This window comes from Pleurodeles waltl, chromosome 6 (assembly GCF_031143425.1).
Source record: "Pleurodeles waltl isolate 20211129_DDA chromosome 6, aPleWal1.hap1.20221129, whole genome shotgun sequence".
NCBI classification, from domain to species: Eukaryota; Metazoa; Chordata; class Amphibia; order Caudata; family Salamandridae; genus Pleurodeles; species Pleurodeles waltl.
In genome coordinates this window covers 74292868-74581225 of record NC_090445.1, presented here as the reverse complement: position 1 = coordinate 74581225, position 288358 = coordinate 74292868, and the positions used below count along the sequence as shown (strand labels likewise).

Sequence of the window (288358 nt, the reverse complement as noted above, 5' to 3'; positions counted from 1 at the left end):
ATCTGCACCCATCAGCGCCTGGACCGCACCCAGCACTATGGGCTCTGGTCCTTGCGCCCCTCACCACTGCAACCCCAGATTCCTCCACAGCCTCAACACAGGACGAACCACCACCTGCCCCCACGCATCACCAAACAACATCCAAGGACCATTTGTCTGCTCGAACTGCGCCTTCTCCTTCTGCTGCACATCAGACCCACCAGCTGCACAGCCCCTTAGAACCGGACATGACAACCTAAGCTGCATCCTACTCAACACACACTCCCTCAAGAAACACGGTGTAGAGATCTGGGAACTGCTCGACTCCACCTCCCACAACATCGCATTCCTCACAGAAACCTGGATGAACCCCACCTCTGCACTGGACATATCAATCACCATCATTGACGGTTATAAGATCATCCACAAGGACCGCACCAACCGACGACCAGGAGAAGGCATCACCATCGTACACAGAAAAACCTCCCGGCTCACAATCAGCACCGACGACAACTCACCTGACATTGAGCACCTCCACTTCCACATCCAGACCAACCCGAACACCACCTTCCCAGGCACCTTTGTCTACAGACCCTCCCCGGACCCTGTTCGCCTTTCATCAAATCCATAACTGACTTCATCGCACACCACACCCTAGCCTCATCAGACTACATACTTCTCCGTGACCTCAATTTCCACTTGGACAACATCAGCGACCCCATGTCACAGTGTCCTTTCATCAGGATCTGTACGCTGCTGAACAAAAGGCCCACCTCCCAGCGTCACTAACTCAGAAAGCTATTAGAGCACAGAGTTATAATGAAGCCAGGTGGGGGGAAGGGAGTTAGGGTAGGGAACTGCAGGGAGAGAGATCTGAAAAGAAACGGTTAGAACAATTATGCATATACTCATTCATAAAAGTATAACTTCATCAATAGACTCTTGAATAAAGGCGTCTCCGTGATATCCGATTGAGACCTCTTTGTGAAATGGACTATGGTCATACCCTGAATATCAATCATGTAACAACTATGCATTCATAACATAAACGTTTGATAAACGTTTGATCTCAGCCTAGAAATTCTCAAAGACTCAAATATGTATCTCACATATTATGCTTTCCAAGAAACAATTTAACTATAATTTGTTTAAATCCAAAACTTTTACACATTTACTATCTAGGCCTGAAAAGTGAAAAAATGAATTTAGGAGTTTTTCATTACCAGGACATGTAAAAAGTAAAAAATATATGTCCTACCTTTTCCTTACACAGCACCCTGCCACATGGGCTACATAGGGCCTACCTAAGGCGTGACCTATATGTAATAAAAGGGGGGCTACGGATTGGCAAGGGGTTTTAAATGCCATATCGTAATGGCAGTGTATACTGCACACACAGGCTCTGCCTTGGGAGGCCTGAGACTTGTTTTAAAGTGCTACTTAAATGGGTGGCACAATCAGTGCTGCAGGCCCACTAGTAGCATCTAATGTACAGGCCCTGGACACATGTAGTACACTTTACCATGGACTTATAAGTAAATTATAATGCCAGTTATGGATAAATCAATCAAACCATGTTTATGGAGACAGCATATGGAATTTAGCACTGGGTAGTGGTGGTAAAGTGCCCAGAGTCCTAGAAACAACAAAACAAGATCAACAAAATTGAAGGTATGCAGGCAAAAAGTTTGGGGGAAGACCACCCTCATCCTGACAGGTCTAACAATAACCAATAAGCAAGGTGGAGACATTGGGCCTGATTCTAACTTTGGAGGACGGTGTTAAACCGTCCCAAAAGTGGCGGATATACCACCTACCGTATTACGAGTCCATTATATCCTATGGAACTCGTAATACGGTAGGTGGTATATCCGCCACTTTTGGGACGGTTTAACACCGTCCTCCAAAGTTAGAATCAGGCCCATTGTTTGACTGGTAAAAACAGTATGGTGGGATTGGATAGAGGATCACTGTTTCCATAGATAGGCGGTTGCCGAGTTTTCAGAGGTTTTTCTGCCATCGCACACAGCACACTCGCTAACCACTCTCAATGTGTATATTGATTACATGGTCCAGAACAGTTTTTTCACAGGCATTTGGTTTTTACAAGGCCTAAATGCCTCTCTTGCCTTTGCCTCGCAAGCAGCTTCCTCAGCACTAAGGGAGGTACCAATGTGTCACCCTTCAACTGTCTTATTTGCCACTGTCACTTCAGTCACAAGAGGTTGACAGGTATGTTGATGTGGTCTGTGTGTCTGCTTTGGTTTGCGCTGTTGTTTAGAAGCATAGTGGTAAAGTAAGCAGGTAGGTTGTGGCATTGATAATGGTGGTCTGCAAGGTGGGCACCAACATTTGGAATTCTTGTGGGAGGTCCAACAAGTCTCAAAGCTGGAACCCCAGACTCCTCCACAGCCTCAAAACAGGACAAACCACCACCTGCCCCCATGCATCACTAAACAACAATATGGAAGGATGCTGATAAACTACAACAGGAAGTGCTGCTCTTGCAGTGTTGCAAAGGATTGCTGTCATGCATTCTAGGAGTTCCACTCACGTTTTTTAGGGCATAGGCCTTCTCTCCTCTGGGGTGGGCACAGTAGTTTAAACTACGAGTACGGGAACTAGGAATGCATTGGTGGATCCTAGATCCCTATTTTGCCCTGATAACTGTCAAAATTTCACACTACTGACACCACTCCCACACCTTTCATAGATACTGGGAGCATTCTCACAAACCTGAAAGACTAGCAGTCACACACAACTGGCAACACTCTCACACCCCTCACAGATAAACTGGTAGACTCTAGCCAGACTCCAGGGAGGGTCTACTGATAGCACCCTCATACTGCTCACAATCTGACAGCACAGCAAACTAGGCCTCTTCATTCATTTGTGAGTTCTGTGTGTGTTATTCTGGATGGGCAATTGAGTCAACTGACAGATGGACACAAATATGAGTGTAGGCATGTGTGACTGAGTGTATGTAAAGATGGATAAGTGTCTACATTGAGGCATCCGCCCTTCAGGACAAGGTCTCCAGTGGCAAGTAGTGTTCTGTCCGACCACCCAGCATGTGAGTAGAGCCATGCTGGTCGGCTCCTCACAGCCCAGTGTGCCGCCAAACTGTACCCCTCTCATCTCCACCGGCACTCGGCCCGTCCAGCCTTATAGCCCAGCCAACAACCAGGCAAGAGCGTCTCTTCCCTCTCACCACATGGCCTGAAAAACTACATGAAGCTAGGGGCAGAACACACGTTCTGAGCCTTCCGCAACTTGCCACCTGGGGCCTGTCTTTGCTGCATTGGACTAAACTCAGCTGTCAGGTGCCTGAATCATAACTGACTGTTCAAACATTGCGGCCCATACATTGCCCAGATCAATAAAAAAATAAAAATAAAGGAAAAGGGTGAAAAATAATTTCAACAGATGCTGGGAGGACCATTCATTAACACTCAGTGAAAGAGCACCAAAGTGACTCCGTTAACCTCATCCTGGGCAGCACTTTTCGTATCCTCCCACTAGTGGCCACCCCCCAGTTCCAGCACACCACAGCCCACACCAAGCCTTCAGTGACTACACTGATCTGACATTGTTAGGGACCTTGTGCACTGATTCACAGGACAAGCAGCAGGGTTTTCGCACCTGTCACACCCACTATGACGTTCAATGGTTTCCATACCAGTCCTGGAACCATTCGTCACAGACGGCCCACCCTCGGCACAAGCAGCGCGATGGAAGGAATGGGTGGATAGACTAGAGCCCTACTTCACTGGGGTGGTGCAGGATAATGACTGAAAACTTCATGCTTTCACAGCTCGGAGGGGCCATGATTCACAGGCTGGGCAAATCTGTGATGGAGCTGGCTCCACCTTTCACATATCAGACCCTAAAACATGCCCTCACTGTGCATTTTGAACCATTTGCGAATCCTGACTTAGAGGTTCCTCCTTCGGCAAGCCAGGCAACTCCCGGACAAACCGCTGGATAAATTCTACACATGGCTTACTGAACTGGCAAGCACCTGCACCCTACCTAACACAGACGCCGAAATATGCGCTCAGTTCATACAAGGGTGTCACTTGGTAAAATTAAGAGAGAACATTCTGCAAGTTCCAGGATGCCAATGGTGGACATACTCACCTTGGGACGGTCCAAGGAACAGTCAAGGGTGCGTGCAGCGCACATGGAAGAGGCCCTGCAGCAACAAGTAAAGATGGAACCAGTACGGAGAAGAGGAAACCTCTGCCCAAGTCAGTCACCAATGCCAGATCCTGATATATGTGCGGAGGCTCTTATCCCCATCACGGACAATGCCCTGCTCAAAGACCAACTGTCATAAAATCAATCACTCTTCAAAAGTGTGCCGCTCCTCTCCTTCTCAAAAGAATCAAAAGATGAAGTCGGTCAACACAGCACAACTGGACAGGATATCTGAGGATTACGGAGACATGGACGAGGACGCTGAAAGTGCAGTGCATGCGATTGTGAGCGTGTCTGACCATATTTAGTTTCTTATTTAATTTATAAGGGGATGCGTTAGAGGTTCAATGGACTTTTGGTCTACGCTTAGAGTAGGTCCCACCACAAGACCAAGACCCTCATTAAGACCTCCGTGCTGAAGACCGCCAGTGGAGGCGGTTTTCCGCGCAGCGTATTATGACTGCTGGCAGCCCTCCATCCTTTTTTGGACGGAGGGCCGCCAGCAGCCATACTGGCAGTCGGCGGGGAAGTGGAGGTTGCTCCACCTCCACCGCCTCGTCATCAGAACACCGCCCACCGAATCACATCTCATGATTCGGTGTGGCGGTGTTCTGGTGACGGGATGCTGGCGGTGGAGCAGCCCCCATGGATCCAGTCCCCTCCCGGAGGATCAACGGACAAGGTAAGTTGATCGTCCGTTAGGGGAGGGGTGTGGGGGTGTTATGTTCTGTGTGCGTGCATGGGGGTGTGCGTGTGAGTATGTAGAGGGGGTGTGTGAGTGCGTGTATGCATGCGGGGGGTGTTTGAAAATGTGTGCATGTCTGTTTGTATGTCTGTGAGTGTGTGTGTGTATGTCTGTATGTAGGTGTGCGTGTATGACTGTGTGTGTGTCTGTTGGTATGTTTGTGGGTATGTGTGCGGGTATGTGTAATGGTGGTGTTTCTATGCGTGTAGGGTGGGGGTGTGTTTCAATGTTGGGGGTAGGGGTGTGGAGGGGGGTCCTGCCACCTTCAGGGGTGGCAGGGGTTAGGGACGTTGGGGGGGAGGACTCGAGGGTGGGGGTGGGGGGTGGCAGAGACCCCTATCAGTGCCAGATAAGGAATTCCCTGGAACTGATAGTGCCTACCGCCATGGCGGTTCCAAACCACCCGAAATCCATGGCGATATGCAGGGTTGTGATACCGCCGGCGGTCTGGTGACAGCCGCCGGGCTGCAGACCAAAGTCTCCAGCTCAGCTGTCGTCATCGCCCTGGCGGTCGGAGTGGAGAAGTGGCAGATGACCATGGCGGTAACCGCCATGGTCATAATTCAATTTTTTGTTTCTGCCGGCCTGTTGGCGGTATTACCGCCACTTTTCCCACGTCCGCCAGGGTCATAATGAGGGGCTAAGTCCCTCATTATGACATTAGCGGTAAATCCCGCTTACTGCCACTCTGACAGCTGCCAATTTACCACTGCGCTGGCAAACATCTGTTCACCATATTATGACACACTCACACCAATCTGCCTGAATACAGCCACATACACAAATCCGCCAGACCAAAGGTCAGTGATAAACTGGCGGTCCCAAAACCCTCACCGTTACACCAACAGAACAACGCCCATCACATTATGACCCACGAATCACCACGGCGGACATTCAACGGTGGTAAACTATTGGCGGTACATACTGCCGCGCTCAGAATGGACACCCATATACAAAACAACACTACATTGGCCAATACTAAAAACACACACCTGACAACCATACACACACCACACCCACCCACCCACAGTACCCACAACCCTTTACGAACAACTATTGCCACCAGGAGACTGAGAAGAAGAGCACAGAGACAACTGATACACACACCACATACACCCATACACCCCTCACGCACTCCACATCACACACCCCACCACATTACCCAACACACCCTCACCAATACACATCACACAATAACCATGGCACAGGTGCAGCAAATATCAATAGCAAGGAAGATGGAGCTATGGCGGAGAATTGTGGACAGGGTCAAAGCCGTGGGACACCACCCAAGAACAAGGGATGACATCAGGAAGAGGTGGAATGACCTACGGGGGAAGATACATTCCATAGCAGCAAGACACCAGCTCACCATACAGAGGACTGGCGGTGGACCCCCACCTCCTCCCCCACAACTCATAGCATGGAAGGAGCAGGTACTGGCAATACTGCATCCTGAGGGACTCACCGGAATTGGCAGAGGACTGGACACTGCTATGTCAACTTTTAACCATTATCACCCCCATACCTGCATGCCATCACACACCCTCACTCCCATCACTCCACCACATCCCACACACTCCACCAACACATCTCACTAATCCCAATGGCAGGCCCTGCATGCTGTACCAATGTATGGACAACCCTCCCAGCCCTACATGGTCACTCATCACTAAAGCATGCACAGCATAGGGAAACTAACAATCCCACAATACACCAACATACACAAGCAAAAACTGGCAGGGTAACAACAACGATAGAGGGGACGCTACCGAAGTTCAAATGTCATACACTTGAAGCATAATACATTATTTAAATCCCCACAGGTACCCCAGCCAGGTGGAGGTGCCACCACTATCGCTCCCCCAACAGAAGAGGCCCACAGTGATGACAGTAACTCTGGACTTCTGGATCTGGACGAACTACCTGGCCCATCAGGGACCACTGGACAGCCGGTCACCCAAGCCCAGTCGCAGACCACCACAGAGCCTCCCCTATCATGAACCAACACCACAGCACCCACCCAGCGTACCCCAACCTCTGTCCCCAGGACATTTCAATCAGCAGTGTGCCCATCTGTACAGGGACCCCAGGCCACACCTCGCCCACAAGACAATCAGGGACCTGGGGTCAGTGGCAGTGGGCACACTGTTCAGGGGACAGAGGCACAGGCCAACAGGGACACTGGGAGGACTGCTGTGTGCCCGGGGGAGGACAAGAGCAGGGAACCGACTCTCAAGAAGGCACTCTCCAAGATCCTGGGAGCCTACCAACATTCCCAGGACACGATGGGCCAGATCCTAAACAACGTGCAGGAGAACAGGCGGCTGCAAGAGGGACAGTATCAGGGAGGACTTGTAGGCCATTAACAACACCCTGATCTCCATTGCAGTGGTGCTGGCAGACATGGCCAACATCATGAGGGAGGCAACAGCACACCGGCGGGCCCCTACCACTAGCCAGTCATCTGAACAGCCCTCCAATTCTACTGCCGCTAGTGGCCAGGAGGCCCTGCCACCGGACCCACAGGCCACCAGCATCCCTCCCCCTACAGAAGTTGAACCACCCCGCAAACGTTCCCTGCGAACCAGACAGAAGCCAGAGACACTTGCCAAGGCCACCGCCAGGAAGTGAGACTCTCCTGATTGTCCCCCTTGTGTCCCACTCAGTCACCTTGTCCACCTTGAACTGCCATTGCTCCCCTTCCTATGTCCCCATGGTCACTGCACCCAGGCTACAAACAGACTGGAACAATACCCTGGACTTTCCTCCATCATCACCCCACTCCATTGCACTTTCACCTCTATATTTTAACACAACAATAAACACCCTTGGATAAAACTCAACTACTAGTATTTAATGTATTGCAAATTTCTATTGATTGAAACAGCTACAGCCATTGCAAATGAACTGTAAATAGTATGAGCATAGAATTAATGACATGCTGCTGGCTGTTGTGATCACATCAGGACAATGTTGTCATATCACCAACATCTGTAAAATGAATATCTATAGGTAACAGTAAGTAGGGGAAAGAAGTGGGTAATGCCAGCATGCCAGTGCCACCCAGAATACACCAATAGTCATAGAAATGTGACGTAGCACTGCCTCACCTGTGTGTTATTGAAAGTACTGACATATCACCAATTTTCGGATGTACACATCCTCAGCTCTGCCTCCTCATCCTCACTGTCCTTAGGCTCTACTGCTGCCACACAGGCATCTCCCATTTCCTCCTCCTGCAGAAAAGGTACCTGGCGTCTGAGGGCCAGCTTGTGCAACATGCAGCTTGCCACCACTATCTGGCAGACCTTTTGGGTGAATAGCACAGAGATCCACCTGTCAGATGGAGGCCCCTGAACCTGGCCTTCAGGAGGCGAAAGGTCCTTTCAATGGTCCTTCTGGTTGGTTTGCCCATGTGCCTCATTATAACGTTCTTCTGCCCTTGTCCTGGCATTCCTCACAGGGGTCAGCAGCCATGATAGGTTTGGGTAACCAGAGTCACCAGCAAATATTGAGGGACAACATTTAGCCACACACTATCCTATATGGCCAACAGCATAGGCATACACCAACATATACTGGGGGGAACCAAGGCTCACCTATTAGCCACACCCTGTGCCTCTGTAGTTGGGACATCACATTTGGGATACTGCTATTCCTCAGGACAAAGGCATCATGCACCGACACAGAATACTTAGCATTGACGTGGGAGATGTACTGGCCCACCAGGCACACCACATGCACATTCATGGAGTGGAAGTTCTTACGATTCCTGAACACCTGTTCATTTTGACGGGGGGACAAATGCAATATGTGTTCTGTCAATCGTCCCAATTATATTGGGGATATGTTCCATTGCATAAAACCCGGCCTTCACAGTGGCCAAATTCTCCACCTGGGGGAAAGCAATGTAACTGCATATGTGTTTTATCAGGGCAGACAAGACTCTTGCCAGCACGAGTGAGAACATTGGCTGTGAAATTCCTGCTGCCAAGCCCACTGTCACTTGGAAAGATCCAGTTGCCACTGATAGACCTTGCACAAGAGGGGGGATCCCAGTCAAACGACAGATAGATGAGATCAGGTCAGGTTCCAACTGGGCACACAGCTCTGTGATTGTGGCCCTGTCCAGTCTATAGGTGAGTATTATGTGCCTGTTCTCCAGTATAGCCAAGTCCACCAGGGGTCTGTACACGGGGGTATGTCTCCATCTCTTTTTCATCCGCAACGGTAGGTATCTAAGGGACACAAGAGTGAGTAGGCTATCACAATTTGAACAACTACACCACAACAGCAGTCCACATCGTACAATCATGGTTTGGGACAGTGGAATTTAAAAGTATGTGCCTATTTATTCTGTGACGCAGCAATTATCGATAGGCCTGTTCACCCATTCCTGAAATGGCGACTGCCTGCCCTGTCCTGTGTAGAGTGACAGGTGGGAGTGAGGTAATGCCGCCGATGTTGGGCTCCGTGGCGGTAGGCGGTAGTGAACCGGTGTGCAATTCCTCATTGGATAATATTGGGCCCTATGGGGTACAGTGGCCAATGGGGATGTATGACGCGGACGTGACCGTCATTTTATTTCACATTCCTCTCTTGATTCCTGACCTTCCAGGAGAGGGCCCACATTGCATGTGCTGCTGTGACCTTTGTCTGGAACCTACCATGGCCCGTGTGACCAGGGAAAGGGCCCCAGCCTTCACTTCTGAGGAGTTGGAGCGACTGGTGGATGGGATCCTACCCCAGTACGGACTGCTGAATGGGCCTCCAGACCAAGAGGTGAGTACACTGTGGGCATGATGCATGTGGCATGAATGGATGGAGTTGTGTGTGAAGGGATCATGTAAGGGGGATGGGTGGATGTCCTCTTGGCAGTGTACATGTTGTGTGCTGGGCTATGTGTGTGCCAATGGTGATGCAAACGGGTATGGTGGGCCATTTGTGTGACAGGCTGGACTGTTTGTCTAATGGTGTTCTCCTGTCTGTATTGCCTCTGCAGGTCAGCGCCCATCAAAAGAAGGGAATATGGCATGCCATCACCAAGGAGGTACGGACACTGGGGTTCTATGGCAGGTGGAGCAACCACTCTCTCAAAAGGTGGGAGGACCTGAGACGCTAGGCATGAAAGACCTTGGAGACCCAGCTGGGGATGGCCTCCCAACGAGAAAGGGGTGCCCATCGGACCCTGACCCCCCTGATGGCCCACATACTGGCGGTGGCCTACCTTGAGCTCCCTTGAGCAGCCACCAGGGAGTGAGTACAGTGGCTATAATTTCAACTTACGGCTGGTGGGGTGGTATACGGGTGGTGGCTGTGTGTCAGTGGGGGCCCCTAGGCCAGGCCAGACATATCAGTGTAGGTCCTCTGGAGACTGGAGACTAAGGGTTTGAATGGAAAATACTGCTTACCTAGCTTGTTAGTATTCTCTTCTGGGCAGGGCTGCGTGGGTTTCAGGTGTGATGCAGTTGGTGGTGTGTGCCCCTCCTCATGCCTTGGTGATTAGCCATTTCACTGGTAGTGCAGAGCATAGTGCCTAGGTCTGTTCCCCGTGTGTGAGGGTGCTGTGTATGCCAGCGGTGGTTTTGGTGCAGTCATTGACCCAGTGTATCCTTTGTCTCTCTCCCCCCTCTCTTGTTTTGTCATCCTGTACTTATGTGCATTAGCACCATCTGGCGGAGGAGAAGAGGCACTGGCAGCAGAGGGAGCTGCATCCCACAGGACCCTGGAGGCAGAGTCCACTGACGCTGAGGGAAACAGTGGGATGGAGGGAAAGGGGAGCACCACGGCATAGGGGACAACACAGACTCTGATACCACCTCTGATGGGAGCTCCCTGGTGGTGGCAGACACCTCTGTGACCACACCAGCTGCAGGTACAGCCGCCACCCCTGTACCAGCACCACCCTCCCAGTAGCCCCTCACCGAGTTGCCTGTGCCCGCTCACCCAGGAGGGTGGGCACCTCCTTCGCCCCAGGCACCTCAAGCCCTGACCCAGTGAGCCCTGATGCCCTGAGTGAGGAGGCTATTGACCTCCTGAGGTCCATCTCTGTAGGGCAATCAATCATTGTGAATGCCATCCAGGGGCTGGCATCCCAGATGCCGCAATGTAATTTATTCCTAGAGGGCTTTCATGGTGGATTGGCGGCCCAACAGAGATTGATTCAGGCTCTGGCCTCCTCTCTGATGGCAGCCATTGTCCCTGTTTCTACAGTCCCCTCTCCAGCTTCCACTTCCCAGTCCCATTCTCCTCAACCCCAGCCCATTACAAGCAGACAGGCAGACAAGCATGCACACAAGACAACACACAAGAGTGGCACAGGCAAACACAAGCACCACACTTCATCCCACAGGCACTCACACAAACACCATTCAGTTGAGGACACGACAACATCCACTGTCTCCACTGTCTCCCCCTCCTCCTCCACCTTCCCACACAGTTACGTCCGCACTCACACCTGCATGCACTACATCAATATCCACTACCAGCATCACCACCACAGCAAGCAGAACACACACCTCACTGGCAGACACCTCCACAACATCCATGCACGCGTCCTCTGTGTCTTCTCCCATTGTGTCTGTCCACCCCCCTCCTAAAGGACACAAACGCAAGCACTCAGACACCCAACAGCCATCCACCTCACAACAGCATACAGCCCATGCACCAGCACCCATATCCAGCAGCCATACACCTCAGATGACCAATCCCTCATCCTCCACTCCCATAACTCCTCCTGCCCCTACATCTCTAAAAAGTTTTTCCTTTCCCAGATTGACCTCTTCCCCGCCCCCTACCCCCTTCCTGCACGTATAGGCAGGGTAGCAAGGACACAGCCCAGCACCTCAGCCAAACAGTCCATGGGGACAGTGGTAGCACAACCAACTCGTGGTGGTAGGGATACCAGAACAACAACACTGACGGGGAAGGAGGCAGCACAACCTGGGATTAAAGGAAAGAGTCCAGCACCACCTGTGAGGAAGGGGAAGGAGCCTGCATCAGCTGTGAAGAAGGGGAAGAGCCTGCACCAGCTGTGAAGAAGGGGAAGGAGCCGGCATGAGCTGTGAGGAAAGGGGAAGGAGTCTGCACCACCAGGCAGAGAGGGGAAGAGCCCATGCACCTCTGCCAGGAAGGGTACGGGATCCTCAACTCATGATCAGAAAGAGAAGAGGCACTCTATGCCAGTGGAAGCTCTCAGGCAAACACCACTACCACCACCCGCTGTCACAGGCCCCCACCGCCAGCTGTGGATGTGCTGCCATCACAGAGTGCAGGGGCTGCCCAGGAGCCTCATCCAACCACCACCAGCATGCAGCCATCATCACCGGCGGACGCCATTTAGTCCACCCTCCAGGGGCTACTGTGCGGGCTGCCCCCTCCAGAACCAGATGGGCAAGACACCCACTTGAGAGACTGTGGCCTTGCACTCCCCAGGACAAAGCAATTGGCATGTTGCCCCCTCTAGAACCAGTGGGCAAGACACCCACCTGAGAGTCTGTGGCCTTGCACTCCCCAGGACAAAGCAATGGGCATGTTGCCCCCTCCAGAGCCAGTGGGGTATTCACCCACTTGACAGACTGTGGCTTTGCACTCCCCAGGACAAAGCAATTGACATGTTGCCCCCTCCCGTACCAGTGGGAAAGACACCCACCTGAGAGACTGTGGCCTTGCACTCCCCAGGACAAAGCAATGGGCATGTTTCCCCCTCTAGAACCGGTGGGGTATTCCCCCCTCTTGAGAGACTGTGGCCTTGCACTCCCCAGGACAAAGAGCAATGGGTATGTTGCCCCCTACAGAACCAGTGGGCTTGTTCCTGCATCCGGCTGAGGTTCCCCCCTCTTCCCCTGAGGTGCCTGCCTATTTGCAAACTGATGCCCCTGCAGTGTTCTATCCGGATGTGCTCAGGATTCGAGTTGGGCCTTGGACTGTGCCTTGTGTCCATGTGGGCCCTTTGAACTTTGGACTGGACAATGTCCCATTTTTATACAAGTGTACATATCTGTTGCATGGCCAAATCGGATTATTAATTTTGATGTTGAACTGATTACACTCACTTTGATCAATTCCTCTTGTCCTTACATTATTCTGCCGATTTTCGGGGTCAAATTGTTTTAGTAGTGCAGCTGGTTGTGTGTGTGGTGTGTGTGAATGGTGTGTGTTGTGCATGTGTGTGTCACTCTCTTTTTCCTCCCTTGTGTGCTAGGCAGCTGTACTCACAGTAGTCATCTTCATTGGCAGTGGTGTTCTAGGTGGAACATAACATATTAGATCATCAGGAAAACTTGCAGTTCGGGTTACATGGTAGTGTGGTTCTTCCCTGTGTCTCCAATGGTGAGTCCTTTGACTTTTGTGCTCTGTTTCCATCAGGCTTTTATGAAAAGGTGGCGGTTTGCAGGGTCTTAATATGGTGGGCAGAACTTTGACTTCCGCCTGGCTGTAGGCGGCTACCGCCGTGGTGGCTGTTGTTTCCACCCTGGCGGTTGGTGTGGTACATTGGCTGTCAATTCAGAGATATCATCGCCATGGTCATAATTAGGCAGTACTTACCGCCAGCCTGTTGGTGGTATTACCGCCACTTTATCACCTACCGCCAGGGTAGTAATGAGGGCCTACATTTTATTACAATTCATCATCAATAAATATCCATCCGCAACATCAATATTCATAGGAGTCAGCAATATCACACACTATGACCCCTTTGTCCATGAATAACCACACCTTTATATAAAAGTTAGAATGTTTATTTCCCTATATTAACAATGCTAATATCAGTAAATCAATCTCAACACAATCTCATACACATATAAGAAAAGCACTGGTTGACCAAACCTTCTAAAGAATCTCACTTTAACTAAAGCATGGATTATTATGCACTCAAGAGTAACAGTACAGATCAATAGCAAGAACAGCTGAGCAATAGAAATAACATACATTTAGGTTCAGCAACTGAGCAATGTCAATGAATTGTTAATTGCAACCTGTTAACATTTCAGGATTTCCCTTACTAACCATCTAATTAGCATTAACATGTTGGGCTTCATGTGAAAACAATTTTCAACACAAATTTAGAAAATATCTAGCTATGGTTCTATCAAAATAGCGGTTGGTACCTAGAAACAAAAGACAATATTACAACAATGACATTAGCAATTTGTATACCTATCCTCAATATGGGTCAGCATGCTGCAATCGTCTTTGTCAGACAGACGTCAATTCAGTCAGCATCAGCTTCGGACAATGGAAGGGACTGGTTCAGAACGGGGGGCTCTAAGCTTTCCAAACCATTAGTAAGGCATAGTCTAGGAATCAGCATTCAGCATCAAAAGTTTAAGCAACAAAGTTAAAGATAGCATTCTTTAAGTATAAGAGCGAATCAGAATGGTGCTCCTCAGCAAAGGATTAAAGAAAATGAGTACAGTCGAGCTAAGTTAAAATCATTTAAAGCACTTCCACGTTGCCATTGGTCAAAGAACTGTATGTTTACATTTAGTCCAATAGGAATAAGAACATAAATCTAAGATATAACAAAAGCATCTTTCACATGTTGATGATTGGCTCCTCTTCTCCTGTTCCCTCTGTAAGGCTCATCAGGTATCAATTTTGTATCTCTCTGTCCTCCAGTCAGTGCATTCATTGTTAGCTCCTGGGAACATCGCTTTTTCACATACTAAACTATACTAAGTGTTGATAACTAGTTCAGCACATTCTAGCAAGCAGTTCTCATAGGAAAGGAAAAATATCTCTGCTAGCATTTGGTCATGGTGAAAAAATGCCTGTATTAATTTCTTCAAGCGTGCATTTCTCTCAGCAATGTTTGAACAGTGCAGCTTAACGTGAGACTGTACAACTAGCCCCAGGCCTCGCTAACTTAAGGCCTACAATTAACAAAGCAAATACATAATAAGAAATTATTAATAAAACACACTACTACATTAATCCTAAGCATGAGCAGATAAAATCATTTCAATTAAGGATTTAGTAAGGACACTTTGTGATTACTAGTGGCCACTTAAGGAGGCACATTTTCCAAGTCGCACATTATTTTCTATGGTAAGTCAAATTCTATGCAGTTTCAAATTCATAATTAATCAGTAATTTATTAGTAAAATTTCAGCGTTCACAATCCCTCCTCTGATGACTAAATATGTCATCAAACTTACATCTTTCCACACAAATTTTTGCTCCCCTAAAATTTGTACTCCTTACATCTTTTAGTTTTTCTTCCCCCTTTTGAATTTTCTCTGAACAAGTTTTCTATTTTAATTTCTTCCCTCTGATCATTTTTCAATTTCTTCATTTTAATCATTTGATACAATTTGTGTATTCCCCATGCTCCAATTATGCAAACCACAATAATCAATATCACCTGTATTATTTTCAATTTTATCCCCTTTCCTAGGTTGTCAAACCAACTTCTACGGAGGCAATGCCTTTTCCAACATTTTCCCAAACTCCTGATTCTTCCAGCTCTTTGAAATCAGCGCTATCATTAGTCAGATTGTTACTCAAGCTTCTAATTTCTTTATTATTATCAGGAATATATGAGCAACAATATTTTGAGTTCAGCATTTTGCAAACTCCGCCATCCTTTGCTAAAAGAATGTCTAACGCAAGGCGGGTGCTGAAGAGTCATAGATCTCACCGCAGCCATTTCTGTATCCATTAGGATCATGGCTCCTGAAAATTTTGTCAGCATGTTATCCACAATAATACTCAGAAACCACGTTGGCAGCGGGCTACAAGCCGACACACCTGACCCATAAGTTCCATAAATCTGAACATAATTTAAATGGGAGATAAGAACTTCCTTATGTGTGCACTAATACCAAAACCTGCTGCCAAGGTGCACTCCTTGAAACAAGGAACTAAATGCAATTTAAATACCGGCAGTGCAACTCAATCAACAATAAGAAAAAGTCCAATTCTTTAGTGTAGTTCCATTCAGATCTTCTCTTTATTCTTTTTTCTTAAAACAGCACATATTCACAACAGCCAACACGTTTTGTCCTTAACAAAGGACTTCTTTAGGGCTGCAATATAATGAATATGACTCTCTTTCAATGTGCACATTCACATATATAAAAACAAACATACATAACAACAAAACATTTTAAAGTTAAACAAAATAATACAAATAGAAGATACATATATTTTGAAGAAAGAAAACATCTTCTTAAAAGAACCACACAGTTTGCTCAATAACCTGTTGTTAAAAGAACTTGACAAGGGAATACTTCAGCCATGAAAAGCAAAGAGTGCATATACAAAAGACAGAAGAAACAAAAAGATTAATAACCTATTATTCATACAAACAAAACAATAAAATATATTACGACTGTGAAAAACAGAAAACAAAACAAAAACATATATTACGACTATGAAAAACAGAAAATATACATCTATAGAAGAAAGGAGAAGCAAAGGACTACATACTACCAACACCATATATTTAGAAAACACACCCGGGATATCCCGTTTAAAAAAATATTTCGTACTAAATTGGTTTTAGACTTTCAATTATCCAAATATCCATTTATATGAGCTTTCTAATCAACATCCCAAAGTTGAAAAATATATATTTGTTATGCAAAAGACCATGCTTTATTCCCTAAATACAAAACCCTTTTAAGTACCCATACAAAATTCATATGATAGTATTTGACTTTTATTTAAGCCATAATTACTTGTTTACTTATAGAAAACCTTGCACATACCAAATAATTCCATTCTACTTTGATCCACCATATTTGAGGGGGTCATTCCCAATGTGATAAAAATATCAAATACATTCAGTGCCTAGTATGAAAGAAGAGGCTGCATCACTTCACCAAAAGAAAATTGCTAATCATAATTGTCATTGAAATGCAAACTATGTATATTAAGCCCATGTTCCAACATGTTGACGCTAGATATTTTTACAATGAGACCATTCGACAATCTTATTCGACCGGCAAGAGCATTCACTACTCGCCAGTACCAGTTATAATCCTGAAATAAGTATGTCGGTCACAACTCACTATCAATAATAACAAAGTATTAAAGAGCCAGTAGTTCATTTACTACTTAACAGACACGGTCCATTAAGGACAGCTAAGCCATTCATTTCAGTCGGCAAGCTGCTAAATGCCTACCCATCGCAGTCCACTAAGATCAGTAACATCATTTATTTGAATAGGGAGCATGTCTGCTATGCATTAAACTTGTAACGAACACCTTGAAGTCGATTGTAGCAATTGCGTTTTACTATGTTGCTCCAGAATAGGAAACAAAGTCCTTGTAAAGCGAGTTGTATGTATTCCATAACAATCATAGATATTTTTAAAAGCAACATGTAATGCCCATCTAAAGATAGGTTGTTCACATTTCACATAACAATGGTGCTCCAGAGCAAAAAACAAGGTCCTCGCATAACGAGTTATATGTATTTTATAGCAGTCATCGATAATCTTAAAACAGCAACAATACACTTCCCTTATCGCATGCTAACATAAACTGTTAGTATTCAGCATTTTCCTCAAATATCAAAAATGATTTTATATTTAAAATCTCAAAATGAAAATAGTTAAGATATAGTGATTCGTAATAACCTTTATAAATTGCCAATACCTTCATGAATACTGGTCCTCGCTGTGTCTGTACGCGAGACATTTAGCAAACTGAGTTGTTGTTCCCAATTTTAAATACCCAACTCTCCAATTATCCACAATTCATCATCAAGGATGTTCCACCAATCAACCCAAGGCAGCCAGTCACTTGTGTAGAAAAGCACAATTCCCCAAAATTAATTGTAACCATGGTGGCCATCTTTGAACAGGTCCTTTCATTTATGTCCCAACGTAATGGAGATGTCTACCATTAAAGAAATAAATTACTAAAGAATCTAGATAAAAAATAATACCAATATATACCATCACAATAACATAAACATGAAATATTTAATAGCCAAAGATGTCTCTGATTTGTAAAACCATAATCTCATCACGGTGTTCCACCAATCAACCCGAGGCAGCCAGTCACATGGGAAGAAGAGCACTATCCCCGAAATTCATCATAACCATGGCGACTATCTTTTAACAGGTCCTTTCATTTATGCCTGAGCGTAATATAGATGTCTACCATTAATTAAATGAGATATTAAAGAATCTAAATAAAAAATAATACCAATATATACCATCACTATAACATAAACAAGAAATTTTAAATCGTCAAAGATGTCGCCGATTTATAAAACCATTATCTCATCAGTAGTTAACCGCAAAAAATGGGGGAGAGCCAGATGTTGTATTCATGACTCAACATAGACCATGAGAGTAATTACAACTTACTTTTCTACGTCACTTCAATCCCATGGTAGATTGATATTAGGTCTAAAAGCAATGTCATTTACAGGAGTTAATTGTGACCATAACAGCCATCTTTAAATAGATCCCTTCATTTGAAACTGTCACTTCCAATTGTATCTAAACGTCATGTGAACTGAGCATATCATCCATACTTAGGAAGAAAGTGATATTGGTGTAAAAAGGCACTGCAACAGACGTAGGAAATATTTAATGACCAGCAAGAGTTGGTCATACCAAATTCATTGAAGCCAGCATCTTCTCAGTTATTCAATCAAAAAAAAAAAGAATATTACATTTATGAATCAACATAGCAGTAAATCAACATATAATATGTGCGCATTCCAACTACGACCAAGAGATCATGTAACCTGAGCATGTCATCCATATTATGGCAACATAAAATCACTCTCTACTACCATCTGTCATATTTACGGCGTGTGTTAAAAACAACACGCTTGATTCAATGGTGCCAATCTAGATCCCCAAAGAAGAATATTATAAAAAATAATGAAATTCAACATCAGTATTATGGCCCATTTCCATGGAACGTAAGGGACAGATCCATGCAGCCTCTTTAAGACGTAAGGTTAATTGTTTTCTACCTCCCCTCTGATCAGGTGGTACGTGATCCACTCCATGGAACCATATTTCACGGTTGTCAGTATGGTGTTCCATCATATGAAGTATTATGGGATATTTAGGTGGTCATTATCACATTGACAGTGACTGTTAAAGTGCCGGTAATACCGCCAACAGGCTGGCGGTAATTACCGCCAAATTAAGACCATGGCGGTGATAACTCCCATAGACAACCAAAGTACCACACCAACCGCCAGGGTGTTAACATCACGCACCACGGCGGTAGCCACCAACAGCCAGGCGGAAGACAAGCTACCGTCCACCATATCATGACACTGCAAACCGCCACGATTTCTGGAGAGGTACCAACTCCATCAAAACCCTGGCAGAAACACTGCACAGATGACGAAAGACTCACCATCAGAGAGACAGAGAAGAAGTCATGGAACCGGAACTGCAAGTCTTCCTGATGCTCTTCTACTCCATGGTCCACCTGGAACACCAACACTAATGAAGACAACGACAGGGAGTACAGCCACCTAGTACACAAGGGAGGGAGGAAAAAGAGAGTGACACACACATGTACGACACACATCAGACACACACACACACCATACACACAACCAGTTGCAGAGGAAAAACAATGGCACACAACACACGTCATAATGCAAGGACAACAGTAAGGTGGTATCGAGAATATGTTGTATGGGAACCGCCACCAAATGAACCAATTGGATAAACAAGAGATATGTACAATTGTCCACAAAGGGCCAATGCCCAGTCCAAAGTACAAAGGGCCCACATGGCCACAGGGCACAGTCCAAGGGCCAACTTGTTTCCCGTCAACATCCGCGCTACACTGTGCAGGGGTATCATGATGGGAACGGCCAGGCACCTCAGGGGTTAAGGGGATGGGGGACACCTCAGCTGAAGTCGGGAACATGCCCATGGTTCTTGAGAGGGTTCCATTCCCATTACCCCTTGCTGGGGAGTGCAAGGTCACAGTCTCTCAGGTGGGGAACTTGCCCACTGCTTCTGGAGGGGGCTCCATGCCATTAACCTTTGATGGGGAGTGCAAGGTCACAGTCTCTCAGGTGGGGAACTTCCCCACTTCTTCTGGAAGGGGCTTCTTGTACAGCAGTCCCTGAACGGTGGCCTACATGCCCTCTGCTGGAGGTGAGGGATGCAGTGTCTCAGCTGGAGGAGAGGGCTCCTTGACCACTGGTGGTGGTGGTACCTTGCCAGCCTCTGCTGGAGGTGAGGGCTGCAGTGTCCCAGCTGGGGAAGGTGCCTCCTGGGCAGCCTCTGCAGGAGGTGAGGGCTACTGTGTCTCAGCTGTGGAATGTGGCTCCTGGGCAGCCTCTGCAGGAGGTGAGTGCTTCTGTGCCCCAGCAGGGGATGAGGGCCCAGTGGCCACTTGTGGTGGTGGTATTGGTACCCTGTCAGCCTCTATAGGAGGTGAGGGCTGCTGTGTCTCAGCAGAAGAAGGGGCCTCCTAGGCATACTCAGTTGGAGGCGAGGGCTGCTGTGTCTCAGCTGGAGGTGAGGGCTTCTTCCCTTTCATGACAGGAGGTGAGGGCTTCTTCCTTTTCATGGCAGGAGGTGAGGGCTTGTTTCCCCTTCTTGGCTGGTGGAGTGGGATCCTTCCCATTCCTGGCTGGTGGAGTAGGATCCTTCCCCTTCCTGGCTGGTGGAGTGGGATCCTTCCCATTCCTGGCTGGTGGAGTGGGATCCTTCGCTGTTTTGCACCCATGACTAGGAGCTGCCTCCACTGTCCCCGTGGATTGTTTGACTGAGGTGCTGGGCTGGGTCGTTGGGACCCTGCTCTTATGGACAGGACGGGGAGTGGAGGGGTAAGGAAGAGGTCAAGTTGGGCAAGGAAAAGCTTCTTAGGGACGGTGGGGTGGGATGAGGGAGGAGGGATGGGAGTGGAGGTTGAGGGAGTGGTTGTTGGATGTGTACGTCTGCTGGACTTGGGTGCAGGTTCATGGGGAGTGTGCTGATGTGAGGTGGTTGTTGTTGGGTGTCTGAGTGCCTGTGTTTGTGTCCTTTAGGAGGGGGGACAGACAGGGTGGGAGAGGACACAGGGGACACGTGGAGGGATGTTGTGGAGGTGTCTGCTAGTGAGGTGTGGGTGCTTTTTGGTGTGGTGATGCTGGTGGTGGATGTTGAAGCAGTGCATGCAGGTGTGAGTGTGGACGTGACTGGGAGGGAGGTGGAGGAGGAGGGGGAGACAGTGGAGGCAGTGGATGTGGTTGTTTGTGCAACTGTCTGGTGTTTGCGTGAGTGCTTGTGGCCTGAAGTGTGGTGCCTTGGTTTGACTGTGCCACTCTTGTCTGATGTGTGTGCATGCTCGTCTGTATGTGTGCATGGGATTGGTTGGGGTTCAGGAGACTGGGACTGAGAAGTGGTAGTTGGAGGGGGAATGGTAGGAACAGGGACAATAGCTGCCATCAGAGAGGAGGCCAGATCCTGAATTGATCACTGTTGGGCCGCCAATCCACTGTGGTTGCCCTCCAGGAATGAATTGCATTGCTGCATCTGGGATGCCAGCCCCTGGATGGCATTCACAATGGTTTACTGCCCTACAGAGATAGATCTCAGGAGGTCAATAGCTTCCTCACTCAGGGCAGCAGGGCTCACTGGGGCAGGGCCTGAGGTGCCTGGGGTGAAGGAGATGCCCACCCTCCTGGGAGAGCGGGCACTGGCAACTTACTGAGGGGCTACTGGGAGGGCGGTGCTGGAACAGGGGGTGGCACCTCTACCTGCAGCTGGGGTGGTCACAGAGGTGTCTGCCACCACCAGGGAGCTTCTATCGGAGGAGGTATCTTAGTCAGTGCTGTCACCTCCTGTCCCCGCCGTGGTGCTCTCCTCGCCTTCCGTCCCATTGGTTCCCATTGGTTCCCTCGGCGTCGGTGGTCCTGTGGGATGCAGCTCACTGTCGCCAGTGCCCCTGCTCCTCCGCCAGATGATGCTAATGCACACATGAACAGGATGACAGAAGGAGTAAGAGGGAAGGAGAGAAAGAGAGCACTAGGTCAATTACAGCACCAACACCACAGTTGGCCTACACAGTACCGTCACACACAGGGATAAGGATTGAGCACTATGCATTGCACTGGCATTCAACTGGCTAGAGGACACAGCAAGATGAGGGCCAACCCCCGCCAACTGCACCCCTCCAGGGACGCACTAAGCCCTGTATGACATGGAATGCAACCTAGCCAGGTTACCTGGATGTGCTAAACACCCCTTACCCCTGAGCTGGATTTCACTGCAATGTCTGACCTGGCATTAAGGGGCACCCACTAACTCATACCCACCACCCAGATCCCATGGCACCTACCAATTATTGTAGTGACGCCCACTGTACTCACCCCCTTGTGGCTGCTGTGATGCCCTCAAGAGCCCATTAAGATGTGGGTAGCCACTGCCAGTATGCAGGCCATCAGGGGGGCAGGTTCCGAAGGGCACCCCTTCCGCGTTGGGAGGCCATCCCCAGCTGGGCCACCACAGTCTTCCATGGCCAGCGTCTCAGGTCCTCCCACCTTTTCCGACAGTGTGTGCTCTGCCTGCTGTAGAACCCAGGGTCCTCACCTCCTTGGCGATGGCACGCCCCTTCTTTTGATGGGCACTGACCTGCAGAAGTGATACAGATGGGAGGACACCATTACACATACAATCGAGCCTGTCGCACATGTGGCTCACTAATTGCGTTTCCATCTCCATTGGAACACCCATCGCCTGGTGCCCACCATATACACTTCCACTAGACATTCCCCCCCGATGAAACAATGCTTGCACACACCTCTCCATGCATCCTTCCCACATGCACCGTGCCCAAGGTGTACTCACCTGTTGGTCTGGAGACCCTTACAGCGTATGCAAATTAGGCTAATTATAATTGGCTAAGTCAACCTACCTATAAGTCCCTAGAATATGATAGGGCATGTAGGTTTAGGGACCCCAGCATAGGTAGTGCACCCATAGGTGCACTGCTGAGGTGCCCAGTGTCATTTTAAAGGCATGCCTGCCTTGCTGGCTGCTTTTAAATTAAAGTTATATGCAAATTCGACTTTGAAATTAAAAGTAGTTCCAAAGTCTTAAACTACCTTATTTTTACATATAAGTCACCCCTAAGGTGTGCCCTATGTGCCCCTAGGGCTGGGTGCCATGTAACTATAAGCAGGGACCGTATAAAAGTAGTTTTATAAGTCCTGGTGAGGTAAAACAGCCACATTCGTTTTTCCCTCATTGTAGTGAATGGCCTCCATAGGCTAGAATGGGGAGACTTTATTTTAATTTTAAAAGTCCCCTTAAGTAATAGATACCAAGGGTTTGGTATCAAATTAATTGTATAATAAATCCCACCCAGTTGTTGGATTTAATATAACTTGTTCAGGTAAAGAGTTTGAAACTTTATCTGAAAAGTTGCCAACTTCAGCCCTGCAGTGTTTTTGCTGCTGTGCTCTGATTGGCCAGGCTGACTTGATGAGGTGTAAAGTAGCCTGGCTTCACACAAAGAGATGTGCCTGTGGGAGGAGATCTCCCCTCAGCAGATGGTGAGGCAGGAAGGGGGAGGGCTGCCAAACTGGTCTTCAAAGGCAGAGAAGGACATTTGGAGCAACCCAGCAAAACCCCCACATCCTGCAAACCCAGACAATTAGGTGCCCCCTTGATTAGGTTAGGAGAGGGCAGGAGAAGGGTGTGTTTAGGATTTTTAGCCACACAAGTGGGTGGGCTCAGCCAGATGTAACCTCCAAAAATCACTTTCAGCCATGATGGATTTTTGAGGAATGTTGCTCACTGGGATTGATTTTTGCCACACTTCCCATGAAGTGGTCATTCCAGGGGTAAGGGCCCTACACCTGATTGGAAAACCAGGACCCCCCTGTTTTTCACCCAGGAGCAGGGATAAAACTGGCAGACCTGCACCCACACCTACCAGATCCCCATCAGATTCCAACAAGGAAGAACTACAGGAGAAGAAGGACTGCCCTGCTGGACCCCTGGCCTGCACCTGGACCCTGCACTCTGAAGGACTGCACCAGCTGCACACTTGGGCTTCACCACAAGGAGGACTTTGCCTGGCTTCAACTGGGTCAAGGAGGGACTCCCTGTTTGCTACAGGTGAAAAATTGCTAACCAGAGTCCCCTGCACCAACTCCAGAAGAAACCAACCAGCTGACCACTGTCCAGTGGCCAAAGAGGAGTTTGCACCAGGCGCATTCTGGGAGTTGTAGTCCGCACCCTCAAGGAGCATCTCAGAGCTTCGGGAACCTTGGGGTGAGCTGTGGACCTCAAAGAGCCTTAAAAGAACATCTGGAAGAAGATCCAGAAGTTTGGAGAAGTTTGGAGAACTTTTGAAAAAAAGCTCCATAGAGGACGACCTGCTGCGGCAACTCTAGCGGGCTTGCCTCAACCGCGACCTGGCCTGACTTGCAGGTTCGTCCCGGTGAAAAGAAATCTCCAAAAAAGAGTCTAAGTCCGAACGTAGGAAGTTGACTGGGACCTCCCAGCCAGCATATCCGAGGAGGGATCCAAGGACGTCGAATCAAGATCCAGGTTGGTGTTGAAGGATTTTCACCTCAAAAAAACGACTAAGTCTGAAGGTAAAAATCTCCACCGAGGGCTCCCGCGACGCGTATCCGAAGAAGAGTTCCAGGAGGTCGAATTGGACTGGCAGGTTCGTCCCGCTGAGGAAAATCTTCAGAAAAACGACTAAGTCCTAAGGTAAACTTTTGACCGAGGCCTCCTGTGGCCTGGAGCCGAGCCGGGCTCCATCGCGGTCGGCCTTAAACTTTGACTTTGCCCCGGTCGAGGTGCGACCAGATGGGCGCTTTTTGTTTCTCGGCGCTAGAAAACAATAATTCTTTAAAAATTCATACCTCCGGTTCCCCTTATCTGATTTTATTCGTTTTTGTGTCATTTTAAAGATAAAAATATAATCTATTTTTATAAATTGGATTTTTAAACTGTTTCCTGTGTTTTATTTAATTACTGTTTTGTGATATTTGAATGCTTTACACTCTGTCTCCTAAGTTAAGCCTTGTCGCTCGTTGCCAAGCTACCAAGGGTTAAGCTGGGTTTAATTTACTGAGACCTAACTGGACCTAAGTGGAGGTTAATGGCCTATTGCTAAGTGTAGGTACTTACCTGCCTTTACCAATAACCCATTTTCCAACAATCCATAATTTCGTCATTGCCTAGAATTGCACATACATTGCCATTCCCACTGTCCCATCACATTAATACTGTATGTACACAGGGGTGGTGGTTCCATTGTACAAATTGTGACAGCCTTCTCACTCTTGTGTTGCTTAGATACCTACCAATGCAGATGAGTAGGAGGAGGAGACAACCCCCTTGTACAGACCCCTTGTGGACTTGGCTACACTAGAGGACAGGCACATTATACTCACCTAATGACTGGACAGGGCCACAATCACAGAACTGTGTGCCCAATTGGAGCCTGACCTGATATCAGCTATCCGTCATCCCACTGGAATCCCCCCTCTAGTGCATGTTCTGTCTGTACTCCATTTCCTGGCCAGTGGGTCTTTTCAAACAACAGTGGCCATGACATTGTTCTGCTTTCCTTCTTATCTCGTATCAGAGCTTACAGAACATATCTGGAATGCACTTCTGAGTTCAAAGAAGACCTTTATTGTTGTTAATTCTTCCCCACCCACAAGTTCGTGAGAGACAAATTAATAGATTTCAAGCACACGTTCAAATGAGTAAAAGTATCGCAGCAATAAAAACAAAATATATCACAGTACTTCTCAGTTGCAATGTACACAGCAGGTTATATATATATAATGCAAAGCAAAACAAATACTTCACCGTGTGAGAAACTATTTACAGCTTCATCTTTCTGGGGTCTGCAAGTTGATGACTCCAGTCAACTGCGAGAAAGAGATTATCTACCCACACGGGAGACTGGCAACTGGCACCAAGGTCCAGCCCGAAGTCAAGCAGATTCGAATCTAAATCTCTGAAGCCCGAGTCATCCTTACAAAAGCGTGCCCCCTCCTCTCAGACTCAGGAAAACTACGCAGGAAAACTACGCAAGCCTTTGGAGACTGGCCAGATCTCCTAGACTTCTCCTCTTCCCAAGCCTGAGCAGAAAGGAAAACACCAAATGTACTCTCTCTTATCAGGTCTAGTCTGGTGTGAAGAAACATCTTGGTTCATCTTGTGGAAAAACAGCTTGGAAAAATACAGCTTGGATTCTCAAATGCAATGTCTAACTCCACGTTAAAGGCAATAGGCAGCTAACCTAAATATCAAATGTAATGTCTAATGTCATGTCAAAGCCAATAGGCAGCTAAGCTGAATATCAAATGTAATGTCTAATATCATGTCAAAGCCAATAGGCAGCTGAGCTGAATACAAAATGCAATGTCTAATATCATGGCAAAGCCAATAGGCAGCTGAGCTGAATACAAAATGCAATGTCTAATATCATGTCAAAGCCAATAGGCAGCTGAGCTGAATACAAAATGTAATGTCTAATATCATGTCAAAGCCAATAGGCAGCTAAACTGAATATAGCATGTCAAAGCCAATAGGCAGAATACAGAATGTAATGGCTAATGCAATGTCAAAGCCAATAGGCGGCTAAACTGAACAAAACATATAATGCAACTAATATGCACAGTGGTGAAACACAAAGTCATTGGTCAAACAAAATTAATAGCATCACAGACATCAGGGATGTCCCAGCCAATGTTCTCTAACATGTTGTCCAGAGTGTCATGTGCCACGCTGAAACACATGCACAGCTACATCGTTTTCCCTCAAGGATAATTTGCCCACAGTGAAAGGTGACTTCTATGCCCTGGGACATATCCCCAACAACACACATGTGGCATTTGTACCCCCGCAGGAATGAACAGGTTTACAGAAACCAGAAAAGCTACCTTTCGATGAATGTGCATATGGTGTGTTTGGCAGACCAGTACATCTCCCATGTGAATGGCAAATATCCTGGCTCAGTGCATGACACTTACATTTTGAGGAATAGCAGCATCCCTTATGTGATGGGGCAACTCCTGAGGCACCATGTCCCAACACAGTTGACATAGGTGTCTGGGTATGGGGTTGTCCCTAAGGGTTAGTGTGTGTCTAACAGTTGTCCCTCGACATTTGCAGGTGAACCTGTCATGGCTACTGACCCCAGTGAGGAATCCCAGGACAAGGGCAGAGGAAAGCGACAGTGAGGCACATGGGCGAACTCGGAGGATTATAGAATGCACCTTCGGCCTCCTGAAGGCCAGATTCCGGTGCCTCAGTCTTACAGGTGGCTCCCTATACTACTCACTGAAGAAGGTGTGCCAGATCATCGTGGCCTGCTGTATGCTGCACAACTTGGCTTTGCCAAACCAAGTGCCTTTTCTGCAGGAGGATGGGCCAGATGGTGGTCTTGTGGCAGCTGTGGAGCCTGTGGACAGTGAAGAAGAGGAGGCAGAAGAAGAAGATGACGACAACCGAAACAACATCATCATGCAGTACTTCCAGTGAGACACAGGTAAGAAGATGTAACTGCTTCCCACATCTCATACTATTGTTGGAGCTTGCATAAGTCTGTCATTTTCACTCAGTGTATGAGCCCTGACTTGTTACTTTGCCTTTCCATTTCACAGATCTGGGTCCCACTTTATGCCCTCTGCTATGTTTACTGCTGGCCTATAGCTGTTTTACATTGGTATGTGAACAAGTACATTGACATTGCTATATTCCAGAGGTTTTGCAATTACTCATTTGTGAAAGCACAGACTGACTCCGGATTGTTTTGTGATTCAAGTGTGTTTATTTCTGTGCAAATAAGTGGAGGGGGTTGTAAAATGGGCTGGGGTGATGGGAGAGGAATGTCCATGGCAGTGTCCAGTCTATTTGTTTCACAGGTGCATTGTCCAATGGGGCATAGGAAGTGGAGCAATGGCAGTTTAAGGTGGACAGTGTGTCAAAGTGGGACAGAAGGGTGACATTCAGGGGGGTCTTATTTCCTGGAGGGGGTCTTGGCAATGTTCTCTGTCTTGCTCCTGGATCTCAGGGACCGTTTGCAGGGTGGATTTCCTTCTGCAGGGGGTAGGGTGCTGGTGGCCTGTTGTTCCTGTGGTGGTGCCTCCTGTCCACTAGCGCCGGCAAAGGTGGAGGGCTGTTCATCGTCCAGGGTAGTGTCAGGGGCCCGTTGGTGTGCCACTGTGTCCCTCCTGGTGTTGAGAAGGTCTGCCAGCACCCCTGCAATGGTGACCAGGGTAGTGTTGATGGACTTCAAGTCCTCCCTGATCCCCAGATAGTGTTCCTCCTACAGCCACTGGGTCTCCTGAAACTTGGCCAGTACCGTGCCCATGGTCTCCTGGGAATGGTGTTAAGCTCCCATAATGTTGGAGAGTGCCTCGTGGAGAGTGGGTTCCCTGGCCCTGTCCTCCCCCTGTCGTACAGTAGTCCTCCCAACTTCCCTGTTGTCCTGTGCCTCTGTCCCCTGAACCATGTGCCCACTGCCACTGTCCCCAGGTCCCTGACCGTACTGTGTAAGTGGGGTTGCCTGGGTTCCCTGTAGTGGTGGACACACTGCTGATTGACGTGTCCTGGGGACAGAGGGATAGGCCCGCTGGGTGGGTGCTGTGGCGGTGTTTCCTGAGGGGGAGGTTCAGTGGTGGTTTGTGACTGTGTCAGGGGAACCGACTGTCCCAAGGTCCCTGATGGGCCGGGCTGGTCATCTTGATCCAGGCATGCAGAGCTGCTGTCATCACTGTGGGCCTCTTCTGTGGGGGGACTAGATATGTCTGGCACCTCCTGTCCGGTGACGTTGGGTAGGGGTCCTGTTGGGGTGTAAATGGTACAAATGGTATTGTATCTGTGTGTGCCATCTTGTGCAATGGGTGAGTGACCCTCTACTCCTGTGCTTGCATTATTGCTGTGGCCCTTGTGTGATTGGTGATTTTGGGGCATGAGTGAGTCTCTCTACTGGGCATGCTTTGGTGATGGGTGTCCATGCATTGGTGTTACATGCAGGGCTTGATTTCGGGATGTGTGGGCTGTGTTAGTGGGGTATCTATGGGTTTTTGGGGTGATGGGTGTGAGGGTGGGAGTATGTGATGGCATGCAGGTGGGGTGGGGGAGATGAAGTAGTAAAGATTTGCCTTACCAGAGTCCAGTCCTCCTGATACTCCTGCGAGGCCCTCAGGATGCATGATCGCCAAGACTTGCTCCTCCCATGTTGTTAGTTGTGGGGGAGGAGGTGGGGATCCACCGCCAGTCTTCTGTACAGCAATCTGGTGTCTGGATACCACGGAACGTACCTTCCCCCGTAGGTCGTTCCACCTCTTCCTGATGTCATCCCGTGTTCTTGGATGCTGTCCCACTGCGTTAACCCTGTTGACAATTCTGCGCCATAGCTCCATCTTCCTTGCAATGGATGTCTGCTGCACCTGTGAGCTGAATAGCTGGGGCTCTACCCGGACGATTTCCTCCACCATGACCCTGAGCTCCTCCTCAGAGAACCTGGGGTGCCTTTGAGGTGCCATGATGTGGTGTGGGTGATGTGTGAGGTGCTGTCTGTTGTGATGTGTGAGGGGATGTGTTGGTGTGTGTTGTTTGAGGTGCGTGGATGTTGTATGAGTGATGGTGTTGTATGTCTGTGGATGCTGGTGTTGTGTTAGGTAGTCTCTCTCTCTGGCCTTCTTTCTGAATTTTGGTGGTAAGGGTTTGTGGGTGATGTGGGTGTGTGTTTTGTATTGGATTGGGTGTGTGGGTGTGGTGTGTGTATGTGTATCAGGTGTGTGTATTTTTGAATTTTCCAATGTGGTTGTGTTTTGTAAATGTTTGTGCATTTTGAGCACGGCGTTGCTTGCCGCCAATGGAATACTGTGGTTAAAAGATCGGTTTGTTGATTCGTGGGTCGTGATAGTGTGGGTGTATTCCTGTTGGCGTGACGGTGTAGGTTTTGGGATCGCCAGTTTATCACTGACCTTTGGTGTGGACGGATTTGTGTGGGTGTCTGTATTGTGGCGGATTCCAAGCTGTGAGTCGTAATACCTGTATCGGAATTCTGCTGCAGCAACGGTATGTTGGCGGTCTTCTGCACGGCGGGAAGCGGGATTTACCACCAGGGTTGTAATGAGGGCCTAAGTCCCTCATTATGACAATGGGGGTAAATCCTGCTTACTGCTGCGCTGACAGCTGCCAACTTACCACTGCGCTGGCGAATATCTGTTCACCATATTATGACACACTCACACCAATCTGACAGAATACAGCCACATACACAAATCCGCCAGACCAAAGGTCAGTGATAAACTGGCGGTCCCAAAACCCACACCGTTACGCCAACAGAAAAACGCCCATCACATTATGACCCATGAATCACCACGGCAAACATTCAACGGTGGTAAACTATTGGCGGTATTTACCACCTCGCTCAGAATGGACACCCACATACAAAACAACACTACATTGGCAAATACTAAAAACACACACCTGACAACCATACACACACCACACCCACCCACCCACAGTACCCACAACCCTTTACGAACAACTATTGCCACCAGGAGACTGAGAAGAAGAGCACAGAGACAACTGACACACACACCACATACACCCATACACCCCTCACGCACTCCACATCACACACCCCACCACATTACCCAACACACCCTCACCAATACACATCACACAATAACCATGGCACAGGTGCAGCAAATATCAATAGCAAGGAAGATGGAGCTATGGCGGAGAATTGTGGACAGGGTCAAAGCCGTGGGACACCACCCAAGAACAAGGGATGACATCAGGAAGAGGTGGAATGACCTACGGGGCAAGGTACATTCCATAGCAGCAAGACACCAGCTCGCCATACAGAGGACTGGCGGTGGACCCCCACCTCCTCCCCCACAACTCATAGCATGGAAGGAGCAGGTACTGGCAATACTGCATCCTGAGGGACTCGCCGGAGTTGGCGGAGGACTGGACACTGCTAAGTCAACTTTTAACCATTATCACCCCCCATTCTTGCATGCCATCACACACCCTCACTCCCATCACTCCACCACATCCCACACACTCCACCAACACATCTCCCTAATCCCAATGCCAGGCATTGCTCGCTGTACCAATGTATGGACAACCCTCCCAGCCCTACATGGACACTCATCACTAAAGCATGCACAGCATAGGGAAACTAACAATCCCACAATACACCAACATACACAAGCAAAAACTGGCAGGATAACAACAACCATAGAGGGGAAGCTACCAAAGTTCAAATGTCATACACTTGAAGCATAATACATCATTTACATTCCCACAGGTACCCCAGCCAGGTGGAGGTGCCACCACTATCCACTCCCCCAACAGAAGAGGCCCACAGTGATGACAGTAACTCTGGACTTCTGGATCTGGACGACGTACCTGGCCCATCAGGGACCACTGGACAGCCGGTCACCCAAGCCCAGTCACAGACCACCACAGAGCCTACCATATCAGGAACCAACACCACAGCACCCACCCAGCGTACCCAAACCTCTGTCCCCAGGACACGTCAATCAGCAGTGTACCCATCTGTTTATCACTGACCTTTGGTGTGGACGGATTTGTGTGGGTGTCTGTATTGTGGCGGATTCCAAGCTGTGAGTCGTAATACCTGTATCGGAATTCTGCTACAGCAACGGTATGTTGGCGGTCTTCTGCACGGCGGGAAGCGGGATTTACCACCAGGGTTGTAATGAGGGCCTAAGTCCCTCATTATGACAATGGGGGTAAATCCTGCTTACTGCTGCGCTGACAGCTGCCAACTTACCACTGCGCTGGCGAATATCTGTTCACCATATTATGACACACTCACACCAATCTGACAGAATACAGCCACATACACAAATCCGCCAGACCAAAGGTCAGTGATAAACTGGCGGTCCCAAAACCCACACCGTTACGCCAACAGAAAAACGCCCATCACATTATGACCCATGAATCACCACGGCAAACATTCAACGGTGGTAAACTATTGGCGGTATTTACCACCTCGCTCAGAATGGACACCCACATACAAAACAACACTACATTGGCAAATTCTAAAAACACACACCTGACAACCATACACACACCACACCCACCCACCCACAGTACCCACAACCCTTTACGAACAACTATTGCCACCAGGAGACTGAGAAGAAGAGCACAGAGACAACTGACACACACACCACATACACCCATACACCCCTCACGCACTCCACATCACACACCCCACCACATTACCCAACACACCCTCACCAATACACATCACACAATAACCATGGCACAGGTGCAGCAAATATCAATAGCAAGGAAGATGGAGCTATGGCGGAGAATTGTGGACAGGGTCAAAGCCGTGGGACACCACCCAAGAACAAGGGATGACATCAGGAAGAGGTGGAATGACCTACGGGGCAAGGTACATTCCATAGCAGCAAGACACCAGCTCGCCATACAGAGGACTGGCGGTGGACCCCCACCTCCTCCCCCACAACTCATAGCATGGAAGGAGCAGGTACTGGCAATACTGCATCCTGAGGGACTCGCCGGAGTTGGCGGAGGACTGGACACTGCTAAGTCAACTTTTAACCATTATCACCCCCCATTCTTACATGCCATCACACACCCTCACTCCCATCACTCCACCACATCCCACACACTCCACCAACACATCTCCCTAATCCCAATGCCAGGCATTGCTCGCTGTACCAATGTATGGACAACCCTCCCAGCCCTACATGGACACTCATCACTAAAGCATGCACAGCATAGGGAAACTAACAATCCCACAATACACCAACATACACAAGCAAAAACTGGCAGGATAACAACAACCATAGAGGGGAAGCTACCAAAGTTCAAATGTCATACACTTGAAGCATAATACATCATTTACATTCCCACAGGTACCCCAGCCAGGTGGAGGTGCCACCACTATCCACTCCCCCAACAGAAGAGGCCCACAGTGATGACAGTAACTCTGGACTTCTGGATCTGGACGACGTACCTGGCCCATCAGGGACCACTGGACAGCCGGTCACCCAAGCCCAGTCACAGACCACCACAGAGCCTACCATATCAGGAACCAACACCACAGCACCCACCCAGCGTACCCAAACCTCTGTCCCCAGGACACGTCAATCAGCAGTGTACCCATCTGTACGGGGACCCCAGGCCACACCTCGCCCACAAGACAATCAGGGACCTGATGTCAGTGGCAGTGGGCACACTGTTCAGGGGACAGAGGCACAGGCCAACAGGGACACTGGGAGGACTGCTGTGTGCCTGGGGGAGGACAGGAGCAGGGAACCGGCTCTCCAGGGGGCACTCTCCAAGATCCTGGGAGCCTACCAACATTCCCAGGACATGATGGGCCAGATCCTAGACATCGTGCAGGAGAACAGGCAGCTGCAGGAGGGACAGTATCAGGTGATCAGGGAGGACTTGCAGGCCATTACCAACACCCTGATCTCCATAGCAGTGGTGCTGGCAGACATGGCCAACATCATGAGGGAGGCAACGGCACACCAGCAGGCCCCTACCACTAGCCAGTCATCTGAACAGCCCTCCACTTCTGCTGCCGCTAGTGGCCAGGAGGCCCCGTCAGAGGAACCACAGGCCACCAGCATCCCTCCCCCTACAGAAGGTGAACCACCCTGCAAACGTTCCCTGCAAACCAGACAGAAGCCAGAAACACTTGCCAAGACCACCGTCAGGAAATGAGACTCTGATTGTCCCCCTTGTGTCCCACTCAGTCACCTTGTCCACCTTGAACTGCCATTGCTCCCCTTCCTATGTCCCCATGGTCACTGCACCCGTGCTACAAACAGACAGGAACATTACCCTTGACTTTCCTCCATCATACCCCACTCCACTTTCCCCTCTATATTTTAGCACAACAATAAACACCCTTGGACAAAACTCAAATACTAGTATTTCATGTATTGCAAATTTCTATTGATTGAAACAGCTACAACCATTGCAAATGAACTGTAAATAGTATGAGCATAGAATTAATGACCTGTTGCTGGCTGTTGTGATCACATCAGGAGAATGTTGTCATATCACCAACATTTGTAAAATGAATATCCATAGTTAAAAGTAAGTAGGGGAAAGAAGTGGGTAATGCCAGCATGCCAATGCCACACAGAATACACCAATAGTCATAGAAATGTGAAGTAGCACTGTCTCACCTGTGTGTCATTGAAAGTACTGACGTATCACCAATGTTCTGTTGTCCACATCCTCATCCTCTGCCTCCTCATCCTCACTGTCCTCAGGGTCCACTGCTGCCACACAGGCATCTCCAGTTTCCTCCTCCTGCAGAAAAGGTACCTGGCGTCTGAGGGACAGCTTGTGCAGCATGCCACTACTATCTGGCAGACCTTTTGGTTGAGTAGCACAGAGATTCACCTGTCAGATGGAGGCACCTGAACCTGGCCTTCAGGAGGCCAAAGGTCCTTTCCATGATCCTTCTGGTTCACCCATGTGCCTCATTTTAACGTTCCTTTGTCCTGGCACTCCTCACAGGGGTCAGCAGCCATGATAGGTTTGGGTAACCAGAGTCACCTGCAAATATTGAGGGACAACATTTAGCCACACACTATCCTATATGGCCAACAGCATAGGCATACACCAACATATACTGGAGGGGAACCAAGGCTCACCTATTAGCCACACTCTGTGCCCCTGTAGTTGGGACATCACATTTGAAATACTGCTATTCCCTAGGACAAAGGCATCATGCACTGACCCAGGATACTGACGTGGGAGATGTACTGGTCCACCAGGCACACCATCTGCACATTCATGGAGTGGAAACTCTTACGATTCCTGAACACCTGTTCATTTTGCCGGGGGGGGGGGGGCAAATGCAATATGTGTTCTGTCAATCGTCCCAATCATACTGGGGATATGTTCCATTGCATAAAACCCAGCCTTCACAGTGGCCAAATCCTCCACCTGGGGGAAAGCAATGTAACTGCACATATGTTTTATCAGGGCAGACAAGACTCTTGCCAGCACGATTGAGAACATTGGCTGTGACATTCCTGCTGCCAAGCCCACTGTCACTTGGAAAGAGCCAGTTGCCAGGAAATGGAGCACTGATAGAACTTGCACAAGAGGGGGGATCCCAGTCAGACGACGGATAGCTGAGATCAGGTCAGGTTCCAACTGGGCACACAGCTCTGTGACTGTGGCCCTGTCCAGTCTATAGGTGAGTATTATGTGCCTGTCCTCCAGTAAAGCCAAGTCCACCAGGGGTCTGTACATGTGGGTATGTCTCCATCTCTTATTCATCTGCAGCAGTAGGTATCTAAGGGACACAAGAGTGAGTAGGCTATCACAATTTGAACAACTATACCACAACAGCAGTCCGCATTGTGCAATCATGGTTTGGGACAGTGGAATTTAAAAGTATGTGCCTATTTATCCTCTGACGCAGCAATTATCGATAGGCCTGTTCACCCTCCCTGAAATGGTGACTGCCTGCCCTGTCCTGTGTAGAGGGACAGGTGGAAGTGAGGTAATGCCGCCAACGTTCAGCTCCGTGGCGGTAGGCAGTAGTGAACCGCCGTGCAATTCCGCATTGGATAATACTGGGCCCTAGGGAGCACAGTGGCCAATGGGGATTTACGCCGGAGGTGACGGACGTGACTGTCATTTTATTTCACATTCCTCACTTGTTTCCTGACCTTCCATATGAGAGGACCTACACTGCATGCGCTGTTGTGACCTGTGTCTGGAACCTACCATGGACTGTGTGACCAGGGAAAGGGCCCCAGCCTTCACTTCTGAGGAGTTGGAGTGACTGATGTATGGTATCCTACCTCAGTACGGACTGCTGTATGGGCTTCCAGACCATGAGGTGAGTACACTGTGGGCATGTTTCATGTGGCATAAATGCATGGAGTTGTGTGTGAAGGCGTTGTGTAAGGGGGGTGGGTGGATGTCCTCTTGGCAGTGTACATGTTGTGCGCTGGGCTATGTGTGTGCCAATGGTGATGCAAACAGGTATGGCGGGCCATTTGTTTGACAGGCTGGACTGTTTGTCTAATGGTGTTCCCCTGTCTGTATTGCCTCAGCAGGTCAGCCCCCATCAAAAGAAGGGAATATGGCATGCCATCGCCAAGGCGGTGCGGACACTGGGGTTCTATGGCAGGTGGAGCAACCACTCTCTCAAAAGGTAGGAGGACCTGAGACGCTAGGCATGAAAGACCGTGGAGGCCCAGCTGGGGATGGCTGCCCAACAATGAAGGGGTGCCCCTCGGACCCTGAACCCACTGATGGCTCACATACTGGCGGTGGCTTACCCTGAGCTGGATGGGCACTTGAGGGCATCACAGCAGCCACAAGGGAGTGAGTACAGTGGCTATAATTTCAACTTACGGCTGGTGGGGTGGTATACGGGTGGTGGCTGTGTGTCAGTGGGTGCCCCTAGGCCAGGCCAGACATAGCAGCGTAGGTCCTCTGGAGACTAAGGGTTTGAATGGAAAATACTGCTTACCTAGCTTGTTAGTATTCTCTTCTGAGCAGGGCTGTTTGGGTACCAGGTGTGCTGCAGTTGGTGGTGTGTGCCCCTCCTCATGCCTTGGTGACTAGCCATTTCACTGGTAGTGAAATGCATAGTGCGTAGGTCTGTTCCCTGTGTGTGAGGGTGTTGTGCATGCAAGCAGTGGTGTTGGTGCAGTCACTGACCCAGTGTATCCTTTGTCTCTCTCCGCCCTTTCTTGTTTTGTCATCCTGTCCTTATGTGCTATCTAACGGAGGAGAAGAGTCACCGGCGACAGAGGGAGCTGCATCACACAGGACCCTGGAGGCAGAGTCCACTGATGCTGAGAGAACCAGTGGGATGGAGGGCGAAGGGAGCACCACGGCAGACACCTCTGTGACCACCCCAGCTGCAGGTACAGCCACCACCCCCGTACCAGCACCACCCTCCCAGTAGCCCATCACCGAGTTGCCTGTGCCCGCTCACCCAGGAAGGTGTGCACCTCCTTCACCCCAGGCACCTCAAGCCCTGCCCCAGTGAGCCCTGATGCCCTCAGTGAGGAGGCTACTGGCCTCTTGAGATCCATCTCTGTAGGGCAATCAACCATTGTGAATGCCATCCAGGGGCTGGCATCCCAGAGGCAGCAATGCAATGCATTCCTGGGGGGCATTCACAGTGGATTGCTGGCCCAACAGAGATCGATTCAGGCTCTGGCCTCCTCTCTGATGGCAGCCATTGTACCTGTTTCTACTGTCCCCTCTCCAACTTCCACTTCCCAGCCCCATTCTCCTCACCCCCAACCCATTACAAGCAGACAGGCAGACGGGCATGCACACAAGACAACACACAAGAATGGCACAGGCAAACACAAGCACCACACTTCATCCCACAGGCACTCACACAAACACCATTCAGTTGCAGACATGACAACATCCACTGTCTCCACTGTCTCCCCCTCCTCCTCCATCTCCCACACAGTTACGTCCACACTGACACCTGCATGCACTACATCAATATCCACTACCAGCATCATCACCACACCATGCAGAACACACACCTCCCTGGCAGACACCTCCACAACATCCATGCACGCGTCCACTGTGTCCTCTCCCATCATGTATGCCGAACCCCCTCCTAAAGGACACAACCGCAAGCACTCAGACACCCAACAGCCATCCACCTCACAACAGCATACAGCCCATGCACCAGCACCCATATCCAGCAGCCATACACCTCAGATGACCACTCCCTCATCCTCCACTCCCATAACTCCTCCTGCCCCTACGTCTCTAAAAAGTTTTTCCTTTCCCAGATTGACCTCTTCCCTACCCCCTACCCACATCCTGCACGTACGGGCAGGGTAGCAAGGACACAGCCCAGCACCTCAGCCAAACAGTCCACGGGGACAGTGGTAGCACCACCAACTCGTGGTGGTAGGGATACCAGAACAACAACACTGACGGGGAAGGAGGCAGCACAACCTGGGATTAAAGGTAAGAGTCCTGCACCACCTGTGAGGAAGGGGAAGGAGCCTGCATCAGCTGTGAAGAAGGGGAAGAGCCTGCACCTGCTGTGAAGAAGGGGAAGGAGCCTGCATGAGCTGTGATGAAGGGGAAGGAGCCTGCACCACCAGGGAGAGAGGGGAAGAGCCCACCCGCCTCTGCCAGGAAGGGTAAGGAATCCCCAACTCATGATCAGGAGGAGAAGAGGCACTCTATGTCAGTGGAAGCTGTCAGGCAAACACCACTACCACCACCAGCTGTCACAGGGCCCCCACCACCAGCTGTGGATGTGCTACCATCACAGAGTGCAGGGGCTGCCCAGGAGCCTCCTCCAACCACCAACAGCATGCACCCATCACAGAGTGCATGGGCTGCTCAGGAGCGCCCCCCAACCACCACCAGCATGCAGCCATCACAGAGTGCAGGGGCTGCCCAGGAGCCTCCCCCAACCACCATCAGCATGCAGCCATCACAGAGTGTAGGGGCTGCCCAGGAGCCTCCCCCAACCACCACCAGCATGCAGCCATCATCACCAGCGGATGCCATGCAATCCCCCTCCAGGGGCTACTGTGCGGGCTGCCCCCTCCAGAACCAGTTGGGCAAGACACCCATTTGAGAGACTGTGGCTTTGCACTGCCCAGGACAAATCAATGGGCATTTTGCCCCCTCTAGAACCAGTGGGCAAAACATCCACCTGAGAGTCTGTGGCCTTGCCTTCCCTAGGACAAAGCAATGGGCATGTTGCCCCCTCTAGAACCAGTGGGCAAGACACCCACTGGAGAGACTGTGGCCTTGCACTCCCCAGGAGAAAGCAATGGGCATGTTGCCCCCTCCAGAACCAGTGGGCAAGACACCCACCTGATAGACTGTGGCCTTGCACTCCCCAGAGCAAAGCAATGGGCATGTTGCCCCCTCTAGAACCAGTGGGGTATTCACCCACTTGAGAGACTGTAGCCTTGCACTCCCCAGGACAAAGAGCAATGGGCATGTTGCCCCCTCCAGAACCAGTGGGCATGTTTCCGCATCCGGCTGAGGTGCCCCCCTCTTCCCCTGAGGTGCCTGCCTATTTGGAAACTGATGCCCCTGCAGTGGTCTATCCGGATGTATTCAGGATTCAAGTTGGGCCTTGGACTGTGCCCTGTGTCCATGTGGGCTCTTTGAACTTTGAACTAGACAATGTCCCTTTTTTATACAAGTGTACATATCTGTTTCACGGCCAAATAGGATTATTAATTTTGATGTTGAACTGATTACAATCACTTTGGTCAATTCCTCTTGTCCCTGCATTATTCTGCCGATTTTCGGGGTCAGATTGTTTTTGTAGTGCAGCTGGTTGTGTGGTGTGTGTGAATGGTGTGTGTTGTGCGTGTGTGTGTGTCACTCTCTTTTTCCTCCCATCCTCCCTTGTGTGCTAGGCAGCTGTACTCACGTCGTCGTCTTCGTTGGCAGTGGTGTTCCAGGTGGAGCATCACGTAGAAGATCATCAGGAAAACTTGCAATTCGGGTTCCATGGCGGTGTGGTTCTTCCCTGTGTCTCCAATGGTGAGTCCTTTGACTTTTATGCTCTGTTTCCGCCAGGCTTTTATGAAAAGGTGGCGGTTTGCAGGGTCTTAATATGGTGGGCAGAACTTTAACTTCCGCCAGGCTGTAGACGGCTACCGTCGTGGTGGCTGTTGTTTCCGCTCTGGCGGTTGGTGTGGTACATTGGCTGTCTATCGGAGATATCATCGCCGTGGTCATAATTAGGCGGTACTTACCACCAGCCTGTTGGCGGTATTACCGCCACTTTATCACCTACTGCCAGGGTAGTAATGAGGGCCTACATTTTATTACAATTCATCATCAATAAATATCCATCCGCAACATCAATAATCATAGGAGTCAGTAATACCACACAACATGACCCAAATGGCCATGAATAACCACACCATTATGTAAAAGTTAGAATGTTTATTTCCCTATATTAACAATGCTAATATCAGTAAATCAATTTCAACACAATCTAATACACATATAAGAAAAGCACTGGTTGACCAAACCTTCTAAAGAATCTCACTTTAACTAAAGCATGGATTATTATGCACTCAAGAGTAACAGTATAGATCAATAGCAAGAACAGCTGAGCAATAGAAATAACATACATTTAGGTTCAGCAACTGAGCAATGTCAATGAATTGTTAATTGCAACCTGTTAACATTTTAGGACTTCCCTTACTAACCCTCTAATTAGCATAAGCATGTTGGGCTTCATGTGAAAACAATTTTCAACACAAATTTAGAAAATATCTAGCTATGGCTCTGTCAAAATAGCGGTTGGTACCTAGAAAAAAAAGACTAAATTACAACAATGACATTAGCAATTTGTATACCTATCCTCAATATGGGTCAGCAAGCTGCGATCGTCTTTGTCAGATGGACGTCAATTCAGTCAGCATCAGCTTTGGACCATGGAAGGGACTGGTTCAGAATGGGGGACTGTAAGCTTTCCAAACCATTAGTAAGGCATAGTCTAGGAATCAGCATTCAGCATCGAAAGTTTAAGCAATAAAGTTAAAGATAGAATTCTTTAAATATAAGAGTGAATCAGAATGGTGCTCCTCAGCAAAGGATTAAAGAAAATGAGCACTCCTCTCTCCGTACAGTCGAGCTAAGTTAAAATCATTTAAAACACTTCCCATGTTGCCATTGGTCAAAGAATCGTACGTTTACATTTAGTCCAATAGGAATAAGAACATAAATCTAAGATATAACTAAAGCATCTTTCACATGTTGATGATTGGCTCCTCTTCTCCTGTTTCTCTTTTGTATCTCTGTCCTCCAGTCAGTACATCCATTGTTAGCTCCTGGGAACATCGCTTTCTCACATACTAAACTATACAAAGTGTTGATAACTAGTACAGCACATTCTAGCAATCAGTTCTCATGGGAAAGAAAAAATATCTCTGCTACTATTTGGTCATCATGGTGAAAACAATGCCTCTATTAATTTCTACAAGCGTGCATTTCTCTCAGCAATATTCGAACAGTGCAGCTTAACGTGAGACTGTGCAACTAGCCCCAAGCCTCGCTAACTTAACGCCTACAATTAACAAAGCAAATACATAATAAGAAATCATTAATATAACACACTACTACATTAATCCTAAACATGAGCAGATAAAATCCTTTAGTAAGGACACTTCGTGATTACTAGTGTCCACTTAAGTAGGCACATTTTCCAAGTTACACATTATTTTCTACGTTAAGTCAAATTCTATGCAGTTTCAAATTTATAATACATGAATAATTCATTAGTAAAATTTCAGCATTCACAATCCCTCTTCTGATGACTAAATATGTCATCAAACTTACATCTTCCCACACACATTTTTGCTCCTCTAAATTTGTACTCCTTACATCTTTTAGTTTTTCTTCCCCCTTTTGAATTTTCTCTGAACAATTTTTCCATTTTAATTTCTTCCCTCTGATCATTTTTCAATTTCTTCATTTTAGTAATTTGATACAATTTGTGTATTCCCCATGCTCCAATTATGCAAACCACAATAATCAATATCACCTGTATTATTTTCAATATTATCCCCTTTCCTAGGTTGCCAAACCAATTCTCCATGGAGGCAATGACTTTGCCAACATTTTCCCAAACTCCTGGTTCTTTCAGCTCTTTCAAATCAGCGCTATCATTAGTCAGATTGTTACTCAAGCTTCTAATTTCTTTTTTTATTATCAGGAATATATGAGCAACAATGTTTTGAGTTCAGCATTTTGCAAACTCTGCCATCCTTTGCTAAAAGAATGTCGAAAGCAAGGTGGTTATGAAGAGTCATAGATCTCACCGCAGCCATTTCTGTATCCATTAGGATCATGGCTCCTGAAAATTTTGTCAGCATGTTATCCACAATAATACTCACAAACCAAGTTGGCAGCGGGCTACAAGCCGACACACCTGACCCATAAGTTCCATAAATCTGAACATAATTTAAATGGGAGATAAGAACTTCCTTATGTGCGCACTAATACCAAAACCTGCTGCCAAGGTGCACTCCTTGAAACAGGGAACTAAATGTAATTTAAATACTGGCAGTGCACCACAATCAACAATAATAAAAAGTCCAATTCTTTAGTGTAGTTTCATTCAGATCTTCTCTTTATTCTTTTTTCTTAAAATAGCACATATTCACAACAGCCAACGCGTTTTGTCCTTAACAAAGGACTTCTTTAGGGCTGCAATATAGTGAATATGACTCCCTTTCAGTGTGCACATTCACATATATAACAACAAATATACATAACAACAAAACACTTTAAAGTTAAACAAAATAATACATATAGAAGATACATATATTTTGAAGAAAGAAAACATCTTCTTAAAAGAACCACACAGTTTGCTCAATAACCTGTTGTGAAAAGAACTTGACAAGGGAATACTTCAGCTATGAAAAGCAAAGAGTGCATATACAAAAGACAGAAGAAACAAAAAGATTAATAACCTATTATTCATACAAACAAAACAAAAAAATATATTACGACTGTGAAAAAGAGAAAACAAAACAAAAACATATATTGCGACTGTGAAAAACAGAAAATATACATAAATAGAAGAAATGAGAAGCAAAGGACTACATACTACCAACACCATATATTTAAAAAACACACCTGGGATGTCCTGTTTAAAAAAATTATTTCTAAGAAAAATTGGTTTTAGACTTTCAATTATCCAAATTTCCAATTATATGAGCTTTCTAATCAAAATCCCAAAGTTGAAAAATATATATTTGTTAAGAAAAATACCATGTTTTATTCCCTAAATACAAAACCCTTTTAAGTACCCATACAAAATTCATATGATAGTATTATACTTTTATTTCAGCCATAATTACTAGTTTACAGAGAGAAAACCTTGCACATACCAAATAATTCCATTCTACTTTGATCTGCCATATCCGAGGGGTCATTCCCAATGTGATAAAAATATCAAATACTTTCAGGGGCCTAGTATAAAAGAAGAGGCTGCATCACTTCACCAAAAGAAAACTCCAAATCATAATTGTCATTGAAATGCGAACTATGTTTATTAAGCCAATGTTCCAACATGTTGACCCTAGATATTTTAACAATGAGACCATTCAACAATCTTATTCGACCAGCAAGAGAATTCACTACTCGCCAGGACCAGTTATAATCCTGAAATAAGTATGTCGATCACAACTCACTATCAATAATAACAAAGAATTAAAGAGCCAGTAGTTCATTTACTACTTAACAGACACAGGGCCTGATTACAACTTTGGAGGAGGTCTTAATCCGTTCCAAAAGTGAAGTGAAGTGACGGATATACCACCAGCCGTATTACGAGTCCATTATATCCTATGGAACTCATAATACGGCTGGTGGTATATCCGTCACTTTACCGTCACTTTTCGGACGGATTAACACCTCCTCCAAAGTTGTAATCAGGCCCACAGTCTATTAAGGACAGCTAAGCCATTCATTTCAGTCAGTAAGCTACTAAGGGGGTCATTCCAACCCTGGCGGTCATCGACCGCCAGGGTGAATGACCACGGAAGCACCGCCAACAGGCTGGCGGTGCTTCCCTGCCCATTCTGACCGCGGCGGTAAAGCCGCGGTCAGAAAAGGGGATCCAGCGGTTTCCTGCCGGATTTCCCCTGTCTGGGCTGAATCTCCATGGCGGCGTTGCAAGCAGCGCCGCCATGGAGATTCCGACCCCCTTCCCGCCACCCTGTTTCTGGCGGTTTTTACCGCCAGGAAAAGGATGCCGGAAACGGGTGTCGTGGGGCCCCCTAACAGGGCCCCAGCATGATTTTCACTGTCTGCTTAGCAGACAGTGAAAATTGCGACGGGTGCAACTGCACCCGTCGCACCCCTGCAACACCGCCGGCTCCATTTGTAGCCGGCTTCTATGTTGCAGGGCCTTTCCCGCTGGGCCGGCGGGCGCTCCTTTGGTGGGCGCCCGCCGGCCCAGCGGGAAAGCCAGAATGGCCTCCGCGGTCTTTTGACCGCGGAGCGGCCAAATGGCGGTGACCGCATACCGCCGCCCGCCGTGGTCAGAATGACTGCCTAAGTGCCTACCTATCACAGTCCACTAAGATCAGTAACATCATTTATTTAAATAAGGAGCATGTCTGCTATGCAGTAAACTAACACCTTGAAGTCGACTGTAACAATTGCGTGTTACTATGTTGCTCCAGAATAGGAAACAAAGTCCTCGTAAAGTGAGTTGTATATATTCCATAACAATCACAGATATTTTTAAAAGCAACTTGTAATGCCCACCTAAAGATAGGTGGTTGACATTTCATATAACAATGCTGCTCCAGAGCAAAAACCAAAGTCCTCGCATAGCGAGCTATATGTATTTTATAGCAGTCATCGATAATCTTAAAACAGCAACTGAGTCCATGCACCTCCCTTATCGCGTGCTAACATAAACTATTAGTATTCAGCATTTTCCTCAAATATCAAAAATGATTTTATATTTAAAAGCTCAAAATGAAAATAGTTAAGATATAGTGATTCGTAATAACCTTTATAAATTGACAATACCTTCATGAATACCGGTCCTCGCTGTGTCTGTACGCGAGACATGTAACAAACCGAGTTGTTCGAAGTGCCCAATTTTAAATACCCAACTCTCCAATTACCCACAATTCATCATCAAGGATGTTTCACCAATCAACCCAAGGCAGCCAGTCACGTGTAGAAAAGCACAATTCCCCGAAATTCATCGTAACCATGGCGGCCATCTTTGAACAGGTCCTTTCATTTATGTTCCAATGTAATATAGATGTCTACCATTAAAGAAATAAAATACTAAAGAATCTAGATCAAAAAGTATACCAATATATACCATCACTATAACTTAAACAAGAAATATTTAGTAGCCAAAGATGTCGCTGATTTGTAAAACCATAATCTCATCAGGGTGTTCCTCCAATCAACGCGAGGCAGCCAGTCACATAGGAAGAGGAGCACTATCCCCAAAACTAATCATAACCATGGCAACCATCTTTGAACAGGTCCTTTCATTCATGTCTGAGCGTAATATAGATGTTTACCATTAATTAAATGAGATATTAAAGAATCTAAATCAAAAATAATACCAATATATACCATCACTATAACATAAGCAAGAAATTTTAACTCGTCAAAGATGTCGCCGATTTATAAAACCATTATCTCATCAGTAGTTAACCGTAATACATGGGGGAGGGCCAGATGTTGTATTCATGACTCAACATAGACCGTGAGAGTAATTACAACTAACTTTTCTACGTCACTTCAATCCCATAGTAGATTGATGTTAGGTCTAAAAGCAATGTCATTTACAGGAGTTAATTGTGACCATAACAGCCATCTTTAAATAGATCCCTTCATTTGAAACTGTCACTTCCAATTGTGACTAAACCATCATGTAAACTGAGCATATCATCCATACTTAGGTAGAAAGTGATATTGGTGTAAAAAGTCACTGCAACATACGTAGGAAATATTTAATGACCAACAAGAGTTGGTCATACCAAATTAATTGAAGCCAGCATCTTCTCAGATTATTCAATCTGAAAAAAAAAAAAAAATACGTTTATGAATCAACATAGCAGTAAATCAACATATAATATGTGTGCATTCCCACTACGACCAAGATATCATGTAACCTGAGCATGTCATCCATATTATGGCAACATACAATCACTCTATACTACCATCTGTCATATTGACAGCGTGTGTTAAAAACAACACGCTTGATTCAATGGTGCCAATCTAGATCCCCAAAGAAGAATGTTGCAAAAAATAGTGAAATTCAACATCAGTATTATGGCCCATTTCCACAGAACATAAGGGACAGATCCATGCAGCCTCTTTACGACATAAGGTTAATTCTTTTCTATCTCCCCTCTGATCAGGTGGAACGTGATTCACTCCATGGAACCATATTTCACAGTTGTCAGTATGATGTTCCATCATATGAAGTATTATGGGATATTTAGGTGGTCATTATGACATTGACAGTCACTGTTAAAGTGCTGGTAATACTGTCAACAGGCTGGCGGTAATTACCATAGACAGCCAATGTACCACCCACCACGGCGGTAGCCACCAACAGCCAGGCAGAAGACAAGCTATCGTTCACCATATCATGACACTGCAAACCGCCACAATTTTTGGTGCGGTACCAACGCCATCAAAACCCTGGCGGAAACACTGCACAGATGACGAAAGACTCACCATCAGAGAGACAGAGAAGAACAACGCCGCAATGGAACTGGAACTGCAAGTCTTAACGATGCTCTTCTACGCCATGCTCCACCTGGAACACCAACGCCAACGAAGACGACGACGGTGAGTACAGCTACCTAGCACACAAGGGAGGGAGGGAGGGAGGAAAAGGAGAGTGACACATACATGTACCACACACATCAGACACAGACACATCATACGCACAACCAGTTGCAGAGGAAAAACAATGGCACACGACACACGTCATAATGCAAAGACAACAGTAAGGCAGTATCGAGAATATATGGTACGGGAACAGCCACCAAATGAACCAATTGGATAAACAAGAGATATGTACAATTGTCCACAAAGGGCCAATGCCCAGTCCAAAGTACAAAGGGCCCACATGGCCAGAGGCCACAGTCCGAGGCCCAACTTGTTTCCCAATAACATCTGCGCTACACTGTGCAGGGGTATCATGATGGGAATGGCCAGGCACCTCAGGGGGAAGGGGGATGGGTGATACCTCAGCTGAAGTCGGGAACTTCCCCACTGGTTCTTGAGGGGGCTCCATTCACATTACCCCTTGCTGGGGAGTGCAAGGTCACAGTCTCCCAGGTGGGGAACTTGCCCACTTCTTCTGGAGGGGGCTCATTGTACAGCCGTCCCTGGACAGTGGTCTACATGCCCTCTGCTGGAGGTCAGGGGTGCTGTGTCTCAGCTGGAGGTGAGGGCTCCGTGACCACTGGTGGTGGTGGTACCCTGCCAGCCTCTGCTGGAGGTAAGGGCTGCTGTGTCCCAGCAGGGGATGAGGGCCCCGTGGCCACTGGTTGTGGTGGTGTTGGTACCCTGCCAGCCTCTGCAGGAGGTGAGGGCTGCTGTTCCTCAGGAGGAGAAGGGGCCTCCTAGGCAGCCTCTGTTGGAGGCGCAGGCTGCTGTGTCTCAGCTGGAGGTGAGGGCTTCTTCCCTTTCATGACAGGAGGTGAGGGTTTCTTCCCTTTCATGGCAGGAGGTGAGGGCTTCTTTCCTTTCCTGGCTGGTAGAGGGGGATCCTTCCCCTTCCTGGCTGGTGGAGTGGGATCTTTCCCCTTCCTGGCTGGTGGAGTGGGATCCTTCCCATTCCTGGCTGGTGGAGTGGGATACTTCGCTGTTTTGCGTCCTTGACTAGGAGGTGCCTCCACTGTCCCGTGGACTGTTTGGCTGAGGTGCTGGGCTGGGTTGTTGGGACCCTGCTATTATGGGCAGAACGTGGAAAGGAGGGGTAGGGAAGAGGTCAAGTTGGGCAAGGAAAAGCTTCTTATGGATGGTGGGGCGGGATGAGGGAGGAGGGATGGGAGTGGAGGTTGAGGGAGTGGTTGTTGGATGTGTACGTCTGCTGGACTTGGGTGCAGGTGCATGGGCAGTGTGCTGATGTGACGTGGATGGTTGTTGGGTGTCTGAGAGCCTGCATTTTTGTCCTTTAGGAGGGGGGACAGACAGGGTGGGAGAGGACACAGGGGACACGTGGATGGATGTTGTGGAGTTGTCTGCTAGTGAGGTGTGGGTGCTGCTTGGTGTGTTGATGCTGGTGGTGGATGTTGAAGCAGTGCATGCAGGTGTGAGTGTGGACGTGACTGGGAGGGAGGTGGAGGAGGAGGGGGAGACAGTGGATGTGGTTGTGTGGGCAACTGTCTGGTGTTTGCGTGAGTGCTTGTGGCCTGAAGTGTGGTGCCTGGGTTTGACTGTGCCACTCTTGTCTGATGTGTGTGCATGCTCGTCTGAATGTGTGCATGGGGTGGGTTGGGGTTCAGGAGACTGGGACTGGGAAGTGGTAGTTGGAGGGGAGAATGGTAGGAACAGGGACAATGGCTGCCATCAGAGAGGAGACCAGATCCTGAATCAATCACTATTGGGCCGCCAATCCACTGTGGATGCCCTCCAGGAATGAATTGCATTGCTGCATCTGGGATGCCAGCCCCTGGATGCAATTCACAATGGTTGACTGCCCTACAGAGATGGATCTCATAAGCTCAATAGCTTCCTCACTCAGGGCAGCAGGGCTCACTGGGGCAGGGCCTGAGGTGCCTGCGGCGAAGGGGATGCCCACACTCCTGGGAGAGTGGCACGGGCAACTCGCTGAAGGGCTACTAGGAGGGTGGTGCTGGAACAGGGCTGGCGGCTGTACCTGCAGCTGGGGTGGTCACAGAGGTGTCCGCCACCACCAGGGAGCTTCCATCGGAGGAGGTATCTGAGTCAGTGCAGTCACCTCCTGTCCCCGCCGTGGTGCTCCCCTTGCCCTCCGTCCCATTGGTTCCCTCAGCGTCGGTGGACTCTGCCTCCTGTGTCCTGTTGGATGCAGCTCTCTCTGTCGCCAGTGCCCCTGCTCCTCTGCCAGATGATGCTAATGCACACATGAACAGGATGACAGAAGGAGTAAGGGGGAGGGAGAGAAAGAGAGCACTGGCTCAATTACAGCACCAACACCACAGTTGGCATACACAGTACCGTCACACACAGGGATCAGGATTGAGCACTATGCATTGCACTCGCATTCAAATGGCTAGATGACACAGCAAGATGAGGGCCAACCACTGCCAACTGCACCCCTCCAGGGACCCACTAAGCCCTGTCTGACACGGAATGCAACCTAGCTAGGTTACCTAGATGTGCTAGACACCCCTTACCCTTGAGCAGGATCACACTACAATGTGTGACCTGGCATTAAGGGGCACCCACTAACTCACTCCCCCCAGATCCCATGGCACCTACAAATTATTGTAATAACGCCCACTGTACTCACCCCCTTGTGGCTGCTGTGATGCCCTCAAGAGCCCATCAAGATGTGGGTAGCCACTGCCAGTAGGCGGGCCATCAGGGGGGGTCAGGTTCCGACGGGCACCCCTTCCGCGTTGGGAGGCCATCCCCAGCTGGGCCACCACAGTCCTCCGTGCCCAGCGTCTCAGGTCCTCCCACTTTTTCCGACAGTGGGTGCTCCGCCTGCTATAGACCCGCAGGGTCCTCACCTCCTTGGCGCTGGCACACCACAACCCCTTCTTTTGATGGGTGCTGACCTGCAGAGGTGATACAGATGGGGGAACACCATTACACATGCAATCCAGCCTGTCACACATGTAGCTCACCAATCCTGTTTCCATCTTCATTGGTACATATATCCCCTGGTGCCAACCATGTACACTTCCACCAGACATTCCCCGCCGATGATACGATGCTTACACACACCTCTCCATGCATCCTTCCCACATGCGCCGTGCCCAAGGTGTACTCACCTGTTGGTCTGGAGGCCCTTACAGCAGTCCATACTGGGGTAGGACCCCATCCACCAGTCGCTCCAACTCCTCTGAAGTGAAGGCAGGGGCACTTTCCCCAGTCACACAGGCCATAGTAGGTTCCAGACACAGGTCACAGCAGTACACACAGTGTAGGTGTTGTCCTGTGAAAAGTCAGGAATCAAGTGAGGTTATAGACAGAAATGGGAGGTCACGTCTACGGCAGTGTACACCATCACCGCCGGCGCTGATCCCCATTGGCCACTGAACCCCATAGAGCCACATATTAATCAATGAGGAATTGCACAGCGGTGCAAGACCGCCTTCCGCCACGACCCCCAACGTCCACCTGTCCCTACATACAGGACAGGCAGTCGCCATTTCATGGTGGTGGACAGCGCTCAGATGATCCATAACTTCGTCATTGCCTAGAATTGCACATACATTGCCATTCCCACTGTCCCATCACATTAATACTGTATATACACAGGGGTGGTGGTTCCATTGTACAAATTGTCACAGCCTTCTCACTCTTGTGTCCCTTAGATACCTACCAATGTGGATGAGTAGAAGGAGGAGACAACCCCGTGTACAGACCCCTTGTAGACTTGGCTACACTAGAGGACAGGCACAGTATACTCACCTAATGACTGGACAGGGCCACAATCACAGAACTGTGTGCCCAATTGGAGCCTGACCTGATATCAGCTATCCTTCATCCCACTGGGATCCCCCCGTTTGTGCAAGTGCTAACACTGCTCCATTTCCTGGCAACTGGTTCTTTCCAATTGCTAGTTTGCTTGGCAACAGGAATGTCACAGCCAATGTTCTCAATTGTGCTGGCAAGGGTATTGTCTGCCTTGGGGAAACACATGGCCAGCTACATTGCTTTCCACCAGGTGGAAGATTTGGCCACTGTGAAGGCTGGATTCTTTGCAATGGGGCATAGTCCCAATATTATCGGGGTCATTGATGGTACACATATTGTATTGTATTGTATTGTAATAGTATTTATATAGCGCTACCCCTGACGAGGCGTTGAAGCTCTTTTCGGCGAGTAGCGTGCTACTCCGGAACCCAACAAGAATTAGTGATGGATTAGTATCGGGAAATATGAGTACAGTTTTAGTATTATTATGAGGTAACATGACCCGCGGATATGAGAGTTTGTTAGTTAGATTAACTGGACTAATGGAGGGTTGGAGGAGGAAAGAAATCCAGAAGTGTTAATTGGGAGTATATCCCTCATTTACTCATCCCAAAGGCTGAGAAGGGGGGCAAGTACATGATATTAGATCTTTTTTGAAGATAGGAAGTAATCCAGTCAAGAGCAGTCCCTTGTATGCCGGCTTCATGGAGTCTTTGAATTAGGGTGTCATGGTCAACCGTTCTCAAAGGCAACCAAGAGGTCCAAGAGAAGTAGTGCAGCAACTCCATTGCGGTCACCTGTGTTTTTAAGATCATCCCAGATTGCTATGAGTGCCGATTCAGTGCCTCTACCTGGGCGAATGCTGCTCTTTCTATCAATTTGCCCAGGAAAGGTCCATTTGTGATTGGTCTGTAGTTGTTGGGGTCTAGCGGGTCTAGGTTTGTTTTGTTTAATAATGTTCATATGTATGCCTTTTTCAGGTCTACAGGAAAAGTTCCTGTAGTTAAAGAGTTGTTGATGATTCTTCTTACAGGTGTGGCAGCAGAAGTAGATAGAAGAATGTTCTTGAAGATTTGTGGTGGGCAAGGGTCGGAAGGGCAACCGGAAGGTCTGCTTGCTTTGACCAAATCCATAAATTCACCTTGGGATATTTATTGGAAGGACTGTAGAGGTTGGGTTGGTTTATTCTTAGAGGGTATTTTAGGAAAGGGGTTGGTGCTGATGGGTTTCTTCTGTTTTAAATAGGAGTTCAATGTGTCTGCCTTGGTTTTGTAGTGAGTTGCCAATTTGTTTGTGAAATCTTGAGTAGTGGGGTGACTCCCAGCCCTATCCACCAATCACAGCCATAGAACCAACAGCCAATCAGATTCTCAGCCCTATCTACCAATCATAACCCCAGCCCTGGAGCCAGCAAACAATGGAAAGACCAGCTCCTAACAACCTATCACAACAACATATGCAACAACCTATAGGAACTTATATAAGGAGCACGTTAACTGAAGTCCAGTCCCTGTGGGCAGGGAGGAGGCAGCTGCTGCTCTATTCAGAATCTCCTTGGATACAGACAGGCTGAATCCACACTTCCAAGCTAGCAGAGTCTACTTTCCACGTAAGGGAGAGATTGTTTAAAAACAAACACTCAAATACTGCTGGTTGCACACTCTGAAATGTGGCTTTTTTAAAGGCAAAAAACAGGGGCGGGGGCAGACAGTTTCTAAACACAATTAGATTAACAGATTAAAACAGTCTCCTAAAAACACACTCTGCAAGATGTATGTAGCTTTTTTATTTAGAAAAAAGGGGAGGGGAGTTATGAAGTCATGTGCCACAAACTAGCAAGATAATTCACACAGTCATGGCAAAAACAAATTAAAAAAAACACCACTTTAAAAAGGCCAGGCTGTGTGAAACACAGAGAGTCCACAGTAAAAGAGACACAGGTAGCTGAAATAAACACTTTTGAACAAATAATACTATTTACCCAGAAAATTCTGGGGGCTCCTTACCTAGGTCTTTTTGCAATCCTTGAACACTGGGCTGTATTAGGACACAGGGAAGATGCTGAGGCTCACAAAATGGAGGTGGCTGTCTTGGGCTTCCCTCCACAAACTTAAGGGGCCAGAGCAGGTGTGGGGGGGAGGGCTCAGGTTCAACAGGGACTCAGAGAGCCAATCAGCTAAGCCCAGTCCCTATGGGCAGGGAGGAGGCAGCTGCTGCTCTATTCAGAATCTGCTTGGATACAGACAGGCTGAATCCACACTTCCAATCTAGCAGAGTCTACTTTCCAGGTAAGGGAGAGATTGTTTAAAAACAAACACTGGAATACTGCTGGTCGCGCACACTGAAATGTGGCTTTTTCAAAGGCAAAAAACAGGGGGGGCAGACAGTTTCTAAACACAATTTAAATCACAGAAACAGATTAAAACAGTCTCCTAAAAACACACTCTGCAAGATGTATGTAGCCTTTTTACTTAGAAAAAAGGGGGGGGGGAGGGTCATGAAGTCATGTGCCACAAACTAGCAAGGTAATTCACACAGTCACGGCAAAATCAAATAAAAAAAAAACACCACTTTAAAAAGGCCAGGCTGCCTGAAACACAGAGAGTCCACAGTAAAACAGACACAGGTAGCTGAAATAAACACTTTTGAACAAATAATACTATTTACCCAGAAAATTCTGTGGGCTCCTTACCTAGGTCTTTTGCAATCCTTGAACACTGGGCTGTATTAGGACACAGGGAAGATGCTGCGGCTCACAAAATGGAGGTGGCTGTCTTGGGCTTCGCTCCACAAAGTTAAGGGGCCAGAGCAGGTGTGGGGGGGAGGGCTCAGGTTCAACAGGGACTCAGAGAGCCAATCAGCTAAGTCTAGTGCCTGTGGGCAGGGAGGAGGCAGCTGCTGCTCTATTCAGAATCTCCTTGGATACAGACAGGCTGAATCCATACTTCAAAGCTAGCAGAGTCTACTTTCCAGGTAAGGGAGAGATTGTTTAAAAACAAACACTGGAATACTGCTGGTCGCACACACTGAAATGTGGCTTTTTTAAAGGCAAAAAACAGGGGGGCAGACAGTTTCTAAACACAATTTAAATCACAGAAACAGATTAAAACAGTCTCCTAAAAACACACTCTGCAAGATGTATGTAGCCTTTTTACTTAGAAAAAAGGGGGGGTTATGAAGTCATGTGCCACAAACTAGCAAGGTAATTCGCACAGTCACGGCAAAAACAAATTAAAAAAACATCACTTTAAAAAGGCCAGGCTGCCTGAAACACAGAGAGTCCACAGTAAAACAGACACAGGTAGCTGAAATAAACACTTTTGAACAAATAATACTATTTACCCAGAAACGTCTGGGGGCTCCTTGCCTACATCTTTTTGCAATCCTTGAACACTGGGCAGTATTAGGACACAGGGAAGATGCTGAGGCTCACAAAATGTCCCCCCCGCCAGAATGAACAGATGTTCAGGAATCTGAAGAGTTTTCACTCAATGAATGTGCAAATGGTATGCCTGGCGGATCAGTACATCTCCCACGTCACTGCAAAGTATCCTGGATTGGTGCATGACGCCTTCATCCTGAGAAATAGCGGCACCTCAAATGTGATGGCCCAACTATAGAGGCACAGGGTGTGGCTAATAGGTGAGCCAGAGTCCCCACCCACTGTATGTCAGTGTATGCCTTCAGGTGTTATCCAAATAGCTTTGTGTAAGGTTAAGGTTTGTCCCTCAATACTTAAAGGTGACTCTGCCTACCCAAACCTATCGTGGCTCCTAACCCCTGTGAGGAGTGCCAGGACAGGGGCTGAGAACTGTTTCAATGAGGCACATGGGCGAACCAGAAGAATAATCGAAAGGACCTTTGGCCTCCTGAAGACCAGGTTCAGGTGCCTCCATCTCACAGGTGGATCCCTGTGCTACTCACCTGGGAAGGTCTGCCAGATAGTAGTGGCATGCTGCATGTTGCACAACCTGGCCCTCAGACGACATGTGCCTCTTCTGCAAGAGGAAGAGACTGGAGATGCCCCTGTGGCAGCAGTGGACCCTGAGGACAGTGAGGATGAGGAGGCAAAGGATGAGGATGTGGACAACAGGACATCAGTTATACGTCAATACTTCCAATGACACACAGGTGAGACAGTGGAACTGATCATTGCTCTGACTGTTGATTTAATCTGTGTGACTGTAGCATGATGGCATTCACCTCCTTTGCATCTCAACTTACTGTCACCTATGGCTTGTAATTATACAGATGTTGGTGATACGACAACAGTGTCCTGATGTGATGACTACAGACAGTTACAGGTCATTAATTGTATGCCATCACAGTGTTCAGATCATTTGCACTAGATGTGACTGTTCCCCTAAATGCACATTTTCAACACATAAAATACTATCTGTCGAGTTGTGTTCAAGGGAGTTTATTGTAGTGCTATGAAACTGAGGGAAAAGTGCAATGGAATGGGGTGATGGTAGAGGAAAATCCAGGGTATTGTTCCAGTCTGTTTGTAGGACAGGTCCAGTATCCAAGGGGCCACAGGAAGGGGAGCAAAGGCAGTTCAGAGTAGACAAGGTGACAGGGTGGGACACAAGGGGGACAGTCAGGAGAGTCTAATTTCCTGGCGGTGGTCTTGGTCTTGGCAAGTGTCTCAGGCTTCTGTCTGGGTCGCAGGGAACGTTTACGGGGTGGTTCACCTTCTGCAGGGGGAGGGGTGCTGGTGGCCTGTGGGTCCTTTGTTGGGGCCTCCTGCCCAATAGCTGCTGCGGAAGTGGAGGGCTGGTCAATAGACTGGCTGGTGGTAGGGGGCCACTGCTAAGCTGTTGATTCCCTCATGATGTTGGCCATGCCTGCCAGCAACCCTGCTATGGAGATCATGGTGGTGTTGAGGGCCTGCAAGTCCTCCCTGATCTCCTGATGGTGTTCCTCCTGCAGCCGCTTGTTCTCCTGCAAGTTGATAAGGATCTGGCCCATCGTGTCCTGGTACATTGGTGAGTGCCTTCTGGAGAGTCGGATCCCTAGGCATGTCCTCCCCCTAGCGCACAGTGGTCCTCACAGTGTCCCTGTTCCCCTGTGCCTCTGACCCCTGAACCGTGTGCCCACTGCCACTGACCCCAGGTCCCTGATTGTCTTTGGGGTGAGGTGTGGACTGGCGTCCCTGTACAGGCAAAGTATCCTGGGTTGGAGCATAACGCCTTCGTCCTGAGAAATAGCAGCACCTCAAATGTGATGGCCCAACTACAGACGCACAGGGTGTGGCTAATAGGTTAGCCAGAGTCCCCACCCACTGTATGTCAGTGTATGCCTTCAGGTGTTATCCCCATAGCATTGTGTAAGGTTAATGTTTGTCCCTCAATACTTAAAGGTGACTCAGGCTACCCAAACCTATTGTGGCTCCTGACCCCTGTGAGGAGTGCCAGGACAGGGGCTGAGAACTGTTTCAATGAGGCACATGGGCGAACCAGAAGAATAATCGAAAGGACCTTCAGCCTCCTGAAGGCCAGGTTCAAGTGCCTCCATCTCACAGGTGGATCCCTGTGCTACTCACCTGAGAAGGTCTGCCAGATAGTAGTGGCATGCTGCATGTTGCACAACCTAGCCCTCAGACGACATGTGCCTCTTCTACAGGAGGAGGAGACTAGAGATGCCCCTGTGGCAGCAGTGGAACCTGAGGACAGTGAGGATGAGGAGGCAGAGGATGAGGATGTGGACAACAGGACATCAGTTATACGTCAATACTTCCAATGACACACAGGTGAGACAGTGGAACTGATCATTGCTCTGACTATTGATTTCATCTGTGTGACTGTAGCATGATGGCATTCACCTCCTTCGCATTTCAACTTACTGTCACCTATGGCTTGTAATTATACAGGTGTTGGTGATACGACAACAGTGTCTTTATGTGATGACTACAGACAGTTACAGGTCATTAATTGTTGCCATCACAGTGTTCAGATCATTTGCACTAGATGTGACTGTTCCCCTAAATGCACATTTTCAGCACATAAAATATGTTGAGTTGTGTTCAAGGGAGTTTATTGTAGTGCTATGAAACTGAGGGAAAAGTGCAATGGAATGGGGGTGATGATGAAGGAAAGTCCGGGGTATTGTTCCAGTCAGTTTGTAGCACAGGTCCAGTTTCCAAGGGGCCACAGGAAGGGGAGCAAAGGCAGTTCAGAGTAGACAAGGTGACAAGGTGGGACACAAGGGGACAATCAGAAGAGTCTCATTTCCTGGCGGTGGTCTTGGCAAGTGTCTCAGGCTTCTGTCTGGGTCGCAGGGAACATTTACGGGGGGGTTCACCTTCTGCAGGGGGAGGGGTGCTAGTGGCCTGTGGGTCCTGTGGTGGGGCCTCCTGCCCACTAGCTGCAGCAGAAGTGGAGGGCTGGTCAATAGACTGGCTAGTGGTAGGGGGCCACTGCTGTGCTGTTGATTCCCTCATGATGTTGGCCATGCCTGCCAGCACCCCTGCTATGGAGATCATGGTGGTGTTGAGGGACTGCAAGTCCTCCCTGATCTCCTGATGGTGTTCCTCCTGCAGCCGCTTGTTCTCCTGCATGTTGGTAAGGATCTGGCCCATCTTGTCCAGGTATTGTAGGTAGGCCCCCAGGACATTGGTGAGTGCCTTCTGGAGAGTCGGTTCCCAGGGCCTGTCCTCCCCCTGGCGCACAGTGGTCCTCCCAGTGTCCCTGTTTCTCTGTGCCTCTGTCTCCTGAACCGTGTGTCCACTGCCACTGACCCCAGGTCCCTGATTGTCTTGGGGGTGAGGTGTGGGCTGGCGTCACTGTACAGGTAGGCACACTGCTGATTGACGTGTCCTGGTGACAGAGGTGTGGGGACGCTGGGTGGGTGCTGTGGTGTTGGATACTGAAGGGGGGGCTCTGTGGTTGACTGTGAGTAGGCCGGGGTGACCGACTGACCAGTGGTCCCTGATGGGCCAGGAAGTTCACCTAGATGCAGAAGTCCAGAGTTACTGTCATCACTGGGGGCATCTTCTGTTGGGGGACTGGTTTGTCGTGGCACCTCCTCTCTGCTGACATTAGCTGGGGCACCTGTGGGGATGTAAGTGATGTATTATGCTTCATGTCTGTGACATATTGTACATCCCTATCTTCCCCTCTATCCTTGTTGTTGCCTTGCCACCTTTGTTTGTGTATGGTGATGTATGGTGGGATTGTTAGTTCCCCTATGCTGTGCATGCTTTGGTGATGGGTGTCCATGCAGGGCTGGGAGGGCTGGTCATGCATTGGTAAGGCATGCAGGGGTTCGCATTGGGATTAGTCATATGTGTAGATGCAGTGCGTGGGATGGAGTGGGGTGATGGGAGTGAGGGTGTGAGATGGCATGCAGGTGTGGGGGGTGATAAGTAGTAAATATTGACTCACCAGTGCCCAGTCCTCCGGCCACTCCAGTGAGTCCCTCAGGATGCAGGATTGCCAAGACTTTCTCCTCCCAAGCTGTGAGCTGTGGGGGAGGAGGTGGGGTCCACCGCCATTTCTCTGTATGGCGAGCTGGTGCATTGCTGCAACGGAACGTACTTTCAAACGTAAGTCCACGTCTTCCTGATGTTGCCCCTTGTTCTTGGATGCTGTCCCACGGCGTTCACCCTGTCCATGATTCTCCGCCATAGCTCCATCTTCCTGGCAATGGATAGTTGCTGGACCTGTGCTCCAAACAGCTGTAGCTCCACCATGACCCTTAACTCCTCATCAGTGAAACAGGGGTGCCTTAGTGGGGACATGGATGTTGTGTGGTGTGTGTTGCTGTGAGGGTGTTGTGTAATGTGGTGGGGTGTGTGATGTGGGGTGCGTGAGGGATGTATGGGTGTATGTGGTGTGTGTGTCTAGTTGGCTCAGTGGTGTTGGTGTCAGTCTAGTAGCAATAATTTGTATTCGTAAAGGGTTGTGGGTAATGTGGGTGTGTGTTTTATAGTTCTGTGGGTATGTGGGTGTGGTGTGTGTATGAGAGTCTGGTGTGTGTTTTTGGTATTGGCCAATGTTGTGTAGTTTAGTACTTGGGTGGCTATTTTGAGTGTGCCGGTGTGCACCGCCAATTATTTACCGCCATTGAATGTCCTCCGTGGTGATTCAGTGGTGATTCGTGGGTCATAATGTGGTGGGAGTTGTTTTGTTGGCGTACAGTATGGGTGTTGATACCGACAGTTTAGCACTGACCTTTGGGGTGGTGGATTTGTGTATGTGGCGATATTCTGTTGGGTCGTGTGTGTGTGTCATAATATGGAGAACGGATATTCGCCACCACGGTGGTATGTTGGTGGCTGCCACCGTGGCGGTAAGCAGGATTTACCACCAATGTCATAATGAGGGCCTTAGTGTCTTTGGGCCACATGTACGAATATTAGGTTTTGCGACTCTCAAATTGAAAGTCATAGTGACTCGCAATTTGCTAGTCGCAAAACCTGATGTACAACAGTGTCAATGACACTGTTTGTGATTCCCAATGGGGTCGCAAATGACCTACCTCATAAACACTCATGAGGTAGGTGGCAATTTGTGACCCCATTGGTAATGGCCTCCCTCACAGGGATGGTGGCCTTCTGGGGACAGCAGTCCACCACATCTGTGACTGCTTTTAAATAAAGCAGTTTCTGTTTTTTTAATGCAGCCCGTTTTTCTTAAAGGAAAACGGGATGCATTTAAAAAACAAAAACGTAAAATATTAACGCTATTATTTACAAAGGGGAAAGGGTCCAATGGGGACCCCTTCCAGTTTGCGAATGGGATAGCACCAATTTGAAACTGGTGCTAACTGCAATTGTTTTCTGACAGCATTCATGGTCACAAAACAACCCTACATTGCACTGCGACTCGCAATTAGGAAGGGAACGCCACTTCCTAATTGTGACTCGCCAACCTATTTTGCAATTCGGTAAATAGATTACCGAATTGCAAAATAGGGTCTGTACATACCAAAATTGTGTTTTCCTGCCGCAAATGGCCCGATTCTGGGCTGTTTGTGACGAGAAAAATGTTAAATACATCTGGTCCTTTGTTCCTTATGGCTTGAACATGCTCCTGTGTCCAGAATTTCAAAGACCTTATTGTACTACCCACATATACCTCTTTGCATGTATAACCTATAATGTACACAACAAATTTGGTCTTACAATTTATGAAATATCTAATTTCATATCGCCTCATGATATCATAACAAAAACATTTGGTCTTGTCTAGTCCTAAGATGCACACATTGCATTCATGACAAGCAAAGAATCCCTTTACTGCTGTGGATAACCTCATCTGTCTCTTAGTCGTGGTAACATAGCTAGGACATAAGTGGTCTCTCAGCCCCTGCGATAATCCCTTCTAGCCGGTCAAATAAGATTTGTCGAATGGTCTCATTGTAAAAATATCTAGCGTCGACAGGAACATTGGCTTAATACACATAGTTCACATTTCAATGACAATTATGATGAGGAATTTTCTTTTGATGAAGTGATGCAGCCTTTTCTTTTATACTAGGCACTGATACTGGAGGTATTTGATATTTTTATCACATTGGGAATGACCCCTTGAATATGGCGGATCAAAGTGGAATCAAATTATTTGGTATGTGCAAGTAATTATGGCTTAAATAAAAATATAATACTATCATAAGAATTTTGTATGGGTAGGTGAAAGGGTTTTGTGTTTAGGGTATCAAACATGGTCTTTTGCATAGCAAATATATATATTTCAATTTTGAGATATTGATTAGAAAGCACGTATAATTGGATATTTGGATAATTGAAAGTCTAAAACCAATTTAGTTTGAAAAATTGTTTTTTAAATTGCGATATCCCGGGTGTGTTTTTTAAATATAGGCTGTTGGTAGTATGTAGTCCTTTGCGTCTGCTTTCTTCTATATATGTATATTTTCTGTTTTTCACAGTCATAATATATTTGTTTGTTTTGTTTGTATGAATAATAAGTTATTCATCTTTTTATTTCTTCTGTCCTTTGTATATGCACTTTCTGCTTTTCATAGCTCAAGTATTCCCTTGTCAGGTTCTTTTCACAAATAGGTTATTGAGCAAACTGTGTGGTTGTTTTAAGAAGATGTTTTTCTTTCTTCAAAACATATGTATCTTCTATATGTATTATTTTGTTTAACTTTAAAGTGTTTTGTTGGTATGTATGTTTGTTGATATATATGTGAATGTGCACACTGAAAGAAAGTCATATTTATTATATTGCAGCCCTGAAGAAGTCCTTTGTTAAGGATGAAACGCGTTGGCTGTTTCTGCTGTGAATATGTGCTTTTTTAAGAAAAAAGAATAAAGAGAAGATCTGAATGAAACCACACTGAAGAATTGGACTTATTAATATTGTTGATTGTGGTGCACTGCCAGTATTTAAAACGTTATCCACAATAGAAGACAACTTTCGTATTTTAACAAAATTCAGAATAACTCCTACTGAAGGAATCATTGATCCAAAGATATCTCCCACTATGCTAGAGGAAGACTGTAGGAAGTTGGCTCTGTATATACTATTTCAAAGTAAGAAATAGTGTGCACTGAGTCCAAGGGTTCCCCTTAGAAGTAAGATAGTGGCAAAAGTAGATATTTCTAATGCTCTATTTTGTGGTAGTCTGGTCGAGCAGTAGGCTTATCAGAGGGTAGTGTTAAGCATTGGTTGTACACACACAGGCAATAAATGAGGAACACACAGTCAAAGACTCACTCCAGGCCAATAGGTTTTTATATTGAAAAATATATTTTCTTAGTTTATTTTAAGAACCGCAGGTTCAAGATTTACATCAAACACTTTAAATGTAAGGTACTTCACTTAGATACTTTAGGAACTTTGAATGAAAGCAATATCATGTACAGTCTTTGTAAAAATGGCAATAAGCTATTTTCAAAGTGGACACAGTGCAAAAATCAACAGTTCCTGGGGGAGGTAAGTAAAGGTTAGATTAGGAGGTAGATAAACCACTTACAAGTCTCAGTTCTGGGGCATAGGCAGCCCACCGTTGGGGGTTCAAGGCAACCCAAAAGTTACCACACCAGCAGCTCATGGCCGGTCAGGTGCAGAGGTCAAAGAGGTGCCCAAAACACATAGGCGCCTATGGAGAACAGGGGTGCTCCGGTTCCAGTCTGCCAGCAGGTAAGTACCTGCGTCCCCCAGGGGCAGACCAGGGGGGTTTTGTAGAGCACTGGGGGGGGGATACAAGTAGGCACACAAAACACACCCTCAGCGGCACAGGGGCGGCCGGGTGCAGTGTGCAAAGCAGGCGGCGGGTTTCAGGTAGGAAACAATGGAGGGGCCCGGGGGTCACTCTAGGGTGCAGGCAGGGACCGGGGGGGGCTTCTCGGGACAGCCACCATCTGGGCTAGGCAGAGGGTCATCTGGGGGTCACTCCTGCATTGAAGTTCGGTTCCTTCAGGTCTTGGGGGCTGCGGGTGCAGTGTTGGTTCCAGGCGTCGGGTCCCTTGTTACAGGCAGTCGCGGTCAGGGGGAGCCTCTGGATTCTCTTGCAGACGTCGCTGTGGGGGCTTAGGGGGGGTCGAGTCTGGTTACTCACGGGCTCGCAGTCGCCGGGGAGTCCTCCCTGAGGTATTGGTTTTCTGCAGGTTGAGACGGGAGCGTTGGGTGCAGAGTGAAGAGTCTCACGCTTCAGGCGGAATAGTGAAGTCCATGGAAGTTGCTTCTTTGTTGCAAAGAAGTAGCTGGTTTTGAACAGGGCCGCTGTTCACAGGAGTTTCTTGGTCCTGTAGTCCAGGGCAGTCCTCTGAGGCTTCAGAGGTAGCTGGTGCCTGTCGGATGCGTCGCTGGAGCAGGTTCTCGAAGTTGGAGACAGGCTGGTAGGGCTGGGGCCAAATCAGTTGTCGTCTTCCTCCTTCTCTGCAGGCTTGTAGGTCAGCAGTCCTTCTTCTTTCTTCAGGATACAGGAATCTCATTTCCTGGGTTCTGGGGTGCCCCTAAATACTGAATGTAGGGGTGTGTTTGGTCTGGGAGGGCAGCAGCCAATGGCTACTGTCCTTGAGGGTGGCTACACCCTCTTTGTGCCTACTCCCTGTGGGGAGGGGGGCACATCCCTAATCCTATTGGGGGGATCCTCCAAACTAAAGATGGAGGATTTCTCAAAGCAGGGGTCACCTCAGCTCAGGACACCTTAGGGGCTGTCCTGACTGGTGGGTGACTCCTCCTTGTTTTTCTCATTATCTCCTCCAGCCTTGCCGCCAAAAGTGGAATCAGTGGCCAGAGGGGCGGGCATCTCCACTATCTGGGATGCCCTGGGGCGCCGAACAAAAGGGTTGAGCCTTTGAGGCTCACTGCCAGGTGTTACAGTTCCTGCAGGGGGAGGTGAGAAGCACCTCCACCAAGTACAGGCTTTGTTCCTGGCCACAGACTGACAAAGGCACTCTCCCCATGTGGCCATCAACATGTCTGGTGTGTGGCAGGCTGGCAGAAACTGGTCAGCCTACACTAGAAGTCGGGTAGGTATTCAGGGGGCATCTCTAAGATGCCCTCTGAGTGTATGTTACAATACATTGCACAATAGCATCAGTGAGCATTTATTGTGCCGAGAAGTTTGGTACCAAACTTCCTAGTTTTCAGTGTAGCCATTATGGAACTGCGGAGTTCGTGTTTGACAAACTCCCAGACCATATACTCTTATGGCTACCCTTCACTTACAATGTCTAAGGTTTTGCTTAGACACTGTAGGAACATAGTGCTCATGCACATATGCCCTCACCTGTGGTATAGTGCAACCTGCCTTAGGGCTGTAAGGCCTGCTAGAGGGGTGACTTAACTATGCCACAGGCAGTGTGAGGTTGGCATGCCACTCTGAGGGGAGTGAGGGGTCCCCAGGGTGGCATAAGACAAGCTGCAGCCCTTAGAGACCTTCCTTGGCATCACGGTCCTTGGTACCAGGGGTACCAGTTACAAGGAACTTGCCTGAGTGCCAGGGTTGTGCCAATTGTGGAGACAAAGGTACATTTTAGGGAAAGAACCCTGGTGCCGGGGCCTGGTTAGCAGGGTTCCAGCACACTTTCAAATCATAACTTAGCATCAGCAAATGCAAAAAGTTAGGGGGTAACCATGCCAAGGAGGCATTTCCTTACAAAGACTCTCTCTTTCGTCTAACATGATGTAATTCTGTCACTTTAGGTAATTTACTCAAGTTTTCTAGTTGAAATATCTTTGGTAAAACTATCCCCAAATAACATGTGTCATACCATTCTCTTGGAAGACGGTAATAAACTCCTAGAATTGCCGGATCCTCTCCATTCAACATGTACGTTCATTTACTCTGAAACAAAAACACATGTCTGTATTCACTCGTTCCCACAAACAACATATCAGTTCCAGATTTAGGCTGATATACACAAAGCTTTCCTACGTGTTGTATATTTACAGCTAATTGCCCTTGTGTTTTTATGTCACTAAATGCATAATCATTTCTAAATGTCTCCTTCTCTAGGCCCTTTTCTAATTTCTCCTTTTGTGATTTTCTCCTATCATCTGTCTGATCTAAGAAGCTCTTTTCTAAAGGTTTAAACAAGCATGTCAAATTGTTTCCATGCGCGTAAGCTGTGCCAAATGTTAACGTAAGTTCAAAGAACCCTCTCACTAGCTCTGTTATTTTCCTTGGCTACTCTACTCAGGTACTTGATTATAGGGACAAATAAAAACACTACATCTTGGTTAGAGTAGAAATACTGAATGTACTCCTTGTTATAGAATTTTGTTAACAGACTACAACTTATCCCATAAGTAAGCGGCAAGCTATTATAAATAACCCCTTCTACTGATGAAGGCATCTGCGTGCAAACATAACAATCTCTCGCATCCATCATCTCAACATACTCAATAAGCGATAGGAAACATTAGAAGAAAGTTCTCCTTGGGTGTTATCTACGTGCAGATATTTCTCATCTAACCTAAACTTCTCTACTTCTGTGAGTGCAGTAGTTGCCTCTAAAGCTGAGGTATGGTTGGCCTTACCTTTGTCAACCTTTGTCAAGAACAGTCACACTCACAATCATCACCAACCACAATATCATGCACACAATCGCCAAACCAATACCCATGTATTTACAGCACCTATTTTTCCTACCCTTTTTGCTAAAGTTACTCATGATCTGTAAAGAATCAGAAAGTAGAATGAAAAATTTGAACAACTATGCAGCAAAAACAAATCTTCAATCTTCTTTAGCAGTTATTCGCAGCACTCAGTCTTTGTCCCAGGATCTTTCGTCAAAAATAGGAAGCTTGTCAAATTCAATTTAGCAGCTTGTCAAAAAGTATTTTCTAGTTACTTTCAATAGTCTCTGTCTTGCACTTTTCTCAGTTTACAGTACTTAACCGTTCAGTTCACTGATTTCATTCAAGTGCCAAAATATTGACCTGGAATGTCTTTATCAAAAGAAAAAGACAAACGTTCACTCTCCCATTCCCTTGCCGTTCCATATGCCCATTCAGGACCAGCTTACCTTTGACTTGCAATTCTTTTTCTCTTCAACTTTCGATCTCCATATAATTCTCAATCACTCAAATCTTCTTTCCTTGTTGTGTCTATTTCCTCCTCAATTGTTGTATCTGTAATTGCTTTTTTTCTCTTTGCTTGTTAATTTGGCCACTTATCTCCTTTCAGTGGACCTTTCGTTAAGGCTCTTTTCAGTGTTGGACTTGTAATTTATCTTTGCTCTGCAGGATTTTCTCTTGACGTACCTGCAACTGGTTCAGGAGGAGTCAGACCACAATGGCTTTGATCGGTCTCAACTCCCTCCCCCTTGGGGTCTGTAATTTGCTCTGTTTATCTCTCAAGACAGTCTGCTTCTGGGAAAGCCCTCCTCTGACTAGACTCTCCTGTTGCCTCAGTTGAGGTTGGTTCACTTTCACTTCCTTGTGTGGCTTCTCCTTCGCCTCTCACAGGAGTGGCTGAACCGCTTTTAGTTTGCTCAGATTCGGTCTCGGTTTCTCCTTCTCCTTCTCCTGTCTCCAATTCTGCAGTGGGTCGGGATATTGTTGGTACTCTCAACAACTCTTCTTCAATGTCCAAAGGACACGGTACCCTCCTCGTATGGCAGCTGTCGTAATGATCAACTCTACCTGGTAGAGACCCTTCCACCGAGGCTCCAAACACGCCTTCCTCATGTGTTTTCTGATCACAACCTTGTGTCCTTGATCTTGAGACCATTGCAGTGTGGTGACTTCCACCTGAGAGAAAGAGGGAACCACATCAGCCAGACCTTTGCAGTAGTCCAACACCATATACTCTGTTACGTTCACAAGAACATTTGCAGGATCTCATGGTGACAGTCCTGTTTTCCTGTACAGTGTGTTTCTCATTGTCATCAGAACTAACAGCATCTGGTCATTTCAGATTTGTGGACGCTCACAGTTTCGCCATCTTTGATTTCAAGGTACCATTCATCTTCTCCACAAGTCCCGAGGCTCCAGGGCGGTAACTACAATGAAATTTCTGCTCAATGTTTAAAGTTAAACATAGTAATTTAATTACTTCATTGTTGAAGTGACTTCCTCTATCTGATTCTAAGAGACCAGAAACCCAAAACGTGGTATCAGTTCCCTGAGCAGTAACTTCGCTAATGTGAGGCTGTAATTTCTTCATGTCGGGGAAGCTTCAATCCAGTGGCTAAAGATGCAGACAATCACTAACACATATCTCAATCCTCCACATACAGGCATCACAATGAAATCCATCTGCATTCTGTTGAATGGACCTCCTGCTCTTCCAACGTGGCTCAAATTGACCACTGTACCTTTACCCACGTTCATTTGTTGACAAATGATGCAATAATGGCAACTGCTTCAGCAACCTGACTAAACTTTGGATTGAACCAATGTTGTTTAAATGTTTGGACCATTGCATCCCTCCCAACATGTGCTTGACCATGATAGTATCTGGCCATTTGAGTCAACAAACTATTTGGCAGGACCATTTGTCCCTCCCCTGAAATCCAAACATTGTCTTCAAGTTGAATATGTTTTAACTTAATCCAGCCCTTCTTCTCCTCTTTGTCAACATTATCCTGCAATGCCTTCAATTCTTCCAAGGTGTCTACAACATGAAATGCATAACTTGGACACATTTCGTATTCATCATATAACAATTCCCATTTATCTTTGAACAATATACAGTTCAATGCGCAAAACCTTGCGACTTGATCCACGTATCCATTCCCCATTGACACAAAATTTTGTGATTTCAGGTGTGCATTGCATTTTACCACAGCAATCTTCTCAGGCATTTGAATAGTTTGTAACAACTCATTAATTATCTCCCCTTTTCTGACTGGTGAACCAGAAGAGGTCAGGAAACCTCTCTGTGACCACAGCTGGCCAATATCATGGACTATTCAAAACCCATACTGGCTGTCCGTTTAAATTGTTACCTTAAGCTGTGCTGAAACATGGCATGTCTAATAAGGGCTACCAGTTCTGCCACTTGTGCCGAATGTACTCCTCGAAGCCAGGACGGTTCAAGTATAATGGAAATTGTGCACACAGCATATCCTGCTCTCAGTGTTCCTATATTGTCTCTTAAACAGGAACCATCAACAAAAATAATTTGGTCATTTTCTTCCAATCGAGTATCTCTAATATCAGGTCTCTGTTTTGTGCACAAGTCAGTTATCTTGAGACAATCATGTTCGACTTCCTCCAATTTGTCAATTTCAACATTCTCATTAGGGAGTAAGGTTGCTGGGTTAAGCACTGTACACCATATCAATGACACATTTGGGGAACCCAAAATTTGGGTTTCATAATGGGTCAGCCTAGTACTCGTGAGGTACTGCGTATTGGTTTTAGTGAGTAAAACTTCAATGGAGTGAGGGACCATGACTGTTAAAGGGTGTCCCATCACAATGCTCTCACTCTGACTGAGACTCAATCCAACTGCGGCTACTGAACGTAGACAGCCTGGTAAAGCTGCTGCAACTGGGTCCAAAGTAGGTGAAAAATATGCTACTGGGCGGTTTACACCACCATGGACTTGAGTCGAGACAGACAAAGAACACGCATCACACTCATGACAAAACAACGTAAAGGCTTTTGTGTAGTCAGGGATCCCCAAAGCCGGGGCTTTGCAAAGAATCTCTCTCTCAACTCTGAAAATGCTTTCATACAGGCTTGATCTAATGCTAAGGGATCAGAGTCAGCTTCTGTAATGGCTTCAAAATGTCTGAAAAGTTGTGAATCCACAGATGACAATAGCTTACCATTCTCAAAAACACCCCGACATTTCTCTGTGTGGCTGGTGGATTCATCTGCAATATGGCTGTGACCCTTTCTCTGTATATTTTCCTAATCCCTTTTTCAATTAGGTGACCCAAATATTTAACGTTTTGTTGACAGTACTGTAATTTAGCTGAGGACACTTTGGGCCAGATTTATACTTTTTTTGTGCCGCATTTGCATCATTTTTTTATGCAAAAGTGGCACAAACTTACAAAATTCAATTATATTTTGTAAGTTTGCGCTGCTTTTGCATTAAAAAAATGACACAAATGCGGCGCTAAAAAAGTATAAATCAGGGCCTTAATATTCTTCCCTAAATAATTTACTACAGCAATAGTATTGTACTTGCCTGCTTCGCGTATCCTTGATGCGACTAACAAATTGTCAATGTATTGCACCAATGTCGACTAGAAAGGCATTTCCAATGACTCCAGTTTCTTTTTCAAGATCTGGTTGAAAACAGAAGGTGACTCTCAAAACCCTAGAGGAATTCTACACCAACAGTAGACTCGGTCCAAAAATTTTAAACAGAAAATAAATTAACTCTCCTCATGAAGAGGTACAGAAAAAAATGCTTGTGACAGGTCTATTACAGTAAATCATTCAGCAGTGCATGGGATCGGAAACAAAATCACTGCTGGATTTGGCTCTACGGAACAACATTTAATTACGATGTAATTTACCTTCCTCAAATCCTGGACAAATCGAAACTTCCCACTGCGCTTTCGGAATCCCATCATTGGTGAATTACATGTGATGCTCAATACTTCTTTCAAAACTCCTTGGTTTACAAAATCTGTAATTATGGGTGCAATCCCTTAAACTGCCTCTTGTGTGATGTGGTATTGTAGTATTTGGGGAAAAATTGTGTTTGGCTTTACTGGGACCTTAACTGGCACCACTCCTTTTATAAGACTAATGTCTTTTCCTGTAAAATCCCATACTTTCCTTTTAATTGTTCCCTGTAAGTCAGAAGGAAGATCTTTCACTGTGAAAACTGAAAAGAAACTAATGAAAGGGTACTCCTCATTCACTGTGTCCCAATCTGTTTCTGGGGTCAGGTCATCTTTGCCATCACTATTTGCCTGAATTTCAATTCCATAATTCGAGCAAGTAATTGAGCATCTAATTTTACACAACAAGCACCTTCCTAGTAAGGATACCGGACTCGAGTCACAAACCACAAAGTTGCCAATTTTAACCTGAACTCTTTCTGTAATTGGGTTGGTCAAATCTGAACTGTCTTTCCTGAAAGGGGCAAGTTTGGGACTTCTGCAGTTTTTACTTTAGAGTGTGTAGCTCCCGGGTCAACCAAGAATGTGACCTTGAGACCCATTTCCTTTCCTTTCAAGTACGGACCCTTCTGATCTACTTCTGGGGAAGCTGCAAGCACACATTCTCCTTCATCCGAACTCTCACTCACCCAATCACCGTTTATTCCATTCTCACTGTGTAACGGGAATTGGTGCACTGTGTTATTACTCTCATTAAACCTGTGACCTGCTGAGGAAGCATCACATGCTGCTGCTCCATTGGGGGTAGAGGTATTTGAATTTGCTGCCTAGGTACCACTGGAACTTGAGGTTGCATTTGCTGCAACTAGGGCATCTGCAAATGTGGCATTTGCATTTGATGCATGGGTTGAAACCTTGCATCTGATTCACATTACTTTGAGAATTTGGATTGTGACCCCTCATTCTCAGTCCTCTCATGTTCTGAAAAGAATTTACATTGCTCGTTTGCTGGACAACATCTTCTTGACCTAACATCGGACACTCCCGTTTCCAATATCTAAGGCCTCCACATGCGTGACATGGCAACAATCTCTTCATTCCTTGTACATCATTTTGAACCACCACTGTATTCAAATCAGGACTACTATTCTCATTTCCAATTCCTCCATGACCTCTACCTCTTGGCTGATTCTGAAACACCACGTTTCCCAGCTGCTGAGGTTGCGGAAAGTTTCCCTGTATCCGGTTTGTGCCGGTTTAATCTGTATCACCATTGCCTTTTCTTTCAACTTTCTCTGCTTCAACTCAATCTCGTCACTACAGTACTTTGCATACTGCAAATCAAATGACTCTTAATCATCTGGCTAATTCCAGGTCTCAACCCTTCAACAAATCTGAACACAAAATGAATCATGTCTTTCAGCTCAATCGTTTCAGTACCACTTCATGTTTGAACTCCTGCAACAATCTTGTTAGTAGGCATGTATTGACTCTTTTGCTTTCTGTGCTGTCTTGTCTATTCTCTGCCAGTCGATGTTCTTGGGGGAATTTCTCATTTTCAAAAGTTCAATCACCTTATAGTAATATTTCATTACGTCAGGAGACGGTGCACCTGTTTCTGGATCTCTCTGAGGTTCTCTTGTTGGCCAATCTACACTCCTTTTGCACTCAACCCATATGTCTGCTGGAACTACTCTCTGTAACAGGGTGTTCACATCCTCCCATAAACATTGTGCGAGGTTCACAAACCTGTCTGTCTGCTGGTGCCATTCTACTGGCTTCTCTCATAATCTGGAACAATCATTTGTAAAATGACAGGATGTCACTTCTGCTCCAAGTGACATGAACAAAATTCCCTCCTGGAATCTCTCTCATTGGTAGAATTTTCACTGGGTCCTCAACTTGCTGCACATTTGCAGTAAGATTTGCAGAATCCCTTTTCTTTTTGTCTCTTTTTTTACTTATCTGCCTTCCCATTTGTCTAATGCTCCTCTTGCTTGAATGCTCTGGATCAATTCCCTAAGGTGAATTTTAATTCCCCAAATGTTCATGTTCTCAAAATCCTTTGAGTCGAAATCTAACCTGTAGCTCCTCTTCAAGTGCTTTGTTTTTTCAATTTCTATGTCATATTTCTCTGCTATGTCTTTCAATTTCTGATAAACAATTCCTGCTTTGTTCGTGATCAGCTTGCACAAGTAACGCAACTCATCTTCTATGAACGTGTCAATCTTGTCTAACCCCATCGTTCCTTCAAATAGGTCTTCTACCTCTAGTCTGAGTCTGGTCAAATTCAGAGCACTTCCTCCGCTAGAATCTCCTTGAGTGCTACTCAACCTCTCTAGCCATTCGGTTAGCTGCTGAGGTGTCAAACCTTGTAATGTAACATGCTGTGGCTTACAGCTGGCACTTGCTGTAACACTAGTGTCTGGGTTTCTGGTGTCACTATGCTTGAATTTGGACCTGTGTATGATCACACCTCATTATTTGGAGGAGCTCTGGAAGGACTTAGAACAATTAACGGACCTGTTCCATCAAACGTTGGTCTCATGGGAGTTATCATTCTTGCGTTTGAGTTATATCTTTCCCTTTTTATACTTGGGTTCAAAGACTTCTGCTTTCTGTTCTTGTTATTACCCTGGGTGAACAACGGTATGGCTGGACCTATGGTAACCGGTACTGACACTGCGTCCGGGCTGGGTCAGACATTTGGGTCTCAAGGGTGCATTATTCCTGTATTTTGATTTGTCAATGCAAACATCTCTATCTGGGATCCTGTTATTGAAAAGTATCCTGAAACTGTCTGCGCTTGCATCAGGGATATTAAGTTTGGGGTGGACTTTATCTGGACCAATGTTGGCTTCTGGTAAATTTGTCTTGTCGGCACTATCAAGTTTGTTGCAGTGTCTACGATAGGTATATATGGGTAGATTCTCGGAATAAAACTTCTGTGGCATAGATCCTTGCATCACAGAAGTACTCGGAATGCTATGACTAACCTGTATCTGGCTCTGGGTCGATTCAATTGATGTCGGGGCTGTAGGATCTACACTGGTGTTTGAGCTTCTCTCATGCACTGCATATGGTGGGGGACAATTTCTCAATAACTATAAAATTATTTCATCATCATCTGACTCTTCATCATGTGTCAAAGACTTCTCACATTCTGTAGATGTCTGCTCTTTATCACTAGAAGGATACAAACCACTCTTTCTGGTGCTCTTTCTAGCTTCGCTTTTATTTTCTTCTGTAATTGCAGGAAACAACTTAATCCCCTGTAGTGTCTCAATCCTCCAAAATTTCTGATCACTATCACATCTAGCCTCTGCTAGTGTCTTCTCAACCTTTCTCATTTTTCTCTCGAATTTCAATCACTGTTGCTGTCTAGCTATTAGTTCCCAAATTGCTAAAGCTTTGAACTGTGCCGGTTTTGGAGGACGTTTCAAGTCATGCAGTACTCTCCTCAAATTCTCTAAAATCCTCAAATTAAATGTTTCATGGGTGGGAAATGCTAAGCTTCCATCCTTCTCTCTCACTTTGCACCATTGTTTTAGCCCTAGACATGGAACAACACCCTGTTCTTCGAATACAGTATAAGCAGGTGTACCTTCTGGAGGTGTAATTTCTCCTATTCTCATTGGAATATAGGTATCTCCCCTTAGGGCACTCTCTAGAGCTTTGAACAATTTAATTTTCAGTAACTTTTCGCTTTTCTCAATCAAATCAGGAAGTGACGCTTAATCCCAAATTCCTTTTTGCCAACCTCCTCAACCAATGACGCTTCACGGTTGCCCGCCAATCAGTGCGCCACCCTTCTCACTAACCAACCTATCCCAGCGCGGCTGCAATGATGTCAGACTCAAACAGCGGCTGACAAAGTCTTTCGGCTTGTCCTCCTAACTCAAATTCACACAAAATTAATGAAAATTATTGCGAGCACTAAACAAAATCAAAACCCAATTTGTCTGTTTACTACAGGTAGGGTAACACAATCGCTTAAGAAACCTTATGGATTTTTCACTGACGGCCTTTCGCTCTAGCAGCTACTCTTTCTTTCTCAGTTTCCCTGATTTGCAAGCAAAATTAGGCCCGCAAGTTTTACTCTCAACTGATCAGTGGGTCTGTCCTGGTGCACATTGGACTCGCCAAATCTCAGTTGAAAAGCCTCTCACTCACTTTAACATACACTCTTGAGTTTGTCAACCACGCCCGATTGACCTATTAAACCAGACAAATTACAGCAATAAACTGTGTCTCATACACTTTTCAATATACTCCTGTGTCTTAGACCTCACAGGTTCCATATACCAACAACCATGTGGACAATTTTTTAGCATAACGCGCCACACACGTGAAGTTCGATGATTTCCCTACTCTCACACTTCGGAGTACGCAAACTCCTTCAACAACTTCAACTGGAGTACACAAACTCCCTAAACCCTCACAAACATCACAATTCACCAGCAATTTGCTTAAGCTGTGCAAGCACAAAACCTATTCCATTCACACTGTTACTAGAATGGCGAGAACATCCTCAAATAAGCATTGGCAGGCTCCAAGGATCCGGGAAAGTCATAGTAGGTTCTTAGGGACACATTTTCTCTCCAATTTGTATCATCGAATCGGAAAACCTTAACCAATTTCTCTTACCCAATTTGCAAATTATACTTGATCTCTTAAGGGAACTATTCATCCAACTCCTCTACCCTGCTAACATTTCTAGAGAGCCAAAGATGTAATCTGTAATCTTTCTTTTATGACGACCTCCTACTGAAACATTACCATGAGGAAACTCTTCTACTCTGCTGCCATTCCTGAAAAACAAGAGGATCTTATGATAGGCTCTTAGGAAGACCAACCTTCTTGCTCTGCTATATTTCTAAGTGAACTCTTAAGGGGACATAACCCTCCTCCTCCTTTACCTATCTCTAAGCTTTATGATTGCCTCTTTAAGGAGACAAACTCTGCTACTATTTCTAGAGGGTAAAAGTGAATGACTTTATAATGGGTTCTTAAGGAGGCTAACTGTCATACTCTGCTATCACTTCTGGAGAGTAATTGCAAATAACATTGTGATGGCAAACCATGTACTGGGCTTATGATGGGCTCTTAAGGAGGCAAACCATCCTATCCTACTACCATTTCTGTGAGTGTGCCTGACCTTATTTAGTTTCTTATTTAAATTAGAAGGGGAGGCGTTAGAGGTTTGATGGACTTTTGGTCTACGCTTAGAGTATGTCCCACCACAAGACTACATTTTATTGCAATTCATCATCAATAAATATCAATCCGCAACATCAATAATCATAGGAGTCAGTAATATCACACACCATGACCCCTGTGGCCATGAATAACCACACCTTTATGTAAAAGTTATAATGTTTATTTCCCTATATTAACAATGCTAATATCACGTAAATCAATTTCAACACAATCTGATACACATATAGGAACAGCACTGGTTGACCAAACCTTCTAAAGAATCTCTATTTAACTAAAGCATGGATTACCATGCACTCAAGAGTAACAGTACAGATCAATAGCAAGAACAGCTGAGCAATAGAAATAACATACATTTAGGTTCAGCAACTGTGCAATGTCAATGATTTGTTAATTGCAACCGGTTAACATTTCAGGACTTTCCTTACTAACCCTCTAATTAGCATTAGCATGTTTGACTTCCTGCAAAAACAATTTTCAACACAAATTTAGAAAACCTCTAGCTATGGCTCTATCAAAATAGCGTTTGGTACCTAGAAATAAAAGACAATATTACAACAAAGACATTAGCAATTTGTATACCTATCCCCAATATGGGTCAGCAAGCTGCAATCGTCTTTGTCAGTCGCACATCAATTCAGTCATCATCAGCATCGGACCATTGAAGGGACTAGTTCAGAATGGGGGACTCTAAGCTTTCCAAACCATTTGTAAAGCATAGTCTAGGAATCAGCATTCAGCATCAAAAGTTTAAGCAATAAAGTTAAAGATAGAATTCTTTAAGTATAAGAGCGAATCAGAATGGCGCTCCTCAGCAAAGGATTAAGGAAAATGAGCACTCCTCTCTCCATACAATCAAGCTAAGTTAAAATCATTTGAAACACGTCCCACGTTGCCATTGGTCAAAGAATCGTCCAATAGGAATAAGAACATAAATCTAAGCTATAACTAAAGCATTTTTCACATGTCGATGATTGGCTTCTCTTCTCCTGTTCCCTCCGTCAGGTATGAATTTTGTATCTCTCTGTCCTCCAGTCAGTCCATCCATTGTTAGCTCCTGGGAACATCGCTTTCTCACATACTAAACTATACAAAGTGTTGATAAATAGTACAGCACGTTCTAGCAAGCAGTTCTCATGGGAAAGGAAAAATATCTCTGCAAGCATTTGGTCATCATGGTGAAAACAATGCCTGTATTAATTTCTTCAAGCGTGCATTTCTCTCAGCAATATTCTAACAGTGCAGCTTAACACGAGGCTGTGCAACTAGGCCCAGCCTCGCTAACCTAAGGCCTGCAATTAACAAAGCAAATACATAATAAGAAATCATTAATATAACCCACTACTACATTAATCCTAAACATCAGCAGATAAAATCATTTTAATGAAGCATTTAGTAAGGACACTTCGTGGTTACTGACGGCCACTCAAGTAGACACATTTTCCAAGTTGCACATTATTTTCTATGTCAGGTCAAATTCTATGCAGATTCAAATTCATAATACATGAATAATTTATTAGTAAAATTTCAGCGTTCACATGATCCACACCATGCAGTATGGAGGACATCCCAGACGGCGTATTCTGAAGTGCACTGTCTATCTTGAAGGCCATCCAGTCCCAGCACTCATTGATACTGGAGCATCCGTCAACATCTTAGCGCACTTAGAGCTGAAAGCCCTGCCTTTACGCCCCACGGTAAGTCCAACCACAATTCAGGTCTACGCATTTGGCTCCTCAACACCACTTCCCCTGGCTGGGGTGTTCACCACAGAAATGTCCAATGGAACCCAATCGGCAGGAGTCAAAGTATATGCCACCAAGACAGGGTCAGGCATGCTACTCAACTGCAGAACTGCGGAAAAGTTGAACCTGGTGACCTTCACATTTAGTGTACGCCTAAGGAGTGTGGAAGATCTGGTATCAGAATTCTCACAGCTGTTTGAATCCATAGGGTGCTTGAAGAACAGGCTGTTACACCTCCACATCGATGAATCCATCCAGCCCATAGCCCTGAAACATCGCCGGGTGGCATTCCATTTGTAGCTAAAATTGGAAGAAGAGCTACGCAAACTAGAACAGGCGGACATAATTGAACAGTTGGATGACCCGACAACATGGGTCTCCCCAATTGTCGTCACACGCAAGCCCAAACAGCCAGGGGAGTCCGAATATGTGTGGACATGCACCTGCCCAATGTGGCCATCCGGCGGGAACACCATCTGACACCTAGAGTAGATGACATCATGGTAGAGGTGAGTATGTCATAATGGTTTTCCAAAATGGATCTCAGGGCAGGATACCCGCAATTGATGCTGGCTCCAGAGTCCAGGGCTATCACCACTTTCTCCACTCACGTAGGGCTGAGGAGGTACAAGCATCTCAGTTTTGGGATGTCGAGTGCTGCCGAAGTCTTCCAAGACACCATTTCGGGAGTGCTGGCCGGGCTAGAAGGAGTCATAAATGTCAGCAACAACATTTTGGTGCACGCCCCTATGATACAGGAACACCTGGAAATATTGAGAGCTGTTTTTCGGCAGCAGTGCAACAACGGACTCACGCTCCACCGCAAGAAGTGTGCCTTCCTGCAGAAAGGGGTTGCCTTCTTCGGATATCCCTTCACGGAGACTGGGGTCATGCCAGATACGGATACAGTTAAGGACATCCAGTCGGCCCCTGCCCCCACCACAGTATCTGGAGTCCGAATTTTTCTGGGGATGGTCACATAATGTGTCAGATTCATTCAGAATCTAACTTCACTAACAACACCTCTACGAGAGTTAATCAAAGCCAACACCAGTTGGGAATAGGGACTGGCATAAGAAGAAGCATTCAAAGCAACCAAAGATGCTCTGTTGGCGCACACCACGCTGGTTTATTTTGACCCCGCAAAGGTATCCGACTTTCAGTGGAAGTGTTGGAGTGTGACTTTTGAAATTAATATTTACATGAAAAGCTTGCAATATAATGTGTAATGAAGCTGCATAGAAGATGTGTTAACCTAGAAAAATAACGTACACATTTGAAATGTGCCCACGGGGAGTGGCCACCAATGTATACGATGATTAATGAAACTGACTAATGATGAATTAACAATGTATTAATATATGACTTTGTACTCGTATTAAGAATTATGCATTAGGTTTTGCTAAATTAATCACTAGGCCTTAGTTAGCAAAGGTCTGAGCCTAGCTGCCTGGTCTCATATTAATTGTGTGTTTTTCTAACGTGCAATGTGCTGCTTTCCTGAAGGACACGAAGCTGTACCTTTCCAGAAGCTAGAGATGTTTGTGTAGCTGTAGTAAATTCTTTCTCATGGGACCTGACTTGCTCAAGGAGACATTCTTGCCGAATGCAACAGTGTAATTCGCAACAGGTGCAAGGTCGCCTGGACTAGGAGAAGACAATGGAACTACTGACTGGAGCGTAAAGTGTAACTTTTCTTACCTGACATTCCACCCGATGAAGATGTCAATCACAGGAGCCAATCGACGGCATGAGAACTGTGTTAGGTGAAAGTTCTAGTAAGGTGTGTGAAAGACTATTGGACAGAGATAATGATGCACCAAAATTGATCCAATGAGGAATTAGAGACTTGTTAGACAGTTTTGATATAACGGCGTGACCCGTGGAGAAACCAGCCATTCTTAGCCATTACTAGCCCTTACTTTGCCATTCTTCTTCATCATCCCTTGTTATGCTGAGAGACTTTTGTCTGTTACTCTAAACCATCCTCTTTGCCTGATACTTACTTCTCCTCTTTATGAGGGAAGAGCCTTATTCTTTCTTAACTGTACCCTACTGAGACTTACCTGTTCTATCCTGGGTGATGGCGAATCGACTGAGGTCCTGAGGACGAAGATTGACGCTGTTTGCTGACCCATTCGGATGGGTAACTATCTGATGATAAATTGTAATTGTCTGTTTGCCTTTTCTTTCTACGTACCAACTGCTTTTTTTGATAGATGCCATAGTTAGATGTTTTTCCAAATTTGTGTTTGCTAAATTGTTTTGCATGAAGCCCAACATTCTGATGCTAATCAGAAGTTAGTTAAGGAGTTCACTAATACCGAATGCAAATAGACAAATGACTGAATTCTTGCTTTGTTGAATAATGTACTAATGATACTCTGCTGAAGTTGATTCATATTAACGTTGTGTTTAATCCTAAATGTTTATGATCTATGCTTTGATTAAGTTGTGCTCTGATTGCCAAGTTATAGTGGTTTTGATGTGCTTATCGATATTGACACTAATGAATACGATTCTAGATTGTAATTAATAGGGAATAAACATCCTGACTCTTACTAGATTTGTGTGGTTATTCATGGCTGAAAGGTCATGGTGCGTTTGATCTTTATTAAATGTTATTGATTAACTGGATTGATTGGTTATTGTGAATATTGATGAGGTTATTGACCTATTGATTGCAATACTAAACGGATATCTCGTTCTAGGAAGTCCCCAAACGTGGTCAAAAGGTTCATTGCCCTAAGATGTGTCTCCTTGTAAGTTTACTTATCAGTTTTGGTAGCAGAGGTGACGGTTTGGCCCTTTGGGGCCCTAGGACGAGGGACCATTGTTTGAAAATTGTTTTGAAATAATGCAAATTGGAGAGATGATGTGCCCCTAAGTCCCGAATGACATTCCCGGAATCTCGGAGCTTGCTGAAGTGAGTTGGGTATGTTCTCGGCGTTCTAGTGATAGTGTGAATGAAATAGGGTTTTGCGCTTGCACAGCTTATGCATACCGCAGGTGAATTGTGAGGTTTGTGAGAATTTTAGGCCAGGTAATGTTTTAGTAGGAGTGTGCGTACTCCGCAGTATGAGAATAGGGAAGTCGGCGAACTTCATGTGAGTGTGGCGCTTTGTGCTCAAAAATTGTCCACATGGTTGTTGGTGATGTACGGACCCTGCGTGGTCTAAGACTCCATAGTATGTTGATAAGTGTATGAGACACTTAGTTTATGTTGTAATTTGCGTGGTTGACGAGTCGAGTTTGAGTCAATGTGAGTGAATGAAAACTTTGATGGAGATTTGGCGAGTCCTAAAGTGCACTAGGACAACCCATTGACAAGTCGAGAGTAAAAGTTGCGGGTCAAATTTTGCTTGTGAGTGCGGGATCTGAGAAGGAGAGAGTAGCGGACGAGGCTAAGTAAAATCTCTGTAAAGTTCTGAAGCAATTGTGTTACCCTTCCTGTAGTAAACCGGCAAATTTGAGTTTTATTAGTGCTCGAATATATTGCATTAGTTTCGTGTGGATCAAGAGTGAGGAAGACAAGCTGCAAGACTTTGTCAGCCTCAGTGTGTGAGTGTGACGTCATTGGAGCCGCGCTGGGATAGGTCGGTTAGTGAGAAGGGTCGCGCACGGATTGGCAGCCGTCTGTCAGAGGCAATTGGTTGAGAAGGTAGGCGAAGAGAGTTCTGGAAATTAAAGTCACTTCCTGATTCGATTGTTAGCAAAAATAAAAGACGTAAAAATGAAGATTTTCAAGGCTTTAAAGAGCGCCTTGAGGGGAGACATATACATTACCGCGAGTGTGGTGGGGGGCTACACCGCCAGAGGACACAGCGGCTTATGTCGTAATGGAGGAGAGGGGAGTCGCGCCATGTCTTTGGCTAAAGCAATGGTGCAAAGTGACAGAGAAAGAAGGGTGTTTGGGGTTCCCTGAACACGGAACATTCAATATAAGGATTTTGGAAAATGTGCAAAGGGTGTTAAATGAGCTAAAGCCACCTCCGAGGCCAGCACAGTTTGAGGCATTAGCAATTTGGGAACTGATGGTGATACGACAACAGCAACAAAAGTTTGAGAGGAGAATGAGGAAAGCAGAAAAGACACTAGCAGAAGCTAGGTGGGATAGCGCACAGAGGGTTTGGAGAAGAGAAATAGTAGAGGGAGTTAGGATGTTTCCAGCAATAACTCAAGAAGGTGGAACCCAAGGGGGAAAAGCCACTTGTAAGACCGATAAGGGTTCTAGCAAAGAGAAGGAGACTAAGAAGTCCTGGGCAGAGGCAGATGACTCAGATGATGATGAGTTCCTTAATCAGTTACTAAATGATCGACCACCGCCATACGCCCTAGATGACAATAGACCAAGCACTAGTGCAGGTCCTATAAATTCGACGCAGAACCAGGGGACAACAAACACGGTGCAGGCAAATACTGTTACAACACCAGTTCCGATACAGAATAGTGTCAGTGTGTCCACTGCTCCAGAGATGCAGACGCAGCTGCAGCCACCACCGGTCCAGAGGCTTTACCCTGATGTCCCAATACTAGAGACTACCACAAGTTTGATGGTGCTGTCAGATCCGGCATGTACGAGAACAAAGTTGGTACAGACTGAGCCAACTCCACTTTTACTGCCTCAGGCACAGCAACAGATGGTTCCGAATTACACCTCGGTCACAGGACCGCAGTCAGCCATGGCACCGATAATGAATCAGAATGTGGGAGCTAATGCTCAACAGACTTTGGGAAATAGGCAGACGTCTGCTGCCATATCTTTGCCCATTACAGTTGGTCCACCAGTACCATTGTATGCACAGGCAAAGCCTAGCGTATGCGATCAGGGAGTAATGACCCAAGAGATGACAAAAGGAGGGTTCGTAGGGAGTTCTCAAGGGTTGACTCCAGTAGAACCGACATTCAAAAGATCTAGGTCTTTGTTAGACTTCAGTCTGATTGGGGTTCCTCGAGATACCATGAGACAATCAGGTTTGGGACTGCTGACTCTGCAGATCTCAAGTGCGAACGTGCTGCAAACACTGATAATGCAGGCTGGGAATATCTCCTTGCAAGGTTTGACTGCGCAACAACTGAATGAATGGTTAGACAAGTTAAATTCACCACAGACCACCCCTGCGACAGCAGAGCGGTTGGAAAGAGAAGAGTAGCTGAATTTTGTGAGGTTGGGCATGGAAGTAAATGAACTAGTTGAAGGGAGCATGGGAGTGAACAGGCTAGAGTCATATACTGAAGCAGAATTTAGGTATTTGTGCCCAAAGATAACTAAAGAAGTGAGCAAGGTGCGCCAGAAGTTGGCAAACCTGGCAGATAAATACGGCATAGACTTAGACAATACTAAACATCTGAAGTGGAGATATAGGTTAGACTTCGAGCCTAAGGATTTTGAACACATGAGGTCTACTGGGATGAAGGCACACCTTAAAGAAATACTGCAGAGTGCACAAGTTTGGGGAGCATTAGAAAAATGGGAAGGCAGATGGGCAAAGAAAAGAGATAAAAGGAAAAGTGACTGCCCGAGCAGCAGCAGGCGAAAGCCATGCCGGATACCGGCACAATAAAGATGTTACCAATGAGAGAGATGGCAGGAGGGGTTCTTGTCCATGTACCATGGTCTAGAGGTGATATTCTGTCATTCACAAATGACTTCCCCAGGCTGAGGGAGAAGCCGATTGAGTGGTATCAGCAGACGGACAGGTTTGTGAAGCTTGCGAAATGTCTTTGGGAAGACCTGAATACTCTTTTTGAGATTATAGTTCCAGCTGATTTGTGGCTTGAGTGCAAGAGGAGTGTGGATTGGCCAACAGCGGAACCGGCAAGGGATAGAGTCACAGGAGCACCATCACCTGAGGTGATGAGATACTACTATAAGGTGATTGAGTTTTTGAAACAGAAGATTTTGCCGCAGAATATTGATTGGCAAAGATTGATCGAACGGCGCAGGAGGCCAAGGAGTCGATACATGCCTACTATGAGAGGTTGTTGAAAGCGTTCAAGCACTACAGTGCTACAGAGGTTATAGAGGCGAAGGACATGAATCACCTTGTGTTCAGGTTTGTTGAGGGATTGAGGCCTGAGATTAGTCAAATGATGAAGAATCATTTGATCTGTTGGCAAGCGAAGCCGATTGATGAGGTGTTGCAGTATGCGAAGTACTGTAGTGACGAAATTGAGTTGAAGCAGAGAAAGTTCAAGGAGAAAGTGATGGTGATGCAAATTAAGGCAGCACAAGCAGGGATGCAGGGAAATGGTCTACAGAAGATGGTGCAACAGCCGCAAGGAAACAGGATGTTTCAGGCGCAAGTGAGAGGCAGAGGTCGGGGAGGTTTTGTGAACCGTGGTCCAGATTTGAATACCGTAATAGTTCAAAATGATGTGCAGTGGATGAAGAAGGTGTTACCTTGTCATGCTTGCGGGGGCGTCGGACATTGGAAGCAGGAGTGCCCGATGATGGTGCAGGAGGGTGTTGTTCAACAAAGCAATGATGTCAATGAAATCCAAAACGGTAAAGGACCAAGGATGAGAGGTTCTAATCCGAACTTTCTGAATAACATGGTTCAGATGCAGGGTCTCCAACCCATGCAACAGGTGCAGATGCAGCAAATGCAATAGCAGGTTCCTATGGTACCTAGACAGCAAATGCAGTTGCCCTTAGCACCAATGGGACAGCAACAGGTGATGCTTCCTCAACAGGTCACAGGTCAAAGAATGAGCCAAAATAACACAGTACAACAGTTTCCATTGCGTAGTGAGAATGGAATAAATGATGAATGGTCGGATGAGAGTTCAGATAGTGATGAGTGTAGGCTTGCAGCGTCCTTAGAGGTAGATCAAAGGGGACCTTACGTGCAAGGGAAAGTGATGGGTCACAAAGTCTCATTCTTGGTTGACACAGGAGCTACACGCTCTACAGTCAGAAGTGCAGAGGTTCCGAAGCTGCCTCTTTCGGGACGTACAGTCAAGGTGTCAACACCAGGGCATTGCGCGCTCTATTGACAACCAGAATGCAAAAACCCAGCACTCTCAAAACTACGTAATTCATGCATTGAGTTGATATGTATTGCTGCAGGTTCTCAGAGTGTGTTAGGGTGTGGTCCCTTTCCAGGGCCTTCTAGAGACTTTCCCTGCAATATGCCTGGGTGTGGTTGTGGGCTGGGCCAAGACTCTATAAAAAGGGAGTCAGCCCAGCTCCAAGTGCTCATTATTCAGAGGTCCCAGTGCAGAGCAGCAGCTCCTTCTTGAGCTCATGTCCTGGTGGCCTATTTGATCTTCCAGGCCTCTGCCTTTCATCCTTCATTGGTGATCCTCGTTTCTGGGCAGTAAGACGGTGGTTGGGCTTAATCCCCCGATGCCGTTATTGAGACATTCCATGTTCTTGGGCCTAATTCTTTGTTTTTTGGCAGATTACATTGCGAGAGTAAAATGTACATTTGAGTGTTTCGTGACATTTAAATGGTGATTTCTGAATCGACAAGAAGCGCGATTCATTTCATGTTTATTTAACTTTGTTATTTATTACACGCTATCATTCCAGGACATTTAAATGGTGTTTTCCGAATCGGCAGGGCGCGCGATTCATTTCAAGTTGTTCTGACATTGTTTTCCATTACGCGCTTTCATTTCGGGACTTTTATATGATGGTTTCCGAATCGGCAAGAAGCGGGATTCGTTTCATATTTATTTAACATTGTTTTTTATTACGCGCTACTATTTCTGAACATTTAAAAGATGTTTTCCAAATTGGCAAGAAGCGCGATTCATTTCATGTGGACTTAACATTGTTATTCATTACGTACTACCATTTCAGAACATTTAAATGGTAGTTTCCGAATCGGCAAGAAGCGCGATTCGTTTCATGCTGATTTAACATTGATATTCATTACACGCTACCATTTCTGGACATTTACATGGTGATTTCCAAATCGGTAAGGCGAAAGATTCTCTTCTCGATTTTAATTCATGTTGTTCATTGTGTGCCACTATTTTTTTGGACATTTATTTGGAAGTATTCGACTTGACAAGTTGAATGATTTATTTCTTGAATTGATGTTGTGTTATTCATGGTGCACAATTCTTCCATGGTGATCACTATATATATATGTATATATGAAAATCCGCAATGTGATCAATTAGTGTTGAAACCTTTCAAGAGAAAACAAATGGCTTAGAACCTATTCAGAATGATTGCTTGATTCTCATGTAAAGGAAAATACTTGCATTTGAAAGTTCCATTTAATCCATCTTGATTCCCTTACAGCTATCTGGTCATCTTGAAACTAAGTTATTTTAAGCCTATCTTTTAGGCTGTTCATGTTCTCAGAATGACAATGCATAGAGGCATAGCCTAGGACTGACTTCATGAGAGGTAATTTTTGATATTGTGAGTTTTAACCTTTTTTCTTACTATAGGTCTCCTTCCCAGCTGTTCCCTTCCTAATCCCCTCTTTCCCTCTTGAACTCTCTTAGCCTCTGTGATTGATTTATCAGAGTCTTGGAGCTGTTCAGTGGTGGACGTGCTGGGAACGTGCGCAGACCCCGAGGATCTGGTGACTCTGACACAAGGTAGTAGGAGTGGCGAATCAGCTCTTGACTAACCCAATCACAGATCCAGTTCAGGTTGAGCTTGGCACTTTCTAGGGATTGCACAGATTTGTTGTTTGCGATTCAAGTCCCGTGTCCCTACTGGGAAGAGACTTACTGTGCACGACAAGGTGTTCTATCACCTGTTCCAGTGAGGGGATTGAGATGCAGACAAACAGTGACGATGAAGGGGATGATGGGCAGGTTTCAGAGCCTGAAACGGAGACAACAGATGAGGAGTACCCTCTGATAAGCTTCTTCCCAATGTTTACAGTGACTGATCTGCCAGCAGATTTGCAGGGGACAGCCAGAGAGAAAGTGTGGGACTTGACAGGGAAAGAAGTAGGACTGATAAAAGGAGCAGAACCAGTTAAAGTCAGCGTGAAGCCAAATGCTGTGTTCCCCCAGGTACTGCAGTACCACATGAGGCAAGATGTCCTTATAGAGGTGACGCAGTTAATTGGCGACTTTGTGAAGCAAGGGGTCTTGAAATAAGTGATGAGCAGTCCATGTAATTCACCAATAATGGGACTGAGAAAGCCTTGTGGGAAAGTTCGCATTGTACAAGACTTGAGAAAGATCAATGACATAGTGGTGAAATGTTGCCCAGTGGTGCCAAATCCAGCTGTGATTATGTTCCAGGTTCCATGTGATGCGGAATGGTTCACAGTTGTTGATTTGTCGCAAGCATTCTTTTCTGTGCCTCTTCATGAGGACAGCCAATTTCTTTTCAGTTTTAAATTCTTGGACAAGGTCTACAATTGGTGTCGAATTCCTAAAGGGTTTTTGGAGTCACCTTCCATCTTCAGTCAGATACTGAAGAAAGATTTGGAGTCATTGGATTTGCCTTTTCAATCGACTCTAGGTCAGTACATTGACGATTTGTTGATTGCATCCAAAATGAGGGATGACTGCAAGTACGATTCCATTGCCTTGCTGAACCACTTGGGAAAGAATGGGCTTAAGGTGTCCCCAAAGAAGCTGCAGTATTGTCAGAAAGAGGTGAAATACTTAGGTCATCTAATTGAGAAAGGGTCGAGGAAGTTGACCAGGGAATGGTGACCGCCCTGTGGCAGATGAATTCTCAGACGACACGGAGAAACCTTAGGATTTTCCTGGGAATGGTGGGCTACTGTCGCCAGTGGATCCCAAATTTATTAGTCATCTCCAAGCCATTGGTGAGAATGATGGCTAAGGATGGGTCAGATGTCATAAAACTGACAGAGAAGGAAATGAAGGTGTTTACTGAGCTGAGAGAGTGTATGTGTAGGGCTCCAGCTTTAGGTATGCCTGATTACACGAAGCCTTTTGTTCTGTTTTGTCATAAACGTGATGCATGTTTTGTCTGTCCTGACACAGGTCCATGGAGGTTTAAACCGACCAGTAGCATATTTTTCAGCTACTTTGGACCCAGTTGCAGCAGCCTTACCGTGTTGTCTGCGTGCAGTAGCAGGAGTTGGTCAAAGCCTTGCGCAATGTGAAGGCATAGTGATGGGACATCCTTTAACAGTTATGGTCCCACACTTAGTTGAGATCCTGTTAACCCGTACCAAAACGCAGCATATGACAAATGCAAGACTGCCGAAATATGAAACGATCATATTGGGGTCACCAAATGTAACGTTGAAAAGATGTACAGTGCTGAACCCGGCAACTTTGCTTCTAAATGAAAACACAGAAGTTGAGGGTGCTGATGATGTAGAACATGATTGTCTTGAGGTAACAGAAATGTGCACCAAACCGAGACCTGACGTTAAAGATACCCAATTGGAAGAAAATGACAAAATTATCTTTGTTGATGGTTCATGTTTGAGAGACTCAGTAGGAGTGCTGAGAGCCGGATACTCTGTGTGTATGATCACTTGTATCCTGGAAGCGTCTTGGCTTGAGAGAGTATATTCTGCTCAAGTGGCGGAATTGGTTGCTTTTACCAGAGCTTGCCATGCTGCTGCCGAATTGAGAGTAACTATACTGACAGCAGGTACGGATTTGGAATTGTTCATTTTTGGCCAGCTATGGTCACAGAGTGGTTTCCTGACCTCTTCTGGTTCCCAGTGAAAAATGGTGAAAGAATTAAGGAGTTGTTGCATGCGATTCAGTTACCTCATGAAATTGCCGTGGTGAAATGCAGCGCTCACTTGAAATCACAAGACTTTATTTCAATGGGAAATGGATATGCGGATCAAGTCGCAAGATTTTGGGCATTGAACTGTATATCGTTTAAAGATCAGTGGGAATTGTTACCTGAGACAGAAAATGAGACATGCACCAGTTACGCATTAAGGGTGGTTGACACGTTGGAGGAATTAAAATTGTTGCAGGGACGTGCCAGCAAAGATGAGAAGCGTTCTTGGGTTAGGATGCAATGTGTACAAAGACCAGATGACTTGTGGGTCTCAGATGAGGGGAAAATGGTTTTGCCGAACAGTCTCCTGTCACAGTTTGCAAGGTTTTACCATGGTCAAGCACATATTGGGAGAGATGCCATGATTAGGTTGTTCAAAATTGACTGGTTTAACCCGAAATTCAGACAAGCTGCAGAAGTGATCTGCCACAGATGCATCATCTGCCAACAGATGAATGTGGGGAAAGGGACAGTGGTGAATTTGAGCCACATTGGGAGAGCAGGAGGTCCGTTTAGCAGAATGCAATTGGATTTTATTGAAATGCCTGTGTGTGGAGGTCTGAGATACATGTTGGTGATTGTGTGCATCTTTAGTTACTGGATTGAAGCTTACACTACAAGCAGGAATGACAGTCTCACAGTAACAAAGTTGCTGCTTAGGGAATTGATACCATGTTTCGGGTTCCCGATCTCTTTAGAATCAGATAGAGGAAGTCACTTCAACAACGAGGTGGTTAAGCTATTGAGTGCAGCATTAAACATTGAGAAGAAGTTGCATTGTAGTTACCGCCCTGAAACATCAGGACTAGTGGAGCAGATGAATGGTACCCTGAAGTCGAGAATGGCAAAACTGTGTGCAGCCACAAATTTGAAATGGCCTGATTAATTTCCCTTGGTGCTAATGTCAAGGAGAAATACACCCAACAAGAAAACAGGACTGTCTCCTCATGCACTTCTCATGGGGCGAGCTATGAGACTGCCCGCAGTGCCACCAAACGCTCTTGTGAATGCGGATGATATGGTGTTGGACTACTGCAAGGGTCTGGCTAATGTGGTCCGCTCTTTCTCTCACCAGGTGGAAGCCACCACATTGCCACCGATAAATGATCCAGGTCATAACTTGAAAGCCGGTGACTGGGTCGTTATCAAGAAACACGTGAGGAAGTCGTGTTTGGAGCCACGTTGGAAGGGGCCATATTAAGTAATACTGACAACTACTACTGCTGTGAAGTGTGCGGGAATTCTGAACTGGATTCATGCCAGTCACACGAAAAAGGTGACGTGTCCAACTGATGAGGAAATTGAATTGTCGAAAGTAACAACAACAGAAAAGGAAGTCTCAGGGCCGGAAAGTGATCGAAGGGGAACTGAGACAGAAGGAGAGCCCGTTGAGGATAGCTCAGTCACTCCAATAAGAGACGAAGGAGACGAGACCCAGAGGGGTGACGGTGAGCCTATCTCAAATGAGGCGCCAGGAGGACCGAGTCAGAAGGAGGTTCTCCCAGAAGCAGACGAAGGTGGAATTGAAATAGAGCCCCTGACAGACCCAGAAGGCGAAGGAGTTGAAGCGGAAGGGAGTCAGAGTGTCTAGACTACTCCTGAGCAAATTGCAGGTCCATCAAGAGAAAACACCATAGATTCAGAGGAGGGCGAAGGGCTTCATCAGGAAAGACAAAAGACCAAAGAGACATTGAGGGGAGATAAGTGGCCAGAATTGCAAGTGACAAAAGGAAAGGTGAATGTCGAAGATGCAATAGAGGAAGAGGTCGATACAACAAGGAGAGAAGATCTGAGCGAAGAAGAGTTGCAAGGTGATCGCAAGTTGAAAAGAAAGAGAGTGGCAAACAGAAGATATGCAGGTCCTGAATGGGCGTATGCAACATCAGCTGAATGGCAACAAGAGTTCTTGGTGTTCTGTTTTGATTGAGAATTCCCAGGTCAGTACTTTGGTACCTGAGTCTGTCTAGAGACACTGAGTGGGCATGAAAAATTGAGTTAAAGAAAATAAAGAAAAGAGACTGATAAATTACCAGATGAAACACTGATAACCTGACTAGACCTTTTGAGAACTAATTTTGACAAGCTGCTAACCTGAATTGACAAGGATCCTGGGAGTGAATGTGGAAGCTGTAAATAATTGCTGAAGAAAGACTTTGCTTAGCTTTCCTGAAAGACATATTATAAAAAGTTTTAACCACCCTCTGTTGGTTGTTGTTTGAACTAATAATACTTCACTTTCTGATTCTTTACAATCATGGCTAACATTAGAGATGATAATAGGGGAAGTAGGCTTTGTAAATACGTGGGTGATGGTTTGGGTGTCGTATGTGTGATATTCATCATAGTTCTCATTGTGGGAATGCCATTGGTGGATAAGAGCGAAACTAACAATGCTACAATTTCTGAGACCGCCGTTGCACTAACAGCTTGAGAGAGGTTTGAGCAGGATACGAGATATTTGCATGAGGGAACTAACGTAAAAGGGGAACTATCAACTAATGTTTTCTATAGCTTGCTGAGTGAGTATGTTGACACTATGGATGCGAAAGATTGTTATGTGTGTACACAGATTCCTGTTTCGGTGCAAGAAGGGAGTTACCTATCATAGTTTGCCTCTAACATATGGGATGAGCTGTAGTTTGTTACTAACCCGATTCTATAACCAGGAGGAGATTCAATACTTTTATTCAAATAACGACCTTGTGTTTTCTTATGTGCCTATCATAGAGGATTTAAATAGTGTAGCTAAATACTATAGCATAAAATTAGTTAAGGGGTTCTTTGAAGCGACACTAGCAATTAGTACATCTTATGCACACCGCAATAATTTAACATGTTTGCTTACATCTGTAGAGAAAAGCTTTCTAGATCACACGGAAGATAGAAGGAGGGAATTGAAGGGGAAATTAGAAAAAGGCTTGCAGCAGCGAGCTTTTGTTAGTAGTGAGAATTACAGTGGAGTTAGGGAACAAGGGAAATTAGCTTTAGATGCACTACACGTAGGTAAGCTTTGCATTACGCGACCAAAGTCATATTATGACAATGTGTTTGTGGGAACGAGTGAATGTAAGCATGTGTTTTTGTTTCTAGGTACCAACTGCTCTTTTTGATATTGGCCATAGTTAGATGTTTTTCCAAATTTGCGTTTGCTAAATTGTTTTGCATGAAGCCCAACATGCTGATGCTAATCAGAAGTTAGTTAAGGAGTTCACTAATACCGAATGCAAATAGACAAATGACTGAATTCTTGCTTTGTTGAATAATGTACTAATGATACTCTGCTGAAGTTGATTCATATTAACGTTGTGTTTAATCCTAAATGTTTATGATCTATGCTTTGATTAAGTTGTGCTCTGATTGCCAAGTTATAGCGGTTTTGATGTGCTTATTGATATTGAGACTAATGAATACGATTCTAGATTGTAACTAATAGGGAATAAATATCCTGACTCTTACTAGATTTGTGTGGTTATTCATGGCTGAAAGGTCATGGTGCGTTTGATCTTTATTAAATGTTATTGATTAACTGGATTGATTGGTTATTGTGAATACTGATGAGGTTATTGACCTTTTGATTGCAATACTAAACGGATATCTTGTTCTGGGGAGTCCCCAAACGTGGTCAAAAGGTTAGTTGGCCTAAGACGTGTCTCCTTGTAAGTTTACTTATCAAGGTTCTGGCGCGTTATCAGAAGCCAGCCCCACTGGCCTTGGGGCTGTCTTGTCTCAGAAAGGAGCAACAGGGAAATGGGATCCAGTAGCCTATGCGAGTAGGGCCCTGACTGAAACTGAACAGCGGTACTCACACATAGAGAAGGAAATGATTGCTGTTCACTGGGGATGCTGCCATTTTCATCACTATCTGTATGGCCATCCCTTCACGGTGCACACTGATCATAAACCCTTGATTACCCTTTTTCAACGGATTCTCCTCTAAATCACCACCCAGGATCGAAAAGAACGAGTTACTGACCTTCGGTAACGACTTTTCTGGTGGATACATTAGCTACCTGTGGATTCCTCACCTAATGAATACTCCCATGGCGCCAGCATTCGACGGAAATCTTCTTACTAGTCTCTGCACGTCGACGAGGACGTCACTCTAGCCCACGCGACGCCGTCTGACGTCATACAGGCAATAAGAGGTCCTCGCCGACGTGCCGATGACAGTACCAACATTTTTTACGTGCATGAGAATAATAATAACCCAATGTAATGAAAGAGCAAAGCAACATCTCTTAATATTGTAAATCACACAACATTGCAATAAAATAGCTGTAGATTTAATATAACCTTCTTTTTTTTTTTTTTTTTTTTAAACAAATAAATATATTTATACATACGAATCATGTATATACACAATATATATAGATTTATATATAAATATACACATATATACAAATATCATATATGCAAAATGTATTGCAACTTTGAAGACCAAAAGGAGCACACTCAAGGATTGCTTGGAGAGACCAAAAAGGCAACGGGGAGGCGGGTGGGACCGTGAGGAATCCACAGGTAGCTAATGTATCCACCAGAAAAGTCGTTACCGAAGGTAAGTAACTCGTTCTTCTGATGGATACAACTACCTGTGGATTCCTCACCTAATGAATAGAGTCCCAAAGCAGTACCACGCCCGGCGGTGGGTGCCTAAATGGTCAAACCAAGAAATCCTGCAGCACTGACCGTGCAAAATGACCGTCCCTTCTGACCTCAGAGTCCAAACAGTAATGTTTCACAAAAGTGTGAAGGGACGACCAAGTTGCGGCCTTGCAGATGTCGACCACAGGAACACCCCTGGCCAAGGCCGAAGAGGCCGACTTAGCTCTGGTGGAGTGAGCTCTAATGCCCTCAGGCAGATCCTTCTTTGCCAAAGAGTAACAGATTTTAATGCAAAGAACAACCCACCTGGAGAGTGTTCTCTTGTGGACTTCCTTTCCTCTCCTCTTGCCCACGTATCCGACAAACAGCTGATCCTCCAGCCTGATATCCTTCATTCTGTCGATATAGATGCTCAACGCCCTTTTTGGGTCCAGGCGATGTAGTCTTTCTTCCTCCTTTGAAGGATGAGGCGGAGGATAAAACGTGGACAAAGTGATTGTCTGAGCCAAATGGAAGGGTGAAACAACCTTCGGAAGGAAAGCAGCCTTGGTCCTCAACACCACCTTATCCCCATAAAACGTTATATAAGGGGGTTTAACCGATAAGGCCTGCAACTCACTCACTCTCCTTGCAGATGTTATAGCTACCAGGAATACTGTTTTAATAACCAAATACCTTAAGGGGCAAGAATGCATAGGCTCAAAAGGGGACCCCATAAGGAAAGTCAGGACCAAGGACAAATCCCATTGAGGCATAACGAATGGTTTTGGAGGATATTGATTCAGAAGACCTTTCAAGAATCTGAGAACAATAGGGGATTTAAATAACGATGGTTGGTCTGGAAGACAAATGAAGGCTGACAAGGCCGACAAATAACCCTTAATGGTAGCCACTGCACAACCTTTCTGCGCTAGAGACAGTGCAAAAGACAAAACATGTGACAGATGAGCATGTAAGGGATCAATCTGTCTCTCTCCACACCACATAACAAATTTAGACCACCTATTAGCGTAGATAGATTTAGTGGAGTGTCGCCTGGCCGCTAAGATAACATCCACTACATCAGGTGGGAGAGAGAAGGAACTCAGGTTGCCCCGTTCAATCTCCAAGCATGTAGGTGCAGACTCTGGAGGTTGGGGTGTAAAACCTGCCCCTGCGACTGCGAGAGGAGGTCTGCCCTGAGAGGGAGACGGAGCGGAGGGCACAGTGAGAGTTGGAGAAGGTCGGAGTACCATACCCTCCTTGGCCAATCCGGAGCTATTAAGATGACTTGGGCCCGGTCTTGGCGAATTTTCCTCAACACTCGAGGAATCAAGGGTATGGGGGGAAACGCGTAAAGCAACTGGTCGCACCAGGTTATCTGAAACGCGTCCCCCAACGCTCCCTGCATCGGATACTGGAGGCTGCAGAATAACGGGCAATGCGCGTTCTCCCGAGTGGCAAACAGATCTATCCGAGGAAACCCCCACATCTGGAAGATTAAACAGACTTGATCTGGATGGAGACGCCACTCGTGGTCTGCCGAGAATTGGCGACTGAGACTGTCCGCACGTACATTCAAGACCCCGGCCAGATGATTTGCCACCAAGCAAATCTGATGGTCCTTTGCCCAGGACCATAGCCGAAGAGCTTCTCTGCAGAGAAGGTACGACCCTACTCCTCCCTGTTTGTTTATGTACCACATCGTGGTAGTATTGTCCGTCAGGACCTGTACCGACTGACCACGAAGGGATGGGAGGAAGGCCTTGAGAGCCAGACGTACAGCCCGTAACTCCAACAGATTGATATGAAACACCTGTTCCTCTGGAGACCAAAGCCCTTTGATCTCCAGATCCCCCAGATGAGCTCCCCATCCTAGGGTGGAAGCATCCGTTATGACCGTGGCCACTGGTGGCGACTGCGCGAACGGCTTTCCCTGTGAAAGATTGTTGCCCGCAATCCACCACTTCAATTCCACAGCAGCATCTCTGGAGATCTTGACAGTACCTTCTAAATCTCCCTTGTGTTGAGACCACTGCCTTCGGAGGCACCACTGAAGAGCCCTCATGTGCCAGCGAGCATGCGTGACCAACAGAATGCAGGAGGCGAACAGACCGAGCAGACGAAGGACCTTGAGGACTGGAACTACCGCTCCATTTCGAAACATTGGAACCAATTCCTGAATATCTTGAATCCGCTGAGGCGGAGGAAAGGCTCGACTCAATGTTGTATCCAGTACTGCCCCTATGAACAGGAGGCGCTGAGAGGGCTCCAGGTGAGATTTGGGCACGTTCACCGAAAAGCCCAGGTCGAACAACAACTGGGTTGTTGACTGCAGATGATGCGACACAAGCTCCGGGGACTTGGCTTTGATCAACCAGTCGTCCAAGTAAGGGAATACTGCTATCCCCTTCCTTCTGAGCTCCGCCGCAACCACTGACATCACCTTTGTGAAGACTCGAGGTGCTGAAGTAAGACCAAACGGGAGGACCGCAAACTGATAGTGCTGCGACCCTACCACAAACCGGAGATACTTCCTGTGCGACTTGAGTATCGGGATATGAAAGTACGCATCCTGCAAGTCGACAGACACCATCCAATCTTCCTTGTTCAACGCCAAAAGCACCTGTGCTAGGGTCAGCATCTTGAACTTTTCCTGTTTGAGGAACCAATTCAAGATCCTCAGATCCAGGATTGGTCTCAACTGACCATCCTTTTTGGGAATCAGGAAGTATCTTGAGTAACAACCTCGACCCTTTTCCTGCTCTGGGACCAACTGTACCGCGCCCTTTGAAAGGAGGACTTGAACCTCCTGTTCTAGCAACAGGAGGTGTTCTTCTGAACAATAAGATGGGCGGGGCGGGATGGGGGGCGGGAACTCCCGAAAGGGAAGGGCGTAGCCTTTCCCCACAATGCCGAGAACCCAAGTGTCCGTTGTGATAGACTTCCACTTGTGGAGAAAATGCTGTAATCTTCCCCCTACAGGAGAGGAGTGAGTGGGAAACGGTGGAAGCCTAAGGCTGCTTCCCCTGCTGCACCCCTCCAGAGGACGAGGAAGAGGCAGAGTGCTGTTGAGAGGCTCCTCTGGTACGGGCCCCACCCCTCCCCCTCCCTCTAAATGACCTATAGGGGAGGGAAGAGGCGGGTTGCTGGAACCTCCCCCGAAAGGAAGGGGAAGAAGAGCCACGCCCAAATCCCCGAAACCTCCTGAAAAATCTAGAAGAGGCAGAGGAAGAAGGAGCTTGCAGTCCTAACGATTTGGCTGTGGCTCTGCTCTCCTTAAATCGTTCCAAGGCCGAATCTGCCTTGGCTCCAAACAGTCTGTCCCCATCAAACGGGAGGTCCAGCAGGGTCGACTGCACATCCGCAGAAAACCCTGAGTTTCGGAGCCAGGCCTGTCTTCTTGCCACCACAGCCGTGCCCATCGCCCTGGCCACCGAGTCGGTCGTGTCCAGCCCAGACTGGATAATCTGGGTCGCGGCAGCCTGGGCGTCCGAGACCACATCCAAGAGACCCTGGGGGAGCTCCGTAAATGAAGACGAAATATCATCCATCAGAGCATGGATGTACCTCCCCAGAATGCACGTTGCGTTGGTGGCCTTCAACGCCAAACTGCATGACGAAAATATTTTCTTGGACTGCGCATCCAGTTTCTTGGAGTCTCTGTCTCCAGGCACCGTCGGGAAGGAACCAGGCGCTGACTTTGAGGAACAGGAGGCTTGCACCACCAAGCTCTCCGGCGTAGGGTGTCTAGAGAGAAAGCCAGGGTCAGATGGTGCAGCTCGATACCTACTGGCCACAGCCCTATGAACGGCCGAGGAAGACACCGGCTTCTTCCACACCTCCAACACCGGATCCAGCAAAGCCTCATTAAATGGCAAGAGAGGCACAGCTGCCGCAGAGGCCGGATGCAATACCTCTGTCAGCAAATTCTGCTTTGCCTCTGCCACCGGCAAAGGCAGGTCCAAAAAGCTCGCTGCCTTCCTCACCACAGCATGAAAGGAAGCAGCCTCCTCCGTATATTCCCCTGGAGATGAAAGGTCCCACTCAGGGGAAGTGTCCAGCCCACTGGCTGTATCCAGACTATGTAGTCCGTCTCCAGAGTCCTCAATCTCTCCCTCCTCTAAGACTCGCTGGTACTCCTGCTCTTCTAAAAGACGGAGAGCACGCCTCCTCGAATGAAGTCTCTCCTCGATACGCGGAGTCGACATGGCCTCCGCCGACGTCGAAGAACGGCGCCGATCTCCAGAAGCATCTGACGCCGCGTCCGGCGCCACAGGCAGCTTCGGCGCCGAGGCAGGAGCCGGAGGACGAGGTCTTGGAGCCGATGGACCAACCGGAGTCACAGGGCAAAATCCTGACTTCGACGGAAGGGCAACCTCCGGGGCCAAAACATCTGAAGCCACCGGAGCGGCCACCTGCGCCGAGCCCACATTCCCAAAAGGGAGAAAGGGCATAAAGGGTGCCGGCCGAAGAGGCGCAGGATCACCCAACGAAAAGGCCAAGGGCCCCAAAGGACCAGCCGGAGCAGCTCCTGGAGCCATCTGCTGAAAGATGGTATACATCGCATTAAGAAACGCAGTACTATCGGCTCCAGGAGTGGGAAAAGCCGGATACTGGGGTGCCTGGATCGAGGGCGACCCCGACGCCGGCCTCGACGTCTGCGACGCCGGAGAAAACACAAGAGGCTGCACCACCTCAATCACCGACGCCTGACCAGGCGAAGTCGGTGACGCCGGAGAGGGCAACGGCGTCGATGGATGCGGCGTGACCGTGGGGCTGACCTCCCAAGTCCTCCGACGCCGAGCCGAAGGTGACCTCGAACAAGACTCCTTGCTGGAATGACGTTGTGAGTCTCTACGGCGCCGGGAGTCTCGATGACGCCGGTGAGACCTTGGCGAAGAAGACTTCTTATGATTTTGCCATTAATAACTTGGCCTCACGCTCTTTGAGGGCCTTCGGATTCATGTGTTGACATGAATCGCAAGTCGAGACGTCGTGGTCGGAGCTCAAACACCATAGACAGTCGGAGTGAGGATCTGTGACTGACATCTTGCCCCCACACTCTCGACAGGGCTTGAAACCCGACTTCCTCTGAGACATTATTACCGCAGAGAAGACTACGCAGCAGACAATACACTGTAACCACGAAGGTAACAGTAGCTCCCTCGAAGATAACCGTTTCGAATGCACGGAAAAAAGGGAACTGTCATCGGCACGTCGGCGAGGACCTCTTATTGCCTGTATGACGTCAGACGGCGTCGCGTGGGCTAGAGTGACGTCCTCGTCGACGTGCAGAGACTAGTAAGAAGATTTCCGTCGAATGCTGGCGCCATGGGAGTATTCATTAGGTGAGGAATCCACAGGTAGTTGTATCCATCAGAAGTGGATCCTTCAGCACCAGGAGTACAGGTTTGCAGTGGTGTATAGGCTGGGAGCCCAAAATCTGGCAGATTATTTATCCCGACAGGCCCGACCAGCCACTTGTCATGAAGACCCTGACGCTGAAGAGGTGGAGGAGTACGTGAGGATGGTCGTGGAATGGTCACAGCCACTGCCCATCTCTTTGAAAGATATTGGGACGGCCACTCAGGCTGATCAGTGCCTTCAACTTGCAATCTCAGCCGTCATCACCGGAAACTGGCAGCATCTCTTGTATAACCTATCTCGACGGACAGAAGAAGTGAGACTGACACTATCTTAACTACATCACATCAGACAAGAACTCGCAGTCTCTACCGATGGTTGCCTGCTGCGTGCGCCACGCCAGGTGATTTCCGGCTCACTACAACAAAAAGTGGTGTTTTTGGCACACTCCGCACATCAAGGGATAGTGAAGACCAAAGCGAAGCTCAGGTGCAAAGTGTGGTTCCTGGGGCTAGACGAGCAGGTCGAGCGGGGGTGAGGCACTGTCTCGTCTGCCAGACAGACGGTCCCGCAGAACCCCTGGCACCCATCATCACTGTATCGATTCCATCTATCCCGTGGTACTGAGCAAGAACTGATTTTGGGAGTCTGCCAGAGGGTCGTTATAGGTTTGTAATAATTGATGACTTCTCAAAGTACCCAGAAGTTGAGATTGTGAAGGTCATAATGTCCGCCCAAACTATACCCAGGGCCAGACAATCCTATGTCGCACATACAACAGCCCTGAGTCTCCAATCTCTGACGGACATTCTGCGGCCTTGGGCTGAATTGGAACCGCATGGAAGTTTGGGAGGCTCCTAAAGGGTTGTTCCCTGTGCTGCAATAACTCCAGCAACATGGCTTATACATCTGCATACACCACCAGTACAGATTCGTATATCCCTATGTAAACATCTGACAATCACAGGTGAGATATGCCCAGCACCGCTGCAGACACTCCTTGCTCTCCTGCACAGTCTCCCGTTAAAGGCAGAGACATACCCAACTGCACACATCCCAGTTAATCCCCAGACACTACCTTTTCTGCTGCAGACACGCCCAGCAGTTCTGTGCAGTGGGAGGGGATGGAAGGAAGGAGAGAAGGACACTCCCACTTCAAAAGATGCGAGAAACGAAACTTAACTTCTCCACTCCCTCCCCGGCAGGAACATGGCAGCAGCAAACCATCTCCGGAGCCTGAAGGACGAGGCCACCTGCTCCATATGTCTGGAATATTTCACAGACCCGGTGTCCGTGGAGTGTGGACACACCTTCTGTCTGTCCTGTATCACTCGGTGCTGGGAGGGGCTGCAGACAGACTTCCCCTGTCCTCAGTGCAGGGAAATATCTCAAAGTAAAACCCTCCGGCCCAACAGGCAACTGGCGAACATGGTGGAAATCGCCAAACAGCTTCAGGTACCGAATGCGACCCCCCAGGAGGTGAATCTGTGCTGTGAACACGAAGAGAAACTGAAACTGTTCTGTGAAGATGACCAGGAGCCCATCTGTGTGGTCTGCAGTATGTCACGTGTTCACAAGGCTCACACGGTGCTCCCCATTCAAGAGGCTGCCCAGGAGTACAAGGTATGTGTGCTACAGAGCTGGGTCGGGGTGGAACCAGGCCACACGGTACCCCAAGAGGCTGCCCAGGAGTACAAGGTATGTGTGCTAGAGAGCTGGGTCAGGGGTGGAACCAGGCCACTTTGTACCCCAAGAGGCTGCCCAGGAGTACAAGGTACGTGTGCTAGAGAGCTGGGTCAGGGGTGGAACCAGAATACACGGTACACCAAGAGGCTGCCCAGGAGTACAAGGTACGTGTGCTAGAGAGCTGGGTCAGGGGTGGAACCAGGCCACACGGTACACCAAGAGGCTGCCCAGGAGTGCAAGGTATGTGTGCTACAGAGCTGGGTCAGGGGTGGAACCAGAATACACGGTACACCAAGAGGCTGCCCAGGAGTACAAGGTATGTGTGCTACAGAGCTGGGTCAGGGGTGGAACCAGAATACACTGTACACCAAGAGGCTGCCCAGGAGTACAAGGTATGTGTGCTAGAGAGGTGGGTCAGGGGTGGAACCAGGCCACACGGTACTCCAAGAGGCTGCCCAGGAGTACAAGGTATGTGTGCTAGAGAGCTGGGTCAGGGGTGGAACCAGAATACACTGTACTCCAAGAGGCTGCCCAGGAGTACAAGGTATGTGTGCTAGAGAGCTGGGTCAGGGGTGGAACCAGGCCACACGGTACACCAAGAGGCTGCCCAGGAGTAGGAGGTAGGTGTGCAACAGAGCTGGGTCAGAGGCTGGGACAGACTACTTGCTATTGTCCATTTGAGAGGCTGCCCAGGAGTACAAGGTGCGTCTGCAATAGATCTGAAGATGGGGTAGTCCCGGCCTCATACTGTGCTTAGTGTTGCTAACTAGACGCTTTTTTTGCTCGGCATGACCAAAATTTTATATCCAAACTGCTCTAGAAATTAGGAAAATAACTTCTATATGTTTTTTTCACCCCCCCCCGATCACTACACACTTAAAACAGTAACTATAAGAAGAAAGCACTTTAAAATGAGTTCCACAGCTGCTGCACTGACGATGATTATAGTAAACAAAGACAGACACACCTTGAACCCAGACTGTTTTCTATAAAGTTGTGTGTGCCAGCCTTTGCAGTATTAAAACGTGAACAAATGGACAGTGTTTTTTGCTGAGAAAGGTGACAACCCTAACGGTGCCCCCCATCGGAGTGGCTGCACAAGAGTACACTGTGTGTGCTTCTAGTGTGAGTCAGAGGCTTGGGCAGGATACACAGTGCTTCCCCATTACAGAGGCTGCAGAGGAGAACACCGTGTGAGTACAATACGTGTGGAGACTGAGAAGGTGTATACTCGCCTCCCACAGTACCCCCTCCAGTGGTGCTGGAAGAACTTTCAATGTCACATCGCTAAAGCCACAGGGATTGTGGAAAGGAACATCACAAAAAGAACGTGTAGAAAATTAGCCCAGCCTATTCAGCAGGGGAGCGGTAAGGGTGTGGCATGTAGCCGGTGGTGCATTTTGGAGCACATTGTATTGCATTGTAATCGTATTTATATAGCGCTTACTACCCCTGACGAGGCGTCAAAGCGCTTTTCGATGAGTAGCACGCTACTCCAGAACCCAACAAGAATTAGTGATGGATTAGTATCGTTAAATAATGAGTACAGTTTTAGTATTAATATGAGTTAATTTGAGCCGCGGATATGAGAGTTTGTTAGTTAGACTGGAGTAATGGAGGGGTGGAGGAGGAAATAAATCCAGAAGTGTTAATTGGGAGTATATCCTTCATTTACTCAGCCCAAAGGCTTGGGATGAGTAAAGGGGGGTGGAGGGGGAAGAGTATGTGGAAGGGTTAGGGAGAGCATAGTAGCAGGGTGAGATGAATGCAGAAGAATTTAGTAGGGTTGTGTGGGAGGTCAGAGAGGTAGAGTGAGGTTTGGTGAGTTAGATGTGGAGGGAAGCGCTTAGGCAGAGATATTTAGGAGATGAAAGTGGTAGAAGGGATTTGGGATGAGTCAGAGTGAGAATGGAGGATAGTTTGATAGAGACATGACATAAGAGGGATGAGTAGATAAGTGTGATAAGATGAGAGCAGGAATTCATAGATATCTAGTACAACAACCCAAAACCAGGAGCCATGCAATGATCCACGAACATGGCAAGCACAGAAACAACATACAGTATACACATACATATATATATATATATATATATACACACACACACATACATATGCACATACAATACATAATTAGAATCATGGGTAAAAAATACTTAGTCAGACAGGTTTAAAGAGTGTGTGTGTATTTTATTGTTATGACATAGTAGCAATACATATTTTCCAAAGAAACTATAAAATAAATAGAAATATACATATAATCTGAAAAAAAAAAATTATCCACATAGGCATATGCAGTTCATAGTTGTTTGAAAAAGGTGGTTATGAAGGAAAGAGCCAACTCTTGAGTAGTTTCTGAAGACAAGAAAGTTATCTGTGGCTCTTATAGTTGGGGGTAATGAATTCCATAGCTTGGACGGAGAAGGATGTACCATCTATAGTCTTTTTCTTGTATGGTGGTGTTCTAAGGCGGGGTGCCAGTCTTGAGCGGAGGGTTCTTTGTTGGATGTATTTGGTCATTTTCTTTCTGATAAAAAGCGGTCCTGTTCCATATATAGCTTTGTGGGTGATACAAAGCAGCTTGAAAGTGCATCTTCTGGCAACGGGTAACCAGTGTAGTGCTCTCAAGGCAGGGGAGATGTGGGCTTGCGGCTTTATATGTAGTAGTAGCCTGGCTGCGGAATTCTGGATACGTTGTAGTTTTTTCATAACAGATAGAGATGATCCATGGTAGAGGCTATTGGCATAATCCAGTTTGGATAGTACAAGTGAGATAGTAGCTTGCACCTTGTGTGGAAATCCGAGGTGGGGGAAGATGCATTGTCGCAAATATATTACAAGAGCATGGTGTGGTAGCACGCTGTCATTTGAAGACCGCATATTTTCATTTCAAATGGCCACGAAAATTGCACATTCATTCAGTTTACCGATAAAAGTATGTAGCGGAAACAATGTGTGGATATCAGGTTTCAGCGAATATATATTATTTCTGCTTCACCAAGTGTCTTGATTTGATCCTATTAATAGCTTTGTTTCCATCACACTTCTGAATTAGTAAAAAAAAAAAGTGCTCAGTTTGTGCTTTTCGAACTGCTAATCATTATTTTGAAATATTTGTACTGTTAATTTAAATGTGTTTAAATTGTGTTGTGTGTTAGAAAATAAATTGAAATTGACATCCTACAGGCTTTCCTTTCACGCTTGCTGTACAACTGCAACATTGTCACATAATTCACTATACAAAATCGTTTCACTTTGTAGTGAGAAGAGAAAATTTGTCACACAACTCACTATACAAAATCATTTCACTTTGCAGTGGGCAGAGAAAACAAGCATTTGCAATGCAGCGGGTCTCGCGTTTGCTCATGTTAGAGCTGGTCGCGTTGTAAACTCCTAACCTGACTTTTCATCTATTGGCAAAAGTGCTTTTATGTACGTAACCCGAAAAAGTGAAATTAACTGTGTAAAGCGCTCGACTTCTGCCAAGCGAAATCGCGCTGGGAAAATAGAGAAAAATTAGTCCACGATACGACAGAAAACAGCGAGCCTCGCATGTTTTCTGTACTTGGTCGCTGCGCTCGAGGAGGGCTAACCACCGGAAAAGGCATGACGTGTGCATGCCTTCCACTAATGAAAGCAAGCAGATTTTACTAGGCAAGTCCACGAACCAATGAAACACACTGACGTGACGTCGACAGGGCTCCGAGCCCTTTTCTAATAACTAAAGCGTCTCGCTGCGATACGCATGCGCGAGCGCATGCAATGCAGGCTCGACCCTAAAAAGGGTAAACACTAATCTCCAGGTTGAAAAAAAATAACAGCAATTTGGCATAAAATATAGACCAACATTTGACCCCTGCATTTGAACACACACCAAATGTTGCAAGATTAAATCAAATTTAAAGGCATCTTTATTGCTCATTCACCTTCTGAACTCCAGCATTGATATTTTGGTGCGTGCTGCAGCACCCCCACGTTTCTATTTCAGAGCTGTCCATTGAGCTTGTCTGCAACGCCTTCAGCTACTCCAGGTATTTTAACTAGCAGTACATTGGATTGTGGGACTTGTAGTTTTGCCCTTAAATTTATGAGGATTGGATCATAAATGTCATAATGCTACTCATTTTAGTTAAAATGCCAGGACTGCCTCAAACTTTCTCACATGCCATCAGACCAGTTGGCAGCTACATGGTGTAATGTGGCAAGATAATAGGAAACAGTTTTTTATATAAACATTCCTTTCACACTTCTTCACTGCATACATTCAGTGTTGAGAATTTAAAAGCAATACTGCCAATCAGTTATGTATTTATTACAGAGTATGCCTTTAAACCTGCTAAAATATTTAGCTTGCCTACAGTATTTTGCATTCTATGAATTATTTTGAGAACATAGGCGTGTGCTTTAAGGGCCCCAGGGAAATAACTGTACTCGAGCTGAGCATGGCTTAAAAAAGTTTGAATACTATTGCATTATACTACACATATAAAAACGCCAGACACACAGTGGTTCACAATCACACAGAAGAGCAAAATGTAAGACTCCCTTGTACAACTCTTCAGAACTAGAACTACCAGGACTATTGAAAGTGTTCTAAGTATGTGTGCTGTAGGAAGCGTTAGGGTGAGACTGGCATCATTCTGCTGCTGGATCAAAGGGGTTGCTAAATGAAACCATACAATGTGACACTGAGGCAGCTTTGGCACTTTCACGGAGCCAGTTATTCTGAGGGCTAGAATAATGACAATAACTTGAATTTAGGTTGTGTGCATTGGAGCTGTTCACTGCAGGCATTATATCACTGAAAGAAATACAGTGGATTTTGACGAATTTGAAGTGAAACTGTGGCCATCGGAGCACTAGTCATTGGGGCATGCCCAGTGGGAACAGTCAAAGTTTGTGTTGTCATGACAGGAGACATTGGCCAAAAAACAGGTGAAACTGGGACAGTATAGTAACAGCGGCAGCCACATTAATAGCTGTCACAAGAGGTGCATTTCCAATGGTAAGCCTTGTAGGAGGTCATCCCTAGAGTCCTTATTGGTACTATACTTCTCTGCAGCATCTGCATTTTTCTCTTCCTGTGTTTCGCAGTTGTTAATGTGGGGTACATCCAAGTAACTCCAACTATACATTTCCTACACGCATGCTGTTCTGCAAGCAACTTAGCATCTGCATAGTTACGAAGTGTTCTCTTAGCTTTATTCTGATATCTCTCCTCCTTTGCATGAGGAGCATGTTCCCAAGCTTTCAAAGCCTCATATTGTGCTGATCGAGGGGGAGGTTTCGTGTCATATGACTCATAAATTAAATGTGCCATAATATGAAAATTCCAAGGACCATTCTCTTTCTCTGTGATCTTGTGCCACTGGCGAAGCCCTAACCATGTGTGGAAACGTACAGTGGTGTCCATGTAATGACCTGGAGTACCTTCCTAATACTGAATCACAGTGGTATGTTGTAGGAGGCTGGACTGGCTTGTAGTGAGTACCAAGGGGTACTTACACCTTGCACCAGGCCCAGGTATCCCTTATTAGTGTATAGGGTGTCTAGCAGCTTAGGCTGATAGATAATGGTAGCTTAGCTGAGCAGCTTTGGCTGAACTAGGAGACGTGTGAAGCTACTACAGTACCACAAATGATTATGCACAATATCATAAGAAAACACAATACACAGTTATACTAAAAATAAAGGTACTTTATTTTTATGACAATATGCCAAAAGTATCTCAGTGAGTACCCTCAGTATGAGGATAAGAAATATACACAAGATATATGTACACCATACCAAAAATATGCAGTATAGTCTTAGAGAACAGTGCATACAGTGTAAAATTACAATAGGATGCAATAGGAACACATAGGGATAGGGGCAACACAAACCATATACTCCAAAAGTGGAATGCGAATCACGAATGGACCCCAAACCTATGTGACCTTGTAGAGGGTCGCTGGGACTATTAGAAAATAGTAAGGGTTAGAAAAATACCCCACCCCAAGACCCTGAAAAGTGAGTGCAAAGTGCACTGAAGTTCCCCTGAAGACACAGAAGTCGTGATAGAGGAATAATGCAAGGAAAACACAACCCAGCAACACAACAACAATGGATTTCTAGTCGAGGGTACCTGTGGAACAAGGGGACCGAGTCCAAAAGTCACAAGCAAGTCGGAGATGGGCAGATGCCCAAGAAATGCCAGCTGTTGGTGCAAAGGAGCTTCTACTAGGCTGAGAAGCAAGGAATACTGCAGGAACGACAAGGGCTAGAGACTTCCCCTTTGGAGGATGGATCCCCCACGCCTTGGAGAGTCGTGCAGAAGTGTTTTCCCGCCGGATGGACGCCAACAAGCCTTGCTAGCTGCAAGTCGTGCGGTTAGCGTTTTTGGAGGCTGCTGTGGCCCAGGATGGACCAGGACGGTGCAAATTGGACCAGGAGGTAGAGGGGACGTCGAGCAAGATAAGGAGCCCTCACAGCAGCAGATAGCACCCGGAGAAGTGCCAGAAACAGGCACTACGAGGATGCGTGAAACGGTGCTCGCCTGAAGTTACACAAAGGAGTCCCACGTCGCCGGAGACCAACTTAGGAAGTCGTGCAATGCAGGTTAGAGTGCCGGGGACCCCAGCTTGGGGGTGCACAAAGGATTTCCGCCGGAAGTGCACGGGAGCTGGAGAAGTTGCAAAAGTCGTGAAAACCAACAATGCAGTCTGGCGTGGGGAGGCAAGGACTTACCTCCACCAAACTTGGACTGAGTCACTGGACCGTGGGGGTCACTTGGACAGTCTTGCTGGATTCAAGGGACCTCGCTCCTCGTCGTGAGAGGAGACCCAAGGGACCGTGATGCAGCTTTTTGGTGCCTGCGTTAGCAGGGGGAAGATTCCGTCGACCCACGGGAGATTTCTTCGCAGCTTCTGATGCAGAGAGGAGGCAGACTACCCCCACAGCATGCACCACCAAGAAAAACAGTCGAGAAGGCAGCAGGAGCGGCGTTACAATGTTGCAGTAGTCGTCTTAGCTACTTTGTTGCAGTTTTGCAGGCTTCCAGCACGGTCAGCAGTCGATTTCTTGGCAGAAGGTGAAGAGGGAGATGCAGAGGAACTCTGGTGAGCTCTTGCATTCGTTATCTAACGAATCCCCAAAGAAAGAGACCCTAAATAGCCAGAAAAGAGGGTTTGGCTACTTAGGAGAGAGGATAGGCTACTAACACCTGAAGGAGCCTATCAGAAGGAGTCTCTGACGTCAGCAGTGGGCACTGGCCACTCAGAGCACTCCAGTGTGCCAGCAGCACCTCTGTTTCCAAGATGGCAGAGGGCTGGAGCACACTGGAGGAGCTCTGGGCACCTCCCAGGGGAGGTGCAGGTCAGGGGAGTGGTCACTCCCCTTTCCTTTGTCCAGTTTCGCGCCCAGGCAGGGCTGAGGGGTCCCTGAACCGGTGCAGACTGGCTTATGCAGAATTGGGCACCTTTGTGCCCAACAAAGCATTTCCAGAGGCTGGGGGAGGCTACTCCTCCCCTGCCTTCACACCATTTTCCAAAGGGAGAGGGTGTAACACCCCCTCTCTGATGAAGTCCTTTGTTCTGCCATCCTGGGCCAGGCCTGGCTGGACCCCAGGAGGGCAGAAGCCTGTCTGTGGGGTTGGCAGCAACAGCAGCTGCAGTGTAACCCCAGAAAAGGCAGTTTGGCAGTACCAGGGTCTGTGCTACAGACCACTGGGAGCATGGAATTGTGCCAACTATGCCAGGATGGCATAGAGGGGGCAATTCCATGATCTTAGACATGTTACATGACCATATTCGGAGTTACCATTGTGAAGCTACACATAGGTAGTGACCTATGTGTAGTGCACGCATGTAATGGTGTCCCCGTACTCACAAAGTCGGGGAATTTGCCCTGAACAATGTGGGGGCACCTTGGCTAGTGTCAGGGTGCCCACACACTAAGTAACTTTGCACCTAACCTTTACCAGGTAAAGGTTAGACATATAGGTGACTTATAAGTTACTTAAGTGCAGTGAAAATGGCTGTGAAATAATGTGTGCATTATTTCACTCAGGCTGCAGTGGCAGGCCTGTGTAAGAATTGTCAGAGCTCCCTATGGGTGGCAAAAGAAATGCTGCAGCCCATATGGATCTCCTGGAACCCCAATACCCTGGGTACCTCAGTACCATATACTAGGGAATTATAAGGGTGTTCCAGTAAGCCAATGTGAATTGGTAAAATTGGTCACTAGCCTGTTAGTGACAATTTGAAAGTAATGAGAGAGCATAACCACTGAGGTTCTGGTTAGCAGAGCCTCAGTGAGACAGTTAGGCACTACACAGGTAACACATACATGCACACCTATGAGCACTGGTGCCCTGTGTGACAGGGTCCCAGTGACACATACATATAGGCCACAAACTTATGAGCACTGGGGTCCTGCCCAGCAGGGTCCCAGTGACACATAACAAACATACTGAAAACATAGGGCCTGATTCTAACTTTGGAGGACGGTGTTAAACCGTCCCAAAAGTGGCGGATATACCACCTACCGTATTACGAGTTCCATAGGATATAATGGACTCGTAATACGGTAGGTGGTATATCCGCCACTTTTGGGACGGTTTAACACCGTCCTCCAAAGTTAGAATCAGGCCCATAGTGTTTTCACTATGAGCACTGAGGCCTGGCTATCAGGATCCCAGTGAGACAGTGAAAACAGTGACAAACACCCTGACATACACTCACAAACAGGCCAAAAGTGGGAGTAACAAGGCTAGAAAGAGGCTACCTTCTCACATATGTGTGAATGTTTTGTGACATAAATGCAGTCGGCACAAGGAACACCTTCCCTTTTGTGAATGGAGGGCGCTAACACTTTTTGTAAGAGCAGGCAGTGCGACCTACCACATGAATATTGATGAGGTAGGTTATTTGCGACCCCATTGGGAATCACAGTGAGTGTACTTATACTGTTGAGTTTTTTTCTTTTGCGACTAGCAATTTGCGATTAAATGGATCACAAATTGTGAGTCGCAAAACAAAAGATCGTACATCTGGCCCTAAGAGCATTTAAGCATAAAGCCTTAACACTCGTACAGAGGAATTTAGCAGAGGCAAGATAGGACTGGCACATCTTGATTGAGAACCTCACTATCAGTCTAATAAAAAAGAATATAGTATTCACTGGCTAACAAAAGCATCTTAAAAACAGCACCTGCAGTGGGAAGACTTGAAACGTAAAAATGCGCAGAAATGAAATGTGCAGGCTTGTCAGCCGTTAACTTGAGTTATGATTCTTTCAAACATGGCAAGTGTGTCAAATCACCTGCAGTGATTTTGTTAATTCAGGTGCTGCCTACATAGCTAAGTGCGGTCACATACTACAATGCACGCAAATAATGCACATATAGTTATCGAATACATAATTATGCAGAGCATTAAAATATTCTTCATCAACTCAATAGGAGTATGTGAGCTTGCAGTATGTTTTTTTTTTTTTTTTTTTTTTGAACCTGCATCATCATAGCCTTTGTGCGCTGACTTGTAAATCTTCTGGGACTCCAGGAATTGTCCTGGAACATCTTTTCCCTGTCCCTTTTTAAGGTAGGCACATTGGGAGTAGTGCTGGAGTTGTTCTGGTCACAGTCACTGTAGTCTGATTACTTGTATCCACAATAAGTGGGTCTCATTAGCAACGAGTGTTGGACATGAACAAGGATCAGATCGCCTTCTTGGATGGGCCTCTGGACTTGTTCAGTCATTAGCACAGGACCAAGGCACATTTCCACTTCCAAGGGCTGGCAGTTTAAGATAGATGAATGGGGTCGACACCTGCACTGGATCAGCACCTCAGTGTGCCAGCTGGAAAAGCCTTAGTTGGATTCATAACATATGCATCAATACTTTCTCTTGATGGTGCCAGCGTAGATAGGTAACTGCTGAGTGCAGCTGGACACAGGATGCCGTGGAACCAGCTGGTTGTGCCTGGGCCCGCCGCCTGGGCTTTGCCCTGCCTACTTGTTTTCCATGAGGACCCCCACCTCTACTTCTAGGTGGCCGGAGATGGAGGCAGAGGTGGTTGTATTCCTGTTGTAGGTGATTCTTCCTGACAGTATTGGCGGGGCCCCCCAGGGAGGCTGTCCCAATCTGGAGTAAGGGACGCCAGTGTGGTTTGTTGCATGGCATCAGGCTAGTGGATTGAGAAGCTCAGACCACTGCATTTCTCCATGCCCAACCTGTTGCTAGCTTTTCCACTACTTCCTAGTGGCCAGCTTTTTCCACTGGATTGCTACGCACACAATTTCTATTGCCAATGCACTGGAGCATTGCTACATTCCAGAGGTAACTGGCTTCCTGTTTTGTTCCCTAGTGCCAAATATGGGGTCCCCCTCTCTGATGCTCTGAGCACCAGGACCCATGGAGTTGCAGCACCAGGACTGGCCTACCGCTTTGCTCCCATGGGCAGGACAGTAACAAAGGTTTCCGGAGAGTCCATTGGAGGGGAGCCTGGGGGCTGTTTGGGACATCTCCGGAAGGGGCAAGCATTCAGTATTGTGCCTCACAGTGTGTCGAGGACACACGCAGGTGGCATCAGGGTGGCTATGGTCTTTACTAAGCTTATACTATGCACTGTCATCTGTAACAGAACTGAAGAAATATGGTTTATAATACTTGTGCAAGTCCATAAAGTGCGTGTTCAGAGCACTTCAATTTTCTCTATACTGGCGCTCAATTTACAGCCTTGGAGGACCTGGAATAGCAATATGTGAACTTCACAGGTGAACAGTGCTTGCTATACAACTGACTGCATTTAAAGAAATCAACAAGGCATAAACTCATCAAAATGTATCAAAGCAACCAAGGACAACAAGGCTGTAAAAGTTGGTGGCTGCAACGTTTTATCTGCAATGACCACCATAGCCTCAAGATGGAAAAAAATTCAAGTTGATGCAATTCTAAATATGAGGGTATGAAACAGTACTAAGTTACCATTCCAAACAGAGCTAAGGGGATCTGGTAACTCCAGCAATTTTCAAAAATGTGCTGTATTCGAATTCCGATATTTCCCATTGGTTTGCATTGAAATCACATGCCCTCCAAGCCCCACAGGCTAGGTAGCTGGGACTACATTACGAGAGCAAGCACAAATAGGTCTAGAAACTGAACGTCATTCAGCAGTGTGGTCTACAGAGCAAGTAAAAGAAGGTAATCTGAAAACAGGTGCTCAGACAAGCGTTTTGAATGTATAAAAGTGGGCCCATGAATCTTTAACACTGCTTGGTTATAATTCCTTTTAATGAAAAAGCAACTCAGAACTGTCTGAAGAAAAACTCAAAATTTTCATGAGTAATTCCCAAAACACCAGACATAAAGGACCGCTCAGTCAAACATTAGCACCAAAAATCACAGCAAATCTGAGCCAAATTCTGAAGTCCTGACAGACTGGACCAAAAAATCAAGAAAACATTGAAACTCATCTGAATTTAAACTATCGAGAGGAAAACAGCCATGATCTCCTACATTTTCAAAGTAAAGAGGTGCATAATACCCAAGCATCCTTTTTTTACACATACACGAACATGACAACAACTGTAGATTTTTGGACATGTTCCAATGAACAGTAGAGGCCTGAAGTTACCCCTCTAAGAAGCTGGGTACCCAGATGAACCTTCTAAGCATGCTGGCCATCTTTGTCACAGGGAGTGACACTATATTGTGAAATTTGAACAACCTTCTATTAACGGCAAGGACAGAGGAAAAAAGTCCAATTTAACACGTCTCATGCTCCCCATTTTTGACAAATTTAGCACACTTCCCAAGGCCCTACAATCCCTAATAAAAAAAATAGATCAGACACCTTAGTCCCAAATGTGTGTGACAAACAATTACAACTCGAAATAAGTGACAGCCCAGGGCCATTATCCGCCTTGTCCTGAATACTGCCAACTAAGATTAACCTAACCAAACCATGAGATATAGATTGAATGGAAACACTACAAACCCATTTAACACAGCGAAAGGGTCAAACCCAGTATCAGGTAGAATTATATTACAATATAAGTTCTTAGGACAGACCAGCTTTGAAAACCCCAAGCACACTAGACATTAATCAATCAGTCAATTTTATGCAAATATAACCACTATAGATGGGTTGAATGCAAAGTGTTTTTCCACACCAAGCCACATATTCAAATGCTGTTCCAGAAAACGTACAGTATAACAGACACTGGCCCTGGTGATATACAATTTATATGTACTAGTAATGCTAAGCACTAACAAAGCGTGAACAAAAAAAGATTGGGTAAGAGAAGAAACAAACCCCTATCTATAGTTATCAAAAAGCCATTCCTACTAACAAATCAAATTTAATTATATTATCTCCAATATTTCATGAAGATGTAATAAATCAGGAACTTTCATTAAAGGCACACAAATGGCTGCAGCCATTAAACAAAATTATAAATAGAGGATAATAGGGAAACCGGTAAATAAAATTAGCTCACAGTCAAACATATCAGCAATCGTGTAATTATCCATGTAACAAGGTCAGTCTGCAAGGCGGTAACAAAACCTCCCCAAGGATGGACAAACGTAAAGCATTTACCAATGATAACAAAGGATTTTTGAAAGACAAGCCCACAAATGAGCGAGTGTGATGGGCGTGTGGTGGGCATGGTTAAAAGCCCACTATACTTACAATAGGTCAAAGTGCTTGCGTGCTCGACCTAAAATGGAGTTTGGGCAGCAAAAAAAGGAATATTATGATCAATTCGGGGTTAAGCTGCAGTACGCAAGCAACAGTAAATGTTTGAAAGAATTTTGGAAAATGATCAGCCACATAGAAAGAGTTTTTTTCAATGCAAAGAACACTGACATCTCAGAGCCAACATGGGTTAATTACCGCAGCTCGAAATACTTTGCAAACTATAAAGATACCAATATTATTGCTGGGAGAGAAGAAGAATTGTGTCACTCTCCAGAAGTTAGAGTCCTCTGCACAGAGCAGTATGACAACATATTGACGGCTTATAAAAAAAGACAACTGAAAACATTGATACTAAAGAAACATGCAAAGGTAGCCCCAGGACTCAATGGTCTACAGCGACTTCTTTTAAAAACAAACCTCACCTTCTGGTCAATAAAATTGGTTCCAATGTGTAATCCTATCTTGGAAAAAAAAAGCAAATACTGGACTACTGGATGGGGGCAAACCTACACTCAATATTTACAAGTCAATTCCAGCAAACAGTAGGCTAATCTCCCTTCTTGATAATCATAGACAGTATGCTATCTAATCGTAATACCTTTGGTAACACATTTATCGTCATAGCTTCTGGACAGAACAAGGCAAATCCTCAAAATTCCTTTCCCAATGATTACACATCCTGATAAATCATGTGCATAAAAATGCCCATTATTAGCATTTGTATGCCAAAAATATGAAATCATCACAGTATGGCACCTAAGAACAAACCAGTAATAAAAATAGAAAAGAAAACCTGTTCCGATAAATATCATAAGTTACTTGCCCAGGAGAACATGTCCTGAGAGTTGTTTGCCCAGAGAGTATGGCTTACAAAATTACTACCCAGATAAAACATCAGGTGTATTGCTAAGATAACATGCCATAGAAGTTACTGCCCAGGTAGCGTGTCTTTGCAGTATGCCCTTAGATGTATTGCTCTGATAACATACAAGAGGAATCTTTATGTACCTTTGGCAGTAACAGACACTTTTATTAAAAGACAAATATAAAGTATGTATCTCAACCACTAAAGGATAGTTGCATAATATGTTTATGGATTTGAAAATATAGTCTTTCTTCTTTTAGGAGAAGTTTCAAAGTTCTCTAGACTGTTTGAAGAAAGATCTGGAGGATATGCTAGAACTGCATCGCAAAGAAGAGATGAAAGTAACACAACTGGCGGTAAGAGAAAAGTAACTGAAATACCAATAGCTTGGAGCAAGTACTCAATACATTGTCTCGCTTTACAAGTTTCCGACAAGGTCACAGAATTCGTATCGGGGGTCTTTGAAACTATCACCTGCAGTGTCCAGTAATGTAACGGCATAATGTTGCTTCAGAACCCTGGGATTTTCCAGAGATTTTGTTTGGATGTTGTGTAAAGGTAATCAACTGTATCCCTGATTTTGCTTATATGTCTTCTTGGAGGAAGTGACTGCAGTCCAAGGGGTGATGGTAACAAGGATATTATTAAAGTGCCTTACTACATGTTAAGGCAGAAGTCTCCATCCTTTTCTGTAATAGAACCTACTTCTGATCAGTGAAAATAGTTCCAAGCTACTATTTGGTTTGACCATTTTTGAAGTGGTCACAACATCAAATACAATCAATATAGTGGCCCCACCTTGCAGGATTACTAGTAGTAATCACCGGTCAATATATCATATATCATATCCAGAATGTTGACTAATACAATAGTATGACATTATGTAGGTATAAGTAAATATAGATTTACCACTTTTATCTCCATGTCTGCATATATCTGGAAAATAAATAGATCAATTTGTCAGGATTTATAAAGCGTGGCAAATCATCCAGTACGTTATCCAGGCACTTGCAGGTCCCAGAGGCTTATTTGAACAGCCAGATCTTGAGGGCCCTCGGAATTAGGGAAGTGAGGTGATGGTCCAAAGGTGTGTGGGGAAGCTGCTCCTGGTTTTTGCTGCAACGTGAAAGGAGTGTCCTCCACTTCTACCGAAGCAGATGTGGGGAGTATGGTGTTCTGCTTTCCTTCTCTTATCTCGTGACCGAGCTTACAGAACCTCTCTGGAATGCACTTCTGAGTTTAAGAAGACATTTATTGTTATTATTACTTCACCATATAACAGCTTCATCTTTCTAAGGTCTGCAAGTTGATGACTCCGGTTCAACTGCGGGAAAGAGATTTTCTACCCAAACAGGAGACAGGCAACTGACGTCTGGTTCCTGTCTGAAGCAAGATCGTTTCAATCTAACTCTGCTGTAGTCCAGAGCCATCCTTAAAAGCAAATTCAGTGTGAGAACCGAAGAAACTTGGAGAGTGGCCAATTCTCCGAGCCTCACTCGTTCTCAGACTGGATTGAGAGGTAAACACAAAATCTACGTGCTCTTATCAGCTAGGGTCTGGTGTAAAAAACACAGCTTGGTCTATCATGTGGAAAAACACAGCTTGGAAAAACACAGCTCATCTGCAATGTCTCACCTGCAATGTCTAATTCCACGTTAAAGCCAATAGGCAGCTAACCTAAATATCAAATGTAATGTCTAATGCCATGTCAAAGCCAATAGGCAGCTAAACTGAATACAGAATGTAATGGCTAATGCCATGTTAAAGCCAATAGGCAGCTAAACTGAACACAACATGTAATGTGCTACTGGTGAACATTGAGCAACCAATATGCGCAGTGGTGAAACACAAAGTCATTGGTCAAACACAATTAATAGCATCACATATGGGCAATTGAAAGGGAGTCAGATCATAGTCTTCTCAATGGTTGGTGGAAGTTCAGGCGGTGGCTAATGTATGCGGTTCCTTGGTTGTGTAGAGCCTTGTGTGCGTGGGTCAGCAGCTTGAATTGGCATCTCTACTGTACGGGGAACCTGTGAAGTTGCTTGAGGTGTGGTGTGATGTGGGTTCGTTGGAGAAGGCCGAGGATGAGTCTGGCTACGGCACTCTGTATGGTCTGAATTCTCTGTAGGAGGTGCGCAGCGATTTCTACGTAGATGGCATTACTGTAGTCCAGTTGGCTGTGATGAGGGCCTGTTTAATGGTGTGTCTCGTGTGTAGAGGTAGCCACGTGAAGATCTTATGTATCATGCGCTGAGTGAGGAAGCAGGCGGAGGAGACGGCGTTGATCTGTGATATCATGGTGAAATTGTTGTCAATGATGATTCTGAGGTTTATGGCACGGTCGGTGGGAGTGGGTGTGGGTCCTAGGTCTGATGGCCAACAGGAGTCGTTCCATGTGTTTCTGCTGTTGTCAAAGATCAGTACTTCCATCTTGTCTGTGTTCAGCTGCAGGCAGTTGTTCTTCATCCAATCAGTCACCAGCTGGTTCTGGTGGTGAAGGGGTTGTCGGTGTGTGAGAGGATGTACATAGATGTGGAGTTTAGCATGTATATTGTTAAACTTACCTATAAAGAATTACCATTCTTAAAGTGACTAGACTCTGAATTGCTCACTGTTCTGGGCTGTACTACAGGGAGCTACTTCCAGGGGACTGGTGAGCTACCAGTAGCTCCTGAGCTATGTGTTTGAGACCCCTGTTTTAAGGAATCTTAACTGGCACTGGATATTAAAAGTACGAGACAAACCAAAGAGGGAATTATTTTATCATCATGCAAAATGCTGATGAAGGAGTAAATGTTAAAACAATTAATCATATTTTGTTGGAAAAATGAATGGTGTCTACTTCTCTGTGTGAATATGGTTGCAGCTTTTATAAGTCATATAGGTGTTGGTAGCTATGTGTTTGGAACAAGTGTAGAACTATACTGAACAGAGGTGAAATATCTACCGTGCTGTGCTCATATCTATGTGGTAGCCAACCGATTCAGCTGTACCCAAATAGCAGACCCAATCTGACTCAGACTGATGTCTAAAGCCTCTCTAGTGGGTGTAAAAAAAAAAGAATTGGATTATTTATTGAAGGGGTGAGAACCCATTTAAAATAATAACCACACTCTTTTCAGGGTGAGGCACAATAGCCACTAAATAAACTTGAGTTCAACCCCCTGGTAGTGATGGCACAGTGCAGACAGGCTTAACCTGAGAGCTAATGTGTATTGTATTTATGGAGTATCTAAAGATAATATGATAATAAAAAACCCAAATCGAATTAAAAAAAGTAAAGTGTAATAAACAAAATTATACCAAAATGGCAAAAATCCAGTGGGTTGTACTGGAGTTATACATTTTCTAGGTTTTAAGAAGAAATAGTGGCAAGAATCACAAAGTGCCAGTGATAGTCAGTGGTTGCGGTAGAAAAAGACCTATGCGCAATTAGACACTGACCGCAACGGATCATGGGTCTAATACACTAACCAGGTTCACCTTGGTTTAAGATTGTACCTTCAGTCTTTAGTCCTTTAACACCCAATACACCACAGGACTCCACTTTTAACGCCACCAGGACCTCAAAGGAGGCACTATGAGACTCACAGAATGTCACACAGACCAAACAGCAGTATTAAGTTCTGGTCCAATTGCCGCTGGGCAGCGGCAGGAACAGCCTATTATAGCTTGTTGTTTTCCCGTAGCTCAAACAGGAGGACAGCCAACTGACCCTTGGAGTCACATCTGGGGCCCTGGGTTCAAGGTAAGCAGTTCCTTCAGACAGCAGGGTACAGCCACAAGACTATCCTGCCAAGGGAACAACAACACCTCTACACAAAGGCCCTTTGCTGGTCTCTGTCTGGAAACAATACACATTTCCAATTGCAGGAGCCATCAACAGTTCAAGGGTAGCTGGCCTCTCAGAGAAAGGCTCCACAAACTTTAGGCAGGGAAATGCCATTTCCAAAGAAATGAATTGAAACCTTACTTTACAGTTAAATTATAGTTTAAATTACTATTAAAATAAGTCCTTGCAATAGGTTTCTAACTTCTCCCAAACTGAATTTAGCACTTATCAAAAGTAGTAGGGTAAAACATTGTTATTCTACGGAAGAGCCAGCTCTAACACAGTGAAGAAAGACATTTGAGATATTGCACTGCCAGCGCATGTAAAATATTAAATATACATGTCCTACTTTTTACATAGCATGCACCCTGCCCAGTGGCATTTAGAGACTACCTTAGGGGTGACTTAAAAGAAAGGTTTAGGCCTGGCAAAAGGTCTGTTTTGCCAGGCCGAAATAGCAGTTTTAAAGTGCACTACATGCTGCAATGGCAGACCTGAGATATGTTTTACAGTGCAGCATTAATGAGTAGCACAATGAGTGCTGCAGCTCCCTATTAGCATTTAACGTACAGGCCCTGGGTACATGTAATACCCTATACTAGGCACTTGTAAGTAAATAAAATGTACCAACCGGGTATAACTATTATACCATGTTTAAGAGGAAGAGCTCAAACACTTTATCACTGGTTAACGGGAGTAAAATAGAGCGTTCTATAGTCAACAAAAAACAAGTTCAGCAAAAAAAGGCAAAAATAGAGATTTTATTAGCTTTGGTGAAAGAGAGTCCTCCTTTTCTGCTTTCTTGTCTTGCATTTATTTAAATGACAGGGAAGATAAGCCACAGTTCCATCATACTTAGAGAAAAAAACTACAGTCACAAAGGCAACAACTAATCATTTAAGAGAAACTGTATACATTTTCTCTTGACTGGGAGCAACGAGTCCCCTATTTTTGCAGGAGCAGATCAAGAACTTTGAGATATAGGAACAGGAACCATAAGAATTGCTAAAGGTATTAGTAGAGTAAAAAGGTCTCTAGCAAAATCCACAAGAAGAAGACTATGCAGGGACTGCGCAGAAGAGCCGCCTGTAGTGCCAAAGTCCCTCTGATTAGAGAAGAACTGATTAAGAGTTGAACAATGGTGTCTTTCTAGGGTATCTCCAGTTTGGAAGTCTTTTTAACAGTCTTGTTTGTGGTTGAGACAGGCACTATAGGAAAGAAAGGGAGGGTTCAAATCTGAATGCGATTGGATAATACTTGTGTCTTTAATAATATCAAGACTTTCTTTCACTAAAGCTAAGGAAATCTGCTTTGTATTACAAGACCGGAGGCTCCTACTATGTTAGTTTAAAGCATAGCAACTACTAAATTAGAGACAAGAGAAATAGGCTTGCAAAAAAGGTTCAACAGATGTGAGAATGTCGTCCAGACCCATATCAGCCCAAATGGCTTTAGGTGCCATGGCACCTTCAGTAGAATGAACTCCAAAAAATGAGGTGTCTGTGCCTGCCAAATTCATGGTCTACTTGAGCCAGGGAGTCAAGTTAGGTGAAGAAACAGATTTGTGAGGAGATCTAAAAGAAATTAATAGCTGTAATGAGGAGGGTATTCTCAAACCTTTGATTTTTATCAATATATCCTTGTAAACGATTTCCAACACATTGTTTAGGCTGAAGAGGGATATGAGGATAGAAAACAGACATTAAGGCACTCATTACGATTTTGGCGATCTTTTCACAGGACCGCTGAAATCGCGGGTTCTAGAAGACCGCCAACTGCCGGTCCGAAAACTGCCCTAATATAGCCTTAGAACCCGCCGTAGCGGGCTCTACCGGCTATTAAAGGCCCACTCCCTGCGTTAAATGCCCGAGCCGAGCTACGGCGGGTTCTAAGGCTATTAGAACATTCTGCCACTCAGGGCAGAATGTTCTATTTAAAAAAACAAATTGCTCACGGAGCCCGAGGGGATTAAAATCCCCTCGGGCTCCGTGAGGCTTTGTTCACAGCTGCTGCTGTGAACAAAGCGAACATTGGAATGTTGGCGCTGCGGGCTTTTACCGGCCAGTAAAAGCCAGCAGCACTCCATTGTTTTCAATGGAGCTTCCAGCATTCCAATGTTCTAATATGAGTTAAGTCAGATTTCCACCCTTTTACGGACAGAAATCCGACACCGTCGGCCTGGCCAACAGCAGAAGAGAGGCATTTCCACTGCCAGCACTGCCACACCAACAGGACTCTGCCTGCCATATTACGATACGTAATACGGTGCAGCGGTTTCCTGAATGGCGGTGCAGCATTTTCAGTGGAAACGCCGACCCCCATCCCCTCCCGGACAACCACCTCGCCGAGACAGGTAGATGGACCCTCCAAAAGGGTGGGGAGTTGTGTGCATGTGTGTGGTGTGTGCGTGTATGTGTAGCGGTATGAGTGTGCGTGAGTGCGCGTATGTATGTGTGCATGGAGGGTGTGTGTGTGTCTGAATGGAAGCGGAGGGTAGGGAGTGTGTCGGAGTACATGTGTACGTATGCAGAGGGGTGGGGGCATCTGTCTGAGTGCAGGTTTTTGTGCAAATGGGTGTGTGAGTGCGTGTTTACGAGCGAGTGTCGGTGTCTGAAAGTATACGTGAGGTTGATGGGGTGTCTGTATGTGTGTGTGTATGGGTGAGTGGGTGTTTGCAGGTGTGTGTGTACATGTGAGGGTGAGTGTGCCGGCGTCAGGAATGGGGATTCCTGTCTCCAGGTGCATTACCGCCAGGGTTTTCGTGGCGGGTTGACCGCCGAGGAAAGCCTAGCGGTTTGCCAAATTGAAATACCACTGGCAGTCTTGCAGCTGCCGCCGAGCCGGAGGTACTCACCTCTGGCCCGGCAGTCCGACCGCCCCGTCGGTACTGGCGGCGTTGTGGCGGTTTGGCCAAACCGCCAGTCTCGTAATATGACGGTCTTCACTGCTGGGCCCGCGGCGGTTAGACTGCCACCGTGAGTGTGGCGGTCTTAAGACCGCCACACTCGTAATGAGGGCCTAAGTCCTGATTTAGATCTTTGTGCATGGGATATCCCGTCCGCTGTATTACGATCCCCATAAGATTTAACTGGATCGTAATACGTCAGACTGGATATCCGTCATGTTTGTGGCGGAGTATTCCATCCGCTGAGATCTAAATCAGGCTCTAAGTATGTTTTGGTTCTTCTGCAAACCTGGTAATATACACCCAATGGGGTATATTGAACAGAAGCGACATCTAAGTTTGACAATTTCTTATTCAGACAGTAATTTCAGTGATAAAGAGGTATCGTCAGGCCAATTGAGAAAAAATCAGGATAGCAATAGACTTTACTTTGGTAGTGGAGGGTTAGAAAATGTTACCTCCTTTAAAGGATGGCATATCAAAGCGTGTCACCCACTGGTTAACCATCCACTTGTATATATATGCTCTCCTGATACTGCTGATCTGTGTGTATTGACCGTCTTGTATGTCTTGGTGTGGGAAGTTAGAAAATGAACCACTAATGTTAAACATGTTGAAAAGGGACCTGCACCCCTGTCCATGCACTGGCTGTTCCAGACAATCCAGGCTGATCTGTATGCTTACTGATAGTTCTAGGCCCAAAGGGAAGCAGAGTTGACCCTGCCACAACAGGGTGATCAATAGTAGGTGGGCTTTTTGTCATCGAACTTGGGGAGAACTCAAGATATTATTACACAAGGGGGAAAAGTATAATTTAGTTGGAGAGCCTTGTTGAAAGCGTCTGTTGCCAGAGCTTGTGGCTCTAGTCTCCAACTGTAAAGAATCAATCAATCAATCACAGACATTTATAGAGCGCGCTACTTACCCGTTAGGGTTCCAAGGCGCTGAGGGAGGGGAGGGGGGTGGGGAGGGGGGAGAATGCTACTGCTCGAAGAGCCAGGTCTTGAGGAGTCTTCTGAAGGCGAGTAGGTCTTGAGTCTGTCGGAGGTAGGTAGAGACCGTATTCCAGGTCTTGGCGGCGAGGTAGGTGAAGGATCTGCCGCCGGAGGAGGTTCGTTGGATGCGGGGGACGGTGGCAAGGGCGAGGCTCGCAGATAGCAGTTGGCGGGTCGGTGTGTAGAAGTTGAGTCTGTTGTTGAGGTAGGAAGGGCCGGCGTTGTGGAGTGCTTTGTGTGCGTGGGTGAGGAGCTTGAAGGTGACCCTTTTGTCGACGGGAAGCCAGTGGAGTCCTTTGAGGTGAGGGGTGATGTGGCTGTGGCGGGTTGCGTTGGTGATGAGTCGGGCTGAGGCGTTTTGGATGCGTTGGAGTCGCTGGAGGTGTTTTGCTGGGATTCCTGCAAAGAAGGAAGTTAAGTATTTAAATGATAATCAGAGAGGTCTGTTGCAAAGGGATTGAATTGGGAAAAACGTTTTTTGAAAGTTGTAGGGTGAACATGTCGGGCATACTGAAGATTCCTACAGCACCAATTTGCTTTGTATTTACATACCCTGCTAGATATTCTGCCTAAACTGAGATTTTGTTTTGAAGGTAGAAGTCACAAACATGTTGGACTAGTTCGGCCAATGGTCTTGATCTTGTACTTCCCAGACGGTTTATATACCCAACTGCTGAGAGATTGTCCATACAAAGGAGAATAGAGCAACTTTTGTGTTTGTTTGCAAAGGAACCTGCAGGCATCAACTGTTGATGGGCAATTATGACCCTTTTGCGACCATGTGCCACCAGTCGAAAAGTGCCCACATCTTGAGCCCACATCATAGGCCACAACCAGTCCAGCTTGCAATGAATTCTAAAACAAGATCTGGTGCTGTAGAGAAAATTGCTTTGCCATGTTTCTAAGTGGTCTAACCACCATTGGAATTCAGAAGACTCTTGCTCTAATTGAATAATATTGCAATAGGAGAGACTCTTCCAGAGATGGCACATTTTTAAACTTTGTAAGGCTCAATAATGTAGGGAATGTAGAAAAGTTTGCCTGGATCGAGGATCATGGCAGACCCACTGCTTTTACTAAAAGCCTAAGAGATCAATTGGATCGAGTTAAAACTTGAGTCATGTTTTTATGAGAGAAACTTTCTCTTTCGGAAGTTGCAAAAATAGAGCCTTGTGAGTCTATTACGAAACCCAGAAACTCCATCTGTTGGGCAGGTTGTAATGCAGATTTGCCTTGATTGATAAGAAATCCCAGATTCTGGAAAAGAGTCACAAGATTTGTTAGATCAGTTAACAACTAGCCTTTGTCCTGAGCTAGAAGAAGAAAGTAGCCTCATTCTTTCATGTGCATTATGACAGGTTTCATGACACCAAGGTGCCGAAGAAAGCCTGAAGGGTAGTCTTTTGAACTGAAAAAAATTTGTCTCCCTCAAATTGTAGATGCTTCCTCGATAATCAGAGAATCAGTAGATAAGCATTCTGAAGATCTAAACGTACCATCCAGTCTTTCTTCTATAGCGAGTCCCTATTGTGGATTGTTTATTTTTCTAAATGGTTGTAAACCACGTAATTGTTGAAAGTTTTCAAACTGATGACAGGCTGAGGGGAAAATTGTCATTTGAGGTCTTGTTGCGATCCAAAGGAGACTCTGGTTTGGTTGAATCCACCTCTTGAGGTATAATGGCCCTCAGAGCAGCTCCTGCCTTTTTTCCGGCCCTGACAAAAATCTGATACCCAAAAAATGTTTGTAAGAAAGACTGCACCTTATCTATTGATGCAAAAGTAGCCACATATTGTTCAGTTCTTTGATGAAGGCAATACCAAAGAGTAATCCATTAGCTCCCTGACCCGTTTCTTTAGTTGCAAAAGTTTCCAATTTGCGGTCAGTCTTTAAGAGTAAGCTTTTGCCCCATAACTGAATTGGCGTTGCCTAAAATACATATCGCTCTCTGCATCCAATTGGTTAAGGTTAAAGGGTCCACTTGTGTGCCCTCAATTCCTGCTTCCTCTGCTAGATCCTGAATTTTTGTAAGAAGACTAGTAAACTCAAAAATCCTGTACTACCATATCCAAAGGTTGTCTCAATTTAGGTGGCACATGTTGTGATACATGCTCATAAAGAGACCATTCTCTTGAATTTGGGGACGGTATTAGATTGGGCAAAACAAAGGTTGAACCGAGAAATCAAGGATTGTTTTGCCTTTAGAATTAGACTTGGAAGAAGAAGTAGACTTTTTCAAATCATTAAGAAAAGTTTTTCACCTCTTCTCCAGAGGCCCAGCCCAGATCATTTTTTCTGGCGCATCTTTGTCCATATCAGTATCTATGTCACCCACATCGTTATCCATATCATGTGATTGTATCAATCAATCAATCAATCACTTGTTAAGCGTGCTACTATCTCGATAGGGCCACAAGCCGCTGGGGGGTGGGGAGGGGGGGTGATACTGCTTGAATAGCCAGGTCTTGAGACGTTTCCTGAAGGTCAGGAGGTCCTGGGTCAGACGCAGGTTGACGGGGACGGAGTTCCAGGTTTTGGCGGCGAGGTGGGAGAAGGATCTTCCGCCAGTTGTGGTACGGTGGATGCGGGGGACGGTGGCGAGGGTGAGTTGTACTCCTGAATAAGTAATTTAATTTAGTTTGATAGATAACCAACCTCAAAGACAGGTTCTAAGTTTGGAGAGTCTTTGAGTTTATCGATTTGTTCTAAATGATGTTTTTAACGTTTTTATTGAACTAATAGCTTTTGAGTTAGCATCTTGTGCCAAATGGTTTGCACATAACCTTCAGTTGTCTTTGAAATATTGGGCAGAGAACCAGAGACAGCTTGCTGTATAGAGTCTTTTAATAAAATAATGTATATTGTCTCTGAGGATTTGAGCCACCTCTTCTTCAGTATATGACTCCATTATAAATAAAACCAACTGAAGTTAGAATTGAGAGCAGAGGCAATAAAATTGTCAATTATGATGAATTTAATGTTTTGAAATTCAGGGCAGAATGAGTTAAGTTATTTCAGATTTGGGGAGCTTAAATACCCAAACGTTTATTTTTTTTAAAATTACAGGAGCAGTCTTAAATTCACACAGTTGAGAACTGCATGTGGAAAATCAAGGGAGAAGTGGGTGGCTCCAACAACTGGTGGTCCCTGTGTGTGGTGCAGGGAGGGAGGCCAAGGACGAAGGAACCGGCTTCCTGAAACAAAGCTCTGTGGGCTGCCGAAGCCAGGGAGAGACCCCCTGATACCTCGGCTTCCTTTTGACACATTGCAGAGGAAGAGAGATATTGAAGGGCTGCAGCATGCTGAGGAGTGGGTGCAAAGGAGCAAGTGTGTGGCTCAGTAAGGCTCATGAGCAGAATCTCTCTCAGCAAGTGCGTAAGTGACATTTGGACTGCACTAAGCAAGTGGTAAAGTCAGGTAAAATATCTATTAAACAAACCACAGCACAAATATAAATTTAAACGGAAATATAAACACAAATTATATTAGGAAATAAAGGATGATAAAGTACTTATCTTCACTGTACCCAGAAAGAAAATAGGACTTGTTGCTCCCAGTCAAAAGATTTTAGGGTTGCTTCTATATAATTGCATTTTTGCTTTTGTGATTGCATACTGTAGTTTTTTTTTCTGTAAGTATGATGGGAACTTTAGTTTATCTTGGTTGCCATTTAAATAAATACAAGAAAAGAAAGCATAATAGTAGCCTTCAGTATTTTAATAAAATCTGTACGTATACCATACCAAAGATGGTCATTTCTATCAGGTGCTGTGCGGCATATGGTTCAATGTCTGTTCTTAGCTGCTTGCCTTTGAAGGGGTTGGAGGGTTAGGTTTAAAGTTACAACCACCTCAGTATTATCTTGTTGCTCTGTCCCACCCACAAGCCTGCCTTCCCCTCAGAGGGTATCACACTCACTGTGTAGTGCAGCCAGGACTCAGAGGACTGACCTATGCCAGCTATCTGACTAGCTTTCACTTGCACCTTTTATGCTGCTTCTCACAGGTCTAGTCCGACGGTGGCAAAGTTAAATATGGTACATTTGGACCAGAGGCAAGATGTACAGTCTTTAGGCACACACATACAATATATAGTGTAGCCCACCCTTACTTTGTGAAAGCTATACTTCCAGAGGCTTCAGAGTTTTACACATGAAGACGTTGTATTCCAGCAGTACAGCAATAGGACTAGGAATGGCAAGCAGTAGCTGCATAAAACACAACTATTCTCTTGTGTATTCTCTGACTTTGGAATGCAGCAGCGAGGGGTAGAGGTGAGAGTAGGCACTGCCTGGGATGCTCCCTGCAGGAGTAAGACCGAAGATGGTGCAGGGGAAGGAGTGGGATGTTCAACCTTAAATAATAAGGAGACTCCTCCCCGCTGTGGGTTACGCTCCTTGATATGGAACCTGAAGTGCTGTATTGTAAGCTGAGTATGAATAAAGCACACACACCCTCTTTTAAAGTGCAGGACCTTTTAGGTTAGTTACTGCTTGCTTCACATAGCATGAGCTCAGGGTTTTTCTACTGCATAGAATTGTACATGGACGTTTAGACTGAGAATTCATACTGTCGCCCATGTAGTTAGAAATATTTTCTTTGCTGTGATATCACTGATGTGTTGCCAGGCATGGATGTGTGCAAACTCATGGGCTGTGCGGTTTTCAGGAAACCGATAGCAGTCTAGAGCCAGTTTTTATCTTGTAATGTATTTATCATGTATTGTAAAGTGTGTATCAAGAGCAGTACAACTGACCTTGATGTATGTTGATGAAAGCCAAGTGTACTTCGCCCTAAAAGGACTTTTCCCTTTTCCAGTATTCGTACTCTTGTTGGATGAACCAGATTGCCATTGCTTCAGACAGTCTATGGATAGAAATCTCTCACCAGACTTTCAGAACCAACTCCAGTTCAATGCCAAATCATGGGATTTCAATTGACCAAGACCTTTCCTTCACAAACTGAAGTCACTAAAATATTACCCCCTTCTCTGCTTCCAAGCAGTGTCACATTAATTGTGGCTTACAGTCTCTCCTCCATTGCACTTGGGGCTCTCAAATGCCATCATAAGTTACATATGGAGTACACTTCTCTGTAAATACATCTGCTGTTTCCAGCCATGGCACCACATCTGTCTTCCATCCTCCCATGTAGGGGAGGCTTAAGCTAAAGGCGTTTTATCAGCTACAAAGCTGCAGTGTCCACCATGATCTGAACCTCTTTGCCAGATAAGCAACTTACCGCACCTTAAGATCAGCATCCCCGTGTAGGCACAGTGCAATTCAAGACAAAGGGTTAGTTCTAGGATACAATTGCATCTTACCCATAAACATTTCTAATAAAGCTTGAAATACAGTCCTTCTGTTCTCTCACAGACAACAAAATGATGCCTTTGTTCTAGAAAGACATCAAATAGTAGTACAGGAGATGTCCATGTGAGGCAGTTGCTGTCCTACCGGACACCCCTGTCTCCGGTATGACATACATGATGGCCCTCAATCACCCAGTGACTGACAAGAAAACCAATGTCAGTCCCAGAGTCACTTTATAAATGTATTACATATTTCTGAGGTGGTAGCATTGTGAATATATGATTTATTTTTATGTTGCAGGCTAAGTTCAAGAGCCAGAGAGAGCAAATCACTAATGAGTTTGAGGAGCTCCAGACGTTTCTGGAGAAGGAGAAATCTCGTCACCTCAGCAACCTGGAGGAGGAAGAGAAGAAAAGTCTGCAGAGCATCAAAGAAACAGTAACGGAATTAGAAGAACAGCAATTTGTCCTAAGAAGCTGGATTACTGAGATAGAATTGAAGTGTCAGCAGCAGGATGTGGAGTTATTGAAGGTTAGAAAAGATTATAAATCTACAGCACAAGAAGCTCAGCATACCTTCATTAGTGTCAGACGTACAAATATTGTAAGCCAGACCTAGCGGGAGCGATGTATGCTTCCGTAACTCTCTGAACCCACTACAAAATATACACAAAGTAATAAATTGGTAACAAGTAAACCCAGGGAAAAGGAATTTGGATAAGAGATAAAACAGAGACACAGGATATCGACACTCTGACTTGTAACACAGCTAGGCACTGTCTTCAACTGGAGGAGCATTGCATTCTGAAGATGAGAGGAAGTCATTAGCAATTTTATGCACCTAATTTGTTATCTGGTATATCTTTAAACAACCCATATCTCCAGATAATGAAACTCTTGGTCCGATTTACGTTTTGGCAGACAGAGGGGGTCATTCTGACCTCGGCGGTAAAAGGCGCCTACCGCCGGTCAGAAATCCTCCATAATCCCGCCGCGGTCGCGGAAACCCGCCACGGTCATTCTGACCCGCAGAAGGCAAACCTCCGAAAATCCGACCGCCACAACAGACCGCCAGACCAGCGGTCGGTGGAAAGGTGGAGGTGACCAAACCTCCACCGTCACGCCAACAGAAATACGCCCATCCCATTACGACCCACGAATCCACGCGGCGGTCATTCAAACGCGGTATTCCATTGGCGGGACACACCGCCGCGGTCAGAATACACACAAACGAACAAAACTCAGCCACATTGGACGATTTGAATCCCACACACCTGATACACATACACACACCACTCCCACACACACAATACAATATAAAACACACACCCACATCACCCACAAACCCCTACGCTAAAAAATTCGTCAAGAAGGCAAGAGCGAGACACCAGCATCCAAAAAATAACAGCCACAGCCACTCAACACCATCACCCACACACTATCCACACACAAAACAACACACACCACCACACTCAACTCACTTAAATACACATACTCCACCCCACACATCATACACACCACCCCATGGCACCCCAAAGACAACCCCGCTTCACAGACGAAGAACTCAGGGTCATGGTGGAGGAAATCGTTCGGGTAGAGCCCCAGCTGTTCGGCACACAGATACAATACACCAGCATTGCCCGGAGGACGGAGCTATGGCAGAGGATTGTCGACAGGGTCAACGCAGTGGGACAGCACCCCAGAAATCGGGAAGACATCAGGAAGCGATGGAACGACCTACGGGGGAAGGTGCGTTCCATGGTATCCAGGCACAACATCGCCGTGCAGAAGACTGGCGGAGGACCCCCACCTCAACCCCCACAATTCACATCATGGGAGGAGGAAGTCTTGAACATCCTGCATCCTGACGGCCTCGCAGGAGTCGGCGGAGGAATGGATACTGGTAAGTTGAAGCTTCAATACTGCTTCCCCCCCACCTGCATGCCAAATCAGACCCCAAACCTCACCCCCATCCTCGAACCCCACCCTCACCCCCACCCCCATCGTCACCCCCACCCTCACCCCCACCACCATCCTCACCCCCACCACCATCCTCACCCCCACCCCCAGCACACCTATTCCCCGCCAATGTCTCACCATCACAACCCACACATCCCAAAACCTAGGCCTGCATGCGTCCACTAAGCATGGACACCCATCACCAAAGCATGCCCAATGCATATACACATCCCCCCCACAAGCCACCCTCACCAAAGCCCCCACACACGAATGCCAGCACTTGGGGACACGAGAACCCACAGATACACCCATATGCCACACATTGAAACTATAACCATACCTCTATACCCCTGCAGGACCCGACCGTCAACACACCGCGGCGGAGGGGCCAGAATTCTCCACACCCCCCACCCAAGAAGCCGTCAGCGATGACAGCAGCTCTGTCGACCTGGACACCGATGACCAGCCCGGACCATCGGGGACCTCTGGACAGTCGGTTCCCCTCACACAGGCCCAGGCCACTACAGACCCAAACCCCTCTGGGAACACCAGCACAGCTCCCACCCAGCGGGCCCATGCCTCTGTCTCCAGGGCGCATCAATCTGCGGTGTGTCTACCACTACAGGGCACCCAGGATAACCCACCACCCCAACAACAACAGGGACCTGGGGGCAGTGGTAGTGGGCACACCGGCCAGGGGGCAGAGGCCCAGGGAAACAGGGGAACTCGGAGGGCAGCTGTGCGACAGGGGGGGGAGGAGAGGCCCAGGGAACCCACTCTCCACGAGGTCCTCACCACCATCATGGGAGCATACAACCGCTCCCAGGAGACGATGGCGACGGTACTGGCCCGGTTCCAGGAGATCCAGGTGCTGCAGGAGGAACACTATCGGGGGTACAGGGAGGACATCAGAGCCATCAACACCACCCTGGTTACCATGGTAGGGCTGCTGCAGGACCTCGTCAACAACAGGGCGGACACTGAACAACACCCAAGGGCCCCTGCCACTAGCCTGGACCAAGAACAGCCAACCACCTCCGCCGGCGCTAGTGGACAGGAGGCCCCCGCACAGCAGCAGCCCACCAGACCCCCACCTCCTGCAGGAGAAGAACCACCCCGCAAGAGGGCCCTGAGATCTCGCAAGAAGACAGAGTAGGATGTCAAGACCCCCGCCAGCAATGGATACCACCTGATGTCATCCCACTGTCCCACATAGTCACCCTGTCCATCCTTGAACTGCCCATGCTCCATCTCTCCACAGGCCTCTGGACAATGCACCTGTGTGACTGTTACTCTGGACTCTGCCATGGACATTCCTTCACCATAGCCCCCACCCACTTGAAACCACCCATCCCATTTTGAGCACTTAAATAAACACCTATTTTGCACCAAAATATCTGGAGTCTGGCTGTGATTTCAATAGATTGTAATTGACATGACAGTGCAAATATGTCCTTGTACATGGTGAAGTCAACAAACAGCTGCCACAAAGCTGTAGTCCATGGGGAAACGAAGCACAGGACTCGTAGTGGGGACCCCAGATCTGAAATAGGGAGGGAAAAGCCAAAACTCAGTCATCATACACTGGGGCAAATAGACAGGCAGCAGAGATGCTGGAGAGTAGTTAACATTTACTAAATTATCTTTGAAATGTTACCTGTGTCCTATTGGAAGTACTGTTCAATGATTCTGTCCCTGTTGTCTGTTTCAGCCCCGTCGTCTTCCTCCTCGTCACTCTCCTCAGGTTCCACCGCTGCCACAACACCACCGTCTCGACCATCCTCCTGCAGGAAAGGCACCTGGCGGCGCAAAGCCAGGTTGTGAAGCATGCAGCAGGCCACGATGATGTGACACACCTTCTTAGGTGAGTACATTAGGGATCCACCTGTCATATGCAGGCACCGAAACCTGGCCTTTAGGAGGCCAAAGGTGCGTTCGATCACCCTCCTAGTACGCCCATGGGCCTCATTGTACCGTTCCTCTGCCCTGGTCCGGGGATTCCTTACTGGGGTCAGTAGCCACGACAGGTTGGGGTACCCAGAGTCCCCCACTAGCCATACACGGTGTCTCTGTAGCTGTTCCATCACGTAAGGGATGCTGCTATTCTGAGGATGTAGGCGTCATGCACTGACCCTGGGAATTTGGCATTTACATGCGAGATGTACTGGTCAGCCAAACACACCACCTGGATGTTCATTGAATGGTAATTTTTTCTGTTCCTGTACACCTGCTCCCTGTCTCTTGGGGGAACCAAAGCCACATGGGTCCCATCAATGGCACCAATTACGTTGGGAATATGTCCAAGGGCGTAGAAATCACCCTTCACTGTAGCCAATTCGCCCACCTCAGGGAAAATGATGTAGTTCCTCACGGATTTCATCAGGGCAGACAACACTCTGGATAACACCTTCGAAAACATGGGCTGAGACATCCCAGAAGCAATTCCCACGGTTGTCTGAAATGACCCACTTGCCAAGAAATGGAGTACTGACATGACCTGCACCAGAGGGGGAATCCCTGTGGGTTGGCGGATGGGGGACATCAGGTCGGGCTCCAGCTGGGCACACAGTTCATGGATAGTGGCACGGTTAAGACGGTAGGTCAGGATAATGTGGCGTTCTTCCATTGTCGACAGGTCCACCAGCGGTCGGTACACGGGAGGATTCATCCGTCTCCTCGCCCAACCCAGCGGACGGTGCCTAGGAAGGACAACATGGAGCACACAGTCAAGCAACCCACAGGTACGTACTCACAGCTAGCACAGTATACGATTCTCTATGCAGTGAATGGCGTGTCTGAGTGGCTATGCAAGGCCTAGGCCTGTGTGACGCAGTTGAAATTGAGCCATGTGGGCCCTGGAAATGGCGGCTGCCTGACCTGTGAAGTGTGACAATGGGATGTGAGGTCAATGCGCTGGCGTGGCACACCGCGGCGGGCGGCGGGCGAAGACCGCGGCGCGAAGCCGCATTGGTTAACATTGAAGCCTATGGGTTTCAGGAGCCAATGGCGAAGGGCGCCGGCGGTGGCGGGACGCACCGCCGCGGTACGCACCGCCGCGGACGTGACCGCCATTTTCTATCTACTTATCCACTTGCGACTTGAACTTTCACAGGAGAGGACCTATACTGCAAGTGTTGCTGTGACCTCGGTCTGGAAGGGACAATGGCTGCTGCGCCTGGGGAAAGGGCCCCTGCCTTCACTGGAGAGGAGTTGGAGAAACTTGTGGATGGGGTCCTCCCCCAGTATGCGCTACTCTACGGTCCTCCAGACCAACAAGTGAGTTTAATTCAATATGGATTTGGGGCCACTGGCTGGCTTGGGGGCCTGGCGGGGGGCCTGGCGGGGATGGGGGGCATGTTGGGCCTGGCGGGGGGCATAGCGGGGGGCCTGGCGGGGATGGGGGGCATGTTGGGCCTGGCGGGGGCATGGCGGGGGGCCTGGCGGGGATGGGGGGCATGTTGGGCCTGGCGGGGGGCCTGGCGGGGATGGGGGGCATGTTGGGCCTGGCGGGGGGCCTGGCTGGGATGGGGGGCATGTTGGGCATGGCGGGGGGCCTGGCGGGGGGCCTGGCGGGGATGGGGGGCATGGCGGGGGGCCTGGCGGGGATGGGGGGCGTTGGGCCACTGGAAAGGAAAATGCTGAGAAACTTGAACGTGGTATTTCTCCCTCCCTGTACGTGTCACATAGGTCCGCGCCCATGAGAAGATCGGGATTTGGCGTGCCATCGCCAAGGAAGTCCGGGCCCTGGGGGTCCACCATCGACGGGGCACCCACTGCCGCAAGAGGTGGGAGGACATCCGCCGCGGGACCAAGAAGACCGCCGAGTCTCTGCTGGGGATGGCCTCCCAACGTAGGCGGGGTGCCTGCCCGTCAACTGAGCCCCCTGATGTTCCGGATCCTGGCGGTGGCCTACCCTGAATTGGATGGGCGCGTGAGGGCAGCACAGCAGACACAAGGGGGTGAGTACAAGCATTATCTACTCTGTTGTCGCGCAGTGGAGGTGTCTGGGTGGGGGAGGAGGGCTGGGGGTCCCCCTAGGCCAGGGCGATATCTGTAGGCTGGGCACCCCCGTAAGCCCCTGTGTCCCCAGCCACCACCCTCAGTAGTTTGTCAGTACAGCCATCCCTGGGCCGTGTCATCCATGGGTGCAGTTGTCAACTCTAGGCGTGTAGGGCATGTTCCACGGAATGCGTAGCGTACCCCAAGTGCGCAACTTAGTGCAGGGGGCATCTGTGTCTGTCATGTCCGCTAACTGTACCGGAGATCCATGTACTCAATATCCCTTTATTTCTCTCTCCCCCCCCCTTTTTGTTTGTCTTTCTGTGCTTGTGTGCATCAGCATCATCAGGCGGAGGAGAAGTGGCATCGGGGCAGGAGGGAGCTGCATCTCACATGGCCCAGGAGGGCCATGCCACAGAGTCAGACTGGACCAGTGAGACGGAGGGCGAGGGGAGCTCCACGACGGGGACGACTGGACCCTGCAGCGACACGGACACGTCCTCGGAAGGGGGCTCCCTTGCGGGGGTGGCACCATCCGTGCCCCCCGCCATTACAGGTACAGCCGCCACCCAGCGCACCATCTCCGCCCTCCCAGCAGCCCCTCAGCGTTCGCCCCGTGCCCGCTCTGCCAGGAAGCCGGGCATCTCCTTCGCCCCAGGCACCTCAGGCCCTGCCCCTGTTACCCCCGCTGCCCTCAGTGAGGAGGTCATTGACCTCCTCCGAACGCTCATTGTTGGGCAGACTACCCTTTTGAATGCCATCCAGGGGGTGGAGAGGGAGGTTCATCGCAGCAATGCGTACCTGGAGGGCATTCATTCGGGTCAGGCTGCCCATCAGCGATCGTTCCAGGCTCTGGCCTCAGCACTGACGGCAGCCATTGTCCCTGTGTCCTGCCTGCCTCTACTAACTCCCTCCTCCCAGTCTCCTGTTCCTCTGCCTGTCCCACCCACACCATCAGACCAGCCTGCACACACCTCAACACCCAAGAGAAGCTCATCCAAACATAAGCACCACAGATCACGCAGACATTCACACACGCAACATTCCGATGCAGACATGCCAACAGTCACTACCACCTCTGTGACCCCCACCTCCTCGTCTCCCTCCTCCCTCCCTGTGACGTCTACACTCACACCTCCATTCACCTCACCATCAGCCAGTGTTTCCATCACCAGCACACCCTCCACTCCAGTCCGCACACGTGCAGTCACCACCCCCACTGCCATTTACACGTCCCCTGTGTCCTCTCCCACTGTGTCTGTCACCCCCTCTTCCACACCACACAAACGCAGCCACCCACCCACCCAACAGCCATCCACCTCACGACAGCCTATCCCTCCTGCACCTGCACCCAAAGACAGCAAACGTGACTCACCTACAACCACATCCTCTCCCTCCACTCCCATTCCCACTGTACCTACCACTCTCCATTGTCCCAAGAAGCTCTTCCTCGCCACTACTAACTTCTTTCCTGACCCTGAGCCCCCCCCCTCCTTCTCGTCGGGGTAAGAAGAGCACCTCAGCCACCACCAGCCCTGCAGCCCCCTTGACAAGGGTGCAGGGGTATTGGAGCCCGCCAGCCCGCATGTCTGGATCTTCGCCCAGCAGCAAGGGGACAGCCAGCCCACCCCCTGGGAAGAGGAGCAGAAGGCGGAAGGGGCGCCGCAGGAACCCGCCTTCTACATCCCCCCCGGACACCACCCAGAGACAGTCACCAGCCACAGCTCCAAAGGGAGGAAAGGGCCACAGGCCCACGACTAAGGAGGGCAAGGGCAGCAAGTCGGAGAGGTCAGGCAGCAGGCCTGCTGCCCAGGAGGAGCCCACAACCCCCATAGCCGCTGCCCCGGGAGGAACCGGCACAGCTGCCCCGGGAGAGCCCACCACCCCCATAGCCGCTGCCCAGGGAGGACCCAGCCCAGCTGGCCAGGAGGGCCCCACCACCCACAGCCCAGGTGGGCAGTGAAGGAGCACCATCCCCGCTGCCCAGGAGGGCACCACCAGGCAATTAGCAGTTGGCCATAGACCGGCCGCCGTCTCAAGAACCGCTGAACTGGGCCCCGCCGTCTCAAGAACCGCTGAACTGGGCCCTTCAGGGCAAGAACCGCTGAACTGGGCCCCGCCGTCTCAAGAACCGCTGAACTGGGCCCCGCCGTCTCAAGAACCGCTGAACTGGGCCCTTCAGGGCAAGAACCGCTGAACTGGGCCCTTCAAGGCAAGGAGCGCTGAACTGGGCCCCGCCGTCTCAAGCACCGCTCCGCTGGGCCCCGCCGTCTCACGCACCGCTCCGCTGGGCCCCGCCGTCTCAAGAACCGCTGAACTGGGCCTCGCCGTCTCAAGAACCGCTGAACTGGGCCCTTCAGGGCAAGAACCGCTGAACTGGGCCCCGCCGTCTCAAGAACCGCTGAACTGGGCCCCGCCGTCTCAAGAACCGCTGAACTGGGCCCTTCAGGGCAAGAACCGCTGAACTGGGCCCTTCAAGGCAAGGAGCGCTGAACTGGGCCCCGCCGTCTCAAGAACCGCTGAACTGGGCCCCGCCGTCTCAAGAACCGCTGAACTGGGCCCTTCAGGGCAAGAACCGCTGAACTGGGCCCTTCAGGGCAAGAACCGCTGAACTGGGCCCCGCCGTCTCAAGAACCGCTGAACTGGGCCCCGCCGTCTCAAGAACCGCTGAACTGGGCCCTTCAGGGCAAGAACCGCTGAACTGGGCCCTTCAAGGCAAGGAGCGCTGAACTGGGCCCCGCCGTCTCAAGCACCGCTCCGCTGGGCCCCGCCGTCTCACGCACCGCTCCGCTGGGCCCCGCCGTCTCAAGAACCGCTGAACTGGCCCCGCCGTCTCAAGAACCGCTGAACTGGGCCCCGCCGTCTCAAGAACCGCTGAACTGGGCCCCGCCGTCTCAAGAACCGCTGAACTGGGCCCCGCCGTCTCAAGAACCGCTGAACTGGGCCCTTCAGGGCAAGAACCGCTGAACTGGGCCCTTCAAGGCAAGGAGCGCTGAACTGGGCCCCGCCGTCTCAAGCACCGCTCCGCTGGGCCCCGCCGTCTCAAGAACCGCTGAACTGGGCCCTTCAGGGCAAGAACCGCTGAACTGGGCCCGCCGTCTCAAGAACCGCTGAACTGGGCCCTTCAGGGCAAGAACCGCTGAACTGGGCCCTTCAAGGCAAGGAGCGCTGAACTGGGCCCCGCCGTCTCAAGCACCGCTCCGCTGGGCCCCGCCGTCTCACGCACCGCTCCGCTGGGCCCCGCCGTCTCAAGAACCGCTGAACTGGGCCCTTCAAGGCAAGGAGCGCTGAACTGGGCCCCGCCGTCTCAAGAACCGCTGAACTGGGCCCGCCGTCTCAAGAACCGCTGAACTGGGCCCTTCAGGGCAAGAACCGCTGGCCCTTTGGCAGACGTGGCAGGGCAGGATCTATCTCGGGCAGGGCTGCAGGATGTCCTCTGGCCAACTTGCCTCCTCCAGTGGCAGTGGGGTCTGTTATGGACTGTATGGACTGTGGCTTTGCTCTCCCCAGGATGGCCCAGTGGGCAGGCCACCCACTGTATGGACTGTATGGACTGTGGCTTTGCTCTCCCCAGGATGGCCCAGTGGGCAGGCCACCCACTGTATGGACTGTATGGACTGTGGCTTTGCTCTCCCCAGGATGGCCCAGTGGGCAGGCCACCCACTGTATGGACTGTTTGGACTGTGGCTTTGCTCTCCCCAGGATGGCCCAGTGGGCAGGCCACCCACTGTATGGACTGTTTGGACTGTGGCTTTGCTCTCCCCAGGATGGGCCAGTGGTCATGGAGTCCCCTCGTGGATCTGGCGTCGTGTACTCAAGTGGCTGAGGTGCCCCCCCTTCCCTTCCCCCTGAGGTGCCTGTCCTATTTTCTTTCTGATGCCCCTGCAGTGTTCTCTCCGTGGAGTTCTTGTCGTGGGACTGGGCCTTGCCCCTTTGCACAGGACCCCTGTGATCCACGGACAGTGGTTGGACTACATTTAGTAGCTGTATATATTTTGTACATAGTTTATTTATTTATTGGGATTACTGGTGTACATATTTCAATATATCTGCCCGTTTATGATCTCTTCTTTTGGTCTTTGCATTATTTCGGAGGGGGGTGGTTTGTGGGTTGTGACAGTGATCTGTGGGAATGCATTGATGTGTGTGTTGTAGTGGGTGTGGGTGGGTGGGTGTGTGCCGGGAATCTTTTCCCTCCCCTGTGTCGTAGGTGCAGTACTCACCGATGTCTTCCGCGCCGCCGGGCGTGCTCCTGGTATATGAGCAGGAATAGGAGTGCGGGGATGACCTGCAACTCTGGCTCCATACTGCCGGAATCTCGCGTGGAGTGCGTAGAGGTGAGCGTTTTCCCGTTCGTAGTCTGTTTCCGCCGTGTTCTTATCGGCGGTGCTCCCGCCCCGGAAAAGGTGGCAGATTGGTGGGTCGTAATAGGGTGGGCGGTACATTGTCTGCCGCCGGGCTGTTGGCGGGAACCGCCGCGCTGTTTGTTTGTACCGCTGTGGCGGTCGGAGTGTTAAGTTGGCGGGCTGTGTTGGCGGTTCCCGCCAGGGTCAGAATTGCATATTTTAGACCGCCGGCCTGTTAGCGGCTTGGCCGCCGCTTTATCACCGACCGCCAGGGTCAGAATGAGGGCCAGCGTGTTCTCCTTCAACCTGGCGGAGGACTTAATGTCCGCCAGGCGGAGGGTAATCTGCCTACCAAATTAAGACATTATCGCCAAACAGGCGGTCATTTAACAAGCATTTGCAGGACCCGCTGTCACTGCAGTTCCTGTGAGTGCTTTTTACAATTAAAGTTTGATTTGTGGCTCCATCAAAATCTGTCAGACTTATTTGTCTGTTTTTTCCTGAGATGGAATTTTCTTTTTGGGGAAAAAAATGCTCCCCTCACCATGGGAATTCTATTAGATGGTGAGGTAAGCATAGAGCAGTTTTCACTGCCCCTTACTGCCAGGGTTTCCCTGTCAGTGACGGGCCATGAAAACTGACCTGTACATTGGGCCATCTAAATTAGATTCAAATCTAGAGGTCAGTCTCTGACGGCCCTTAGTCTTTCGGACCATCGGAGGGGTATAACTATGGCAGAGACAGATTAGTCTCCACCCTGGTTACACCAGTGGTCCACCCTCTTCAGAATCTGGCAGCTCTACTGCCAGGGCTCCTGCACTGCAGAATGAAGTCAGGCAGCCACATGTATCATTACAGGGACCTTGACTGACCACCACGGAGGCTCAGTGGACTGTCTTCGCGAAAGAATGTGTTTATGTTGGATGGGGCATCTAGTTTAGTTTGTCTAAGAAGTTATGCCACCCTTACTCATTTTATTGCTTTTAGCACAATGCCTTTTCTCAAAGAGGCATTGATTGTGGTAATTGGTAGACCAGGTATCCTTAAGGTGGTCTTGCCCCAGACATAGTTGCCTTTTCGTGCCTGTTTTGTTGCTGTAACTTTTTGATGACCTTATGACTCTGAGACCTTTACTGCTAACCAGTGCTAAAGTGCATGTGCTTCTCCCCTAAACATGGTAACATTGGTGTATCCACAGTCGGCGTATTTAATTTGCATGTAAGTCCCTTGTAAAGTGGTATAACATATACCCAGGGCCTTTAAATTAAATGCTACTAGTGGGCCTGCAGCACTGACCGCCACCCACTCAGCCCTGTAAACATGTCTCAGGCTTGCTACTGCAGAGCCTGTGTGTGTAGTCTCACTGCCACTCCTTGGCATTTAAAACCTCTTACCAAGTCTTAAACTCCCCTTTTCTTTTCTTACATATAAGTCACCCCTAAAGTAGGCCCTAGACAGCCCATAGGACAGGGTGCCATGTAAGTAAAAGGCAGGACATGTACTTTTAAACCTTTCATATGATGGTAATGAAAAACTCCCAGAGATGTTTTTCATAACTGTGAGGTCTGCTCCTTTCATAGGCCAGCATTGGGAATTCCTCATGATACTTTAAAGCTTTCATTCCTGACCTGAGAGGAGTAGCTGCCTCATGTTTAGTACCGTTGGAATTTTCATGATAAATTCTCTTTACTGGTAAAGCTGGATTTATCATTCCTATTTTTGGAATGCCACTTTTAAAAAGTGGGCATTTCTCTGCCCTCACTGTCCTGTGTGTCTACAGCCTATCTCCAGTACACATCTGGCCTGGGCTAGGTGACAGCTACACTTGTGCATTGTCTTCAGATACCCACAACACAGGATACTCAACTGCATCTGCATTCATCTGCTTACTGATGGGTCTTCCTGGGGAGGAAGGGCTCCCTGGGGTTTGGAAGGGCTCCCACTTCCATCTGAAAGGGTAGTGACCAGAGTCCACACAAGGGGCTGATTACCTCCCACTGATAGTCTGGAGTTGGGGCTGAGCTGAGAGGGGTACCTGTGCACATCTCTCTCTGGAGCGAAGCACAGCACAGGAGTTTGTCATATCATTTCTAAGAGACACAAAAGCAGCTGAGGTTTTTACCGTATCATTTCTAAGAGACACACAAACATATCTCAATTCTCCCTGCATTACTTGAATTCAGTAACTTATCTAAAGCACTGCAAAAGAGTGAACAGTTCTTATAACAATTTGATTTGTACTGTTTTGGTCAGATTTTTATTAGATAAAAACTACCTATTTTTCCAAATCCGTTTGGAGTCCTTTTTGTGGTGTTATCGTTGCATTGCTGCATGTGTGTTGCACAAATACCATACACATAAGCCTGTCTGCTTTGTGCCAAGCTACCAGAAGGTGATCATAGGTTAATTTAAGTTGTGTATCTGACTTAACCTGACTAGGATTGTGGTCCCCACTTGGACAGGGTACATACCTGTGCCAACTAGAGACCCAATTTCTAACACTAATAGCATCCGGTCCTGTTGACTTTCTTTGGCATGCTAGACAAGGTCATGGAGTGACGAGGAAACGTTTAAGGAACAAAAAAGTAGCAGTATTGTGAGGGGTTCACATGGAGAGGCATTGAAGGGTTTAGATTCCTCATGCATTAATGACCGCAATCAGTGGCTGCTCCTGTGCCCAGAGATGGAGGTGCCCTACGCCATACTGAGTCCGAGGGTCCTGGAGAAGCTAGGAAACTGATTGTGCAATATTTAGAATTTACTTAATCATCTGATCTTTATGTATTTGGTCTAATCTTATCTTCAGGAAGGATCATTTATCACTTTCGTTATAGTGGTGTACTTTACGAATATTGTAGAGCTCTATTGGATTGAATGCATTCATGGGTTAATCAAGTAATTCTGTGATTGATGCTTTTTTCTGCGAAGGTCAGTAATAGAAATGTGTGTTCATTATTAACATGTTTGTTTATATTTGTATATAGTTATTTGTAATATGTACACTTGTGAATAACTTTTTTAAATGCTAATTTTACTGTGAACGTAAACTCTATTGTCATATGTTGATCTGTTTGTTTCACTCCCCAGGATGCGAAGATCGTTTTGAGCAGGTACGATTATCTTCTTTGACAGCTCATCATATAAATTAAAGAGTAGTCATTAACATTACTTCTGTGATACTGCAGCCTCCTTTATGTATTTTTGCCCTTGTGTAAGCCCATTTTCCAATAGCTCAGAAGTTTCTATTTGGAGACGAAAAGCAAAACTGCCATGCTTATTTGGAAACACGATATTAAACGAGGAGATGTAGGATCATAGTTTTTTCTTTATATTTTCTTTTTTTTTAAATAATTTTGCCCTCTTCTATATTTTTTTGTTTTCTCCATCGTCTTATTCATTTTCTTTTTTCCATTTATTTCCCCTTCATTTGTTTATTTTTCCTTTTATAATGTTCCTTCATTGTTTCACAGTTTCCTCTATCAGTTTATATTCTATCTTAATGTATCCTTTATGTGCCTCTTGTTTATGTTTTTTGTTGTTTGCCTTTTCCTTTACTTTCATGTACTAATTTCTGTTCTCTTAATGTGGCCCATACCTTACTTTTTGCTTATTGTTTAGATTGTCTTTTTTTACGTCTGTCTTTTTTGCCCTTCATTTCCACTCTTTTTCTTTGTTTCTAGTCTATCTTTTGCCTTTGTTTTTTCTTTAACTCTTTCTTTAATTTTTCTCTTGTTTACTTTAATATCCCCTTCTTGGATTCTATTTGCATCCTAATTTGCATATTGTATATAATAAAGCAGTATTTTAATACTCATTGTATGGCTTACTTGGTTGAATGCTTGCTGCTGAACCATACAGTATTCTAAAGACCTCCAGACTCAGGCTTCCCTCCTTCTGGCATTTGGAAATTAAATATCATTACAATGGGTTGTATCCCTAACTTTTACAGCACTTAGAAGTGTGATATGATGCGCTATTAAATAATAAGTTATTAACAGGAGTATTTGTCAGTTTTCTAACATGTACCTTTTCTTTACTGTTTAACTTTTAGAGCATTGGTATATTATGTTCGATGGCATATGTTGCTGCAGATACACATGTTGAGCATAGTCCGCTGCCTGGTGTTGGGCTCGGAGTATTACAAGTTGTTTTTCTTCGAAGAAGTCTTTTTTGGTCACGGGACCGAAGGACTCCTCCCCTTTCGGCTCCATTGCGCATGGGCGTCGACTCCATCTTAGATTGTTTTTTTCCGCTGTCGGGTTCGGACGTGTTCCTTTTCGCTCCGTGTTTCGGTTCGGAAAGTTAGTCAGAATCTCGGAAGAAAGCGTCGGTATTGTTCCGTTCGGTATCGGGATAGTTAGTTACATCGACACCGATCATCGAAAGACTTCGGGGTAGTTTCGATCCCCCATCGGGGCCTGGTCAGCCCGACCGCGTGTGACGCCGAAGCCGATGGAACGGACCCCGTTCCGTTTCTGCCCAAAATGTCACAGTAAGTATCCTCATACAGATCAGCACTTGGTCTGTAACTTGTGCTTGTCCCCCGAGCACAAGGAGGATACCTGTGAGGCCTGTCGAGCCTTCCGGTCCAGAAAAACACTCCGGGACCGAAGAGCCAGGCGTCTACAAATGGCGTCCACGCCGACAAAACAACGTTTCGACGACGAAGAAGAAACATTCTCGGTTCCGGACTCAGAATCCGGAGACTCCGACGTCGAACAGCATCAACAAACCGTGAGTAAGACGTCTAAACAAAAAAACATTGAAAAAACAAAAGCCCAGGGGACGCCACTGCCAACAGGCCATGGCTCGACCCATAAAACCGGCGAGCCGTTGAAGGCGCCGAAAAAGGGCACGCTCATAGCGAAGACACCCGACTCCGGTTGAGGGACCGCCATGGAGCAACCTCGGAGCCGAGATAGCGGCTCCGAGAAACAAAAACAAGAGGTCGGCACCGAAAAACATCGGCACCGAGACACATTGCCGAAGCCTACTAAAATTCTGTCGGTACCGAAGCCGAAAAAAGACTCTCTCTCGGCGCCGAAAAGTTCCACACCTGCTTCCTACACAGAGGAACAAGGAATAAGTGGCCAGATGCACAGATTTGGACAAGAGCTCCAAAGTGTAGAATCAGACTACACACAAAAGAGACTGTACATCCAACAAGATACAGGGAAGATATCAACACTTCCCCCAATAATGAGAAAAAGAAAGATCGGATTTCTCAAGGATGACGCACAACCACAAGCCAAAGTGGTTAAAAAAGTCACGCCTCCGCCCTCTCCACCACAACAGGTATCGCCGGCCCAAACACCGCCACAAATGCACTCACCAGCGCAGACTACAATAAGTCAGGATAATCAGGATCAAGATGCTTGGGACTTATACGACACCCCAGTGCCGGACAATGATCCTGATTCATATCCAACAAAGCCGTCACCGCCAGAGGACAGTACCTCATACTCGCAATTAGTGGCTAGGGCAGCAGAATTCCACAATGTCCAACTGCATTCCGATCCTATAGAGGATGATTTTTTATTCAACACCCTCTCGGCTACACATAGCCAATATCAATGTCTCCCGATGCTACCAGGGATGTTACGGCACGCCAAACAAATTTTTGAGGAGCCCGTAAAATCAAGAGCCATCACCCCAAGGGTGGATAAAAAATACAAACCACCACCCACAGACCCAGTGTTTATTACTTCGCAGTTACCACCTGACTCGGTAGTAGTAGGGGCAGCTCGCAAAAGAGCTAATTCACATACATCTGGCGACGCCCCACCTCCGGACAAAGAAAGCCGTAAATTTGATGCGGCAGGAAAAAGAGTCGCATCACAGGCAGCCAACCAATGGCGCATCGCAAATTCTCAAGCGCTGCTAGCCCGATATGACCGCGCACACTGGGATGAGATGCAACTTCTCATAGACCATCTTCCCCAGGAATACCAAAAAAGGGCACAGCAAATAGTTGAAGAGGGACAAACGATCTCAAACAATCAAATCCGCTCTTCAATGGATGCAGCCGATACCGCAGAGAGAACAGTCAACACTGCTGTCACCATAAGGAGACACGCATGGCTCCGCACTTCAGGGTTCAAACCTGAAATCCAGCAGGCTGTCCTTAATATGCCCTTCAACGAAAAAAAACTTTTTGGCCCTGAAGTGGACACAGCCATTGAAAAACTTAAAAAGGACACGGACACGGCCAAGGCCATGGGCGCACTCTACTCCCCGCAGAGCAGAGGCTCTTTTAGGAAAACTCCATTTAGAGGGGGGTTTCGTGGCCAACCCACAGAAACCACCGGCCAACAAACAAGACCCACACCCTATCAGGGTCCATTCCAAAGGGGAGGTTTCAGGGGATATAGAGGGGGTCAATTCCCAAGGAGTAGGGGAAAATTCCAAACTCCGAAAACACCTCCACCTAAACAGTGACTTTCAAGTCACACAACCCCTTCACTCAACACCTGTGGGGGGAAGACTAAGCCAATTCTACCAATCTTGGCAGCAGATTACAACAGACAATTGGGTACTAGCAATAATCCAACATGGCTATTGCATAGAATTCCACAAATTCCCACCAAACATCCCTCCAAAAACACGCAAAATGTCACTACAACATTTAGAACTTTTAGGACTAGAAGTTCAAGCATTACTGCAAAAGGATGCAATAGAATTCGTACCAGTCCAACAAAAAAACACAGGAGTTTACTCCCTGTACTTTCTAATTCCAAAAAAAGACAAAACATTACGACCAATATTAGATCTCAGGACACTAAATACCTACATCATATCAGACCACTTTCACATGGTCACGCTACAAGACATCATTCCACTGCTCAAACAGCAAGATTACATGACCACATTAGACCTAAAGGATGCGTATTTTCATATACCGATACATCCTTCTCACAGAAAGTACCTAAGGTTCGTATTCAAAGGAATACATTACCAATTCAAGGTGTTGCCATTCGGAATAACAACTGCGCCAAGAGTATTTACAAAATGTCTAGCGGTAGTAGCAGCACATATCAGGAGACAACAAATACATGTGTTTCCTTACCTAGACGATTGGCTAATCAAGACCAACACAATAACAAAGTGCACAAACGACACCACATATGTCATACAAACCCTTCACAAACTGGGTTTCTCCATCAACTATACAAAGTCACACCTCGAACCGTGTCAGACACAACAATATCTAGGGGCAACTATCAACACATCAAAAGGAATTGCCACTCCAAGTCCACAAAGAGTTCAAGCATTCCACAAGGTAATAAGTGCTATGTTTCCAAACCAAAAGATACAAGCAAAATTTGTGCTAAAACTTCTAGGCATGATGTCATCATGCATAGCCATTGTCCCAAACGCAAGACTACACATGCGACCCTTACAACAGTGCCTAGCATCACAATGGTCACAAGCACAGGGTCAACTTCTAGATCTGGTGTTGGTAGACCGCCAAACATACCTCTCGCTTCTATGGTGGAACAGCAACAATTTAAACAAAGGGCGGACATTTCAGGACCCAGTGCCTCAATACGTTATAACAACAGATGCTTCCATGACAGGGTGGGGAGCACACCTCAATCACCACAGCATACAAGGACAATGGGACGTACACCAAACAAAATTTCATATAAATTACCTAGAACTGTTAGCAGTATTTCTAGCGTTAAAAGCCTTTCAACCCATAATAACACACAAATACATTCTTGTCAAAACAGACAACATGACAACAATGTATTATTTAAACAAACAAGGAGGAACACACTCAACACGATTGTGTCTCCTAACACAAAAAATATGGCAGTGGGCGATTCACAACCACATTCGCCTAATAGCACAATTTATTCCAGGGATCCAAAACCAACTAGCAGACAACCTTTCGCGAGATCACCAACAAGTCCACGAATGGGAAATTCACCCCCAAATTCTGAACAATTACTTTCAAATTTGGGGAACACCTCAGATAGATTTGTTCGCAACAAAAGAAAACGCAAAATGCCAAAACTTCGCATCCAGGTACCCACACCGCGAATCACAAGGCAATGCTCTATGGATGAATTGGTCAGGGATATTTGCATACGCTTTTCCCCCTCTCCCTCTCCTTCCATATCTAGTAAACAAACTCAGTCAAAACCAACTCAAACTCATACTGATAGCACCCACATGGGCAAGACAACCTTGGTATACAACTCTACTAGACCTTTCAGTAGTACCGCATGTCAAACTACCCAACAGACCAGATCTGTTAACACAACACAAACAACAGATCAGGCATCCAAACCCAGCATCATTGAATCTAGCAATTTGGCTCCTGAAATCCTAGAATTCGGACACTTACACCTCACACAAGAATGTATGGAGGTCATAAAACAAGCTAGAAAAGCTTCCACTAGACACTGCTATGCATCTAAGTGGAAAAGATTTGTTTGCTACTGCCATACCAATCAAATCCAACCATTGCATGCCTCTACAAGGGACATAGTGGGATACTTACTACATTTGCAAAAAGCAAACCTCGCTTTTTCATCCATAAAAATACACCTCGCAGCAATATCTGCTTACCTACAAACTACTCATTCATCGTCTCTATTTAGAATACCAGTTATTAAAGCATTCATGGAAGGCCTAAAAAGAATTATACCACCAAGAACACCACCAGTTCCTTCATGGAACCTTAACATCGTCTTAACAAGACTCATGGGTCCACCTTTTGAACCCATGCATTCTTGTGAAATGCAATACTTAACGTGGAAAGTCGCATTTCTCATTGCAATCACATCCCTGAGAAGAGTAAGTGAAATACAGGCATTTACTATACAAGAACCTTTTATTCAAATACACAAAAATAAAATAGTTCTAAGAACAAATCCAAAATTTCTACCAAAAGTAATCTCACCATTCCATTTAAATCAAACAGTAGAATTACCAGTGTTCTTCCCACTGCCAGATTCCGTGGCTGAAAGGGCACTACATACATTAGACACCAAAAGAGCACTAATGTACTACATTGACAGAACAAAGTTAATCAGAAAAACAAAACAACTGTTCATAGCTTTTCAAAAACCACACATAGGAAATCCAATCTCTAAACAAGGCATTGCTAGATGGATAGTCAAATGTATTCAAACATGCTATCTTAAAGCCAAGAGAGAATTGCCTATTACACCAAAGGCACACTCAACCAGAAAGAAAGGTGCTACAATGGCCTTTCTAGGGAACATTCCTATGAGCGAAATATGTAAGGCTGCAACCTGGTCTACGCCTCATACATTTACTAAACACTACTGTGTAGATGTACTAAATGCACAACAAGCTACAGTGGGCCAAGCTGTACTAAGAACATTATTCCAAACTACTTCAACTCCTACAGGCTAAACCACCGCTTTTAGGGGAGGTAACTGCTTTATAGTCTATGCTCAACATGTGTATCTGCAGCAACATATGCCATCGAACTGAAAATGTCACTTACCCAGTGTACATCTGTTTGTGGCATTAGTCGCTGCAGATTCACATGTGCCCTCCCGCCTCCCCGGGAAGCCTGTAGCCGTTTAGAAGTAAATCTTAAATCTTAAACATTTGTACATTTGTAAATAAGTAAATATAAATCTTTTATGTACATACGTATTCACTCCATTGCATGGGCACTATTTATAGCAAACACAACTCCAGCCTCACCCTCTGCGGGGAAAACAATCTAAGATGGAGTCGACGCCCATGCGCAATGGAGCCGAAAGGGGAGGAGTCCTTCGGTCCCGTGACCAAAAAAGACTTCTTCGAAGAAAAACAACTTGTAATACTCCGAGCCCAACACCAGGCAGCGGACTATGCTCAACATGTGAATCTGCAGCGACTAATGCCACGAACAGATGTACACTGGGTAAGTGACATTTTCATTACTTGCATTTACTAAATATCATATAAATCATTAACGTTTAGGGCCTCATTGTGAGATTGGTGGGTGGCGGGTCTTCCGCCCGCTAGCCCTTTTAAGAGTTTTGAGCCAGCCGCAAAGTTGCGGTACGCCGGTGCGACAGCACCCGTCGTGCTTTCCACTGCCTGTAAATCAGGCAGTGAAAATCGCAATGAGGCTGTCCATGGGGGCCCCTGCACTGCCCATGCCAAATACATGGGCAGTGCAGGGGCCCCCACAGGGCCCCGCACCACATCTGCATCAAACTTTGCATGGCAGTGGAACTGCCATGCAAAAGCTGGTGGACACAGGAGTTGTAATCCCCAGGGCAGCGCTGCTTGCAGAACTCCCCTGGCAGATTAAGACCGCCAGCGCTGCCAGGCCGTCGGCCGGCCTAAAACTGGCATGCTGACAGTACGACTGTGGCGCTTTCGCCACAGTTGTAATGTGGAGGTCGGACCACCACTTTGGCAGCGGTCCGACCGGCACCGCGACTGTGGCGGTCTTTAGACCACCACACTCAGTAATGAGGGCCTTAGTGTTGTACAGTAGAATTGACAGTTTGATTTTCTCCACCATATTCATTATTTGTCCTTTTCTTATCTTTGTAATGTAATGTGGATTTGTAGAGCGCAGACTTGCCACTCATGATGGTATCCAGGCGCTGAGTAGGTACAGGCTATGCAAGATGGTTCAGTTGAAGATCCAAGTTTTCAGTTTCTTGCAGAACTCCATAAGAGAAGTGCCTGTCCTAATGTGCTGGGAGAGGTTGTTCCAGGATTTGGCTGCCAAGTAAGAGAAATCCCTGCCTCCTGTCTTGCTTCTATGGACACAGGGTGTGTGTGCGAGTGATGCAGAGTGGAGGTTCCTGGTTGATTGAATGAAGTGTGGTCGGTGGTTGAGGTAGGTGGGACACAGGTTGTGTAGTGCCTTTTAGGCATAGGTATAGTGCCTTTTAGGCATAGCTGAGCATTTGAACTGGCAGCGCTTCTGGATGGGGAGCCAGTTAAGTTGTTGGAGGTGAGGTGTGATGTGCATATGGCAAGGAAGGTTGAGTACTAGTCTGACGGTGGCGTTTTCGGATGGTTTTCAGCTTGTGCCACAGGTGTACAGAGATGCTGTAGGAGAAGGTGTTGCTGTAGTCCAGTCTGCTTGTGATCAGGGCCTGGGTGATGATCTTTCTGTTGTCATGAGGGAGCCATTTGACAGTTTTTCTGTGCATGCTGAGTATGTGAAAGCAGACGGAGGTGACAGCGTTGATTGGATGTCTCGTGATGAGGTTGGTGTCCAAGATGATGTCCAGGTTTCTGGTGTGGTTGGAGGGTGTGGGGGTGGGACCTAGTTCTATGGTGCATCTCCTTTCTTTATTTGACAGTATAGATTCCCAGTCAGACACTTTGCTTTGGGAGATCCCTCTGTTTATTCCATTGACCTAGGTGAACTCCTTGTCTGTTCCTTTACAATTAGAGGTTGAACAATCCTTATTTATCTCACATCACGACCAACAAACCACCTCCCCCCATCTTGCAGAGAAGCTTATCATCTCTGGTGGATCTCAGCATGCCCACAGCAGGACACCATCAGACTGCAGATTAAAAAGTGTAAAAAAAAATGTTTTAAAAGCACACGAGGCAGCAAGCATTCTCCATAAATGCATCCAGGATCTGGAACAACATCTCTGTATGCTCCTTTTCCTCATTGACTTTATTCTTTCTTTGATCAAGTGCCACGCTCCGCTGCCTTTTGGCTAGGATTGTTCTAAAGAAATACCATATACATATATACATACATCTCATTTTGATTGTGCCTTGGTATTCCATTCTTCATTTGTCTCAGCGTGAATAATCCCTATTATCTCTTTTTTATTTCTTCATATTTGTCTCACTCAGTGCATGATTCCTCTCCTACCCGTACCTTCTGAGTATATGGGAATTTCATAGGATCTCCACTTGTCTCTTTCCAAGGTATGAAAATATGAAACCTCAGCAAACAAATGTATATACTTTAATGGAGAACAAAGAGGAGACACAGGAGGAGGAGGAGACACAGGAGGAGGCAGAGGACGAGGAGGAGGTTGAGGAGAAGGCAGAGGAGGAGGCAGAGGAAGAGGTGGAGTTTGAGGTGGAGGAGGATGAGGAGGAGGAGGAAGAGGAAGAGATGCCGGATGAGGAAGAGGAGGAGGAAGTGGACCTCCAGAGAAAGATAATTGAATCATTGGGTGAGAAACCACAAACGTGTCATTAGTGTTAACTTTGAAGACTGTCCAGTAAACTGTGAATGTCTATATGTATCAGCTCACCAATATATTTAGTTGGCAAGTCCCAACCTATTAAAGAGCTTCAATGCTGGGACTAAAATTAATGCAGTAAGGTAGAGAGCTCGCTCTGTGTATGGTGCACTAAAAAAAGAAGTACATCATGCAGAGAGTCCAGTGGATCCCCAGTTGGTTTGCAGAGGCAAAAGTAGGCAGATCTACTGCTCTATTTTGAGGTAGTGTGGGCATGCAGTTAAGCTTATCAATGAGCCATATTAAACACTTGATGTACTGAGAGAGGCAATAAATGAGAGCGACAAAGAATAAATCTGAGGCCAATTTGGAAAAATACAATTTTTATATGTACTTTGAACTAAAGAACTTCATTATAAAATAAGTATGTTTTTCAGCATACATACTTTTCACTTTAAAAAATCCACGCACTGCAATTTTCAGAGTTCTTCAATGTTAACCTATGGGAGGAAAACACATTCAGCAAAATTAGCAATTATTGACGACTCACGAGAACAATCTTGGAGACTTGAAGTGAGTACTAGGCAAGGGTCAGGACCACACCAACAGTTCACACTGGGCAGCACTGGGGCCATAGGGTGCAGAGGTGCAGTACAGTGTCGGGTGCCCAATCTACTTCAATGGGGATTGGTCCCTGTGGGTTGAGGCTACAGGCTTGGACTGGGAGGACCAGTCGGGGGCAACCAACAGGTAGGTCACCAACATGGGGTGCTGTGGGTCATATGTGTACCTTTGGTCCTCTTCCCCAGGGCCCAGGGATGACAGATGCAGGGGTGTCCTTTGGCGTCGGGTTTCCTTTGTCCTGGAGCACTCGCGGCTGGGGGGTCTTGTGGTCTGAGGCTGCAGACATCGTTGAGGAGTCCAGGAGGGGTGCAACCACAGTGGACTTGAGCTCAGGGGTGCTGGGGATGTCTTTGACACCAGGGGCCTGCTTCAATTTGAGCCAGTGGTGATGGGTGCATTGGTTACTCTATGCGTCGGGTTTCTCTCACCTCAGAGGCTGCCGGAGAGGAGGCTTGTGTGCAGAGGCTGCAGGCGACTTCAGGGAGTCCAAGAGGTGTGAAACCACAGTGGATTCGGACTCTTAACAGCTGTGGAATCTTGTTGGCACCGGTGGTCAGTCTCACCTCGGGTCATGGACCACGGGTGCAGTGGTGACTTCGGGTGTTGGGTCCTTGCGGTTCAGGAGGCTGCAGAAGAGTCCTGTTGGTTGGAGAGCAGGTCCACTGCTCATGGGAGTCTTGAGCCTTCTTCGAAGGCAGGCAGTCCTCCCAAGTTTCTGGAGGTTCAGCTGCAGGACGAGGTGTCTTGTGGTGCAGAGTCTTCTGAGGAGTGAAGACAGGCCGGTGGGATTGGTACCAGGTCAGCTGCTTTCTTTTCTCCTCTTCTGCACGGGGCGACTCTTCTTTGTTCTTTTCTTCTTAGGTCATCAGGATCTGAGTTCTTGGGTTCAGGAGGGCCACCTAAATACTCAATTTAGGGGCGTTACAGGGAGTGCCAGGCGGTAGCCAATGGGCTGCCCACCTTTAGGGTGACTACACCCTTTCTATGACCACTTCTGTTGTGAAGTGGGCATAACACTGACCCTTGTGGCCTAATTCCTTCCAAACTAAGATGGAGGAATTTAAAAGGTGGTGTCCACTTCAGCTCGTCCACCTTAGGGGTGGGAATGGCATGAAGTGGGCACACCCCCTCCTCTAAATTTCCAACTATATTAACTGATTTTCCTGCCTGTCTTGCTGCCGAACGTGGGGTCAGGACAGGTGGGTGGGTCATCTCCATTTGGAGAGCCCTGGGTCGCATGCCATAGGCATCTCGGCCTCTGAATCTCCCTGCCCTAGAATTTCCATCCTGCCTGGACGAGGTGTTAGCACCTCCACCCAGGGCAGGCCTTGGTCCTGGGCCTCCGAGAGCGCTGGCTCTCACCATAGGGGGCAAGAACTCAGGATAGGGTGGCTGCACTGGTTGGGCCAGTCATTGAACAAGCTAGTAATTGGTAGGTTTTAAGGGGGCGCCTCTAAGGTGCCCTATGTGTGCTTCTATTGGTGAATCTGCCACTGGTATCAGTGTGGGATCACCAATATGAGATGTTGATATCAAATATTCCTATCTTCAGTGAAGCCATCATGTAGCTGGGGAACTCGTATTGACTAGTATCCAGCACATGTACTTAAAATGGCTTCCCGGGTCTCTTACTATGTCTGAGATTCGACAAAGACATAGCAGGGTCATATCTGCTCGTGCAGTTATGCCCTCACAGGTAATATAATTCAACCTGCCTTTGAGCTGTAAGGCCTCTTAGAGGGGTGACATATATATTACATGCAGTGTTTAGAGGGCATGGCACACAGGTGGTGTGCCATGTCATGTTTTTACTTTTGTCTGCACCAAGACCCACAGCCTGCAATGCAGTCTGTCATGTGGTCGGTGAAGGGTCCCTGAGAGTGGCACAATTTGTGCTGTTGTCCTTAGGGACCTCTTTTAGTACCCAAGGCCCTAGATACCAGGGGTACCGTTTAGTAGGGACTTACAGAGAGTACTAGAGGTTTTGCCAGTTGGGGAAAATCAACAGTGCAGTTTTGGGGAAAGAGATCTGGAACTTGGGACTTGTTTAGCAGGAACCCAGTGCACAATCAGCCGCAATTACACCAGATACCATCAAAACGTGTGTGTGTGAAAGGGGGGACCATGTCAAGAGGCACTTTTCTACAAGTCATTAAAGACGACTTAACTTTACCTTTTTTTAAATATTTCGATTTAAAAAACATAGGCCCTCATTATGACATTGGCGGTAGCCACCGCTTACCGCTGCGGAGGTGACCATTCGTCCGCCAGATTATAAGCACTGCCTGACTTCTGCCACAATAAGGGCGGAAATCCGGCATTGTACATGCTCGCGGATGGTGGTGACCTGGCACTGGTAACACCAGCACCTCCCCGACAGTAGAATGCCGCCAGCCATATTTTGACCAGGAATACGGCCTGGCGGTATCTTGCTGGTGGTACGCTGCTGGCTGTAGCAGCGCCCCTTCCCTTACCTGACAAGGTAAGTTGGGCGTCTGATGGGGGGGGGGAGGGGGGTGTTGTGATTCTGTGTATGAATGTGTGAGTGCCTGTCGGCACGTCGGTGTGTATGCGTGTCTGAAAGTCTGTATTGATGCGTGTATGTATGCGTGTTGGTATGTATGAGAGAATGCGTGTATGGCTGTCGGGGTGGGGGAAGTTGTGTGGTGGGTGCATATCTGCGTGTGCATGAATGGCTGTTGTGTGTGTGTGCATGTCTGCGGGTATGTGTGTGTATGAGGGGGTGGGGGTGTATGTGTTTGAATCAGCGGGAGTGGGAGGGTGAGTGAATCGGAGGGGGTGGGGAGTCAGTGTGTGAATTGGAGGTGTTGGTAGGGGGTGGGGGGCTAGTGTTTGTACGGGGGGTCGGAGGGTCAAGTGCTTGCTGGGGGGTGGGGGAGTGTATGTAATAAATTAAGTCGAAAATGTGTTAATAAAAAGCGCTGATGCACTGAATTCACAATACCAAGGTACGGCGAGTTCAGTTTGAATAAGCACATAAGCCCTAACAGAGGTTTTATTTAACTCCCTGGCCTCCTTCTCAGATTTAGCCCGCAACATAAACTGCTGCTTAACCCAGACTTGGTCCTTTTTTTAATTAAGGCAGGGGTAGCAAAAAGCTGAGGGCAACCTAGCTTTTCAAACATCCTTTTAACATAAATCAACCACAGAATTTTGAAAACATTACCTAATGCATGACAGTCTGTGATTATGGCCTGATTTAATTCTAGCTCCGGATTGGACCATAGCATAAGCCAGCATACTACCGGGCCATGGCCAATTTATCAACTATGTACCCCAGACCTAACTCCTCATGGACAGCAAAAGTTGAACCTGACTGAGGGAGACCAAGCAATCTTCTGGCAAATGCATTCTGGATCTTCTGGATCTCCCCGCAAACACTATAGCCCCAGAGGCCACAACCATACGACACAATTGCTAAGCATTTAGCAGAGTAAACTTTCAATAATGCTGGAACAGGCCTGAACCTGATGACGCAGAACCGAGGGCTTGACATATATTCATGCATAACACGTAGTTTAAATATAATGAAGTGTGAATCTAACCGATCTAATAAAAGAATGTGAGAGGGAAAATGTGCCCTCAGAGTAGTTCGCCAACATTTATAAGCGTGCTTTATAAAACATGATGTATTAGAATTGTACTAATCTGACATAACCGTAAATGTATCCCATGACTTCTTCCCGTTTGAAATTCTTTGCTTAGCTTAAATTTAGTGGAGGCTTTGGCCTAGTTGCCCGGTCTCACGTTTTAACCGCGTGTATTTTTCCATGGACTAATGAAACGTATATTCATGCTTGAAATTGTATTTTTCCAGTAGAGACGGTTAACATGCTTATCTTCAAGGTTTCGTGCCAGCCTGGCTTCATCTCTTTTGCTCAAGGTCAATCTGCAGGTGCGGACAATGGAAGCTCTGATAGTAAATTAATTGGCAAACCATGTTGCAATTTGTGTTCCAAGCTCCAAGGATAGTATATGCACAAGTAGGAGCTAGAAAAATGACTTATCCCATTGGTCAATTTGAAGCCAACCTATGAACCCTCCAATGGAAGACCCTACAGGATATGGACTGTTTCTTACTTAAACCTGGTGTACTAGGGGAATTCAGCCATTTTGTCCATTCTTCTGACTTTGCCATTTTGCCATCTTCTACGATGTCAATTGATGTCCAACGCCATTTTGAATGACACTTTGATGCTTTCTCTGATCGAGAGAAAGAGACTTTAAATAATTCTCACCCTAGAGACTTTAACTTCGATTTGTCCCTTTGCCTTACGAAGTAACTTTGCCCATTTATCTTGCCGCTGCGAGGCAACTGCCCCGTTCACCCTGCCCTTCGAAATCTGTCCCGTGCTGATCGTATCCGGTACCTGTGAGACGAAGACTTCCTTGAATGCTGCTTGAATTTGGTAAATATGAAAAGATAAATGTACATTTGCATTGTGTTTTCTGTTTAGGTACCAACTGCTATTTTGATAGGGCCCAAGTTAGGATTTTTCCAAATTTATGTTACTAAATTTGTTTTGCATGAAGCCCACACATGCAGATGCTAATTTGAGGTTAGATGAGGGTTTCATTCGACGCATGATGCAAATTTGAGATTTTGTTATGCTGACTAATGTACGAAATAAGCCAATTACAGATTGTCATTTTAGTGGTTTGCATCGCTATTATTGAATGCATTATTATACAAATGCTGCATAGATTGCATCTTTTTCGCCGTTATGGACAGTTAGTAATGTTCATTTACATCTATCACTTGGTGTTGCGACACATTTATATCGTGCTAGCTTTGTTAATATAGGGAAAATAAATTCATTAACTTTTAATAAACTGGTGTGGTTATTCATGACTGAAAGGTCATGGTGCGCCGAAATGTTAATCATGGTTAATTGTGATGTGCTATGTTGATCAATGTATTGCTTGTTGTGGTTATTGATTATTGATTTGAGCAAATTGATTGATCTCGGACGAGGAGAGCCCAACTCGGTCAAAAGATTCATCGACCTCAGGAGCGTCCAGGTACAGGTAATTTATTAGGGCGGGACACTCTATCAAACCCTAACGGTGAGGCAAAGTCAAAAAGTGAAGCTACGGCCCTAGCTCCGGCATTCCTCCTTTCCTTCAATTGTGCAGCCCATGTTCCCTTTTCATCAATTGTAACCCCTAAATAAGTGAAAACTTTGACTCTTGATGCTTCCTTCCCCTCTCCAAAAATGTTCTGGCTTCGCCTTGTGCCAGGCCCAATGGCCATAACATGAGACTTAGAATAATTAACCAACAAGTCAAGTGAAGCCATACATTTGACAAAGGAATCAAGAAGGCGTTGGAGACCCACCACAGTTCTGGCCAAAAGCACAGTGTCATCAGCGTACACCAATGCTGGAATCCATCTCAAACCCACCCGCGGACCTAATTGGAGGCAGAGCTTAGAACTGGACACAAATTAAGAATATATATATAGTAAACAATAAAGGATGCAGCTTGGCCGTACCCCACTCTTAACGTTTAACGGAACTTTCAAGGACCCCTCAGAATTGAATCTGGCCTTTGCCATGAGATTCAGATGGAGATTATGCAAAAGATATACAAGGCAGGGGTCCAAGCCCATATCAATAAGCATGAGCCATAACTTTTGTCTTTTTACCCGGTCAAATGCAGAAGACAGGTCCATAAAGAAGTAAAGGCCAAATATAACTGCTCATTTTTGGCAATATAAGATTTCCCAATTAAAAGATGCAATTTTAAACAATGGTCAGTGTCCCCCTGCCCTTCCTAAAACCGTACTGGAAACGTGAAATAATGTTTCTTTGTTCTAACCAAAGGGACATTCTAGCCAAAAAGGCCCTACCCAAAACCTTAAAAAAAGAGTCAATAGGTGAAATAGGTCTATAAGACTTTGGGTCTAATCTATTCCCTTTTTAAACACTGGGATAATAATTGAATTTAGCCCTGAATTAGGAGGGCCCACACGCCAAACTGTGTTAAAGACGCAGGTAAGGATTTTAATCCATAGACCCGCAAGGTGACTGAATAATGTTGCCGGGACCCCATCTGGACAGGGACCTTTATTATTTTACAAGACATCAACTGCCTTCTCCATCTCCTCTTAAGTAAACCTAATAAAATCCCTCCCCTTACCCTGCCCACACCCTGGACGGGTCATACACCTCGCCTGGTTCCCATAAACCCCAGCAAAGTATTTTACCCACTCAGCTGCCGGGATAAAACATTCACTTGACTGATTCGACTCTCTGGGGGGAAAAAGGACCAATTAATACTTTCCCAAAAGGAGGCACTGTTACTCAAAAGCTGTGGGTTTGACAAATCTCCTAAACCTAATCCCTAATCTCGCGTTTTCATGCTTAGGTGGCAAGTTTATCATTCTTCCTGGCCTGAGCTATATTCGCCCTATTTCTTGGTTCTCTTTTTATACCGTTTTCAAATTCTGAAGTGCCTGAGAGCACTCAGAATTAAACCACCTTTCCCTTACCAAATGTGACTGCCTCTTGGTAACCCTAAACTGTCTGTCAGTTTATTTATAAACCCTGTCAAAGACCTCCAAATGCACTCCGACCTCCTCCAGGGTTCTCAGGCAAAGTCCAATGTCACTTTCCAAGTGACATAAGAGAGTTTCCAAAAAGGCCTCGGATGACACCCTACTCCATTTTATTCTCTGCCCTTGAGCTGAGGCAAAATATTCTTGTTCAAAGGACTAACTCCCTGGACCTTGCTGCTGGGGACTCCAATCAGTCTGGCAGACTAAAGGATTATGATCACTAAAAGATGATGACAACGCCTCAAATCTACGAATAAGCATAAGGAGAGCCACTGAAACAAAGACATAAACAATAGTAGTATTAGAATCCCGACTCTTGAAGGTAGTAGCAGAGAGCACTTCCGGGCTCACCCCAGCTTGACTCAAATTGAAATCAGCCAGGATCTCGTCGAGAAAACTGCCTTCAAACCAATGCAAAAAAATGGGGCCCCCCCTCAATATCGCCCTCTTTGGAGTATTTGTTTAAATAACAATTAAGGGAACAGGGGTGCACGTTGAAATCTCCCATAAATATCAGTTACATTAGGTGCAACCCTACAGTCCATTAGGTCAAACCACCAAGGCCTATTTTCACTAAGTGTTCAGTAGTTGACTTCTGCTTGAAGGAGTTGTAAAAGTTAAGCAAATAAATGCTTAGACCTCCCTCTAAATCCAATCTTACTACCAACAAATTCTTAGCTTCTGATACAACATGCAAGAAGAACATTTTAAATCAAGGTTAACCAAGATAAGTAGTACTCCCCTTGCTCTACCCATCAGACGGCACAACTGGAATCGAAAAAGTTATATAGCCCTGAAGGAAAAAGTTTCCTCTCAGTGTCCCAAGTCTCCTGCAATCCCACAATATCATACCCTCTGATTTCCCTCAACCATGCATCCCGCATCCAAACATTCTGTTTCTTGTTCCCCAGCCCTACTATATTCCAGAAACAAATTTTAACCAGCATAGAATGGTCGCACCAGGAGACTGTCAGAATTACCCCTTGCTCTTCAGCGCCAATATCCTGGGATTGTCAATCCAACCCTTCTAGCCCCTCCAGTGGTTGAAATCTGTTTCTAGTTTCTAGAGGGATGGACGAGTACCTGTTGCTGGGTAGCCCTGCCATCCTTAGAGTAGGATAGTTACCATTAGTCCTACTCCGCAAACGGCCTCCCTCCGGGGGGGGGGGGGTAAAAATAACCTAGGTGAAGGACTATGATCTCAGACCTCACCCCTCTCTCAAGAACGGAGCGAGAGAACAACTGCCCCGTTGCATTCAATTCATTCAAATTTACAACAACACAATCCCCATTAAACAGTTTCCTCCCCGCCCCAATCCATCACACTCTTCTAGCCATGAGGATCTTGTTACAGTCCGAAACAGGCATGCCCCCTCCTTCGTGAACACCAGTGCCTGACTTTCCAAATAAGGCCCTCCGTTGATTCACCTCAAAGGTGATACATTGGCCAGGATTGCCATGAAAGGGGTAGCAGCCGGTGGGAGGTGCAACCTCGAGAAGGTAGCCCGTCTTAAGTCATTCGATGTTCTGAGTGAAGGCCCGTTCCCACGACCTTGATTACTAATGCCCCTAATTTCCAAATGGGCTTAAAGGCAAGTCCATGTGGGGAGCCGACCTCCCTAGAGCCAGACTACTGTATGGGCCGAGACCCTCTCAGTTCCCAGCCCTAGCGAGCGAAGACAAGTGGTTTCCAGATTAATTAATTGGTCGCCCATCCTTGCCCTGCAATACACCCAAAGCAGGTTAGTTTTGAGACTTCCCTGGAACCAAAGATTGGGGGTCCTCATTTGAGGGCCTCAACAGAGTAACTGCTCCGGGACACACTGCTTTAATTCTGGGGGCCTTCTGACACCAAGAGTCCAAAAGAGATTTGATTCTAGCCAGGCATACTTTAATAGGAGTTAAACAGGATTCCAAAATAATTTCTAATCGTTTGGCAATGGGCTCCCAGTCAAACCTTCCCAAAGAGCCCACAATCTCCTCTTGCTACCCTACAGATGTATTCTGTGCCTTTGAGCCAGCTCCACGGGGACCTTGCCTTTTCCTTTTGTTGACCGGTTATCCTGGTGATACGGGGAGTCCCTCCTCTGCCCCCCTTCTAGCTTCTAAATGGGGCACTGATGCAACCAATAGGATACCACCTCTGCCCCCCCTCCCTCAACACCTCAGGAACGTCCAAAGAAGGTCCTTCATGGTGTTCCCCCTCCACTGACAAATCTACCCGACCCACCGACAACCTTCTTTCAGTTAAGTCAATTTCATTTGTCACCACCCTGATAACACACTTCAGCATGGTGTCAATGCTGGTCAGTTTGGTGGGGACAGCCCCACCACCAGCCATTTTGTGTTTTCTCTTTACCCAATAAACAAAAGGTTCTTACCAGGGACTTCATATCAAAAAACCAAGAGGGGTGGCTGATCCCTGTCTCTGACGCGCACAGACTGGCCTGCTCTTGGCCCAGTGCACTGGCGAATAGACCACGCCCATCCCGCGCCGCAATGGTGATTATGTGCTATATAGCGCAATGGTGTCAAAGTTCCTCCTTTGGGGCAGATGGATTCTGGGGGACTGAGCCCCACCCAAGAAAACAGCACAGCAAAAAGCCCCACGAAAAACAATCAGACGACTTTGAATCTTTGTAAAAACCTATATACTTTTTTACCCGCTGTTACGGACTTTGCAGTATCAGCATCGTAAGGAAAAGAGGCAGAGTGACCTGCCGTGATTTGACTAGTGACCTTTTCAATACAGATAGTTCAGTGACAGACTTAACTCCCTCTGCTGTCATCTTAGGCAAAACTTGTTTAATTGACAGAATCTATAATAAAAGTTAATATCAGTCATACAGAGGATGCATAATTCACTGCAGTAGGGCCTCCTTGAGTAGAACTTTGGGGCTCCGTCATCTCACCTAATTTGCCACCCCATTATCTTTTTTTCATTAATGTAACTCTGAGTGTAAGCATATTAAATGGAATGATGTTGCCTTTCTGCCTGAGTCCTTCTTGTAATGAAGACTGGGCAGCCAGGCACACCCTCGAGGTACAGGAGTGAGGCAATGACATTGGACTTGTATTGTTCAGCCCTTCACTTTCACATCAGTAAGAAATCTAGGCTTCAAAATTTATTTGAATTTGTCTTTAGAACCACAGGTTAGAGCTGTTTCCGGCAGTTTTTTCCTTACATTAAAATCTCTCCGGAAGATGCTCCATCTGGCTCCTGAGGACAATCAGAGGACCATCATCCATGCCTTGGTTACTTCCAAGCTAGACTATGCAAATAGTCTGTACCTGGGTCTACTGGCTTGCTTGCTGCATCGCTTGCAGATCATTCAAAGCCGAGCATCACAGCTAATTTTGAAGATACAAGTTCGTTCATCTATTGCTGCCTCCTTACTCGGTGTACTTTGGCTGCCCATTGTCAGCAGCATTAAATTCAAGGCATTCATCTTCACTTATGGAACCTTTGAGCAAAAAGGCCCTTTATATTTAAGAAGATTGTCTGCCTACCATCAGGGCAGATCGTTGTGATCCAACGCGCTAAAGCTTCTGCGCCTTATTTAATTAATTAATTAAATTAGATTAATTTATAGATCATTAAAATAATGCAAAAGGTTTCTAAAGCAGATATAAATCTAATTTTGTACTACATGTGTGTGCGGTAAAAAATAGATTAATATCTGCTTCAGACACCTCTTGCATTATTTTATTAACCTTTTACTCAATATTTTTTATCACATTTTTTTATTGACATTTTCAAGAAAAAGCAACATCGAGCACCAAAACAATTCCACATCACCCGTCCCTCCTACCACTATCTCCCCCTGCGGATCCTGGAAAACCCTCAGCATTCTATCTTGATTCTCTCGACCTACCAGGTCGAATGTAGTCTTCACAAGGACCTCTTACACCTCGTCCCTATATGCTTTCCAGAACCCCCAGAGTGTGTCCCCTTTTCTTGGACACCCTCGACTTTTGTAGACAGTTTTTTCTGCCCGCATTCACCTGTCCATGTCCCAACTTCACTCTGCTCGATGTGGCACCAGTTCCGCCCACCACATTTGGAAAATATTGCGCTTTGCAACTGCCAGTCCCTGGTTGCCCACACCTGTGGATTCCCCCCCCCCCCCCAAATATCTTCAAATGACACAACTTTGCTTCAGGTACGAGAAAGACATTGTTTAGACTCTGTACCACTACCCCCCCCCCAATTAAGCTTGTATTTTTGAATAATCCTGAATCACATGATAAAAGGCACCCATCTGACCACAGCCCTGCCTGCAATTGGTGGATGTTGCTCTGCCCATTTTAACCAGCTTTATGGGGCATAATATGCACATTGTAATATTTTAGTTGCACAAGACGGAAGCCTGAACTAATTGCAATTTCTGTAGGGAAGGCTGGGGCTTCAATCCATTGTCTCCTAGATCATGTGTCCATTTGTCATGCAATTGTACCAAAGCATCTGGCGAGTTGTGGATTATTTTCTTATATGTCAGTGAGGTGGCTTTGCAAGGGATGTATTCATCTAGAAGGGGGTCCTCTAAGGGTGCCAACTCTGGAAGTTGCATATTTTTGGGTATCAATTTGTGGAGTGCATGTCGGATCTGTAAGTATCTGTAGTGCTCAGGTGATATGAACACCCCTTGGCTCCATAGGTCCCCCACCCTAGAAATACCTAATGGGTCCTGTTTGTCAAAACCGGGTTGATCTTCCAGTGTACCTAGTACTGCCATGTCCCACAGAGGCGAAAAATGTGTTAGTTTGCCTGTCCACCCCAGGAATCTGGTCGCCCTGTGCCAGAAGTGAATGACAATATCTGTTGGTTCGATGGCATCTGCCGCTGTAGATACACATGTTCTGCATAGCTCGCCATCTGGTGTTGGGTCGGAGTGTTACAAGTTGTTTTTCTTCGAAGAAGTGTTTCGAGTCACGGGACCGAGTGACTCCTCCTTCTGCCTTCATTGCGCATGGGCGTCGACTCCATCTTCGATTGTTTTCTTTCCGCCATCGGGTTCGGACGTGTTCCTGTCGCTCCGAGTTTCGGAACGGAAAGTTAGCTAAGAACGGAAGATTTTCGACGGTATTGTTGCGATCGGGTTCGAAATAGTTAGATACAACACCGCATCGAACATCGAAGCGCTCCGGTGCCCTTCGGGGTAGATTTCGAACCCCCGTCGGGGCCTAGTCGGCCCGACCGCGTGGAGAACAACGCCGATGGAACGGACCCCGTTCCGTTTCTGTCCCGAATGCCACGGCAAGTACCCATATACGGACCAACACTCGGTCTGTAACCTGTGCCTGTCACCCGAGCACAGCGAAGAATCCTGCGAGGCCTGTCGGGCGTTCCGGTCCCGAAAAACACTTCGTGGCCGTCGAGCCAGAAGACTCCAGATGGCGTCCGCGCCAAAGGAGCACCGAGAGTTCGAGGCAGAAGAGGGAGAAGAAGAATCCTTTTCGGTCCACGATTCGGACTCCGACGAATTCGACGAGAAAAGAACTGTGAGTAAGATGTCGAAAGCAGAATCACATAAGAAAAGTGACAAGGCCCAGGGGACGCCACTGCCAACAGGCCATGGCTCGACCCATACTTCCGGTGACCAACAATCGGCACCGAAAAAGGCCCAATCAGTGTCGAGATCGTCCGACTCCGGTCGAGACTCCGGCACGCAGCCTTCTCGGGATCGAGAAAATGCTGGGGATAAGCATCGACACCGAGAGATCGGTGTCGACACGGATCGACGCCGAGACAGCGGCGCAGACGAACATCGAGCCCGAGAATTTTCGACCCAAAAGAAAAAGAAGGTCACCTCGGAGCCGAAAAAACACACAGCAAGGGTTTCGGAGCCGAAAAAAGCTGCAACCGACCCCGTTTCAGGCTCCTATACTGAGGAGCAATCAATGTCCTCCCAAATGAGAAGACACAGGTTTGAACAAAAGCTGCAATCCACTGAAGTGGATCACACGCAAAAGCGTATTTTCATTCAGCAGGGGACAGGGAAAATCAGTACCCTTCCACCTGTTAAAAGGAAAAGGAGACTAGAATTTATAACAGATGAGGCTCCTCAGCAGAAAACAGCAAAAAAAGTAATGCCGCCTCCCTCTCCTCCACCTCCACCGGTAACTATCGTTTCACCATCGCATACTCCGTCACATTCCCCGGCTCACACCACCTTGAGCCAAGATGACCAGGATCAGGACGCTTGGGACTTATATGATGCACCAGTGTCCGATAACAGCCCGGAAAGATATCCAACAAAGCCATCACCACCAGAGGACAGCACAGCATATTCACAGGTGGTGGCTAGAGCGGCACAATTCCATAATGTGGAACTCCACTCGGAACAAGTCGAGGATGACTTCCTATTTAACACCCTCTCCTCCACCCACAGCTCCTACCAAAGCCTGCCTATGCTCCCTGGTATGCTCCGGCACGCAAAAGAAATCTTCAAAGAGCCGGTCAAGAGTAGGGCAATAACACCAAGGGTGGACAAAAAATATAAGGCGCCTCCTACAGACCCTGTCTTCATCACCTCACAGCTGCCACCAGATTCGGTTGTAGTAGGAGCGGCTAGAAAGAGAGGCAATTCCCACACCTCTGGGGATGCACCACCCCAGATAAAGAAAGCCGCAAGTTCGATGCAGCCGGAAAGAGAGTCGCGGTACAGGCTGCAAACCAGTGGCGCGTCGCTAACTCCCAGGCGCTACTGGCGCGCTATGACAGAGCCCATTGGGATGAGATGCAGCATCTCATTGAGCATCTACCAAAAGATCTTCAAAAGAGGGCAAAACAAGTGGTTGAGGAAGGTCAAAACATTTCTAACAACCAGATACGCTCCTCTATGGACGCAGCAGACACAGCTGCAAGAACCATTAATACGTCTGTCACCATCCGAAGGCACGCATGGCTAAGAACATCGGGGTTTAAGCCAGAAATACAGCAGGCAGTGCTCAACATGCCAGTGAATGAAAAACTTCTGTTCGGTCCAGAGGTGGACACGGCGATCGAGAAGCTTAAAAAAGACACTGACACTGCTAAAGCCATGGGCGCACTCTACTCCCCGCAGAGCAGAGGAACTTACAGCACCTTCCGCAAAACACCCTTTAGAGGAGGGTTTCGGGGTCAGGCCACACAAGCTAGCACCTCACAGGCAACACCGTCCACCTACCAGGGACAGTACAGGGGAGGCTTTCGGGGCCAATATAGAGGAGGGCAATTCCCTAGGAATAGAGGGAAATTTCAAAGCCCCAAAACACCTACCAACAAGCAGTGACTCAGATGTCACTCACCCCCTCCACACAACACCAGTGGGGGGAAGAATAGGTCATTATTACAAAGCATGGGAGGAAATAACTACAGACACTTGGGTCCTAGCAATTATCCAACATGGTTATTGCATAGAATTCCTACAATTCCCTCCAAACATACCACCAAAGGCACAGAATTTATCAAAACACCATTCAGAGCTTCTAGAGATAGAAGTTCAAGCACTATTGCAAAAGAATGCAATCGAATTAGTACCAAACACACAAATAAACACAGGGGTTTATTCACTGTACTTCTTAATACCAAAAAAGGACAAAACACTGAGACCAATTCTAGACCTCAGAGTAGTAAACACATTCATCAAATCAGACCACTTTCACATGGTCACACTACAAGAAGTGTTACCGTTGCTGAAAAAACACAACTACATGACAACACTAGACCTCAAAGATGCGGATTTCCATATACCAATACAACAATCGCACAGGAAATACCTAAGGTTTGTATTCAAAGGAATACATTACCAATTCAAAGTATTGCCTTTTGGTTTAACAACCGCTCCAAGAGTCTTTACAAAATGCCTAGCAGTAGTCGCTGCACACATCAGAAGGCAGCAAATACATGTATTCCCGTATCTAGACGACTGGCTAATCAAAACCAATTCACTGACAAAATGCTCAAACCATACAAGTCAGGTCATACAAACCCTCTACAAATTAGGTTTCACCGTCAACTTTGCGAAATCCAACATTCGGCCGAGCAAAGTACAACAATATCTAGGAGCTATAATAGACACAACAAAAGGAGTAGCCATGCCAACTCCACAAAGAATTCAAAATTTCAACAAGGTCATACAACACATGTCTCCAAATCAAACAACACAAGCAAAGACAGTATTACAACTCCTAGGCATGATGTCCTCATGCATAGCCATTGTCCCGAACGCAAGACTGCACATGAGGCCCTTACAACAGTGCCTAGCATCACAGTGGTCTCAAGCACAGGGTCGCCTTTTAGATCTGGTGTTAATAGACCGCCAAACTTACCTCTCGCTTCTATGGTGGAACAGTATAAATTTAAACAAAGGGCGGCCTTTCCAAGACCCAGTGCCACAGTACGTAATAACAACAGATGCTTCCATGACAGGGTGGGGAGCACATCTCAATCAACACAACATACGAGGACAATGGAACATACATCAAACAAGACTGCATATAAATCACCTAGAATTGTTGGCAGTTTTTCAAGCACTAAAAGCTTTCCAACCAATCATAATTCACAAATACATCCTTGTCAAAACAGACAATATGACAACAATGTATTATCTAAACAAACAAGGGGGGACACACTCAACGCAGTTGAGCCTATTGGCGCAAAAGATATGGAAATGGGCAATTCACCACCAAATTCGCCTAATAGCACAGTTTATTCCAGGGATCCAGAATCAATTGGCAGACAATCTCTCTCGAGATCACCAACAGGTCCACGAATGGGAAATTCACCCACAAATTCTGAACACCTACTTCACACTCTGGGGAACACCTCAGATAGACTTGTTTGCTACAAAAGAGAACGCAAAATGCCAAAACTTCGCATCCAGATACCCACACAGGCAGTCCCAAGGCAATGCCCTATGGATGAACTGGTCAGGGATATTTGCCTACGCTTTTCCTCCTCTCCCTCTCCTTCCTTATCTGGTAAACAAATTGAGTCAAAACAAACTCAGACTCATATTAATAACGCCAACTTGGGCAAGGCAACCCTGGTACACAACACTGCTAGATATATCAGTAGTACCCCACATCAAATTGCCCAACAGACCGGATCTGTTAACACAACACAACCAACAGATCAGACATCCAGATCCAGCATCGCTGAATCTAGCAATCTGGCTCCTGAAATCCTAGAATTCGGACACTTACAACTTAGCCAAGAGTGTATGGAAGTCATAAAACAAGCCAGAAGGCCATCCACTAGGCACTGCTATGCAAGTAAATGGAAAAGATTTGTTTGTTACTGCCATCATAATCAGTTACAACCATTACACGCAACTCCAAAAGATATAGTAGGTTACTTGCTTCATTTACAAAAATCAAAGCTAGCCTTCTCCTCTATTAAAATACACCTTGCAGCAATATTTGCATACCTGCAGACTACCTATTCAACTTCCTTGTATAGGATACCAGTCATTAAAGCATTCATAGAAGGTCTTAAAAGAATTATACCACCGAGAACACCACCTGTTCCTTCATGGAACCTAAATGTTGTCTTAACAAGACTCATGGGCCCACCTTTTGAACCCATGCACTCTTGCGGAATACAATTCCTAACCTGGAAAGTTGCATTTCTCATCGCCATTACATCTCTAAGAAGAGTAAGTGAAATTCAAGCGTTTACAACACAAGAACCTTTTATACAAATACACAAAAATAAGGTCGTCCTAAGAACTAATCCGAAATTTTTACCAAAGGTTATTTCACCGTTCCATCTAAATCAAACGGTAGAACTACCAGTGTTCTTCCCACAGCCAGATTCCGTAGCTGAGAGGGCACTACATACATTAGATGTCAAGAGAGCATTAATGTACTACATTGACAGAACAAAAAACATCAGAAAGACTAAACAACTATTTATTGCATTCCAAAAACCTCATGCAGGTAACCCAATATCAAAGCAAGGTATAGCCAGATGGATAGTTAAATGCATCCAAATCTGCTACCTTAAAGCAAAACGACAACTGCCCATTACTCCTAGGGCACATTCAACCAGGAAAAAAGGTGCTTCAATGGCCTTTTTTAGGAAACATCCCAATGCATGAAATATGTAAGGCAGCCACATGGTCTACGCCTCACACATTCACCAAACACTACTGTATAGATGTGCTATCCGCACAACAAGCTACAGTAGGTCAAGCTGTATTAAGAACTCTATTTCAGACAACTTCCACTCCTACAGGCTGAACCACCGCTTTTGGGGAGATAACTGCTTACTAGTCTATGCAGAACATGTGTATCTACAGCGACAGATGCCATCGAACTGAAAATGTCACTTACCCAGTGTACATCTGTTCGTGGCATCAGTCGCTGAGATTCACATGTGCCCACCCACCTCCCCGGAAGCCTGTAGCAGTTCAGAAGTTACCTTCAACTTTGTACATTTGTATATATATTATTTAAACCTTTAGTAGGTACATACTACAGTACAACTCCTACCTCACCCTCTGCGGGGAAAACAATCGAAGATGGAGTCGACGCCCATGCGCAATGAAGGCAGAAGGAGGAGTCACTCGGTCCCGTGACTCGAAACACTTCTTTGAAGAAAAACAACTTGTAACACTCCGACCCAACACCAGATGGCGAGCTATGCAGAACATGTGAATCTCAGCGACTGATGCCACGAACAGATGTACACTGGGTAAGTGACATTTTCATTCCTTGACATTTGTACTTAATATTTAATCTTTCATTTATTGCTGCTTCAGCTGTGTCTCTGCTATAATGCCATTATGTCAAATGCCATCCAGCAACCCCTTGTCTAATATTACCAGGGTAAAACAAATGTGCTATCACTTCCTGTGGTGTCATCAGGGGATGAATGTTTGAATGTTGTCACATTTTGGAGAATCAACGCCAATGACTAGCACTTGTGAAGTCCACGATGAAATGAAAAAACACAAGTGCTAAGAATTTGAAAGAAAAGTGTTAATGCCTGCTTGAATTAAGAGACAGTGGGCCGTAATGAATCTTGGCTGTGGAGAGAACCGAGTCAAAGTTGTATCAAGACTAGCTTAAGACCTGTGCAGCTGCTAACCTGTGCTGCGTTACTGAAAATTGAATGCATAGGCAACCGATTTTACATTAGGGAAAAGTAACACATTTTGCATCAATTGCCATTGGCATAACATAGACAGAAAAGTTGTTATATCAGACCCACACCCTCTATGATGTAGCAGGAGTATAACGTACATAAAGAATAGGCATCCTCAAGGTCATGTATTACAATTTAATGCTATACAAGGCTGTCTATGCACCTTCCAAAGTTTACCAGTCACCACTGCTATACCAAGTGATTCCTGACTTCAGTTCCTACAAATAATAATGACATTGCACTACATCTCTCAAATAGTCATGACGCCAGATTTAGAGGAGGGCTGCTCAGTCACCCTCCTTTCAGTCGCTTGCCTTGTTGGCTTTCGGCAGAAAACATCCACAGATGTCCACCAAACTGTTTATAAAGCTCCCAGCATATGGTGGATATTATTCATTGTTTTGTTTTCCCCTCAAAGCAGGAACTTCTTTGGGGGACTAATCATTAAATTATCCACTTGTGGCCTGATGCATGAAATAATTTTGCACTCACAAAGCCTGAAGTGCACCATATCTCTGGCCTTTATGCCAGGTTTGGTGTTCCAACGGTTGCACAGAGATACTTGGTGGATTGACCCTTCAAGGCCTCTCAGCAGGAGCTGAGCAAATTTTTGTGGGGTTCAGACTGACATATTCCTTCCCAGTTTCTGACTTCTATACAGAAGCCCTAGAGGATGCACAGAGAGGCTGACAGTTGTTCAAGAGACGCATAGAAGATGTAATTCTGTTGAACATTAAGAAAACCTTCAACCATTATCTAGTGCTGATAAGGAGTGTCATATCTTGCGGAGTCCCTAAAAGATCTTCTGGGGTCTTTCTTCTGGATTTGCCTACTCATTTGCACCGGTGAAATGCACCTGTACTCGTGTGTTGAGCGTTGTTCCTCATGTTCTTGGAGACAGTGCCCTAATTCTGGTAGGAGTTTCTGCAGGAGGTCACATCTACTTGGGGTGGAAGAAGATGCCATAGTTCGGCTTGTTCCTTTTGTTTGTTTACTTCCCGGGTCATGCAGTCCCACTCCCTTCATGGTATACTTATATTTGTGGCCAGCTGTTGTTAAGGGGTGATCTCCTTGAGGTCCTGTACCAGGGTTTGGGGCTTCTATTTTTCTGCCCTGCTGAGGTAAATGACTGGGCAGATGATTGCTGTTCTGAGTTTAGCGCTCTTCTTCAATCGTGTCATGGTACTACTTGTTTTATCTGCCAGCATATTCTGTCTGGCTACAGGGGAAGGATGTGACGTGCCAGTTCTAGTTTGGTATGCGGAGTGCTGCTTACCCGTTACCGGGCTCCTTCACCACTGCCTAGTCTCTGTTTGCCATCTGGCCACTGAGTTTAAGTCTTCTTAGCTTTCCTCTGTGGTAAACTCGGGCAGTTCTATATGATGACTGCTACAGTATGTAACTGTAACGTCTGGCAGGACAGTACTGAGTTGCTGTTACTTCAAAGGCCGCTTTGGTTCTGTTGCCTATCCTTCTTGATTGATGCCTTCTGACTTGCTTCACCTTGTGGTAGTATGATGTAGTGGACATTCAGAGTTCAAACTGCTTTTTTCTTTTTTTTTTTAAGAGTTTGGTGGATGATGCTGCTGTCAAATTGTAGGAGCGGCCAGGGTGGGTGGTTCTATTTCCTATTTGTTTGTCTCTTTTTGCTATTGTCCTTGGTTCACAGACTGGGGGTGAGGGGAAGGGGGTGAGTTTAGCCTACACTTGGCTCTCTTGCATTAGAGTGAGCAGTTATCTTGACTCAGCTACCTGGTGTGTTGCTTTACTCTTCAGAATATCAAAACTATGCACTTCAGGATATTTTAAGGCACAATGTAAAGCAATCACTCTCACACACCTTAGTGAGTAGAATAATCAAGTTTATTTAAGGGGCAAGTTCTCAGATAGCAAAACTAACCACACTAATATATATATATATCAAGAGAATAACATGAGAATAATGGTGAGAATATAAGCACTCTGTGATATCATGAAGAATAGCATGAAAATGACTGCAAGAGTAAATGCATATAATACACGCACACACAATATACTTCAATGCTTAATAGCATGAAAATGACTGCAAGAATAAGTGCATATTACGCACGTACACACAATATACTTCAATGCTCAATAAATTGAAAAGCTTCACCGAAAAGAGTGTCTGCATCCCTCCGCCGTACACAAAGACGGGGAACCCAAATCGGCTGGCACAGGGAGCCTCCTTCGGGACAATCAGTCCTCCTGGCGTTGCGTCCAACCCAGAAGAGAGTTCCTAAACCAGTCCATCCAGGCCCCCAACCTTTATAGTATTTACTAACGCCCAGGAGTCTTTTCTAGAAAAAGACCCCCTCCTTTACAAATTGTGCAATCGGCGGTACCTTGTTCACCCTTCGAGACGTCTCCTCAGAACGGGCCAAGTTCCCAGAAGAGGGCTCCAAGGTGAAGCTTGCATTCCTCCTTGAATACAGGCGCATCCCCCTGTTGTTCTAACTGATAGCTCGTGGAATGTAAATAGCGCCCTTCGTATCAGGCAGATGGAGCGAAGTTGAGCAGAAAAAAACACCACCCTGCGGCTTGCCGAAGCTTGTGGAAAAACACAGAACAGTGCCTTACGCACAGAACCAGACTCGACAAAATGGAGTCGTGAACCAAAATGGAAGCGAAGGCCAATGGAAGCAGAGGCCAATGGTCCACACCCTGCACCACTGTTTACGTTGCACGTAGTGAATGTAGCAGTACACCTGGTTGTTGCTTGCTGGGTGCAGGATTGCGGACTCTGCCTGAACATTGCAAACACCTTTGACTCTCCTGGCTCTGTTGAATGTTTGAGGATCTAGCAGTTTACATATTTTTTTCCTTGTTGCTTTCTGGCTCTTCTTTCTGCTGGTGTACTTCATGTTTGAACCTTTGTTCGGATGATGATTCCGATTTATTTGTTGGTTGCTTTGTTCCGTTAGCATGACAGGGCTCCCTGCTAGTGATGTGTCATACCTGGAAGTAGTGATTGTGTTTGCCATTGCCTTTTGATTCAGAAGGGTTGGGGTTCTGAATGTTCTTCTTTCCTTCCCTTTGGGTAACTTTTGCTTCGTTGTTGGCCTGCTGACGCCATCTGCTGGTTATCTACCTGACCACTGCATCTGGTCATTACTGAGCATAACTGTCTAAGTGTCAGAAATCCTAAGAGAAAAAGATTCAAAGTTATGGCTGTTATTGTTCAGAGGAGTGCAGGGGTGTGTCCTTTGGGTTCGTCTGTTTAGGCTGCTACCTGTCTATCTTCTATCCAGTTGCGTCTTTCACGATGGACTTCCTGCTTGTCAGTGTGATCAGGGTTGGTTGGTTACTTCTCTCCTGAGACCTGTCTCCAGGGTGCACTGCTTGACTATTGATTCATGAGATGAGGGATCTGCAGGTCCTTCATAGATCCCTTGGTTTAAATGAAAAGGTTGCTTATTTTTAGTACAAACTTTCTGGTGGCTGCTGTATCTACATGCAGATTTCTTATCAAGCCGCCTGCAACTGAGGAGTGGTTAAAGTGCTGGTTTTGTGCATTGCATTTCTTTACATTTGTCAGGTTTGTCTCCACCTATAAAGGCACATGGAAAAGGACAGAGAACCATATTCGGCTTCCTAGGTGACACCATATATGGGTTTGTGACTTCACATCCAGGGTGGTGCAGGGGTTGGCTTGGAGCCACAGTGCCACCTTTTGGTGCCGGAAGACTGTTCCAAATGTCCTAGATCCAGTATTTCCTAGATCCGGGATTGAGCTTAGCTTCCACCGTTGCACCAGGAAGGGTGAAAAAAAGAAGCTGGCTAGTGTCCTGGTCTGCCCTGGTGCTTTCTTCTGCCCACACTTTGGGAATCGTCATCAGCCTCTCAGGCACCAGGCCAGGACAGTGGTATATTATGTTAGCTCACACGCCAGCCATTTGGGCAGAGACAGTGTGTGTCTACTCCTACCATCCTAGACGCTAGTTAGAAAATCCATTTTCATATTCTTAGTACTTTATGTACCTCAGGACATCAAAAGAACGTACTTTCTCAGAAATACATACAAAGATATCTTTGTGCATGTTTTTTATTTTGTGTACTGCAATTGTGGAACTTCGGATATGGGATCCAGTCTTCAGATTAGACTCTCCACCATTTATCTGTATGCTGTCAGCTGTGAAGTATAGAAAACTCACAATAAATTAATGCTAACGTTGCATTTAGCTCTGAATGTCACAACAGATTTTTAAGGCGCTCGTATCCTAGGCACAGTACTTGAAGTTACAATAACCTCACTTTACGTAAGAGGCCCATCTTCCAAGAACTAATGGCATTGATGCAACTTATACTGACTCAAGCAGTTCGGTACAAGACCACCTACTTACCGGGTGAGCACAGGGAGTTAAATAAGACTATGTTATTTTGCTCTGCAGCTCATGAGACTTGGGCACAGACATCCAGTGGGAGTCTATTCTAGAGACTTGGGTTGTGGCAGCAAAGTGGCTGTCTCCTCTGCTCTTCACCTGGTTCCAGAAACCACTTGGAGGTTTAGTTGGACTGAGTGGTGAGCGATGGAGCGAGCGATAAACCTTATCCTGAAGGGATGTAGTTGTTCCTCCTTCCAGACACTTGTTATTGATGCACAGGATCTCAAATGACATTCTGCCTTTGATTCATATGTTGGTGGCAAAGGACATAGATAAGCCCATGTGGCTTTAGAAATGCGCAAGTGAAAAAATTGGGAATTCAAGGGCTGCCCCATACGGCCCAGCGGCCAGCCTGTGTGCCACGGAGCAGCCGCGCATCTGCGCGTACACAATTGAAGAAGCGCCGTGGCCCAGGACGTCGATGAGGCGCGCTAAAGTAAACAAACCTCACATTGATTGGAATCTTACTTTTGAGTTGGAGGAGATTTATTAACATGGGGCAAAAGCCAAACGCGAATAGCATTAGACTGGTTTAAATTTATGGATTAGTTAGGATTTGACTAATGTGGTTCAGTTGGAGTTTGGGATTGAAGTATTGGTGAGGGGTAAAGGTAATTCTAAAGCCTTTTCAGTGAATTAGATTTCAGAACATTTACACATAAAATATATCTATTGTAAACCCTGAATGTAGATCCAAATTTGTGCATTTCCATATGTATTTATACTGTTTTAATTTCCTATATTTGTCTTCTAGAGTGGAGATGGGCCCGCAGCTTTGCAGGTAACTACAGATTGTCCTTTCTTTTGGTTTCCTTACTTTCTCTTTCATTTCTTATTATTATGTGAGTGTTTTCAATAAGCTGCATCTACGGGTCTCTGCATTAATTTGATAGTGTTTCTTTAGTAACAATGTGCAGCATGTCAGAGAGCCTCTGCTGTTAGTCAGATGGACTCTATTTGTCTTGCTTTGGTATTATTCATGCTTTGGCAGTAGAACACATCAGAACATGCAGCAGCATTTTGGAAGAGAACAGACAGTGAGCACTGCTCCAGGGTTTCTGTAACTCTGCTGTGGTCTGTGCCATTGCTGGGTTTTTCAATGCTTCTAGGACCTGCACCGCTGCTGGGATCTGCACCCTTGCTTGGATACAGCTGCTGGAATCTGCACTGCTGTTGAGATCTCCACCACTGCTGGGATCAGTAGTGCTCCTGTGGTCTGTGCCACTGCTGGGATCTTCAGAGCTTCTGGGATCTGCAGCACGGCTAGTATTGTAATTAGTAGTGCTGCTTGGGCCAGTGCCACTGATGGGATTTGCAGTACTGCTGGGATGTGTATTGCTACTGCAGTCTGTGCCCTTCTTGCTGGAGCCTGCACAGCTGCCGGGATTTGTAGCATTGCCTTGGTCTGCACTTCTGCTGAGGGCTGCACCACTGCTGGTTGTCTGTAGCACTTCTGGGTTTTGTATTGGTGGTGGGATCTGTAGTGCTGCTGGCACTTTAACGTTGGGGGTGCCCTGTGGGACAATATTTTTCAGGCACCTCTCCATGACCACCTTCTTCACGGATTCCCTCACTATCACCCTGCATTGGTGCTCCTTAGCTCACCTTAGCCCCTCTCTCACATTTATTTTTTTATAGCGCTACTCATTCCAGTGTAGACTGTCAGAGCACTTTACATCACAAACATGTTATACAGAGACAGTGAGGCATAGAAGTGTGTAAATCAATGTATATTGAATGCTACTTAAGACAATGAGGACTACAAGGCATACGAGTCACACGTAATCCATAGTGGTAGGCACTGTATGTTAAAAGTGCTTGGCCTGCAGAAACAAAGGGGCACATTTACTAAGTTTTCAGACTGCACAGTAACCAGAGTTGCTGTGCTGCACTATATTAGAAAGCGCACATCAGCACCACATCTACTAAGATATAGGGCTCAGGCAAGTCCATCCAGTACAACATTCTGTGCTTTGACAAAGTTTAACACTTTAAAAATTTGTATGTGGGCTGTACAGTACAGCACACATACAAAGTTGGAAAGGCTTGAAGAAAATAAATCTTTTCTCTAACTTTATATCCACGTCAAGGAGGTGTAGTTTTGATGCAAATCCCTTTCTATTAAAGTTAGTAGATAGTGATGAGTGTCCATCTACCACCCATGGGACACATCTTTGAAGTAACGTAGCGCATAGTGCACTTTGAGTTACTTTCTGACACTAGTCAGGATTTGCGCTGGAAAGTAAGGCCCAAAACAGCACTTTGCACCAGGTGGGCATCCTTTTCTTAATGCAAACCAGGTGTAAAGTGTTAGTAAATCTACCCGTAAATTCAGGATTTAAAATATAACACAATAAGTGGGGGTGTCAAATTTATTAAGTTCTATTAGTGCGCAAGCAACCCTATTTGGCAACCGTAAAATAACAAAACATTGAATGAAATAACAATAGGGTTAAAAACCTATGCCTTTCAATTTGTATGCAGTTCACTGTGCTATCGTAAAAGGATTGTAACTGATAACCTCCAAGTAACAAAAAGATCTCTGTGACAAAAGCAATAACCCAAAGAGTTACCTACATAAAACACTAGTCTGGGATCTGCATGTTAGTCGTTGAGCTTTGTAGCGGGAACATTAGCCCTATATGCTACTTTATCACTAGTCAAAAGTATGTCCATGTCTAAGTTTTATAGAGCACATACCTGTCTAGGACCAGGCTTCCCAACGCTAAAAGGAACTCAGTTGTTACACAATTTTAGACAAACTGATACGTTTTCAGCTGTTCCGAGAAGATTAACTGATTGTTATTTACTCTGAGATCAAGAGGGAGGGATGTCCATAGTCTGGCAGTTTGATATGCAAAGGAGCGGACTCCACCTTTAGCTTTTCTGATTCTGGGAATCTAAGCTCTCTAGCAGCTTTATACGAGGTAACAAGGTGCCGGAGGATGTTACAGTTGGCTGAGTATTTCAGCTTATGTGCAATACATAAAGCTTTGGATTGTACCCTTTTGGCTATAGGTAGGCAATGTAATTTGACGACAGCAGGTTGTGCTGACTCCTATTTGGAAAGACCTAGCAGCACAGGGCTACGGCATTCTGAATTACTTGTAATTTCTTTATGACATAAGAATGGCTTCTCAGAAACAGGGAATTGCCATAGCCCAGGCATGATAGGATAACTCTGTGGACGACATCTTTCTAGTTTCCAGCGGGAGCCACTTAATCGTTTTCCTTAGGGCTCTTAACAGGCCAAAACATGACCTCAACACTTCCTTGGATTAAGAGGCCATGGATAAATCTTTGTCCAGGACCACTCCTAGGCTCTTAACTTAAGGTTTTGGAAGGGGTCGTTCCCCTAAGAATGAATGCCATAGGAGTTGATCCCATAGGGAGGGATTGTTGCCCACGATCATGACTTTGGTCTTTTCTCCATTCAGTTTGAGGCAACTGGCCGCCATCCAATTCATGACCCGTTTCAGACAGGCGGAGAACTTTCCTGATACTAGCTTGATGTTAGGTGAGTGTGGGGCTCAGGAAACATCCCTGCGGCACTCCACACGCTGATGTGTCTTGGATGAAAAAGGCCCTTCCTTCACCTGGAGACTCCTGATCTCTAGAAATGAGCCAGCTGAGAGCCTTGGCAGTGATGCCAACCTCTTCCAGCCTCTTGCATAAAGTTGGATGGGCCACGGTGTCGAAGGCTGTACTTAAGTCTAAAAGAATAAGTGCCGCCGAACCTCTCTGGTCCCAGACCCTTTTTAGATCTTCTGTGATTAGTATGAGAAGATAAATGGTCTCCGTCAAGTGCATTAACCAACATTACATTGTAATAAATCCCCTGAAAAAACGCCATGCACAGAAAGATCTCTGCAGACTATGCTCATCTCGCTGCTGCCTGTTATTCAAAAAGCGCTCACTTGATCATGTTGAGTGGTGTGGCAGCACTGATTGCACCACCCTAAAGCCACCACTGCTTGCCGGGGTCTATGGTGCTACTGAGTTCTGCACTACTGCTGGGGCTGCACCAGTGTTAAGCTCTGCATTGTTGCGGAGCTCTTTAACCCTGCTGGGGTCTGTAGCACGTCTGTATTCTGTATCAGGGATTCTGCTGCTGTCTGTACTGCTGCTGAGGTCTGCACCGTTGCTGGGACTGTACCGTTGCTGCAGTCTGTAGCACTGCTGGGTTCTGTAGAGCAGCTGGAATCTGATGTACTATTGGGATCTGTAGTGCTGTTGGAATCTGCATTGATGCTGGGGTCTTAAGCACTGGTTGGAGCCTTCACTGCTTGTGGGGTGTGAAGCACTGCAGGGTTCTGTAGCATTTCAGGGATCTGCATCGCTGTTGGGGTCTACAGAATTGCTGATGTCTGCATTGCTCCTGGGGTCTGTAGCACATCGCACTGCTGCTGGGGTATGCACTGAAGCTGGTGTCAGTACCAGTGCTAGACCTGTGGTGACTGGTCCATGGAACTGTCATCACGACCATTAGAGCCCCAGGGCCAAATAACAAACATTTTTACTAATGCTATTTCATATCCTTGGTGGTAGGTTAAGGCAGTGTTTGGTACAAACATCATCTACAGCTGTATTGTGAATGCACATATCTGGATATCTCAATGTGTGACATTAATGTTTTGTGGCATTTTGTTGTGGTGGTGATGTGTTGTTTTTGTGCTGCCTTGTTTTTGTGTTGAATTACTGTAATGTGATGTTATTGTGTTGTAATGGGGTTGTTATGTTGCTTTCTGTTTTAACCCCTTCGATGCATTGGACGGCCCCTGGCCATCCAACGCGTCGGCGTGTATGTGCATCGTACATACGGGGGCCGTCCGACTTGCACAGCACTGGAAATCCCTCTGGTGCGGGCACCAGGGGTATTTCTTTAGGAGAGAAACTACCATGGGAGGTGAGAGAATGCTTCCCCACCTCCCAATGCCGTTTCTGTGTTTTCAGGGAAATTACGTTAATGCTTGCAGCACGCTGATGTCATTTCTCTGAATATGAAAGTGAAATTATCCGATCATTTCACTTTCTCTGCATCAGTGCTCACTGGGCTATCTCAGCTCCCTGAGCACCAATCCAGACTGGAGAAGTAGCGCTGGAAAGGGGAGAATCTTCACAAGTGGATCGCTGCTTGGGGATCACCGCAGGAGGGCCATCCCCGTGGAGGGTGGGAGAGCGGCCCCTTGGGAAAGGGCTTTTACTACCACCCCTTTTTTTTGGCACATGTTCTGTCTTTCTGCCCACCCTGGAGGGCGGACGGTGACAATGGCCTCCAATCTGCCCTTTGGTGGGGGCGGGGGGTGGTAGAAAGCCCACTACTTGCCCGGGATTTTTTTTTTTTTTTATAAGAGGGGTGGAGGCTGCCCACCATGGGCATGACCATGCCCCCACCCCATATAAATGGGGACCCAAGTCTTTCCCAATCTGTCCCCGCCCCCCAACACCTCGCGGGCGCAGAAAGCCCACTAAGCACCAGGCATTTTTTTTAAAATACATAGAGGTGGGGGCTGCCCAAAATGGTCTCCGCGGTGCCTCCACCCATTGATGTATCCTGGGGAGTGCAAAGCCACAGTCTCTCAAGTCTCTACAGTGGGTGGGTTGCCCACTGTACCATCCTGGGGAGTGCAAAGCCACAGTTTTGCAAGTAGATAACAGCCTCCACTGGCTCTGGAGGGGGACTGGTGCCCAGACTGGATTAGTCTCCCCATGAAAGTTCCTGTCCCGTCACTGTCCCAGCTGCACATGGGATAACGATGCTTGATGTGGCGGTCTTTTCATTCTTCCCCGGTGCATGCCCTGTTCAGCGGTGCTTTGCCATGGTGGTCTCTGGACTGTTCAGCGGTGCTTTGCCATGGCGGTTCTGGAACGGGCATTGGTGTGTGGCATGACGTTCCCTGGACTGGGCATTGGTGTGTGGCATGACGTTCCCTGGACTGGGCATTGGTGTGTGGCATGACGTTCCCTCATAGCCCAGTGGGGCTATGGCAGCCGGGGCCCTCCTGGGCACTGACTCCGGCGGTGGCAGTGGTCTCCTGACCAGTGACGATACCTGGGCCCTCCTGGGCATTGACTCCCGCGGTGCGGTGGTCTCCTGACCAGTGACGATACCTGGGCCCTCCTGGGCACTGACTCCGGCGGTGGCGGTGGTCTCCTGACCAGTGACGATACTTGGGCCCTCCTGGGCAATGGCTCTGGCAGGGGTTTCATGACCAGTGACGATACTTGGGCCCTCCTGGGCAATGACTCTGGCGGTGGTCTCCGGACCAGTGACAACGGTGCTGGCGGTGGCGTCTTGACCGCCGGGAAGGATGCCGCCCTTCTCCGCCGTGATGCTCCCAACAGGCTGTACAGACTTCCTCTGGCCCTTCCCCACCTTTGGAGGAGTCACAGCTGACTCTGCAATCGCCTTGGGACCCCTGTGAGTTGTTTTACCTCCAGGAGTCTTCACAGGGTCCCGTCGGCCACTTTCCAATTTCAGAGCCTTTACAGGGGGTGGGCTGCCAGTGCCTTGGCTCCGGGTCACACTGCCTGCCCTGGTGGCCGGTGCACTCCACACACCTTGAACAGGCACCACTGGTATTGGAGGCTTTTTGGCTGAGGCGCTACGACGGGACTGATGAATTGGAGGGGGGGTGGGGAGAAAAAAGGTCAACTTTACAGAGGGACAGTTTCTGACGAACACTGGGATGGGTAGTTGGAGGGGGTCTGGGAGTGGAGGAAGAGGAGGTGTTGTAGGTTGTAGGTGTCACTTTAGGTGTTTTGGGTGCAGGTGCAGGTGCAGGTACTGGAGGCTGTCGTGAGGTGGATGGATGTTGGGTGTGTGGGTGCTCGCGTTTGTGTACTTTTGGAGGGGGCGTCACAGACACACTGGGAGAGGACACAGGGGACGTGTAAATGGTAGTGGAGGTGGTGAGTGCAGGTGAGCGGGGTGTGGTGCTGGGTGTTCTGTTGCGAGTCCTGGTGCCTGTAGATGTAGTGCATGCAGGTGAGAGTGTAGACGACACTGGGAGGGAGGAGGGATAAGAGGAGGAGGGGGACACAGTGGAGGCAGTGGATGTTGCTGTGTCTGTATGTGGGTGATGCTTGCGTGAGTGCCTGTGGGTTGTGTGGTGCCTATGTTTGCTTCAGCTTCCCTTGTGTGTTGACTTGTGTGCATGCTGGTCTGTAGGTGTGCTTGGGATGGGCTGGGGTACAGGGAATTGGGTCTGGGTGGAGGAGGTTGGAGGGGGAGGCTAGACACAGGGACAATGGCTGCCATCAGTGCTGAGGCCAGAGATTGCAGGGTTCGCTGAAGGGCAGCCTGACCAGAATGAATGCCCTCCAGGAATGCATTACCGTGTTGCAACTCTCTTTCTACACCCTGGATGGCATTCACAATGGTAGACTGCCCAACAGTGAGTGACCTGAGGAGGTCAATGGCCTCCTCACTGAGGGCAGCAGGGGTGACTGGGGCAGGGCCTGAGGCGAAGGTGATGCCCACCCTCCTGGGTGAGCGGGCACGGGGCGAACGCTGAGGGGCTGCTGGGAGGGCGGTGCTGGTAGGGGAGGTGTCGGCTGTACGTGTAGAAGTGGGGCGCACAGATGGTGCCACCACCACAAGGGAGCTCCCATCGGCGGACGAGTCCGTGTCGCTGCCTGGTGATCCGGTGGCCGACGTGAAGCTCCCCTCGCCCTCCGTCCCACTAGTGCATTCTGAGTCCGTGGTGTGGCCCTCCATGGCCATGTGGGATGCAGCTCCCTCATGCTCCGGTACCACTGTACCTCCGCCTGATGATGATGATGCACAAAAGAACAGCAAAAGCACAAAAATGGGGGGAAGACAGGAGAAGAACAGGTTGAGCGCATGGCATACTGCTACCGTTGGCGGACAAGACAGACACAGCAGCCCCCTGCACTACGCCGTGCTCCTGGCCTCTGCAGATGCAATTCCTGGGATCTGGCCTACATGGCTATGGTGGACATCTGCACACATGAATGCCACGGGCATATATACCTGTACTTGGCACTCTACTGCGTTGGTGTAGAGTGCCACATGGGCTGCATTACAGAGGGGCCTAGTCTACGTATTTCTGGCTGGCCTACGTACACCCACAGGCCTCCTCCCTCACCCAGACCCCTCCACGGCGCGCAAAGTCCGCAGAATGAGGTTGTACTCACCCCCTTGTGTCTGCTGTGATGCCCTCAAGTGCCCATCCAAGTCAGGGTAGGCCACCGCCAGGATCCGGAAAATCAGGGGGGTCATGGTGCGACGGGCACCCCTCCCACGTTGGGAGGCCATCCCCAGCTGAGCCTCCGCCGTCTTCTTGCTGCAGCGGCAAATGTTCTCCCATCTTTTCCCGCAGTGGGTCCCCCGTCTCTGGTGGGCCCCCAGGGTCCGGACGTCCTTGGCGATGGCACGCCAACTGTCCCTCTTCTGGTGGGCGCTGACCTACATGACATGCACAAGGGAAGATGAAAAGTCATTACCAACTGCACCATCGATGTGAGTGGCCCCCCTCCCTACTCTAGTCTTATGGCCCATTCATTCACATGCATTAATGTTCCCTGAACTCTGCCCCCTTCCCTCTTACAACCATCCCTCTCCACCCAGGCCTAACCCATACAACGCGCTCCCTGTGTACTAACCTGTTGGTCTGGAGGATCGTAGAGTAGCGTGTACTGGGGGAGGACCCCGTCTACCAGTTTCTCCAACTCCTGAGCAGTGAAGGCAGGGGCCCTTTCCCCAGACGCAGCAGCCATTGTCTCTTCCAGACCGAGGTCACAGCAGCACTTGCAGTGTAGGTCCTCTCCTGTCGAAGATCAGGTATCTAGTGATTGAACAGATAGAAAATGGTGGTGACGTCCGCAGCGGTGACGTCCGTGGCGGTGCGTATCATTACCGCCGGCACACCTGTTCATTGGCTCCTGGGACCCATAGGGTCCTATGTCAACCAATGCAGCATTGTGCCGCGGTCTACGACCGCCTACCGCGACGGTGTGCAACGCCAACGCAGTTACCTCACAATCCCATTGTCCCAGTTTAGACGTCAGGCAGCCGCCATTTCAGGGGCCCACATGGCTTCATTTACTTCTGCGTCACACATAGCTAGGCCTACACTCAACACACATACAGGAAGGGTTTTGTGTTTGGTGTCGTCTTCTGTGTAACTGTGGGTACATACCTGGAAAAACATTGACTTGATTGTCGCTGTTGTCCTTCCTAGGCGCCGTCAGCTGGGACATTTGAGAAGATGGCGGAATCCTCCGGTGTACCGACCGCTGGTGGACCTGTTGACAATGGAGGAGCGACATGTAATCGTCACCTACAGGTTTGACCGTGCCACAATCCAGGAACTATGTACCCAGTTGGAGCCAGACCTGATGTCACCAATCCGCCATCCCACTGGAATCCCCCCTGACGTGCAGGTGCTGTCAGTGCTCCATTTCCTTGCTAGTGGGTCTTTTCAGACAACAGTGGCCATGGCATCAGGGATGTCCCAGCCTATGTTTTCCAACGTCTTGTCCAGAGTGTTGTCTGCCCTGCTGAAACACATAAGGAGATACATCATTTTCCCTGAAGTGGAAGATTTGGCTACAGTTAAAGGTGACTTTTATGCCCTTGGACATATCCCCAACGTCATAGGTGCCATTGATGGGACCCATGTAGCTCTGGTCCCCCCCCCCCCACAGGAGTGAACAGGTGTACAGGAACAGGAAGAGTTATCAGTTATCAGGAAGCAACTCAAGACCTGGCTGTTTGAGCAGTAGCAGTCCCCCCTCCCCCAGCGCCTTGAGACCCTCCGGGTGAGTAGCGCGCTTTACAAATTCTTGATTGATTGATTCCATGAATGTACAGATGGTCTGTTTGGCAGACCCGTACATCTCCCAGGTTAATGCTATGTTCCCTGGCTCAGTGCATGACGCTTACATCCTGCGGAATAGCAGCATCCCTGATATGATGGGTCAACTCCAGAGGCACCGTGTGTGGCTATTAGGGGACTCTGGTTACCCCGACCTGTCCTGGCTATTGACCCCAGTGAGGAATCTCAGGACCAGGGCAGAGGAACAGTACAATGAGGCCTATGGGCGGACTAGGAGGGTGATCGAACGCACCTTCGGCCTCCTTAAGGCCAGGTTCAGGTGCCTCCATATGACAGGTGGTTCCCTATTCTACTCACCGAAGAAGGTGTGCCAGATCATCATCGCTTGCTCGATGCTTCACAATCTTGATTTGCGACGCCAGGTGCCTTTTCTGCAGGGGGATGGTCCAGATGACGGTGTTGTGGCAGCTGTGGAGCCTGTGGACAGTGATGAGGAGGAAGCTGAGGAAGAAGACAACGACAACAGGGAGTCAGTCATTCAGCAATATTTCCAGTGACACACAGGTGAGAAAAGTTTCATTTTTACCATTACATTCACTGTCACACGTCCTCCTCTATCCTGTGTGTTATTTCATGGGATTATTTGGTAATTGAGTTGTTTCTTTCCATTACGGTTTCACAGGTGTGGTTACCAACGTGTGTCATCTACTTGCATCCTTCAAGGACTTGTGATGTGTGACATTGGTATGTTGCCTTTACATCTCACAACGCATTTTGACACTGTCATAGATATTATATTTTTACCAAATCATAGACTGACTCCAGATTGTTTTGTGTTTCAAGGGTGTTTATTGAAGTGCTCAAAAATGGAATGGGGTTGTAAAATGGTGATGGGTGATGGCGGAGGAATGTCCATGGCAGAGTCCAGTATATTAGTCTCACAGGTGCACTGCCCATATGGGCATAGGAAGTGGAGCTGGGGCAGTTCAAGTATGGACAGGGTAACAAAGTGGGACAGTGGGGGGACAATCAGGGTGGTCTCATTTCCTGGCGGGGGTCTTGCCATCTTGCTCTGTCCTGTTCCTGGCTCTTGCGTGGTGGTTGTCTGTCTGCAGGGGGCGGGTGCTGGTGTGGTGGTCCTGTGGCATCGTGTTCTGTCCAGTAGCGCCGGCGGAGGTGGTGGGCATTTCATCGTCCATGCTAGTGTCAGGGGCCCCTTGGAGTGCCACTGTGTCCCTCAGGGTCTGCTGTATGTCCTTCAGCACCCCTACGATGGTGCCCAAGGCGGAGCTGATGGTCCTGAGCTCTTCCCTGAACCCCAAATACTGGTCCTCCTGCAGGCGCTGGGTCTCCTGAAACTTGACGAGGACCGTCGCCATCGTCTCCTGGGAGTGGTGGTATGCTCCCATGATGGAGGATAGCGCCTCGTGGAGAGTGGGTTCCCTTGGTCTGTCCGCCCCCTGTCGCACAGCAGCCCTTCCAGTTCCCCTGTGTTCCTGTGCCTCCGTCCCCTGGACCGTGTGGCCACTACCACTGCCCTCAGGTCCCTGTTGTTGTTGGGGTGGTGGGTTACCCTGGGTTCCCTGTAGTGGTGAACACACCGCTGATTGACCTGTCCTGGGTACGGAGGTTTGGGCCCGCTGGGTGGGTGCTGTGCTGGTGTTACCAGAGGTGGAAGGTCAGTGTTGGGCTGTGCCTGTGCAAGGGGAACCAACTGTCCCGAGGCCCACGATGGTCCTGGCTGGTCATCAGGCTCCAGTAGGGCAGAGCTGCTATCGTCACTGTGGGCCTCTTCTGTGGGTGGAGTGGAGTTGTCTGGACCCTCTGGTGTGGTGACGGTCCTTTGTGATCCTGCAGGGGCATAAGAGCATGATTATTGTATGTGTGTGTGTGATGGTGTGCAATGGGTGGGTGTTTGTGTACCCCAGTGCAAGCATTCCTGTGTGGGGGCTTGTGTGATGATGGTTAGGGGGTTGTTCTGGGTATGTGCAGTGGGCATGCTTAGGTGATGGGTGTCCATGCTTAGTTGTGTCATGCAGGGCTTGGTGTTGGGATGGGTGGTTTGTGTTATTAGTGAGGAGTTGGAGTGATAGGTGAGGGGGTGAGGGTGGGGGTGTGTGATAGCATGCAGGTAGGGTGGGAGATATGATAGTTAATAATTGACTTACCAGTGTCCATTCCTCCACCGACTCCTCCGAGGCCCTCAGGATGCATGATGGTCAAGACTTGCTCCTCCCATGTTGTTAGTTGTGGGGGAGGAGGTGGGGGTCCGCCGCCAGTCTGCGGAACCGCAATGTTGTGCCTGGAGACCGTTGAACGCACCTTCCCCCGTAGGTCGTTCCACCTTTTCCTGATGTCCTCCCGATTTCTTGGGTGCTGTCCCACAGCATTTACTCTGTCCACTATTCTTCGCCATAGCTCCATCTTCCTGGCTATGGATGTGTGCTGCACCTGTGAGCCAAATAGCTGTGGCTCTACCCGGACAATTTCCTCCACCATGACCTGGAGCTCCTCCTCGGAAAAGCGGGGGTGTCTTTGGCGTGCCATGGGGTCGTGTGTGTGATGTGTGGGGCGGTGTGAGTGTTGATGTGTGTGGTGATGTGTAATGGTGTGTGGTGTTTTGTGCTTGGATGTTGTGTGGGTGATGGTGTTGTGTGCCTCTGTATGGTGGGGTTGTCTTTGCTGTGCTGTCTCTCTGGCCTTCGTTCGTGAATTCTGATCGTAGGGGTTTGTGGTTGATGTGGGTGTGTGTTTTATAATGTATTGGGTGTGTGGGAGTGGTGTTTGTATGTGTATCAGGTGTGTGTATTTAGAATTGTCCAATGTGGTGGTGTTTTGGAGATGTGTGTGTATTTTGAGCGCGGCGATGTGTACCGCCAATGGAATACCGCGGTTGAAAGACCGCCGCGTGGGTTTGTGGGTCGTAATAGCATGGGCGTGTTTCTGTTGGCGTGGAGGTGGAGGTTTTGTTTTCGCCAGTTTATCACTGACCTTTGATGTGGCGGAGTTGTGTGGGTGTCTGAGTTTCGGCGGATTCCGAGATGTGTGTCATAATAGCTGTGGCGGAATTCCGCGGCCGCGGTGGTGTATTGGCCGTCTTCTGCACGGCAGTAAGCGGCTTTTACCGCCAATGTTGTAATGACCCCCTAGGTCTAAACTAATACGGAATACATCAGCTCTAGACACATATTGGCCTTAAGCAGCCATTATTATAAACAATAAAAAGTTTGACATCCTATACAGCAAGGGGGCATAACATAATGTCAGCGTTCACTACTATAAACAGTACACCATGTCAGCATAGATAGCAGGTGGACATGAAATCAGTATTTTTAATGGGTGTCTAAGAACTTCACACTTTCTATTAAAGATAAAGAAAATCTGAAAGCAGGCATGGTATGACAACAGACTGACTAAAATGGGAGCTGTCACTGTGATAATGGCAGTTCCCTACACTCTGCATATCTCTCACCTCTATGCATCTCACCACCTTCAGAATAGCCTCCCACATTACTTACACAAACATCTAAGTAGTCCTACTCTCCCAGCACAATCACCACTCTCTAGATGCCATCTACACAGAGCTCCAGTCTCTGCACACCCACTGGGAAGAGCAGAACTCAAACCACTTTCTGCACAGCCCTACACTGCTCCGCCCTGTCTGCAGTCCTCTATACTCAGGCTATACTTGGTCGCTGCACTGGAGGAGGGCTAGCCACCGGAAAAGGCATGCCATATGCGTGCCTTCGACTAATGAAAGCAGGCAGATTTTATTAGGGAAGCCCACCAACCAATAAAAAACACTGACGTGAAGTTGACAGGGCTCTGAGCCCTTTTATAAATACAAAAGAGTCTCGCTGCGAAACGCATGCGCGAACGCATGCAACGCAGGCTCGACCCTAAAAACTGCAAATAAATGACTACAAAGCCCTCAAACCCCTGCCCACTTCTTCAGTGCACAAATCTCCACAGTCTGCACAGCCCTTGGCACTTTGCACCGTCCTCTACTCAGAGCTGAGCCCTCTCCACTCTGGCATGTTCGTCACTCTGTGCTCATCTCGCCATTCTAAACACAGCATAGTCTGGTGCCTGCAGGGCCTCAATCCCTGAACAGCATAATCCAACTTCTGCACACCCTCAATCACTACACAGCATCGTCCAATCTGCACAGCCCCAATCTGTACACAGCAGAGTCCAAACCATGCTCACCCTCAGTCTCTGCACAACATAGTCCAATCTCTGCATAGCCTCAAACCCTACAGAGCACACTATTCTACGCACCGCCCAATCCCTTTATAGCAGTGTCCAGTCTCTGCACACCCTCAATCTGTACACAGCATAGTCTGATCTCTGCATAGCCTCAATCCCTACAGAGCACAGTCCATTCTATGTACCGTCCAATCCCTTTATAGCAGTGTCGAGTCTCTGCACACCCTCAATCTGTACACAGCATAGTCCGATATCTGCATAGCCTCAATCCCTACAGAGCACAGTCCATTCTATCCACTGCCCAATCCCTTTATAGCAGTTTCTAGTCTCTGCACACTCTCAATCTCTAGACACCATAGTCTGATCTGTGCACGCCTCATTCCCTGACACACCGTAGTCAAATCTCTGCAGAGCATAATCCAATCTCTGCACCACCTCAATCCCAACACTGACTACGTAGTGACATCTCTGCACAGCCTCAGTTTCTGCACAACATAGTCCAATCTCTGCACTGACTCAATCCCTACACAGCACAACCCAGTCCCTGCACAGTCTCAATCCCTGCACAGCCCCAGTCCCTACACAGCAAAGTCCAATATGTGCACAGCAAAGTCCTATCTGCATTGCCTCTGCCCCTATCTTTGCACTACTTCAATCCCTGCACAGCATTGTCCAATCTGCACAGCCCAGTCCCTGCACAACATAGTCCAATCTCTGTATGTTCTCAATCCCTACAGAGCATTGATCAATCTGCACAGCCGCAGTCCTTAGACAGCATAGTCCAGACTTTGCACATCCTCAATTCCTGCAAAGCATAGTCCAATATCTGCACTGATCAGTCCCTACACAGTATAGTCCAATATCTGCATGACCCTCAATCCCTACACAGCACAGTCAAAGTTGCACAGCCTCAGTCCCTACACAGTATAGTTCAATCTCTGCACACCATAGTCCAATCTCTGCACCGGCTCATTCTCTGCACAGCATAGTGCACTCTCTGCACAGCCTCAGTCGTTACACAGCATAGTCCAATCCATGCACAGTCTCAATCCTTACACAGTATAGTGCAATCGGCACAGCCCCAATCCTTACACTGCATAGTCCAGTCGGCCAGCCTCATTCCCTACACAGCAGTGCAATCACTGCACAGCCTCGAGCCTCCACTTTGCACAACCCTCAACGCCTTACAATGCCCACTGCCTCCCAGATTTCTTTACACAACCTCACCGGTGCTCTGCTCTGCGCAGTAAACCACTCTCTGTTCAAGGTTCTACTGTTGAGAACCCCCATTCTGGTTCCCTTGGTCGAGTCTCAGGTGGACCCCACAACCCACTCTTAGAATACAACGCTCTGTGCTGCTTTGCTGTATGAGATGCGCCCTGCTTGCATTATCACACTGAAATAATCTCATATTGTGTGGTTCAGATCTTGCATCTGAATCATAATAAACCAGGTCTGCGTGAAAAAGTGTCAGATGTGGGGGAGCTTTCGATTGTCCCCTTAAAATGATGTTTCTAGCGTTGTGATTGAATTTGCATTAAAAATCCACCAAGGAAGCTCAACTCAGAAGTAAATAGCAAGGAACGTTGCATTTCAGTCGGTGAAATAATAAAATGAAATAAAGTTGTATAAACTGGAGGCAGCTATTTCCACGTTGACGTCTCTGTTTGTGACATTTCTCCCACAGATTTTGCTTCTCCATATTTCTCGCATATTTTTGTTTTCCATTTCTAAACAAACGCCCTTTTATTCATGAGCAGCTGTATAGCAGAGTCCAGCAGAGAGACGGCCTGAAGGTGCTTATGGCTATAGGTGGACAGGGACATTATTTCACTAATAAAGAGGGGACATTGGGTGGGATGTTTGAATGGTGGTGGGACGAAGGGGGTTGTGGGCTGAGGGGTTCCCATTGTTAAACATTCTTTATAATGTACTTCTATAAATCCAACCATTAGTGGGATTTCTTTAAATCAGTTACTTGTGCTGATTACATTGAGAACCCTTTTGATTACTTTTCTTATTCTGTAATTCTTGTGATATGAAACGTTTTCCACAATGTTTGAGCCAGCAGTCTAGAACCAGGCACCGAGAGCCGGGTACTGCAGACCCCGGCAGTGCAGGGCCACAGAGAGCCGTTCACTGTCCCCTCCAGGGCTGGATTGTGTGTTTTGTTTCACCAGCTCCAGAGCATTGTGTTTCTGGTAAAGAAGCCGGCGGAGGAGAAGCGCAAGGACTGAATGATTCATTGGTAGGAATGTGTATGGATACGAGGCTGAGGTGTTGTGAGTCCGTGTCTGTGGGCGGCCCGTGGCTGGGGGGCTGTAATTACTAATGTGATCATTGGTTGCTGAGCTCTGACCTCTGCTTCTGTGTCTTGCAGCTGCGGTGACCCTGGATCCTGACACTGCGCATCGGAGGCTCATCCTGTCCGAGGACGGAAGGAGCGTGAGAGACGGAGCCAGAGCACAGGACCTGCCCGACACTCCACAGAGATTCAATCCTGTCATCAATGTCCTGGGGAGAGAGAGGCTGAGCTCAGGGCGGCATTACTGGGAGGTGGAGGTGGGGGACAAGATGGGCTGGGACCTGGGGGTGTGTGACGAGGCTGTGAGCAGGAAGGGGGAGATCAGAGCATCACCTGAGAACGGATACTGGGCATTTTGGCACAGAGGTAGTGAATACAAAGCTCTCACCTCCCTTCCCACCCTCCTGACCCCCCGTGCGCCCCCCAGGGCTGTGGGTCTCTTCCTGGACTATGATGCTGGCAGACTCTCGGTGTACAATGTGGATGACCGGTCTCTGCTCTTCACCTTCTCCGGGGCCTCCTTCCCCCCCACCCTGCGGTCTTTCTTCTGTCCAGGACTGTCGCGCCGCGCGGTGCGGCGCGAGCCGAGAGCTCGACTTCGGCCGGGCGTTCGGCTCGGGCCGCGCACCGCGTTATTAAGACGCGGCGCGCCCCCAGCCTCTCCTGCGCGTTTCGAGGCCCCAGATTTGCTTGGGGCCTCGTTCTTCCTTCTGCCTTTCACTGTCCCAGGGGTCTCTGAACCCTCTTACCTGTTTTTCTTCGTTTCTTTGTCCTTTCTTCTTTTTGCAGTCTGTTGTGTGCCTTTCTTTATGTCTTTTCCTCCTTCCCAGATTCCTGTGCTTTCCCAGCATTCCTTGTTCCCTATTCTCTATGGTTCCTCTACTATTCTGTTCTATATATTGTTTCCCTATCTAAGATGGTGTCCTTTTACTTCCTGTGGGTCACTTCCTGTTTGTTGGTATATAAGGGCTGTGTTTTTCCTCTTTCCTTGCGCTGCAACACTTTCTGCTCAGTTGGTGTCTTCGCTCCTGATTTCCTTGCCTTTTGGTTTTGGACTCAGCATTCTGTATTTTCTGATTTTTGCTCCTTTCGGATTCCTGTTTGTTGTTCTTGTTTTTCTCCAGGACTTTTCCTGTTTGGAGGTTTTTCCCCTTTGGAAGGGGTTTTTCCCTCTGGCGCTACTTTCTGAAGGGCACGGTCTGTTCTTGGTGTCTCCATTGCCTACAGCACCGTGGCTACCAGAAAGAGTCGCCCCTTTTTGGGCCAAAGCCGAACATTGAAGATTCACGCCACCAGATCTGCAAATTCCAGGCGCAAGCAGCACGTGAGTCGTGACAGATTGCAGCGCCTAACCATTCCGACGTCCTCAAACACCATGGATAATACAGTGGCGGCTGCTGCAGATCCGGAGCAATCTCTGTTAACCACGATTCAGCAACAAGCCCAGGAGTTGCAACAACTACGTAATGAAAATGCTGCGTTACGACAGGCTTTGGCCCTCCGCACCAGTGATGTTCCGACAATCTCCGCTTCTACCCCTTGTTTCTCTGGTGAACCAACCAAGCTTCGCGAGTTCTTGGATGCTTTAACGGTGTATTTCGCCTTCCGACCTACTCAATTCTCCCACGACAGGACCAAGGTGGGTTATCTTATCAGTGCCTTATCCGGCCCAGCCTTGGCCTGGGCAACCCCGATGGTGTCCTCCGACGACCCAGTATTGTCAGACTATTCCGCCTTTGTGAGTCGCTTCAAACAAATGTTTAGCCGTCCTGGATTGGAAGCCTCCGCTGAAGAAGCCTTGTGCGACATCCAACAAGGCTCCCAAGACGTCCTGCAATATATAACCCGTTTTCGTCAGCTGGCGGCAGAGACCACTTGGGTGGAACGTACTCTGGTAACATTATTTCGTAGAGGACTCAAAGAAGAAATAAAGGATGAACTAGTGCATTCTACCAGAGCGGAAGATCTTCGTGGCCTGATGGATCAAGCACTGTCCATCGAATATCGTCTTCAGGAACGGAGATCGGAAAAGAAAAGGAGTAGAGGGTTTACCCAACCAAGTAGCTCCCGTGCATACCTGCAGCGTTCCGAGGAACCTCGCACTCCTGCTAGAGACATCGAAGGGGAACCCATGCAGGTGGATACTACCCGAGGTCCGCTCTCTGCTAGTGAACGAGAAGACAGACGCAAGAGAGGGTTGTGCCTCTATTGTGGTTCTGCTGGTCACATACTCCGTACCTGTCCAGTACGTCCGTCCAGACCTTCGGGAAACGCCACCTCCCGTCCTCTGTAAGAAGGGAGGGGACGGGATCTACAGCTATACCTTCCATCAGCTCCTTTAATGACAATACAACTGCCTTGTTCATCTTTCCTGTCCTGTTACAACTTCCTGACGGTCGTCAAGAAAAGACTATGGCATTACTAGACTGTGGTGCTAGTGGTATATACATGGACAAGACATGGGCTGCTGCTAACCTAGTTCCTACTCAAGCAAAAGAAGTACCCGAACAGGTACACACTGTGGATGGATCTTTGATATCCTCTGGTCCTGTAGACACCACTACCCTGATGTTAAGTCTACAGGTGGGAAACCATCAAGAACACATCTCCTTCGATCTTATTACGTCCCCTAACCATACCATCATTCTTGGAATTCCGTGGCTCATTAGACATAACCCATATATAAATTGGGTTACCCGGACAGTCTCTTTGTCTTCGCAATTTTGTCACGAGAACTGTTTTACTTCCGACAAGTATTGGTCTCCGAAAAGATCCTTAGCTACTGAAGGTGCCACTGGTATGTCCATTAATACGGTCCAAGGGGTCCCAGACCACTATTTGGAGTTTCAGGATATTTTCCAAAAACCGTCAAAACCTGTGCTACCTCCACATCGAGAATATGATTGTGCAATTCCATTAGAACCCGGCGCAATTGTTCCTTTTGGGAGGATGTACTCCCTCACGGAACCCGAAAGGGAAGTTCTAAAGGAGTATCTGGACGAAAATATACAGAGTGGTCTTATTGTTCCATCGTCGTCTCCGGCTGGGGCCCCTCTCTTTTTTGTGCCCAAGAAGACTAAGGATCTTCGTCCGTGCCTGGATTTTCGAGGTCTAAATAAAATCACCATTAAAGATCGTTATCCTTTGCCTCTCATCAGGGACATACTGGAAGCAATCAGAGGGGCCCAACGTTTTACTAAATTGGATTTACGAGGAGCCTACCACCTTTTACGCATAAGAGAAGGCGACGAATGGAAGACAGCATTCAGGACCCCATTTGGCCATTTTGAATATAGGGTTATGCCGTTTGGTCTTACTAACGCCCCGGCAATCTTCCAGAGATTTATGGACTCAGTGTTTTCAGACCTACTTAATCAGACAGTCGTGATCTACCTAGATGACATTCTTATTTATTCTAGAAATCCTGAACTCCATACTTCCCATGTGAAACAAGTTCTTCAAAGACTTCGTGATCATCAACTATTTTGCAAACCAGAGAAATGTGAGTTCGACATAACGGAAGTCAAATATCTGGGCTATCATTTAAGTCCCACCGGCATAGCTATGGACCAAGAAAAGGTACAAGCTATCCTAGAGTGGCCTTCTCCTTCTACCATAAAAGAAACACAATGTTTCCTAGGTTTAGCAAACTTCTATCGACAATTCATTCTAGACTTTGCCAGTCAGACTAGCCACATAACTCACACCTTAAAGAAGGACAATTTAAAGAAGGGGTTTGTCTGGACTGAGGCTGCTGAAGCAGCCTTTCAAAGCTTAAAGAGAGCCTTCACCCAAGCCCCCATCTTAAGACATCCAGATACCACCAAGCAATTTATAGTAGTAACTGATGCTTCTGAGAGAGCCATCGGAGCTGTCTTACTCCAACGACAAGAGGATGATGGCCTTGAACATCCTGTTTTCTATTTGTCTCATATCCTTTCCACAGCTGAACAACATTATTCCGTACTTGAAAGGGAATTATTGGCTCTGAAAACAGCCTGCTTTGAGTGGAGGCAGTTTCTGATAGGTTCCAAGGAACCATTTGAGGTGAGGACAGACCACCGTAATTTACAATGTTTAAGAAATTTTGTATGCCAGAATAGTCGTCAGGCCCGCTGGGCCTTTTTCTTCAGTCAGTACGATTTTTATATTACATATATTCCAGGATCCCAAAACATTCTGGCTGATGCTCTGTCTCGCCGATATCCAGAGTGTTCTCCTTCCTCATCCCAGTATCTTCTAGAACCCAGTAAGATCATTGGAGTGGCTCAGTCTTTCCTGGAAGAAGTACAACAAGAATACGCCAACCTATCGGACCATGACATAGAAGAACTAAGACCATTATTGTACAAGAAACAAGGATATTTTTATTACCAAGACCTGATATTCCTCCCTACAAACAAGGTGCAAAAGAAAGCATTACAAATGTGCCATGATTCCCCTGTAGCTGGTCACAGAGGCATCAAAGCCACACAAGAATTACTTTCACGATTTTTTTGGTGGCCTACCTGGAAACTGGATGTGGAAAGATACGTTCAGGCCTGTCCCATATGTGCCCAAGTCAAAATACCTCACACCAGACCGGCAGGATTACTACAACCTTTGCCTGTTCCATCGGCCCCATGGCATACTATCTCTACTGATTTTATGTGTTCGCTCCCACCATCAGCAGGAAACCGGGTTATCATGGTCACAGTGGATTCTTTCACAAAGATGGCTCATTTCACTGGCCTAAAAAAGCTGCCTACTTCCCAAGAACTAGGTCAAATATTCATAGATCATGTCTTCCGTCTCCATGGACTTCCACATACCATAATCTCTGATAGAGGACCTCAGTACATCTCCCGATTTTGGAAGCATTTTTGTAAAACACTGAATATGAATAGAGCCCTGTCTTCAGGGTTCCATCCTCAGACCAACGGACAGACTGAGCGTCTGAACCAAGGACTAGAGCAATATCTTCGATGCTTTTGCAATTCTACCCAAAGTAACTGGAGCACTTACCTCTCTTTAGCTGAATTTTCCTACAATAACTCAGTCCATAGTGCCTCCAAGGTCACTCCCTTTTTCTGTTCCTATGGTTTTCATCCTACCTCTTTCCCTACTTCTCCACAATCCAACTCTCCTCTACCTGCTATTAACTATTTCTCCAAACGCCTTCTCCAACTCCATAAACTAATTCGATCTAATTTGTTACATACCAAGAGGTATATGAAGAAGGCTGCAGACAAGAGACGTACAACCAATCCAAATTATCATCTGCAAGATAAAGTCTGGCTCTCCTCCAAATTCTTGCCCTCACGTCTCTCTCAAAACAAGTTCACACCTCGTTACTATGGGCCTTTCCGTATTCTCCAGTTGGTCAATCCTGTCACTGTCCGTCTTCACTTACCCCATACATGGAAGATCCATCCGGTTTTTCATGTTTCTCAGCTTAAACCTTATGTGCCTGATCCTTACTCACGTCACTTTCCTTGTCCACCTCCTGTCCTTGTGAATGATGCTCCTGAATATGAAGTGCAGGAAATCTGTGACTCTCGTCTTTTTCATAAACGACTTCAGTATCTGATTCATTGGAAGGGTTATCCTCTCAGTGAATGTTCATGGGAAGATGCCTCTTCCGTTCACGCTCCTCTCCTGACTCAACGCTTTCACTGTTTATTCCCTCTTAAACCTGGGCCTTCGGGAGGGGGACCTACTGTCGCGCCGCGCGGTGCGGCGCGAGCCGAGAGCTCGACTTCGGCCGGGCGTTCGGCTCGGGCCGCGCACCGCGTTATTAAGACGCGGCGCGCCCCCAGCCTCTCCTGCGCGTTTCGAGGCCCCAGATTTGCTTGGGGCCTCGTTCTTCCTTCTGCCTTTCACTGTCCCAGGGGTCTCTGAACCCTCTTACCTGTTTTTCTTCGTTTCTTTGTCCTTTCTTCTTTTTGCAGTCTGTTGTGTGCCTTTCTTTATGTCTTTTCCTCCTTCCCAGATTCCTGTGCTTTCCCAGCATTCCTTGTTCCCTATTCTCTATGGTTCCTCTACTATTCTGTTCTATATATTGTTTCCCTATCTAAGATGGTGTCCTTTTACTTCCTGTGGGTCACTTCCTGTTTGTTGGTATATAAGGGCTGTGTTTTTCCTCTTTCCTTGCGCTGCAACACTTTCTGCTCAGTTGGTGTCTTCGCTCCTGATTTCCTTGCCTTTTGGTTTTGGACTCAGCATTCTGTATTTTCTGATTTTTGCTCCTTTCGGATTCCTGTTTGTTGTTCTTGTTTTTCTCCAGGACTTTTCCTGTTTGGAGGTTTTTCCCCTTTGGAAGGGGTTTTTCCCTCTGGCGCTACTTTCTGAAGGGCACGGTCTGTTCTTGGTGTCTCCATTGCCTACAGCACCGTGGCTACCAGAAAGAGTCGCCCCTTTTTGGGCCAAAGCCGAACATTGAAGATTCACGCCACCAGATCTGCAAATTCCAGGCGCAAGCAGCACGTGAGTCGTGACAAGGACTCAACGAGGGAGGGAGGAACGCGGGGGCGCTGCTGATCCTGCCGGTGACAGGACGGGAGTGAGGAGACTGCAGCTCGGGTGAGAGAGCGGTGTAACCAGGTAAAGGAGCTGTGTATAATGTAACTTACTGTCTCTACCTTCAGGGAAGCTTACTGCGGGTAATGTCATTATTACAAATGAGTAGTAGTATCACAGTGAGTGCGGCGCTATCACCACATCTGCCCGACTATGAAACCAAGTTAAAGAACTGAAATATCCGACCTTCTGTAATGTAACCTGTGCACTGTAGGGAACAGTTGAGGAAATTAACAACAAACACACTCCGGCTTCTGGAGCAGAGGGACTGAGCTTCGGTGCCCAAGGGTCTTCCTCCCTCATAAACTGTGAGGGAATGACGGAGTCAGTCATGGAAAGCTGCCTGATGCAACACCATTTGGCGCTGTGACTTAGTGTTACTTATCTAGGAAGGAGGGCGAAGAGCGAGCAGAGATGAGGAGGAATGAAACAAGGTAGCTGCGAAATGTCTTGTGTGACATTTTTGGAAGGCCTCCCAGAAAATTCCATTATGGGGCATGTAGGTTTGTTTTACAGGATGAAAGAAAAGAGCTCAAAGTGATATTGGCTAAAAAGTCAACATTGGATGACAATGTAACATATGACATGGCGTCACGAGGCAGCTCTAGAAAAATAAGCATAGGCAAAGCCAGTAGGTCTTGCATTGATAAACTGGTGCGTTTTGTATTTTTTGTTATTTTTTTATTTCAACCATATGCCACAGAAATAAGGAACAAAAAAGAAAACATGTAGCTGACTAAACCTGACGCCACAAATGTAGCAATAACAGTTTTAATTTAAAAGAAGCAAATAACCACATCAGAGCAGTGTGAGTGTTTCATATTAGGCAGATGTACAAGTATACCTATTGTAGTTTCAGTGAATATCACAGGGAAATATCCTTCTTTTTCATGCAAAGAAAAGTTGCTATTAGCTTTGAATCACTGCGACTGCAAAACATAATTTAAATACACAAAGATGAATAAACAAATCAAAGAGGCAAATAGGCAATGGCTGAAGTGGGCTGACCCATTCCCATGTGTTGTATGCTGTGGTGGGCGGTAGCTAAATATGTATCACAGACAAACAGCCAGTTGATGAAGAGCTTTACTATATGTATTTATAGGTATGTTTTACGTGAATATTGCTTGATTACAGGAGGCTGGCAAGGCAGCTAAAGCTATGTCTTTGCCAGACTTAAAAGGACAGGTGAAGGCCAGTTAAGAGATGACTACAGAAACCATTGAGAATACGCATTGAGAAAGCCAATAGGTACAATGCTGGCTGCTACGCTTCTGGCTTTGTAAATGTTTGTTTTGTCATGCTTATTGTAAAATCGTTATTGTTGGGGAGATGCCGTTACCTGGTGATATATTTTTTGGTCTCTAAATGCACAAAGTGCCATAGTAGTGCCCGGCTCTGAAGGCAGCTACTGTGTGAAGCCGATCTAGGCACAGACATGAGTTTGCTACTGAAACTTTTATGCACAGGGGAGAAGGTGTTGCAGAGCGCCATGAAGGCAAACTAGCTGTTGTTGAGAAGCCATTATAGGCACAATTGAGAGCTTGTTGAGATCACCATTAGAGAACGTCTATGGACCCAGTAGCAGTAACACTCTTACCATTGTATGTCGGCCCAAAAGAGAGAGATAGGAAATGTGATGCAGGGAGATAGGCACCAAACATTTTGGCCATTCAAGGACATACTCTTCTCGTGCAGTAATGTGAATTATTATTGTTGGCCAAATCTTCTCAGGTGATTAAGATGTCCACAAATGCCACTGAGATGTTTCAAACGATCTCATGTGTCATCTTAGACATTGTATTTAACTAAGGGCCAGTTTAGCGACACAGTCACGTTATTTATTTCATGAAAAGAAATTGGTATTTAGAAAAAAACTAAACATTTCTATCAAAAGACCCTTTTATTGGGAACTTTGTGCAGTTTGTCTCCAAACATTACAAAGATAATTAGAGCCCCACATCACTAATACATATTATAACCTAACCCCTACATATTATAATCTAACCCTTCCCACCCTTAATCCTGCCCCAGAATCTTGACAGATTCCCTCAATCAAATGACCACACTATCCAAACCCCTCAAACATACTTTCAACCACGGTCTATCCAACCGACCTCAAATGTTGCCTTCACTTTTCCTATCCTCTAACGCCCCCCAGGGACCTCCAAGAATCTCATCCTTTGGCCACCCAGAAAAACCCTGCCAAGGATTATTCAGTTACACCCCCACCCCACCCCACCCCATTGAGTTGTACTTCCATTCCCCACTTCAAACCCCTCTTGGCAATAGTTCCATCCAAATGATACGAGTCCCTGACCAGGAACTTGCAATCAACCTCTGTAAGGAAATGCCTCTTACTGCATGAACACCTTCACATTTGTGGACTGTTGCTGCTGGTTTTGTGACCCTGAGTGCACTGAGGCCTGCCAACCAAACCTCAGTGCCAGTGCCCTAAGCTATATGGAAAGATGATTGATTGACTATACCCAGTTAGCATAGGTTAACTTTCTTTTATGGCTCTAGTATATGGTACCGAAGGCCTGTAAGTTAAACTGTCCTTCAAGGGCTTCAGCATTAATTGTGCCATCCTGCGAGCGACAATGTGAAACCTGACCTCCAGCCTGTCACTGCGGACCTGAAGAGACGCCTTTTGAATATTAACTCGCCAGTCCACCTATGACAAAGTCACAATATCCCCATTGAAAATATGAAAGGTCCCCCTAAGGTCTGCCTGTTAAGCCCTCAAGCGGGTGCTGTATATTAATAAGTGAAACATATAATATATCCTCTAACAGTAAACCCTCTAAATTGTTATTTACGGTGAGAGAGACAGTAGCCCCATTGGCGAGTACCTTGTTACACTGATCACTCAGCTGTGCTAACTTCTGAATGGGCCTAAGGAGAACAATGATTCCTGGTATCAAAATAATCATTGGACTAACCCTGACTTGTTGCCCACATTGAATTTAATGTAATTATTATGCCAAGGCATCTTTTACAAAGTTGCCACTCTGTTTCCCTAGCTTGCCGGTGGCTTGCACTGTTGCTGGCCACAAGACAACTGTCTGCCCTCATGGGGAGTAGTGTAAGTGACTCCCAGGCACAGAAACAATTAAGGCCTGCCTCTGACAGATGGATCACCCCCTCCAGGCAGGAAGTCACAAAAGTTGTGGGCCGAAAAGGAGAGCTTCAAAGCAGAGAAATCAGTTGCCAAACTGGTTTTCCTGTAGGCATGAAGCCCATACTCCTTACAACGAGAGAGGGGTCCCTACATATTGAAAGTGGGCATAACAGTGCACTCTGGGGTAACTAGATGCCACACATTGCCAGAAGCCATCAATGGGCAGGAAGGGATCTGGTAGTCCATTGGCTAGTGAGCACATTACCCTCTCAGTTCAATTTCTGAGCATAAATATGTCACCTCTAGCACCCTAACCTCTGATCACATCTGAACTGGAACAGTAATACTGGAGAAGTACTGCCCGTTGACCCTTAAATCTAACAAGATAGGCTACAACAACTGCTGGACTGCACCTACTGCTTTTTGGACTAACAAAAAGAGGACTGCAGCTGTGGTGCCTGAGCCCCAGAACAAAATGGTGAACTCCAGGAGTCAGTTGGCTGCATTACTGTTGCAGCTTCAGGGACCTAAAAGCTGAAGGCCATGTTGTGCCTGGTAGGTTGCCACATTGTTTGACCGCTGCTGACCACTGACAGAGAGCCCGGGAGAACCACCCCTGGCACTCAAAAGTTGCACTCAAGTCCACTGGACCCGGGAGAGTTGTTGGAGTACAGTTTGGTCACCCTCAACAGACATTAGTCCACCATAAAGGAATCTGTTGGACCCACTGTAACCAGAGACCACTATTGCAGTGACAACTGGACTTGTGCTGGAAGGGACACCGATCTCTGTGGTCAAAGTCACCCCACCGTGACCTTAGACCGAGGAGTAGCCTCAGGACAATAGGTGAAGTAATTGTCCTGAAACTCCTTATTGCCCCTCCCACCCGTGACTATCCACTATCGGATTTGGTCACCCAATGGGAGCCAGACTACCCTAAGCCAATAGTATATAAGATTGCGGTTGCGAATGCTTGTGTGCGTTTGAGTGATAGGCATGGAGTTTTTCATTTTCTTTCAAAATCTATATCCACGAAACCTCTGGGGGATTTTGTCTGTTTAGGTATCTGACAGCCACAGTAACAACTGGTTAGCTCACCATTAACTTCAAAGCAATCAGAGTGAAAGCCCAGCTCCCACAAACATGCCTCTTCTTCGCCTGCTTCTCCACCCAGCAAATAAGAGAATGATAAAACGATTCAAGTGGTATAGTACACCGCACAAGGCACAGAGCATAACCTGAAAAGAGATGAGACAAATTAAATACATTAACTTGCTATCAAGCATCATCAGCATTCAGAATATAGCCCCAACAACAGTGACTTCATCTCCCCAATCTTCTGATATGTTCCACCCACATGCCCACACAGCGCACTTCAAAGGTTACGGCTGTTCTCTGGAAACCTCTGGTGGATTTTGTTTGTTTAGGTATCTGAAAATCCACAAAAAAATTCCTATTTTTATATAACCTGGTATCGTACTTCTTTCATGTTTCATGACTTTCCAATTTAATGTTCTGAGCATCTAAATGCTTTACACTTTAAATTTGTCTAAAGCTTGACTGCTCACAGCCATAGCTAGCAAGGGTTGAGCTAGAGGTTTTACAAATAAACCTGCCTGGACCCAAGTAGCTTTTGTGAGTGTATTACATGGTGAAGTCACACAACCACCCTATACAACACATCGCAGTCCTCACAACCTCATGACCACACAGTGCACTTCAAAGGCCACTCCTATCCTAAAGGAGTGAGCACCGTAACGCTGAGGGTCCCTGTGCAATTATTGAAGCCTTTCCACAGAACTGCAGAAGGTTGTCAGGAAGTTGAATATTTTTCATCCTGGTGGTGAAATACTGCACCTTCCCCCACTGTTCTCAGTAGTGGTAACAGATTGAGGTACCTAAGGTTGAAATATATATAAATAGCTGTACCATGTTTGAGGGCCGCAAGCTACGAGTATAATTTTTTTATTTTATTTATAATGATATACAGTTGCATCGCTGTGTTGCTTTACTCTTCAGAATATCAGAACTATGCACTTCAGTATAGTTTAAGGCACAATGTAAAGCAATCACTCTCAGACACCTTAGTGAGTAGAATAATCAAGTTTATTTAATGGGCAAGTTCTCAGATAGCAAAACTAACCACACTAATATATATCAAGAGAATAACATGAGAATAATGGTGAGAATATAAGCACTTTGTGATATCATGAAGAATAGCATGAAAATAACTGCAAGAATAAGTGCATATAACACACCCACACACAATATACTTCAATGCTTATAAATTGAAAGGCTTCACCGAAAAGAGATTCTGCATCCCTCCGCCGCACACCAAGCCGGGGAACCCAAATCGACTGGCACAGGGAGTCTCCTTCGGGACAATCAGTCCTCCTGGCGTTGCGTCCAACCCAGAAGAGAGTTCCTAAACCAGTCCATCCAGGCTCCTGACCTTTATAGTATTTACTAACGCCCAGGAGTCTTTTCTAGAAAAAGACCCCCTCTTTTACAAATTGTGCAATCGGCGGTACCTTGTTCACCCATCGAGACGTCTCCTCAGAACGGGCCAGGTTCCCAGGAGAGGGCTCCAAGGTGAAGTTTGCATTCCTCCTTGAGTACAGGCGCATCCCCCCGTTGTCCTAACTGATAGCTCGTGGAATGTAAATAGCGCCCTTCGTATCAGGCAGATGGAGCGAAGTTGAGCAGAAAAACACCCCACCCTGCAGCTTGCCGAAGCTTGTGGAAAAACACAGAACAGTGCCTTACGCACCGAACCAGACTCGACAAAATGGAGTCGTGAACCAAAATGGAAGCGAAGGCCAATGGAAGCAGAGGCCAATGGTCCACACCCTGCACCACTGTTTACCTTGCACGTAGTGCATGTAGCAATACATTCCACCCTTGGACCATTTGGCCAACTTATAACTAAGTATATCCTATAAGCTGAAATGGCAATGCTCTTGGGCGACACTGAGATAGAAGGTTAGGCACACACTGAATACAACAACATAACGAAATTAAAATAACTGTTATGATAACGATTACACCGAGGATATAATGCAGTTGGCCTAAATTAGGCAGCCATCCAAAAGCCCAATCCCACCACCCCTTGTCAACATCCTGCTGCACCCCCTTCACTAACTTAAGCAGGGCCTCTATATGGGAGTTGATTGATATGGAGTGGTCGGATAAATTGAAACAACACAACCCTTCAAAATCACTGCAGCCATGGTTGTGTTTAAGCAGTAAATAATCAATAGCAGCGCGATTCTGCAAAGCAGCTTTCCTAATTCCCTGTACATCTAATAACAGCTCAGCTAAGGCAGCTGATGTATAGTTAATATTCTTGACTACTAAACATGCAAGTTTATTAATAACTCTGGTATTATATACTGCAAGTCCTGGCACCCCTACGATAGAACCAGCTAAACTGACATATTCTGTTTTGGAAAGCAATGAAATTTCAGAATCACAGTCCGTAGGTAATTGAATAGTGTCTCTGGTATAGCGAGGGTGTAGAGCAGTATCCATAGGAAACATGAGAAAGCCTAAGCGTGACCAGGCACAAGGCCCTCCGGTTAGATTGGCTGGAATATAAGTAAAAGAAAGGTTACCACAAGAAAAGAGCCAACCTTTAGGCAACTTAACATTTTGAATTCTGGCAGAACATTGAATTATTTACATTCAAACAGGTCAGGTCATTCCGTGAGTGGCACAATGTCCGTTGTGCAGCAGTTAAGTTTTCGTCTCTTTTCTCCAATTTGAGCTGAGCACATTTACCTATCTTCATAGGATCACAGGTCAATGAATAGCACACATCCCCATTTGAGATGTTAAACGTGAGTATAGATGTCATGTTCCTCCACAACCGCCTGCCCAACTCCGGGCAATGACGGCAGTACTCATAGAGTGACAGATGGGAGCGAACGTCACTCACATCCACCATTCCCTCCTGGTTTGTATTGTTAAAGATGTGCAATAATATAGCAGCAGGAGTGGGCACTGCCACTAAACAAGTGGTAATCAGATCTTGAACGCTTTGCATGTTACTCATACAGAAGTGAGATATATTCAGCACTTCCTGCACTAGATGAATCCAAACATTGTTCGTTCATGCAGTAGCGTCGGCATCTGCGGCTGACGGTTGAATTTTTGGGCTGTGAGCCCCTCCCGCTCCCCGGTGGAGTCTCCCGAACGGGCTCCATACACCACACTCATGGCACAGGCACTCCACAGGATGATCTTAAAAGAACAAAGGACAAAACACGTATTATCATTCTCGCAAATAGCATTTGTCAGCGGGATCATGTTCCCATTTGTCTTGACCAGGTCGCATAACTACCAGGACATTATCTGGTCCAGTGGCGATGACATCAGTGGGTTGAGGAGGGTTATTTGGGGATTCAATCCACACTTTGGCCCCTGGGTTCTTGTCAGTAGATCCGAACCCTCCTTTGCCTCTTACAGTGCGAAGAGCTGGGGCTCTCCCCTTCTTAACAACACCTCCATAAACCGGCATGATGACAATTTGGGCAACGCTATCACCAGGTTGCACCACTAGGTCTGCGTCACCACTGTTCAAGAGAATGACTTTTAACTCTCCTTGGTAGTCTGCATCTATCACGCCTCCTAAAACTTGGATGCCTCTCAGGGCAAGACCAGATCGAGGGGCGATCAGACCGTAATGCTCAGGGGGAATCTGAATTCCCACCCCAGTTTCAATCAGAGTGATGTCTCTAGGCTTCAATCGATGCATGTGTAAAGCATGCAAGTCAAGTCCTGCAGATTCTGGTGTAGCTCGATATGGGGCCAAAGCTCCTGGAGCTGTTTCCCAATACACAATGGTATTGCTCGCTGTAAACGGATTAATCTGTAAAGCAGGTGTGAGCACTCATGAGAGGTGTCTCGGCATTTGTAAGGGGTCGGTTGTTCAAAATTTGCAAAGCATCGTACAAATTATCCCTCCACCCCTTCAGTGTCCCATCAGACAGTTAACGCAATTGTTCTTTCAACAACCCATTAATTCTCTCAATCAGTCCCGCTGCTTGTGGGTAGTAAGATATTGTAAAAATCCACTCAATATTGTGTTGTGCACAATAGTCCTGCACTAGTCTGCCCTTGAAGTGGCTGGCGTTATCACTTTGAATCTGGAGTGGCACCCCATAGTACAGAATCAACAGATCTAATGTTTTCAGGGTGCTCTGCTGGGTTGCGCGCTTGCAGGGAAAGGCTATGAGATAACCAGAGTAAGTGTCTACCACTGTGCAGGCATACTGACACCCTCTGCTCACTGGCATTGGTCCAATGTAATCAATCTGCCAAATCTGTCCTGGCAATTTACCTCTGCCTAGCTGGCCTCCCACCACCTGTGGGACCGGTCTGTGCTGTGCATGCTGACAAATGGGACATTCAATGATTGCTGTTTTAATCAAATCTAGGGGAAGATGCATCCCTCTAATCTCGGCCCACCTGTGAGTAGCTTTTTCTCCAAGATGTCCGCATTTCTGGTGTGCCCATTTAGCCATTCCCACCAAATCAGAATTCTGCGCCTCCACTTCAGCCTCTTGAATCTTGGCTCGATCGTCTGCAAGACAATTGAACCATCGGTCTAATGAATCAGTTGGACAGTGAGCGTCCACATGATAGACAGTCACGGTGCTTTGAGGTAACATTTCCCAGATCTCCTGCCATAACTCCTTCCCCCATACCTCTTTGTTATGGATTTTGTACTGATGTGCATGCCACGTGGGAAGCCAAGTAGCTAACCCATTGGCGGTAGACCAGGAATCTGTATAAATGTGACATTTTCCTGGTAGCTCTTGTTTTAAAGCCTGATACACAGCATAAAGCTCTGCAAACTGGCTACTTCTTCCCTGTCCTGTAGTTGTCAAAAGCTTCTTTGTAACAGGATTATAGGACACTGCCTTCCAGTGCCTTTTCGCTCCAACATATTTTGCTGAGCCATCTGTGAACCACACGTGTTTTTTGTCATCTGCAGACAAGTCTGCGAACGGCTGGCCCCACCCTACTGGGGATTCACACACTGAAGGTACATCGTGCAACATTTCGGAATTCTCCACTGGAGCCTGCGCTACCTGCTCATGCAAAACGGCGGTTCCTTTTGGACCCGCTCGTGCCCTGTCCTAGACATACCATTTCCATTTTATAATGCTGGCTTACTGTGCATGTCCAATTCTATGAGTCTTAGGGGAACTCATCACCCACTGCATGATGGGAATTTCAGGCTTTAAAATCACATTGTGTTCCAGTGTAATTTGCTCAGTATCAACCAGGGCCCAATAGCAGGCCAGCAGCTGCTTCTCAAAGGGAGTATATCGCTCTCCTGCCTAGGGTAACTTCTTTGTCCAAAATCCCAGGGGCACCCTCTTTCTTCCTTGTTTTTGCCATAAACTCCAATTAGCATGCTGTCCCTGGACTGTCACATTCAACTCAATGTCTCCCTCCCGAATCGGCCACAAATCCAAAGCATGCTGAATGGCGTCTTTCGCCAATTCAAATGCGCGCTGCTCCTGCTCTCCCCATTCAAACGCATTCTTCTTTCGTGTAACTTTGTACAATGGGGCCAAAATCTGAGACAAATGGGGTATATGCTGTCTCCAATACCCGAATAGTCCAATAAAACTCTGGGCTTCCTTCCGATTTCGCGGCACTGCAAATTCCTTAATCTTTTGTTTCACTTTTGGCAACACTTCTCTGTGTCCCTGATTCCACTGAATGCCCAAAAATTTCACGCTCTGAGACGGTCCCTGCACTTTCTCGGGGTTAATCTCCCACCCTTTATTCTGCAAATGTTCCACCACCCTGTCTAGCTGAATCTGCACCTGTTCTTGTGTCTCTCCCAGCATCATCACATCATCTATATAGTGGGAAATTTTCACTCCGGGAACCACTGGTACTTCATCCAAATGCTCTGCCACCAGCCGGTGACAGATAGTGGGGCTGTGTAAATACCCCATGGGCAATCTACAGAAGGTGTACTGGCGCCCCGCCCACTGGAATGCCAGCTGAGGCTGACTCTCAGTAGCTATTGGTATTGCAAAGAACGCATTGGCAATGTCAATGGTGGCATACCAAGTCCCACTGTGTTTCTGTATGTTCTCAATCAAGGTAATGGTGTCTGGGACCGCTGCAGTCAGAGGAGGTGTATATTTATTCAATTGGCGATAATCAATGCAAATCCTCCAACTGTTATCACTTTTACGAACAGGCCAGAGGGCATTATTCCACGCAGTGGTGATGGGAATTATTACCCCGGCCTCCAGTAAGTCATGTATAGTCTGGCTAATCTCCTCATGTCCTCCCGGTATTCTGTACTGTTTCATTTGAATCACCTTAGTAGCTTGGGGAAGTGTTACTGGAGGAATCTTCAACAGCCCCACCCTTGCGGCGGCTATTGATATAAATCTTTTGGAACCAAATTGATAACATCCATCTTCCAAATGTAGGGTCATCCCTTTCAAAATGTCAATTCCAATAATGTACTCGGGAATGGGCACAATCAAGACAGTGTATTCTCTCTTTGGAAGTGCCCCTATTTTCATGGGAACCACTATCTGCACTGCCGGGGTTTCTTTTCCGCCCAATCCTGTAATGGTGAAGTACTGTCCCCTGAATTTTCTTGGGTTTCCATGAATCAAAGAGGCCTCCGCTCCGGTGTCAACAAGGGCTCGAACTTTTTGAACATTTCCACGTTTCCAATAAATTTCTACTTTGACATGAGGTCTGTTATCTTTGCGAGCCCATCCCTGCACCGGAGTTTGACCTGTTTCCTAATCTATTTTCACTCTGCGCACATCAGAGTCTGCCCAAGTCAGATCTGGATACAGTCCGCGGTAATTCTCAGGGAACTCCTCCTCCCTGTCTCTGCTTCGCAACCTCTCTGAGCTTACCAGCTCCCTCTCCCACTCTCTTCCTCGAGTTTTCTCAGAACCTGTCAGTTCCCGGTCTCTCTCCCTGCTCCGGGTTCCCTCTGAGCTTCGGTGTTCTTGCTCCCAATCTCCATCATTTGGGGATCTCTCTCTACTGTGGGGCTCTCTCCCTCTCTCTCCTTTTTCACCCTCACGCTCCTCCCATCCTGCCTTTCTCTGGTTCACCACTTTGTTATCCTTCTTGTTCCCTTTCCTGCTCCCCTCCTTTTTATCCAAACCGCGTTTGTGGTACATCTCCCACATGTCCTTGGTGGTTATCCCATCAATGTCATCCCTGGCCACCCCATCTTTCAGCAAGGCTAAAAACATATCCCGCCTTGACACCCTGTTGTTATCAGTACGATTCTCGGACCATGAATTCCTCTCTGGCTTAGCCCACTCTCCTAAATCACTTAACTCACGCACCGCTTCTACCACCTGAGACAATGGGTTACCCGTCTGATTGATTAACAAAGTCATGATGACATGCTTATATGCAGGAGGAGCGGCCCTAATCAACCGGTTTCGCACAGACACATTTAAAATTCCATTCATCAAATTATGAGCATTACCCAGAAAGATAGCTGTTTTCATCCCTTCTTCCTTCAATCTCTGTACTGCATCTCTCAAAGTATACCAAGGTTTATCGTTAGGCGGCCAGTCTGACTCTGTCGGATACTTCTGAGCACACCCTTGTGCCGCTAACTCCAACAAATTGGTCATGGGACCATTCCCTGGATAAGTTCTAAACTCATTTTGGATAATCGGGTCTGTACTTAACATACAAAGCCTCGGGGCGTCGCCGTGATCCAATTGGACCCCCTGGCCCCCCATATCATGCACTCGCACCATCCACGTAAGCAATGTTTCCCCAGACCTCTGTCGAAATCTGTCTATCACATCACTTAGTTCTTGCTGTGTATAATCCTCCAGGGCATCCAGCATCACCCCTCCAGGGTTAGCTGGGCTATGCTGTAACTTTCACCGATATATGGGCTGCGCACGGACAACATTCCTGCGCTCTGTCTTTTCCTGACTAACATCTTGACAGTTATCACCCCCGGACTCATCTGAAAAATCAGACGTATCCCAGATGTTTCCATCCCTAAATTCAGGGTCAAAGGCTAATCCTGCCTGAGAGATAGCTAAATGTACCTTATTTTTATTAACTTTCCCTCTTCGTTTCTTGTGTTTATATTGAGCGACGCTAACGGCCGTTCTCTCTGCAACCAGCTGGTACATTTCAAGCTTATCACTTAACAATTTATTTTGACAAGCTAACATGGTAGAGGAATTTCGGGCTTCTACTAACTCCTTCTCCAGCTGCTCGTGGTCTTTTTGTAACTGTAAACATTTTTCATACAACTTTCGGTACGCAGAAAGCAAGATCCAGCCTCGCCTCCCCAACGCACAAATCTCCCTTCCCTTGTCAATTGACACTTTTTGTAAACATGTAAGAACATCTTCAGGTTCTGCATTTAACATACACGCATTCCAATTTTCACACAAACCAGCACAACGTGACCATTCCTGAGCTAAAAGTTTATACGGGGCAGTTTCCCACCCCGGTATTTCTATGTCCGGATTTGCTACATGAGAACTTGCTTTTGATCTTATTAAGCACTTTCCCCTTTTTTTTTTTTTTCGAATCCTGCAAACGACTACGCCAATTTGTGTTGCTTTACTCTTCAGAATATCAGAACTATGCACTTCAGGATAGTTTAAGGCACAATGTAAAGCAATCACTCTCAGACACCTTAGTGAGTAGAATAATCAAGTTTATTTAAGGGGCAAGTTCTCAGATGGCAAAACTAACCGCACTAATATATATCAAGAGAATAACATGAGAATAATGGTGAGAATATAAGCACTCTGTGATATCATGAAGAATAGCATGAAAATAACTGCAAGAGTAAGTGCATATAACACACGCACACACAATATACTTCAATGCTTAATAGCATGAAAATTACAGCAAGAATAAGTGCATATAACACACGCATACACGATATACTTCAATGCTTATAAATTGAAAGGCTTCACCGAAAAGAGATTCTGCATCCCTCCGCTGCACTCCAAGCCGGGGAACCCAAATCGACTGGCACAGGGAGTCTCCTTCGGGACAATCAGTCCTCCTGGCATTGCGTCCAACCCAGAAGAGAGTTCCTAAACCAGTCCATCCAGGGTCCTGACCTTTATAGTATTTACTAACGCCCAGGAGTCTTTTCTAGAAAAAGACCCCCTCCTTTACAAATTGTGCAATCGGCGGTACCTTGTTCACCCTTCGAGACGTCTCCTCAGAACGGGCCAGGTTCCCAGGAGAGGGCTCCAAGGTGAAGTTTGCATTCCTCCTTGAGTACAGGCGCATCCCCCTGTTGTCCTAACTGATAGCTCGTGGAATGTAAATAGCGCCCTTCGTATCAGGCAGATGGAGCGAAGTTGAGCAGAAAAACACCCCACCCTGCAGCTTGCCGAAGCTTGTGGAAAAACACAGAACAGTGCCTTACGCACCGAACCAGACTCGACAAAATGGAGTCGTGAACCAAAATGGAAGCGAAGGCCAATGGAAGCAGAGGCCAATGGTCCACACCCTGCACCACTGTTTACCTTGCACGTAGTGCATGTAGCAATACAATCACCCATATCAACCAGCATACAGTGTATGTAGCTAATAACTTTATTCCGGTTTAGGTGATGAAGCGGTATCATTTTAATAATCATACCAAATGAGAATGGAGAGGAAGATGAATATCTTTGGCACCTGAGGCGCATGGGGGTGTGAACACATAAATGTCCATGTTGTCACTGCAGTAGAAGAGGTGGTTGATCTAGTCAGTGTTCTTAGGAGTATCACCCATTCCCCACCTCATAGGGGCCCTGTGCTTTGCAAGAAGGAGGGACAGTGCTGTGAAACTTCCCAACTGTTTGGAAATTATTTTCAATATAGCCATGTTAGTGTATGTGCCTTATATACGCATGGGTTGGACCGATAACTTTCAGGGTCTATGAAGCGCCATTAGCTGGCAGCCATTTTGGTTGATGAGCTTTAGAACCTCTCACCCAACCCCCCTCCCCCCCCAAAGAAACTGTATTTTTGTCTCTTTAATTTTTCACTACAAATTCCATTTTTATTTTTCAAGTGAAAGAGCACGGCTCAAACATTTTAAGTGGTTTGTGGGATGGGTAATGGTGTGATAATGTGTTATAAGGAATAAAATGCCCTCTGCCGTACATTAAAAGGATACTGCAAGACACCTTGGAGTAACATGACCTTATAAAGGCACTAAACCCTTGGCTTCATTCCTCTGTATGGTAACGCTCAATATTCCTACAGTGAAGGATAGACAGTACTTTATCCCATATCATATACTGTATAATAGAAGCCATAGTTACACATTTGGGATGGTATAAACCTAATTATCTCTTATCTACTTATGATTTCATTGAAACTTTCTAGGTGATTCCTGTAGATGGACCACACCAAACATAAGGGTTATCGCTGGGACTCTTAGAATTGACCTCTTCTAACATTTGGAGACATTTAAAGGCTGACATTCTTTCACTGAGGCTCTCAAAAAGTCCACAGCTGGAATGATGTGTGACCTGCCCTTATTAGGTGGCCCCTTTGTCACCAGTACCTTTTATGTTCACAGATGCATGCAAACAAGTGTGATTTAATTAGGTGGATATGGTGTTTTTTTTAGATCTCACACAGCTGGGCAGCATTTCTGTTTATTAAATGATGGGAGGAATGAGATGGGGCACTGGTAAAAATACAGAATAATATAAAAGACTTTATTAATGTAACAAGCCAGACTTTTTTTTAACACTTTTATTTATTGGTATTGCAAATAGTACGTATTATTGTTCACAGTGTCGTAACAGTTTGCGTAGCCGTATGATACACCATTCCATGACAGCACTGGATTAATTAACTGTTACTACCGTTGTATTACCCCCACCACTGAAGAGTCGTATGTTGTTTTGAGAACAATCTGGAGGTCCATGATGGGGGCAGCTGATGGGTCTCCGATTCAGTGTGACATGCTCGTGAAGTAGGGAGTCAGTTCCCATCAATTCCAGCTCTTGGACCTCAAATAAGAACCCTTCCTTAATATTACAAGTAAAAAGCAAACCTAACAACTTGCATGGGAAGCCAAACCTAACTGTGCGGTGTGTGAGTGCGTCTACGACCGCATGAGCCCAATCAGGAGGGGAGGGCAGGACATAGGGAGCCGATCTAGCAGATCCACCCCAGTGCATGAGTGTCCAGGAGTGTCTCGGGGGTGTGTGGTTGTCATGCCCCTAACCCCGCAGGGCAAGAAGCCCATCAGTGTCTTCATCTATAGCTGCATCAGGGGTTTCCCAGGCTCCCGCAATCTCTGCCAAAAAGGGAGGCTATCGGTCTTTGCCTCAGTCCTCTCATTTCTTCGCTCTGAAGTGCCCTTTCTCCTTCCTGTGCCCAGCAGGTGATGTCCGCTACACATGTACTCAACCTAGGTCCATTTTTATTTTTCCAGGCCATCACTGCTTTCCTGTGGGCTAATCCCAATGCCAGGTTGTAAAACTTGTTCCCCACTTTTTTTGACGGGGGCCTGTCAAAGAGCCCCAGTAAGCAGCCAGCCGGTCCATTATCCATCTGCCTGTCCAGGGTGCTATTGCGTCTAGAGATAACTTCCCCCCAAAAGTGTCTTAACGCTGGGAATTCTCAGGTCATGTGGCAAAAGTCAGCGTCACTCAACTGGCATCGTGGGCATGTCCCTGACGTTACTCCATATATCAAATTAATTCTATGTGGAGTAAGATAGGTATTATGGACTTAGTTGTACTGAATAAACTTCAGGCATCTATTTCGTGAAATTTTGTGTGGGTATGCAAGGGTCCGGGTCCATTCAGCGTCTGTCATATTTCTGCCTATATCTATGTCCTACTTATGTCGCAGTCAACTCAATGATTGGTCGGTCATCCCGTTCAGAGCTCTGTATAACCAAGTTGCCAGGTGGGATGCGTCCCCAAGGGTCAGAATGGACTGTAAGAACGTAACTGTACGGGGCTCTTTGTTTTCGTCCACCAGCATGTCTTTTAGGGCTCTTATGATGGCCTTGTAGGTTAAGAATTGGGCAGTAGCTAAGCCTGTTTGTTCTGTCAAGTGTCTGAAAGGGATCAGCCTTCCTCCTTGACACAGGTCTCCCACAGTTGTGATCCCCACCTCTTTCCACTGTTTTAGCTGTCCTGCGGTAAAGGAGGAGCAGGGTTCACCGTGCGGTAAGCCCATTAGGGGAAGGGCTGGGGAAAAGGGGGTCGTCGTGGGTGATCTCCTGAGGGCCCTGCGCCAGGCTGCCAAAGCCGCGGTCACCAGTATATTCAGTCTAGAGAGGGCCCTTTTCCCGCGGAGCAGGCAGGTCAAGAGCCCCCCAAGCAGTCTCTTCGTCCAGCACAACCACCAATGAGTCCAGCCCATTGAGCCATCACACCAGCCTTTGACGCTGAGCTGACAAATGGTGCAGCTCGAAGTTAGGTACCCCAAGTTCCCCCTCCACAGGCAGCAGTCGGAGCATCGCCGGGGCCACCTGCTGGCACCCCGTGTCCCACACCAACTCTCATAAGAGTGCATCCACAGTGCGAAACCAGGATGCTGGGATAATTAGCGGTAGGTTGGCAAAGTAGTAAAGAAGCCTGGGGAGCATCACCATTTTGGAGAGGGCGATCCGTGCCAAAATGGGGAGTTTTAATGATCGCCAAAAGGCTACTGCAGTCCTCAATGCCCGGTATACTCCACCCAGGTTGCCCTCGCAAAGGTCTTTCAAGTTGTGGTAAATCCTGGATTCGCACATACCGAAAGGTACGGGGAGCCTATAGAACATCCTTCGGGCAGGAAAGCGGTCACGGCATCCCTTCAGTCATCAGGAAGACACACGTCTTTCGCCTATTGAGTTGCAGGCCTGAGTGTTTGCCAAAGTCCTTCAACATCTGAAGTACCTGAGGCCGCACCACATTCCAATCCCGGAGGTAAATTAGGAGGTCTTCAGCATACAGGGAGATAATGTGCAGCGTTCCCAGTCTAATTACTCCCCACTTTATGGCTATAGCCAGGAAGCTCTCCACCAATGGCTCTATAGCTGTGGCGAACAATACAGGAGAGAGGGGGCAGCCCTGTCTGGTTCCCCTGCAGATTTCATAGTTACTTGAGCTTGTGTGCCCTGTCTTTACTCTTGCTGTGAGACGGGTGTAGAGCAGGTTAACCGATCTTGCCCAACGCGACCCCAGCCCCACACGCATCATCCCCGCTTTAAGGTAGTCCCAACGCACAGTGTCAAAGGCCTTTTCTAGGTCCATCAACACTATCTTAGCAGCCATCTCTGGCAGACGCGGGCCATCATAAAGTAGGGTGTAGAATCGCCGTGATGTACTGCGCGTAGGTATAAAACCGTTCGTGTCTTTATGAATGAGGGTCACCATATGTGGCAGCAGTCTGTTAGCGAGGACCTTGCTAAGCACCTTAATGTCAGTGCTTAGCACTGAGAGTGGGCAAAAGTCTACAACTGTCGCTTCAGTCTGCTTACCTTTGGGGAGAGGTATCACCAAAGCCTCCGTGGTAGAAGGCGGCAGCTCTCCCTTCTCATAGGTCTCCGTAAACATCTCCCCCAGCTGAGCCACTAGGGTTCCCAGTAAATCTCTGATAGAATTCTGGCGGGAAGCCATCTGTTCCCCGGGTCTTCCCCGTTGCAAGGGCTTTGGCGGCAGTTCCCACCTCCTGAGTGCTCATCTGCACCCCTAGGTTTGTGCTGTCCTGCTCTGCAAGTGTTTGCAACTGCAGACCCTCCAAATAGGTTTGGATGGAGTCCCAGTCTGCCTCCTTCGGTGGGCTATACAAATATGTGTAGTAAGCCCTAAACGCATCATTAATGTCTGTTGGGGTATAAAGTGAAGTCCTGTTTCTAGACTTCAAGTGGGTGATTGGTGTGCCCCTACTCTCTGGGTTGATCAGCCAGGCCAATAGCCTCCCCGCCCTCCCCTCCTGTTCGAGTATCCTGCCCATGTATGCTTTATAATTGTGGCACCTAAGGAGCTCTAATGCTTTGTTGTGGGCTTGTCGTGTTTCTGAGAGCTGTTGAGCGGCCCCCGGGTCTGTCCCCAACCGTGATTCCCATCTACGCAACTGTCTCGAGGCGGGTTACGCCTGTTTCTGATTTTTTTCTTGATCCCCACTGTTTGTTATAGGCAGTGACCCCTGATGGCCACTTTCAAGGCTTCCCACTCCACCCTCCTAGAGGAGGCGGTCCCCGAGTTCAAGAACAGGGTATTCCATAATTTTAAATGCTAATGTGTTTTGAAAGACCTCTTTTTCCATGGCCTTGGGGTACAGGCGCCACGTCTGGATCGGCGACCGCCTCTCCAATGTCTGCAGGGTCAGTAACAGTGGGCTATGATCAGAGACTGTTCATCCCAGGTATTCGGTATGCAGGACATCACCAGTGAGGCTGGTGGAACAGAGCATGTGGTCTATCCTCTTATGTACTTGATGGAGGGGATGGTAGTGTGAGAATTCCCTACTTTGGGGTGTTGTGCCCGCCATGCATCCTCCGGGACCCACTGATCTATCCACTGCGCCAGGCCCTTTGCCTCCCTTAGTGTTGCGGCTCCCTGCAGTGGGGGAGAGGAGCGGTCCCAATCTGGATCAATGATACTATTAAAATTAGTATTGAAGAAGCCCCCCAGTAGAGGGGGGCCGTCCGGGAATCACAGCAATCGTACTGAAAGACCATGCCAAAAGAGAATCTGGTCATGGTTAGGGGCGTATATGCTCCCCAAGACTATCAGCCTGCCACAGAGGCATCCCTCCACCAATACATAATGCCCCTCTTTGTCAAAATCTACTGAGATAGTTTCGAAGGGCACCCCCCGTTGGTACCCATATCCATTGCGCCTCGTGCATACACTGAGTCAGCAGTGGCAAATAGTTGCCACCGCCAGCATTTGCGGAGGCGATCAGCTTCTGTCTTAGTCACATGGGACTCTTGTAGTAGAACATTATGGTCCCCCCTCCTCTTCATGTAAGTCAATATGAAGTACTGTTTCGATGCAGTCCCCATCCGAGGTATGTTTCAGGACATCAGTTTGATAGCAGTAACATTATTCAACATATTTTTCTATTGTCCTCTGAACTACATTTGCGTCTCCCCTCCCCACAACCCTCTCACAGCGCTGACCCTCCACACCAAATGCATATCTGGGCTTCAACAATAACAATAATATTCAAACCCGAACTCCCTGACCGAAGAGCAGTCCAGCAACGGCCAACTGCCCAAACCAGCAACATGAAACTCTGGCATTCTCTCATCTTCGCCCTTCTGTAGCAATCCGAAGGCAGGGGGGGTAAGATAACTGTAGGCCTACAATAGACCATCAAGCTTGTCTGGACCAGCCCGCCCATTTTCAAGCTGCTACTCCTTCCGGGAGTCTTTAGATCGCAGGATGCGGATAAACCCTCTATCTAATGTCAAATAAGGTCTGAAACTGTTTGGGGTGTCACATGGGGGATTTGGCAAAAATATGTTTTGCCCTCTCACATTATCTTCAGTTTCAAGGGAAATAGCAGCACGTATCGAACCCCTTCCTCATGGAGTGTCTTCTTTACAGCCAGATAAGAAGCCCGAATCGCCTGCCATTTTTTCAGGAAACATGTTGACTCTACTATTCTCTACATCAAAAGGGCCCGCCTCTTGTGCTCTCTGCAAAAACAGATGATGGACGGAATTCAGATCAAATCAAACATTCACCCCGTCACAGATATTGGTTTAATCCATCAGTTTTTTTGCTTGCCATGCCATTCCAGTTTGGACCCAGCCATAAGCAAATCAGTCTTGACCCTGTTCCTCATGGGAACAGTCCAGCCCAAACTGCCAGGCCAGTTCCTCCCTGGACCAGAAACCAGAATCCTGGGACCAGTTTCATAGTATCACCCTTCATCAGCCAGCCTAGCTTGAACCTGGTGGCATGGCAAGCCTGCAACCCATGTCTCAGCATAACCTTCCCACTTGGGGTGACAAATGCAAAAACACCAGGTGATGGACGGAATGCAGAGCAAATCAAACATTCACCCCTAGTCACAGATCTGGGTTTAATCCATCAGTTTTTTTGCTTGCCGTGCCATTCCAGTTGGGACCCAGCCATATGCAAATCATTCTTGACCTCGTGCTCTCTGCAGCAGTATGTCTTGATCCCTGTAATGTAGTAACTTAGCCACCAACGGCCTGGGAGACCAACCTGGCACATATTTTTTGAATAAAAGATCAGCAGATCTATGGGATCATACCAAGATGTTATTAGAAATGACCAGCATAATTACTAACAACAATTTCTTTCTGTTCAATGATACATGGTTTCGACAAAAACAAGGTGTAGCTATGGGCTCCAAATTCTCTCCATCCTATGCAAATTTATTCATGGGATGGTTTGAACACACATGGATTTGGGGCCCAGGTGCTGTTGCCTGGCATACATATATCTTGTTCTGGGGTCGTTACATAGATGATTGCTTTATGATTTGGACTGGTGGTGAAGAAAAACTTATTGAATTTTGTAACTTTCTAAATTCAAACAATATGAATGTGAGATTCACTTATCAATTTAGCAATATGAAAATTGAATTTCTAGATGTGGAACTTTTTATTGTGGATGATAAAATTCATAGCAGACTTTATTGAAAAACAACTGCCTGTAATTCGATCTTGCATGCTAATAGTGCTCATCCCAGACATCAGGTAGCATCAATTCCTTTTGGAGAGTTTTTAAGAGCAAGGCGAAATTGTAGTTTAAATGACAAATTTGTTGCCCAAATGAATGATATGGAGAGGAGATTTGTAATCCGTGGCTACTCAAATAAGTTATTAAAGAAAGCTAGACATAAGGTGAAGTATATAGATAGAAATACAACATTGAAACTTAAAGAACAGAAAAAGACTGATATGGCATCCAATGTGGTAAGGCTTATAACTGATTATAATGAGGCTTCTTTGATTTTGAAAAAATTCATTGTAAAACATTGGAATTTGCTGTCACAGGATTTATCACTTAAGGATATAGTTTCTGGAACAGTAGTGACATCGTTTCGTAAAGGCAAAACCCTTAGAACTATGTTAAGTCCTAGCTTTACAACCAGTTCCCCCAAGACAACTTGGCTATCTAAGAGAGAAGTGGGCTTTTCCAAATGTGGTTCGTGTGGAGTGTGTCGTTGGGCTTGTAACAAGCTCAAGGAATATTCACATGAGGGTAAATCATATTCAATATGTTTTACCATAGATTGCAATTCGAATTTTGTTGTGTATATAATACGTTGTAAATGCTCTAGAATCTATGTGGGAAGTACTATACGACCACTTAGAATAAGAATAGGAGAACATATGCGGGCTCTTAAGAATGGTGATCTGAGATATCCCTTGGTGGCACATATGGTTTCCTGTGTAGCACAATCAACCTATAAGAGCTTTGAATTTTTAGGCCTTGAGCATATCCCCCGTGACCCTAGGGGTGGGAATAGAGAGTTACGTTTACGTAGACAAGAAGCACTTTGGATCATGAGACTAAGAACTGTGGAATCAGGATTGAACACTGATAGGGAATTGGAATTCTTTTTGGGGGACTAATTCCTGCCTACAATGTACTTTATTATGCTTCTCATCAATATATATTAAATGTATGAATATTGCATATGCATTGTAAATTACTGTGTAGCTCCATCTGTATATACGAGTTTCATGCCAAAATTCTCAAACGTCAGTTATGTATTTATTTGGAGGGTTCTCTCAATCCTTTAGATTATTTCTTTTATTTTTATATTTTTTATGTTCTTTGTTCTTATGCTTGGCAATAATAGGACAGCTTAGTTACATGGGGTTTATTTTAATTTTATTTTAGTTGTGGTAATGTTTGATAATTGGTGTGCTTACATTTATTTAAAGTAGGGTTGATTATCTTTATTGGTGATAGGTTTTTCTGATTACACTTAATATAAGAGTAGGGTAGTGTATATAAGGCACTGAATGCATTTTCATCTATTGTTCAATTTAGATTAAAAAAAAAAAAATCCGTTTTAGAAAAAAAGGGGACGTGTTGGTACACCTTTACTGGATATGGTTGCTGATATTATTGTGTTGCTTTCAAAGTTAGTGGCATAAAGGGGAAATGTGCGGGTGATACGCTTGATTCTGACGGGGCAGTACGTTTGTCCGTCATTTATTTTTTAGTGCTCCGAGTTGGAAGGAATGAACCCGGAAGTATATTTAACTTCCGGAGTTCATATGCGCGTTAGTCGCGCACTCGCGAGGCGCCCTGACACGGAGACGCCATCCTTCTAAATACGTGGTTCCTGCATAAGATTTTTGATGGGTGAGTGCATGTGAGGATTCTAATAGCTGGTTCAGGACGGGAACCGGGTCTTTCCTTAACGTTTTGTACTAGAATGTACGCATTTCGAGATGGAGCTTTAAATGGTATTGTGCTCTCAATTAACGTGCATATGATCGTGATCATTCTTAGTTGCTGATGCTGTGAGGTATATATATTGAACTGTATTCTTGAGTGATACCTGTCTTTTATTAACAGTGTGTTGAACTTATATTCGGAGAATATTGATATAGCAACATTTCGGTTGCTGGATTAAACTGATACAACCATTTTTTCTCAATCAAAATTGGATCTAAAAGGTATTATCTCGAGTCACAATTTTGGTGATGGTATTAGTGACAGAGCACTTTTTGTAAATTAGTGGTGGTTTCAATTGAGTGTTATGATGATGCATCACGTATATAGTGTCTTTAAGTGTATCCAACTCACTTTACTTCTTTGGACATTGGTACATTGGCTTAGATAGGTGTCTCACTTTCCTGGTATTTGTGGCTTTTTTCACAGTGTGAGGGTGTATTTCACTTCTTTATATTTACCTCCCTTGGGGCTCTGGCACACTCTAGTTGTTATTAGACGATTGAGCATATTGGTCTTAACTCGTGTGTGCTATTTGTGATTTCTAGCCCTAAAGAAGTCGTATAGGGATTGTAAATATTCCCAAAGACGAAACACGTGTTGGCTGGAAAATTGGAAACACAAATCCCTGTGGATTGCTGATTACTCTACGTGACATCCTATTCACAATAAATTCTGGACTGTTCAAATTATCTGCATTGTGTGACTTCAAAATCTACAGATCGTATCATGGACTGACTCATATAACCGAGTTTTTTGTTTATAAATTCGATATCTTCATATTCTATACGTGCTATTGGGGTCCTCATTGTGTTGTTTAACCTGGCACAGGGGGTTTAGCCTGGACTCTGTGTGCTATTTCCAGTGCAAACATGTGAACTGCTGCTCACCTAGGAGTGATTTCACCCAAGGTTCCAAGAAGGACACCATGTCTGCACCTTCAGTCCCCTCCGGGAGCCCTATGATGTGTATGTTATTGTGCCGGCTTCGGCCCTCCGCATCCTCCGCCCAGCACTTTAACCTCTTCCCCTTCTCAGTGAGGTGGGCCAGCTGTGTCTCATGTGCCCGTTGCTGAGTTCCAAGGCTTGTTAAATCTACCTTGGTGGCTTTCACCCTGTCAGAGAGCTTTCGGTTGTCAGCCCGCAGGTGGCTCAGCTCAGCCAACAACTTACTGATTTCGTGCCGAAGGGTGTTTTTCAATTCCTCAATTGTCTCCACATTCTTTTGTAAGGTGGGCTGCATTTGGGGGGGTTGTGCTAGCGGGTGCGACATCTGCTCCCAGTGTCCCACTCGCTTTCAGGACTTAGTGTTCTTGGTGGCTGGGGCTTAGGGCATTGCTTCCCCATTGCGTGCAGGGTCCTGTACCCGCCTGGCAGAACACAGCGGACGCTTCCGAGGAGAGGACCCCTTGCCACCACTGTTATTCTCCCCCCCCCCCCCGCCCCAGCTAACGGGCTCCCCAGGCAGCCCGGCTGCCCCAACTCTTCATCCTCTGCGGGCAGCGTTGAAGCCCCAGAAACCCCATCTGTCTTCCCGCAGGTCTCCCATGCCAGCAGGCCCTTGGCACTCCCCACCGGCTAGAACTCCATGTAGATCCCTCTTTCTCAGATCCCAGCAAGTCCATAGGGGGTTCCCTCATTTACCTCTCTGTGTCGTCTTTGCAGTCCACCACCGTATTCACTGGTGGCCCCAGGGGGCATGGGAGCCCCCAGGCTCTTACACGTTCCCCGCGGGAGGGGGGGCGATGATCCTTAATCCCCTCCAGAAGCCCCACAGTACTCCACCGGGCGGTCTCTGTCATGGGCCCAGTCTCCTCCATTCCTTCGCCCAGCTGGGAGGGTAGGCCCACGCCGACCCAGCCCCTTTGCGTCCCCTCATACGTGTCACCAGGGACCGCTGTGCCAGTCCTCCTGGCCAACCCAGATGCAGAGCGCCAGCGCACCTCCCGCACCGCTCGTCCAGGCCTCCTCTCGCCGACCGACCGGTGTGGGCACCAATGTCGGCAGCGCTCCCCCTGGTACCTCGTGCGGGGGGGGCGTTCGCTCTGCCAGCACTGCCCCGGCCGCTTCCCCCTCCGTTGGTTCTTTAGTGCCATCCAGCTCCAGGTCGCTCACTGCTGCAATCGCTCCTCGTTTCAGGCGCAAATTCGCTTTGAGCTGATGGGCGCCGGGGTCTTGCCCACGCCCCTCGACCAGGCCTCCTCTCTCCACCCATCTGAGGGGGGCCCATCCAAGCCCCGCAGCATGCCCTTCCGGAGCCTCCTGCCTCCCAACGAGAGAGGGCCACCGCGCTGGGACCACGCCGGCCGCCTGCCCCTACGCCTCCTTCTCTGTGCAATTCGGTGTCAGGACGCTCACCGCCGCACCCACCGCCAGCAGAAAGGCCCGAACACAGTCTCGTTCCTCCTCCTCCTTCAGCCTGTTGGCTTCTTCACAGCCGCGCTGCTGCCATCATTCGTTCCTTTGGTGCTGACGGCCACCCTCGCTTTCCCTGCGTCAGTTAGCGAGGGGGACCACCACCCGCTTCTTCCGATCTGCACATTGCTCGCGGACCCCGGTGCACCATCACCCTGCTTCGTCTCCTGGCTGCAGCGCCGTCGATCTCAGGATCATCGTGGGCTGCTCTGGACCTCTTCATTTATGCAGCTGCCATCTTTGGCTGTTAGCTCTGCACCCTGACAAGACAGACTTGTGGTGCCAGAGTACATTCATATGGTTCATGCCTCCAAGTTTTTAGTTTGCCTTTGTAGGCAGTTTCCTGGGAGATGCTATTTTTGGTAATATGTCTTGTTTCTTTTGGTGTGCTTTAGTCGGAGTCGCATAAAGTGTCTCTTAGTCTAGACTTTTCCCAGTTCACACTGCTGTCAGATCCATGCTTCTCTTTGTTTCTGATATGACCTGTACCGCTAGTCTCTAATCTCTCAGTCTATATTTAGTACTCATTTTCCTGTGGATTGGGTTTTTAGAGCAATGTCAGTCTGTAAAAGTAAAGTCTTATGCTAGTGTTCTGTAGCATTGCACATGCTGTGTCTAACAACAGACTTTCCCTGACCTGGATTTCAGAGACATTTCTTCCTCTAAGCTGCTCCCATAATCTGAGCCAAATTGCAGACATTTGAGGTTACCCATCATGAAGAAGAGATGTTGGAAGGGTTCACTTCTTCACTTGCTGGCATCATTTATTTAAAATAGCTGACCAGCATGCGGTTTTTAAAGAATTTAACTGAATGTGAGGAAGAAACATTACATTTTCTGATCACACTGGGTACTACAGAGTGTCGGTGATAAAAAGTAATGGTCTTTACGACTTCTGGGAAAGCAACAGGGATGATTCCATGCCTTGACATGAGATGATTCCTCTGTAGAGAATGCATGGAGTAAATATCTTGAGTCAAGAGCTTATCGCCAAATTAGAGATAAAGGCCCATACAAAGAGGCAATTGCTTTCACAAATTCAGGCTGGCAAATACTTTTTAAAAGAGATGTTGACGTTTGCCATTCTCTTCAAGCATAAAGAAGACTGATTTGTAACCTTACACAGTTATATTTTGGTAGGACGTGACAGGATGTACAGTTGTTGATGGAATGTTCAATGGATAAAAGTCTTATGCTATTAAGGCTGTGTTGAGGAAAGTTAGGCTGTTGTTCAAAATGCAGCTAGTCGACATAGCTGTGGCTGTAATGTAGGAGAAGGTGAAAGTTGGGACGAAACTGCTCACCGGTATTATTTTAGCAAAGCACATTGAGTAGTAGGCTTGATCTACACATTGATGTAAAATGTTAATACCAAATTGTGTCTCTATACTATGTCAATTCCAGAGTGGACTGCTGCATTCTATATCATAGGTCCATGTTCCGATGACTACATAGACATGAGATTGAGAACACAGCATTTCAGTGGGTAAATTAATTTATTTTTAATAGGACCCAAGCAGTTTAACAAGGAAGTTTCTCTTCTGCACCAACGATATAAGGAGGCATACCACAAGGGTTAGCTTTGTTCCAGCTACCTAATATCAATGTTTAACCCTTGGGGATCCTACAAGAAACAATTCCATGTGATCTGTAAAATGATGACACACAAATTATAATCAATCTAAATGATGGCCCTGGAAACCCAGGGTCAGGCTTCTCTGCCAACTCAGAAGCAGTTATGTGCTTGTATGAATCAAAACTGTCTCAATTTAAATCTCTCCAAGTTGGAGATTCTTCTGGTCGATAACAAACTAAACTGTTCAGAAGCATCTCTATGTCCGTCTTTAGCAGACAGACGTCCTCTCCCATCTCCTCAGTGAGAAACCTTGGTCTATTCTGGATTCAGAGCTAAATATGGGAAAACAAATCACCAATGTCTTATTTGCACCAGATTTGCACTCTTGGATAAATCCTCCATTTTCTTTCCTTCAGCCACAGGATAACCATGACCAGTGCCTTTATCTAATAATATATAGATTATGGCAACTCAGCATATCTTGAGCTTCAAAAAAACTATCAATTGGTTAAAAAAAAATCTGAAATGCACAAGCAGGAATGGTTTTCAAACTAAAAACCTTTTGAGTCTATATTAGAAATTGGGTTATTGGTTGAGGGAGTGGAAACCCACACAGACAACAACCACAATCCTTGTCATGGTAAATAACAGTAGTCACTAAACTCACCTGTGCCTAACCCTCTGGTAGCCTGGCATAAAAGCAATGTGTAATGTATTTATGCAGCACACAAACAGTAATGAAGTTAAAATACAATACAATAAAATCCCAAACCAATTTAGAAATATAGTGTACATTTTACAAAATACAATGAGCCCAACATGATAAAATTGCAATCCATAGAGTTGTTGAAGTAAAAATAGTGCCAAGAGGCAGAAAGCGATAATTTGTAGGTATCTATCTATTTAACTTGTGGGTCTCTAGTCACACTAGACCGGGACAAAGTCACAAGTTCAGCCGGACCACGATGGAGTGCAACAGGGACCAGGTAAGTCCCACTGAAAAGGTTGCCTATCAAAGTCCATTGAGCAGCATTCACACCTGCAGGATTTCACAGGAGGAGCTCAGCTGATACCAGCCAGGGGTCCAGGACCTAGGTAGGCACCTCTTGGGGATCACAAACTCACACCAGCAGAGGACTCGTGGCTTAGGCAGGTCCAGCTACACGTCCAGGTAGATCAAGTTGAGGGATTCAGGCAGAACCAGTTTCAGCAGGCTAACTGAGCACTTTGCAGGGAAGCCTCTGGAGCTTCCTGTGTCCCTGCAGCTCAGAACCGCAGGTGAACCAACTAACCCTTGGAGTCACTCTGATAGTCCTTGGATGAAGCAGCAAGACAGGCCTCAAGCAGCAGTACAGTCCTCTGAGGGTGGAAGGCAGGCTTCAAGCAGTAGGGTAGTCCTCTGAATTACTAGGCAGTACTTATGGGGGTCCTCTGCAGGTTCAGGAGTGAACTGAAGGGTTAGTCTGAGAGTCCAGTATTTACATCTGGTGCCAGCTGCTAACGTAAGAGAAACATCTGGTTCTGGAAATTTTGCTGCTTCCCATGCTCAAGCTCCAAGAAGTCTAGGGTGACATAAGACTGGTGTGAAGTTCTTTGTGAGTGTGCTGCAGGCAGCCTCTTGGAAATGTAAGTGGGTCAGGGGACAGCTCTGCCCCTTCCATCCTGCCCACACCTAGGCCCCCTTTGTCTCACTGTCTGAGAGAAATACAAAAAGGCTAACTGCCATGTACACCCAGTCATGTGGGCCAGGACACAGGCTGCAAGCACCAACTGGTTAGGACAAGAAAATGCCAACTTTCTAAATGAGGCATTTTCAGAATTGTGACTTAAACTCCAACCTTACCATTAAAAATTATTTTTAATTACAATACAATTCTACCTGTTCTCAATCAAATGTTAGCATCTATTAAATGTAATAAGGTAACCCAATGTTATCATATGGGAGAGGTAGGCCGTGCAGTAGTAGTGAAAAATAAATTTTAAATACAATGCACCCTGCCCTGTTTAGGACCTACCTCAAGGGTGGTTTATCATGTATTATAAAGGTATTTTGCCAGCCCAAGCTGACAGTTTAAAACTGCACACAGGCAGCAATGGCAGGCATAAGGCGTGCTTTAAAGGCTACTTAAGTGGGTGGCTGTTGGAAAATGGGTTATTGGTAAGGGCAGGTAGGTACCTACACTTAGCAATAGGCCCCTAACCTCCACTTAGGTCCAGTTAGGTCTCAGTAAATTAAACCCAGCTCAACCCTTGGTAGCTTGGCAACGAGCGTCAAGGCTTAACTTAGGAGACAAAGTGTAAAGCATTCAAATATCACAAAACATTAATTAAATAAAACACAGGAAAATCCAAAACCAATTTATAAAAATAGATTATATTTTTATCTTTAAAATGACAAAAGAAAACGTAAAAATAGGATAAGGGGAATCGGAGATATGAATTTTTAAAGAATTATATTTTTTTTAGCGCCTAGAAACAAAAAGATGTTTTGGCGGGATGAATAACCCATTTTAACTCTTTCTTCTGTTCTCTCCAACCCTAATCTACTCTGTAGGTTATCACACTTAATTAAGTAGAACAGCACAGCATAAGAGCCCCCCTCGGGGAGCCCACCAGGCGTTGCAGTGCTGGCCTGGTGAGGAGCATTTCCTGATGATGATGCTAGTCATCCATTGTGATGCTTGAGGGCTCTTCCTCCTGAGACCCCAGGTCCCCCAGGAGGTCAGAGCAGTTTGGAACAGTGTACTCTAATTTATAGGACTAATAAATGTGAGTACATTGTGACAGAACCAGAAAGCCCCTTTATCCTGTTTGGAAATTGAGAGAGTCTCTGCACCACATAGTGTAAACATTATAAGGTAAAAAATAAATGAAAGCTCTCTTCCTTCAAATGCTTTTAACTTGTTAACCTCAGTATATTTTGTTTTTCATGTTTTTGCAGAAGAGAAAATGGCACCTATCAAAACCGGTGTATTGAAGGTTTCTATTCACAAAATCGGGCATTTGTAAAGGATCCATCAGAAGAAAGTACATCTGCTAAAGACTGCAGATCTTCCTTTGTATAAGATTTTTGTTTAAGAAATGATTGCAACTTCAATACATGATAAAACAAATCAATACTGAGCAATGAGGTGCACTTCAGAAGCTACATCAGACGTTGGTTGTTTTAATAAATTTATATGCATAGGTATATCACTCTGTAGTTATGGTTAGGTCCACTTTCCATTGAAAGGGCCTTTTTGATTTGCTGGTAACTTTGATGAATCCGTAGGGTGACTTGCTTAGTTTTGTTGTAACAAGTTTCAGGCCGACGCAGCCGGGGAAGTAATAGTAAAGGAGAGTTCAAAAGAATCATTTTCTTTTTCAAGTCCAGTAAGAACATTTGCTGTCTGCTCACCAAAACATCTGAATTAAATTAATTAAACCTTGTTATAAAGATATACATTAGCTCGGATGTAGTGCAAAGCTGCTCATGAGTTTTCAAGTTGTAAATGCGTTAAAAAAATCAGTGAGTGTTTGAGAAAAGAGTGCCTGTTCAAGAATAGTGTATGAATGGCAAATACAAATATGATTAGCTGAAGCACTTAAAATTCTCAATTTCCTAAACTGTTCTCTAATGTGCATAATGGAAAAAAAAACCTTGGGGCCAAGAGGTGATGGAGGCACATTTGAACCACATTTAAAACTAGAGCACTTCACAGAACTGTACAAACGCGCTTTATGTGAAAGACCAGTCTTGGCTTGCTTGCATTCTGGTTTGAAGGGGGCTTGACTTGTCAGTTCAGGCTAGAATGTGTCTACTGGAGTAGGACCAGGGCTGATTTGCATATGTCTGGGTATAATATAAGGTAGCATAGTCGGCAAAAGAAATGATAAACTGAGAATTAGGCAAGGATTCCATCCAATACTTTTTTGTAAACTTTATTTGAAAGAAGCACCATCAAGTGCAGCAACAAATGAGGGATTTACAAAAAGCCTGAATATGATTGTATTTAAAGTGTCTGTAGTTAATGTTTGTGTACAGAAAATGTTGAAACCATTACAGCCAGTAGGGGAGGGTGCATTCAAGTGGACTTGGTGAAGCTACAACTGGCTGTAGGGCCGTAGGTTGTGTAGAGTATGGCCTTGGCTTGGAGGGCCTGTGTGTGAGTGATGGCCAAAAAAAAGGCTTGTGAGCAAGGCAGCTGCATAGGACCATGTTCATACTATGGCTAAGGGCAGTAGGTGCATGGGTGGCTGCAGGTCTCGCCCAATGATCAGGCCCATGGCAGTACATAGACTAGACAGAGAAGTAGGTCAACAAAAAACGTGCTGGTAAAGGGAATTCACTATTCGATAGAGAAACCCTTTCTTATGAAGAAAATTTATATTTCTTCTCTCAAAAAAAGCTTCACTTCAGACATGGTTTTTCTTCATGGGTCTCAATAATTATAAAGGCACTGAATAGTTCAGCTCACCCCTTGGATCTAGGAGCACTGTTATCAATAATTTAAAATATGTATTTTTCTTGTTCCATTGGATCATTTTACATATTAAAATATTCTACCTCCAACAACAAGGAGCCCCACAATATTATCAGGGTCCATTCCACCAGTCAAGGTTGCTTTTGTGTTGCTGTTGCATGAATAACCAGACCAGTTTAATTAAGTCTTAGGATATTTATTTCCCTATTAGTAACAATCTAATCTCATGTTTATTAATCTCAATAACAATAAACACATCAGAAAACACTATCGATTTAGCAATCAGAGCACAACTAAATCAATGCATGGATTATATTCCTTCAGAATTTAAGCACATCATTAATATGAATCAACTTAGCAGAGTCTCATTAGTACATGATTCAACAAAGCAAGAACTCAGTCATTTGTCGATTTGCAACAGATATTAGTGAACACTTTAACCTCAAATTAGCATTAGCATGTTGGGCTTCATGCAAAATATTTTAGTGAACACGAATTTAGAAAACATCTAAACTAAGGCCTCTATCAAAATAGCAGTTGGTACCTAGAAAGAAAAGGCAAACAGACAATTACAATTTTCATCAGATAGTTACCAATCCAACATATCAGCAAGCAGCGTCAGTCTTCGTCCTCAGGACATCAGTTCATCAGCATCAGGCAAAGTAGGACGGGGCAAAGTCTCAAGATAGCATAGCTAAGGAACAGATTACTTCCCTCAGATGGAGGAGAAGAGAATATCAAGCAAAAAATAGGTAGAGGATGGTTAAGGTGACAGGACAACTAAACTAAAGTACGGCAACTGGCAAAGGTCTTCTAGCAAAAGTCTCATGGCAAAAGGAATGGCAAAAAGCTCACAGTTCTCCCTGGGTCATGCTGTTATATCAAAACTGTCAACTATTCCCTGATTCCTCATTGGATAATATTTGGTGCATCGGTATCTCTGTCCAATAGCAAGGTAAGTCCCCTGTTTGAATTTTCCACAGTTCGCAGTTCTCATGTCACGGATTGGTCCAGGTTATTGACGTCTTCAACGGTTGGAATGTCAGGTAGAAAATGTTACACTTTGCGCTCCAGTCAGTGTCTTCATTGTCTTCGCCTAGGAAAGGTAACCTTGCACCTGTTACGAATTACACTGTTGTATATAGCAAGAACATCGCCTTGAGCAAGTCGGTTCTCATGAGAAAGAATTTACTATGGTTACACACACATAACTTCTGGAAAAGTACAGCTTCGTGTCCTTCAGGAAAAGCAGCACACTACACATTAGAAAAAGCAATTCAAATATGAGGCCAGGCAGCTAGGCCCAAGCCCTGGCTAAGTTAAAGCCCTTTTGCTTTAATAAAGCAAACTCTTAACATATAACCTTAAGTATGATATACTAAAACAAATTCAAACATAATTGCATATTAATTCACAATTAATAAGCCTTTTCATTAGTTTTTGTATACATTGATAGCCACTCCCCGTGGGCACATTTTAAACGCGTGCATTATTTTTCTATGTTAACACATTTTCTATGCAGTTTTATCACACATTACATTTCAAGCTTCGTATTAATATTGCTTTAAAACTACACACTCCAACACCTCCCATCCCTCCACTCGAGCTTCCCTGACATATTTTGATATCCCTGCCTACATGACAGGGATCTCACTGCCTTATGTGCATCTGCCAGTGCACAACACATCTATCTTAAGTTTCTTTTAAGATACTGAATATCTACAAAATTGCAATCTCCTTGGTTTAAATCTGTTTATTCAACCAACTAAATTTAAAAAGGAGAATTAGACCTTCTCCAGTACATTGATTAGAAGATACAATAAATCATCCTCTACCATTGCATATATGTTTCATTATAGACCCAGTCTCTGGCACCTCAAGAGAGAAACTGGAGGAGGCCAGGTCAAAGCATGAAAACTACAGGACAGCTTTATAATCATCACATCATCCCCAGCTGGTACTCATTTCTGAATAAAGATTTTGGTCCAGTCAGTTAGCTACTGCATCACACATGCCTTCTTTGTATATAGGAATGTTAGAGGGACTTACATTGAAAACTAAGGGGCCTTTTAGAGTGTGGTGGATGGATACTACATCACAAACATGGCTAATATTCTGTCCGCCATATTGTGAGTGCATTACAGCCTATGTCACTTGTAATACTAAGGATAGAACCTCTGCCACATTTAGCCGGAGGATCCCATCTGCCAATCCAGCGGCGGCCGGTACCCTAAATATTTGCTGGGGCAGCCAACCACTGAATATACATCGAAACATGATTACCGAGCACAGCACACATTTAATTACCTAGGAAACAGCGGCTTTTCTTGTTGCATGGGAGCAAATCAAGATTTCTACTGATAATACACATCACATTCTCAGTGAAACGTGTCCTTCTCACTGCTCGTGCCCGCTGAAGTTAGTCAGGACTCGGAGGCGCTCACATGGAGAGCTAGCGAACAGCCATAAATGAGGCAGCGTGGCCAGGGACTGGAAACAAAAATGCCTTTTGTTTATTGAATTATGAAATTAAACAGAGGGCAGCTGACTGTGCAAAATGGGGAAAGGAGTGCAGCCATCAACAAAATAAACATAAATGATAGAAGCTAGAAACGTGGTTTGGAGTCTAACTTGCTGACATTGGTGCCTGGAGGTCGGGGCGACTACAATCTCGACTCCAACACTTGACCAAAATGCATCATGTAATGTAAGGGAAATCACATTATCTCCCGGTTGCCAGTATTTGGGGTGGGTGATCAGTGCCTGGGAACAGTGCAAGTTCGCACAATGCACAGCAATGTGTCGAAAACCAGGTAGTGGGAACAGCTGTGTGCTTATGTTTTCCTTTCCTTCTGGCCTTTCCAATGGAAAAATGCAAAAAACTTCTCTTGACCTAGGAGCTGGTGCAAAATAAGAAGTCTTGCCTCACACTGCATGAAGACTACTCATAAGGTGCGTATTTTAAAAAACAATGGTGTGTTTCAGCATGGTCAATAAAAAAACATCTTCAAACTGCAAAAGGAAAACTCACTCAATTTATACAGAAATGAAGCCCTCAATAGGACCGCGGGAGAGCAAACGGCAGTCCAAGCCGGGCAATAAAGTATTTTTTCTGCATTCTGCACCTGAGGTGCAGCATCCTCCTCCTCGATGGTGATAGAGCGTTCCGACCTAATAATTTACCTGTATCTGGACGCTCTTGGGTCGATGAATCTTTTGACCAAGTGGGCCTCTCTTCACACGAGAATAATCAATTTAATCAAATCAATAACGAACATAAGCAATGCCCTGCTCAACATAACACTTCACAATTAATCCAGAAAACATTTCGGCGAACCGTGACCTTTCGGCCACGAATAACCACACCAGTTTATGCAAAGTTAATGAATTTATTTCCCTATATTAACAAAGCTAGCACAATATATATGTGTCTCAACACCAAATGATATATGTAAATGAACATTAATAGCTGTCCATATCGGCGGAAAAGATGCAATCTATGCAGCATTTGAATAACAATGCCTTCTATGATGGCAACACAAACTACTAAAACAATAATCTGTAATGAGCTAATTGCATACATTAGTCAGCATAACAAGGTCTCAAATTGCATCGTGCAACAAATGAATCCTCATCTAACCTCAAATTAGCATCGGCATGTGGGACTTCATGCAAAACAATTTAGCAACATTAATTTGGAAAACTCCTAACTAGGGCTCTTATCAAAATCAGCAGTTGGTTACCTAAAAAGAAAACACAATGCAATTGTACATTTTTATCTTTTCATATTTACCAAATTCAATCAGCATTCAAGGAAGTCTTCGTCTCACAGGTACCGGATTCGATCAGCATGGGACGGGGGCAAAGGGGCAGGGTGGACGGGGCAATTGCCTCACAGCGGCAAGATAAAAGGACAAAACTAATACTTTCATGCAAAGGGACGAATCAAAGTTAAAGTCTCTAGGGCAAGAGTTACTTAAAGTCTCTTTCTCTCGATTAGAGAAAGAATCAGAGTCTCATTCAAAATGGCGTCGAACATCAATTGGCATCGTGGTAGATGGCAAAATGACGAAGTCGGCAAAATGGACCATAATATCTGCAAAGTCTGAAGATGGAAAAAATATGGCTGCTTTCTTCTTGTGCACCTGTTTTTTATAGACAATAGTTCAAATCCAGTAGGGTCTTCCATTGGAGGGTTCATAGGTTAGCTTCAAATTGTCCAATCAAAAACAACAATTCACAAGCTTCTACTTAAGCATACATTATCCTTGAAGTCGGGAACGTAAGTTGCAACATATTTTACCAATTAACTCACTTTCAGAGCTTCCATTGTCCGCACCTGCAGATTGACCTTGGAGCAAAGAAGAAGATGCCAGGCTGGCACGAAACCTTAAAGATAAGCATGTGAACCGATCTCACTGGAAAAGTACAGCTTCAAGCAAGAATACACGTTTATTAGCACGTTGGAAAAATACGAGCATCTAAATCGTGAGACAAGGCAACTAGGCCGAAGCCTCTACTAAAGTAATGCTAAGCTAAAACATTTCAAACAAGCAAATCATGGCACACGTTTACGGTTATGTCAGATTCGTACAATTCTAATACATCACGTTATATAAAGCACGCTTATAAATGTTGGCAAACTACTCTAAGGGCACATTTGTCCCCGTACAATCTTTATTATTTCGATTAAAGTCACACTTGATTATTGCAGTACTACGTTTATGCGCTAATAAATGTAAAACCTTCATTTCTGCGTCATCAATCCCTCCTCTGATGACTATTTGTCATTACACAAAACCATTCCCACAAATTTTATTCCATAAAAATTCTGTCAGTTCTCTTTGCCTTTTAGTTCCCCTTGTTCTCACTTTGTATTCTTCTGCCATTCTTTTCATCATTTTCTCTTCCTTCCTTCTCTTAATTCTTTCCATTATCATTATTATTCCCCTTTTTATTCCCCAAATCCCAAAAATGCAAATTAGCACTATTAGAATTCCCTGTATTATCTTCAGTAATATTCCATTCCAAATGCCACCTAGCCAACTTCCTACTGACGCAATTCCCTTTCCAACCTTCTCCCAAACTCCTGGTTCTTTCAATTCCTTCAAGTCTGCACTCTCTTTTGTCAAATTTGCAAGCATTGTTTTAATCTTCACACTGTTGTCTGGAATATACGTGCAACAGTGACGCGCACCAAGCATTTTGCAAACGCCGCCATCCTTTGCTAAAAGAATGTCTAGGGCAAGCCTGTTTTGAAGAGTCATAGCTCTTTCCGCTGCAAGTTCGGCATCCATCAGGATTATAGCACCTGAAAACTTTGTCAACATGTTATCCACTATAGTAGACAACTTTCTTATTTTGATGGAATTCAACACAACTCCCAATGAAGGAATCATGGCTCCAAATATATCTCCTACCACAGCAGCTGCGGTCTCTCTTTTCTGGATACAATGAGATCCAGGCGTCTTTGGAATCACCGATAGGTCATCCAGTTGATAAACCTTTGGGAACACTATACCCAAATAACATCTCCCCCACCATCCCTTTGGAAGACAATAATAGGCATTATGCCCGCAAATGTAATATACACCCGGTATGACAGGGTCAAGTCCGTTCAGCATGAATGTCCATTTGGCCTTAAAGATAAACGTGTGTTTACATTCACTCGCACCCACAAAAATATTATCATAATAAGACTCACCACGATATATACAAAATTTCCCTACATGCCAAGCATCTAAAGCTATTCTTCCTTGTGTTCTTATTGCGGCAAAAGCATAATTATCTACTGAAGTCCTCTTATGTAGCTCCTTTTCTAATTTCGCATTCATTTGTGCCCTTCTATCATCTGTGCGATCTAAGAAGCTTATTTCTACTGCGGTGAGCGAGCAGGTAAGGTTTTCCCTATGAGCGTGAGCTGTTTCAAAAGGTTGCATTGGCTCGAAAAATTCCCTCATTATTTTAGCATCCCAATCTTTAGCAATCTGGCTTAGCTGCGTGATTATAGGAACATATACAAAAGTAACATCATAATTTGAATAAAAATACTGTATGTTGGTTTGACCATAAAATCTAGAAGTTACTAAACTACATGTAATTCCATATGTAAGAGGCATGTGGTGATAAGTCACCCCTTCCGTTACCGATGTCGGTATTTGTGTACACACATAACAATCTTTCGCATCCATAGTCTCAACATATTCTGTTAGCAAGCGATAGAAAACATTATATGAAAGTTCCTTCTTCTCATGCAAGTGTCTCTCATCTAATTCTAGTCTTTTCAGTGCAGTTAGTTCAGTGACAGCAATAGGAGCAAAAGTAGAAGCATCTATTTTCTCATTCTCACCCTTACCACGCATTCCAAGCACTATTGCCAGTATTATTAGTACACATGCAGTTATCAAGCCTATACACACATATTTACAATATTTCATTCTACCGTTTTGTGTAGTCATGATCTGTATAGAATCAGAGAGCTGAAAACACCTATAAAAGAAACGATTTAGCACTTTGTTACAGAGCGGAACGAGCGCAATGTTCACACAGTCTTCTTCAGGAGGCCAGTCACTTATCGGTTAGCAGCATTTGTCTCAATTCTGCAATAACTCAGTCTCTTTTTTTTTTTTTTTAAATCGGGTTTAAGAGTCAATCAGGTTATCAAAGTCTTATCAAGTTAGCAAATGTCTCATCCGGTTTAGCAATGTCTCAGCTGGTTGTATCACGTTAGATTATAGCAAGCAATGTCATTTACCAGCTTTTCAATCAACAGTGTCCATAAAACTTTTCTTTTCTATTGGTATCTCTGCTTCTTCGTTCTCGAGGCTAAGAGATACAAATTTGTCACGCCAATCGTCATTGACTGCATATGCCCATTCTGGACCGGAATACCTCCTGTTTGGTATTCTTTTCCTTTTCAATTTTGCATCTCTCTTTGATTCTGCCTCACTGGTACTTTCCTCTTTGGTCAAGTCTTTTTCTTCACTTGAGGTTGGTACCACGACAGACACTTCCTTTCTTTTCTCTTTCACTCTTGGCCCTTCACTGTCGTTCAACTTTTCTCTAGTTCTCAGTTTTACTGGTGATATGCTCGGTCTTCTCTTTGCACTGTGTCCACTTGATGGACCTGCGATCTCTTCTGAAGAAGTTTGAACAGTTTCGTTCTGTTCTGCCTTGTCCCCTACTTCTGGGGAGTCTGTCAGGTTTTCTTTTTCTTTTTCTGTACCGTCTGCTTCTGGGAAAGCCCTCCTCTGATCAGGCTCTCCTGCTTTTTCGCCTCTTTCGAGCCCTTTGTCACCGTTACTTTCTTCAGGCTCTTTATCGCTTTCAGCTGCTTCAGGCTCTTTGTTACCTTCAGCTGCTTCGTCACTGTCTGAGGTTTCTCCTTGGTCTTCCCCAAGTGAATCGGTTGCTTCGTCCTCAGAGAATATTTCTCTCTCCTCTATTACTGCCTGTTCGCTTCTAGTTCTGTTTTGCTCTGGCTCAGCGCTCGGCACTTTGTTATCAGGTACTGGCAGTTTCAGCGCTTCAACTTCCTCATCTGTGGGACACAACACTTTCTTTGTGTGACTGGCGTGAATCCAGTTGGGAACTCCCGCACACTTCACAGCGGTAGTGGTTGTCAGGATCACTTGGAAAGGGCCTTTCCAACGGGGTTCCAGACACGACTTCCTCACGTGCTTCTTTATCACGACCCAGTCACCTGCTTTCAGTGTGTGTCCTGGACCTTGGATCGGTGGCAAGGTGGTTGCTTCCACCTGGTGAGAGAAAGAGCGAACCACGTCAGCCAGACCTTTGCAGTAGTCTAACACCATATCATCTGTAATATTCAAAAGCGCGTTTGCGGGAACTGCAGGAAGTCTCATGGCCCTGCCCATGAGAATTTCGTGCGGGGACAATCCAGTCTTTCTGTCAGGGGTGTTTCTCATTGACATTAACACCAAAGGCAATGCGTCAGGCCATTTCAAATTTGTCGATGCACATATTTTCGCCATTCTTGATTTCAGGGTACCATTCATTTGTTCCACCAGTCCTGAGGCTTCAGGGCGATAGCTGCAATGCAGTTTTTGCTCAATGTTCAGCGCTGCGCAAAGTAACTTTATCACCTCATTATTGAAGTGACTTCCCCTATCTGATTCTAAAGAGATCGGGAATCCGAAACGTGGTATCAACTCCCTCAACAATAGCTTTGCAACTGTAAGGCTGTCATTTCTACGTGTGGGGTATGCTTCAATCCAGTGACTAAAAATGCACACAATCACCAACACATACTTCAGACCTCCATGCACAGGCATCTCAATAAAGTCCATCTGCATCCTGCTGAACGGGCCTCCTGCCCTGCCAATGTGGCCCATGTTCACAACTGTTCCCTTTCCTGGGTTCATCTGCTGACAAATGACACAACGGTGGCAAACTGCTTCTGCAACTTGACGGAATCTGGGGTTAAACCAATCAGTTTTGAACAATCTTATCATGGCATCTCTCCCTAGGTGAGCCTGCCCATGATAGAACCGCGCTAGCTGCGATAAGAGACTATTTGGTAAGACAAATTTTCCCTCATTTGAAACCCATAACTCATCTGGTCTCTTTGTACATTGTGACTTAATCCAGGAAACTCTTTCGTCCTCCCTGACACTATTCTGCAATGCTTTTAGTTCATCCATTGTATCTACAACCTTCAAGGCAAATGCTTCAGCTGGTTCAAGCTCTGGCTCACTTATCGAATTCCATTCATCCTTGAGCAATATACAGTTCAAGGCACAAAATCTTGCGACTTGATCCGCATATGCATTTCCCAGGGAAACATAGTCCTGTCCTTTTGTATGAGCACTACACTTTACCACTGCAACTTCGGCTGGCATTTGAATGGCGTGTAACAATTCCCTTATTCTCTCCCCGTTTTTCACTGGGGACCCTGAAGAAGTCAGGAAACCTTTCTGTGACCATAGTTGCCCAAAGTCGTGCACGATTCCAAACCCGTACTGACTATCAGTGTAAATGGTAACCTTCATCAATGTAGACAGTTGGCATGCTCTTGTAAGGGCTACAAGCTCTGCTACTTGTGCAGAATAGACTCCTTGAAGCCAGGACGCTTCCAAGACACCTGTTACAGTACATACAGCATATCCTGCTTTCAATACTCCCAATGCATCTCTTAAACATGACCCATCAACAAAAACAATTTGGTCATTTTCATCAAGCTTAGTATCTTTAATGTCAGGTCGGGGTTTTGTGCAAAATTCAGTCACCTGAAGACAGTCGTGCTCGACGTCTTCAGCGTTCTCAATTTCAGCATTTTCACCGGGAAGCAAGGTTGCTGGATTCAACGTAGTGCACCTTTTCAGCTGCACATTCGGTGAGCCCAGAATTATTGTTTCATACCTTGTGAGTCTTGCTCCAGTCATGTGTTGCGTTCGGGAGCGGGTCAAAAGTATCTCAACTGAGTGAGGGACCATGACTGTTAATGGGTGTCCCATCACTATTCCTTCACTCTGAGTGAGGCTGATACCAACTGCTGCTACGGCGCGCAAACACCCTGGCAGTGCTGCTGCGACCGGATCCAAAGTAGCTGAAAAATACGCTACTGGTCTGTTTATGCCACCATGGGCTTGTGTCAAGACAGACAAAGAACATGCATCACGTTCATGACAAAACAATGTGAAAGGCTTTGTGTAATCAGGCATACCTAAAGCTGGAGCCCTGCACATGCATTCTTTCAATTCAATAAAAGCATCCATCTCATCTCCTTTCAGCTCAATTGCATCCAATGCATCCTTCTGGGTCAGTTTCAGTAGAGGCTTTGCTAGAGCTGAGAAGTTGGGAATCCACTGGCGACAGTAGCTCACCATCCCCAAAAACTTCCTCACCTCCCTCCTCGTCTTTGGTGGACTCATTTGAAGTACACTTGTTATTCTTTCCTTCATTATTCTCCGTGACCCTTTCTCTATTTGATGACCCAAGTATTTCACTTTCTTCTGACAGAACTGTAATTTCGAAGGAGACACCTTGTGTCCATTCCTTCCCAAATGGTTCAGTAGGGCAATGGTGTCGGCTGTGCAGTCACTTTCTGTCTTAGATGCGATCAGTAAGTCATCAATGTACTGTACTAGGGTTGACTCGAATGGCAATTTTAACGCTTCAAAGTCTTTCTTTAGAATCTGATTGAAAATTGACGGTGACTCAGAAAACCCTTGAGGAATTCGACACCAACTGTAAACTCTGTCTAAGAATTTGAAACAGAAGAGAAATTGGCTGTCCTCATGAAGAGGCACCGAAAAGAATGCTTGTGACAAATCGATGACTGAGAACCACTCGGCCTCGCAAGGAATTTGAAACATTATCACAGCTGGATTCGGTACTACAGGGCAGCATTTAACTACGATGTCATTTATTTTTCTCAAGTCCTGCACAATTCGGACCTTTCCACTTGGCTTTATTAGTCCCATGATTGGTGAATTACATGGACTGCTCAACACTTCTTTCAGTACTCCCTGTTTTACAAACTCGTCAATTAGTTGGGCCACTTTCATGAGGGTGTCTTGTGCCATATGGTATTGTGGGGTCTGGGGAAAAGTTGCATTGGGTTTTACGGTCACTTTCACTGGTTCCACTCCTTTCACCAATCCCACCTCCTTTCCTGTCATATCCCACACTTCTTTTCCCACTGTTTCCCGTAATTCAGCTGGAATATCATCTTCAGTTATCATCGGAAAAAGGTTAATCAGAGGATATTCTTCATCGACAGTTTCCATCTCGTCCCCTTCTACACTGTCCTCTTCTTCCCCATCACTGCTCGTCTGAATTCTAATTCCATCGTTCGAACACATAATCGAACATCCCAATTTGCACAATAGGTCTCTCCCTAACAGTGCTATCGGGCTTGAGTCACAGACCACAAAATTATGTGACCCTTGATAGTTACCAATTCTGACTGGTACTGGGTCTGTGATTGGGTTCGTCAGGTGCCTGTTTGCTACTCCCACTACTTGAACTGTTCTCCCTGAGAGTGGCAAATTTGGTACTTCAATGCTCCTAACAGTTGAACGTGTGGCTCCTGTGTCAACCAAGAATGAAACACGATGACCCATAACTCTTCCCTCCACATATGGACCCTTTTTATCAACTTCCAAGGATGCTGCAAGCACACAATTTCCCTCCTCATCTGAACTTTCACTCTCCCATACACCGTTTATTCCATTCTCACTGTGTAGTGGGAACTGTTGTACTGTGTCATTTGTATTCATCACCTGACCCGAGACCTGTGGAGGAACCATCACTTGCTGCTGACTCATTGGTGCCAAAGGTATTTGCATTTGCTGATTAGGTACCATGGGAAACTGCTGTTGCATTGGCTGCATTTGCGTCATCTGCATACGAGGGATCTGCATCTGCTGCGGCTGCATGGGCTGTAATCCTTGCAGCTGATTTATGGTCTGAAAATTTGGATTTGGACCTCTCATTTTCGGTCCCCTCATTGTCTGGAATGCATTGACATCATTGTTTTGCTGACCAACACCTGCACCTTCCTGCACCATCATCGGACACTCACGTTTCCAATGCCCGACGATTCCGCACACGTGACACGGCATCACCCTTTTCATTGCCTGCACACCATTCGGAGTCACAACAGTGCTCAAGTCCGGACCATTACTCCCAAAACCTCCTCTGCCTCTGCCTCTCGCCTGTGGCTGAAACACCATATTTCCCTGCAGCTGCGGCTGCGGTATCTGCTGTGGGAACCCTTGCAACCCTTGCAAACCTGTCTGAGCTGCTTTAAGTTGCATCACCATCACTTTCTCTTTCAACCTTTTCTGTTTCACTTCAATTTCGTCGCTACAGTATTTCGCATAATTCAACACCTCATCAATCGGTTTCGACTGCCAACAAATCAAATGCGTCTTTATCATCTGACTTATCTCTGGTCTCAGCCCTTCCACAAATCTGAACACAAAATGAAGCATGTCCTTTGCCTCTATTGTTTCCGTGCCACTGTAGTTCTTAAATGCCTTCAACAACCTCTCATAGTAACCATGAATCGACTCTTTAGCCTCTTGGGCAGTTCGATCAATCTTCTGCCAATCCACATTTTTCGCGGCAACCTTCGTCTTCAAGTGCTCAATCACCTTATAGTACAAACTCATTACCATAGGTGATGGTGCACCCGTATCCCTGTCTCTCTCTGGTTCACTTGTCGGCCAACCTACAGCCCTTTTGCAGTCTTCCCACAAATCTGCCGGAACCACAATCTCAAAGAGGGTGTTCAGGTCTTCCCAAAGACATTTTGCAAGCTTCACAAACCTATCAGTCTGTTGATACCATTCAATCGGTTTTTCTCTCAGTTTGGGAAAATCATCCGTAAAAGACTGAATGTCGCTTCTGTGCCACGGTACATGTATTAATTTCCCCCCTGCTGTCTCCCTCATTGGTAACATGGCTATTGCATCACTACTCTGTGGTCTTTTCTCGTTGTGCTCTGGGACACTGTCTTTCCTCTTTTCCTTTTTCTTTGCCCAGCTGCTCTCCCATTTGTCTAAGCACCTCCACACTTGTGCACTCTGCAGCAATTCTCTAAGGTGCGTTTTCATGCCTGCTGACCTCATGTGTTCAAAGTCTGTGGTCCCGAAATCCAATCTATAGCTCCTGCTCAAGTGTTTTGTCTTGTCTATCTCAACCCCGTTTTTGTCAGCTATTTCTTGCAACCTTCTATGTACCTTGTTCACTTCTCTCGTAATCCTGGGACATAGATACCTCAGCTCTTCTTCTGAGTAGGACTCTAACCTATTCAAACCCATAGTCCCTTCCACCAATTCTTCTGCTTCCATGTTCAACCTGACCCTATTCAGATAGTCTTCTCCCTTCCCACTGGCTGAGCTTTGTGTGGAATTCAAACTGTTGAACCACTGTGTCAGCTGTTGCGCATTCAACCCCATCAGTGTAGCATTCACATCGACTGCCATTGATGGTTGCGGCAACTTTTCAGTGTTCGATGATAACGGTATCATCAGTGGGGGACTCGACCTCACCACTGTTGACTGAGCACATATGGGACTAAACTCCATCAAGGACCCAGATCCAGTTGGCTGAGCCGCTATCGGAGTTGTCTCTGGAGTGTTTTCTATGCACCTCCTTTCCGTCCCACTCTGCACCACTGATCCTTGACCGCTCATACCTGAGTTAGGCTGAACGTACAAAGGTACCGGTGGACCTACAGTAATGGGTAGGGATATCGCATCTGGGTTCTGTCCATTCCCCAAGTTCTGAGGCATGTTCATTCCCACACTATGGGTCATCATTGCCGGCATGCCCATCTGACTTCCCGTCATCTGAGTATGTGCTGTTTCCCCTTGTATCTGCTTTTGAGGCATCAAAAGCTGTGTTGATTCAGCTTGTGCCAATGTTGGGTTGCGACCATTCTGTACTCCCATTACGGTTGGGTCTAGAATCATTCCCGTACCGTTGTCACTGCTGTAGTACCTTGGGACCTGCGGCTGATAACTTTCTGCTGTTTTCAACACAGGCACATCTGGATATATTCTCCTAATCTGCGGTATCTGCGGGGTGAACAGTAAGCTCGGGTCCTTAGATCCCGATGGCGTTTCTGAATTCGGAATTTCATTATTCTGTACCGGTACCGGAGAAGCAGAACTGGTACTTGGACCTTGTTCACTCTCTGCATAAGGTGGTGGACGGTCGTTCAGCAATTGCGTGATGAACTCCTCATCCTCTGACTCGTCTTCTCTATCTTTGGAACACCTCCTGTTTGTCTTACAGGTGGCTTTCTTGCCTGTCGCCTCTTCTTCCTTAGCAATTGCGGGAAACAATTTTATCCCCTGCAATATATCTGACCTCCACACCTTCTGTGCGTTATCCCACCTAGCGTCCGCTAGTGTCTTTTCTACCTTTCTTATCCTGGTCTCGAACTTCTTTTGCTGTTGCTGTCTAGCCATTAGTTCCCAAATCGCTAGAGCCTCAAACTGTGCTGGCCTTGGAGGTACCTTCATGTCGTACATCGCGAATCTCAAATTCTCTAGGATCCTTATATTGAATGTCCCATGGATCGGGAACGCTACGCTCCCATGTTTCTCTGTCAGCTTGTGCCATTGCTTTAGCCAAAGGCACGGAGCTACCCCCTTTTCCTCCATTACAATGTAAGCTGGTGTACCTTCGGGTGGCGTCTCCTCTCCTACGCTCGCTTTAATGTAAGACTCCCCCTTTAGCGCACTCTTGAATGCTTTCAAAAATTTCATTTTCTCGTCTTTTATTTCACAAAGTTTGTAATCAATAAGTGACTTTAATTCCCGGAATACTCTTCGCTTGCCTTTCCCCTTCCAATCGAGCCCCACGGACTGCGTCCAATCCGTGCGCGACCCTTCTCTGCAACCAACCTATCCCAGCGCGGCTCCTAGTGACGTCACACTCACACACACTGCGGCTGACAAAGCCTCACGGCTTGTCCTCCTTCACTCAGCTCCTCTCGTAACAACTTCTGGCATGTATCGCGAGCAACCAAATAATAATAAAACAGATCTGTCGGTTTACTACAGGAAGGGTAACACAATCGCTTCAGGACCTTAGGGATTTTTCACTAGCCTCGGCAGTTATTCCATCTTTCTCGGTCCCCACTTTCGCAAGCAGATCTGACCCGCAGACTCTGCTCTCAACTTGTCAATGATCTATTCTAGTGCACTTAGAATTTGTCAAAGCCCGAAGTCGAAGTTTTCTTTCACTCCCTTAACACACGTACCGACTCGTTGACCACGCCCGATCAACCTATTAAACCGACCAGACCACAACATAAAACAAGTGTCTCATACACTTTTCAACATACTCCGGAGTCTCTTGACCTCGCAGGGCCCGTCTCAACAACAACAACCACGTGGACCTTTTTCCTGCACAAAGCGCCACATGCACATGAAGTTCGACGACTTCCCTACTCTCACACTCGGAGTCGCACCTCCGCTATTCTCTATGAAGTTCGACGACTTCCCTACTTCTACACTCGGAGTCACACCTCCGCTATTTTCTAAAATCCTCGCAACCTTTTCATACAATCTGCGGCAATAAGCTGTGCAAGCGCAAAACCCTAACTTCACTCATACCGTCACTAGTACCGCCAACGCCGATTTCACACCTCCATTCTCTCCATTCGCAAGCTCCGACATCCCGGGAAAGTCGCGGGGGACTTAGGGCATCATCATTCTCTCAATCTGTTTTACCCAAGAAAAATCAAATTCAACCTCTCGAGCGGGGTCCCAAAGGGCGAAACCGCTAATCTAACACCATGTACCTCTCGAGTAGGGGTCCCAAAGGGCGTAACCGTCCTCTGCTACCATCTACTGATAGAGCGTTCCGACCTAATAATTTACCTGTATCTGGACGCTCTTGGGTCGATGAATCTTTTGACCAAGTGGGCCTCTCTTCACCCGAGAATAATCAATTTAATCAAATCAATAACGAACATAAGCAATGCCCTGCTCAACATAACACTTCACAATTAATCCAGAAAACATTTCGGCGAACCGTGACCTTTCGGCCACGAATAACCACACCAGTTTATGCAAAGTTAATGAATTTATTTCCCTATATTAACAAAGCTAGCACAATATATATGTGTCTCAACACCAAATGATATATGTAAATGAACATTAATAGCTGTCCATATCGGCGGAAAAGATGCAATCTATGCAGCATTTGAATAACAATGCCTTCTATGATGGCAACACAAACTACTAAAACAATAATCTGTAATGAGCTAATTGCATACATTAGTCAGCATAACAAGGTCTCAAATTGCATCGTGCAACAAATGACTCCTCATCTAACCTCAAATTAGCATCGGCATGTGGGACTTCATGCAAAACAATTTAGCAACATTAATTTGGAAAACTCCTAACTAGGGCTCTTATCAAAATCAGCAGTTGGTTACCTAAAAAGAAAACACAATGCAATTGTACATTTTTATCTTTTCATATTTACCAAATTCAATCAGCATTCAAGGAAGTCTTCGTGTCACAGGTACCGGATTCGATCAGCATGGGACGGGGGCAAAGGGGCAGGGTGGACGGGGCAATTGCCTCACAGCGGCAAGATAAAAGGACAAAACTAATACTTTCATGCAAAGGGACGAACAAAGTTAAAGTCTCTAGGGCAAGAGTTACTTAAAGTCTCTTTCTCTCGATTAGAGAAAGAATCAGAGTCTCATTCAAAATGGCGTCGAACATCAATTGGCATCGTGGTAGATGGCAAAATGACGAAGTCGGCAAAATGGACCATAATATCTGCAAAGTCTGAAGATGGAAAAAATATGGCTGCTTTCTTCTTGTGCACCTGGTTTTTATAGACAATAGTTCAAATCCAGTAGGGTCTTCCATTGGAGGGTTCATAGGTTAGCTTCAAATTGTCCAATCAAAAACAACAATTCACAAGCTTCTACTTAAGCATACACTATCCTTGAAGTCGGGAACGTAAGTTGCAACATATTTTACCAATTAACTCACTTTCAGAGCTTCCATTGTCCGCACCTGCAGATTGACCTTGGAGCAAAGAAGAAGATGCCAGACTGGCACGAAACCTTAAAGATAAGCATGTGAACCGATCTCACTGGAAAAGTACAGCTTCAAGCAAGAATACACGTTTATTAGCACGTTGGAAAAATACGAGCATCTAAACCGTGAGACAAGGCAACTAGGCCGAAGCCTCTACTAAAGTAATGCTAAGCTAAAACATTTCAAACAAGCAAATCATGGCACACGTTTACGGTTATGTCAGATTCGTACAATTCTAATACATCACGTTATATAAAGCACGCTTATACATGTTGGCAAACTACTCTGAGGGCACATTTGTCCCCGTACAATCTTTATTATTTCGATTAAAGTCACACTTGATTATTGCAGTACTACGTTTATGCGCTAATAAATGTAAAACCTTCATTTCTGCGTCATCAATGGTTGGGGAGTGTTATTAACTTTGTGACAATAGGCTCGACCAATAGGTTTGTCTGTCCCTGGGGTAGTTGGGGGAATGGGATATCGCAGTACAGAGGACTGGGCTACTTTGTGCTACATCTGTTAAAGGATGTAGCCCAACAGTTTAAATTAATCCATTTTGGGGTTGCCAGTCACCATTTTGTGGTGAGTGCACCAAGTGGCAGCCCCCTCTTCCCACCCCCCACCCCCTCCATAGACAGTATGGCGTTTTTTCCACCCACCTGTCCAGTAAAGAAAGGCTTAAGGCGGTGAGTTGAGGGTTGATGTTTTCTGGCAGCATTATAGGGACAGGTACGTAGGGTAATAGTCTTATTTGTTTGCACAGTGACTGGTATTATGAGTAATGTGTTAATTATCATGATCGCACAGTTTTCCCCTGATACATTCTGCTAGGTGAGACCTGCCACCATTTTACTAGACAAAAGGTCTGAATAAAAAGAAAATGTGGAATTTGGGCTGTTAAATACTGATTCTCCAAGTCAGGCATTGTTTCTACTTGAAAACTCTGAAGAGGAGGTATTTTCCAGGCTTAAATATGTCACCCTGGGGGTAATGGTATTTACCACATGTGGTAAACATCCCACTCTATTCTGGCAGATTTGTAAGGAGGGCCTTAGAGTCCTTGATTGAGGAAAGCTTTGATGGGATATGAGGTCATTTCATCCTAGTATTATCTGTATTCTTAACATAATCATCTGAGAGCAAACATCCTATATCATTATTATGCCTGGACCACAAAGATGAAGGCCATTTTTTAAGGAATTCCTCAGATAATGGTACATTACAAGGTTTAGTTATCCTCCAAACCCACACCCTCATTCGCGTAGCACAGACAATCCTTCATTTAGCTTGGGAACGTTAAGAGATACCCCGTTGGATGTGTAGCACACACTGTAATTCAGTTTTCACAACAAATCTCAATCTAATTGATTTGCAGGAGAATTTGGACACAACTGCAAAACATGTCAGTCTGTTATAGGACTTAAAGTGATAAAACAGGATCATTAATGTGATGTGGGACATAGCTCTTGAAATGGCAACTGCACCAATAGACAAGCCCTTAGGAAGTCAATCAAATATGTGGTAGGTTTATTGTTAATTGCATGCTTTATTTGATTAGCCAAAATCAGGGCATTCAAGGGTGAGTTGTCGCCTAATGTTCTGAGTACTGAGACAGCGTTATTGGGTGAATGCAGGAACATCTGATTGCAGAGCAGCGCTAGAGATGAAAGTAGGGCAGTCACGTTTCTAATGACCAAACTAATTACCCTTGGAGGGGGCTGTGACTTACCCTGGTCTCTCTCTCCCTCTCCCAAATGTGATCCCTTCTCTCTTCCCCAATATGCTTTTTTCACCTCTTCCTCGCCCTTTTATCATCTGTTACATAGTTTACATCTTTAAAGACGTGTTTTGATGTATTTGTTTTTCTTTTGCACAGACGTGCAGTTATTGGTCACTGTTCTGCTAACCCCTTCATTTGCTACCCAAAAGAGATAGTACCAAACTGTTCCTTGTCTTCGGTTGCAATCCCTGCATAAAACAGCACCTATCGCTTCATGTGCCCACGGGCAATGCCAGAATATTTCTCAAATACACTTTTTTGGGCTACCCACATAATCTGCAGGTGGTTATCCTTTATTCTGTTTAGATGTACAGATGCTTGTCTAGTCTATTGTATTGCAGATATAGCCATAACGGGATTCAAAATATATTCACATTCTTCCCTTCCTCTGATTCTAATAAATCTTTTATTTCGGAAACAAGGAGGAGGTTGGGCAGCAGTTGCACATCCTTAACCACGTTCCTGAAATGGCTAATTCAGTACTGAGGTCTCTTGCCGATGTTTCACTCCATGCGTTTTGAGACTCACTTATTTTTATATTTACTTGCCATTTATCACTGTCTGTTATTTGTAGGACCCCTTAATCTCCTTCTTGGGTTGTTTAAGCGCTCTAGATCAAAGGTACCTTCCTTTGGAAAGGACTTGTTTATATTTTTGAAAGTGAGTCATTCCTCCTGTTTCAGAAACCTGCATGTTCTTTTTTACATAGTGGTGATCTACAGCATGAGGAAAAGTCCCTTTTGCCAGGGGCTCTTCTTTTTCTTGCACCAAGGTACATGCATTCTCAGAAACATATAAATATGTCTGCTAGCCTTATGCCGCAGCTCATCCCATGGAGGAGGTAGGATAAAAGGGAAAATAAGGGTTCAACAGTTATCCATCTAGTAGCCCTCATGAATAGAGGGCTGGAGGTGTCTCGCACTCACATTCACTTACCCCATCAGAATTTTCAAGTCTTACCTGGAAGATTTGCTGAAGTTCTGGGGTGGCAGAATCAGTGAGTTCCTGTCTCAAACAAATATTCACCCTTATAGGATTTTTGCTAGGGTCCCGGCGCTACTGGCTTTCCGATAGCTACTTCTAGTTGTAGATTCCTCACCTTTTGAATATTCTACAAACACCAGACTGGTCTGGAAGCTTTTCAGCAGTACCTCTGCATGGTGGTAGGTGGAGCCATGCAGCTTCGCACTGATGCCATTCTGGTCTAGAAACGACATGCAGAGGTGTTGCTCGTGCACTGTCAGTTAATTTGTTTCTGTGCCAGTTTTCAGTGTGCACGAGAAATGTCACCTTCCGATATGACAGGTTTTAAGCCCTGTAAGGACTGTCGCTAACAAATGTCTGTGACAGATCCCCATCAGATTTACCTGTAGAGTCACAACTCAAAGGCCTGTTGTGATTGTGCATCAATGACTCCAAAGACCATATAAAAATGCGAAACAAAGCTTTACATCCCCAAGCACCGGAAGGCTTTGTGACAAGACCTGTCCAAATCAAAAGTTCAATCCTGTTTCAGATCCACAAGTCGCTCCAGAGGTCGGTCTTTGTCTCAATCAAAGTTGTCCAGCAAGTCCAAAAAAGCACAAGAAATCTAAGCAGAGCTTGTCCCCTTCCCACCACCCACACTCTTGAGAAGGCATGGGGATGCACTATACATCTTCATCTCGCTTCCATGGTCAATCAAATTTGATTCCTATCCTGCTCCTTGTCCTGGCACAACCTAACTTTCTGGGGTCATCTGTGCTCTGAAACAGACCAAAGAGTTCCACAAGGCTATTCTCACAATCTTTGGATCCTGGCTGACTCCCTCTGGCACACCTTCAAGCCCCATGGAGCTCAAATGCCACTGGCAGACTTGCCCTCAGTGCAAATTGTACCTTCCAAAACCATCATGGGGCTCCTTCGGCTGCAGTTCCGACTATAGTGCCATGGTCCATGCTAGTACCAAGCCATTCAGCAGTGATTCTGACTCCATTGGCACTACAAGTTGGTGCCGATTCACCCTTGACCAAGTCTTCATTCGGGCACTGTAGAGTCATCACTTCATCCACTTGATCTGCCATCTGCACAAGGCAGTATATAATGAAAGAGAATGATGGAATGCTTGAGTTAATCTCAGCCACTGGTAATCACTCAGGCCGCATGCCAATCCTGGCCACCGCAGACCATGGACTAAGGAGCGCTCTCCACAGTGGCAGGACCAGGGGGTGAGATAAGCCCCAAATTGAAGGTATGAAGGCTGTTAGTTTCCTTTATGGATCAAATCTGTTTGTTGTCATTTTAAATTTTCAGTTATAAACATCACAAATGCAGTGCATTTAAATAATACAATTGCTGTAATATGCGACATGCTCCATATGTAGTGACAAAAACCTGAACACAACTTTAGCATTTGTTTCCCCGCGACTGGCACGTCATACAACAATCAATCGCTCCCAGGCCTTGTTCCAATATGATCTTGGCCTTCCGTATAAGTCTCCACTGCACACTCGCTCCCATTCACTCAATTCAACTCCAGCACCCTCAAGTAGGCCGGGCATGTCAATTCTGTGAACTCCGCGGACAATATTTGTAAGAATGGTTGCCAGAGTTCCTTAAAGTCACCACTGCGCTGCTGTGAAGTCAAGGTGAGCTTTTCCATAGCGAGGATAAACCACAGCTTATGTAGCCATGTTGTTACTGTCGGGATCCTGTCCGTCCCCCACATAGCTAATAGCAGTTGTAGTGCCGCATTTAAAGCCAAGGCCATCTGCCATCCTTTCAATGATCTCAGGGGGAAAGTAAGTGGATTAGGCAGGCCCAGCAAAGTGTACGCAGGAAATCTGGGGATATGAGTATCAAACGCCGCGTCAATAGTGTCTAAGATATTCTCCCAGTACCGATGAAGCTTAGGGCAATGCCATAGTAAGTGCACAAGAGACCCTCCACCCCGCACCCCCTCCAACAGAGGCTGGACTTAGTGGGATCCCAGGCATGAATCCGTGTTGGGGTGTAGTACCAATAGGAGGCCATTTTATAGGCTGTCTCTGTACCTGCCGCATTGTAAGCCGTGTGATGTGTCCTGTAAAAGATGCCCTCCCACTCCTCATCAGAGAGCTCCCTCTCCAGTTCCCTCTCCCACCTCTGCTGACCCTTAGTCTTAGGCGAGCAAGCCTCCCCGTAAGAGACCATAAAGCTCCGAAATCACCCACTTATCGTCCTTTTTCACTACAATCCATTTTTCAAACGGTGTTAACGGCCTATCTATTAATGCTCTATTGGCTGGCAACATGGCCCAGTGTCGTATTTGATAATACATCATCCTGTCCGCCTCGGTTAAGCCATATGTCTCCCTCATCTGATCAGATGGGATCACCCCTTGCTCGTCAAACAGGTATCCTACACTTTTGCAGCCCCCTTCATACCAACAGCGCAGTGCCTCCAATTGCAGGCCCGGACCAAAATCAGGGTTCGCACCCAGGGGGGTCATTGGGGACGGGAATGTCGTCAAGCCTAGTCTGCTGGCCACCGCATCCCACACCTTCATTGACACTTCCGTGACCGGGAATGTGTACAACCCCCGTGCTCTGTGACGGCGCCGGAGCCAGGGCTCCTTCCATATATGGGAGCCCGCCACTGCTTGGTCCATGAAGCACCAGTGTTTCTCGGAAGACGGGCGACTCCATTCTAATAGAAAACGCAATTGTGCTGCCTGAAAGTATAGTAGAAGGCAGGGGACCGCTAATACTCCCTCATGCTTAGGGCGATACAACACCCGACATGGTAGCCGCGTCGCCTTTCCCTCCCAAATAAATCTTAGAGCCGCTGTTTGAAGGGTTGCTATGGTTCGTGGTTGGGGCGCCACCGGAAGTGCCTGGAACACGTACAGTACGCGTGGTAGAATGGTCATCTTCACCGCCGCCACCCTACCCAACCAAGACAATTTAAGTCTCCCCCAGGTCTCTAGGTCGCGCTGCACCTCCCGAGTCGTTTTGTGTAGTTCAACGTCGCTGTTAGAAATGGGGTTTCTGGTTGGCTAGGGTATGCACCTCAGCCAGGCAGAACTTACCCACTCTAGTCAGGGCAAGGGAGTTACACGTCCAAGATAACCCCTGCTCAACCCCTTGGTAGCTTGGCACGAGCAGTCAGGCTTGACCCGGAGGCAATGTGTAAAGCGTTTGCACAACACACGTGACGCAATATCCCCACCACAAAGGAAACACAACACCAGATTATATGAAAATATACTGTATTGTACACAAGGCAATTATCAGACCAAACATCACATATCAGTACTATCCTGCTACCTTAGGAGTTGTCAGAACGTTACACATTCGTTACTCTGCAACCTAGCAGTAGTCACATATAACACACAGGTTACTCAGTATTCTGCGACATAAGCAGTAGTCAGGAAAACACGTTATTACATCACAGCACTTGTCATAAGAATATCATAAAATGCCCATAGTAGGAACATTAGAAAACATATGGCAAGTTAGAAAAACATATTAGCAAGCATGTCCATAAAAGGAACATTTGCATACACATATGTAAAAACATCAAACGCAGGTAGGTAATATATGAATCAAACAAACGTCTGTAGAAAGAACTTTGGATTGCAACTATATTGGTCCTTTAAACAGTACCTGGTTGGATGAAGGCACCTCCGGTGCCTAGAAGGGGAACAATGGAGCCCCCGGCGCTCCTATGCGCAAAACAGGGGCCTCCCTTATACTCCGGGGTCAGAGGAGGGCGACATGCACCTCCTCTCTTTTATAGACAGGCCCCTCCAGGGACAGTGATTACTGGGGGCCCCCCAGGGCCTCAACCGGCACTCACGAGGGGGGCCAAAGCCAGCGAAAACAACTTAGGGCAGGAGGGGGGCACCACGCACCCCCTCCGGTTTAATGACAGGCCCCTCCCGGGACCCGTGGCCTCCACTGGCCCTTCCACCAAGCTGGGGGGGTGGGGCACAATAATGCCCGTTTTACCTAACAGCAGAAAAGGAGCGTCCTGCTCCTAACGCAGAGGCCAGGGGGAAGGGGGCACTCCTGCGCCTTCCCCTGGTCCTGCTGTGAAGCCACAAGAAGATCAGACCCCTCCTGGGGCCCGAGCAGACACTCTCCTGCACCCGATGCGGTGCGCGAGTGTTCTTCCAGCTTCCTGGGCCGCTGCGGTGATCTTATTTAAAGGGGCACAATGCAGCAAGGAGCCTACCAGTTCCCAAGGCTCCATAAGCGCGCTGCAATCAGAGCTATGGCAGCCGCAACCACGGAGAAGCACCCCTCGTGAAGAAATGGATGCAGGGGTCAGGGGCCACAGCACCCTGCCCCTGGGGAGCAGAATCTTAAGACCAGATCCTCAGGTGGAGGGCCCAGCTACAGGCCAGCACAAGGGAAAGGCAGCAAGTCCTTCACAGTGACCAGGCAGGTCACAGGTCAGCACAGCAGCAACAGTCCATGGCGGTTCCTGGTGAGTCCTTTCAGCCTTTGGTGTCCAGTTCCAAGATGATTCCAAGAGTCTCCAAATTGTGGGGAAAATTCCCCTGTACTTATAGTCAGTTCTTACAGTGTTTTACAATGGTAGGGAGAGGAGGTTCCAGCCAGTTACAACTGGTTCTGGGAGTGCCTCCTCTCTCCTTTCAGCACAGGCTCCAAACATCAGTGGGGGGTTAACAACCCTATTGTGTGAGGCCAAGGCACAGTCTTTACAAATGCAGGTGTGCCCCGCCTCTCCCTTCTCTCAGCCCAGGAAGACTATTCAGTATGCAGATGCACCTCTGTGACACCTCCACCCTCCCTGTGTACAGGCTGTCTGAAAAGTATGCACAAAGCCCCAACTGTCACTCTGCCCAGACGTGGATTGGAGTCAAGCTGCAAATCACCAGAGTCATAAGCACAGATAAATGCACACTTTCTAGAAGTGGCATTTCTGTGATAGTAATAAAAAATACACCCACACCAGTAAGCAGTATTTATTATCACCATCACAACCATACCAAACACGCCTACGCTACCCCTCATACATCAGACAATACCCTTTACACATAAGGCAGGGCATTTCTAATGCAATCCTATGAGAAGGCAGCACTCACAGCAGTGAGACACCAAGTTAGGCTGTTTGTCACTACCAGGACAGGCCATGCAATATGGCACATGTCCTTCCTTTCTACATACATCGCACCCTGCCCATAGGGCTAGCTAGGGCGTACCTTAGGGGTGACTTACATGTAGTAAAAGGGGAGTTCTGGGCCTGGCAAGTAAGTTTAGATGCCAGGTCCCTGTGGCAGAAAACTGCGCACACAGGACCTGCGCTAGCAGGCCTGAGACAGGTTTGAAAGTCTACTTCAGTGGGTGGTGCAAGCAGCGCTGCAGGCCCACTAGTAGTATTTAATTTACAGGCCCTGGGTATAGAGATACCACTGTACAAGGGACTTATAGGTAAATTAAATATGCCAATTAGGTATAAGCCAATCATACCAACTTTAGATGGGAGAGCACCTGCACTTTAGCACTGGTCAGCAGTGATAAAGTGCTCAGAGTCCTAGAGCCAACAGCGAGAGGTCAGAAAAACCAGGAGGAAGGAGGCAAAAAGACTGGGGATGACCCTGCGTAAGGCAAAAAGTCCAAAACAACCCTCTACCAACCAAAAAGCCAGGGTAGAACAATCAATACCTTGATGTACTACCCTGATTGGGGCGATAGAACAAGGACCCAGGCCCACAACAGCAGGGGCATGTTCCAGTTCTACGCCTTCCTGACTCCACTTGGATCTCTCTATCAATGCTTCCCAGGCAGCCTAGACCAACCCACAGGGGTTCTCTAGCTGCCAATGGCCAGAACCAGGCCCCAGGCCATCTAGGAGCCTCTGGTCTCTGAAACCATATCGAGTGGGGGGCGGTAGCCCCAGGTGCAAAGCAACCTGTCTCCACTCCATTTTCAATCAGTTCAGGGGCTCTACCCTGCCACTGATCCACCAACCTAGGGTCCGCACCAATAGGTTCTACAGAGGCTAGAGGAGAAGCTCTCCTCCCTCTACCCCTCCGTCTAGGATCCCGCCCTCTTCTCCTAGGAGGGGTATCACCAGAATCCATACTTGCCAGGGTGCTGGGTACAGCAGTCCTGCACAACTCTCTCGCCAGCCCAGGATCACTACCTGGCGACTGACTTCCCAACCTAGGGATGACACCCTTGGGTTGCACCGGGGTCCGGGACGGGCTTCCCCCTCCCTGAACCCCACTTCCAGAGTCCTGCGTCTCCCCACCTCGGGAGAAGCCACCAGAAGTTTCACACGGGGTGAGCACACTAACCGCCCCCCCAACCAGGTCAGAGTTTACCCCCTGAACCTGTCTATCTAGTCCAGGGACGACACCCTTAGACTGGACCATTGCCCAGTGAACCAGGACTTCCTTGGGAGCACACCTACCCCCTACCAGATCATAGCTTACCCCCTCAATCTGGCAATCCAACCCAGAGTCACTACCCTGCGGTTGAACCACTGCCTGGCGCACAAGGACTTCCTTGGGAGCACACCTACTCCCCATCAGTTCAGAGTTTACCCCCTGAACCTGATCATCCAACCCAGAGTCACCACCCTGCGGTTGAATCATTGCCTGGCGCACCAGGACTTCCTGGGGGGTACACCTACCCCCCACCAGGGAAACACCTTCCCCAAGGGCCACACAAGAGTCTGGCTGGCGCAGGTCTCCTGACCTCTGCCCATCTGACAGAGTCTGGATCCCTCCCAGCCCAGAAATGGTCTCACCAAGGTCATTTCTGGGGGGCTCCGCTCTCAGAGCTGACCCCTGACCCTCCAGGTTCTCCACTGGGGCCCGCAGCCCCCTCTCAACCCTGTGCCTGGATTTCCGCCTCCTCCGCTGTACAGCGAGACTACCAGACACCAGGACCGGTGGAATGCTATCACCAGCCACCCGCCCAAGTCCTAATGACAAAATGGGATCCTTCTTTACAGCTGGCCCTACGGCACAGGCTAGGCTCACCTCCTGGCGTTCACTCATGGAACCCTCCAGGACCTGGGACTGGAGCTCGGGTACCCTGGGCCTCAGCCCAACCCCATTCCCTCTCCTCTGAGACTGGACATGGGGTGCCTTACCGGCCCCAATACACTGGGACCTACCTGGGACACAAGCCTTCCCCACCACAACTGGTTGGGAAACACCTAGACCACTCTCATTAAGAACACCCCCTAATGCCACACCAGACCCTCTGGTACGCAACCAGAAGTCTGCCTCCTTTGCAAGCTCCCTGGGGTCAGAGAGCTCACACACTGACAAGATTTGGCGCAACTCTGAAACACAATGACGAAGCAGGTGCTCTCTGACAATCAGATTAAACAGCCCTTCAAAATTGTTTACTGTGCTACCCTTCACCCATCCATCTAGTGCAATGCAGCAATCCTCCACAAACTCCTACCAACCCTAAACCTTTTTCTGTATTCCTCAGGGGAAAAACCATACTTCACAATCAGTGCATTCTTTCCAGCGGAGTGCCCCTCCCTGTCACTCTCTTCTAGAGTCAGTGAACCAGGACTTCCTTGGGAGCACACCTATCCCCTACCAGATCAGAGCTTACCCCCTCAATCTGGCAATCCAACCCAGAGTCACTACCCTGTGGGTGAACCACTGCCTGGCGCACCAGGACTTCCTTGGGAGCACACCTACTCCCCATCAGTTCAGAGTTTACCCCCTGAACCTGATCATCCAACCCAGAGTCACCACCCTGCGGTTGAATCATTGCCTGGCGCACCAGGACTTCCTGGGGGGTACACCTACCCCCCACCCATCCATCTAGTGCAATGCAGCAATCCTCCACAAACTCCTCCCAAGACTGGTGGGACAGTTTCCTACCAACCCTAAACCTTTTTCTGTATTCCTCAGGGGAAAAACCATACTTCACAATCAGTGCATTCTTTCCAGCGGAGTGCCCCTCCCTGTCACTCTCTTCTAGAGTCAGTAGGGCATCCCTCCCCTCCTCAGGAATAAAGCTCTCTAGGCCAGTTCCCCAATCCTTCCCAGGGATCCTGCGCTCTATCAGAGCCCTCTCATATTCCTTTAACCACTGATGGATGTCACCCCCCTCTTGGAACCTAGGTACCAGATCTATGGGTATGTGAAGAACATCTTTGCTACAGCACTGTACATTGCTGCCACCACTGGACTCCACCTGCAGCGCTGGTGAGTCCAGAACCTTCAGACTGCGCTCTAGAGCGAGTCTTTCTCTGGCAAAGGCCCTCTCTGCCTCTGCCATCCTCTCCTGTACTAAGGCCTTCTCTACCTCAGCCCTTCGCTCCTCAACAGCTAGGCGCGCTAACTGCAACTTCAGGTCCCTCTCTTCCCGCCTTTCTCTTAGCTCGCAAGGCGTCAAGGAATGAGAGGTAGCCCTGCTTCTTACACTGGACCCAGCAAGGGACTCCCTATCACTGGGGCCTTCCCTGTCAACTGGCGTCCCCACCCGGTCATTCTCACCCTCCTGATCAGTCTCTCTACCACTCTCTAGGGATGAGGTCTGGGAGCCCTCCCATTGGGAACCCTCGCTACACTCAGGATCCTCTGGGTACCCCTAAGCACACTCCCTCCCTGGGTATATGTCACAAACCTTTCAAAGAAATTCAGAGATCTCCTGAGGTCCCCTTCTACAGGCAGCCCTCTCTCCCTACAGAACCCCTCTAATTCCTCCTGCGTGTAAAACGTCAGGTCCTCTAAATCAAAGGTAAGCCCTATCTTGAAAAGGTACAAATAACTCAAATGTGACAACCACAATACCCAAGCGTGAGAACTGAAAACAGGAAAAATGACCAAAGAGAGAAAGTTAAGAGAAGCCAAACATGTGATGGTCTAAACGCAATCCTTGTAGTGAAATAATGAGTCACAATGGTATTGTGCAAGCGCAAGTCCTATCCTCACCGCTGACAACCAATGTTAGAAATGGGGTTTCTGGTTGGCTAGGGTATGCACCTCAGCCAGGCAGAACTTACCCACTCTAGTCAGGGCAAGGGAGTTACACGTCCAAGATAACCCCTGCTCACCCCCTTGGTAGCTTGGCACGAGCAGTCAGGCTTAACCCGGAGGCAATGTGTAAAGCGTTTGTACAACACACACAACACACATGACGCAATATCCCCACCACAAAGGAAACACAACACCAGATTATATGAAAATATACTGTATTGTACACAAGGCAATTATCAGACCAAATATCACATATCAGTACTATCCTGCTACCTTAGCAGTTGTCAGAACGTTACATATTAGTTACTCTGCAACCTAGCAGTAGTCACACATAACACACAGGTTACTCAGTATTCTGCAACATAAAGCAGTAGTCAGGAAAACACGTTATTACATCACAGCACTTGTCATAAGAATATCATAAAATGCCCATAGTAAGAACATTAGAAAACATATGGCAAGTTAGAAAAACATATTAGCAAGCATGTCCATAAAAGGAACATTTGCATACACATATGTAAAAACATCAAACGCAGGTAGGTAATATATGAATCAAACAAAAGTCTGTACAAAGAACTTTGGATTGCAATTATATTGGTCCTTTAAACAGTACCTGGTTGGATGAAGGCACCTCCAGTACCTAGAAGGGGAACAATGGAGCCCCCGGCGCTCCTATGCGCAAAACGGGGGCCTCCCTTATACTCTGGGGTCAGAGGAGGGTGACATTCACCTCCTCTCTTTTATAGACAGGCCCCTCCGGGGACCGTGATTACTGGGGGCCCCCCAGGGCCTCAACCGGCACTCACGAGGGGGTCAAAGCCAGCAAAAACAACTTAGGGCAGGAGGGGGGCACCACGCACCCCCTCCGGTTTAATGACAGGCCCCTCCTGGGACCCGTGATCTCTGGGGGCCCCCCGGGCCTCCACTGGCCCTTCCACCAAGCTGGGGGGGGCACAATAATGCCCGTTTTACCTAACAGCAGAAAAGGAGCGTCCTGCTCCTAACGCAGAGGCCAGGGGGAAAGGGGCACTCCCCGCGCCTTCCCCTGGTCCTGCCGTGAAGCCACAAGAAGTTCAGACCCCTCCTGGGGCCCGAGCAGACACTCGCCTGCACCCGATGCGGTGCGCGAGTGTTCTTCCAGCTTCCCGGGCCGCTGCGGTGATCTTATTTAAAGGGGCACAATGCAGGAAGGAGCCTACCAGCTCCCAAGGCTCCATAAGCACGCTGCAATCAGCGCTATGGCAGCCGCAACCACGGAGAAGCACCCCTCATGAAGAAATGGATGCAGGGGTCAGAGGCCACAGTACCCTGCCCCTGGGGAGGAGAATCTTAAGACCAGGTCCTCAGGTGGAGGACCCAGCTACAGGCCAGCACAACGGAACGGCAGCAAGTGGCAAGTCCTTCACAGTGACCAGGCAGGTCACAGGTCAGCACAGCAGCAGCAGTCCATGGCGGTTCCTGGTGAGTCCTTTCAGCCTTTGGTGTCCAGTTCCAAGATGATTCCAAGAGTCTCGAAATTGTGGGGAAAATTCCCCTGTACTTATAGTCAGTTCTTACAGTGTTTTACAATGGTAGGGAGAGGAGGTTCCAGCCAGTTACAACTGGTTCTGGGAGTGCCCCCTCTATCCTTTCAGCACAGGCTCCAAACATCAGTGGGGGGTTAACGACCCTATTGTGTGAGGCCAAGGCACAGTCTTTACAATGCAGGTGTGCCCCGCCTCTCCCTTCTCTCAGCCCAGGAAGACTATTCAGTATGCAGATGCACCTCTGTGACACCTCCACCCTCCCTGTGTACAGGCTGTCTGAAAAGTATGCACAAAGCCCCAACTGTCACTCTGCCCAGACGTGGATTGGAGTCAAGCTGCAAATCACCAGAGTCATAAGCACAGATAAATGCGCACTTTCTAGAAGTGGCATTTCTGTGATAGTAATAAAAAATACACCCACACCAGTAAGCAGTATTTATTATCACCATCACAACCATACCAAACACGCCTACGCTACCCCTCATAAATCAGACAATACCCTTTACACATAAGGCAGGGCATTTCTAATGCAATCCTATGAGAAGGCAGCACTCACAGCAGTGAGACACCAAGTTAGGCTGTTTGTCACTACCAGGACAGGCCATGCAATATGGCACATGTCCTGCCTTTCTACATACATGGCACCCTGCCCGTAGGGCTAGCTAGGGCGTACCTTAGGGGTAACTTACATGTAGTAAAAGGGGAGTTCTGGGCCTGGCAAGTAAGTTTAGATGCCAGGTCCCTGTGGCAGAAAAATGCGCACATAGGCCCTGCGCTAGCAGGCCTGAGACAGGTTTGAAAGTCTATTTCAGTGGGAGGCGCAAGCAGCGCTGCAGGCCCACTAGTAGTATTTAATTTACAGGCCCTGGGTATAGAGATACCACTGTACAAGGGACTTCTAGGTAAATTAAATATGCCAATTAGGTATAAGCCAATCATACCAACTTTAGATGGGAGAGCACCTGCACTTTAGCACTGGTCAGCAGTGATAAAGTGCTCAAAGTCCTAGAGCCAACAGCGGGAGGTCAGAAAAACCAGGAGGAAGGAGGCAAAAAGACTGGGGATGACCCTGTGTAAGGCAAAAAGTCCAACAGTCGCCGTACGTGCAACAGTGGACCCTAGCTCAACGCCCAGGTACGGGAGTTTCGAGGAAGACCATATAAAGTGGAATTGGGCCTTCAGATCTCTTTCATGCTCAGCACTGATAAACCTGCTCATGGCCTGCGACTTTAGCATATTCATCCGGAATCCCGAGACCCGTCCAAATTCCTCTAGAATCCCCATTAGTACAGGCAGTGAGGTTGCGGGTTCCGCCAGGGTAAGGATCACATCATCCGCGTACAATGAAATGATGTGCTCATCTCCCCCAAACTTCATGCCCGTGATCTGAGGGTCGTCACAAAGCCGCTGTGCCATAGGCTCCATATAGAGCGCAAACAAGAGGGGCGAAAGAGGGCACCCCTGCCGGGTCCCTCTTTGAATTGAGAACGGCAACGAGAGCGTCCCGTTGACCCGGACCACCGCCCGAGGCGCCTGATAGATACAGCGGATCCATGCCATAAAACCCGGGCCCAGCCCAAAGCGCTCAAGCACCCTGAACAGGTATGGCCAATGAACCCTATCAAACGCCTTTTCGGCATCGATAGAAAGGAAGAGCGCCTCCCTGCGTGAGTGATCAGTTTTTTCCAATAGATGAAGCAAACGCTTGGTATTATCACTACACTGCCTATGCAGTATAAATCCTGCTTGGTCGGGATCCACAAGGCCCGGCATGTAATAGTTGAGACGGTGTGCCAGTATGCCAGTGAACAATTTGGCATAAATATTCAAGAGGGAGATCGGCCTGTATGAGGCGCACTCCTCGGGATCCTTCCCCGGCTTTGGAATAACCACAATAGGGGCATCCAGCATGCTGGCCGTGAGAGCCCCCGTCTGTCGAAAGGAATTGAAGAGTCGCACTAATATAGGTACAAGTTCCATGCAGAAGGTCTTATAAAAAGTGCGGAAAAACCATCGGGCTAGGTGACTTCCCGACCTGCAAGCATGCAATTGCTGATATGACCTCTTTCGCCCTTATAGGTTGATCTAACAAAGTCGCCTCTCTCTCGGTCAAGGAAGTAGTTGCTATACCCTCTAGGAAGGCCTCCGGAGTTGCATTGCCGAGTTCCTCAGCCTCATACAGTCCCCGATAGAATTCTGCAAACGCCTCTGCAATTTGGTCGCTCGTGCGCGCTTCCGCTCCCAAAGGAGAGCGAACCATTTTTATCATTGATGCCGCGCGCTGCGCGCGCAACCAATGTGCCAATAGCTTCCCACATCTATTACTTCCTATATAATACTTATGCTTAAGGCACACTACCGCGTACTCTGCCCTGTCCCAGTCCAACCTCCTCAGCTGCTTCCTTACTTTCTCAAGCTCTCGCCATACTCTCGGTGCCCCGGTATGCTTATGTGAACGCTCCAATAACATCACTCAGTGTTCCAGGTCCTCTCTAAGCAGTCTCCTTGCTTTATTATCCCTAGCGGACAGCGACATCACCTCACCCCTCACTACAGCCTTCAGTGCCTCCCACAGCATCGCCAAGCAAGTGGTCCCATCATTATTAAGGCTAAGGTAGTCTATTATTGCACTACAAATCGCCTCTACTGTTGCACCATTCTGAAGCATTGAGTCCCTAAATCGCCACCCCGATGTGCCCACGCGTTCCATACTCATGACAACCTCAACTGTAACCGGGGCGTGGTCCGACAGTGCTCGGGGCTCAATCACTGACTCCCTAACCCGGGGGATAAACTCTTGCGAGGCCAAGAAAAGGTCAAGCCTAGTGTATGTCTTAGTCGCTGCCGAGTAAAAGGAATAGTCCCTTAACGTGGGGTGCGCCCTCCTCCACAGATCCTCCAGGCCACACTCACTCAGCCACTGGTGACCCGCCACTGTCATTGACCCGGTCTGTCCATACCGGTGACCTGAACGATCCAAATCACCATCCATCACCAGGTTAAAATCGCCCCCCACCAGGATGGCACCGTCCGGAGAATGCAGCAGCGGGGTCAAAGCCTGTTTGAGAAAGACTTCCTGCTGGGAATTAGGCGCATATAAAGAGGCATTAGTGAAGGAAAAAAAAACAGTCTCATTCTCATGGCTAGAAGCCTATCTTGCACCTCACCACTTCCCCAGGGAAGGAGCGCGCTAATAGTATCGCAACTCCTGCTTGCTTTGATGATGCCGAAGACCAGAACTGCCTGGGGAACCACTTGGAGTGCATACGATAAATGTCTTTTGGGACGAGATGTGTCTCCTGCAGCAGGCTTATGTGACTCCCCGACCTCTCTAAGGCGGACAGGATGGCTAGACTCTTCGTAGGATTATTGAGCCCACGGACATTCAAGCTTATACATTTAATAATCATACTCTAAAATGAGGGCAGTATGCAAGAAGAAAGAGACCTCACAGGGAGAACACCCCCCATGCCAGATTATCCACCAGCTCAAAAGCCAAGGCCTGAGGATATCTCCACACAAAAGCCAGCGTCGCAGGGAAACCCAACAACATTCAACCAATGTGCACAACAGGTGCTCACAACCAGGAAGTCCTCGCACATCCATGTTCACGAGGAAAAGTCTCCACAGGGCAGTGGATCCGTCCATGTTTGGTAAAGCGGAACGGATGGCCCCAGGAGTAAGACACATTGTGCACCCGCAAGTGCTCCGTGATAGGTCTGAATCCTCTCCACCTCTGCAAGGTCCGCACAGAGAGATCATGGAATAATTGGAGTTCATGTCCTCTAAAAAGTACCTGCTGAAGATTGCAAGCCCGCTTTAGGATCTTTTCTTTAAGGACAAAATTGTGGAGACAGGCTAGGATATCCGGGGGAGCGGTCTCCAGGGCCACCAGCGCGGCTCACACGCTGAACTCTATCCAGGACTATCTCCTGAGTCTCCTCCGGTCCCAGCAGAGAGCGAAACAGGCCCACCACATAGTCCCCAATGTCCTCCTTTTCGGCCCCCACCGGAGCCCCTCTGATGCGGATATTTTGTCTCCTCGAACGATTTTCCAAATCCTCGACTGCTATCTGGAGGAGGTCCTGCTGCTCTCGGAGGCGGACGACCTCCTGCTGTAGGCCCGCCACCTCTTCACCACGAGGAATCTCACAATCTTCCAGCTGCCCCACTCGCTCTCCCAGGGAGGTAACCTCTCCTCGCAGCTCCTTCACCTCCTGGGAAATGTCCCTACGCAGCTCCTGGATGTCGCTCCGAAGCGAATCAAACAGGGAGGTCAAGAAGCCCTTCGTGACCAGGGAGCCCTCATCCGGATCCATCTCCGTCCGACCCTCCAAGGGTCTCGTCGCCGGTGAATCCTCAGCCATACCACCCGATGTCAGACGGACCCCTGTCAACATTTCTCTCACTGAGCGTTCTCGCTTAGATTTGGACGCCGCCATGGCACACCGGCACGGTCTCGATTCGCCGGATCACCCCCACAAGTCTCTCCAGAAGCTCCGCCTGGGACTAAGTCACCAGGTATCACTGTGTCAAAGATTGCGCCTGGTCTTAGCACTTTGTAGCCTCCTCTTACGACTCTTCGCCTTATATAGTCTCTGCAGCCTCAAGCAGGGGCCCGCACTTAGTTGTCCTCCTTGCGGGTAAGTATGGTAACCTCGGGGCAAAGTGATGGCCCCCTTCTGTCCTTGCCCGCACCTACAGGCCTCTTCGCCGTCCTGCAGAGTCCTGCTGGGAAGGGGGGAGCTGCCCTCCAGCCCCCGACCAGATCCTGCCGACGGGGCGCCCTCCACGCCCAGGTCGCCTGCCAATCCTGGGGGTCTAGGCCCCCACTGCTGTCCCGCCACTCGCGGGGCCCAACGCGCACCTTCTGGGGCTCCAGCCCCCACGGCACAGGGCCCAGGAAGCCGCCGAGGAAAGGCCCGCCTCGCTGCCCAGGCCGCCGCCCAGGCCGCTCCGCGGCCCCGATCACGTTTCGGACCAGCCGCTCCTCTCCCTCAGGGAGCAGCGTTGTGTGCCCCTCAGCCTCCTCTTGGTGGGCCCCGGCAGCGCCCGCATTCACGGGGGGCCTCAGGGTGTCCCCCTGTCAGGGCAGTCAGCGGTGTTCCGGGGCGGCAGAGCTCGGACAGGCACGTCCTAGCGCGCCGCCATCTTGGCCACGCCCCATATTAGTTTTCTTTAGGCCAGCATACCAATTCTGTTTGTGATATGGCTGTCCAATCCTGCCCCTCCACCGTAGTTATTGTCCGAATCCATGCCGAAAGGATAATGCAGGTATGTGTTCTCTCCTGAGGATCCCTAACTAGGATAAAAATTGGTCCTGGGTTGCTTGTGTTCCGGTTCAGGGAGGACTTTGCTTGGCAGTTAAGGCTAGACTTTTGTCATTGGAGTAGGGTCAAACTCTTTCTGTGTTGTAACTAGATCCTATAATACTCTGTTTCAGTCACTCTAACAGTGCAATATCAAAGAGTAGCAAACACAAATGACCACTTCTGGGCCATCAAGAGTTGAGTGGATTCAAATTGACATGAGTTTGATGAAGAAACAGAGCTTGTGGGAATGGAATCAATTGTCGAAATGACACCCTCTTTCCCTCCACTTAAGAATGTTTGGAATATATTGAATTATAGATGGGTTGCTAGCAATAACATGAGGTATTTCACCTGAGAGCATGAAGTGACATCAGACAATAACGAAAGTCAGTGATGAAACATAGTTTGTGCTAATTGGACCTAAACAATCAATCATGAAACTGAGCCCTAGAGTCTCTATTTTAGAACACATGAAATATAAACATTAGTCTTCATTTTCACTATTACTTCATTTAAAGACATTTGGGTACTTTTTGATAAAAGAAAACACATTGATTTATTACCTGAAATTTCAATTGTATCTTACTACTGGAAAAACTCTGGCTATTGGTTCGCATGACAGAAAATTCAACAATAGCATGCACTACTATAGGCTGCTGGGTTAAATACTAGAGTATCCTCTTCCTGCGACTAACAAATACTCTTCAAATATACCAGGCTTTATTCTTTCACCGTTGCTTCCATCAACTCAGATCTACTAATGTGGAGCATTTTCACTATATTTGAGTGGGAGGGTACAGGTTAGGGAGAGTATGGTGGTTGCTGTTGGGTAGACCTCTTGGGTTATAGGGGCTTGGTGGGTGTTTTTAGAAGAGGTGATATAAACCATCCACTCTAGCTTCTGTCATAAGAACATAGAGAAAAATAGTGGGTTCAGATGATGTGTGTGGTGGCTGGTTCATGTACCCTTATGCTGTGAACACTTATGGTTTGAATGTTTATTGGGTTCTTTTCAGTGTGTTGCTGGTTGCCAGGACTGAAGATATGGTGTTATTGCTGCGCCCCATTAAAAATTAAATTCTTCTAAGGACACTGTGATTTCTTTGAATTCCTCATTTTGTTGCAAATCCTTCATTTTGTTACGTTGTCCACCTCCTCGTCTTCCAAGTACAAGAGGTGCTGCTCTCTACTCCCAGGATAATTCCCAGCCTTGCACCAAATAGCGTTACACTTCTGTTTATATTTTTGTTTCTATTTAAATTTCATCACTGACTCTCACCTGATGCTGCTGATATCCTTCTAAAAAGTCCATAATGCAGATAAAGTAATTAAATTTGAGGACCAGTGGTTATATGAAACATGGGGAACAAGCAGGGGCTGCTTCAACAATGAGGGTTACCGGACCAGCTTTCATCTTTATGTAGAGAACTACTATCTTGTGATTGAGGCACTGGGCTTTTGCAGACAACCTCATACACACAGTACATGGATCCACTCATAACATACACTGCGCACAATGCAGTGGATAACCACAGTTATTAGGGCGATTGAAGCTTATTCCAGGACATGGACAGTAGACCTTTCTCCCAGGAAAACAGGTAAAAGGATCTTGACTCCTCCATATTGTTTACTTGATTTGTCTCCTCATCCTTCTCATAGCCTGGTGACCTCTCTTTGAATGAAGGTGTTCTGGGTGAAAACTCGCTCTACCAGAGTCTAGTACTGGGTTTGGGGCAGCATTAAAAGCAATTCACAGCCTATACTCACACACTTGTGTGTCCATGACATTGACACAGGAGGCAGTCCCCCTGTAAAGAACAAAATGTACAGGTTGTCAGACAAAGTGAGGACTAGCATCAAAGAGGAAGTTGCCAAGATGCTGGTTCTTGGGGTGATTGAGAAGTCCAGCAGTCCCTAGCCCAGCCCAGTGGTGCAGGTACCCAAGGCTGCCGCTTCCAGTGCTAAGCCAGAACTTAGGTTCTGTGTGGACTACTGGGGTTTCCACGAAGACAGACTCTCACCCCATCCCCAGAGCTTATCAGCTCATAGATAGGCTTAGCGCTGCCAAATTCCTCAGTACCTTTAATCTCACATCAGGGTACTGGCAGATCGCCTTGACTGAGGGGGCTAAAGAGAGATGTGCTTTTTCTACTCCTGAGGGACATTACCAGTTTAGAGTAATGCCCTTTGGATTGAAAAATGCCATCGCTACCTTCTAACGGTTGGTTAACAGGGTCCTAGCTGGCAAGGGTGTGTTCTGCGTGGCCTACTTAGGCGACATTGCTGTCTACAGTTCCAGCTGGGAGGAACACCTGCTTCACCTCAAGGAGATGCTTCAGGCTCTGCAGCAGGCAGGCCTGACCATCAAGGCCAGTAAGTGCCAGATTGGGCACGGTTCCGTGGTGTACTTGGGACACCTAGTAGGTGGTGGCAAGGTGCAGCCCCTCCAGGCCAAGATTGAGTCATTCAAGGCCTGGCAACCACCTAGAACCCAGACAGAGGTAAGAGCCTTCTTGGATCTCACTGGGTACTACCTCAGATTTGTTAAGGGCTGTGGCACCATCGTGGCCCCCTTAACAGAACTCCCATCTAAGAAACAACCTAGGTTTATGGATTGGACAGAGGCTTGTCAGAAAGCCTTTGACTCCCTGAAGGAAGCCATGTGCACGGCACCCATGCTCAGGGCCCCTGACTACTCCAAAGAGATAGATGCTTCAGGGCATGGCATAGGGGTGGTTCTAGCACAGCCGAATATTGAGGGCCTAGAACAACCAGAAGTCTTTATAAGCAGAAGACTATTAACACAGGAACAGAGTGGAGTGCCATAAAAAGAGAAGCATTTGCTGTGGTCTGGGCACTGAAGAAGCTGAAATCCAAACTGTTTGGGACTCACTTTCGCGTTCAGACAGACCACAGGCCCCTCAGATGGCTCATGCAGATGAGGGGTGAAAATCCTAAACTCTGGAGGTAGTCCATTTCCATACAGAGGTGGACTTTACGGTGGAGCATCGCCCAGGGAGTGACCATGACAATGCTGATGGTCTCTCCAGATACTTCCGTCTTAGCGATGAGAGTTCCCAAGGGATTGTGTAGCTCTCCCCACTTTCAGCTGGGGGGGACACATGTTAGACCTGACAGCCTTAGGGTGGTCATCCCCCAATTTGTTGCCTGCCTCCCTCTACTTTTCTGACACTGTCTTTGCTGGTTTTAGGACTCTGCACACTTTACCACTGCTAACCAGTGCTAAAGTGCATATGCTCTCTCCCTTAAACATGGTAACATTGGTTTATACCTAATTGGCATATTTGATTTACTTGTAAGTCCCTAGTAAAGTGAATTACTTGTGCCAAGGGCCTGTAGATTGAATGCTACTAGTGGGCCTGCAGCACTGGTTGTGCCACACCCATAGGTAGCCCCTTAACCATGTCTCAGATCTGCCATTGCAAGGCCTATGTGTGCAGTTTCACTGCCACTTAGAATGTGAGGCCCGCTCCTTTCATAGACTAGCATTAGGGCTATACTGATATACTGTTAGATTCTGATCAGAAAGGGGTAACCAGGTCATATTTAGTATGGCCAAAATGGTAATACAAAGTCCTGCTTATTGGTGGAGGTGGATTTTATATTACTATTTTAGAAATGCCACTTTTAGAAAGTGAGCATTTCCCTGCACTCAAAATCCATCTGTGCCTTACAGCCTGTCTCCAATCAATGTCTGGGCTGGGCTGGTTGACAGCTTCCTTGTGCATTTCACCCAGACAACCACAAACACCGGATACTCAGTCACACCTGCACTCATCTGCATACTGAATGGGTCTTCCTGGGCTGGAAGGATTGAGGGCCTGACACTTAAATTTCAAAGGCTAGTGGCCTGCCCTCACACAATGGACTGCCAAACCCCCTACTGGGACCCTGTCAGACAGACCGGTACTGAAAGGGGACCTTGTGCACTTAAAAACCACTCTTTGAAGTCTCCCCACCTCAAAGGCTTTTTTGGTATATAAACTGGCCCCCTGACCCCACCAAATCAAACACTTCTGGACCTGAACCTGCAACCTGTCAAGAGGAACTGCCTGGCTGCCCAAAGGATTACTCTGGACTGCTTTGCTGTTGTCCTGCTGCCCTCTGACTTTGCTGAGAAGTGCTTTCCAATGGATTGGATTGAGCTTGCCTCCTGTTTTCTGAAGTCTCAGGGCCAAAAAGACTTAGGGGGTCATTACAACACTGGCGGTAAATGCCGCTTACCGCCGTGCAGAAGACCTCCAACACACCGCCGTGGAATTCCGCCACAGCTATTACGACCCACAGCTCGGAATACGCCAAAATCCAGATACCCACACAAGTCCGCCACACCGAAGATCAGTGATAAACTGGCGATAACAAAACCCACATCGTCATGCCAACAGGAATACGCCCACACTATCACGACCCACGAATCCACGCGGCGGTCTTTCAACCGCGGTATTCCGTTCAAAATACACACACATTTACAAAACACAACCACATTGGACATTTCGAAATACACACACCTGATACACATACACAGACCACTCCCACACATCCAATACAATATAAAACACACACCCACTTCACCCACAAACCCTTACGACCAGAAATTTAGATGAAGGCCCGAGAGACAGCACAGCAAAGACAACCCCACCATACAGAGGCACACAACACCATCACACATACACATCCATGCACAAAACACCACACACCCCTAAACATCACCCCACACATCACAACACACACCACCTCACACATCACCCACACCACCCCATGGCACCGCAAAGACACCCCAGGTTTTCTGAGGAGGAGCTCAGGGATATGGTGGAGGAAATCATCCGGGTAGAGCCACAGCTATTCGGATTACAGGTGCAGAACACCACCATAGCTAGGAAGATGGAGCTATGGCGCAGAATTGTGGACAGGGTCAACGCAGTGGGACAACACCCAAGAACATGGGATGACATCAGGAAGAGGTGGAACGACCTACGGGGGAAGGTACGTTCCGTGGTCTCAAGACACCACAGCACGGTTCCGAGGACTGGCGGCAGACCCCACCTCCTCCCCCAGAACTAACAACATGGGAGGAGCAGGTCTTGGCTATACTGCATCCTGAGGGCCTCTCAGGAGTAGCAGGAGGAATGGACTCTGGTAAGTCAAATCTTTAACTACTTCATCCCCCACCCTACCTGCATGCTATCACATACCCCCACCCTCTCCCTCACCCCCATCACTCCAACTCCTCACATATGTCCCACTATCACAAACCACACATGCCAACACCAAGCACTGTATGCAACACCAAAGCATGGACACCCATCACCAATGCATGGCCACTGCACATACCCACACACACCCCTAAACAATTATCACACAAGGTCCTACACAAGAATGCAAGCACTGGGGTACAGGGTCACCCACCCATTGCACACCATGGCACACACAGATGCAATAATCATGCCTTTACACCCCTGCAGTACCCCTACCCAAAGTCACCGGACAGGAGGTTCCAGACATGTCCACTCCCCCCACAGAAGAGGCCCACAGTGATGACAGCAGCTATGTCCAACTGGATCTAGATGACCAGCCCGGCCCATCTGGGACGTCGGGACAGTCGGTTCCCCTCACACTGGCACAAGCCACAACAGAGCCTCCCCCCTCTGGAAACACCAGCACAGCACCCACCCAGCGGGCCCATACCTCTGTGCCCAGGACATGTCAAGCAGCAGTGTGTCCACCACTACAGGGAACCCAGGCTAACCCACCACCCCAACAACAGCAGGGACCTGGGGACAGTGGCAATGGGCACACGGTTCAGGGGACAGAGGCCCAGGAACACAGGGGAACTGGGAGGGCTGCTGTGCGACGGGGGGAGGACAGGCCCAGGGAACCCACTCTCCACGAGGCCCTCTCCAACATCATGGGAGCCTACCACCATTCCCAGGAGACGATGGCAACGGTACTGGCCAAATTTCAGGAGACCCAGTGGCTGCAGGAAGAACAGTATTTGGGGTTCAGGGAGGAACTCAAAACCATCAATACCAACCTGGGCACCATTGTAGGGGTGCTGAAGGAACTCGTGAACACCAGGAGGGACACTGTGGCACAACAAGGGGCCCCTGACACTAGCCTGGACGATAAACTGCCCACAACCTCCGCCGGCGCTAGTGGACAGGAGGCATTGCCACAGGACCACGACACCAGCACCCCACCCCCTGCAGATGGAGAACCACCCCGCAAGCAGTCCCTGAGATCCAGGACAAAGACGGAGAACAATGCCAAGACCCCGCCAAGAAATGAGACCACCCTGATTGTCATCCTTTTGTCCCACTTTGTCACCCTGTCCATCCATCAACTGCCCCAGCTCCACTTCCTCTGCCCCCTTGGACAATGCACCTGTGAGACTAATAGACTGGACTCTGCCATGGACATTCCTCCACCATCACCCCTGACCATTTTACAACCCCCTCCGCTATTTAGCACTTATATAAATACCCTTAAATCACAAAACTATCTGGAGTCAGTCTGTGCTTTCGAAAAATGTGTATTTGCAGTAACCGAGGAAAAATGCAATATCCATTGTATTGTCAACATACCTATGTCACACAGCTCTAGTCCATGAGGAAACAAAGCAGATGTCACACAGTGGGACCCACATCTGTGAAATCGAAAGGGAAAGTGGCAACTCAGGGTCCATACGCTGGGTGAAAGTGACAGACAGATGAGAGGTAGAACAAGTGTATCAGATGTAGCAGGCAGTGATGTCTTCTTACCTGTGTCTCAATGGAAGTATTGATGAATCACCATGTTTCTGTTGTCGATATCCTCTTCTTCTGCTTCCTCGTCTTCACTGTCCACAGGCTCCACAGCTGCCACAAGACCTCCATCTGGACCATCCTCCTGCAGAAAAGGCACCTGTCGTCGCAAAGCCAAGTTGTGAAGCGTACAGCAGGCCATGATGATCTGGCACACCTTCTTTGGTGAGTAGAATAGGGAACCACCTGTCATATGGAGGCACCTGAACCTGGCCTTCAGGTCCTCTCTATAACCCTCCTAGTTCGCCCATGGGCCTCATTGTAGCGTTCCTCTGCCCTTGTCCTGGGATTTCTCACTGGGGTCAGTAGCCATGACAGGTTGGGGTACCCAGAGTCACCTGCAAATGTCGAGGGACAACTGTTAGACACACACTAACCATTAGGGACAACCCCAGACCCAGACACCTAGTCACACTGTATAGGCTCCATGTCCTCACCTGATAGCCACACACGGTGCCTATGGAGTTGCCCCATCACATAAGGGATGCTGCTATTCCTCAGAATGTAAGCGTCATGCACTGAGCCAGGAGACTTGGCATTCACATGTGAGATGTACTGGTCGGCCAAACACACCATCTGCACATTCATTGAATGGCAACTCTTCCAGTTTCTGTACACCTGTTCACTCCTGCGGGGGGGACCAAGGCCACATGTGTCCCATCAATGGCACTAATGATGTTGGGGATATGTCCCAGGGCATAGAAGTCACCTTTCACTGTAGGCAAATCCTCCACCTGAGGGAAAACGATGTAGCTGCGCATGTGTTTCAGCAGGGCAGACAAGACTCTGGACAACATGTTGGAGACCATAGGCTGGGACATCCCTGATGCTATGGCCACTGTCGTCTGAAAAGACCCACTTGCCAGAAAATGGAGTACTGACAGCACCTGCACTAGAGGGGGGATACCTGTGGGATGGCGGATAGCTTACATCAGGTCCGACTCCAACTGGGCACACAGTTCCTGGATTGTGGCACGGTCCAGTCTGTAGGTGACAATTACATGTCGCTCTTCCATTGTCGACAGGTCTACCAGCGGTGCTGCCATCTCCTCACCTGCCCCAACGGACGTGCTCTATGGAGGAGAACAGCGAGCAGAGGGTCAGCCAGCACTGAGGTACGAAAACACAACTTTATTGTACACATTTTTCAATCCGCTATGTCCCTGTCTTAATGTGTATGCAAGGCCTAGATATGCGTGACGCATTTAAAAATAATGCCATGTGGCCCCCTGAAATGGCGGCTGCCTGACCTGTAATGTGAGACAAGGGGATATGAGGTAACTGCGCTGGCGTTGTACACCGTTGCGGTTGGCGGTTGAAGACCGCGGCGCAATCCTGCATTGGTTAACATTGGACCCTATGGGTCCCAGGAGCTAATGGCGATTTACGCCGGTGGTGACGGTACGCACCGCGGCGGACATGACCGCCATTTTCTCTCTGTTCACTCACTTGATACCTGATCTTCGGCAGGGGAGGACCTACACTGCAAGTGCTGCTGTGACCTCAGTCTGGAAGAGACAATGGCTCATGTGCCTGGGGAAAGGGCCCCTGCCTTCACATCGGAGGAGTTGGAGAAACTAGTGGATGGGGTCCTCCCCCAGTGCACGCTACTCTACGGTCTTCCAGACAAACAGGTAAGTACACTGTGAGCATGCTGTATGGGCAATGCCTGTGTGGAATGATGTGGATGGAAGGTGGGGGGGAGAATGAGGCGTGCATGAAACGACGGTGAGTGCATGTGCGTCATGGCAAGGGTAGGAACGCGGGCCAATGACTGTGATGGTCCGGGCGGTTATATCTTCTCCTTTTCCCCTGTACTATTCCTGTAGGTCAGCGCCCACCAGAAGAAGGATATTTGGCGTGCCATTGCCAAGGAAGTCCGGACCCTGGGGGTCGACCACAGACAGAGTACCCACTGCCGGAAAAGATGGGAGGACATTCACCGCTGGAGCAACAAGACTGCGGAGGCCCAGCTGGGGATGGCCTCCCAACGTGGGAGGGGTGCCCGTCGCACCATGACCCCCCTGATGTTCCGGATCCTGGCAGTGGCGTATGCGGAGTTGGATGGGTGCTTGAGAGCATCATAGCAGCCACAATGGGGTGAGTACACTCTCATTCAGCTGAATCAGCACACATTACAAGGTTTCTGGGTGGGGGAGGTGGGCTGTGGGTTCCCCTAGGCCAGGGCGAGTTTAGTAGACAAGGTCCCTTCGTAAGGCAGGCCATGTGGCACCCCACCCCACCAGTGTTCAGAGCCAACTACACCTAGTCAGGCTTGTGTGACTTCCATGTGTGCAGCAATCAGGCATAGGCCTTGTACCCCATGTCCCTGGGAATAATTAGGGAACTCTAAGTGCACAGCGTAGTGCAGAGGTCTTCTGTGTCTGTAGTGTCCGCCAATGGTAGCGGTATTGCAAGCACTCAACATGTCTTTCTTCTGTCCCCCCCCCCTTTTTTTTGGTCTCCCTGTTCTTGTGTGCAATACCATCATCAGGCGGTGGAGCAGTGGCACCGGAGCAGGAGGGAGCTGCATCCCACATGACCCTGGAGGGCGAGACAACAGAGTCTGAAGGCACCAGTGGGACGGAGAGCGAGGAGAGCTCCACGGCGGGGACAGGAGCTGAGACCAACGACACAGACTCCTCCTCTGATGGGAGCTCCCTTGTGGTGGCGGGCCCCTCTGTGCCCCCCGCATCTACAGGTACAGCCGCCACCCCCCTACCAGCACCGCCCTCCCAGCAGCCCCTCAGCATGTGCCCCATGGCCGCTTAACCAAGACGGTGGGCATCTCCTTCGCCCCAGGCACCTCAGCCCATGCCCCTGTCAGCCCTGCTGCCCTCAGTGAGGAGGCCATTGACCTCCTGAGATTCCTCACTGTTGGGCAGTCTACCATTCTGAATGCCATCCAGGGTGTAGAGAAGCAGTTGCAACAGACAAATGCATACCTGGAGGGCATTCTTTCTGGTCAGACAGCCCAACAGCGAGCTTTTCAGACTCTGGCCCCAGCACTGATGGCAGCCATTGTCCCTGTGTCCAGCCTCCCTCCTCCAACTTCCTCCACCCAGACCCAAACCCCTGTACCTCAGCCTATCCCAAGCACACCATCAGACCAGAATGCACACACCTCAACACACAAGGGAGGCTCTGGCAAACATAAGCATCACACATCCCACAGGCACTCACACAAGCATCATACCCATCAGACATACCAACAGCCACTGCCTCCACTGTGTCCCCCTCCTCCTCGTCTCCGTCCTCCCTCCCTGTCACGTCTCCACTCACACCTGCATGCACTACATCTTCATCCACTACGTCCATCATCAGCACACGCATCACCACACACCGCTCACGTGCACTCACCATCCCCACTACCATTCACACATCCCATGTCCTCTCCCAGTGTGTCTGTAAGGCCCACCTCCCAAGGTACACAAACGCAGCCACACACCCACCCAACAGCCATCCACCTCACGACAGCCTCCAGCCCATGCACCTTCACCCAAAGTCAGCAAACGTACACCTCCTACAACCACTACCTCTTCCTCCACTCCCAAACCCCCTCCATCTACCCATCCCAGTGTGTCTAAAAAACATTTCCTGTCCAACCTTGACCTCTTCCCCTCACCTCCCCCACCCCGTCAGTCCCCTAGGGCACTCCTTTCCAGGTCCCAACCCTTCACCTCAGCCACCACATCAGCGGGAACAGTGGTGCCAGCAGTAACCAGCTTCTGGAGTGCACCAAGCAGCAGGGCAGCCAGTGTGCCAAGGAGCCAGACCACGGACAGTCCCCCCCTCAGAAGCATAAGAAGTTGGCCACTGCCCAGAGGGAGAAAGGCAAAACACCTGCCACCAAGGGCTCTCCCAGGACTAACGTTGGGAGTGGGAAGACAGCTGCGCCACCATCCAAGGTGGGGAAGGGGCACAGAAAGAAAGGGAAGTCGCTGCCAACCTGCACGGCAGACAAGACCGCCACCAGCACCGCTTCCCAGGACACGGCCGCCAGCAGCACCGCTGCCAAGGACACGGCCGCCAGCAGCACCACTGCCAAGGACACCGCCGCCACCAGCACCACTTCCCAGGACACCGCCGCCAGCAGCACCGCTGCCAAGGACACCGCCGCCAGCAGCACCGCTTCCAAGGACACCGCCGCCACCAGCACCGCTGCCAAGGACACTGCCGCCAGCATCACGCTCACTGAGCCACCCACCAGCACCACATGCCAATGAGCGCCGCAAGCACCGCTGCTACTGAGGACGACACGAGCAGGATGAAGCACTCTGTGCACCAAGCCCCCCTCAGAACCAGTGGAGTATCACATCCACTACCTCTGTCCTTGGCAAGATGAAGCACTCTGGGCACCAAGCCCCCTCCAGAACCAGTGGAGTATCACATCCACTACCTCTGTCCTTGGCAGGATGAGGGCACCAAGCCCCCTCCAGAACCAGTGGAGAAAGGCATCCACTACATCTGTCCTTGGCAGGATGAAGCACTCTGGGCACCAAGCCCCCTCCAGAACCAGTGGAGAAAGGCATCCACTACCTCTGTCCTTGGCAGGACGAAGCACTCTGGGCACCAAGCCCCCTCTAGAACCAGTGGAGAAAGGCATCCACTACCTCTGTCCTAGGCAGGATGAAGCACTCAGGGCACCATGCCCCCTCCAGAACCAATGGAGTATCACATCCACTACCTCTGTCCTTGGCAGGATGAAGCACTCTGGGCACCAAGCCCCCTCCAGAACCAGTGGAGAAAGGCATCCACTACCTCTCTCCTTGGCAGGATGAAGCACTCTGGGCACCAAGCCCCCTCCAGAACCAGTGGAGTATCATATCCAATACCTCTGTCCTTGGCAGGATGAAGCACTCTGGGCACCAAGCCCCCTCAAGAATCAGTGGAGACTGTTATCCACTTTTGAGATTGTGGCTTTGCACTCCCCAGGATAAAGCAGTGGGCAAACAACCCACTGGAGAGACTTGCTTGACTGTGGCTTTGCACTCCCCAGGATACAGCAGTGGGCAAACCACCCACTGGAGAGACTTGAGGACTGTGGCTTTGCACTCCCCAGGATAAAGCAGTGGGCAAACCACTGACTGGAGAGACTTGAGAGACCGTGGCTTTGCACTCCCCAGGATAAAGCAGTGGGTAACCCACCCACTGGAGAGACTTGAGAGACTGTGGCTTTGCACTCCCCAGGATACAGCATTGGGCATGGAGCCCCCTCATGGATATGGCGTTGTGCACTCATCCGGCTGAAGTGCCTCCCCTTCCCTTCCCCCTGAGGTGCCTGTTGTATTTCTATCTGATGCCCCTGCAGTGTTCTCTCCGGTTTTGATCGGGTATCTTGTGTGGGTTTCACCCATGCATTTTGGGCCCAGTGGACCACGGACTATAAATGGTGCAGTACCTGGACTTGTATTCTTGGTGTATATATTTGTTAATACTGTATATATATATATGTTTGAGTACTGGATTTTAATTGATTACAATCGTTACAATCATTTCCTTTTGTCTTTGCATTCTTCCGGGGGGTTGGGGGGTTGTAACTGTAATGTATCAACATGTATTAGTGTGTGTGCTGTAGTGTGTGGGGGTGGGGGTGTTGCGTTTATGTGTCACACTTTTCCTTCCCCCCTCCTCTGTGTCGTAGGTGCAGTACTCACCGTGGTCTTCGCTGCCGGCGTTCGTGCTCCTGGTAGAGGAGCAGGAAGACAAAGGCAGGTAGAATATGGAGTTCTGGCTCCATGGCGTCCTCGTTCCTCGTGGGGTGTGTAGGAAGTTGCCTCTGTATGTACTATTTCAAAGTAAGAAATAGCATGCACAGAGTCCAAGGGTTCCTCTTAGAGGTAAGGTAGTGGCAAAATGAGATAATTCTAATGCTCTATTTTGTGGTAGTGTGGTCGAGCAGTAGGCTTACAGAGGGTACTGTTAAGCATTTGTTGTACACACACAGGAAATAAATGAGGAACACACACTCAGAGACAATTCCAGGCCAATAGATTTTTGTATAGAAAAATATCTTTTCTTAGTTTATTTTAAGAACCACAGGTTCAAGATTTACAAGTAATACTTTAAATGAAAGGTACTTCACTTAGTAACTTTAGGAACTTTGAATTAGCAAAATTGCATATACTGTTTTCACACAAATGACATATAGCTATTTTAAAACTAGACACACTGCAATTTTCAACAGTTCCTGGGGGAGGTAAGTGTTTGTTAGTTTTGCAGGTAAGTAAACCACCTACGGGGTTCAAAGTTGGGTCCAAGGTAGCCCACCGTTGGGGGTTCAGAGCAACCCCAAAGTTACCACACCAGCAGCTCAGGGTTGGTCAGGTGCAGAGGTCAAAGTGGTGCCCAAAACGTATAGGCTTCAATGGAGAAGGGGGTGCCCCCGTTCCAGTCTGCCAGCTGGTAAGTACCCGCGTCTTCGGAGGGCAGACCAGGGGGGTTTTGTAGGGCACCGGGGGGACACAAGTCCACCCAAAAAGTACACCCTCAGCGGCACGGGGGAGGCCGGGTGCAGTGTGCAAACAAGCGTCGGGCTCGCAATAGGTTTCAATGGGAGACCAAGGGGTCTCTTCAGCGATGCAGGCAGGCAAGGGGGGGCTCCTCGGGGTAGCCACCACCTGGGCAAGGGAGAGGGCCACCTTGGGGTCGCTCCTGCACTGGAGGTCGGATCCTTCAGGTCCTGGGGGCTGCGGATGCAGTGCCTTTACCAGGTGTCGGGTCTTTGAAGCAGGCAGTCGTGGTCAGGGGGAGCCTCGGGATTCCCTCTGCAGGCGTCGCTGTGGGGGGTCAGGGGGGTCAACTCTGGCTACTCACGGTCTCATAGTCACCGGGGAGTCCTCCCTGTGGTGTTTGTTCTCCACAAGTCCAGCCGGGGGCGTTGGGTGCAGAGTGCAAAGTTTCACGCTTCCGGCGGGAAACGTGTGTTGTTTCAAAGTTGCTTCTTTGTTGCAAAGTTGCAGTCTTTGTGGAACAGAGCCGCTGTCCTCTGGAGTTCTTGGTCCTTCTAGATGCAGGGTAGTCCTCTGAGGCTTCAGAGGTCGTTGGACCCTGTGGAACGCGTCGCTGGAGCAGTGTCTTTAGAAGTGGGGAGACAGGCCGGTGGAGCTGGGGCCAAAGCAATTGGTGTCTCCGTCTTCTCTGCAGGGTTTTTCAACTCAGCAGTCCTTCTTCGTCTTAGGTTGCAGGAATCTATCTTGCTGTGTTCTGGGAGCCCCTAAATACTCGATTTTAGGGGTGTGTTTAGGTCTGGGGGGTTAGTAGCCAATGGCTACTAGCCCTGAGGGTGGCTACACCCTCTTTGTGCCTCCTCCCTGAGTGGAGGGGGGACATTCCTATACCTATTGGGGGAATCCTCCATCTGCAAGATGGAGGATTTCTAAAAGTCAGAGTCACCTCAGCTCAGGACACCTTAGGGGCTGTCCTGACTGGCCAGTGACTCCTCCTTGTTTTTCTCATTATCTCCTTTGGCCTTGCCGCCAAAAGTGGGGCCGTGGCCGGAGGGGGCGGGCAACTCCACTAGCTGGAGTGCCCTGGGGTGCTGTAACAAAGGGGGCGAGCCTTTGAGGCTCACCACCAGGTGTTACAGTTCCTGCAGGGGGAGGTGAGAAGCATCTCCACCCAGTACAGGCTTTGTTACTAGCCACAGAGTGACAAAGGCACTCTCCCCATGTGGCCAGCAACATGCCTGGTGTGTGGCAGGCTGCTAAAACTAGTCAGCTTACCCGGGTAGTCGGTTAAGGTTTCAGGGGGCACCTCTAAGGTGCCCTCTGGGGTGTATGTTACAACAAAATGTACACTGGCATCAGTGTGCATTTATTGCGCTGAGAAGTTTGATACCAAACTTCACAGTCTTCAGTGTAGCCATTATGGTGCTGTGGAGTTCATGCATGACAGACTCCCAGACCATATACTCTTATGGCTACCCTGCACTTACAATGTCTAAGGTTTTGCTTAGACACTGTAGGGGCATAGTGCTCATGCACTTATGCCCTCACCTATGGTATAGAGCACCCTGCCTTAGGGCTGTAAGGCCTGCTAGAGGGGTGACTTACCTATGCCACAGGCAGTGTGAGGTTGGCATGGCACCCTGAGGGGAGTGCCATGTCGACTTAGTCTTTTTATCCCCACTAGCACACACAAGCTGGCAAGCAGTGTGTCTGTGCTGAGTGAGGGGTCCCCAGGGTGGCATAAGACACGCTGCAGCCCTTAGAGACCTTCCCTGGCATCAGGGCCCTTGGTACCAGAGGTAACAGTTACAAGGGACTTACCTGGATGCCAGGGTGTGCCAATTGTGGAAACAAAAGTACAGGTTAGGGAAAGAACACTGGTGCTGGGGCCTGATTAGCAGGCCTCAGCACACTTTCAAATCATAACTTGGCATCAGCAAAGGCATGAAGTCAGGGGGTAACCATGCCAAGGAGGCATTTCCTTACAGGGTGTGTCGAGGTGAGCGTTTTCCCTTCCAAGTCCTGTTTCCGTAGTGTTTTTGTTCGTGATGAATCCGCCCCGGAAAAGGTGGCGGATTGGCCTGTTGTTATACTGTGGGCGGTACATTGTCTTCCGCCTGTCTGTTGGCGGTTACCGCCGCGGTGTTTGTTTGTACCGCCGTGGCGGTCGGAGTGTTAAAGTGGCTGTCTATGTTGGCGGTTTCCGCCATGGTCATGATTAAAAAACAAAAATTTGCTGGCCTGTTGGCGGTTTTACCACCGCTTTAACACCGACCGCCAGGGTTGTAATGAGGGCCTTATTCTCTTCAAGGAACTCCTTGTGTGCCGAAAATCGACGCACAGCCTGCCGAAAACGGAGCACAGCATGCCCTGCAATGAGAAAATCACTGCACAGCCAAACAGGAACGATGCAGCCCGACTTCCCGAGTAAAAAAATCGACGCATTGCCTGCGTTGTGACTGGAAATCTGACGCACCGCCCTACTGGATCGACGCACAGCCGAGCTGGATCAAAGCAGCCCGATCTCCTGAGTGAAGAATCGACGCAGTACCTGCCGTGCGACAGAAACTCTGACGCATCGCCTACCGGATCGACGCAATGCCTGTGACTTCGTCCCGCACTCCAAGGTTTTCCACGCATTGTCTCTGGCCATCGAAGAAAAACCCGCATCGCAGTGAGGAACCAACACTGCGTGCCGGAAATCAACGCAAAGCCCCTTGCAGCATAGAAAGAAACGACGCATCGTCTGTGCCGGGCCAGAAATTCCAACGCACACCTTATTTTTTCACAAATCTTCTCCTCTTCGGTCTCAGTGCATTTTATTTTTTATGCAAACCAGGTACTTTGTGCTAACAAGAGACAATCGTTGATCTATAAGATCTAAGACTCTTTTTAATCCTGCAAAAGTGATATCTCAACTTGTGATTATCAAATCTTTATCGCTTTGACCTTAATTTAACTGTAACCAGATAAATATCTTATATTTTTCTAAACCTGTGTGGTGCATTTTTGTGGTGTTTTCAAGGTGTTACTGTATGATTTATTGCACAAATACTTTACACATTGCCTTCTAAGTTAAGTCTGACTGCTCAGTGCCAAGCTACTAGAGGGTGGGTACAGGATAATTTGGATTATGTGTGACTTACTCTGACCAGGATTGTGGCCCCTGTCTTTAGCATAGCTATATGGATTGTGAGCCAGACTTCATCATATGGCAGGGGTCTGCCCACATCACTCTGAGGTACGGGATTTTGCCCTTTCACCCACACACAAAGTAGTTCCCTTAGAGAAACTGCCATTAGATCTGGCTTTGATCTTGAAAAGTTCCCTTCGGTGACAGGGACTGCTATAATAATGTGTGCTTTATATTGACCAAAAAAAGATTTTTCCATTAATTGTCTTTTTTTTTTAGATTAATGAAGGCATGGCAGCTTCCCAACAATAACGTTTTTTAAAAAAAAAATTAGCAAAACAACAACTAACAAAGCCAAAAAGCTGCCTTCCGATTTATTGTCTGGGCCAGTGCTTGTTTCATTTAAAATTGACACAATTCAAACCCCTAGTATAATACACTAGTATATTTGTGTAACACTCAAATTCAAAATACTTATGAAGCCATTCATCTTTAGTGACAAATATTGCCTCTTGTTAGACCTTCGTGAAATATGCGTAGAGACCCTATTTCTATACGCATCAGTGAGTTTAGAGATAAACCCCCTTGTATGACACATTTGCCCCCACACACATTACAAGGTAAAGCTGCAACACAGCTCACAAACATCCATATTGACTTTTTCAAAGGATGAATGTGAAGTGGAGTTAGAGATGTGTAAAAATGTGTACTGTGCGATTGTAGGTTATGCCTCATTTTGTAACTGTTTGATGTCTGCTAGTGGCTTTTAGCTCCTCGTTTAGCACTCTGCAGTAATATAGAACCTTTGAGTTATCACCATTTCTATTTATCCCATGTGATGTTATTTCTATTTTTTTTGTGTTTCTCCTATTTGAGACCCTGCGCAGCAGGTGCATTAACCCACTGATCTAATTTAAATTACCTTGTCCTTAGTTGTCAGTACGGCGGTTGAATTTTATCATAGTAAATAACAGCAAACCCTCAGTATACATTATAATCTGTAGGAAAGTGCTTTAACCTAAAAATATAGATGTATCACAACTCGTTTGTGATAAAGGAAGGCTGAATAATTTGGTAAGTGGCAGGATTATTTTAGCACACAGGAGTCTGTCCGTGTTACCAACCCTGGCTACTGTGCATTGACAGTCATTATACTGCTAAGTATAGGCCAAGCTTGGCAACAGCTTTGTCCTTGTTTTGCAGAGTTTAGGGTTGGCAGATATCCCTCCATGACCCCTGTCAGTAGGGCACCCAGTTTGTAGTCCTGGATTTACCTTTAAAAACTTGGTGCATTCTGTGAGCTGTATTTCCGTTTGCTTTCAGTGCCACGCTTTAAAGGAACAATTTGGCAACTGGATGGTGAGTTTTGAGAGCCACTGCTTCTTCTGATCAATTATTCATTCTCTGGTTCAGTGTTTCTGAATTAAACTACTCCAGAAATTACACAATGGGCAGAAAATATTTCTGTTGGAAATATAAATGAACCAAGAAGTAATGCATCAGGGGCTTTGTTAGAAATTGTCAATTATAAGATGATTTCATGAGATAATTCTTCTGTTATTCCTATTTTGGGGTGTTTGGTGCATGCTCCAGAGGGGTATTTTAATGGGGAATGAATAACTTAGTAAGTCACATCGGCAGTAGAATGTGAAACCCGGCCCCTTCATTTTCCACACCTTCTTTGCTTTGGAGAATGCGTAATTGAAGGACTCACGTTCAACGTCAGAGGCAAAATCAGTTCATTTTCCAAAGTGATGAGGATATTTTTGTGATTAGGTGCACCAATACATGAATATGCCACACACACATATCACAAGGTGGTCTGAGACCACCTGACTCATTTCACATTTACATGGACCACTCATTAGTTCTCTTGTTGGTGGAAGGGCTCGTGCCACAGGGCCTGATCATCTCAGACACCAGGTTCTCCACCCTGGTCTTTAAACCAATCACATCCAGTGAAGGTAATTAGAAACTTGCTTTTCTTCAACAACTATGATCTACGCCACCGAGGTGGTTGCCTCTAATTTTTGTGATTTTCTTTACAGCCACCGCATATCTAGATGATTCAATAATTCTGTTCATCTATAAGACGTCTGTTTAAACTCGATAATTGTGTAATTTGTTGCTGGACTTCGTAACCCCTACATCTGTTCTTTGGTAAATTGCTTGACTGCAGTAGTAACTGTTGCTATGTAACCCACTCAGGTACAATTTTGGGGCTTGTTTGCTTTTTATAAAAACTGCAAATAAATGAATACAAAGCCCTCAAACCCCTGCCCACTTCTTCAGTGCACAAATCTCCACAGTCTGCACAGCCCTTGGCACTTTGCACCGTCCTCTAGTCAGAGCTGAGCCCTCTCCACTCTGGCATGTTCGTCATTCTGTGCTCATCTCGCCATTCTAAACACAGCATAGTCTGGTGCCTGCAGAGCCTCAATCCCTGAACAGCATAATCCAACTTCTGCACACCCTCAATCGCTACACAGCATCGTCCAGTCTGCACACCCTCAGTCTTCACACAGCAGAGTCCAAACCCTGCTCACCCTCAGACTCTGCACAGCACAGTCCATTATCTGGAAAGCCTCAATCTCTACACAGCATAGTCCGATCTCTGCATAGCCTTAATCCCTACAGAGCACACTCCATTCTACGCACAACCCAATCCCTTTATAGCAGTGTCCAATCTCTGCACACTCTGAATCTTGACGCAGCATAGTCCAATCTCTGCATAGCCTCAATACCTACATAGCACAGTCCATTCTACGCACTGCCCAATCCCTTTATAGCAGTGTCCAGTCTGCACACCCTCAATCTTTACACACCATAATCCAATCTCTGCACTGCCTCGGTCCCAACACTAAATACATAGGTCTCTGCACAGCCTCACTTTCTGCACAGCATTGTCCAATCTCTGCACTGACCCAATCCCTACACAGCACAACCCAGTCGTTGCACAGTCTCAATCCCTGCATAGCCCCAATCCCTACACAGCAAAGTCCAATATCTGCACAGCATAGTCCAACCTCTGCATTGCCTCTGCCCTTATCTTTGCACCACATCAATCCCTGCACAACATTGTCCAATCTGCACAGCTCAGTCCCTTCACAGCATAGTCCAATCTCTGCATGCTCTCGATCCCTACAGAGCATAGACCAATCTGCACAGCCGCAGTCCTTAGACAGCATAGTCCAGACTTTGCACACCCTCAATTCCTGCAAAGCATAGTCCAATATCTGCACTGATCAGTCCCTACACAGCACAGTCAAAGCTGCACAGCCTCAGTCCCTACACAGTATATTCCAATCTCTGCACAACATAGTCCAATCTCTGCACCGGTTCATTCTCTGCACAGCATAGTCCAGCCCCTGCACAGCCTCAGCCCTTGCACAGCATAGTCCAATACCTGCACATTCTCAGTCCCTGCAGAGCATAGTTCAAGCTCTGCACACCCTCAATCCTTAAACAGCATAGTGCAATCTGCACAGCCCCAATCCTTACACTGCATAGTCCAATATTTGCACAGTCTCAATCCTTGCACAGCATAGTGCAATCTGCACAGCCCCAGTCTTTACACTGCATAGTCCAATGGGCCAACCTCATTCCCTACATGGCAGTGCAATCACTGCACAGCCTCGAGCCTCCACTTTGCACAACGCCTTACAGTGGCCACTGCATCCCAGATTTCTTTACACAGCCTCCGGTGCTCTGCTGTGCGCAGTAAACCACTCTCTGCTCAAGGTTCTACTGTTGAGAACCCCCATTCTGGTTCCCTTTGTCGAGTCTCAGGTGGACCCCACAACCCACTCTTAAAATACAAGGCTCCACGGCTGCTTTGCTGTATGAGATGCGCCCTGCTTGCATTATCACACTGAAATAATCTCATATTGTGTGATTCAGATCTGGTAAGTTTTAAAACCTTGCATCTGACTCATAATAAACCAGGTCTGCGTGAAAAAGTGTCAGATGTGGGGGAGCTTTCGATTGTCCCCTCTGCAGAAACCTTAAAATGATGTTTCTAGCGTTGTGATTGAATTTGCATTAAAAATCCACCAAGGAACCTCAACTCAGAAGTAAATAGCAAGGAACGTTGCATTTCAGTCGGTGAAATAATAAAATGAAATAAAGTTGTATAAACTGGAGGCAGCTATTTCCACGTGGACGTCTCTGTTTGTGACATTTCTCCCACAGATTTTGGTTCTCCATATTTCTCCCATATTTTTGTTTTCCATTTTTAAACAAAAGCCCTTTTATTCATGAGCAGCTGTATAGCAGAGAGTCCAGCAGAGCGACGGCCTGAAGGTGCTTATGGCTATAGGTGGACAGGGAGGTTATTTCACTAGTAAAGAGGAGACATTGGGTGGGATGTTGGGATGGTGGTGTGAAGACGGGGGTTGTGGGCTGAGGGGTTCCCATTGTTGAACAGCCTTTATAATGTACTTCTTCTATAAAGCCATACCATTAGTGGGATTTCTTTAAATCAGTTACTTGTGCTGATTACATTGAGAACCCTTTTGATTACTTTTCTTATTCTGTAATTCTTGTGATATGAAACGTTTCCCACAATGTTAGAGCCAGCAGTCTAGAACCTGGCACCGAGAACCGGGTACTGCAGACCCCGGCAGTGCAGGGCCACAGAGAGCCGTTCACTGTCCCCTCCAGGGCTGGATTGTGTGTTTTGTTTCACCAGCTCCAGAGCATTGTGTTTCTGGTAAAGAAAGAGGCGAGGAGAAGTGCGAGGACTGAATGATTCATTGGTAGGAATGTGGATGGATACAGGACTGAGGTGTTGTGAGTCCGTGTCTGTGGGCGGTCAGTGGCTGGGGGGCTGTAATTACTAATGTGATCATTGGTTGCTGAGCTCTGACCTCTGCTTCTGTGTCTTGCAGCTGCGGTGACCCTGGATCCTGACACTGCGCATCGGTGCCTCATCCTGTCCGAGGACGGAAGGAGCGTGAGGCACAGAGACAGAGCACAGGACCTGCCCGACACCCCCCAGAAATTCAATTCGGTCCTCGTTGTCCTGGGGAGAGAGAGGCTGAGCTCCGGGCGGCATTACTGGGAGGTGGAGGTGGGGGACAAGATGGGCTGGGACCTGGGGGTGTGTGACGAGGCTGTGAGCAGGAAGGGGAAGATCTCACTATCACCTAAGAACGGATACTGGGCAGTGTGTCTCAGAGATGGTGAATACAGAGCTGGCACCTTCCCCTCCACCCTCCTGACCCCCCGTGCGCCCCCCAGGGCTGTGGGTCTCTTCCTGGACTATGAGGCGGGCAGGCTCTCGGTGTACAATGTGGATGACCGGTCTCTGCTCTTCACCTTCTCCGGGGCCTCCTTCCCCCCCCACCCTGCGGCCCTTCTTCAGTCCATGTATCAACAAGGGAGGGAGGAACGCGGGGGCGCTGCGGATCCTGCCGGTGACAGGATGGGAGTGAAGAGACCCTCAGCACCGGCAGGTTAGAGAGAGGTGTCAGTCATTCCCTGTCACCAGGTAAAGGAGCTGTGGGTAATGTCACTCTTAGTCTCCAACCTCAAGTAAGGTTTCTGTGTATATTGTCATTACATGCAAGTAGTAATGTCACAGGATGTGGGGCTCCGGCCAGACCTACCGTGTGGGAAACCAGAATCAAGTCCCGGCGTCATTTCAACTACCTGGAATTCTGGACAAATCACTGATCTCCCCGCACCCACAAAAGTGAACGTGTCCTTGTGTAATGAAACTGGTGCCCATATAAAGCGCTGCAATACCTACGAGTGAGGTTCGCGCTATATAAAACTGTAAACACAAACTCAGTTTATTTGCACCGCAGGGAGCACCTGAGGAAGAGAAATACAAACATACTCCTGCTTCTGGAGGCCGAGATTTGGCGCTTGTGTCTTCCTCCCTCATAAACTCAGAGGCAAGGATTAAGTCCGTTTTGAAATCTGCCCCATCTGGCCTGATGCAAAACCATTTGGCACTGTGACGTAATGTTACTTATTTAGGAAGGAGGTTTGAGAAGTGAGCAAACGTGGATGACTAAAACAAGAACGTAGCTGTGAAATGTCTTGCGTAACATCTTTGGAAGTCTTGGGTTTTCTTTAGAACTCACCAGCAAAATTGCATTATGGGGCATGTAGCTTTGTTTTACAGGCTCAAAGAAAAGAGCATGTAAAATGATATTGGCAAAAAGTCAGCTTTGGCTGAAGATGACATGTGTCACTTAGCAGCTATGGAAAAACAAGTGTTGGCAAAGCCAGCAGGTCTGGCATTGATAAACAGGTGCGTTTTGTATTTTTACCTTATTTGTATTGCCATAGTAGTGCCAGGCTCTGTAGGGTACTATTGTGTGTGACCTATATAGACACAGACATGAGGCATCTATAGAAATCGAACCTTTACATACAGGGGAGAAGGTGCTGCGAGCCCAGTACAGAGCTTCGTGAAGGGAAAGTGGCTGATGTTGAGAAGCCGTTCTAGGCACAATAGAGAGCTTGAGATCATCGTTAAAAATGTGTATAGACTCAAAAGCAGTGACGCTCTTGTCACTTTATCCTAGCAAAAGAGAGACAAATCTAAAACAGAGACGTGGGGTGCTAGACATCAAACCTCCCTGCCCTTCAATCTGTCTGTCTGTCTTTCTGCCTCTGTCTATCTATCTATCTATCTATCTATCTATCTATCTATCTATCTATCTATCTTCAAGCAGCCCCTCTTCTCATGCACTAATGTAAATTATTATTGTAGTTTGCCAGTACTTTTGAGATGTTTAAGATTTCCACAAGTGTCACTGAGATGTTTCACACAACCTCACGTGTGATCTTGGGCATTGTATTTAAATAAAGGTTAGCTTAGCGACACAGTGACTTACTTTTATGGTACATGGGTCGGTGTGAGGACAGCCAAGACTTCTGAACACTCAAATCAGTTCTCTCAGCATTGGTTTCAGAATTTTATCTTAGCCATACAAAAACAATACTGTTCCTAACGAGGAAATGTACAGAGTGAGGAAATCTGCGTTTCAGAATGGCATTTTATTGTGTTCCTGAAAGGAAACACAGAAGATTGTTTTAAGAAGCAGCACCAGCCGTGACCAGCTGTGATCTGCAGAACGATGGTCTCTGTTTATTGGAGAAAAAGAGGACAATATATCCTGTTTTTTAATACTGATTTCTTTATTTCATTATCAGACATTCAGGTGAGACAGCCTGCAAGAAAGGCCATAGAGTAAGAGTAAAAGGTGCTTTACTAGGTCAGGTGTGAAGTTAGTCTCAAAACATTACAAGGATAATTATAACTCGCCTAACTAATGCTTATTAATACCTGACCCCTCCCCGCCGTAACAGAATTCCCCAATCAAACGACCCCACCGACCACTCACTTCCAATATCCTTCCAACCATCATCCATCCAACCTACCCCAAAATGCTGCCTTCATGGATCCCATCCTCTGACTCCCCTCTGCCCCAGACTCCTCCAGGCCTTCATCCTCCCGCCACCTAAAAATAACCTGTCAAGGTATTTTCCTGCCCAACAGCCACATAGCATAATCTTTGCCTCCGACTGTGACTGTCGCCTCACCAGTCAAACAACCCACTGGCTACTAACTCCAAGCCTCACCATCAATTTCTTTGCTAGGAGCTTCCCGGTGCCCATCAAATAGTATTCATTGCTGAAAGGAAAAATTAATCCCATCCTGTCTAAATGATGACAAATACTTTTCTATAGTGTTCTTGCACTGCAAAGCCATTATGCTTTGTTCTCCACAAAATCTCTTCATGTCCCCATTCACCTTTCTTCGAGTTCTTTATACCCCATTGTGGTTCGTACCTTTCCATACCCTTCCACACCTGTCCCAGTATTAGTTTTGTTCAAATGATATGAGAGCCTGACCTAGAACTTGCAGTCACCCCCAAATCCTCCTTCATGCAACACATCATACTCTTGCAGGTGAATTAACAATCTGTTGGACGACCATGAGATGCAACTAATTCTGACAGCAATGGTAGCAACTGGTCCCGCCCTTAACCCACCAATTAACCTAAAAATAATCAGCACAAAGTCCCCATCCCACACCAAACTGCCTCCTCTTGAGCTGCTTCTCTGTCCAGCGCATTTTTTTCCTCACCACGCCACCCCAGTGTGGACCCAGCCATATGCAAATCAGTCTCAACCCCATTCCCCATATGAACAGTCCAGCTCGAACCGCCAAGCCAGGTCCTCCTTGGACCAGAAACAAGAATCTTAGGACCGGTTTCAGGGTATCACCCTTCATCAGCCAGGCTAGCTTGAATCCAGTGGCACAGTGAGCACGGGACTTACATCTGGGCATACCCTTCCCACTTGGGGTGACAAACTCAAAAAGAACAGATGATGGATGGAATGCTGAACAATGCAGACAATCACCCGCAGTCACAAAGATCTGGGTTTAATCCATTGTTTTTTTTGTTCACCACGCCACCCCAGTTTGGACCCAGCCACCCCAGTTTGGACCCAGCCATATGCAAATCAGTCTTGATCCTGTTCCCCAGGGGAACAGTCCAGCCCGAACTGCTGTCCAAGGCCCGGCAAACCAACCTGCAGAGAGAGGATACAAATTAGAAACATGAACCTGCTATCACGCATCATCAACATTGTGAATATATTGCCAACAACAGTCTGACTTCCATCTCCTCAGTATTCTGATGATTTCCACCTATAAGCCACAGGCCACTCCTGTCCTGAAGGAGTGAGTACTTAAACACTGATGATCCCGGTGCAATTGTTCAAGAGCTTTCAGCAGAGCTGCTAAAAGCTGGAAGGAAGTTGAATGTTTTTTATCCTGTAGGGTGCTCTACCAAGTGTTTGAACTGAAGCCAGACTGCCACATGGCATAGAGGACCTTTTTCTTTCCTCAACAACACTTCCTTCCTCAGTCACTTTGGTCTGTTGTCAACTTCCTCAGCAAATACAATAGCATCTCACCTTGCATCTGCTTTTCAAATGTTATGCCGAAGAAATTGGAATTACCCAACAGTTTGAAAACTCTAAATCCCCCAAAGGACATCCATGCCATGTACAATTTGAGTAAGAACATTATAAATACCAAAAGAATACAGGTTTGCTGATTTAGGTTCCCTGTCTTGCGGTGACCTTCCCTGCTGTTTTCCCCCAACTCTTTAAAATGTGACTGCCCAGTTCACCTACTGATGACCCCACACATCTTTCCATAAGGGCAGTACATTCCAGTTTCCCTGCTATAGCCACAGCAGACAAACCTTTTTCATCAACTGCAATATCAAAGATACCACATCCTTACGCCTTGCCACCTAACTTTGTTCTTCATAACCTCTCTTCCATGGCTCTCCTGTGATAGATTCTGCTCAACCCTTTCTGTGAGCTCCTAGTGGAGAGGGTGCTAAAGACTGCTCAGTGTGCTCAATAATTCTTTGCTTCTTAAGAAACCAAACCTCTAATGGTACTTTAGTCTTCTGAGCAGCTGCTGCCAGTGCTAGTCCATGGAATTTCTGTCACTGTGAATGAGACAAATCACCCACTATGTTATTGTTCACACCTGGCACGTCTTGCTCTAAATTCAATGCTGAACTTTAAACAACCTAGCATGAAGCTGTGTAACATGCACAGCAATCAAATGTGTCTAACTTTTGTTGCATCTGAAAATGTTTGGATTAACCACAGAAATTCATCTTCCAGGAACCAGGAAGTCACACCATTGAAATGTTTTTGAAAAATCTGCCAGATTTCTAAATCCCCGCTAACTGCTGATGGAATGTGAATTCTGTGATGTGGCAATGAAGCACCAGATAGAGCAAAACCCATCCACCTGCAGTAAGTTCTCCCTTGCTCCCACTACTCTGCATGCAAGGTTTAGATGACCTAGCAGAGTTTGCATTTTTCTTACCTCCAATTTCTTTGCAGAATTGGCTTTTTCCAGCCTTTGCCTCTGGCAGACGGGCCACCATGGCTACTGAGTCAATTTCTGTTCCAAAACATATTAGTGTGATATTTGGTCCTTCTGTCTTTAGCGTCTGTCAACATCTCAAACTCCTTAAGTGCTCTAGCACACTCCACACAGTCAGTATGTGCTTGCTCCATGAACAGAAAATTGTCCAGACAAACAGTCACTCCACAATCGCCTGCTCTTGAGAAGAAAAACATAATTTTAAGAAACAACTGAAACTCTCAAATAGTTTACATGATAGGGCACACCCCACAAGCAATGGCTTATCTACAACAAACTGGTGTTCAAAAATATACCTTGATGCTCACAGTCTAATAAGTTCACAGGCAGTAACCTACATTTGTGTCAAACCTATCAATGAGTGCACTCTCACCGCTATTTCTAATCAAGCCAAAGGCAACATCCACCCAATGTTTTCTTTTGTGGGTGTTTCGAAAAATGAGCTCTTAGTGACATTAATACACCAATGTATGTCAATTTTGTTCTTGTATTTACCCTTTTGTTTCTATTCGTCACCTGTTTCTTTGATAATTTATTATACTTTTCTAAAACCTGCCTCTTGTCATCTTTGCCTGATGCCCCTGTCCCGCATTTCTTTCCCCTTCAACTTCCCCGAATTGCTGAGCCTTATCTCCTTTCGTTAATTCTGTGTGAAGCACCCCACCCCATGCTGCAACTGTACCAATGGACTTCTCAACATCTTTGGGGAATCTGTGAATTCCCCAAGAATATGTCCCCACAGCAACAGAACAAACTTTTACACCTCTTTTTTTTTTTTTATTCTTCTCGGCTCTCAATATCTACCAAGCGTGCCACCGTTTACACCCACCTGATTGTAAACACACTTCTCGCCTGTGTGGGTCTTCACTGAATCAACTACCCTTTTTCCATGCGGCGACCATCCTCACTGTGGCTGCCCCAGGTACCAGGTGTGCCTGTAACATAAGACTGTGCACCATCATTAGAAACCCCACCCCTCTCTCTCTCACAGCCAGTCCCAGATCCCTGCGCACTTTCTTTCATTTGCACCCGATGTAGTACTTCCCCCTTCCAGTTCCTTCTCATAGTCCAGTTCCAACAACTTCCACACTCTCCCCAACTGTGCAAAAGTCACTTGCACCTGGTGTTTCTCCATCACCTACTCAGCCATCATAATCCTTCCAATCATTCCTAAATTCCTTTAACGTCTTCTTCTATAATGTTTGCTCCCTGGTTGTCAGGAAGGCCACACTCTGCCATTCCATGTCTTTTGTCTGGTGCTCCAAGGCCGTCTCCGACCTGACCAGATACTGCTGCATTGCATTTGCCTCTACTGACAAGTTTGTTCCTCTGGATTCCCCCAAGCTGCCAGTTGCCCTAACTTGGGAGGGCTGTGGTCTTGTCCGGGGGAGGTGGGGCCGTGGAAGGGTAGAAGAGCATAGTGCCATAACATGCCCCCCCTCCGTACCTGCTCCCCTGGTAGTATCCACACCCACTCTCTTCTTTTTTTTATTCCCCTTTCCACCCTCCACTGCTCACAGCTCCATAAACCAAGTGCTTCCATCAGTATCCTAACTGCTGCCTTTCAGAAAAGGGGGGGGCCATCCCCTTCTTTTGGTCTCTGTTCCACTTCCTCTCCTGGTGAACCCCGTAATTCATCCTGCTCTAATCAGAGGGGTTAAATCTTGTTTTTGCCTACTCTGTGCTCCGTCTGAAAAGCGGGGACAACCTGACATCTCCGTGCTTGGGAATGTAAACGGAGACATCCTGGCATCTGTCTCAGTAATTTTATTTTTTATAATCTGTGCCCTAATCTTTGTACATCATCATCGCTTTGAGCCAGACTTTTTATACCCAAGCTGACATAGGCACTCCTCAATTCAAGCTAATCTTGTCTCTGTCCCTGCTAAGTCTGGTAGTGGAGCCCGCGTATCTTCAGGTGCAGCATCCTTGCTCCCACATAATAAGAGGCTGCTCTGTAATGGTGAGGGCATCTCCCAGCGCCCCCTGCTGGCCTGATTCTGTCTTTGCATCACAATCCATTGCAGCTGGCAGTGTCCGCCTTCAGCTATCCAAGAGCACCCAATTTCCTAGACATGCTCACGCTGTGGGCTTCTCGCATTTCTTTGGCATTTGAGGGGAACATTGTGGCTTTGCTGCCCCTCACCTGCTCTTCTGCTTTCAGCTGGAACTACTACCGGTAAGCATTCTTCCATCACCAACCCTCACCTCATCCAGCCCTGCTAAGGCACATCCATAATATAGCGACTGTAACCACCACCTCCCTTCTGGGCCTCCTCATACCCACCAAAGCCTGAGAATACACTCCCAGCTTCATTAGATCCTCCCTCCCAGCCTCGCAGAGAGTACAAAGGGCGTCTCTCACCTCCTCTGTTGACATACCTGTGAGCTGGCCACCCATACCACTAACTACAGTACCAACCACAAAATGACCCTCAAACCACTTGAGATTGCCTGAGAAAAGAATCATAAAAACTACAGGGCGTCTTCATAGGACTACAGCCAACGCAAGTGCGGTCAAGCTGACCTCATGTCACCAACACTCCAACATTCCTGAGGACCAACAGGTCTCCATTCTCCCTGATAGGCATAATCTGCCATTATAGAGATCACATTAGAAACACATTATAGCTATGCGTTTGTTCAAAAGCAGCGCTGGACATTCTGTGAGTTGAAATAAAAACATTACTCTGTGAAGGAATTACACTCATGTAAATAAATAGGTAGTTAATAAAAAATTGAGCATGTTGTCATCTTTCTCCGTAATACTCACTCCTTCTTGCCTGAAAGATAAATGCATGTTACAGCGAGTTAATCTTTTGTGGTAGCTAAGCCGCTGGCTTAATTTGAGCCAGTGGTTGACGACATTGAACATCGCCGGGCTGCGGGCTTCGTAGCACAGTTTTGGACTCTGGCACTCATTCTTTAACAAATCAAGCACTGGCTATGCAGCATTGACAATAAAAGGACGGCTCAGTCGCAAGTACGCCTCAGATGCCTCTTCGACATCAAGTGCCATAAACACTTTAAAGGTTTTCCTTAATGTGTGATAGGGGAGCAGTGATGTCTCTCACTGCATGCTTCTGTAAAGTATCTCCCAGAGGGCTGTAGTGCAGAGCACTCCAGAGCGTGGTGGAGTTGCCTTTGTTTTTGTCCTATAACTTCCCAGTACTATGCAGTGTAGCAATATGCCATCACTGCCTAAAACCCAAAGAACAGGCTGGCACTTAAAGGGACTACTGTTAAGGCAGTGATGTACATTACGCAGGAGTATAATGCCCACAAAGGCTCAAGTGGGTTGACCCATTTTCCCTTGCTGAATACTGTCATATGTGAAAACTAAATGTAACTGACAAAAAAGGCTCACTCCCTTCTATTCTATTCCATGCTATTCTATGCAAACAGATGGAACACAAGAATAGAAATGTAGAATAGCCAGGTCTTCAACAGCTTTCTAAACGTCTCGAATGCGGTGAGTATACAAAGCTTCAAAGGGAGGGAGTTCCACAATTTAGGACCCAAAAAGGCAAAGGAGCGCCATTTCTGGCAGAATCGCAGCACAACTCTGATTGCCCGAGTGTGACGCACGGCTCGAGCAGTCTGGATGATCTAGTAACCCTAAGTATGTAAGTCCAGAGAGAGTTGTGGCTTTGTGTACATAGCACAACGCCTTCAACTGGAAGCGTTTATCAAAAAGGAGCCAGTGCAGTTTCCGTAGATGAAGAGAAACCAAAACAACATTTTGTAATATGACATAGAAGACGGGCTACTGCGCTCTGAGGACTTGGTAGACCCTAGATAGAGAACGTTGCCATAATCAAGTATAGAAAGAATCAAAGCCTGCACAATCATCCTTTGAGTAGAGGAGGGTAAGAGTCAAAGCATTGTTCTCAGATAACTAACTTTACTAAAGGAGCTAGTGGCCGCCTTATTTTTTTGCTTGTCCAAGTTATTGATAACATCCAGCAAGAAGCCAATATCCAGGAAC

The 288358-nt window shown here is 47.0% G+C and overlaps 1 protein-coding gene across 5 annotated transcripts; it reads left to right on the top strand.

Moving 5' to 3' along the window:
• Window positions 1-96732: 96732 nt before the first annotated feature.
• LOC138299224 (E3 ubiquitin-protein ligase TRIM39-like) lies at window positions 96733-280293 on the top strand. 5 transcript variants are annotated; one of them, XM_069237350.1, is made up of 7 exons: window positions 96737-97201; window positions 111071-111166; window positions 124157-124387; window positions 137247-137269; window positions 146049-146302; window positions 169807-169833; window positions 279320-280293. In XM_069237350.1, exons 1-7 carry the CDS (start codon window positions 96788-96790, stop codon window positions 279889-279891), a joined length of 1617 nt encoding a protein of 538 aa, XP_069093451.1. In that variant the 5' UTR covers window positions 96737-96787; the 3' UTR covers window positions 279892-280293. The 5 variants fall into 5 exon arrangements, with proteins under 5 accessions (XP_069093452.1, XP_069093451.1, XP_069093455.1 ...); XM_069237354.1 differs by lacking the exon at window positions 279320-280293 and adding an exon at window positions 221392-221853 and having other exon boundaries at window positions 96740-97201; XM_069237351.1 differs by lacking the exon at window positions 124157-124387 and having other exon boundaries at window positions 96733-97201.
• Window positions 280294-288358: the final 8065 nt, after the last annotated feature.

Bases quoted from the DNA above. Each gene is read 5' to 3' on its own strand.
- LOC138299224 (XM_069237350.1), top strand. From the start codon at position 96,788: ATGGCAGCAGCAAACCATCTCCGGAGCCTGAAGGACGAGGCCACCTGC. The intron at 111,167-124,156 runs GTAAGAGAAAAG...TTTATGTTGCAG, and splicing joins TGAAAGTAACACAACTGGCG to GCTAAGTTCAAGAGCCAGAG. The intron at 169,834-279,319 runs GTAACTACAGAT...TGTGTCTTGCAG, and splicing joins ATGGGCCCGCAGCTTTGCAG to CTGCGGTGACCCTGGATCCT.